Here is a 226,702-nt window from a genome sequence, read left to right as displayed (position 1 = left end):
TTTTTTATCTGTTGTTTCCTCGTCTGGTTCTGATCTTCCCTGGTCAGTTAAGAAGGGCCCCCTGTGGGGCCGGTGCCCTGGGTGTCCCCATGAGGGGAGGACAGGGCGGTCGCTGTGTCCCTGCCAGCTGCGCTCTCGCGCCCGTGTGGACGTCTCATGTTTCCACACCACACTGTCTGCGCTGACGGGACCGAACGACCTGCGCTTCTCCAGGCCAGTGGTGGGCAGCCCTTGAGCCTCCTGACGGCTTCCCAGTGCCTGTGGCCCGCTGCTCACCCACAAGGGGACACGGATCTATGCTGCCCAGTCTCTTGCTCGTCCTGTGGCCAGGAGTGAGCTGAGCCCCCCCTCCCCTGCTGTCGGCTGCCCTCCACTGCTGGGAACCCACACTGTGGTCTATTGGAGGCGTCTGGAAAATCAGGATTTGCACTTCTTTACAAATATTTATTTAAAACGTCCTTTGGAGTTTCTGATGTTTTTTTAATTTTTATTTAAACAGGTCTTAATACATACAAACCAAATAAAGAAATAAAAAGTTATGGAAACAAATCTATTGGACTGGCCTGTGTTGCTCCTGTATCTACTGGACTGGCCTGTGTTGCCCTGATGTCTGTTGGACTGGGCTGTGTTGCCCTGATGTCTGTTGGACTGGGCTGTGTTGCTCCGGTATCTGTTGGACTGGGCTGTGTTGCTCCGGTATCTACTGGACTGGGCTGTGTTGCTCTGGTGTCTGTTGGACTGGCCTGTGTTGCTCCGGTATCTATTGGACTGGCCTGTGTTGCTCCAGTGTCTATTTGAGCGTGCCACTCCAGTTGATGGGGTTGTACTGCAGCAGCTCTCTGTCTCTCAGCACCTCCAGAGAACGGGACAGAGCACGCTCCCTCCAGCCCTGCTCCATCATCTGGGGAGAGAGGGGGAGCAGGTCACTGGCCACACTGGCTCAGTATCACATGGAGAATATGATAACAGCGCACTCTCCACAGTCTGCCAGTCCGGTCCGGTCCACCGTCAACACACTGACAGTCCTGGAATTCACTATGTGATCTATACTATGTGATCTATTAATACAACGGTCATTACCAAGGGCTCCTGCCTCTAATAGATTTCATTTGACTGTTTTAATTTTGTTTTCTCGATGGTGCGCTTGTGAACACAGTAGCGTCTCGGGGTTACCCTCTTGTTCTCATCCCTGTAGTGGCTCAGTGCTCGGGCTCGGTTCTGGTTCTCCTGCGTCTCGCGGGTCAGGGCCAGGCGGTCCGCCTCGCGCAGCGCCTCGAGCTCGCGCGTCTGGCTGGCCAGCAGCTGCCTCTGCCTCTCCCACTTCTCCAGCATCTGCCTCTGCAGCAGCTCGCGCACTTCCTGCCTGGGGAGAGCAGCCAATCGCCGCCCAGAGAGCCTGTGTGAGAGCCGGGCTTGGAAGGCAAACCAGCCAATCAGAGCACACTGGAGATCCACCAGCCACTCAGACCTGCGACTCCTGTGTCAGCCTAAACCGTCTTGCACACAGGAGTCAAAAACATTGACAGTCCAATCACTCGGGAAAAAGAAATGTGTTTTTTTTTCTCAAAATGTGAGATTTTCTCTGTCTTTACTAGCTGGTTAATGCCAATCACAATTGAATCACTGATCGGGCAGCCAATCACAGCCAGGCCAGTGAGCAGGCAGCCAATCACAATCGGATCACTAATCGGGCAGCCAATCACAATCGGATCACTGATCATGCAGCCAATCACAGCCAGGTCAGTGATCAGCCAGCCAATCACAATTGGATCACTGATCAAGCAGCCAATCACAATCGGATCACTGATCGAGCAGCCAATTACAGCCTGGTCACTGATCGGGCAGCCAATAACAGCCAGGTCAGTGATCAGGCAGCCAATCACAATCGGATCACTGATCGAGCAGCCAATCACAGCCAGGTCACTGATAAGGGAGACAATTAGAGCCAGGGCAGTAATCAGGCAGCCAATCACAATCAGATCACTGATCAAGCACCCAGTCCCAGTCAGGAAGTTGATCAGGCAGCCAATCCCAGTCAGGACACAGACCAGCCGACCAGAGTCCGCCCCAGCTCGAGGCGCGAGTGCTCACGCTGTACCTGTACTCCTCCTTGTCTGCGCGGCAGCCGTAGAACGGTCTCTGCCAAGCCTGGTGAAACCTGCGGAGACGGGGAGGGACGTCAGAGTGGCTGCGGACAGTCACACCTGCGATTCCAGCACTGGGTGCTGCGCCCCCATGACTCACTGCATCTCCCACCCCCCATAAAAACAACTTCGGGTTTGGTTCAGGACTCCAAGGTCTTGACAGGGCCGGAGTGTGGTGTCCGCAGGCCGGGTCACTCTCACTCCGACACGTGCAGAAAGAGGGAGAAACGCCGATCAAACGCCGTCGCCTGACACGACGCACTTCAAACTGGTCTCACGCTAAACCCCGTGATCGATGGGGCGAGTCGAGCGACCAGCACCTCCACTCTTCCAGCTTCTAGACCAGCCGCCAGACAGCGCAGGACTATTGATCCGGAGCGCCGAGAGGCAATCGCAACCCTGTTGTTTCAGCTCGGTTTTCACTGGTCACTGGTGTTTCCCTCCTGCGTGGGCCCCTGGCACGGTGCCTCATGGGATATCCGGCGCTGGGTCTCGGTCTGTGGGAACAGCTGCACCCCTGTCGCCCCTGTCGCCCCCTCTCACCTGAAGTACTCTTTCTGCTGCATCACCAGCACCCTCTGCTGGTTGTGGTGGTGCGCTGCCAGCGTCTCCAGGCTGACGGTCCGCCTCCTGGCCGAGGGGGGGTGCAGGGGGTTGATGCGGGTGGGGCACTGTCCGGGGGGGGGGGAGCACAGGACCTCATTACCGGCAGGCGAACTGTCACCTGACTCCAGTCATTAAGGTCATTGAAAACACACTCCAGGCTTCTCCTCGCCACCTCCCTGCCTCGCTGCCTCCCTCTCCCTGCCTCCCTGTCTCCCCGCCTCCCTGCCTCGCTGCCCTGCAGGTTGGGCTGCATTCCAGAGCAGCTCGCTGCCTCATCGGGCGTGAGGGAGGGCCGGAGAGTCGGAGGAGCCAGTGGGCAGTCAGCCCCTGCACCCCTGCACCCCGAGTCAACAGCTCACTGGCCTCAAGATCTCGTCCTGCTGCGTCTTGAAAGACACCAGGGTATCATGGTTTATCAATACTGCATGGTGGGGAAGGTTGTTCCACGCTCCCACCGCCCTATGTGTAAAGACCTGCCCCCCCCCCAGTCCTCTGGTTCTGCTTACTGGTCATTCAGAGCGGGACTTGGTACGTCCCCCGTTCAAGCCGGAAGAGACTCGGATCTCGGGAACAAACCGGCAGACAAACCCCGGAACCACCCGGCCCGTCCTGGACCCACCTGGCTCACGGACAGCGGGACGGCGGCCGGGCTCACGGCGGGCAGCGCCAGCGGGGTGACCAGGTACCTCCTCCGGGCGGGGGCCGCCGCCAGGGCCATCCCGGCGGACACCGGCGTGCTGGGCAGCGACACCCCAGCTGAGAGAGGGAGGGAGGGAGAGAGGGGCGGTTACCTTCACTGACCCCCCTGCCCGCCGGGTGGCAGAGTCGGGGTCCCCCGGTGCCGGGCGGTCAGACGGCGACCCGGCGGCGGAGATTCTTACGGAGTCGCATGTCCGGTTCCTCTGCTCTGCCCCTGCGGAGCAATCTGCGAAGATGCCGTCCTGCTGCGCACGGAACAGGAACGAGAGAGAGAGAATCGCTAGAAACTTTAAAAAAACAAAACAAAACAAAACTTTTTTGGAGATTTTAATCACGTCTGAAAGCCGAGCGCCCCGCTGCGGGTCCGAGCAGGCTGCCGCGTTTCGGACCCGGGACGCGGGCTCTGCCCTGGCCGGCGGGTTCGGGCGGGTGGTCAGTCGGCACGCGGAGAGCGGACTCACCTCGCGTCTGCGGCGGAGCTGGACAGCGGTCGCCTTGGCAACGGGGTCCCATTGTTGGGGCGCGTGCGTGAGAGGAGGGGCGGGGCTGCGCCGGGACACCCCCCCCCCCCCCCCGCTGTGCTCGGCTGTCCCGGCGGAAAGAAAGAAAATAAAGGTACAGTGAAATAGACAGTCACTTGTCCAAACAGAGCGGGTTAATCGCTGTGGGAATAAAAGAATGACACCTCTATTGCTCTTGCATCGACGCCCAGATACAAGAAGGTCAAATTCACTGCTTAGCTTTGCAGCAGTTTCGTGCTCACTCAATCTCCCGCTCTCAACTGCGGCTTTGGGAAAACGGTTTTGTTTTTTTCTTACACCTCGCAGTATGGCGAACGCCTTTTCTAACTGGCAGCAATATTACAGTACGTATAGCATATAGTATAGTATATATACATATAGTATAGCGCGTTGGCTCTGCTGTCCTCTGTTTTGTGAGATGACGGCGCTCACGGTCCAGGAATACCGGGCGGATGTCATCACGTCTGTGCGGCGCCTCCTCACGGCACGGGGATCTCCAGCTGCCCTGCGAGGAGGGGACAAGGGCGCCCCCTCTTTGTTTCTTTTGGAAGAGATGTCCAATGTTTACAGGTCTCTCTCACTCTCCAGCTTCTCAATAACAAGAGAAAACGTAAGCTTGTCCAGCCAAGCACAGAATTATTTCAGTGAAGTAATTAATGGCTCAGGTGACAGGTAACCAGACACCTGCCCTCCAGGACTGGAGCTGCTCTCCCAGGGAGAGAGCGGGAGACAGGAGCAGACCCAGGGAGAGAGCAGGAGACAGGAGCAGGCCCAGGGAGAGAGCATGAGACAGGAGCAGACCCAGGGAGAGAGCAGGAGACAGGAGCAGGCCCAAGGAGAGAGCATGAGACAGGAGCAGACCCAGGGAGAGAGCAGGAGACAGGAGCAGGCCCAGGGAGAGAGCATGAGACAGGAGCAGACCCAGGGAGAGAGCAGGAGACAGGAGCAGGCCCAGGGAGAGAGCAGGAGACAGGAGCAGGCCCAGGAAGAGAGCAGGAGACAGGAGACAGGAGCAGACCCAGGGAGAGAGCAGGAGACAGGAGCAGACCCAGGGAGAGAGCAGGAGACAGGAGAGAGCAGGAGACAAGAGCAGGCCCAGAGAGAGACGGGAGTGGTCCAGCCGACAGTCAGAAGTGAGACATATGACACACAGAGAGCAGAAACCTATTTAATCACACCTTCAAAAAAACAGAATCTTAAAAATGTCTTTTTTATTGATTTAATGTTTACAATCCAATACAAAGTGGTACCACAACAACACAGTCCACGTGATTTGTTTTCAGCTGCTGGGTCTGCGGGCAGGAGGCCTGTCTGTCCGGCTTTACTGCTGCAGCCGGGCACCAGTCTGTGTCCAAGCCTGAGCACTTCCTGTGTCCTCGTCTCCAGGAGGCGGTTCTGAGAGCACTGCTGTCCCATCATCCATCTCAGCAGCAGGTCCAGCGCTCTGCCCGAGGACCAGCCTGTGCCCAGCAGGTACAGCTCTGGGGCCAGCTCTCTGCAAACCTCACTGGCTTGTGATTGTGCTCAGACAGGAAGAGCACCACCAGCACAGTGAACCCCAGCCCCGCGGCCCCAACATCTCAGCTTGGGCGCAGCAGACTGCAACACGAGCAGTTTTATCTGTGAGCAGTCCGTACAGTACGCCCCTCTGGGCAGTACCCTCTGTGGGAAGTACCCTCAGCAGGGTCATACAGTACACCTCTCTGGGCTGTACCCTTGACAGGATTGTACAATACGCCCCTCTGGGCATGTCCTCTCAGGATCATACAGTGCACCCCTCTGGGCAGTGCCCTCTGTGGGCTGTGCCCTCAGCAGGGTGTGCTGATGTTTCTGTGGACACAGATCTCACACACACACACACCAGGCTTGAATTCCTCAGGATTGTCATTCGCAGTGTAGAGACTCAGACCTTCCACTGCTGGTTTTCACTTGAGCTCTGACACACTAGCTGGTACATTTTCTAAATTGTATTGCTTTTATGAATAGAAAAATATATATTTTTTTCGATTTAGAGTGCGGTAGTGCACTATATATTTAGGGGTCTTTAATCATATGAAAAATAGCTTTAAAAGGTGCCCCATGGTTAAGGTGCTGTGGGCCGACAAGGCTGCAGATTTCAGCCTCACTGCAGTCCAGCAGAGAATCAGGACAGTTCCTGCTCAAAAATATTTGTATGTACAGGTCTCTTGCAGGACATCTATAAGACATTACTAAAACAGCTATTTTCCACTTCAATTACTTTACAGAAAGCTAACATCACTGTGATTACACTGATATATCTGACTGTGCTTTTAGATGACTCTCACCCCTGTTCAACTCCGAGACCCTTAACAGCACAGTTTCTGAAGCAGGTGTCCAACACTGTCTTTTTCCAGACACAACGTCAGCACCTGTTGGCCTGACTTACTCGGCAGTGCCAGGCCAGGTCAGGCCTGGGACAGGAGCCCAGTAAGTGTAAGTGGTGTTGCTAGACCAGTAGGTGGCAACTGTACTGGTCAGTATCTATCCCAGGACGCTCACTGTAAGAACAGGGGTGTTGACCCCTAAAATCACCTGGAGCAGCAGTTTCTCTCTCCTCCCCGATCTCTGTGCACTTGAGTGGGGGGCGAAATGGGTCCCCTCCTCTGTGCAAAGCACTGTGGGACGCTTCAGCATGAAAGGCGCTATATACAGTACTTGTCAATTGTCAAGGGCACGGCTCGCCTGTGGTGTCACCCAGCCAGGTCAGAAGACGTCAAGAGGCTCGATCCGTGTTCGCTGACCCAGCCAGCCGGAACAATCTGCAGTCGCTGTGGGACACAGCTCCTAGCGTCCAGCGCTGCTCCTCCCTGCCCAGCTCAGAGTGACCGCAGACTGGCAGTGTCCAGTCCCCTCACGCCCTCTGGGCCTCTCCGTGAGCCCCCCTGGCGGCCCCAGGAGTGTCTCTCTTTGTCCCGCTGAGTGGAACCGGAGCAAGAGGAGGCGTCGGCCGCTCCTGTGTCAGGGGACATGTTTCTGCGTCAGGGGTCAGAGGTCAATAGTGTCACTGGAAACGCTGACTGAGTCCGCCTGCCGGCTGATCTCCAGGAAGCTCCTCCTGGCTTCACTGTCGGGGTCCCCCTCTGCCCCCGGAGAGAGGAAGGGCACGGTGTCGTCCTCGGGGGTACAGGGCCTGGCTTGGGCGGAGGCCCGGGACAGGGTGAACGAGACGGGACAGGACAGGGAGGGGGGGACCCTCCGGCTGCTGGTGTCCGCCCCCCCTGGACCCGGGGCTGCGGGCAAGCCTGCGTCCGGCCTGACGGCGCCCCCTGCTGGAGCGGCCGGGCTGCCTCCCGCCGTGGCTGAACTGACCCCAGCAGCGTGGCGGAGCTCGGGGTCGCTGCAGCGCCGCGGCCCGCCAGAGGGGGCGCCGGGAGACGGCGGGGGCGAGAGCGCGGGGCCGAACAGGCTGTCCCTTAGCAGGTGCCCGCGGGGCAGCGCCTCGTCGATGCTGCGGCGCAGGTCGATGGGGGAGGGCGGGCGCAGGTCGAAGTCGGCGAACGACAGGATGGACTCCTTGTCCGCGTCCTTCTCCCGCTCCGCGCAGAGCAGCGCCCCCGGCCGGCCCAGCGCCTGCAGCAGCGAGCCGGTGGAGCCGCCCTGCTGGCCGCGGCCGTGCCTGCTGTCCGTCAGGGAGCGCAGGGGCAGCTGCTCCGCCCGGCTGCGGATCAGACTGGTGTCGGCGCCAGGCCGGTCCTGGCTGGACTGGTTGTCCCCGCTCCCTGTGCCTGCTGCCCCGAGCCCATTGCTCTCCGCCTTCCTGTACGGACGCCCGCGCAGGCTCTGCACGATCTTGGCCCAACAGGTGTGTCTCTGCGAGGAGGAGGAGGAGCCCGATGAAGATGACAACGCCGCCTCCTCGCCCCCGCCCTCCGCCGCCGCTGCCCCGGTGCCGGCCTGCTCTCTGCACACGGGCTTCCAGAACAGCCAGGAGGACACCAGCAGCATGGAGAAGGCCCAGGCCAGCTCCAGCAGCCGGAACCAGAACTGGCCCAGCCACCAGGCCCAGCTGAACCGGCGCCAGTCCCCGAGCAGGCCGTACAGCCAGAGCCCGGCCTGCGCCTGCAGCCCGCAGCACAGCGCCCCGAGCACCGCGCACACGCACAGCACGCGGGACAGGACGCGCCCCAGCCGCTGCCCCGCCCCGGCCTGCGCCCAGCCCTCTCGCGGGCCGGGGGCGGGGGCGGGGCGGCGGCGCAGCCGGGGGAACGCGGCCAGGAGGAAGCCGGCGCACAGGAAGACGCCCCAGGAGACGGACAGCGCCTGCAGGACCACGGGCACCAGGGGGCTGAGCGCCCCCGAGAGCAGGTCGGCCGCCAGCAGCAGGGTGCAGTGCAGCAGCGCCAGAACGGCGGCCAGCGGGGGGCGCTGCAGGCTGGCGGGCAGCAGCCGGAGGCCGGCGCCCTGCAGGGCCAGCAGGCAGAGCGCGGCCAGCGCCCACAGGAGCAGCGGGAAGGGCAGGTTGTAGAGGCCGGCGACGGCCGGCCGGGGCAGCAGCTCGCGGGAGCCGTAGGGGTCGGCGAGGAGGCCCAGCGCCCGCAGGCCGCCCGCCAGCAGCAGGCCGGTGTTGGCGAGGGCCAGGCAGCCGCGGGGGGGGCCGCGCAGCGCCGGCGTGGCCAGCAGCCCCGCCGCGGCCCCCAGCGCCAGCAGCAGGGAGAGCGCGGCCGAGCCGAAGACGTGCAGCTCCCAGGAGAAGGACAGGGTGCGCCGCAGGTCGGCCCACCGCAGCGCCGTCCGGTTGGGCCCTGGCAGGCAGGGCCCCGGGGAGCCGGCTGGGCAGGGGGCCTCCGGGGCCAGGCTGGGGGACGGCGGAATGGCGCCTTCCAGCAGGATCTTGTCCGGCTCGAACCCGCGGCCGGCCTTCGGCGCAGGTGTGGAGGCGCCCCCGGCGCCGGGCGCTGCGGGCACAGAGCGACAGGGAGAGGCACCGTCAGCCTGCCTGCAGCCAGAGAGGCAGCTGTACAGCAGAGTTCAGGGGTGCAACTCTGTCACCAGAAACACCACACCAGCCAGCCCGCTCCCCCGGATCAGAACCACTGCCTCATGACATATAGGAAGCTATTTCACTGATCGTCTCTCAGGGAGCCGAAGAACGCCCTCTCTCGCCAGCAGGGGGCGCGCCGGAGCTGCAGCACTGGGCCAGAGGGTGCTGGCTTAGCCGCACTGTACCACAGCTCCTCGAAATAGCACGGCCTGACATTCCCTCCCGGCAAAGGGAAAACGAGCTTTTCCTCAGGGATTAGGAGGGACACGCTGCAAAACTGTGCTTACGTTGCAGTCCATGTAGGAAAACAGTCATCGTGTGCACTACTGCCTGGGCACACATATTATATATATAGATCTTTCTATCCGTTCAGGGACACGAGCTATTACACTGCAGAAACAGGAGCACTCAACCAGGATGCTGGGCCATGATCTCTTCTATATATACTGTATGATGTGTAGAGTACAAGCACAAAGAGGGATGTTTTACATTCATACTGTGTTACTCTTGCTAAAAGATTTTAAAAATAGTTTCTGCTCCCCTGCAGTGCTCGTGCAGAAAAAACAGGGTCACATTCTGTGTTGCCCTCAATCTAACCAGAAAGAGAACAGTAGTGAAGTATTTTTAGCCTTGGTTTCTGGGATGGCGCGGGTGTGTTCTGGGCTTGGCCACTTGTGCACTGAGATGCCATGAGCTCTCTGGAAGCACACAGTGTGTGTGAGTGGCTGAGGGCTCCCACTCTCCCTGACCGGCCTCTGTTAACATTCCACTGCCACTAGTGGGTCAACTGCTTCCACACTGAAATTACTGAGGACCAGATCACAGCTTGTCAACACACAGCACAGAGCTCACAGACACACTGACACACTGCACTGAGAATACTGACACACTGCGCAGAACTTATTAAACCTTCACACAGCTCACACACTGCACAGAACTCACAGACACTGCACAGAGCACACTGACACACTGCACAGAGCACACTGACACTGCACAGAGCTCACAGAGCTCACTGACACAGCACAGAGTACACTGACACACTGCACAGAGCAGACTGACACTGCACAGAGCTCACAGAACTCACAGACACTGCACAGAGCACACCGACACACTGCACAGAGCACACTGACACACTGCACAGAGCACACCGACAATGCACAGAGCAGACTGACACTGCACAGAGCTCACAGAACTCACCGACAGCACAGAGCACACTGACACACTGCACAGAGCACACTGACACACTGCACAGAGCTCACAGAGCTCACTGACACAGCGCAGAGCTCACAGAGCACACTGATACTGCACTGAGCACACAGAGCCCACTGATACCGCGCAGAGCATATTCAAACTGCACAGAGCTCAGTGACTCTCCAACATCATCAGTCCTCACCGTCTCTCCCACACTCTCTCCCCACAATCTAAGAGCAGTGGGGGGGTTATGATCAGCAGCACGTTCTCACACTCCTTTTAAAACTCTGATCCTTCCTCACTGAAAGGGGGAGCAGGTTGCTCCCAGAGCTGTGGGGTGAAGCTCCTATTCCCTGAGCCAGTTTTGATTTAGCCATCACCCCTGGAGACATTACTCACTAGAATATTAACACATTCTTTTAATTAAAATTCTGGCCTGTTTCCCAGGCTGGTATCTGGGCTGCTAAGGAGCCAGATTAGTTTCTGTTCTGCATTTTTGGTTCTTCCTCTCCTATTGCTCGTGGGACAAAGGGCAGCGGCTCTCCAAGGTTATTTTTCAGGACTGAGCAGTTTTTCAGTCTGGAGTTACGGAGGAGCCACAGTTTCTCTTGGTGCTGTGGAGCCACGAACATGGAAGTTAATCTGAGTTCTGCTTGAGACCCAACTCCGTCCTATCCCTCTCTCCTTGCCTGTATCTGTGTCCCTGTCCCTCTTTCTCCATCTCTATTTCCACCCCTCTCTCCATCCTTCTCCTCCCTGCACCCCTTTTCCCTCTGCTTCTCGGGAGGAGACGGCAGGCAGCTCTGTGATTGAGGCCCAGGACACCTGTGACCTCCAGGTGACCCCAGCACTGCCCCCCCACACACACACAAGCACGCACGCACTAGTGCAACAAGCTCCCTAGAAACGGTGTGTTTATGGCGGAGATCTGACAGCATCGTCATGGAAAAACCCTGGATCGTTTATTGTTCGCGTGAGAGATGTTTACATTCCCTAACGGAGGGGAGCCATGGACTGGATCTTCACACTGCAGGAGCCCTGCAGCCCCCTGATGTACGAGGTATAAAGGCTGCGTCTAATGTATTGCAGGACAGGCCAGTCGCTACTGCAGCCTGCAGCCTCAGGTCCTACTGTACAGCCGCAGGCGTCCCGGTCTTGTTCTGAGCTCGGTTCTGGTCTCGTTGCCCTTGCCGGTGAGAGAGTGAGAGTTCTGATCAGCCCAGCGGCCCCTCCTCTCGGCGCTCGGGCTCTGGGGCTTGACGAGACCCAGCTGTGAGCTCGCAGTACTCTTCTAGAAACAACACAGCTCACCGGCTCGCCCCCCGCCCCCCCGACCGCTGGCTGAACCCACAGAGGAAAAGAGGTGCTGGCGAGGCAGCAGCAGCAACTACAGCTGAAATCCAACCTGCAGAGCAGCTTCAGGAACTGCTGCAGCTGCAATCTTCACTGGACTCACTGCTGCAGCTGCAATCTTCAATCTTCACTGGACTCACTGCTGCAGCTGCAATCTTCAATCTTCACTGGACTCACTGCTGCAGCTGCAATCTTCACTGGACTCACTGCTGCAGCTGCAATCTTCAATCTTCACTGGACTCACTGCTGCAGCTGCAATCTTCACTGGACTCACTGCTGCAGCTGCAATCTTCACTGGACTCACTGCTGCAGTAACTATAACTGCTGGAGTAACTGCTGCAGCTCAATAGCTCCTGCAGTAACTGCTACAGCCCGATAGGTCTTGTAGTAACTGCTGCAGTGTATTGTCAGATACATTACAGCACATTAACCCAGCATTACTCATCTGCCCCTCCCCCTGCCCCCTCTCTCTGTCCATCTGGTGCATGTTACACTGCTGTGTTCCCAGATCTCGGCTCCCTCTCCTGTCAGCTCACACCTCCGCACTCCAGCGGCCCAGCCCCGGCCCCTCGTACTCCGGCCTGCGCTCTCTCCCCTCCGCGCTCGAACCGCAGACGCACGCTCAGAAAAGCATCTCTGAAACTGAAAGTAATCTGAGATTGAACTTTTCAGTGTGGATTTTTTATGCCTCTTTGAACGTGAATCAGAGACAGCAAATTAAAAGAGAAACCCCCTCTGTGAGCATGTTCCGACGGCCCCGAAGATCTCTGACTGTGATAAGCATGGTTGTCGTCATGGTATTTTACTCAGACCACACAGCAGCAACCAAAACACAACACACCAACAAGGAGCCTCCTAAAGACAACCACCGTACCCTGTGACACAACAACAGCACACAACCACTGTTCACCGTGACACAACAACAGCAGACAACAACCGTACACTGTGACACAATATCAGCACACAACCACTGTTCACTGCGACACAACACAGACCCCTGCTACGGCATCTGCGGACTCAGACACTCTCAAGCTCAGCTGAAGCCCTGAGGTGCTTGAACCTCACCTCTAACGGACAGAGCAATGGACCCCCCACGGCCCACAGCTACCGCCTGCTGGCAGACAGATCTCTTTTTCCTTCATATCTTTCTTTTTCCCTTCCAGCAAAACCTTACCATGCTAGTGGTAGAACAAGGACTACGATTCCCAGTCTGCCCACACTTCCTGTTTCTCACCTGTCTTTGGCTGCTGACTGGCTGTGGTTGGCTCTGCCCCACCCACAGCAGGGAGGGATGATGATGATGTCACAGAGACGCTGCTTCCTGTGTCCTCAAGGCCTGGTGTGACCCGTAGCTCTGTAACACCTAAAACATGAGACAGGAGAACATGTTACACCTGTCACGCAGCAACATAGCAACACAGCAATACAGCAACACATGCTACACACTACTGGTGACTGCTACCAACAACACCAGGGACACGTTCACCAGTAGATGGAAGACAGAAGACAACAACTGAGAGGTCATTCAGAAGAAAGGAAAAAACAACAAAATGAAGGTCAAGAAAATAAGCTAAATTCCACCCTGCAGAAGGAAAGATTCTGGGTTGTGAGCCTCACCTGCTACAGTGGCACGGGGTGGTTTCGTTTTCCTCGCTGGGGGGGTGGTGGAGACTGGGGTCCGTGGTGCAGGGGTCACCATCTTGTCCCCTGACCGTGAGGACAGCCCGGGATTGGCTGAAGGCTGTGTAGGGGTCTGAGGTTGCAGTACTTGCGTGGTGCTGAAGGGGGCAGTAGGCTGACTCTGTGCTAATGTCCCCGAGCTGCCTGTCCCCAGAAGGTGGTCAGCAGAGGTGGAAGGCTCCTTGGTTGCAGTGGTAACACCAGGGGGATTTTTAACACTCCTGGTCTGGGCCTGAGGTTGGAAGTAAGCCAGACCATCACTGTGCATCGTTGGGGCAACAGCAGTACTCCCATCAACCCCCCATCTGTCTTCCTCACGCCCAGCTGTAGATAGAGAGGAGGACTCTGCCCCAGTCAGCCAATCAGCTCCCTCAGTTATAACGCCCACGGTCGTGATAGGCTCTTCAGTGGCTTTGCCTGGTGTAATAAGCCCTCCCCCTGCTGGCAGCCCCACCCCTAGAGCGGTAACCATTGTGATGTCACTGGAGGGGGCGTGGCCACGGGGGGAGGCTGTATGGTGATTGGTGCAGGGGCTGTGCTGCATTGGGGTGCCCTGGCTGGAGGTCAGCTCTGTCTCCTCTGAAGGTATAGTTGTGTCTCCACGTCCCGGTTGTGGGGTGCTGGACGCCATCGGGGTCACGTTGGAGGGGTGAGTCTCCTTCCCAGGTACCGCAGACACGAGGGGCTGCCTTGGTGCGGTGTGACTGTCTGTGGGATTCTGGGGTGCAGGGAGGGTTGGGGCTGCAGGGGCAGAAGTATGAGTGAGGTGAGGGGGTTCTCGGATGAGGGGGAGGGAAGAGACGGCTGGGGTCCACTGTGGCCCAGAAGTCTGGAATCCCTGTGGTGACACCGGAGTAAGGAGGGGATTGTGGGTTGGTGTGGAATGGGGCTCTTGGTCTGTTTTCACTGGAGTCTCCCTGTTCCCACCTGCCACCTCCTGCCTCACCAGCACTGTGGTGCTGGGGCTCTTCCGGGTCTGCTTCTGAGGGACCCCCTGGGAGGAATACTGGGTGGATGGAGGGGTAGAGGGGGTTGCCGGCTGGTTCAGGCCCAGACCCCGCCCTGCCGGGGCGGCAGGCCCGTCCACCGACCGCGCAGACAAGCTGGCAGCAGGAAGTGCGTTCTGCCTCCCTTCCGACTCTGTGGCACGTGTGCGACCACTTCCTGTCCCGGGGTGCTCAGGTGTCGCTGTGTGGGCACCCCCGGGCGAGGCTGTGGAAGCCAGGCCCAGAGAGAGGGCCTGCGTCCGGCCCATCGCAGGAGAGGAGGGTGGCCCTCGCTGGTCCCGGCCGGGGTCCGGACTGGAGGGACCCGGGTGGAGCGGTGCTGGGGAGGGCCCGCTCTGCTGGGGAGGTGGGGCGGAGGAGGAAGCAGCAAGCAGGCCGGCCAACAGCAGGAGAGCCCGGAGCCTCGCTGGACCAGCAGGAATCGTGCCTCTGAACGGCGCCATTGCTGAGGGCTGCCAGGGGGGGGCGCTCTTGCTCTTGTCAGCCTGACTCTGGTTGTGTCCTGCGGGCAGCCAGCAGACAGCAGAGAGGTTAACAGGAATCGCAGCGATCAACACCCACAAACGCACAAACACAGACGCAACTGGCGTGGCCTGACATAGACGCTCACAGGAAAGACCAGGATATTCACCTGCTGCCGTATGCTCTGAGTTCAGAGTTCCTTTTTGACTTTCACAGCCTGGATGCTGACAAACCTGAGGACTCAGAAAACTGAACTTTAAAGGGGTGACGGTCCCAAAATTCATACCAAGGAAAATTAATTTAATAACAGAGCTTTAAAAGAAAATAACTCATTTACAAATTCAAAAACATCTTGCAGACACAGAACAATCACCCACACAGAACCACACTGCCTGGAGTCTCCTGCTGTTCCCTTTCATCCAGAAAAAAACAACACTAGCACAGATCTCTCGTTTTCTCCTTTTATTCTCTTGAGAACTGGTCCTAGATATGCCCATTAAATAACACAAAAATGGTATCAACACAATAGTGAAGTAACAGAATGTAGCTCACAGGTTTCTGAGCTGGTGGTGTGATGTAATATGAGGGGAGAGAAGGCTAAGACATGCAACAGTAGCTCTGCCAGCTCCTACCAACTGCCAGAACAGACACTGCCTCTCAGCGAGTGCCTCTGCTCCCAGGACAGACACAGACTCTCTGCCTCCCAGAACTGACACTGACTCTCCCTGCCTCCCAGGACAGACACAGACTCTCTGCCACCCAGAACAGACACTGACTCTCTCTGCCTCCCAGAACAGACACTGCCTCTCCCTGCCTCCAAGAACTGACACTGCCTCTCCCTGCCTCCCAGAACAGACACAGACTCTCTCTGCCGCCCAGGACAGACACTGCCTCTCCCTGCCTCCCAGAACTGACACAGACTCTCTCTGCCTCCCAGAACTGACATAGACTCTCTCTGCCTCCCAGAACTGACACAGACTCTCTCTGCCGCCCAGGACAGACACTGCCTCTCCCTGCCTCCCAGGACAGACACAGACTCTCTCTGCCGCCCAGGACAGACACTGCCTCCCAGAACAGAGAGTGACTCTCCCTGCCTCCCAGATCAGACACAGACTCTCCCTGCCTCCCAGGACAGAGAGTGATTATTTTTATTTGCTTTGGCAACACTGATTGTACCTATCGGTCATGCTAATAAAGCCCCTTGAATTGAACTGACTCTCCCCGCCTCCCAGAACAGACTCCAGTCTGAGAGGCAGTGTCTTTAAACCTCCTCTGGTCTCCAGAATACATAAACCACTGAGTCAGCCTGCATGTCCGTGCCCTCACCTGACGTAGAGAGAGAATCGAGGCACAGAGCCAGAGCCTTTAGGCACTACATGAGCCACTGGAGCTGTGTTCATCTGAGCGCGGGAGAGGCAGAGTGAAGGAGACAGGGCGCTGCAGCTTGTCTGTGTGTACTGAGGTCTTGATGCTGATAAGGATGAGATTCTGGGATTGATTAGCTACTGGAAACCTCAGGGAGAAGAGCAGAGCAGCCTCCTCATCTGCTGACGGTGTCTGCCGTTCGGGGGGTTTGGCAAAATAATTATCTTGATCATGTTAATAATGCCCTTCGAGAATCTTGTGCATGACAGCAGGGCAATGGGAGTGGGGGGAGTGAGAGAGATCGGAGTGTGGAGGGGGGGGGCAGAGACCAGGAGAACAGAGAAACAGACATCAGACTCAAACTCACCTTCAAGCCAAAATCACATCACTGAAGCAGAATCTCTCTCTGCCACACACACGCAGGCAGGAGCAGTGGAGCCCAGAGAAAGAGATGCCTGCAGGAACCTTAGCCTGTCAGAGCAATTATTTTGATGTGCAGCTGCTAGACTCCCTCTCTCCTCTATCCATTGCCCCCTTGTGCAAAACCCACCTGTCTGTGTCCACCTGTGTGTCTGCCTGCTCTCACCTTGATGCCAGTGTGTTGAGCCAGGTCTTCTGCCTGTAACTGTAGTTATTTTAAATAGATCCCTGAACATGCAAATTTTCTGAGAATCACACTGCCTGACAAACAGTACCAGTGGGGAATCAAAAACTACCTGGGGGCAGAGCACCGGCCATCCTGAGGAATGTTATTTCTCCAGGATGTCCGCATGCTGCTGGGAGGGTGGCATGTTCTGGCGTGTGCTGGCATGTGCTGGCGTGTGCTGGTATGTACTGGCGTGACCTGGCATGTGATGGCATGTACTGGCATGTGCTGGCATGTGCTGGCGTGTGCCGGCATGCGCTAGCATGTGTTGGCGTGCACTGGCATGTGCTGGTATGTGGTGGCGTGTTCTGGTATGTGCTGGCGTGCGCTGGTATGTGGTGGCGTGCGCTGGTATGTGGTGGCGTGTCAAGGCATGCTGTGCCACGAGGTCAGCGTGCTGGTGATCCTAGGATCACCGGGATTACCGGTGTCAAGTTTGGCTCTGTTCTTGTTAAGCCTCTGCTAGTGTGAGGGATCATCAATTAAACAATAAACCAATTAATTCCCTAACTCGAGAGAGGGAGGGGGCCTTGACTGTCACTGAGACCCACTGAGTGAAGGACAGCGGTGATTCCTGTCTGCTGTCAAAGACACAAGGCAGTGACCACAGCCAGGCCAGAGGAACTGGACACAGGCTCACTGACCACAGCCAGGCCAGAGAAACTGGACAAAGGCTCACTGACCACAGCCGGGCCAGAGAAACTGGACACAGGCTCAGTGACCACAGCCGGGCCAGAGAAACTGGACACAGGCTCACTGACCACAGCCGGGCCAGAGAAACTGGACACAGGCTCACTGACCACAGCCAGGCCAGAGAAACTGGACACAGGCTCACTGACCACAGCCAGGCCAGAGAAACTGGACACAGGCTCACTGACCACAGCCGGGCCAGAGAAACTGGACACAGGCTCAGTGACCACAGCCGGGCCAGAGAAACTGGACACAGGCTCAGTGACCACAGCCAGGCCAGAGGAACTGGACACAGGCTCACTGACCACAGCCTGGCCAGAGAAACTGGACACAGGCAGGCCTGGCTGTCCAGAGAGGACAGGCTGTGCTCCCACTGCCAGCAGAGAAAAGTAGAGTCAGAGTTGCACTTTCTGCTGAACTGTAACAAATACTCTGGGATTAGACAAACATTCTTCCTTAAAATAATAAATCTAATCCCAGAATTCCCACACCTGCCAGAATTAGAACAGTTTCTAATCCTACTGGATGAGGAAACTCAATAACACTGCAGCCCAGTGTGCGATCTTCTGTCCCAGCCTGAGGAACAGAGAGTCAGCCTCCCAAGTAATAAGAGAGGGGTGTCCAGACCCAGAGATTGATCTCCTGCCTCGATAAGAATGTAAACAGCCAGGATGATCAGCGCTGCCCTTTACTCACTGAGACACAGACTGATCGATCAGGTCATTGATTGATAGATTGTGTTTTGTCTCGGAGTCTTTCTCAGAGCCACATGGACCTAAAGTTCTGCTAAAGTGGGGGAAGGACCATATAAGGGCACATGTCCCTGAAACCCAGGAGACAGAGTCCAGACCTCTGGAAAAGAGCAGCGGAATGAATTTGTTTTCACTCAGTGATGGGAAATCAGGCTGGTGCTTATTCAGACCAGGAGCCTCCACAAGTAGGAATAAAGAGCAGTTCTCACCCGTGAAAGAGTCCTGCGCGCGGTGCGTGTCCGGCCTGCTCTTCTCTGCGCCCCCAACTGGAGAGGGATCCCGGGGGTCTCTGGTGTCCTGGTGGCCAGGGACAGCGGATCTAGAGCTTTGTTTTCCTTTCCTCTTGCAGAACCAAAAAGCACCTGCTGACTGGTGTCCAGTGTAAGGAGACGGGGCCCAGCTGATCGGAGAGGTCGGGGGGCTCGCAGACTAGGGGCGCAGTCGCAGCCCGGGAGCAGCAGGGCATCAGCCGTCTGCCGGCCCCCAAGGGCCTCTTGCTGGACTCAATGTTGCGCAATGTTCCAGTGCTTCGTATCCCAGTGAGGGGCGTTAAAGAATAAACTGTGATCCGGAGGAAAACAGATGCGAAAGGACAGCAAGAGGTCGACCCAGAGGTTACAGACACACGGCTGCTGCGGCTCCTGTCGTAGACCCTGACCCCTGACCCCTGACCCCTGACCCCTCCCGCTGAAGGAAAGAGTGTGTCCCTTTGCTCCCTCTCACTCTCACTGAACAGCCCCAGCGCGCGCCCCCGCAGTCACACACCAGCCAGTAGCTGGCTCTTAGTCACGCAGTAAAACCCAGCAACTTGTAACTGCGGCTGCCAGGACTTCACCAAGACCAGATGCTGCGCTGCGCTGCAGTCCAAACATTAAAAAGGGTCTCTCTCTCTCTCCACTGACTGTCTCACCCCTCTCCCTGTTCCTCACCCTCCCTGTCTCTCTCCCTCTGTCTCCCCGTCTCTCTCAGTCTCTTACCCTCTGTCTCCTTGTCTCTCTCAGTCTCTTACCCTCAGTCTCCTTGTCTCTCTCAGTCTCTCTTCCTCTGTCTCCCTGTCTCTCTCAGTGTCTCTCCCTCTGTCTCCCTGTCCCGGTCTCTCTCAGTCTGTGCCTCCCTGGCTCCTAGTTTCTCTCTGTGTCCTCAAAGTCACAGCTAACACGGACACTCGGGAGATTTTCTTCCTGTTGTCCTGATCAGGCAGGGGCGTGTCTGATTGTGCTGCTGGGAGCTCTGGGAGCAGGGCTCTGGGTCCCCAGTGGGGCATCGCGGCAGTGGGCAGCGGACGGGTCCCCCCGTGTCTCTGCGGTGCCCCAGTCCGTCATCCAGCCTGTCCTGCTGAAGTCCAGCACGACACCAGACACCTTTCCCTCTCTCCTCCCGAGCGATACAGAGGGCACTGCGGCCGTCCGCACACCTGGGCACACCTGGCACCGCGCTCAGCGCCCCGAATGAAGAGCCTCCTCTGTGCCCGCAGCGCTAGGAAGGAGAAAACAAAGAGTTAAAACTCTTCGCGCTCGCCTGTCTCGGCTTCACTGCAACCCCGACCCCTCGCTCTTCGCTTCGTCCTGCCGCTGCCTATCCATCTGAGCGGCTATTTCTGCAAACACCCCACCCCCACGGCGAGCCCAACAGACACGCGTGTGTGCACACGCGCGCGTGGGATACACCTGCACGCCGCCAGTGGAAGAGAAGCGGGGCGCTAGACGCCGGGCTACGGCGGTCCAGCCCTTTTTCTCCGTGCCTGTGCCTCCCGGCTGCTGCGCCTCAGGCTCCCCTTCCTCCTTTCGCTTCCGCGGAGGTGAATTTCTGCCTCCTCTCCTTCAGCGCCAGGCTCGCTCGCTCCCTCCCTCCCCTCTCTTCCTTTCTCACCTGCCGCCGCTCCGCTCCGGGCTGGACGGTCGTGTCTCTGTCGGCCCCACGCTTCTCGCAGCCGCGGCACGAACCAGCCTCTCGCCTCGTGTCTCGGCGTCTGCCCGTGGATCTGCTCGCTGCCGCTCTGCTGCGAGCTCACGCCCTCTCTCTCTCCCTCTCTCTCCGCGTATCAGCGTGAGAGCGGCCGGCCGCCGGCTGTGGGCGCACTTACACAACAGCTCGGCTCCCGAGCTCCTCAGTGACACCCGAGGGGTGCCGCAGCTTCAGCGAGGCGGCAGGAGCGCCTCGCCCCCAGCAGGCGACACTGAGGGGCGGCTGGCACGTCCAGCAGCAGGGCGCTCCAGCCCCAGACTGGGAGGAGGCAGAGAGAAATCCAGGTGCTGCACTAGCACGGGGAACTGGTGCTCGCACTGGAAACTGTCACGTCGCCTGAGCAGCAGCCTGTGTGCAGCGAAGATCCAAGGGGACAGTAGGTCTTACTAACTGTATACCCAGCCTTTCAGAGCTCTTCCAACCAGCAGTGCCAGTAACAGACACACACAGAGAGCTGTCAGATTTACAGAAGGCTGGTCAAGTCTCGGGGAACTGAGAGCTGAGATGACAGACGAGGGGCGCGGGTTCAAACTGGTGATGCATTGAGTGGAGTACTGCAGGGATCTGTGTCCGGACCACTGCTCCTCCTGGTTTCTATCAGTGATCCAGGTACCGTTAGGGTCACTGGCCAACTCTGGATCAGCAGCAAATCAGACTCAAAAGGATTTCGGCAGCGTTCAGAAGGGGGCAAACGCACCTGGCAGCTGACGTGTGTCTGTATGTGAGTCAGGGAGCTGGCCACCTGACTGGGGCAGAAACATTCAGAACGAGAAACTGAGGTTCCCTTCTGAAACTGAGGTGCTCCTGTTGACATGTCATTTATCTCCTCCAGGCCCTGCAGGGAAGGCAGAAAAGAGTGTTAGGCTACAGTTCACGGTCAGAAGTGTGGCAATGAAATCAGGGGGTGTTATCCCTGGTGGCCTGGCTCGATCTCACTCCGGGCCGGAGCGGTCTGGCCTCCCTACAGCTCCCACTGGAATCACCTGGAGCAGCAGTTTCTCTTCCACCTGACCTGTGAGCAGGGGGGCAGCAGGGGGTCTCTCCTGTAGGCGAAGCCCTTTGAGAGGCGCTATATCAACACAAGGAATTCTCAGGCGGCGTTCCTGCTGGGACCGTGTGTGTCCCGGGACCAGCACGGGCCGGGGGGCCGCCCAGACACGCCCCCTGTGCGCCAGAGAGAACAAAGACATTGCTTGTTCCAGGACGCTCCAGGCCGAAGTCCTCTCTCTCTCCGGGGACCGGCTGCCGTCGGAAAGCCCTGCGGACAAAGTTCCAAACCTGCTGGTGTGTGTTTACCTTTCCCGCTTCCCCGCCAACAGCTCTGATCTGACACGTCTCCTGTGACAAATTGGTTTTCTAATCCTTTAGGCGCTCGGTACAGGTATTTCAGCCAGCCTGCTGCAGAGACCCCCCAGGGGAGCAGGCGGAGACAGGACCGGGCTCAGAGTGACCCCGAGGGCGACTGCACTCTCTGCCTCGCTGGCACACGGGGTGTTTGGACCCCCGGCTGTTATATCATCTCATCATACATTCAGCACAACCTCTTGTTGCCATGGGAGTAGGGAACAAGCTGCCCAGCCACGCCGACTCAGATACGAGTTTCATTTCTTGTTCCAAATAAAGCTCATCAGTCAACTTAATTGATTAAGTATTGGCTCAGCTGAAAGGGCTGCATGTTTTTTCTTAGGGTGCGTCTTACCCAATGATGCCACGGACTGCCCTGTGCCCAGTGGGGTCACTCTTTCCCCGTTATTCAGTTGATTCGAGGGGTTCAGGCCGCGAGGGAGTCCGAACCGAGTCCCCCCCCCCAGGTGAAGTACTGTGACCTCTGACCTGTGAGCGGCGTCCTGCCTCTGTTCAGCCACACCTGCCAAGGCCAACAGCGCAGGAGGCTGTGGGTGGTGCTTCCCTGTCGCTGGCTCCAGCCCCAGGACTGGAGCAGGGAGCAGGCCGGCGTGGGCGTGAGCTCAGCGCCTCGGCTCGGCTTGGGCAAGCTCGGTCTCTCACGCTGCCTCACCCTCTCCTCTTTTCTTTCTATTCCCATTTGAATGTCAAAGGAAGGATGAGGTCACCTCCACACACTGCCTGCTGGGAATCTGCTCCTGCTGCGCTCAGCGGGCGGAACCTTACACCCAGGGTGAGGTAACAGGAGCTGGCTGCCTGCGTGTGTCAGTGAGAGTTGGCAGGATTACACCCCTCCTCCTCATTTCCTAGAAGACAGACAGGTGTGCCCAGGTGAGTCATCTCAGGCTCTGTCCTTGTTAAAGGGGCAGCGCCTCTAACAGCCTGCTGTCCGTCACACTTCTCTCAACCAGTTTTACACAAAGAGCTGTGGGAGTGTGGAACAAACCACCCAGCTTGTGGAGGAATGACTTTAATGGGCTGAATTTATAGCGGGTCTCTGTGGGAGATCCCACAGGTGCTGAACATTGGGATTCTCTGTTTCCTTGAACCTGCCCTCCCAAAAGTTCCCACGTATTTCACCCTGTGCAGCAGTTTCTCACTCCTGGGGGATGAAGGGTCCCCTCTTGTATGCAAGGCCCTGTGGGAGGCTTTGGGATGAAGGACGCTATATACTCACACGAGTCAGTGTTCGGGCTCAGATACAGGGTCCGGAGTCCTGGGCTCTGTTCTGGCCGGGCTGAGGTACAGTATCTGTCAGCGTGGATCCCCTAGACTACAATGAGCATGACCGAACCTGTTCAAGGCTTGCAGGGTGCACTGCATCCCAAGAGATGCATCTGTTGATAACTCTGGTGGTTATTGCCGACGTTTACTGAGGATCGTTTTCTACCCAGATTACAGGAAGAGAGGGGTAAGATCTCTGCTGCTCGAGAGGTTTCTCTGGCGCCTCGCAGGTTCACGGATTCCTCACAGGTCCTCACAGATTGCACACCCAGGGAGCAGCGGCTCTCTCTGTGCCTGCTGCTCTTCAGGAATGTGGTCCGTGCGACAAATCTACTTGATCACATGAACACGGGAAAGAACTGAGATTATCCGCCCCACACGTCCTTCCAGACAATCGAGACAAGTTTGTTTCCGCTGACACTAACAGAACTCAAGTTATTCTCACCTCTTAAACACAGGCATCACACCTGTAAATGGATAATTTCCAAATCCTCGTCTCTGGAGCCAGCAGCTTCAGAATAGGGGGGTCTCTTTTTATTTGCAAACTCATCAGCTCTTAACCCGACAGAAGCAGGTGAAGCTCAGGCCCGTGTGACAGTCTGTGAATCAGCCAGTCTGACAAATCCTCTGTCTGCCCCCCTGTTTCTCTCTCAGCCCCACCCACCCCTGTCATTATCCTGTTTAGGCTCCTCTCTGGACTCAGGATCTTGGGCTGAAAATAACCAGCTTTAACCTGGAGGATTTCACTAAGATCATTAGAGAACACTGGAGCCAGACACAGAGAGTGAGACAGGAGGTAGAGAAGGGAGAGAGAGAGACAGGAGGGAGAGAGAGAGACAGGAGGGGGAGAGGAGGACAACAGTCACTCTCAGAGAGACATCACAACAACTCCCAGTACTACTGAGAGAGGGGGGAGGGAGCTCAGTTGAACTGGCAGCCCAGTATGTAATCTCCTGTCCCAGCCTGAGGAGCAGACAGTGAGCCTGTCTCTCAATAATAATAATACAGTGTGTGATCTCCTGTCCCAGCCTGAGGAACAGTGAGCCTGTCTCTCAATAATAATAATACAGTGTGTGATCTCCTGTCCCAGCCTGAGGAACAGTGAGCCTGTCTCTCAATAATAATAATCCAGTGTGTGATCTCCTGTCCCAGCCTGAGGAACAGTGAGCCTGTCTCTCAATTATAATAATACAGTGTGTGATCTCCTGTCCCAGCCTGAGGAACAGACAGTGAGCCTGTCTCTCAATAATAATAATACAGTGTGTGATCTCCTGTCCCAGCCTGAGGAGCAGACAGTGAGCCTGTCTCTCAATAATAATAATACAGTGTGTGATCTCCTGTCCCAGCCTGAGGAACAGACAGTGAGCCTGTCTCTCAATAATAATAATCCAGTGTGTGATCTCCTGTCCCAGCCTGAGGAACAGTGAGCCTGTCTCTCAATTATAATAATACAGTGTGTGATCTCCTGTCCCAGCCTGAGGAACAGACAGTGAGCCTGTCGCTCAATAATAATAATACAGTGTGTGATCTCCTGGCCCAGCCTAAGGAACAGTGAGCCTGTCTCTCAATAATAATAATACAGTGTGTGATCTCCTGTCCCAGCCTAAGGAACAGTGAGCCTGTCTCCCAGTAATGCTCCATATGTTTGCTTGTAAATGTATTATGATGTGTCGGTATTGTAAATGTCTGTTGATTTTGTGTTAATTGTATTTGTAAATGCTTTGGCATCACTGTTTTATTAATTGTTCCTGCCAATAAAGCATCATGAGTTGAACTGAGAGACAGGAGGGGGAGAGAGACAGCAAGAGGAGGGGGAGGCAGGGAGGACACAGAGACAGACAGAAAGAGACAGGCCCCTTCTAAACGAGTCACACCTGCGTGCCTGCACACGCGCGCCCCTCACACATGCGTGTGACGCACACACAGCGTATGGCATGCGGCTGCTGTCGAACCCCTGCTCGCCAGTCTGGTTCAATGACTCTCGGGGCTGGGACACACGCAGGCGTCTCCCGGGCCTGTCTGGGACAGAACCAGAGTGCTCCACACAGACTCACGAGGCTCTCCTCCTGCGGCCCATCTTCCTCCGTCCAGCTGTTATGGATCATTTCAGTTGAGATGAAGGGAGCAGCAGTAGTTGCTATGGTAGCTGTAGCAGAAGAATAACTCCAGACGTATTAACAGTGTTAGGAGTATTAGTCATCATAGCTGTAGTATTAACAGCTGTAGTTGGAACTGTTATAGTAATTATCTGGGGTTCAGAGCAGCGCTGTGTGTGAGGAGAGAGAGAGGATCTGGGGGTACAGAGCACGGCTGTGTGTGAGGAGAGAGAGAGAGGATCTGGGGGTACAGAGCAGCGCTGTGTGTGAGGAGAGAGAGAGGATCTGGGGGTACAGAGCAGCGCTGTGTGTGAGGAGAGAGAGAGGATCTGGGGGTACAGAGCACGGCTGTGTGTGAGGAGAGAGAGAGAGGATCTGGGGGTACAGAGCACGGCTGTGTGTGAGGAGAGAGAGAGGATCTGGGGGTACAGAGCAGCGCTGTGTGTGAGGAGAGAGAGAGAGGATCTGGGGGTACAGAGCACGGCTGTGTGTGAGGAGAGAGAGAGAGGATCTGGGGGTACAGAGCACGGCTGTGTGTGAGGAGAGAGAGAGAGGATCTGGGGGTACAGAGCAGCGCTGTGTGTGAGGAGAGAGAGAGGATCTGGGGGTACAGAGCACCGCTGTGTGTGAGGAGAGAGAGAGAGGATCTGGGGGTACAGAGCAGCGCTGTGTGTGAGGAGAGAGAGAGAGGATCTGGGGGTACAGAGCAGCGCTGTGTGTGAGGAGAGAGAGAGAGGATCTGGGGGTACAGAGCAGCGCTGTGTGTGAGGAGAGAGAGAGAGGATCTGGGGGTACAGAGCAGCGCTGTGTGTGAGGAGAGAGAGAGAGGATCTGGGGTTCAGAGCAGCGCTGTGTGTGAGGAGAGAGAGAGGATCTGGGGTTCAGAGCAGCGCTGTGTGTGAGGAGAGAGAGGGTACAGAACAGATTTCTGGCAGTAGAGCACAGCCGTCTCTGAAACCTCAGGCCTGGCCTGACTCACTGTGACTCAACTGTGCTGAAGCCAACAGGCTGACAAACTAAGACACATTGAGAGCACAACGACACACTAAGAAACAGCCACACACTTCAACACACAACTACATACAGGCATACAGCAACACACTGAGAAACAGCCACACACAGCAATGCACACTGAGAAACAGACACACACTGCAACACACAACTACACACAGGCATACAGCAACTCACACACTGAGAAACAGACACACACTGCAACACACAACTACACACAGGCATACAGGAATACAAACACAGAGAAAAGCACAGACTGTGATACACCAAGCGCAACCCCCTGCCCCTCTGCTGTCCACACGGACACACCCAGGGCCCACACACACACACACTGTGTATATAAAGCCGACAGCTGCTTCTGTGAAGCGCCTGCAGCTGAGGCTGTGGTTTCTGAGACCACAGCCTGACTGAACCACTCTGTCACTGCACCCCCGAGCCCTGCGCACTCCGACACACACACACACCCCACCCCCACGCTCACTGAGCCCCCACACTCTCCAGCCACATGAGCGCAGAGGATCATGCACAGAGGGATACCCAGACATGACAGACAGGAAGACACACGCAAAGAGATAAAAGATGGCGAGATACAGCAGGAGTGCACCTGTGTGGTCAGAGAGAGCAGGCAGAACGGCCTCTGTAACCCCTGTCCTTCATATCTCAACAGCGCTCGACAGGTAAGGCTCACAGTCTTCACGGGCTGAACCCCTTCCACACTGAGCCCTTGTTCACACTGCCACCTAGTGGTGCCATCGGCATGCCGCTCCAAGGCTGAGCTCAGTTCTGAAAACAGTGGGACTGACAAGTTCATGACCAGTGGCAGAGTACCGGCTTCTTTTCAAAGAGATCAGATCAACAGAACGGGTCCTCACAAACAAAACATTTTATTTTTAAAATGAAAAAATATCCTCCACACAGTTTAAAAGCACAATGCAGGTAAACAGGTAAGACTTGGCTGTACAGCTGTTGGGACATTTTTCCGTGGAGCACACTCTCACACACACACTCCCCCTCTCTTTCCACTCTCACGTTCTCTCTCTCTTCCTCTTCACCGCGATCTCTCCTCCTCCCTCCCCGAGCTCAGCGCCTTTCCCCCTCGCCTCCTCCTCTGCCTCTCTCGTGCTCTCTTCCTCTGCTTTCAGCTGCTCCTCTGGTTTCAGTCTCTGGAATTTCTTCAGATCAGCACAGAACAGCACCTGCAAGAGAGGAAATAAGAGCCACACTGCAGGACACACTGACACTGAGCAACACACTGACACTGCAGGACACACTGACACTGCAGGACACACTGACACTGAGCAACTCTCTGATACAGAGCAACACACTGACACTGTAGGACACACTGACACTGTAGGACACACTGACACTGTAGGACACACTGACACTGAGCAACACACTGACACTGAGCAACACACTGACACTGAGCAACACACTGACACTGAGCAACACACTGACACTGCAGGACACACTGACACTGAGCAACACACTGACACTGTAGGACATACTGACACTGAGCAACACACTGACACTGTAGGACACACTGACACTGAGCAACACACTGACACAGAGCAACACACTGACACAGAGCAACACACTGACACTGTAGGACACACTGACACTGAGCAACACACTGAGACTGTAGGACACACTGAGACTGTAGGACACACTGACACTGAGCAACTCTCTGATACAGAGCAACTCTCTGATACAGAGCAACACACTGACACTGTAGGACACACTGACACTGAGCAACACACTGACACTGTAGGACATACTGACACTGAGCAACTCTCTGATACTGAGCAACACACTGACACTGTAGGACATACTGACACTGAGCAACTCTCTGATACTGAGCAACACACTGAGACTGTAGGACATACTGACACTGAGCAACACACTGACACTGTAGGACATACTGACACTGAGCAACTCTCTGATACTGAGCAACACACCGCCACTGTAGGACACACTGACACTGAGCAACACACTGACACTGAACTATACACCGACACTACAGGACACATCAGTAGGCAACAGTATCAGTAGGACAGTCCTGCCTCTTGCTGTGACTGTCCCTTCACACTCGCGTGAGCAGAGCAGGGGCCCTGAGCAGTACTCACCGAGTGGGCCCAGCCTGCGTAAGGACCCCACAGCTGTCTGAAGAAGTCACCTGAGGACAGGGAGACAGAGGCACCACTGAGAGCTGAGTGCAGCGTGGCTGTAGGACACCTTCTCTTAGACAGCTGGAAGACACACTGTACTCATGTGCCGGACCACTTGCGTACTGGTTTCCCAATGCCTTAGGCGTCTACTGACGGAGAACCGATGATGTATAGATGGCTGTATTGCTTTGGTATTGTAACGTACAGTGATTGATCAGATCACTGCACTGACAGGGTACTGATGAAGCACCCGGTCCCGACCCTGTGGTTGCGGCCCCGGCCTCACCGATGTCGCGGTACACTCTGTCCGTCAGGCTCCTGTGCCCGCTGCCCAGGTCGGGCAGGTAGTCACGGCGCGCAATCTGCCAGACGTGGGTGTCGATGGGCACAGCGCCCGGCTTGTCCAGGGACATCAGGCACACGCAGTCAGCCACCTGTCCGGAGAAACACACCTCTGCAGCTCAGGACTCTGCAGCTCTGCAAGTTTCACCATTTTCCTGGGCTGTGAACAGGCAGCGTGGCCATTATCTTGATCAAGAGAAATAATCAATTCTACTGATGACTTACTGGCTACAGCTACACACAGACAACAGAGCACAGCTACACAGGAAGAGGGAGTCAGAGAGGAAAGGGTCACCAAGAGTCCGACACAAAGCAGACAGGGGTCAGTACACACACAGACAGGTGGACAGGGACAGTGTAAGGACAGACAGGTGGACAGGGACAGTGTAAAGACAGTATACAGACAGGTAAAGGCGGGCGGAGGCAGGGTACCTTCAGCCCCACGCCCGGCAGAGTGCGGAGCGCAGACTGTGCCTCCAGGTACGGGACGTCCCGCAGAGACTCCAGCCAATCAGGACCCCCCGTGTCCAGGATGTGCTTGGCGCTCTGCTGCACAAAACGCGCTCGGTAACCGAACCCCAGCTCACGCAGAGTGGACTCCACATCGCTGCCTGAGAGAGAGGCCAGCGGTCAGACAGACAGAATGGACTCCACATCGCTGCCTGAGAGAGGGGCCAGCGGTCAGACAGACAGAGAGACACAGACAGAGAGAGTGACCAGTTGGCGGTCAGACAGAGCCGGGAGGAGACAGTGACCAGCCAGCAGCCAGACAGACCCAGGTGAAGACAGTGACCAGCCAGCGGTCAGACAGAGCCAGGAGGAGACAGTGACCAGCCGGCGGTCAGACAGAACCAGGAGGAGACAGTGACCAGCCGGCGGTCAGACAGAGCCAGGAGGAGACAGTGACCAGCCGGTGGTCAGACAGAGCCAGGTGAAGACAGTGACCAGCCGGCGGTCAGACAGAGCCAGGAGGAGACAGTGACCAGCCGGCGGTCAGACAGAACCAGGAGGAGACAGTGACCAGCCGGCGGTCAGACAGAGCCAGGAGGAGACAGTGACCAGCCGGCGGTCAGACAGAGCCAGGTGAAGACAGTGACCAGCCGGCGGTCAGACAGAGCCAGGAGGACACAGTGACCAGCTGGCGGTCAGACAGAGCCAGGTGAAGACAGTGACCAGCCGGCGGTCAGACAGAGCCAGGAGGAGACAGTGACCTGCCAGGGCCCGCAGGGGGGGGAAGGCGTGGTAGGGCACAGCGTCCAGCTGTCGGAGGGGCTCGCCCAGGCGCTGGCACAGCCGCTCCACCATGCCCTGGATACGGGAGATGTGGTTGTTGGAGGTGCAGATGAAGGAGAACAGGCACTCTGTGGGGTCCTGTCGCAGCATCCGCACCCCTGGGGTACACAGAGGAAGAGTTACACACAGATTAGGGGTCACACATGACAGGAGACTGTGGGCGTCTTAGTTCCCTGCAGTTTATTCCCCCATTTGTGATCCCACTTTCCCTTCTTCTTTTCCACAGCCTCAGTCCCAGACTGTCCTGGGGTCAACTGCTTTGGTTGCTCTTCTCCACTTGTCTCTGTCGAGCACATCTTCCTCACTCACTTCACATACCTCCATATCTTTTCTCACACAATCTATCCATCTCTTTCTAGGCCTGCCTCTTCCTCTGTTACCTTCCACCTCAAATTCCATTACCCTCTTTGTTACTTCCTCAACGTCCCTCCTCATGATATGTCCATACCACCGTAACCTCGCCTCTCGCATCTTCTCAACCACATCCACCACCCTACATCGTCTACGGATTTCTTCATTTCTGATCTTATTCTTCATTGAAATCTGCAGAATCCATTTCAACATCCTCATTTCAGTTCTTCTCATCAGGTTCTCTTCCCTCTTTCCAACTGCCAAGCATTCAGCTCCATATAGTAGTACAGGTCTAATCGCAGTCTTGTACATTTTGCACTTTAACTTTCTAGGAATTTTCCTGTCACAGATTATTCCAGTTATTTCTCTCCACTTGTTCCATCCAGCTTTCACTCTTTGTTTTACTGCCTCCAGTGTTTCTCCTCCCTTTACCAGTTTTGATCCAAGGTATTTAAAGCCATCAACTTGTTTCAGTTTTCCTCCATTTGTCTCCTCAACATTGGTCATAGTATCTCCTCTTCTCTCCATTACCATTATTTCAGATTTTTCTGCATTCATTTTCAGTCCACCCTTTTCCAGACTCCTCTGCCATTTGAACACTTTCTCCTGTAGTTCTACTTCTGAATCTGCCATCAGTGCCACATCTTTAGCAAAGATGAGTTCCCAAGGCACTTCTGCTCTTACCTCCTCTGTCAGGGTGTCAATAATGTTTATAAAAAGGAAAGGACTTAGTGCTGATCCTTGGTGTACTCCAACTGTGATTTCAAACTCTTTTGTCTCCCCGTTGTGTGACAACTTTCGTAGTTGCATTTCCCTGAGGGGCCAATATTCTGTCAGGGCACTTTGTTCCCAACACCCGCCCCTCTGTGTGTAGCGTCTCATGGTTTGAGTTTTAAATACGCCGTTAACTGACTGGAACGGCTGAGTTTACCTGTTTAGATGAGGGTTTACCTGGAAAGGTGAGGGCTGTGTGTCTGAAGTGCTTGTCCTTGTTCCCCCACTCCCGGTACAGCTGCCCAAGAGGGACGTCCAGCTGGAAGTAATCCCTCAGAGCCTCCTGGTCCTTCCTGTCCTGCACAGGGGTCACGACCTCCGACACCTGACCCTCACCGGGCTCTTCCTGCTTCACGACCGCGGCCCGCTTCGGCTTCTTTCTGCCGTCCCCCGCGGCGGGCTGCATGCTGTAGGTATGATACCACAGCCGGTCGTCCGTCTGGGTGAGCGTCCACACCTGTCCCCCCAGCACGCCTGTCCAGTGCCCTTCGCTTGTCTCCCGCCAGCTGGGGGAGGAGCAGAGAGACCGCAGGGTAACAGCGAGACACAGGGGAGGGGCGAGAGCAGGGCGGCCGCTCCACTCGGCAGCTACAGAGCAGCTGAGACTTCCTTCCAGTAAACGCTTGGAGCCTTGGTTCACCGAACAACAGGCCCTCAACTGGTTTAACTGCAGAGAAAATATATAGGATGCAGTGAAACGTGTGTCTGTGGTGTTATCTGATTCTTCTTTTAAGCACTGAGTTACCTGCACAGCCTGTGTTACTTCTGCGTTACTAAGGGCTTGACAAATGCTGATAGGAAAAGCACAAATATAGAAAGAAAAACACAGATATGAGAGAACTAGAGGCCTCAGTATCTTCACACGACTTGATGATTTACCATGAGAAGGAGTTAAGGGAGACACAAGTGTCAGCACTCGCCAAAATCTTTCTTTACTCCGTTTCAGGAAGTGTCGTTTCTTGCATGAAAGTTAATTTGGCAGAAGCTCCCTTAACAGCACAGCTGCTGGTCTCACAGAGGAGGGCCAGCCATTGTTCTCCATGCCACCCCAGTGTTCCACACACGGGGCTCGGCCTCTGGAGCCCGGCTCACCGGAAGCTCTGTCCACAGCCGAGGGTGAGATCCAGGCGCAGCTCCGAGCGCGGGCAAGGCAGAGACCGCCAGGCCGCGCTCCCCGCCGACAGCACGGCATGCCGGGACATCCCACCGCTGACACCACGTCTGCCGCACACACCGCTGACGAACAGCAGGGGGAGACAGCGCCCAACGCCGCCTGAAGAAACACACACACACACAGGGTTTGCACAGCAGGCTTCAGTGCTACTCACATCTCTACCTCAACAGAAAATTCACATCGCTGCTGCAGCTGCTCCTATTCTCTAGAACACACTGCTGTAATAGAACCTGCATCTATTCCACAAACACAGCTGTAACTGTTGCCAGCACGTCTAGAGCATCGGCTTCAGTTGCAATTGTATTTATACAGAAACAGGCTAGAGGCAGAGAAACAGAGCTCATATAAAGAACCAGGGTCACTGTGGGACACGGCGGCTTTTGGGCATGATCTCTGCCTCGCTGTATCTTAAAACCCCCATTTGTATGAGTAGAGGATTTATGTAGGTGTAACAACAAGTCCTGCATCTCCTGGGAATCCTGTCGGCTCAGTCATTACCTGTGCGCCCTCTGCTGGACGCTCACACAGACCTAAACCGATTCTGGGGGCATCGCACAACTGCCTGAACAAACTCGCTCTGTCGAGTCACACAGTACACTTCCAAAGGTTATGTAAAATAAATTACATTTGTTCCTTTTCTTTGGAAATGTTTGCTTACTCCTCTTATCTAAAATTACACGTTAATTTCATGACTATGGAACAATACTGCTTATCGATTTTGCTTCTTGTTGTATTTGTTTGAAAAAACAACAAGATCAAACGTTAATCAGGGAATTGAGGAGCAATGACTGTAAAGCACCGAAAACAACAACCCCACTGTGTTGACTTACTTGACTTCCTGTGCTTGAAACCGCTTCCGCCACTCTCTGCTCGGGCCGATCATAATTCTCACAGAGTGACGGGGAGGGCCTGCGCCGCAGAGCGGATGGCCGAGTGTAAAATTCCAAGGAATGTCATGGAGTCGATATGATAGCTGCTACTCACTGATTTGTCACTAGGTGGGGCAGTAGTACTCATTCTTGTCCGCAAGCTTCCCATGCGCAGCCAAGTCTGAAACTAAGGCGCGACTTCAAACGCTTCAAACACGTTAATTGGTTTAAAGAAATGCAATAAAAAGTCAGAAAATACAATAAGGATTCCTGTATCGAAAGCTGTTACTGTTAGAAATTAAAATAACAAAGCTGTTAGCTGGTCTTTAGTATGAACTGGCTTCATCACTGCTCTCCTCCCCACTAAGAGCTGGTGTGTGGGGAGTGTACTGGTGCATCATCCAGGTGGGGCTGCACACTGGGGGGGGTGGAGGGGATCCCCATGACCTGTACAGCGCTGTGAGTGGAGTGTCCAGAAAAGCGCTATAGAAGTGTAAGCAATTATTATTATCACTAATTATTATTATTATTATTATTATTATTATTATTATTATTATTATTATTAACAATAGTAGCAGTAGTAGCAGCAATCAAACTAATTTACTGACAGAGGTTCTTGTAATTGTCAGGCCTGGTCACTTGAGCACTGCTGGACAGCTCCCGAAGGACAGTGCGCTGGACACGGGTCAAGCTGTGGGCTTAGAAGGGCTTCGTCGGGAAATCAGTCTGGAATTAACACCCGTCTCTCTCAAAATGAGAGTTTTCTCATGTTAGCTCCTGCAGTATTCACTTATACTTTTTGTACATTTATTTTCATGAACTTTCATATTTACTTTAAGATATACAGATCTTGTAGTCAAAATATGTGTTCTGATTTTTCCTTGGAGAAATCGTTATGTTGAGTTAGGAATAAAAACAACAATAAAATCTGCTCAAATAATACATTATTATTATTATTATTATTATTATTATTATTATTATTATTATTATTATTATTATTATTATCATCATGTTGTTTTATGTTTTATTAAACATCAAATTACACAGAGAAGAAAAGTTTCCAAAAAGACAAGTGACAAAAAGAACCGTACGCTGCCGGAGTTCATTAAAAGATCAGAACACAGGTCGTTTATATATAATACTGCATTTCCACCTTATAGGCAATAAAGGAGGAAATAGCTATTGGCCATTCTGATCATTGTTATTTACCCATTATCAATAAGAGATTAATTATAAATTAATCAAACACCATAACACTTTCACAATTGCAGTGAACATTTTCAAACATTGAAATCTAGACAAATATACAGGGGAAAATGAACCAGGGTTTACACAGGTTATCTATGTGGTTATTACTGCATTTTTTTTATGTTTAAATGTTACATTTTATTTAAACACCAGAATTACAAAAAAGGAGACAGAATATTTAAATAGATACAGAAATAGACTTCACAGTCAGAGGAATTCACAATTGTAAAAACAAAAAATTATACTTTTTACATATTTCCATTGTATCTTGCCTTTTGATTCTTTAAATTTCTAATAAAATTTAAATAAAAAGGAATTTAATTTTAATAGCATGAGTAGAGGGAGCAGTATTAGACCATTTAATTTTGTGGATGAAGTATTTAGCCAAAATAATTAACAGACTAAAAATAAAAACATATCTTTTATCCAAATCAGATCTAACAAAATATAAAATAATATCAAAATCTTTCAATTTAACATTTACCTTTAAAAGTTTAACAATAACATTTTGCAAAATCTATCCAAAACAGTTTTGTATATATGCAGTTAACAAAAAAATGTAACAAAGATTCCTTCTCGTTATTACAAAATACACATAAATCATCTTGTTCGTGCTTAAATCCAGCAGTAGTTTATAAATCGCGTCCACGCTGCCTTTATGATGCAACCACTTGCAAGCATTCGGTGAACCCCGCCCACTTTTATAAGATCACTACTCTGATTGGCTATTCCTGGGGAAGAAAACCGGAACTCAATGATTCAAGCTAGGATTGGCTAGAATCGGCCAACCCTGGGCAGTGATTGGTCAAGGCTCGTCTCTGCACCTCCCCTCGGTGGAGGAAGTCAGGACCAGAAAGAGGCATGTGTCTGAGACCGGCGTAAAGATGGCGGACTTGGTAACTCTTTTCACTGAGATCGGGCTCAGTGAACAGAAAGCGAAAGAAACCCTGAAAAATGAAGCTCTCAGCTCGACCCTCAAGGAGGCGATTACCCTGGTAAGTGAAGATGAGTGAAGACAGGACGCCAGAAAGCGGGCATTGTGGCTGGGTCTGCTCACATGTCATTGCGCAAACCCTTACGTGTTAATGATAGTTTGCAAAAGTTTACGTGTCTTTTTTGTCGAAAGAAAGGTTGCGTTTTCTAAAGCAGGTTCGCCCCCCGATCCCGATTTTGGGGAACTCTCCAAAAAGCCAGGTCTTCTCGTGCGGCTCTTCAGCCTAATGGGTGTTCTGGTGTTTTCAGCTCGGGGTTGTGCGAAGCAGTTTTAAGTAGTAGGAGCCGATCGGGTCGCACGCCTGCAGTGTGACAGTGACTCCAGAAGGGGGTAACACTGTCCTGCACCATCGACCCCCGCCGGATGCCCCGTTTACTAGGGCGGTGCTTTGGCGTCAGCCAGGAGCTGGGACTCAGACAGCTGATCAACTCTGCTGGGAGCCCAGACCCAGGTCTCGCCGGCTCCCTCCTGGAGGTTGGAGGGTCGTGGTCAGGAAGCAGAAACCCAGTGGGCCAGCCGGTCTGTGTGGTCAGTCTGCTGGTAGCCTGGGCAGCGCTGTGGCCGAGGAGGCTGGAAGTGAGGGACACAGTGGCTGAGGCGCTGGCAGTGCCCCCTGGCCAGGCTGTGGATTCTCACTCTCGGATGATCGGATGATGCAAACGAAGGACACAGAGCTGTACGCCTGCAGTCCTTCTGAGCGGGGTGGGAGCAGGGAGAACATCGGATTATTTCCAGCGTACAAGCTGGGAGGGCTTCATGCACTGTGGACGTGTGCGGGACACTGGTCAGTCACTGGTTTAGGGTTCTGTTGCCAGCCACTGACCAGTTTTGGGTTTAGGGTCTCCTGCCAGCCACTGACCAGTCTCTGGTTTAGGGTCCGCTGCCTGTTCGTCTTGGCGCCCGGTTTGGGAATTCTGTGGGTCGGCTCAGTGGAACTGCTGTGAGCTGCTTGGGGCAGCTGGGTAAGGGGTTCGGGGGGAGGACGGTCTCTGATGATGTCACCGTGCGTGTGCTGGTGCCCAGGCTCGGGGCGTGGCGGGACCGGCGGGCGTGGACAGACCCACGGGGACCCTGCTGTACAGCCTGGCCTCTCGGCTCCGCGACGCGCGCCGCCTGGCCTTCCTGACCGAGCACATCGCCCTCCGCAGGATCAGCACGGAGCTGCAGCTCTCGGGTGAGTCCGGCCCCCCGCGCCATGGCTGGTGCCCGCTGCCCCTCCCCTCCGCTCCTACATCTCCCCCTCTCTGCCCCTCGCAGCCGCGCTGGAGTACGTGAAGAGCCACCCGGAGGACCCCATCGCCGCCCAGGAATTCCAGGAGGCGTGCGGGGTGGGCGTGGTCATCACCCCCGAGCAGATCGAGGACGCGGTGAGCTGGTGGGGGGGTCCGTCCAGGGGTGGTCAGTCCTAACGCTGAGGGAGCAGCTCCTGATCAGCTTGACTGAACAGCTTCTCCCAGTCCGCCCCCGGGCCTCGGTCAGCCCCCGGGCCGCTCCGGCCTGTCCTGGCCTGTCCTGCGCAGTCGGTCAGCCCCCGGGCCGCTCCGGCCTGTCCTGGCCTGTCCTGCGCAGACCGGTGAGCCCTGTGTTGTGCTCCTGCAGGTGGAGGCTGTGATCCTGAAGCACAAGGAGCAGCTGGTGAAGGAGAGATACCGCTTCAACATGGGCCTGCTGATGGGTGAGCCCCCCACACTCCCTCCCGCTCCCCCCTCGCTCTCCGAGTGCCCCCATACTCCCTCCTGCTCCCCCTGTTCTTGACTCCTCTCTCTCTCTCAGGGGAGGCCCGCACTCGGCTGAAATGGGCTGATGGGAAGATCATCAAGAACGAGGTGGACATGCAGGTGTGTAAGAACAGGCACGCAGGGGCAGAGAGGCTGGCCTGTGGGGGGCGCTGTGTGGGGGGGGCAGAGAGGCTGGCCTGTGGGGGGGCGCTGTGTGCCCAGCGGGCGGGCGGGGGGCCAGGTTGAGATGGCTGATCTGACCCCTCTGTCCTCCCTCAGGTCCTCCACCTCCTGGGGCCGAAGACGGAGGCCGACCTGGAGAAGAAGTCCAAGGTGAGGCTGTAGGAGATCACAACAGCACTGCACAACACACCACACCTCAACACAACACAACACACCACACCTCAACACAACACAGACCAGCGCTGCACGGCGCGGCACACACAGTGAGCAGGGAGAGGCTGGGCTAGTCCTGTCCTCCTGCTGGACACTGCTGTCCCGGGCTGAGCAGGTGGTCAGCTGCTGCTGAAGTCCGGCTCTCCCTCTCCCAGGTCCCGAAGCCCCGAGAGCCGGTGCAGGACCGGAAGGAGGAGTCGGCTGGGAACGGTGAGGGGGGGGACCCCTGGGGCGCAGTGGGGCGCAGGGAGGCAGTGGGGGTGGGGGGCTCTCCCCCAGGGGCGCTCGGGACCAATCTGTCCGTGTGCCCACAGGCGCGGTGAAGCTGGAGGGCAGGTCCCTGATGGAGCAGCTCCGAGGAGAGGCGCTGAAGTTCCACAGGCCGGGTGAGGCCTCGCGCCGTGAGCCGCCGGAGCCGGGTCAGGGTCGCCAGCCTCCCTCACCCTCCCTCACCCTCTCCTCTCTCCGCAGGCGAGAACTACAAGACGGAGGGGTACGTGATGACCCCTCACACCATGAGGCTGCTCAAGGAGCACCTGGAGATCACCGGGGGGCAGGTACTGAGGGGCCGGGGCGCAGGGGGGCGACAGGGGGCACAAGAGGAGAGCAGAGGGAGCAGGAGAGGGACAGGAGGAGAGCAGAGGGACAGGAGGCACAGGAGTATTCTGTGTGACTTGTTGTGTTCTGACGGCAGGTCCGAACCCGGTTCCCCCCTGAGCCCAACGGCATCCTGCACATCGGCCACGCCAAGGCCATCAACTTCAACTTCGGATACGCCAAGGTACCGGCCCGGCCCGCCCGCCCGCCCCGCCCGGCGCTGGCCCGGCGCTGGCCCGGCAGAGCCTTCACCGACCTGTCTCTCTGCTGCCCCCTGCAGGCCAATGGCGGGATCTGCTTCCTGCGGTACGACGACACGAACCCAGAGAAGGAGGAGGAGAAGTACTTCACTGGCATCAGGGACATGGTGGAGTGGCTGGGTATGTTCCCAGACTCCAGAAACCTGCAGTCCTGTTTGTCTCGATTTCAAATGCTTTGCCCCATTGAATCGTAAAATTGTGTGTTATCTGTGTGTCTCGTGGAGAGCAAGCTGGGGTCTGCGAAAAGACAAATTCCTAATCCGAGAAATTGTTTATGGCCAAAGAGATCTCTTCTTGTTATCTGTGTGTGCAGTGGCGGTGCTAGAAGTGCTCTGTGTGTTATCTGTGTGTGCACACGCGGTGCTGGACACAGTGCTGGTGTGTGTCGTGGCTGCAGGCTGACCCCGCACTCGTACAGCACTGCGGCGGCGCGGGGCTCTGAACACCCTGCGGCGGCGCGGGGCTCTGAACACCCTGCGGCGGCGCGGGGCTCTGAACACCCTGCGGCGGCGCGGGGCTCTGAACACCCTGCGGCGGCGCGGGGCTCTGAACACCCTGCGGCGGCGCTGTGCTGTACAGAACTGTGCCTTGTCTCTCTGCCAGGGTACAAGCCCTACGCGGTCACCCACGCATCCGACTACTTCCAGCATCTGTACGACTGGGCGGTGGAGCTCATCAGGAGGTGAGAGCAGAGCCCCACTTCAAGCCCCCCCTCTCTCTCTCTCCCCTGAACCCTCTCTCTCTCTCTGCGCCCCTCTCTCTCTCTCCCCTGACCCCTCTCTCTCTCTGCCGGAGAGACTGCCCCTCACGCCCCGCCTCTTCCTGTTCCCTGGCAGGGGCCACGCCTATGTGTGCCACCAGCGGGGGGAGGAGATCAAGGGCCACAGCCCCCCACCCTCGCCGTGGCGGGACCGTCCCGCGGAGGAGTCGCTGGTGCTGTTCGAGAGGATGAAGAAGGGGGTCTTCGCCGAGGGGGAGGCCACGCTGAGGATGAAGATGGTGATGGAGGATGGCAAGATGGACCCTGTGGCCTACCGCATCAAATACACCCCCCACCACCGCAGCGGGGACCAGTGGTACGGCCCGCTCTCGCCCGGCGCGCGTGCGGGGGGGAGGGAGGGAGTCGAAGGGCTGCTCTGACCCGTCTGTCTCTCCAGGTGCATCTACCCCACCTACGACTACACCCACTGCCTGTGCGACTCCATCGAGCACATCACCCACTCCCTCTGCACCAAGGAGTTCCAGGCCAGGTGAGCACTGTCGAACCCGGCGCAGAGAGATGGACTCACCAGCCCGCTGTGGGGCGTCTCTGTAGGGCCTCTTGCTGTGGTGAGACCGCTGACGCTCCTGAACCATACTCTGGGGCGGGGAGCCTCATGTATGGAGTTTGCATGTGCTCCCTGTCTGTGTCCCTCGCCGTGGTTCAGGGGTCTGTGTGCAAGACCGGCTGGGTCAGGGAGGAGAGAGGATGAGGACGATGCGAGTGGGCGGTGCTCGTGCACACGTTCACTCCTGTGTCTCTGTGTGGCAGGCGCTCCTCCTACTTCTGGCTGTGCAACGTGCTGGACGTGTACTGCCCCGTGCAGTGGGAGTACGGCCGCCTCAACCTCACCTACACCGTGGTGTCCAAGAGGAAGATCATCAGGCTGGTGGAGACGGGAGCTGTCAGGTAAAGATGGAACCACTGGGGCTCACCTGGGGCACACCACACCTGGGGCTCGCACGAAGCTCACCTGGGGCACACCACACCTGGGGCTCGCACGAAGCTCACCTGGGGCTCAGCACACCTGGGGCTCGCACGAAGCACACCTGGGGCTCAGCACACCTGGGGCTCGCACGAAGCACACCTGGGGCTCAGCACACCTGGGGCTCGCACGAAGCACACCTGGGGCTCGCACGAAGCACACCTGGGGCTCGCACGAAGCACACCTGGGGCTCACCTGGGGCTCAGCTCACCTGGGGCTCAGCCAGGGCACAGCACACCTGGGGCTCAGCTGGGTTACAACACACCTGGGGCTCAGCTGGGGCACACCACACCTGGGGCTCAGCTCACCTGGGGCTCAGCCAGGGCACAGCACACCTGGGGCTCACCTCGATGCTCCAGAAAAGAGCACGGTAACTGGGGGCCGGACCTCTGGCCCCACGTCTCCTGTGATGCAAGGAGCTGGGAAGCAGCTCGAGGGGCAGAGCCCGGGTTCGAACCAGGAGCCTCATGACCCGCCGTGTGGGGGCGCGGTCACGGCCCAGCAGCGCGTGACGGTGCTGTCTTGTTGCGCAGGGACTGGGACGACCCTCGTCTCTTCACGCTGACTGCTCTGAGGAGGAGGGGATTCCCACCCGAGGCCATCAACAACTTCTGTGCTCGGGTACGAGGGGGCGGGGAGGCCCGTGTGGTTGGGCCCGTGGCGGCTGGGACGTTGCTGATGCTGTTGTCCCGGCAGGTGGGCGTGACGGTGGCCCAGACGACGATGGAGCCGCACCTGCTGGAGGCGTGCGCTCGGGAGGTCCTGAACGACTGCGCCCCCCGGGTCATGGCCGTCCTCGAGCCCCTCCGCGTCACCATCACCAACCTGCCGCCCGACACACAGGTAGGGCCTCGGCCCTGCGGCCCCGCCTGCAGACAGACAGGGGGCCCACCTGCGGCCCCGCCTGCAGACAGACAGGGGGCCCACCTGCGGCCCCGCCTGCAGACAGACAGGGGGCCCACCTGCGGCCCCGCCTGCAGACAGACAGGGGGCCCACCTGTTCCTCCTCCCAGTAACAGGCCTGCTGGGAGAAACGTGGGGCCAGCAGGTCCTCTCTGTGGTTTTCTAGCCTGTTGTGGATGGGTGTGAGTAGGAGTTGACTGGGATAAGGGAGTAGCTGTGCCTCCTCTCTCCGTGCAGGTGGAAGTCCGTGTTCCCAATTTCCCGGCGGATGAGTCTCTGGGCAGCCACAGCGTGCCCTTCTCCAGCACCGTGTTCATCGAGCGCAGTGACTTCCGCGAGGTCAGAGACAGCGGGGCACCCGCTTACAAGAGCGCACGCACACACTGACGCACGCACAGACACACACACAGTGACACGAGTGCACACACTGACGCACACACAAACGCACTGACAGAACTGCACACAAACTGCCAGTACTTCCAGTCCGATGTTGTTGTTGTTGGCCTTTGCCACCCCCTGCAGGTGATGGAGAAGGGCTACAAGCGCCTGACCCCCGAGCAGCCTGTGGGCCTGAGGCATGCTGGGTACATCATCTCCGTGCAGCAGGTCATCAAGGTGAGCTTGGGGAAGCAGGAGAGGGACGGGAGGCACAAGAGAGGGAGAAACAGGGAGGATGACCAGAGACTTTCAGAGAATTCTGCAGAGCAGCTAGTTTGGTGTCTCCCTCTCCCTCTCTCACTCCCTGACCCTCACCCTCTCTCCTCTCTCTCTCTCCCTCCCTGACTCTCTCTCAGGACGCCAGTGGCTCAGTGGTGGAGCTGGAGGTCACCTGCACTAAGACCGATGCAGCAGAGAAGCCCAAGGCCTTCATCCACTGGGTCAGCGAGCCCCTGCCCTGCGAGATCCGGCTCTACGACCGCCTGTGAGTCTGCACTCGGGACAGAGGCTGGGAGGGGGAATGAGGAGGAGATATGTCGCACGGTCGGAAAATTCCGAATTCTCAGTTCGGGTCTCTCAGCTAATCCGTGTCTTTACTTCTGTGTGCGTACAGCTTCCTGCACAAAAACCCTGAGGACACCTCGGAGGTACCAGCCGGCTTCCTGAGTGACGTCAACCCCGTGAGTGTCCCGGTACAGCCCGGTCCAGTGTAGCCACTGTATAGCCCAGTCCAGATTCCTTAGTTCCTTAGTCCTCCAGACTCCAGTATTGGAGAACAATTCAAGCAATGACCACTCCTTCTCCCTCTATACCTTGCCTGACCCAGAGTGCTTCTGTTCTCCCAGAACTCTCTGCAGGTGATCAGCAACGCCTTGGTGGACCGCTCGGTGGGCGGGGCCAAAGTCTTTGACAAGTTCCAGTTTGAGCGCGTTGGGTACTTCTCAGTGGACCCCGACAGTGCGCCAGGGAAGGTAAGCAGAACACCTCTGAGCACGCAGATGAGCAGCCAGTCAGCAGTTAAGGAAGGGATGGATGGATAGCCAATCAGCGCTGGGGACAGTTGGCCTTAACAGCCTGTACAGCCAATCAGCACTGGGCAGAGGTAGCGGGAAGCCGTCAGGATGTGAACTTTCTTCAGGAAGAGCTGTGTATTACACAGAAGTGCCAACAAGCACATCCACCCTAAGATTCATCCCCAGTTCCGTCTGCCTCTGCCTCTTCTTCTACTTTGCTCTTTTTCTCCCACTTTCTCCCTCTTTCTCCCTACTTTATTTCCTGTGACCCAGTCTCTCTCTCTCCCCCCAATCGCCTATTCCTATCCGCACTGTTAAACCCCTTCCTATCCTTGTCCTGAAACACAAACTAAGTGGAAACTATGTGAACATGAGACATGTATTTACACAGAGGGTGGTAGGAGTGGGGAACACGCTACTTAGCCGTGTTATCAAAGCTGATTCCCTGGTTTCCTTAGAGAAATCTCGTCTCATACCTCCTGGGTACCTCTCACCATTGATTCTCTCCCCTTCCTTCCTTCTCTCCAGCTGGTGTTCAACAGGACAGTCACTCTGAAGGAGGATCCAGGGAAAATCTAATTGGAGGTCTGTCCAGCTGCGGAGCAGGACATTCTATATCCCAGAATCCCCCTTGGCAGCCGCTCGAGGCCAGGGGTAGAGTGGGGCTGCGTCTGTGGTGTTGGGGTGGGGCAGGTGAAGCCAAACTGTCTCCCGTCTTCTCCTCGACTTCCTGCCAGGAGTGTGAAGCTTTTCTACCGCGTGAACGCCAGGAATGTGGCCGCTCTTTGAAATAAAAACGTTTGCTAAACCGACGGGCTCGGTGGTTTTGTGAGATGGGTGTCTCAGGCTTGTGAGCAGAATGGGGCAGTGGGGAGAGCGCACCGTGCCTGTGGGCGCACCTGGCAGGTGGGGGGGAGGGGCGCGCACAGTCCCGCAGCCTCCTGGTGTGGCCCTGGGACTCAAACACGGACCCCAGAGTGACCAGTAGTTACAGGGGGCAGAACCCCCTGAGTTGTGGGCTGAGCTGCTGAGGGGACGAACTGCAGGAGGCCGTTCCGCTGTGTCAGCGATCCGCAGTCCCGTAAAGTGAACTGCTGCCCAAAACACCTGGGCGCAGCAAGCGGACCTCAGGATTGACCTAGCGGTCCAGCTGGTGTCCGGTGGGGAGTCCAGCGTCCAGCTGGTGTCCGGAGGGAGTCCAGTGGACCTGGTGTTGTCCACAGGGAGTCCAGTGGTCTGGGTGCCTGCTGGTCAGTCTTGCCCCTGTCGCAGGTGGAACGGGCTGGGCCGGGCCTGGTTCCGGCTGCCTCGGCTGGGACACAGTGGCTGCAGGTCCTGGCGGGGGAATGGATTGGGATCCCGGGGCCGTGGGATGATGGCCGTGCAGACAGATTCCCACACGTCCACGAGACGCAGGAGCCTGTGCCCGGCGCGCTCCTGGAGAACATCGCCCCCTGCCGGAGCCCCTGGAGCCCCGAGAGATCTGGGGTCATGAGGGATCCCCTGATCATCAGCCCATGATCCTGGTGCCCCTGGAGCTGGGTCACAGCCCCACACGCACTTCCACTTCTGAGCCACCTTTATTTTTAAACACTTTCGATCTCCTCCTCGTGGCTTGTGTGGTGCCCCGGTCCCGCCAGCGAGCGCGCTCGTGGAGAGGAGGAAGGCACACGCTGGTCTCTCGTGGGACACACGGCACGCCTCCGGACTGCAGGGGGGCTCCCTCCTGACAGTCCCGGGCCGGGAGCACGCTCTCTCCCAGGCCTGGGACTGCAGTCACGGGGTCACAGTGGGGGTGCGTGGAGAGTGTGGGAGTTAACCCCCTCCTGGCCGGAGTGGGCACCTCAGCTGGGCAGCCCCAGGGCACTGCTCAGCTATCTTTCCCGGACCACCTTAAGAGCGCGGCGAGGCAGTGTGCTGTGGGGCGAGGAGGGGGAGGCCCTGGCAGGCACACGCGGAGCTGTTTAAGGCGGACTGGGACAGATGCAGCTGCATTAAAGGAGCAGACACACGGCTACAGATGCAAGCTTCCCTGCTAATCTGGGAAAGGGGAGGCGAGAGCTCAGGATCCCACGTGGAATAAAAGTTCTGTGTAGGGCTCGGCCACCGGGAGAAGTTGTTTCGTGCCTTTTCAGCAGCTTTAGCCTCAGTTTACTTGATGGTAGTTATTTGGCGATGTTTCACTTGAGTGGAGTGGGGCTGTGATCGCGAGCTCTGCTGTCCTCTGTCTCACAGCTCTGGTTAAATTCTGGACTGAGGTACCTTCTGTGTGGAGTTTTCATCTTCTCTCTGGTTTTTACTATGTGTTCCAGTTGCCTCCTCTAGTCCCAAAGAGACTGTCTGTGTTAAATTATTATTATTATTATTATTATTACGCCTAAAGCGCTTTACAGGTTATGGGGACCCCCCTCCCTCACCAGCAGTGTGTAACCCCCCGTGGATGATGTGATGGCAGCCAGAGTGCACCAGTCTGATCCACACAAACCAGCTCTCAGCTCTCACCATCAGAGTGATGAAGCCAGTTCAGAGAGGGGGGTTGTTAGGAGGCCATGATTGGTAAAGGCCAGGGGGGAAATGTGCCTGCTGGGACACTGGGGTAACACCCCTACTCTTTTCGAGAAACACCCTAGGATTTTTAATGACCACAGAGAGTCAAAGAGTTAAAGACCTCGATTTTATATCTCATCTAAAGGACGGCATGTTTTTTTTAAAGTTTTGTGACTCCATTTATATACTGGGGCATCAGGACCCAAACAGACTGCGCCCCCTGCTGGACCCAATAACACCTCTTCCAGCAGCGGCCTTCTCTTTCCCAGCTACTGGCCAGGCTCACACTGCTGAGCTCCAGTGGGCTGCCAGCTGGGAGTTGCTGGGTATGTGTGCGTGCAAACACGTTTTTGCACCTTTTGCTAGTTTGATCCATTATTTTATAACGGTGCAGCCTGAGTTCATCTGAATTTTTTTTAAATGAACCCTGTCTTATGGATGTCAGAAGGAAGACACGTGACCCTGTGGTTTTTAGCAGGGTGCTACGCAGCTCCAGTGCCCACAGGCCAGTGTGTGCAGTGCAGTGCAGTTCAGCTCCAGTGCCCACAGGCCAGTGTGTGCAGTGCAGTGCAGCGCAGCTCCAGTGCTCAGAGGCCAGTGTGTGCAGTGCAGTTCAGCTCCAGTGCCCACAGGCCAGTGTGTGCAGTGCAGTGTCAGTCATGAAAGGTGAGCATCTGCAATTGAACCGGTATTGATCACTGTCAGGACTCCAAGCTACAAGCTATCAGACTTTAACTTGCTAGTGCTAGAATTGAATCAAAATATTACTAATGAAATAAAATTCCTTGCACAGCTTCTGTGTTAACCAGCAATTCCAAGACACCCTCATTTTAAACTTTGGTAGTGACAGGGCGCAATCTGGGATAACAATAGCAGATCATTAAAAGATGCCTCCCTCTCTCTCACTCTACCCACTGCCTCTCTCTCAGCTCTACCCACTGTCCCACACTGCCTCCCTCTCTCTCAGCTCTACCCACTGTCCCACACTGCCTCCCTCTCTCTCTCGGCTCTACCCACTGTCCCACACTGCCTCCCTCTCTCTCAGCTCTACCCACTGTCCCACACTGCCTCCCTCTCTCTCAGCTCTACCCACTGTCCCACACTGCCTCACTCCCTCTCTCAGCTCTACCCACTGTCCCACACTGCCTCCCTCTCTCTCAGCTCTACCCACTGTCCCACACCGCCTCCCTCCCTCTCTCTCAGCTCTACCCACTGTCCCACACTGCCTCCCTCTCTCTCAGCTCTACCCACTGTCCCACACTGCCTCTCTCAATTCAATTCAAGAAGCTTTATTGGCATGACCAATCAGTGTTGCCAAAACATATACAGTTACATAACATCTACAGACTTTTGCAATATAAACACGTCATAATACATTTACATACAAACATATGAAGCATTATTGGGAGGCAGGCTCATTGTTCCTCAGGCTGGGACAGGAGACCGCATACTGGGCTGCCAGTTCAGCTGAGTTCCCTTGTCCCTCTCCCAGTAGGATTGGGACCCGTTGTGATTCTGGCAGGTGTGGCAATTCTGGGATTAGGTTTGTAAATTTGTGGAAGAATGTTTGTCTCTCTCAGCTCTAACCCCTGTCCCACCCGGACTCCCTCTGCCTCCCTTAGCTTCCCTGTCTCTCAATCCCACACTGCCTCCCGGTCTCTCCCAGTCCATACGGCCCTACTGGAATTTCTGTGGCCCCGGTCACGTGTCGAAGGTGACTCTTCCCTGTTCCCATCAGGCGCGGGTCGCGGCGGTTGCCCCGGAGACGCGGCGGCGGTTGCCCCGGAGACGCGGCGGCGGCCCGCCCGGCAGAAAGGGAGGGCGCGTGTCCCCTTTAAGGCGAGACGGGCTGCGCGGTCGTGTCTCGCGGTAATTGCTCGAGCCTGCCTCGCGAGAGCTCGCGAGCGCCGCCGGATTGGCCAAGAGGGGTTGAATGTAAGATGGCGCTCAGCGAGATCTGAGGAGAAGAAAGAGAAGAAAAAATTAACACAAGGAAGAGACCGGCGAGCGGGTCGCACGCAAGGCGAGAGATCATAAAAACCCGAGCTCGTCCCCTGGCGCAGCAAGAGGACGGGGTCAGTCCCGGGGGGTAAGCGGGGACAGCCGACAGCCGAGGGAGACGGAGCCGGCGAGGGCGGAGCGGAGCGGCCTGGCCGAGACACAGAGGGGTAAGGCTGGGGAGGACTGTCCTGGCGCAGACGGGGGTCTCCGCGCTGGCCGCCGCCGCCGGTCTGGCCGCCTCGGTGGGGCTCCCCGGCCCCCTGGGGGCGCCGCCCGTGGGCTCTGGAAGCGCTTCAGGGGGGCGCGCTCACCGCGCTCTGCTGTTGTTGTGTGAGGTCGGGAGCGCGCTTCCGAGAGTCCGGGGGGGTGACGGGAGCGCGCAGCGCCGCGGGCACGGCGAGCTGTGGTCCCGATGCGCGTGCGCGCAGTCCAGACCACCCCCCCTCTCCCCGCTATAGTTGCTTGTAATTAATGGTGCTGCTGAACAAACACTGCTATCTCTGCTACGTGGTAGAGTAACCGTCAGGGTTTTGGTATTCAGTGTAGTTGTTAATGGGCACCACGACGATAATAAAAATAATTAAATAGCAGGTGCATTTCATATAGCGCCTTTAAACGCAGCAAATCTATTTTAACTACAGGAAAAAATAATCCAGACTCATGCGATATGGTCATAAAGCATAAAACACCCATGTAAAGGTTGTGCTGGTCAGGCCTCTGGTTGTGATTTAGCAGAGAGCTGACTCTGGCAGTAAGAAAGTCGCTCTGGCGGTTGTGCTGCGCTCAGGGATGCTCCTGTCAGGGATGAAGAGTGCGTCGCGGCCAGGACCCCTCCCTGCTGTCCACACGCCTGGAGCCAGTCGGGGCTGGAGCTCGAGATGATCACTTCTGAGGGCCGTGCAGCTACAGTGGACAACCTTGTCCTTCGTGCTGCGTGTCCCTCCCTCTTGAAAAGGGATCTTCCAGCGCTGCACGAGCAGAAAGAAGTAGCACTCCTCTTGGGCTGCGGAGCCTTCTCCAGGCACGAGTCTCCAAAGCCGGAAGGCTGTTCCTTCTTCCTGCTGTGCAGCGTGGAGTTCGCCTCCGCAGCTGTCTGCCGGGGCTGGTGGGAAGCAGCTGGCCAGCAGGGTCGGGTCGGGTCGGGGTGACCCTCTTACCCAGATACAGATCACCCGAAGAAGACTCCACAGCGGAAACATTGTTTCTTTTCTTCTCTTTTCAGCATGAAATAAACCTTTACTTGTTCCTTTGCAATCGATGCAGCTGCCTACTTGACCTAATTCTGAAATGTCATTTTTGAACAAGAATGGCTCTTGAACTGCCGTGGTAATTCAAGAGTTGTAAAAGTTTGTAACCTCATGTGTTGTGATAGTGGTGAATTTTGAGGGGATTAGTGTGGGCAGTGCGTGCCCATCAGGACGGCGCGCCGGAGCCTCGCTGGGCCAGCAGCTCGGCTCGCGGGTCGCAGACCTCGGCTGCACGTGGCGTCACTGAGTTGGGCTATAAGGCCGCAGGGCAGCTCTTCGGCTCGTCGATCTTTGCACAGGAAACTCGGGAGGCCGTTGGGCCCGTCGAGGGCGCTGGAGAGAGACGCTGGGCTCTCCTGTAAAGTCGTTGATTGGTTCAGCGCACGTTGGGTCCGCGAGCCGTGGTGAGAGATTCTGCGGTGGGGCGGGCTCCGTCCCACAGGAACACGGAGAGCTCCGCTGGCGAGCCCGGGTCCGGCCCCTCCTGAAGCCCGTACAGGCGTGGGGGTCGGTCTGGCTGCGCTGGGGAGCTGCTGCCGATCGGCTCCGCTGGACGTCCTCAGCGGGCCTCCGCGTTCGGGGTTGGAAGGCGGGGCAGTGCTCCGGTGGGCCCTATCCTCTCACGAGGGATCTGCAGGCGTTCGCATGCAGCCTCGCGCTCGGGGCCCGATTTACCCGTCCGGCCCGGCCCGTCGAGGCCTGCGGAGGCAGCGTGGGGTTGGGTCTCTGGCGCCGGCCCGAGGGTCAGGGCTCCGCGGTAGCGGTGTCGATTTCCAGAGTCGCCCCGGCGCATCGATGAGCCGAGTGGAGTGAAGCTGAGGCTGAAGGGGGGGGTGGGCGGTGTCAGGCGCTGCAGGGCTGGGAGGAGGAGGGTCTGCTGGCCAGCTCCCCCTCTGACCTGTCTTGCGTCCTCGGGAGAGCGGATGAGCTCTCTGTGAGCCGCCCGTCCTGCAAGCCCGGCGAGCTGAGGGGCTTCGCCGCCGGCGCCGTGGCCGTCGCCTTCCAGACCCCGCTGGATCTGCAGGGGCTGGGCTTATCTAAGAGTGTAGTTCATCGGTGGAAGTGTTTCACTGGGGCGGGGAGGAGGTGGCTCTGTGGCTCGGGATCTGCGCCGGTGGCTGGAAGGTTGCCAGTTCAAATCCCACAGCCGGCAGAGGAATCCTACTCCGTTGGGCCCCCGAGTGAGGCCCTTCACCCCAGCTGCTCCAGGGGCGCCGTATAAATGGCTGACCCTGCGCTCTGACCCCCAGCTTCTCTCCCTGTCTGTGTGTCTGTGTCTCATGGAGAAAAAGTTAGGGTCTGCGAAAAGACAAATTCCTAATACGAGAAACTGTATAAGGCCAATAAAGTGATCTTGTCTTGATTAGTGGTTGTGTGCGCGTTGCAAGTGTCTCGCTGGGACCGTGGTCCAGCCACCTCACCTGCAGGACTGGGAAATACCCCAACCCACCCCCTCCCAGTTAAAGTCTAATCCAATTCCGCAGTCCGCAGCGCGGCGAGGGGCCGGCGCCAAACCTGACCTTGGCTTCCATTGAGGGGCGGCTGCTCTGGAGAGTCGGGTTGGCTGGAGTTTAAAAATATGGAGTAACGGTCTGATCAGCTTCCCAAGATTGTACTTTTCACGTTGGAAGATTTGGGATAATTCGCATTTTTTTGGCTAGAAAACAGTAAACTAGAAATCACAATAGCTTGACTAAATAATAGCGCAGTGCTTCCTCTAAGCGGATGCAGTATGGATTCAAACGAGGTGCAGTTGTAAACCTTATAAAAATGATGCAGTTGAAAGCAAAACGCTTATTGACATTGGAACATAAATACCAATTCGTTCTATAACCCCTCAAATATGAGAGTCAAATCGCACCGATTTTCTGATCAAAGATACTCGAACAGCAGTCGTGGGGCCAGGAGATTTGCTAGTTTTCCAGTTTTCTGTCTCGCTGCCACTGCTGGGGAGAGGGCGGGGGTGTTCTGACTCGGAGACGCAGGGGGCAGATTGCGGCTTGCTCTGTGGGTGGTGATCGACGGGCGATCGACAGGTCCGAGTCCGAGGTGGCTGGGCGACGGGCTTGGCTATTGATTATCGATTGATACATTTACCTTGACCAGTCAGGCTTACAGCTGGTGTTCCTGCATCCAGGAACCCCGAAGTGCAAGTTGGGGGGGGACAGGCCAGTCTCACAGCGGACCGAAAACTGGATCCCTGGTCCGGCGGCGCCAGGCCCGTTTCTCCCTGGTCCGGCGGCGCCAGGCCCGTTTCTCCCTGGTCCGGCGGCGCCAGGCCCGTTTCTCCCTGTGACGGGAGCAGCTGTGACCAGGGCTGTCCTCTCCTGCAGGAGGCGCTGTCCCTCACCGGGCTGCCTGTCGAGACCTGGTGCCGCCGAAGCACCTTCGGAGCGGGGCTGGAGGCAGCGAGTGGCTCGGCGGCCCCCTGGTGTCTGCCTGCCCCACGGGCACCGGACTGGGCCCTCCCCAGACCCGGCATGGCGCCTCAGTCCCGGCCTGTGTCCCTGCCTCCTGGCTCTGCGCCGCGGCCAGCCTGTCCCCCTCCTGCGCTGTTGCACTACCGCTGCTGTGCGATAAATAATAACGTGCTGGATTTAATAGTGGGGGGGTCGTTCGGGGGAGCTCGGACCCCGGGGGCGCGCCGCCGGTTAACTCCTTCAGCGCCGCTCCCGAGTGCAGCTGCTGGCTTCTAGCAGGGCGACGTGCTCGATTCCTCGGCAGGACTGCTGCTCTCTCTGCGGGGGAGCTCCGCCTGCCCCAGGACATTCACGATGACGGCGGCGTTTCTAACGTGATGTCTTGCAGCTGGTCTGCATGCTGGTCTCGGCCGGTCACTACGGGTTTGTCCGGGGCAGGGAAACACCGGGGGTAAAGGCGCCCCATTGCCCTGCGCGGCGAGCGCTGCCGGTGCGGGAGTCCCGCGGCCACTGCGAGCGCGCCTCGCTCGCTCGCTCGCTCCCGGCGAGGGGGCCGGTCCCGCCCCGCCCCTCGCCGGCCCTCGCGCGGCGGGCGCGGGCGCGAGCACGGGCGCGGGCCCCGGCAGGGGGAGGGAGAGGGCGTTCCGAGCCGGCAGCTGCGCTCTCCGAGGCGGCCGCGGACAGCCAGGACAGCCCGGGGACCGGCCTGCTCAGAGCAGGCCCCGCACTGTCAACTGCGCTCGCTGTTCTTTTGTTTGGGGAAATTGTTTGGGCTGTGCTCACGTTTTTCCGATGCGAGGTTGCTCCCTCAGTAACCGCCTTCTTTATTTACCTAGAGAACGGGAAACCCGATGAGCACCTGTTCTTGAGTTAAACGTGCATTTTTGCTGCACCTTCTGCTTTGTTAACCGCGGCTCGGGAGGTGAAATAATTAATCGGCGGTAGATTAGGAAAAATGTCAACAGGGCGCCGCGATGTTGTTGACTGATGTGCAGTAAGAGTATCCGTATTGTCAGAGACTCCACGCCGCTCGGGTTTTACAGCAGTAAGTTGGACTTTGCTGAATTTAATTTTGAATACCTTGGGTTGGCGCAACACCTCGTTTTACTGATATTTAAGGTAGCTTGGGAAGATCCGCAAGCGGGCCCAGCGGAGTGTGGCCGGGCAGGGAGGTGGAAAAACTGGGCTTCCCAGTTGAAAATACACGGGATATTTGCTGGCACGTTTATTTATTTACCCTGGAGGTTAAAGATCGGGTGTGTGGAGCCTGGAGGGGCTGCTCGGCGCTCTGTCGACTGTGCACTGGAATGCCCCTTTAAATGGAACCGGGCGTTAAAAACTGACGCCAAGCGTGACTTCAATTTTTTGTCTTCGCGTCGCGATGGGCGAGATTGTGCGTGTGGAGTGTATCTCCGTGCAAACAGGCGAGATCCCCCCTGCCTGGTGGACGGGGGGTTGGTGGGGGTGAGGCCGCCTCCACACTCCTCGGTCCTGTGGGGTTACAGGGCAGCACCCTGAGGGACGACCCCTGCTGGCCGGCATCTGTAGGTGCCCATTCGCCTTTTGGCTTTAATAAGCCCGGGTAGTTGTGAGTTGTGACACCCTCGTGTCTCCTGCACAGCCTGCTGGCCAGGCCCGCGGGTCTCGGCCCATCTAGCCCGTTTCCAGACCCAGCTCTGGTCACTGCCGAATCAGTTCCATTATTAAGGAGCCGTCGCGGTAGTTGACAGCTCAGTTCAGTGAAATCCAGGCTGGTTCAGAGCCCTTCTGCTTAGATTTGAGTTTCTGCTCTGACGTCCATGCTTTCTCTGTGCAGCTCTCTCTCTCTGTCCAGCTCTCTCTGTCCAGTGCTCTCTCACCCCCCCCCCTCTGTCCAGTGCTCTCTCTGTCCAGCTCTCTCTCACTCCACCTCTCTCTGTCCAGCTCTCTCTCACTCCTCCCCCAGTCAGTCCAGTTGAATCTCCTTCTTCCTCTCTCTCTCGCTCTGACAGATCCCCCAGTGGGAGTTGTGGGCTGCCATGAATAACTCTCTAGAGAACACCATCTCGTTCGAGGAGTACGTGCGTCTGAAGGCGCGCAGTGTGCCGCAGCACCGCATGAAGGAGTTCCTGGAGTCCCTGGCCAGCAAGGGCCCGGAGGCGCTGCAGGAGTTCCAGCAGAGCGCCACCACCATGGTCTACCAGCAGGGGGCGAACTGCATCTACACCGACAGCACGGAGGTGGCCGGCTCACTGCTGGAGCTGGCCTGCCCAGTGAGTACCCGCGGTTTCCCCCTGCTCCCGCCTGGCGCTGCCGCTTGCTCCCTCCCTCTCCATTTTAGGGGTGATGTCACATGTGCCCTTCTGCCTCTCTCCCCCACCTTGTCTGTTGTGTGCTGCTGCTGCTCCTCTCTGCCTCGTGGTCTGTGCTGTGAGGGCTCAGTCTCTCCAGGAGTCTTGAAGCACCATTTGGTGGTGTTTTGTCTGGGTCTGACCCAGTGTGTGTCGCACTGTCTGAACATTGCTCGTTCCTCACTCTGTGACGCTGTGTTTCTCTCCGCGCGCCTCTCCTCTCCTCGCCTCCCCTCCTGGCCTCTCGTTTTCGGCAGACTCTGTCTCCCCGTGACCCCGCGTCCGTCCCCCCTTCCTCTCGCGCCCTCGTCTCGCTCTCCCATGACGTCTCTCTCTCTCTCTCTCTCTGCCCGGGGGATCAGGTGCAGGTCCAAGTGCAGCAGGCCCCCCCGCAGCAGGCGCAGCAGCAGGTGGCTCCCGCGCAGCTCTCCCCCCAGCTCGCAGCCGCCGTGCACCAGGCCTCTGAGCAGCAGATTCAAGTGCAGGTCAGGACTGCGGCGGCCTCTCTCCTCTCTCCTGCTTGATCTCCATGCTTGCAAAAACTGTAACTTTAAGTGCTCAAAAAGCTGGCGAAGCCAGGATAGTACAGTTAATAAGACGTCCCCCCTTGGACGAGATGGGTAGAGGAAGCTCCTTTGCAGTCTGCAGGGAGGAATGACAGCCCTGCATCTCGCCACTGAGCGCTCCTGATGTCTGTTATCAGTTGTCGAGTCCCAGAGTAAACAAAACCCAGAGTAAACAACTGCTAATGGACATCAGAAGGCAAAAGCATTGCTCCACGCTAAGAGGTTAATGAAAATTACAGTCCTTTAAAAGCAGCATGGATTCATTCAGTGAAATTACTGCAGGCGATCGAGTGCACCAGGAATATTGTCAAGGTAACAGTGGCGTCTCTGTCCAACTGCAGTGAAGTGTTGTGACGTTGGGGAATTATCCCCCGTTTCCCTGCTTGGTAATGGCCATGATTCAGGCCTTGCCTTTAGTGTTGCCTGAGCCGTCTTCTCCATCGTAGTTGTTGCTGTGATCCTCTGTGTGGTTCTGTTCTCCGAATGCCCGGCCTGACCCAGGCTCCTCTCTCCGTCCCGGTCAGGTGCAGATCCAGGGGCAGCAGCAGGCGCAGGGAGGGGCGCAGGTCCTGCAGACGGCCAGCCCCACGCAGCAGCAGCAGCAACAACAACAGCAACAGCAGCAGCAGCTGTCGAGCTCGCAGCTCCAGGCCGTGGCTGCGGCCGCCCAGCTGGCAGTGCAGCACGGGGAGATCTCCGAGGAGCAGCTCCAGCAGCACCAGGTCAGCCGCCGCAAGTCCAGAGGCCTTCGTGTGGCAGGACCGGTCCACCGCAGCGTCACCCAGGCCGATGCGACCGACGCGCCGTTTACGGCCGTCGACAGAACAGACGTTGCTGGACGTGATCGAGCGCGAGACTAACGTGCCTTCTCGCTCTCTGTAGATCCAGGCTCAGCTGGTGGCGGCGGTGGCGGCCGGCGGGCAGCAGATCCAGATCCAGACCGTGGGGGCGCTGTCGCCCCAGCAGCAGGGACAGCAGGGCTCTCCGCGGGACGGCGAGCGGAGGGGCAGCACGGGGGGCGTCCTGCAGCCGGCCAAGAAGCGCAAGGTGGACATGCCCATCACGGTGTCCTATGCCATCCCTGGGCAGCCCGTGGCCACCGTGCTGGCCATCCCCCAGGGGCAGCAGCAGAGCTACCTGTCTCTGCGGCCGGACCTGCTGACGGTGGACAGCGCGCACCTGTACAGCGCCACGGGCACGATCACCAGCCCCACGGGCGAGACCTGGACCATCCCCGTGTACTCCGCCCAGGCGCGCGGAGACCTGCAGCAGCAGAACATCACCCACATCGCCATCCCGCAGGAGGCCTACGGCGCCGTGCACGTCACGGGCTCGCCCACCACGCTCAAGCTGGAGGAGGACAAGGACAAGATGGTGGTGGCGGGCAAGGGCGTGGCCGTCGCCTCCTCGTCCGCCTCCTCGTCCTCCGCCTCCATCGTGGCCTCCGCCGCCGCCGCGACCCCCGTGTCGGCAGCCACCCACGAGGAGGTGGTCCAGACGCTGGCCAACACGCTCTTCCCGGCGCAGTTCATGAACGGCAACATCCACATTCCCGTGGCCGTGCAGGCCGTGGCCGGGGCCTACCCCAACGCCACGCAGTCCGTCCACATCTGGGACCCCCAGCAGCCACAGGCCCAGCCGCAGCCCCAGGCAGGCCCTCCCCCGGGCTCCACCGCGCAGGAGCAGCAGCTGCAGGTGAGCGCACGGCCGCTGGGGGCTCCCCCTCGCTCCTGTCCCTGGCCGGCTCCGGCAGTTCGTGGGCCGAGCGGGCTGTGCCAGGTCCGGTGCAGTTCAGCGGGTCCAGCTGGTTGCATTTGGGTTTAGGGCAGCGTGTCGGCCGAGGGGACAGCAGGAATGGGCGTTCCCGAGTGAGGCTGCGGAAGAGGTGCAGGCCTGTGGAGTATTTGGCAGTCTGTGGGAATAACTTTATCATCTCTCCCATGTCTCCTGTGTGACCTGTCCAGATCTTAAACACCAGAGTATAGACGAACGTAGACGTGTCCATGCTGTCCTGTGTTGCAACTTTAGTAAATGGTATTTCTTCCTTTAGCCGAAGGGATTCAGATAACCAGGGGACGTTGCAGCAGAGCTGCACTGTGGGGCAGGAGTGTGGCGTCTGTGGGGTTTGTGTCTCAGCTTACACTATCGGAGTAAGCTGATACAACAGGGGGGCTTTAGGGGGGCCGGCTACCCACTTCCTGATCCACCTGTTGGGCGTGTGTTTCCCTGTCGATCTCATTCATCCGCAGAGCTCTTGTGGTAAGGGCGGTAACAGCTCCCTGCGCTCTCTCCTCTCTCCCGCAGGCGCAGACGGTGCAGGTGACGGAGGTCGACACTCAGCCTCAGGCGCCCCCCGACCTGCTGCTGCCCAACTCCCTGAAGCCCGAGGAGGGGCTGGAGGTGTGGCGGACCTGGGCCCAGGCGAAGAATGCTGCTCTGGAGAAGGACTCGCAGACCAAGCTGGCACCGATCGGCCGTGAGTATCCCCTCGTCCCCGAGCCTCACCCAGACCACACTGTCCTGATCTTCTGCGAGTATCGCCTCACCCTGACCACACTGTCCCGATCGGCCGTGAGTATCCCCTCGTCCCCGAGCCTCACCCTGACCACACTGTTTCAATCAGCTGTGAGTATCCCCTCGTCCCCCGAGCCTCACCCTGACCACACTGTCCCGATCGGCCGTGAGTATCCCCTCGTCCCCGAGCCTCACCCAGACCACACTGTCCTGATCTTCTGCGAGTATCGCCTCACCCTGACCACACTGTCCCGATCGGCCGTGAGTATCCCCTCGTCCCCCGAGCCTCACCCTGACCACACTGTCTCAATCAGCCGTGAGTATCCCCTCGTCCCCGAGCCTCACCCAGACCACACTGTCCTGATCTTCTGTGAGTATCGCCTCACCCTGACCACACTGTCCCGATCGGCCGTGAGTATCCCCTCGTCCCCGAGCCTCACCCTGACCACACTGTCCCGATCGGCCGTGAGTATCCCCTCGTCCCCGAGCCTCACCCTGACCACACTGTCCTGATCTTCTGCGAGTATCCCCTCGTCCCCGAGCCTCACCCTGACCACACTGTCCCGATCAGCCGTGAGTATCCCCTCGTCCCCGAGCCTCACCCTGACCACACTGTCCCGATCGGCCGTGAGTATCCCCTCGTCCCTGAGCCTCACCCTGACCACACTGTCCCGATCGGCCGTGAGTATCCCCTCGTCCCCGAGCCTCACCCTGACCACACTGTCCCGATCGGCCGTGAGTATCCCCTCGTCCCCGAGCCTCACCCTGACCACACTGTCCTGATATTCTGTGAGTATCGCCTCACCCTGACCACACTGTCCCGATCGGCCGTGAGTATCCCCTCGTCCCCAAGCCTCACCCTGACCACACTGTCCTGATCTTCTGTGAGTATCGCCTCACCCTGACCACACTGTCCCGATCGGCTGTGAGTATCCCCTCGTCCCCAAGCCTCACCCTGACCACACTGTCCTGATCTTCTGTGAGTATCGCCTCACCCTGACCACACTGTCCCGATCGGCCGTGAGTATCCCCTCGTCCCCGAGCCTCACCCTGACCACACTGTCCCGATCGGCCGTGAGTATCCCCTCGTCCCCGAGCTTCACCCTGACCACACTGTCCCGATCGGCCGTGAGTATCCCCTCGTCCCCGCGCCTGAACCCGCAGCCCTTGGCGTCCTGGTGTCGTTGATTCGTGGTCCGGTTTTCGCCACGTAGTCGTGTGAATGGAACAGCGGGCTGTGGTGTCGTCGGTGCCACAGCGGGAGAAGCTTGGATGACCGCAGGAAATGCGATAGGGGGCGCTGCGGTCTCACTGCGTGCGCCTGTGTGCAGGACGGCAGCCCCTGCGGTTCCAGGAGGATCTGGTGTCCTGCGCCGTGGCCGAGCTCAACTTCGGGCTGTGCCTGATGACGAGGGGGGCGCACTCGCTGGATGGGGAGCCCTTCGAGGCCGACGTGCTCTACTACATCTTCCTCTGCATACAGAAGGTCAGTCGCAGCCTGGCTCCCTGTGCTCCTGGGGTTCCGATAGCAGTGATGCACGGACACGCGACAGATCGCTTATCCTCCCGACGTTCCGGAGGGAAGGCGGCTAGAGGCCGGGGTTGGTAGCTCTCGGCTCTCGAGCAGCGCCGCTGGGATCGTTTAACGACCACCATCGGTCAGGCTGTCGCCGTGACCGGCTCCCTGGCCGTGTTGTTAAAGACGAGGCCCCGGGATACTGGGGTCAGTTAACTGCTAATTACTGGTTACCAGGCTGGACGGTCTCCTCCTCTTGTGTGTAACCTTGCTTATGTCAGAGTTCGCCCGGCGACGGCGCTCAGGCCGGTTTTATGTGGCGGCCTGTGCTTTTTGTCCAGTGCTGCCCTGCCTTTCGAGTCTCTGTCCCACCCGGACACCCCAGCACCACGGGATGAACTTGATCGAGTGGGAATAGACGCCACTGATGAAGTGCGTCCAGGCCGACCTGAGCTGCCTTATTAAAACGGAATCAACACGCAGCTCTCAGAGCTGTCAAATGTCCATGTTCTCCCCTCACTGTTGACGCACTGGGGCCCCCCCAATCCAGAATCTAGTTCAGGGGTGTCCAAGTACGATTCCGGGGGTGTCTTCCGGTGTTTGTTGCACCCAAGCTCTCTGTTACACAGGGGGTCTAATTTTTTATTTACCTGGGTGCTTGTAATATTTGCAGCCCGGTTCACACCCAGGTGCCTTACGGGAAGCTGTACGTTTAACGCAGCGAGTGCTCCGAGTAATGAAACCTGAAGAATTGTCTGCGGTGAGTCGGGTTGTAACAAAAATCAAAAGACGCCCAACTTTCCAGGAGCCAAGCTGGACACCCCTGGTCTGGCTGGAGGCCTGCCTCTTCAGAGCTTCCAGGGCCGTGCTGCCCCCTGGTGGGTGTTGAAGGAATGGTTCGCTTTGAACGGGTTAATGGGCGACGCCCGCGGTCCTTCAGTGGCCTGGGGTCACCCACATACTGACCTTCGCTCGGCTCGGCTCCCCCCAGCTGCGAGCAGGGCTGTCGTGCGGACGACTTGCAGCCGACACCGGGGTTAGGGATTCTGAGATGCCAAGTTGGCGTATATTCAGATTTGGCCCTAGAACCCTTCTAAAAAAAAAAAAAAACCCTACTAATCTCTTACAGTAATACAAGATATTAAAGATAAGGATAAAACATGAGGTAGAAGTGAGTCAGACGATTATGGACTCGCTCCCTAGCTCCCGTAGGTGTGTTTAACGACTTTGTCAGAAAATGAAGCGTTTTTTCAGTGCTGCTTGCCTCCGGAGCCGAGCGCACGCGCTGCGAGGCGCCTGTGCTGGGTTCTGCGGTGGCGGTAGTGGAGCCCTCTCGCTCAGCCTGCCTGCCCTGTCCCCCCCCCCCGTGCTGCAGTACCTGTTCGAGAACGGCCGCGTGGATGACATCTTCTCGGACCCCTACTACACCCGCTTCTCCCAGTGGCTCCACGAGGTGCTGAAGGACTGGCAGCCCCGAGTGCACCCCCTCGGTAAGGCTGCGCCCCGACTCTCGGCTCGCCCTCATGCTTCTGCCGGGTTTCAGTCGGGTGGACCGCCCGGGGCAGTGCTGGAAACAGTTACTGAATGATTAGCTGCAGCTGATGATAGCATTTGATAGCATGTGCTGTTAGCAGGAGGCACCGGTAGTGTTTTCTTTAAAGCAAGTTACGAACCTTGTGGTGTTAGTCTGATTACGTTCAGCTACATCTGTTTAATTTAAGGTGTCTGCAGCGCTTCTTTGGGGTCTGTAATTTAGAGATCATTCATAACATTGAAGTAAGTCTAACTGAACTTTCATTAATCTCTCTCACTCTTTCTGCCCCTCTCCCTGTGACTGTTTCCCTCTCCGTTCCTTCTGCTCCTACTCCGTTCCTTCTGCTCCTTCTCTCCCTCCCTTTCCTCTTTACTTGGTGTCTCTCTTCCTCCCTCTGGGGCTCATCTCTCTCTTTCTCTCTTCCTCTCTCTGGGGCTCATCTCTCTCTCCTCCCTCTCTCTGTCTGCTGCTCCTCTCTCTCCCCCTCTCTTTGTGGCTCATCTCTCTCTCTCTCTTCTCCCTCTTTCTCCCCTCTCTCCTTCCCAGGGTATATTATCCCCAGTCACGTGACAGAGGAGATGCTGTGGGAGTGTAAGCAGCTGGGTGCCCACTCTCCTGCCACCCTGCTCACCACTCTCATGTTCTTCAACACCAAGTGAGTCTGGCATCACTGTCTCCTCTCTCTTTCTCATTCTCTTTTCCCTTTTCTCCCCTTCCTCCCGTTTCTTTTCCTTTTTTTCCCCTCTTAATTTCCCTTTTCTCCCCATTAACCATCGAGAGTGCAGCCCTGCGGTCTGTGGGCCTCTGCTGGCTTGGAGCGTGTCTGTGCTCCAAGGTGTGTTGCTGTCCTTCACGCTAAGAGGGGCTCTGCATGGGTGGGAAAATTGGTTTAATGCCTCCGACCACCCCCAGTCTGCTAAAGGGCAGAACAGAAAGGTGACGTTTCAGTGGATCGCTGTGTCAGCGCAGTGATCGTGCGCTTCCGGACGCTCTGGTGTCCGTGAATAACCAGCAGCAGGTCTGAGCAGGCTCGCCTGATTTGAAAGCTTTGAAGGGTGCTGAAGAAGTGACCCTTCAGAGTGTGTCAGCTGATCTAAACTGGTCCAAGTCACCAGGGTGATGAAAGGTACTGGAGCAGAAGCACTGCTGGGTCACCATAAACTTACAGCATCACCTGCTGAGTCGCTGGAAACCTGCAGGCTGATCACCTGCTGAGTCTCTAGAAACCTGCTACACTTCCAGACAGGCTGAGCACCTCAATCCTAAAACACGTTCCTATTTCTCAACACCGTGCTTTTGCCCGCATAGCGACGATAGAGGTGTGAATAAAGGAGGTTGTATTTGATGTTTGTGAGAGCTGTGCTGAAGAAGTGTGGGGACCCGCTCCAGGAGGAGAAGTGTCTTGAAGTATTCGACGGGGGAACGGGCTGTATTTCTCTCGTGGTACCGCTCGTTAGGCAGGAGGGGAGGGCGCGGGAAGTCGGGGGAGATTCTTGTGCTGTTGCTAGTGCCGTGCTGACGCAGCGCCCCCCGCTGTCCCCTGCAGGTACTTCTTGCTGAAGACGGTGGAGCAGCACAGCAAGGTGGCGTTCTCCAAGGTGCTGCGGCACACCAAGAAGAACCCCTCCAACCCCAAGGACAAGAGCACGAGTATCCGCTACCTGAAGGGCGTCGGCCTGCACCATGTGGGCCAGAAGGGTGAGCGCCGGCCGCCGAGATCGCTCGTTCGAACCCCGGCGCGCGGAGTGTGTGTCCCCCCTTTTCCCAGCCGCGGGGGTCGGGTGAAGGGTTCCCCCCCCCCCCCCCCTTTGGGTCCCGGGCAGACTCGACCGCTAGGCGCTCCGAGGGAGGTGCTGGCCGACTGGACCAGGATGCTGCTGCTGTCCCCCTGACCCCTGTCCTCTCTCTCCGTCCCTTTCCAGTGACGGACGACATGTACGCGGAGCAGGCCGAGAACCCCGAGAACCCCCTGCGGTGCCCCATCAAGCTCTACGACTTCTACCTCTTCAAATGGTGCGTGCGGGTGTCGGGGTGTCTGGGCGCCCTGGCAGGGGCGAGGACGAGACGACTGCAGTCTGGGTCCGCCGTGAGCCCTTTCAAGGGCTAGAGAAAAGCAAGCAGATGCAAGCAGGACCCTAGTTAACCCCTGTGCCTCATGCATACATGCAAGAATAAAACCTTCGTTAGTCTGGTGTTGTCTGAGCACTAACGAGGCAGGATAATGCCCAGCAGACCTGGGACTAAAGCTGGTCCTTGGCTCCGATCCTGACTGCAGACTCCCTAACCCTGAACCTCACTCTTTAGAAGGTGCAGTCTTGGGAGACTGATTTGTTTTTCCACCTAGAGTTTTAATTACTATATTTAAATGATTTGCTCAAACTGTCAGGTTCACCGTTTTGTCCCATGTGTGGGGACCAGCGAGCTCTGTAGAGCCTGGGTCTTTCTTTGTGTTGTGCTGCTGACCCTTCACCCTTGACCTCTGGCCCCTGACCTCATCTTTCTGGTCCCCCTCCAGCCCGCAGAGCGTGAAGGGCCGCAACGACACCTTCTACCTGACGCCCGAGCCCGTGGTGGCGCCCAACAGCCCCATCTGGTACTCGACCCAGCCGATCTCGCGTGAGCAGCTGGAGCAAATGCTCACGCGCATCCTCATGGTCCGGGAGATCCAGGAGGCGGTCGCCATGGCGTCGGTGCACTAGGAGAGGGGAGGGGCCAAAGGAAGACTCCAGAGAGAGGAGGATAAGGGGTGTTGGGGGCCCGGGGGGGAGGGGTGTTGTGATTTGGACTGTACTCTTGCGCCCTCAGTACTTGCCTCTCTCTCTGTTCCCCATCTGCTCTCCTGTGCCCTCTCTCTTTCTCCTGAATCTCTCTCTCTCTCCCTTCTGCAGTCTCTCCTCTCTTCTCCCCCCCTCTCTCTCTCCCTCCGTCTCTCCTCTCTCTGCCTTTCAGAAAGAGCTCTCCAGAGACAGAAGTCCCCCTTCCCCGGACTGCGCCAAAACAGCCTGGGCTGTCCTCACTCGCGCTGAGACAGACCCGCCACAGGACAGTTACAAAAACAGTTGCCTATCTTAAATGTTTTTTTTTTTAAAGTTGCGTTTTATTTTTTAATCAACCAATAAATGTATTCGTTTCCTTTAGGCAAAGAGCCTTTTATTATTTAAAAGACTACTGCTTCAAAAAGGAAGGAAAAAAAAAACTGGCGTGATATATGCAACATGCATTTTACCGAGCAATTACGATTCCTCTGCCTGGACATGGACAGGTTCTTTTTTTTTTTTATTTCTTCCATTGTAATTCCCTTTCCTTTGATCGTTTTCTTATTTAATGGAACGAAAGCTGGTCTCTCTGACCTGGCTCCTATCATGAGGAGCAGCCTGGGATCTCATCCTTTCCTTCCATGACCTGCAGTGCTGGGATGGCGCCAGTCTGTTGGAGGCTTGTGGGAACTTGACTATTGCCCGAATACGCTCCGCGCCTCGGAGCGGGAGAGTCCGGAGGGGAGGCGGACAGGACGACGTGCAGCAAGGAAAGAAATCGAAACCCGGAATGGACTCTCTTGGCCGGGAGAGAGCTGGGTGGCTGCGAGGAGATAAAACGGAATGCGAGTGGGAGGCCGGCCGGAGGAGCCGACCGAAGGGACGACGCCTTTCAAAGGATTTTCTTTAAAATCTCTGGAGGATCCCTCGCGATCGGCGGCGAAATGGCCTTTTCCGGCCACGGACAGTACAGCCGGCTGGTTTTCTTCTTGTGTGTCCTGGGGGATTGGGAGACTCGCTCACTCTTCCCCAGCCCTGCCAGGTAGTCATGAGCACCACCCCAGCGCCCCCTGCAGGCGCCGTCTGGACAGTCCGTTACAGGTCTCCGGGCTTCAGAACTGCATTGTATCATAAACACTCTTGTATTATATATGATAAAAAGGAGACCACTTTTTTTTGGTTGTTTTTTTTTTAAATTCCTTGTCTCTCTCATATATATTCGTATTCTAGTCGTTTATCAAGGATGGCAAAGCACGTGTTTTCAAACATGCCTTTTGTACAGCGAGTCCCTGTCCTGTGTGCTTCTTGTTTTCCCTTCGTGCTGGAAAAGGGAGGGCGGGTCTGGGGGGGAGTTCACTGGCTATGGGGTCACCCCTGTGTTTTCTCCTCATTCTGTTGGTCGTCGGAGCTGGGTTATTGATTTATTGGGGTTATTGGTCACTCGGGAGTGGTGTGGTGGAGACAGCTCTGGACTCGGAGAGTTCCACACCCTTTGAGTCTTCTGGAGCTGCAGGGTCACCCCGATTGTGTGTGATGGACGTGTGTGATTTGGTCTCCCAAAACAAAGCCTGCTTCAGCTTAGTTTTCAGATGTTTGGCTACTACTCTTGTATTGAGAGAGAGCTTTAGAGTAGTCTGAAGTCATTAGTTTTGTGTTTGTGGTGTCTGCACCTCGTTGGGGTGTTGGTAGTAATCACGGTTGATGATGGATTCTGATGGGAGAGGCTGGTGTCTAGCAGAGCAGGTGATGTTTATTTTTGCAGCTGAACCCCTTGTTGCGGGTCTCGAGCTTGTGGTGCTGGAGAGACTTTTATGCGCTCTGTGTGTGTGTGTGAGCTGAACTACTTCAGCCTTAGTTCCTGGACAAACCCTGAGAAATCCCAAAATCCCCAACATAAATTCTGCACCCTCCCACTCAGATGGTAACCTTCAGTCCGGTGTGTCTTTGAGGTCATCGGGATGACCAGGCTTTAGAAAGAAATGTCAGTTTCTGATGTTCAGTTAAATTTCGAAGCTTAATCCCGCGCAGGTGCCCAACAGATGTCATAGGCCTCGAAAAAGGAGCCAGACTCTCTTGGCTTCATCACGCTTGCATTCCAGACCCTCCAGTCCTTTCCATCCTGCTGTGGGTCTTCAGGGCTGCCAGTCTGCGAGTCACGTAAATGAAACTGTTGAATCATCCACCCAGATGAGGAATGAGGACGGCAGTCGAGTGGCACTGCGCAGGAGGCTTCTGCCCTGTGGTTCCTGAACTCTGCACACCATCTTAAATGGGCGATGTGCTTAGGTTTTAAGGACACGTGATGAAAAGTAACAGAGCAGTGTGTCAGTTTTGCTTCCTGTCCCAAGGTTCCTGGGTTTTACGCATGTGTTGGCCAGTACCTGGTGCTGCTCCTGGCGCATGTGTTTTTGCAGTCAGGTCATTAGCTATTCGGCCATCTTGTTCACCAAGTTACCCACAGCTCTTTCATCTGAGGGTCTCCTCCAACCTTTCCTTTAATGATCCGATGATGTCAGCTTCAAGAACCGGGCTGCTTGTTCCAGACTCCAGCCTCCCTTTGTCTAAAGGAACACTTCCTGTTCTCGGTCCTAAATAGTCAGGCTTGAGGTTTAAAGGTTACTTTGTTGTAGTGTGTTTTGCAGTGTGTTTTACAGCGAGATGCACCTCGAGGAGCTTTGCTCGATGATGTTGCAGCAGGGGGCTAGAGCAAGCGTGGCCGCACATTAGCGTGTCAGACTCGCAGACTGGATTGTCGGTGCATTATCTATCTGTCAGTATAGTTTTCCAAGCAGGCAAATCTGTGCGTGACAGCTGAGAACAGGAGAGGCTCGAGGTATTATTATGCATGACCCTCTAGCTTGCACTGCAGGGCCACAGTCTGACCTGAGGGGTAGGTAACTACTTTATAGAGGCTCACAGCATGATAGAAGAGCATGAACATGAGCCCTTGGATAGACCTTGAGAAATAACTGTCAACTTAGCCTTGAAGTATTTATTATGCAGAAACCAGCACCTTTGTTTAAGGTACTCATCCCCTTACACCTGAATCAGTGCAGGCCAAATGAAAAAATGCACAAGAGTAAAAGAAAAACACGTACTATTGTACATTAGTGATTACTGGCAAATCACTGCTGATGATGAGATTTAATGCACATTGTTCCTTATGAGGGCAGAGCCTCTCCTGTCCACAGCGCACCTCCAAAATGAGGCATGGAGACTGTCCTGGGGAAGGAGCCCAAAATCAAGGAGACCCCAGGCACGAAGAGGAGGTGACAGGTGTTTAATGTCTGCCTCCTGCTTGCGTTCCTGGCTCCGATAGGGGAGCGGTCTCCGTGTGAAGCAGTGGGGGCCTGCTCCGCAGTCCTGGAAGTCCTGATCTGTGCTTCACGCTCTCTCCTGGCCTTGTGTCCGTACAGTACAGCAAGGGCACTGGAGCACTGGGGTAGTCCAGTCCCCCTGACGGGGTGTACTGGAGTCCCTGTGAAGCCCAGCGCCCTCCCTGCCAGGAGCACCGTAGGCTGGGCGCCACGGCGAGATCGGTCCCGCTTGAATCGGGGAGGCGGGAGGCAGGAGGGCATTCGCTGCTGTTGGGTGGGAACTGCCAGCAAGGCAGCAGCCTGTCCCCGTGCCAGGCTCACTGCAGACGGAGCTCCGGGGCCGTGCCCTGAGATCGCAGCCAGGAGGTAAACGTGCACCCTGCAGCCTCAGCGCTCTGTGCCCAAGGTCTCTGCTGGGTACGCGTTTCGAACAGGAGGGCATCGACCTCGGGGTGCGTTTCATAACACTGAACCTTCGACTGCGTTGGGGTAAAGATTAGCAATTTGTTGTTGTTTTTCTTCCTAGGTGCAGGTAACGGAATGTAATGGCAACGCTAGCAGCCTGCTGTAGCCACTTGGTGAACTGAGGGCAGGATGTTGCTCGGCACAGAACGAAGATGGCGGTGCGGTGCAGATTATGCAGCTCTGAAACTGTTGTTTGAACCCCACAGCCCCATGGAACCCCACGCACCCACAGCCCCATGGAACAGGGAGCAGGTCTTCCCAATTGTGCAACAGGAAACACGATTTCCCACACTCCTCATAGGCTCCAGCAGGCCCCACTGTCTGAATGTTCGTTCATTTCCAAATACCACTGCTCATGATGTGGCTGGGAGCTGGAAGAGTAAATCATTCCGCAGAAACTAGTGTAAAGGTAGATCTGTGGTTGTGCACTGTGTTGGGAAAGAAGCTGGTGAGAGAAACGTGCACCTCTCGACAAGAGCTAGAAGCGTGTTTCTGAGCATGCTGTGTGACTCGGGGTGAAATCCCTGGTCCGGATCACTGTGGTTACAGACTGCACCTCTGCAGCGTGGTAGTGGGGCCCCCGTCGTGTTTATACTGACCCTCGCTGAGCTGCGTCACTCCTGAGGGTCTGGGGGGAGGAGGAGAGAGGGGGGGGGACACGGGCAGAGAGGGGGGGGAGTAGAGGGTGGGAGGGATGAGAAATGAAAACTTTGTAAATGCAAAACACCATCAAGGCCAAAACCCAAAATATTCCAAGGCCATCCGGTGAGTAAAACCGTTGCCCCCTTTAAACTCCCCCCCCGGCTTCTCAGACGCTTCCACCTTCCCGAAGCCTCGGGGTTCTGTGTGTCCCTGTGCAGGCCCTCGAGCCGGTCGGGAAAGATGATCAATGATTGACAGACCCCCTGTACTGCAAACAGTGGGCTGGTCGTCCGCTAGAAAACCCCAGGCCGCGGGGCGCCAGGCACTTGTCGCCATGCCTGCTCTCTGCTGCGCGTTGCTGCTCCTGCTGCCGGCCCTGCTGGCCCGGGCGGACCCAGACCCAGACCCGGGCACGGACGCTGGCCAGGTAGGGGGCTGGGGCGAGAGGGCCGGGGGCGCTCTTCCTGCTGGCGCCTCCGGTTCCACAGAGAGGGGGGCTGGAGTTACGGGGTTCGGAGCCGAGGGGGTTTGGGGGGCACTCCTCGTCCTGGGGGGGGGTGGGCTTGTGTTCGCTGTTCTGAAAGCTCCAGAACGGGGGCTCCTGGTCCTAGGGGTCCCCACAGCTGAGCTCTGAGACACGTAGACGCCAAGCCGAGCCAGCAAGGCGCTTGGGTGGGACGTGTGGGTTTTATTTTCTCCTCTGGTGTCGGAGAGCTGGAGTTGCTCCAGGGGCGTGATCGTTGAAAGGCAGCCCTGTGTTTCCAGCCTGAAAACAATGAAACGGTTCTAATTGCACCTGCCGCAGGGCCTGTTCAGGGGCGGATTATTTCTTTATTCACTTGTGTGCTCAGGAGGAACGGTAACCAGCAGGTATGTGGGTCCAGAGCGGGTCCCTCGGTCGGGCCAGTCTGGTTTGATGCTGTCCGCGGGTTCTGGGGGCGGGCCTGCGCCCCCCCCCCCCTGCTCTCAGCCCTCTCATTGGGCCTGTCTGTTGACCCTCCGACCCCCCCAGGGCAGCAGGAGTGACATCGACATCTACAGCTTCCTGATCGAGTCCCGCGTGGCCAGCCGCTATGCGCGCACGGTCATCACCAGCCGCGTGGCCAACCGCGCTGACCGCTCCCAGGAGATCGCCTTCCAGGTGGAGCTGCCCAAGACCGCCTTCATCAGCAACTTCAGCATGTGGGTGCCTCTTCTTCATCCTCACCCTCAGTCTCTCCTGTCTCCTCCCTCTCCTTCTGGGCACACTGACCCTTCCAGTCCAGAATAGCCAAGCTGGTTGACTGTACACTCACTGACCCTTCCTGTCCAGGCAGGTGGACTGTACACTCACTGACCCTTCCTGTCCAGGCAGGTGGACTGTACACTCACTGACCCTTCCAGTCCAGAATAGCCAGTATGGAATCCGTATGGACAGGCTGTTCCCGCAGACACAGAGACCCCGGGCCCCTGATGGCCCTTGTAAGAGCTCTGAAAGGGCGCCCGTGATGTCACAGCGCTGACTGTGATCTCGTCACTCTGCCTCACGAGAGCAACACCAGCGGAGAGCTGGCCCTCTCCAGAGCAGGAGGTCAGACCAGACGACCAAACTGCGCTGCAGCTGTACTTAACTTCTCTAAAGACAAGAGGAGTGGGGTGAGCCCCTCAGACTGTGGGGTGATCCCCGGTTTGTGCCCCAGATCCTGAGCACTGGGGCTGGTCTGCAGTGAGCTGAGTCACCCAGCAGAGTGCAGTCTGTCTTGCAGGGGGGCTGTGCTATCAGGACCCCAGCTGCGCAGAAGAGACACACGCACACGCACACACACGGCCCCCTGGAGCCCAGCCTGGGAGTCCGGTGCTGGTGCCGCGGGCTGGGCCGGGCCGGGCTGAGCGCGCGGGCTGTGGTGTGTTGCAGGACTGTCCAGGGCCGGACCTACGTGGGCGTGGTGAAGGAGAAGGAGGCGGCGCGCCAGCAGTACTCCGAGGCCGTGTCCCGCGGGGAGAGCGCGGGGCTGGTGGGGTGAGCCGCCGTCCTGCCGCTGGGGAGACACCCCTCTGTCCTCACGCCCACCCTGGGGTGCTGAATCACAGGGGCAGCTGACATCGGGGGTAGTTAATCACAGGGGCAGTAGAGATCAGGGGTAGTTAATCTCGCGGGCAGTAGGGATCAGGGGTAGTTAATCTCACGAGCAGTGGGGATCAGGGGTAGTTAATCTCGCGAGCAGTGGGGATCAGGGGTAGTTAATCTCGCGGGCAGTGGGGATCAGGGGTAGTTAATCTCGCGAGCAGTGGGGATCAGGGGTAGTTAATCTCGCGGGCAGTGGGGATCAGGGGTAGTTAATCTTGCGGGCAGTGGGGATCAGGGGTAGTCAATCTCGTGTGCAGTGGGGATCAGGGGTAGTTAATCTCCCGAGAAGTGGGGATCAGGGGTAGTTAATCTCCCGAGCAGTGGGGATCAGGGGTAGTTAATCTCACGAGCAGTGGGGATCAGGGGTAGTTAATCTTGCATGTGATTGCATGTGAGTGGCTGACTGTCCTGCCCTGCCCCCGTTCGCCTCAGCACGGTGGGGCGCACTCTGGAGGAGTTCAAGACGTCGGTGAACGTGGCACCCTTGAGCAAGGTGACCTTCGAGCTGACCTACGAGGAGCTGCTGAAGAGGCGCCTGGGGAAGTACGAGCTGATGATCAAGGCCCGGCCCAAGCAAGTCGTCAGCAACTTCAAGGTGCGCAGGAGGATTCGCTGGGCACAGCTGCCCCATGTCCACAGGCTGGGTCAGGGGTCACACAGCTGCCCAGCGTCCAGGGGCACACTGCCTGGAGATACACGTTTCACTGAATTTGTGAGGAATATAAATGATCATCAGTTTGGACACAAATAATGCTGTTTTCTTAGTTTGACTGCGTGTGTAGCTTATTGTGTGAAGATCTGGGATACAGAGGGACATGTGCGATTGCATGTAGAACAGGTATCAGTTGACACAGGTTATTAGTATGTTACTTTTAAAGACAAGGGGTAGATCCAATCACCTTCCTTCATTTGTCATAGTGGGCGGAACACTGCCCCGAATCCTTTAAGACTGACAGAAGTTGGAGCCAATCGGATCCATCCTTCTCCTCGCAGGTCCAATCAAATCCCCGCACAGCAGCACCTGTGAGCTGTGAGCTGGGGCGCATTAATTAGGAGAAGGCCCGCCCACCCCCAGTCCTCTAGTTTTTCTTGAATCAAGGAGAAGCGGGCAAGCAAGGGAGCCCTGCTCTGACGCTGCTGTCTCCCCAGATCGACGTGAGGATCTACGAGCCCCAGGGGATCCGCTCGGTGGAAGCGCAGGGCAGCCTGACCTCCGGCGCGCAGCCCGACCTCCTGCAGATCAGCGAGTCCGAGGGCACGGTACCAGCCTCTCCGCGGTCGCCCCGACACCAGGAGACCCCAGTTCTATATCCCCCCCTCCCCCCGCTCACCGCAGGCCTCCCGCCAGCAGGGGGCGCACTGACGCTGCCGCTCTCTCTGCCCCCGCGCCCAGGTGGCCCATGTGGAGTTCGCGCCGACCGTCGAGCAGCAGCAGTGCGCCGACTGCGCGGGCAGCGGGCTGGACGGCGACCTGGTCATCAAGTACGACGTCAACCGGGAGCTGCCGCAGGGCGTGCTGCAGGTCCGACCCCCCGCCCGCGCTCTCCGCCAATCTCGCGCACCGGCCCCGAGCGCACAGCCGATCGCTTGTTCCCTTGCTTCTCTTTTCATATGCGACTTTTCCCCAAGACCCCGCGGTTCCTGCCCTCGGCGCTGCCTGACGTGTCCCCCAGATTCAAAGAGTAGGCGGCACCAGGCCTGTAGCCTCTTGTAACAGAGCTGAATTAAAAGAAGCCCCACATTGACAAGTACAGCTAAATTAAGGGGTGATTAATAACAGAGGTCATTTTAGACTGCAGCCAGCGTCCCAGGACAGGGGCAGGGAGGTGTCCACACTCAGGCTCGGATTGGGGCCCAGAGTGGGAGGGACCCCAGTCCGGCCCCTAGTGACCGCAGGAGGCAGGTACAGGCTCCTCCACACACTCGGCAGGACCAGGGGCCAGGCTGGTGGTGTTGGGGTTCAGCACAAAAACGGGGTACCCTCTCTTGCCTCTTCCTCTTTTCCTGTGTCCCTCCAGGTGCAAAATGGGTATTTTGTCCATTACTTCTCCCCTGCTAACATCGAGCGCATCCCCAAGAATGTGGTCTTTGTCATCGACCGCAGTGGCTCCATGTCGGGCAGGAAAATCGTGCAGGTATGTACCCCAGTTCCAGTGTTCCACAGACACACTGTACCCCAGTTCCAGTGTTCCGCGGACACACTGTACCCCAGTTCCAGTGTTCCGCAGACACACTGTACCCCAGTTCCAGGCCTACACAGACAGACAGTTGACTGATAGGGAGACAGGGATGTCCAGTCACCTAGACGCAGAGGATATCTGCTTTGTGATATCCCAGAGAGAGCCTTGTTCCCCTCGCTGCCCTGTGAGCTGGCTGTTCCTGGCTCCAAGGTCCCAGGATCTGTCTCCTTGGGGCCGTGGGCAGGTGTGCGTCACTCGGGTTAATGAAGAACTGCGCTCTCTCTCTCTCTCCGCTCTGGTTTTTCCGAGCGTGTCGATGATTCACAGAATGACCTCTGATCTCTGCCCCCCGCCCCCCGCAGACCCGGGAGGCCTTGCTGAAGATCCTGGCCGACGTCCACGAGGACGACCACTTCGGGCTGATCACGTTCGACAGCGAGGTCACGCCCTGGAAGGACTCGCTGGTGCGGGCGAGCGGCGGCATGCTGGAGGAGGCGCGGGGGTTCGTCCGCCAGATCACCGACCGCGGGGGTGAGAGCCGAGCCTGACCGTCACCCCGCGCGCGATCTGGGGGCTGGGGTACCCCTCCTCCCCCGGCTCATTGTCCAGGGCTCGGAGTGAGGTCCTGTCGTCTCCGCCTGCGGGAGGTGGGTGGGGCATCTCTTCCGCGTGTATCTGAGGTCCGTTCTCCAGCTTATTCGGGAAAATCCCTCTCCTCGAGTTCCCAGATCATCCCTGTGCTCCCCAGGGTCGCCCTCCCTTGTTAAAACCTGAATCAAGGCTCCTCTTTGCTTTCTCCAAGACTGAGAAGATTCAGCTCCTCTCCACAGCTCCTGTCCAGCCTCTGCGCTCATGCTGCTGGTTTTCTCTTCTTCTGACCTGCCTCTGTCACGCTGTGGCCTCTGTATCCAGAAGCGCAGGCGCCCCCCGCCTGGAGGCCCGGAGCTGTCCGTGCTCCTCTGCCTGCTGTTCAGCCTGCCTCCCTCTGCGCCGCCCTGGCCTTCCTCCTGCCTCCCTCTGCGCCACGGTCAGCCCCTTGTGTCTCGCAGCAGTTCACCTGCTCTGCTCTCACAGTCCCCCGTCTTCAAACAGAGGCCAGGTGAGGCGTGGGTCTGTGCTGTAAGAGCTCTGTGTCTCTGCTGCTCCAGCTACAGACATCAATGCAGCCCTGGAGAAGGGGGTGGCCATGCTGAACAAGGCCAAGGAAGAGAAGACAGTCCCAGAGGGCAGCACCTCCATCATCATCCTGCTCACGGACGGGGATCCCACCACAGGTACCCCTCTCGGGCTCAACGGAACTGCAAAAGACAGGCTTATCTTGCAGTTCTCTCGGTCTCAGACATCCTGGCTGGTTCCTGTTTTCTGTCCTGGGTGCTCCTAGTAGATAGATCCTTTATTGATCCCGTGAGGGAAACTGCAGGAATGTGGATAGCAGAAGATGGTTGGGATAGTAGTAGGTTTTCATTTCTCTGAGGCGCCTACACACGCACACACACGTGCGATCTTTCACCCTGCTCGGAGCTGCTCGGTATAGACCATGGATCTGAGCGCCCTGCAGGTATGACGGATCAACTGGGCCACAGTAAGGTGCAAGGCCCCGGATTTCTCCCTTCCTAGGTGTTACCAACCTGGGCGCTATCCAGGCGAACGTGAAGGAAGCCATCCAGAAGAGATACACTCTGTACTGCCTGGGCTTCGGCTTCGACGTCAACCTCAAGTTCCTGGAGAAGATGGCTCTGGAGAACGGGGGCGTGGCGCGCAGGATCTACGAGGACTCTGACTCCGACCTGCAGCTCCAGGTACCTCCCCGCCAACTGCTCAAGACCAGAGAAACCCAGTTCCTAAATCTAGCAAAAACACAGAGCAAGAAGGTCTCCTCTAGCACCCCAGGCAGCGGTCCCTCTTCGTCCACGGTTCACTGCAGACCCAAGCCCACGCTCGTGATCTCTGTGCAGACCAAAGAGATTCACTTCCTTCGATCTGTCAGTGTGCGCCGAGCCTGGAGGACCAGGAAGAGACTCGCTGGCTGTTCTTTGAGCTCAGTGGACTGGGCCTGCAGTGCTCTGTGCGAGACACGGTCGTGCGACAGCTCTGACATTTTCCCTTGCCTGTGGGTTTCCCAGCTTCCTCCCGTGGCGTTCCGGGGAGGACTGGGAGGCGGGACGGGGGTTTCTCAGGCCGTGCGCTGCGTGTCTGGCAGGGCTTCTACGAGGAGGTGGCCACGCCCCTGCTGGTGAACGTGGAGATGCTGTACGCGCACGGCGACGCGGCCAACGTCACCCAGAGCACCTTCGACAAGTTCTACAACGGCTCCGAGATCGTGGTCGCCGGGCGCATCTCCGACAACAGCCTGGAGGTCCTGACTGCGGAGGTCAAGGCCCAGTCCGTGAGTCCGTGTGCCGCCCGGCCCGCTGGCCTGTCCCGCCGTGTCAGCGCGACTGCAAAGAAACACCCACATTCCAGCTCACACATTCTCCTCCTGCTTGGCTTCCCACATCCCACGCAATTAATCCCTGGAAAACTGCCTGTGAGGTGAAAATTTTGTCAACCCACGACTTGACGTGTAAAACCCTTTGATTCTTTTCCGGAATTTAGAAAGTTGCCCAGGGATACGTATTTTTACCCCAGCAGAGCCCTGAACCATCAAAGTAACGACACTCTTGCTCCTGTGTGGTAGCGAATCGCCCTGGTTTGCCCAGCACAGTGGCTCTGGAGGTGAGAGACGGAGGAAGTCCAGCCGGTGTCGCGATGTCACATGTCCTGCGTTCGCCTGTCCACAGAAAGACAGCATTGTGACGTACCAGGCGCAGATCCCTGTGGCAGGGGAAGGGGTGGGGAAGGACTTCCCGAAGGCGGAGTATATCTACGGGGAGTACATCGAGAGGCTCTGGGCCTACCTGACCGTACAGCAGCTTCTGGAGCAAGAGTGAGGGATTCGTGCACTGCAGTCACATCCACACTGACCAGTCCAGTCCCCACACACTGACCAGTCCAGACCCCACACACTGACCAGTCCAGACCCCACACACTGAGCAGTCCTGACACACACTGACCAGTCCTGACACACCGACCAGTCCAGACCCCACACACTGACCAGTCCTGACACACCAACCAGTCCAGTCCCCACACACTGACCAGTCCTGAACCCATGCACTGACCTGTCCTGACACACTGACCAGTCCAGACCCCACACACTGACCAGTCCAGTCCTCACACACTGACCAGTCCTGACACACACTGACCAGTCCAGTCCTGACACACTGACCAGTCCTGACACACTTGCGACACAGGAAAAAACCACATGGCTGTTTACAGGCCACGCCACCAGGGCGGCGCTCTGCTGATTGCTGATCTGTGGCTCCGGTTGGACCTCGGGGTAGTTGTCTGAGCGGGTCTTCCCTGTGTCGCACGCAGGGTACTGGCCAGCGACAGCGACAAGCCAGAAATCAGGCAGTGCGCCCAGAACCTCTCCCTGCAGTACAACTTTGTGACCCCGCTGACCTCCATGGTGGTCACCAGACCGGAGGAGGGCCAGAGCTCTGTCCCCCAGGTGGCAGAGAAACCCAGCGAAGAGCAGGCTCAGAACCGCAGGCATGGTACGCCACCCCAGCGCCCCGGTCCGATTCTGGTGACCTCCTGGCCCGTGCACACATGGTGCTGACAGGCCAAGAGAGCGGATGGGTTCATCATCAGCCCAGTGCCTTGTCCACAGCGACTCCAGCAGGGAGCACTGGGAGTCTCTCCTCCTGGTGAGGAAGCTGAAGCAGCACAGAATAAGAGCTGAACTGCTCCTTCCTTAGCCCTGCCCATGAAACTCAGCCTCCAGCCTGCAGGAGAGTGAGCCTCCAGTTAGATCTCACACGGGCTGTGTGTTTACCTCCACTGAAACACGTCTGCCAATGTGAAACACAGCAGCCCGCAGTCCCGTCTGCGTGTGAAGGAGCGACGTGTTTCTGTGCTTTTGGACAGGACAACAGCCTCCAGCAGAATGAACAGAACAGCTTAATTGCAAACGCTTTGTAAAACATTCAACAAGTCTAATTCATTCAGGCATGAGGCAAGACAGTGCGATCACAGCAGGCTTTGGAGTTAAAGGTGTTAGGAACTGCAATAAGACATTCTTCAGGTTTATACAGAAGCCTGCATCTCTGTACAGGGTCAGAGACACGGTGCTGCTTAAACACTAAAGGCGCACTCTGCTGTGAGAGGTCATGTGAGCCTAGATGGGAACACAAGACAGACAGAAAATAAAGTCTTTCCCTTTTCTTTTCCTTGTAGGCACCAGAAGATACCACACCCAAAATCGTAAGGAAGACAGGCTCTCCTAATCACCCCTGCCCTGCACACACAACATCTCTGTGGCCGTGATGTTTCATGAGAAATAGTGGTGTCAATCATGTTACGTCTTCTCACACAAACACGAAACACGCTCTCCTGTTCATCATCATTTTGCTTCTCCATCCCTGTTGTTGCACATTTTGTTTCTGCAGAGAGGAGAGAGGGAGAGAGAGGAGAGGTAGAGAGAGACAGGGAAATTTTAAATTTTGCTCATTAAGATGGATTTAAGATTTCCGTTTATTTGTTTTGGAAGAACAGAAGCAGAGAGAGGAGGCTGGTAGACTCCCCTGCTCGAGTGCTAGTCTAGTGACTAGGTGATCCTAAAAGGACCTTATTTTGAATTTTTTACTGGGCAGCCTGGTAGGTGCAAGACTGACTTGTCAAGGCTTATTTAAAAAAAAAACGATAATTATTTCTTTTTTTTTTGTCTCTTTTCTCCAAACTTTTGAATGTCCAGATCCTATCGGTGAGTAAAAGCTATTTAATATAATATATTTATGTATTTTTCTGTTTGAAATTTGGAGGTAACATTTTTTTGTTCTTACTTCATGAAGTCCATCATCTGTCAGGTGAGTAAAAGATTTTGTTGTAATTAACTTCATCGGCAAATGTATCTGTGTGTATTTTATGTATTGAAGTATAGGACTGATTGTTTTTTAACCTCGTTATTTATTTTACAGGTCAGGCTGTCATTCCTGGTGAGAAATAATTATCTGTCAACCAGTATTGACTTGATTGACGAACATGTCTGTGTAGGGCGGAACAGTAGCACAGTGGTCGGTTGTGCCTCGCAGGTCTATTCCTGGACTGCTGTCTGTGTGGAGTCTGCACGTTCTCCCTGTGTTCGTGTGGGTTCCCTCCCACAGACCAAAGACTTGCTGTTTGTTAATTGGCCTCTGGAAAAATGAGCCCTGGTGTTTGTCTGTGTCCGTGTGTGCCCTGTGATGGGATTATCCTGCCTTGCATCCATTGCTAGCTGGGATAGGCTCCAGCTCCCCGATGAAGCAGATAAGACAAGGATGGGTAGAGCAAAGCAGATTATTTTGATGAATTTATCTATTTGAGATCTGGAACTAATAATTGCTTACACTTATATAGCGCTTTTCTGGACACTCCACTCAAAGCGCTTTACAGGTAATGGGGACTCCCCTCCACCACCACCAATGTGCAGCATCCACCTGGATGACTCCAACTGACTCCTTACTCCTTTCTTTTGACCCCTGGATTTATTATGCGGGCCCAGGGCTCATGAGCCCTGTTTGTAAATATGTATTATTCATTTTTAAATGTATTTGATTTATTTATGAATTTATTATTTGTTTAAAATCTGGGACTGACAATGATTTTCTTATTCTTCTGCTCCTGGATTATCATGCAGGCCTACTTGGTGAGTATGAGGATGTTTGTTAATAAGCTATCTCTATTTTGAAATGTACTGATTTATTTAAAATCTGGGATTGAAATGATTTTCTTGTTCTTCTGCTCCTATCATGCAGGCCTACCTGGTGAGTATAAGGATGTTTGTTAATAAGCTATCTCTATTTTGAAATGTACTGATTTATTTAAAATCTGGGACTGAAATGATTTTCTTGTTCTTCTGCTCCTATCATGCAGGCAAATATAGTGAGTATGAGGGATGTTTGTTAATAAGCTATCTCTATTTTGAAATTTACTGATTTATTTAAAATCTGGGACTGAAATTATTTTCTTGTTCTTCTGCTCCTATCATGCAGGCAAATCTGGTGAGTATGAGGATGTTTGTTAATAAGCTATCTCTATTTTGAAATGTACTGATTTATTTAAAATCTGGGACTGAAATGATTTTCTTGTTCTTCTGCTCCTATCATGCAGGCAAATATAGTGAGTATGAGGATGTTAATAAGCTATCTCTATTTTGAAATGTACTGATTTATTTAAAATCTGGGACTGACAATGATTTTCTTGTTCTTCTCCTCCTGGATTATCATGCAGGCTTTGGTGAGTATGAGGATGTTTGTTAATAAGCTGTCTATTTTGAAATGGAACAAGTAATAGGTTTATTCCATGCTGAGAAGAGAAGAAAGAAAACACAGCGTCTCGGCCATGGAGCCTTCTTCGGGTGTGAGAAAGACAGGGCAGTCAGCAGAGGTGATGTAGTGAGAGAACAAGAGCTGGAGAGAGGAGGAGCAGGGGGCGGGAGCAGGGGACAGACAGAGAGGCCAGTCAGGACAGGTGAAGAGAGGTGTGAAATGAAACCTACAATGAATAGAGATATTTATTTTGAAATGTACTGATTCATCTAAAATCTGGGACTGACAATGATTTTCTTGTTCTTCTGCTCCTGGATGCAGATCAACCTAGTGAGTATAAGGATGTTTGTTAATGAGCTGTTTATTTTGAAATGTACTGATTCATTTACGGTCTGGGACTGTCAGTGACTTTGATTGATCTGATGATTTGTCATGCAGCCCCAGCTGGTGAGTATAAGACTGTTAGTACGTTCTGAGAGATAACAGTTATTATCACATACCTTATTATTACGCTTCTCTCAGGTAAGCTTTAATATAGTATCTCCTACCATTGGAACGTGTCTCTGTATCCAATCGTTTTCAACTTCCATGACTTCATTTGGAAAGCTCTGGTCCCACCATGATGCACATGGTGTGTGTGACAGCAGGACAAAGCAACAATCCAACTATAGACCTCAAGCCACTAGTTCAGACCAATTCATGGGATGAGTTGACGAATATAAAGGGAGAGTGTCCTTAATATTCTAGTGCTTGGCGTTAACTCTTCTGGCTGGAAGATCAAGCCTACCAGAACTCCCCTCACGCTGTCAGGCTCCGCCAGTGCTTTTGAACGAATGGAGTTCAGATAAACTGGTCTGGGAGACACAGCCCTCCTGCAGTGTGGAAGCTGGGCTCCACACGGGCATTGCTGTATAAACACGAGTCCTCACTTCTTCCTTACAAAGAGCTGGCAGCGCCCCCTGGAGAGCTATCAAGGGGGCGACTGTAATACAAACCCAGTACACCGATCCCCTCAGTACACCACAGAGCCCACAGCGGAGGACACAGAGCACTGCTGCACAGAGAAGTTATTGTCTTTTCTCACCGTCAGGGGCCAAAATTGTACAAAAAGGTATGTGTATCTCCCCAACATTTCGGTGATACACTTTTCTTTGACTCCGCTTAAAAATCTCTCCAGCAGTCTGTTCTTCTCCTGTGTGACACAGAGCACACAACACAACACAGCTACACAGAGAAGTAATCCCCTTTTCTCACCAACAGGTAGGACGACAGTTGACCGCACTAAACAACGTATGTATATTTCTGTGATTCACTTTTCTTTGACTCCACTGTTAATTTCTCCTGGTGGATTAGTTCTGAGTTGGGTTGGTTATGTCTGATGTTCCACAGGGCTCAGTACGGGGCACTCTTTTATCTGGGGATTATATGTTTTCACCATATGTGTGCCCAGTTCTGTGTGGACGGCACTCAGATCCATGGCCACACTGAACCTAAAACCGAGATAGCTCTTTCAGTACTCTCTGTCTGCACTTTTTTCCTGAATTTCAAATAGTTTGCATTTAATTGTGTAAAGACTGAGGGTTATGCTATTAGTTTGACATAACTGATGGTAAGATCCCATGGCTGTTGTTGGATGACGGTACTGACTGTTTTCAGGCCAACATGAGTAATCTGGAGGTGATATTTGATCCTGAACTGGCATTTGACCCTCATGTGCAGAACATCGTAAAGATATTGTTTTATCTGCTGAGAAGTACTGCCACTCTGCCTCCTGTCCTGTCTGTGTTTGAGATGGAAAAACTGGTTCATGGGTTTTTCATGCTTCATGGTTCATGAGCCTTTTCAGAGATGTCCAGGGTTCACCCACTAGAGTCCTGACCAGGTCACAAGGTCAAGTCATCACATCACTCCTGTCCTGGAGTCCCCCCACTGGCTTCCCAGCAGAAGTCAACATGATTTTAAAAAGCTGCTTGTGTTCAAGGCTCTGCATAGTAGCTTGTGCTATAAGCTTTTTGTCTGTGTCAAAAGAACTTTGTGATGATTGCTTTTTAAACTGCGAAATGAAGTTGATTATATTTGTCTTAGTATCATATCAAGGGGGTGAGTACAAATGTGGTGCACACACTGATCAGACCCCAGTGCACTCACTTGCTCTGGGCTGCAATGACTCAGAGGAGGACACAGAGCACACAAAAGAGCTGCACAGACAACTCTTTTGGCTTTAACCACCTTCTCTAATCTACAGGATCCCCTTCAAAATCCATCTCTCGGCCTGGTAAGTCTATTTTCCCTCCTTACCTGATACATTTTCTCCACAGTCAAGAACCTGCCCCTGTGTGTCTTCAGCTCCTCTCTTCAGTAAAACAAGCCCAGAGGAGGGTTGGTGTACAACTGGTCTGGGAGACGCAGCCCTCCTGCAGTGTGGGAGCTGGGCTCCACATGGGCATTGCTGTATAAACACGAGTCCTCACTTCTTCCTTACAAAGAGCTGGCAGCGCCCCCTGGAGAGCTATCAAGGGGGCGACTGTAGTACAAACCCAGTACACGATCCCCTCAGTACACCACAGAGCCCACAGCGGAGGACACAGAGCACTGCTGCACAGAGAAGTTATTGTCTTTTCTCACCGTCAGGGGCCAGAATTGTACAAATAGGTCTTTGTATCTCCCCAACATTTTGGTGATGCACATTTCTTTGACTCTTAAGAATCTCTCCAGGAGTCTGTTCTGCTCCTGTGTGAGACAGAGCACACAACACAACACAGCTGCACACAGAAGTAATCCCCTTTTCTCACCAACAGGGTTCAGGTTTCGAGGAGGTAGGTGTCTCTCTTTGTCTCTTCTGTGATCCACTTTCTTGACCCCACTGTTAATTTCTCCTGGTGGATTAGTTCTGAGTTGGGTTGGTTATGTCTGGTGTTCCACAGGGCTCAGTACTGGGCACTCTATTATCTGGGGATTATATGTTTTCACCATATGTGTGCTCAATTCTGTGTGGATGGCACTCAGATCCATGGCCACACTGAACCTAAAACCGAGAAAACTGACTGTTTTCAGGCCAACATGAGTTATCTGGGGGTGATATTTGATCCTGGACTGGCATTTGACCCTCATGTGCAGAACATTGTAAAGATATTGTTTTATCTGCTGAGATGTACTGCCACTCTGCCTCCTGTCCTGTCTGTGTTTGAGATGGAAAAACTGGGTCATAGTTTTTCATGCTTCATGGTTCATGAGCCTTTTCAAAGATGTCCAGGGTTCACCCATTAGAGTCCTGACCAGGTCACAAGGTCAATCTGTGATGCATGTTTCTTTGACTCCACTGTTACAAGTCTCTCCAGGAGTCTGTTCTGCTCCTGTGTGACACAGAGCACACCACACAGCTGCAGAAGTAATCTCCTTTTCTCACTGACAGGCTCCGAAAGAATAGGTCTCTCTGCTGACACCAGTAAGTCCATCTCCCCTCCTGGCCTCTGGTGCCTCTGCGCCTTCATCAGCCGCACACTCCAGAGGAGACCAGTGGAGTACAGTGCAGGAACAGGAGGTCTGGAGGGCGACAGACATTGTGTGCCCCTGGCCGGTCCTGGCGATGCCCAGAACAAAAGCACCTCTGGAAACCTCCTATCTGGCAGAGTGTGAAACCACCCTCACAGGGGCCGGGACACCCAGCCTGCGGCTCTGCTTCAGTGTTAAAGAATTGTCAGCGGCCCACTTCTGGGTTATAATTCTAGGCTTCGGTGGTTTTCAGTTTAACCTGTAGTGCCTTCCCTTGGGACGTTCCCTGTAAGCTGGTCTCCCCAGGGGGGAGCAGGGGTACGAGCACAAGGCCATGGAGTTTTGGGTGCCTTCACCCACCCGTATGCTTGATATTTTGGGGTGCTGTGTGTGTCAGCTGGCTTAGGTGCCATTGAGGGGTAGAGGGCTGTGGGTTGGTGGGGGTCTGGTTCACTGAGGAGTGTGAACCAACAGTCAGAGTCTTCACCTCCGTTAATATTGGCCGAGGTGCTGCAGGTGCCCCTGCGCGCTGGGAACCCTTACGATCAGGGGGGTCTGCCATCACGCTCAGAGTCACCCTGCTTTCGAAAAAACTCAGTGCAGCAGCACAGCCACCCTCTCGGTAAGGGACTGAGCTGATGGCACAGGTCCCTGGCCAAGCGGCACTCAACACCCTGCCCACTTTCCCTCTCCTCCAGGTCTCGGTTTTGATTACAGACACATGGGTAAGCAATGCTCTTCTTTACTCTTAAAGTGCTCTGTGTAACCCTGTAGCAGCAGCTCAGCCAGCAGGGCTGGGACAGGAGTCCTCCAGGGGACATTCAAGATTCCATAGAACTGTTGGCAGCAGCAGGCGTATTGCACTGCAGTGTCCCAGCTAAATCCCACTCAGTGTCTCACTCAGTGTTTCCCCTTACTCACCTGCTGCAGGTCTGTACAGGGGGGTTGCACTTCAGGTTGTTATGGTCTCTTTACATGTGCCCCTCCTCCCGGGCCGGCCTGCTCTGAGCATGTGCAGAGCTGGGGGTGTCACATGAGCGCCGAGTCCAGGGGTGGCATTTCGGGAGGGGGTACAGGGGGCACTGATCTCAGGCGCAGACTTTTCTGATGTTATGTACAATAGTATTACAGTGCTATTGTTTGGCCTTTTCTGCAAACCTCTCTGTTTAAATGTATTCTTTCTCCATTCTTAAACAGGTTTAGAATATGATGATGGTAAGTAAGAGATTTTCTTTTATTAAAGCAGCTTGTGTGGGCATGTCAGTGGACAGTGTGCAGTGTGCAGTGTGTGTGTCCCTGCTGGTGTACCTGTTCAGCAGATCAGACATTACACTGAGGTCCAGAGTACGACTGCTAGGGTCCTGCTCACCTCTCCTTCATCTGCCTCACCCACCTGGCCGCAGTGTCTGGCTGGATTAACGTCATGTGAGCCGCAAATCATGAAAGAGTGGGGAACATCAGGACCCTCCCAGGCTGTGCAGACGGGGTCAGGAGCGCCAACGTTACTGTCCTGTGCAACACAAGGAGCATGGAGCAGGACAGGCTTTCTCCCGAAAGAGTTACCAGGAGGAATGTCAGATTTCTGGAGGTGGATCTGCCCTCGAGAAGAACTTCCCACTCCCAAGTTCCCTGCCGGAATCTGGGAATCTTGCAGAGCTTCCAGACTCTTCCTTTCAGATATGCAGGGAACCCACACGCCTGCCACTACACCTGATTCAGACCATGAAGCTGGGAAGTGTTCGCTGTCAACCTCGGCCAACTTCCTGGTGGAACCCCAACGGAGGACAAGCTTCTCCTACAGAGAGACTTCAGTGCCAGAGCTGGGAAAGATTCGAGTCTCTGGAGTGGGGCTGTTGGTGAGGGAGGGGCTGGAAATGCCAGCGGAAGGTGGCATTACAAAAGGGGTGTTTTTAATAATGCATTATGGGAAAAGCCCAAGTGAGAACAGAAGAGGCGTGTCCTCACCACTGGGAAGATCCCAAAACAAATATCACCAATGTCTGGCACCTGGATTTTACACCGGGACTGGTTTGTCAAAAGTGAACACATTGATCACAAGCGCATGGCTTTCTGTCCAGCATGTTCCATCCGCACAGAAGGAAGTTCCTCCAGTCAAGCCCAACCACAGCCAACGTCGATGAAGCAAGAACAGGCAGCAGACAGATGAGGCCAAGGCTCTTCGACATCTCACACTTGTGAGCAACGTCTGAGGCGTCTTCCCTGCCAGAAAAGCTGCTTGTAGCCAGAGGATCCAAGGACCAGTCCCATTACCACAGAAGGAAACGGGACACCTGCTCAAGGAAAGGGAGGAAGTCTGCACCCTCTGGACTGGCTGACAGCAGCCCCGTGCTGATGAGCTCGAGCTCTCCCCACGCTGAAGAAGGTGATGATGAAGAAGAAAGCAGCAGCAGGTCATTCCGCTTGAAGCCCTTCTTCACCAGTCTGCTTTGGCAGAGCAGCGCCTTTCGGGACTCCAGGATGTCTGGGAGTATCTCCTTCCCCCGGAGGGCTGGCTCATACTTAGCATGGATGGCCAGAAAGGTCTGAGCTCAGCTGTTCCCCTTCCCAGCATCCAGCATCAGGTGGTCTTCATGTGAACAGAGCTGTTCTTCCTTATATACACACAAGGTTGTATATAACCTTGTGACTTGACAGGCAGTGAGTGAGCTGGGAGTGTATCTGTGTGGATCTGTGCCAGTTCTCTCCTGACTTAGTGTTTACAGGTTGATCAAGTCGGCAGTGAGGGTATTTCTAAAGTAATTTAGAAATGAATTTAAAGCACATTTGACAGACAGAAAGGTAGGCAGGTTAAGCAATATTGAAGCAATGCTGTCACCTGTAGTTCTCTTTATACCCTCATGCTCCCGTGTGGTTCAATACCTATCCCATCAACCCCAGAGTTTTCAGATCCTGTCTCCTTTCCTGCGTCGTTTCTCTGCTGGGCTAGGTGACCTCTGACCTCTTAAGAGGCCACATCTCAGGAGAGCTGCTGTCTCTGTGACAGTGACTGGGGTGTCATATGAGCGACATGATTTGGATTGATGTCAAGGTCTCTGACAGCTTTCTTGTGTGTTTTTTTCTAGTGACTGATTTTGTGCATGTAGCAATCCCCACAAGGAGACCAGGGCTAGGTAATTGTTCAGTCCTCCTGAGTCACTGTAAACCGTGACAGGTGTGTGTACCTGAGACAGGTGTGTAAAGGCTGTGAGAGGAGTGTGTGTACCTGAGACAGGTGTGTAAAGGTTGTGACAGGTGTGTGTGTACCTGAGACAGGTGTGTAAAGGTTGTGAACAGGTGTGTGTGTGTACCTGAGACAGGTGTGTAAAGGTTGTGAACAGGTGTGTGTGTGTACCTGAGACAGGTGTGTAAAGGTTGTGACAGGTGTGTGTGTACCTGAGACAGGTGTGTAAAGGTTGTGACAGGTGTGTGTGTACCTGAGACAGGTGTGTAAAGGTTGTGAACAGGTGTGTGTGTGTACCTGAGACAGGTGTGTAAAGGTTGTGACAGGTGTGTGTGTACCTGAGACAGGTGTGTAAAGGTTGTGACAGGTGTGTGTGTACCTGAGACAGGTGTGTAAAGGTTGTGAACAGGTGTGTGTGTGTACCTGAGATAGGTGTGTAAAGGCTGTGACAGGTGTTTGTTCATCAGGCAGGGGTAACAGCTGGCTCATTTCACAGCTTGTTATATTAGTTAATGTTCAGCTGCTCATCAGTATGCCTGGTTATTTGGCAAAGTTGCTGTCTCTAAGATGAACTTTCCATCTCTATGTTCCTTAGATCGAACAACTCCAAGAATTATAATTCCAGCTCCGGGAAATCATCTCCCAATCTGCTTCGAGATTCCTGTCTCAGGTGGACAGATTGTGAAGCTGCTTGAAGACCCAAGTGCAGGTAGGACAGTCTTCCTATCCAGGATCTTTTCAATAAGTCCATTGATCATTTCCATCTGTCCTTCTCAGTCAGTCCACTGACTGCAGGTAAGACAGTCTCACAGTCCAGCAGTGGAACGTCTTGATCTGTCTGCCTTTGTTAGCACACTCAGTGTTTTCAAGATGAGGTTGCATGTGGGAGACAGGGCAGGGCAGAGGAGAGCAGACAGGCACATTCTGTCTGTGGGGAGAGTGCCCACACTCTCACGGATTGAGTGGATCTTATCAGTCTTTGATTCAGCCATTCGAAATCCTGAAATGATGGACCAAGTCGACTCAGGGGGCAACTTCAGGCTCGACAGCTGAGGAATGGAGGGTACACATGGAGGTTAAGATTCACTCCTGGCATTAATTTGGCTCTGGGATCATTAACCAGGAGCAATGAAATGAGCAAGATGGGAACCTCTTTTATAGGGACTAAAGCCCATAGCACCGGAGAGCCACAGTCCTGCGGGACATGAAAGGCAGCCTCACACAGACAGCCCCAATTGAGAAGATAATTGGACCAATTAGATCACGCTTACACGTGTAAGCCGTGTCAGTGAACGGATTTACGGTGCGGGGCTGTGAATGACGATGCCGTTGAGAGGGTTTAGGGTGCAGATGGGGGGACAGGAAGTTGGGATGTCAGCAGGCCCAGCTCTCCCAGAGGTGTCCTCAGGACCGAGCTGGATCTGCGGGCCTCTCCTCTCCTCTCCTCTGTTTCAGGCATCGTCGTCAGGGGGGAGGTAATGAGTAGAAGAGTCCGGGCTTTCCAGAAGCTCGGGATTTGGTACAACGAGGAGTTCCACATCGTGGCCACCCCATCCAGCGTCTCCCTGACCAACAACCACACCTTGATTGCCCGCTGGTGGTCCTGGCCCGCTGCCAACTACACGTCGGGCAGGTAGGCGGCTGATGGCCGAGAGCCCGCTGCCCGTGTGTCCGGCAGGCCGAGGCGAGAGACCCGGCCAGCCCCCGGGCACAGCGAGGGCACGAAGGGATTTCCCTGGCGGCCAGGTGCTGTAACGATGGGAGTGGGGGGCGACGCGTGGGGGGGGCGACGCGTGGGGGGGCGACGCGTGGGGGGGCGACGCGTGGGGTCTGCAGAACTCAGGGACCCTGGAGGACCACACACGTCCCTGTCCTTCTTACTGCTGCTGTCCGTCTCAGTGTCTCCCTGGCCGTGGTGGACACCGTGCTTGAAGTGACCTTGGGCAGCACCGTCCTGGAGGTCCTGCGACACCGGGTTCGACACAAAGACTTCCTGTGGCTGAAGATCAAAGACCACGCTTTCGGCAGCCAGGCCAGCGGTCTGACAGGTGAGCGGATCATCACAGCGGACCCCCGTGGGCACGAGCTCTGATCGCCGCCCTGGCAGGGCCGAGGGCTGGTCTGTACACGGGCAGCATCGTCAGGTCCCTCACGACAAGAAGCGTAATGCACTGGTGTTTATATCATACAACACACAAAAGACAGAGGCAAGAAGAGAGTGAAGACAGAACATAGGAGCTGAATGAATTCAATTCAACTGCAGTGGAATCATTCAGTCACGTTGAGACTAAGGCCGTACCTAGACAAAGACTACATCATGGTGTGCTGTTGGCGGTCAGAGGACCTCGTGGCTCTTACGTCCCGGGTTGGAGTTCCTGGGATCCTTCTGTGTGGAGTTTGCACGCTGTGCCCATGTTCATGAAGGTTTTCTAACTGAGGTCTGACCTGCCTTGGATCAGTGAGAAATGTGCTGATGTTAACTCCAGTGATGGTCTGGTGTGTTTCCAACCTCGTGGTGCTGCTGTCTGGTTCTGGAGGCATGGTGTGTCTGCAGCTTTTCTGGAGAGCTGGGAGCCCACAGTTTAACTGACAGGGTGCGGAGAGCCAGGTGGGGGACGTCTGTCCAGTGACCACTCTGTCCACTGTCCCTCACTCTGCAGGCGAGTTCGGTGCCAGTGTCTCTTACACAGAAACAACCACATCACCGACCACAGCCAGCATCAGCATCAACATCAAAGGAGTTAGTCTGAACGCTCAGAGGTAAGACACCTTCCTCACTCTTTCTGGATTTGAAATCTCAGATCCAGGATGTTGAAACTGGAACTGAGACATAACTAGAACCTGAATTGATATACTTTAAACTTCACAAGGCATCGAGACTTTTTTTTTATTTAAAGGCCTTGGTCATTTTGTATTAAATTAAAAAAAATTGAATAGATGCATTTATTTGTTCGACGGACACCTTTATCCTGGACGGTTAGCATATATACTTGTTGCTGCCTTGGTGATGTGTGGTGGTACCCTGTGTTTTGTTTCCACGGTGACCTGCCGCGGAGCCCTGTATTCTGTTTCCATGGTGATGGTTTCTGCCTGTGTTCCCCCAGGATTTCCACAGTGGACTATGGCTCCCGGGTCAAGGCCTCAGAGGAGTGCTGGCTGTTGGAGGGCGGCGGGCGTGGCCTCCTGCAGCCGATGTCCCAGTACCTGGTGTCGGAGCTGTAGAGTGACCAGCCTGCCCTGGTCCGAGTCTGTCCGAGTCACAGCCGCCTGCGCACAGCGCTCCAGTCGTGCCTAATAAACATGCAAGAGAGACCTGCGTGCACTGGCTCTGTGGGTCTGTGGGGTCTGTGGATGAGAGAGTGGGGGAGAGGCTCTGTGGGACGGGGTCAGTGAGAGTGGGGCAGTGGGTCTGTGGGGTCTGTGGGTGTGAGAGTGGGGGAGTGGCTCTGTGGGGTCTGTGGAGTGGGTGTGAGAGTGAAGGAGTGGCTCTGTGTCACACACTGCTTCTCTGAAGACAGCGGAGAACATTCAGCTAAAGCCCCTCTCTGACCTCTTGACACCTCCCTGCAGGAGAGACACTCACCCAAGAGCCGACTGATCTCCGTGTGCACGGGTTCGAGTCTGGGTCCCACCGGTAGCGGCCTGTGACTGGGCTTTCTCATGGGACTCGTGGGTGCAGTGCTGTTGGTGAGGGGCGCGCCTCTCCTCCAGCAGGGGGTCCACTCAGGTGTAACAGAACTGCTGGAGGGCAGTGATTGTTTCCCATTACCAGAGACTGGAAACAGGCCAGCTAGCGAACACACATGCGTGTACTTCCTCTCATCTCAGGTGTCAAGAACGTTCACACAGCAGAGAACTTTTTCAGCTACATTTTTTTTATTGGGAGCTTTGAAGAAAATTGCAGTTGTCTCAGCCGCAAAGGAAAAGGAAGCCCTACACACTCGTTTCCCCTCGGGCCCGGCCCGGCCCGGCCCGGCGCTCAGCTGCTCTTGAAGATCCCGGACACGATGTAGTCGGTGTGCGTGCCGTCGATCAGCCCCGTGCCGTTGTTGTGCACGAACCAGCAGGGCACCTCCTCGCCGTGCTTGGTGTCCCAGCGGTAGTCCTTCTGCCAGCCTCTGCAGGGACAGGAGAAACACTCTCCGAGGGCTGGTGCCGAATACCTGAGGGGCGCAGAGCTGCGCGACCCCTCACCCTGACCCTTAGGCCCATCGGGCCTTTCTTAACGGGCCTGAGCTGTGACCCATTACTGACGCTGCAGAATATGGGCTTGTCGATCACTTTCAGATCTTTTTTTTAAAAGAAAGAACTTTGCGTACAAACTGCCTAATTGGAGCCCTGGTTGTGTTCGTGTCTGTCATTAAGCCACTGAGAGGCAGGTTCAGTGAACAGGGCAGCACCCACACAGCCGGAGCTCTGTGCGCCTGAGAGTGCAGACTGAGCCCCGAGGCCCCAGCATGGCCGGTCTGAGCCAGCTGTGCCAGTCAGGGTCCTGAACAGGGCCGCTCAGCTGACCAGGCGCTGTCGCCCCCCCACACCCCCACCGTGCCCATGAGCCCGCAGTGCTCGGGCACTGACTGTCCCTCCTGTCACACCGAGAGCAGCGTGCCAAAGGAGAGAGCCCGCTGTCTGTCCTCTCCCTGTGCTGGCGAGCCGACCCCAGCCCAGCAGCACTGGGTTGTGCAGGATTAAGAGCATGGGCAGAGGAAAATATCCGCTGATTCCAGAGAGAGCTGCATAGTATCACTGAGGGTGACAGGGGTAGTTCAGACACACAAGGTTTGTGTGTGTGTCAAGGTGTGCAAAGGAGGGTGTGTGGGAGTGCGTGTGCGTTTACCTGGTGACGCTGAGTGTCAGCCCCTTCACCTGCATGGTGGCGTCAGGCTTGTCCAGGGCCTCGCCGCTGTGCACGTCGCTGACCTCGAACTGCAGGCCGCCGTAGAACTGCCCTGCAGGGGTGGACAGAAGGGCGGCGCTGTTGAGCCGGAGCAGCCTGCGTGCTCTGACCTCGTGTAATCGGAGTGGGGGGGGGGATCTCACACAGGAAACCAGGGGGCAGGAGGTCAAAGCCTCCCCCTGCACGGGCCACAGGGTCCTCTGGCTCTGAGCCGGCCTGGACAGGCCTGCTCGGCCAGGGCAACGTTAAAGCTGGGGCCTTGGTCCTGTCCCAGACCCCCTCCTCCCAGCAGTTCTGATCAGGGACTCGCTGCGCCGGACAGAGACCCAGCAGGCGGCAGGGCCCCCGGACCTTACCCAGCAGGCCGTGGGTGGCCGGCGACAGCAGGTGGCTGTCCAGGGTGTAGAAGCCCAGGTAGTCCCGATAGAAGGGGTGCTTCTTCCAGACTCTGTGCAGGATGATGACGAAGGTGGCCGAGTCCTTCATGGCCACAGTGAGGCTCTTCTCCTTGCTGACCTGCAGATCGAAGCTAGAGGCCGAGGGAGCCGGTGAGAGCAGGGCCAGGAGAAACACACTGGAGCACCTCCAGGTTTGTCTTGGGCATCATACGCTTCACCTGGCTTGAGGAGTGGCAGCTCTGTGCTCCAGCTCATTCTCAAGCTGTACTGATCAAAGTAACTGTTCGCACCCCTGATCCCGGAGGAACACCGTGTCTGCAGGCTATCAGTCCAGCACTCACTGATGACTTAACAGATTGATTTGCTTAGACTTTTGTTTAACTTATCTCTTCAGTCAGTTCCGAGTGTCAAAAACACACATTTCAAGAGCTCCAGCACACAGAACTTCACTTTGCCTCGTCTCAGAGTGCTGAACATTATTTCTCACTAAACAGCTCTTAGTTAAATGATAAGCGACGCAGGTGGGAATGACACTATCAGACATGCCCACAGTGGGAGTGGTGCCACATCACACGCGCCCCCATTGGGAGTGGCCCCATCTATGCCACACTCACAGCGGGAGGGGCCCCGTGTATGCCACGCCCACAGTGGGAGTGGCCTTGTGTATGCCCCACACACAGCGGGAGGGGCCCCGTGTATGCCACACCCACAGATTCCTTCTGCAGGCCTCATCACTTACAGTACCGGCACTGGAATGAGGGCAGCTCAGAAACTTGGGAACCGGTATAGGGTTGGTTCTGACTGCATATCCAATTTGACTGCTTAAGAGCCGAAAGTCAATTTACAAATATTGCTTAAGATAAACACAACGTTCCTCCGGGACCAGTGGGCCAGTGGGCACCAGGAGACCACAAGCAAGCACAGTAGACACAGCCGGTCTTTACATGTCTGGAGGTTGGGATTTGACAACAAAGCTGTTTTTTTTATTGGAACAAGTAATAGGTTTATTCCATGCTGAAATAAAGAAGAAAGAGAACACAACGTTTCGGCTGTGGAGCCTTCTCACACCTATTTTCTTTCTTCTTTTTTTGATGATGGAATAAACCTATCACTTGTTCTTTTACAGCCTACGCATGCTGACGCAGCGCCCCACCTGTTTTTTTATTGGTTTAGTTCCCAGATCGGGAAAACACTCCCAGAATGAACACCTACTCTTCCCTGAACAGATCTGTGCTTCACTCTAGGAGCTGTGCTGAGCTCACCTGGGCTGTTTGAGAGACACTGTGTCAGACCAGGAGAAAACCGCTTCTTTCCCGTTGTGGAACACGTGGATGGCCTGAGTGGTCACATCCACCTTGATGCCCAGACTCCGGCTGACGATGCCGAACCTCCCAAAGTATGTGTTGACCTTTCTGCTGGGGACAAGCTTCTTGTCCCCGATGGTCTGCCCGTTCACAGTGATGCCTGTGGGCCGGAGTCAGACAACACACAGGGGAGGGAGTCAGACAAGAGAACAGCCTCACACATGGGGGGGAGTCACATGACAGGACAGCCTCTCACACAAGGGGGGGAGGAGTCAGATGACAGGACAGCCTCACACACAAGGTGGGGAGGAGCCAGATGACAGGACAGCCTCTCACACAAGGGGGGGAGGAGTCAGATGACAGGACAGCCTCTCACACAAGGGTGGGAGGAGTCAGATGACAGGACAGCCTCTCACACAAGGGGGGGAGGAGTCAGATGACAGGACAGCCTCTCACACAAGGGGGGGAGGAGTCAGATGACAGGACAGCCTCTCACACAAGGGGGGGAGGAGTCAGATGACAGGACAGCCTCTCACACAAGGGGGGGAGGAGTCAGATGACAGGACAGCCTCTCACACAAGGGGGGGAAGAGTCAGATGACAGGACAGCCTCTCACACAAGGGGGGGAGGAGTCAGATGACAGGACAGCCTCTCACACAAGGGGGGGAGGAGTCAGATGACAGGATAGCCTCTCACACAAGGGGGGGAGGAGCCAGATGACAGGACAGCCTCTCACACAAGGGGGGGAGGAGTCAGATGACAGGACAGCCTCTCACACAAGGGGGGGAGGAGTCAGATGACAGGACAGCCTCTCACACAAGGGGGGGAGGAGCCAGATGACAGGACAGCCTCTCACACAAGGGGCAGGGAGTCAAGACTGGAGCAGCCCCCCTCTGAGCCCCAGGGGCAGCTTCCTGGCGCCTCCTGTCTGCCCCCGCCCCGCCGACTCACCTGTGAGGGGGTCCCTGACCAGGCTGAAGATGACCCCCGGCCTCTCGTCAATGTTGAAACACAGGGTGTCGTTCTGCTGGGGTACCCAGATGATGAAATGCGGGTCCCCGTCCACTGGGGAGACACAAGCCACAGGCCGGGTGAGCGCAGGTCGCGTGTGAGCCCTCACTTCCTGCCGGCTGACACACTCACACGAGCACCCCCTGAATCTGCAGCTCTGGGGGCGCCCTGGCAGGCGGGGCGGCGAGCAGCTTACCGCTGGTGACCGGCGGAAGGGCGTGGTACACGTTCTGGACCCGAGACGCGGTGTAACCTGGAAGCAGAAACAGCACAGGGGTGTCAGGCTGCTTCCTGTCTGTCGAGCGGCACTGAGCCCCTCATCCCAGCGCCTTCCACTGGGGGGTGGCCACTGTGTCGGAAAGGTACAGTCGCTGACTCTGACTGACAGGCCTGCACTACAAAGCCTGTGCACTCCCGGAAAGCAGTGGGGTGCTATGGTCCCGAGACCTGGTGCTTCTGGGAGATCACATCCATGTCCTGTCTTTAGAAGTGTTTGTACGCGTCTCTGCGGCACTGGCCCGCGAAGGGAAAGGGGTTTCTGGGGAGACTCGTCCGAACCCCGCCTCCTGCCTTCCCCACATGACCGCGCTTTGCACCGGAGGGGTGGGATGTGAAAGTCAGAGCGAATGGGGGGACCCCTGTGCCTTGGCACGAGAACACCAGCCTGGCACTGGCTCCCCGTCATTACCAGTCAGAAAGGTCCTGCTCGTGAGGGGTGAGCCTTGCAGGAGTGGCACTGCAGTGGGAAGAGGGAGAGGAGGGAGAGGAGGGAGAGGAGGGAGGTGAGGATCACAGAGGGATGGCATGCCCCAGAATCACCAACCCCAAAGCCCCCAGCACCACACACGCGTGGAACTGCCTCTCACACCCACGTCTCTCAGCAGGCTCCCCCAGCCCAGCGGTCACAAGGCAGACTGGTGCACTGGAACTGGGCACTGACCGGATGACCAACTGGCCGACTTACTCACCGAGTGACCAAGTGACTGACCGACTGACTTGCTGACTGAGTGACTGACTTACTGACCCACTGACTGGCCGACTGACCAATCAACTGTCTGACTGAATGATTGACCAACTGACTTACTGGTTGATTGGTTGGTTGGTTGATTGATTGATTGGAAAACAGAAACAGACAGGAAAAAAAATCCAAATTCCATTGCAGTGGTCCCGAACGCAGGTCCCTCTTTTTGGCCACGACCTGGAGGCCTGTGGATCTGGTCACCCCCCGACCCCAGGCTGACCCGAGGAGCCCCAGTCTGCACCCAGCTCGGGCACAGAGAGGGTTCAAGCCCTAGAGAGAAGCAGCCTCTGGTCTCAGGAACAGGAAGCCTTACCGAAGCCTGAAGGTCTGCGCTGTCCTCGTTCCTCTGGAAAAAAGCACAAAAGACACTTCCTTCAGACCAGGTTGGTCAGTCCCTGCCACTGTCCAGGGGGCTTTAACGTCTGAGGCCGGTCAGTCCCGTGGTTCAGCAATTATCATAGATATCAAGGACAAAACTGGATCTGAAACCGTTTTTCGGTCACTGTCACCTGGTCAGCGGTGAAACAGGCTCGTACCTTCGGTCAGCTTGTCGGCTATCAGGGTGTCCTTGTCCTCGTCCTCCTGTGGCTTAGTGACCACCATGGAGGTGAGGGGCGTTACGAAGCTGTACTGCAGGGAGAGCTCCAGGGCGCGCGCGGTCATGTTTGACTTTGCCTCAGGCGTGCCACTGCCCCTGCAGGCCAGAGGTCCAGTGTTATCTATCAGCTGACCGTCCATCTATGTGTACTGTGTGTATAGTGTATATACAATGTGTATACTGTTAGTATATATACGATGTGTACATTGTGTGTATATGCTGTGTACATGCTGTGTGTCTGCTGTGTGTTACCTGTGTGTCTGCTGTGTGTATAGTGTGTGTATATACAGTGTATCTGCTGTGTGTGTCTGCTGTGTGTATAGTGTGTATATACAGTGTATCTGCTTTGTGTCTGCTGTGTGTATAGTGTGTGTATATAGTGTATCTGCTGTGTGTGCCTACTGTGTGTACCCTGTGTGTACCCTGTGTGTCTGCTGTGTGTATACAGTGTGTATATACAGTGTATCTGCTGTGTGTGTCTGCTGTGTGTATAGTGTGTATATACAGTGTATCTGCTGTGTGTGCCTACTGTGTGTACCCTGTGTGTCTGCTGTGTGTATACAGTGTGTACACTGTGTGTGTACCCTGTGTGTCTGCTGTGTGTACACTGTGTGTGTACACTGTGTGTGTACCCTGTGTGTCTGCTGTGTGTACCCTGTGTGTCTGCTGTGTGTACACTGTGTGTGTACACTGTGTGTGTACCCTGTGTGTCTGCTGTCTGTACCCTGTGTGTCTGCTGTGTGTACCCTGTGTGTCTGCTGTGTGTACACTGTGTGTGTACACTGTGTGTGTACCCTGTGTGTCTGCTGTCTGTACCCTGTGTGTCTGCTGTGTGTACCCTGTGTGTGTACACTGTGTGTGTACCCTGTGTGTCTGCTGTCTGTACCCTGTGTGTCTGCTGTGTGTACCCTGTGTGTCTGCTGTGTGTACACTGTGTGTGTACACTGTGTGTGTACCCTGTGTGTCTGCTGTCTGTACCCTGTGTGTCTGCTGTGTGTATACAGTGTGTGCAGCAGGTGGAGTCTGGGTCTGACCTCTTACTAAGCAGCTGCTGGATGGTGAGGTAGGCCCACAGGCGCTCGGTGAACTCCCCGAAGATATACTGCTGCTCCTTGGAGGCCTCCAGTCTCTCCTGCACCCTGGACTGGCTCTGCAGGTGCAGCTCATTCTCCAGCTGCAGGGGCAGACAGGCGGGTCACGGCCTGGTGCCACAGCCACGGTGCCCTCTCCCCACCCCACGCCCACAGAGCCACGGCACACAGGAGGACAGACCTGAGCCCTGCTGGGGTCTCACAGCTCACAGCCTGGGGGTGACTGCGTCTCTCACAGCTCACAGACTGGGGGTCACAGTGTCTCTCACAGCTCACAGCCTGGGGGTCACTGTGTCTCTCACAGCTCACAGCCTGGGGGTCACTGTGTCTCTCACAGCTCACAGACTGGGGGTCACTGTGTCTCTCACAGCTCACAGACTGGGGGTCACTGTGTCTCTCACAGCTCACAGCCTGGGGGTCACTGTGTCTCTCACAGCTCACAGCCTGGGGGTCACTGCGTCTCTCACAGCTCACAGACTGGGGGTGACTGCGTCTCTCACAGCTCACAGACTGGGGGTCACTGTGTCTCTCACAGCTCACAGACTGGGGGTCACTGTGTCTCTCACAGCTCACAGCCTGGGGGTCACTGTGTCTCTCACAGCTCACAGCCTGGGGGTCACTGTGTCTCTCACAGCTCACAGCCTGGGGGTCACTGTGTCTCTCACAGCTCACAGCCTGGGGGTCACAGTGTCTCTCACAGCTCACAGCCTGGGGGTCACTGTGTCTCTCACAGCTCACAGACTGGGGGTGACTGCGTCTCTCACAGCTCACAGACTGGGGGTCACTGTGTCTCTCACAGCTCACAGCCTGGGGGTCACTGTGTCTCTCACAGCTCACAGACTGGGGGTGACTGCGTCTCTCACAGCTCACAGACTGGGGGTCACTGTGTCTCTCACAGCTCACAGACTGGGGGTCACTGTGTCTCTCACAGCTCACAGACTGGGGGTGACTGCGTCTCTCACAGCTCACAGACTGGGGGTCACTGTGTCTCTCACAGCTCACAGACTGGGGGTCACTGTGTCTCTCACAGCTCACAGACTGGGGGTCACTGCGTCTCTCACAGCTCACAGCCTGGGGGTCACAGTGTCTCTCACAGCTCACAGCCTGGGGGTCACAGTGTCTCTCACAGCTCACAGCCTGGGGGTCACTGTGTCTCTCACAGCTCACAGACTGGGGGTCACTGTGTCTCTCACAGCTCACAGACTGGGGGTCGCTGTGTCTCTCACAGCTCACAGACTGGGGGTCGCTGTGTCTCTCACAGCTCACAGCCTGGGGGTCGCTGTGTCTCTCACAGCTCACAGCCTGGGGGTCGCTGTGTCTCTCACAGCTCACAGACTGGGGGTCACTGTGTCTCTCACAGCTCACAGCCTGGGGGTCGCTGTGTCTCTCACAGCTCACAGACTGGGGGTCACTGTGTCTCTCACAGCTCACAGACTGGGGGTCGCTGTGTCTCTCACAGCTCACAGACTGGGGGTCGCTGTGTCTCTCACAGCTCACAGCCTGGGGGTCGCTGTGTCTCTCACAGCTCACAGACTGGGGGTCGCTGTGTCTCTCACAGCTCACAGACTGGGGGTCGCTGTGTCTCTCACAGCTCACAGCCTGGGGGTCACAGTGTCTCTCACAGCTCACAGCCTGGGGGTCACTGTGTCTCTCACAGCTCACAGACTGGGGGTCACTGTGTCTCTCACAGCTCACAGACTGGGGGTCACTGTGTCTCTCACAGCTCACAGACTGGGGGTCACTGTGTCTCTCACAGCTCACAGCCTGGGGGTCACTGTGTCTCTCACAGCTCACAGCCTGGGGGTCACTGTGTCTCTCACAGCTCACAGACTGGGGGTCACTGTGTCTCTCACAGCTCACAGCCTGGGGGTCACAGTGTCTCTCACAGCTCACAGCCTGGGGGTCACTGTGTCTCTCACAGCTCACAGACTGGGGGTCACTGTGTCTCTCACAGCTCACAGCCTGGGGGTCACTGTGTCTCTCACAGCTCACAGACTGGGGGTCACTGTGTCTCTCACAGCTCACAGCCTGGGGGTCACTGTGTCTCTCACAGCTCACAGACTGGGGGTCACTGTGTCTCTCACAGCTCACAGCCTGGGGGTCGCTGTGTCTCTCACAGCTCACAGCCTGGGGGTCGCTGTGTCTCTCACAGCTCACAGACTGGGGGTCGCTGTGTCTCTCACAGCTCACAGACTGGGGGTCGCTGTGTCTCTCACAGCTCACAGACTGGGGGTCGCTGTGTCTCTCACAGCTCACAGACTGGGGGTCGCTGTGTCTCTCACAGCTCACAGACTGGGGGTCACTGTGTCTCTCACAGCTCACAGACTGGGGGTCGCTGTGTCTCTCACAGCTCACAGACTGGGGGTCGCTGTGTCTCTCACAGCTCACAGCCTGGGGGTCACTGTGTCTCTCACAGCTCACAGACTGGGGGTCGCTGTGTCTCTCACAGCTCACAGCCTGGGGGTCACTGTGTCTCTCACAGCTCACAGCCTGGGGGTCACTGTGTCTCTCACAGCTCACAGCCTGGGGGTCACTGTGTCTCTCACAGCTCACAGACTGGGGGTCACTGTGTCTCTCACAGCTCACAGACTGGGGGTGACTGCGTCTCTCACAGCTCACAGACTGGGGGTCACTGCGTCTCTCACAGCTCACAGACTGGGGGTCACTGTGTCTCTCACAGCTCACAGACTGGGGGTGACTGCGTCTCTCACAGCTCACAGACTGGGGGTCACTGTGTCTCTCACAGCTCACAGCCTGGGGGTCACTGTGTCTCTCACAGCTCACAGACTGGGGGTGACTGCGTCTCTCACAGCTCACAGCCTGGGGGTGACTGCGTCTCTCACAGCTCACAGCCTGGGGGTCACAGTGTCTCTCACAGCTCACAGCCTGGGGGTCACAGTGTCTCTCACAGCTCACAGCCTGGGGGTCACTGTGTCTCTCACAGCTCACAGACTGGGGGTCACTGTGTCTCTCACAGCTCACAGACTGGGGGTCGCTGTGTCTCTCACAGCTCACAGACTGGGGGTCGCTGTGTCTCTCACAGCTCACAGCCTGGGGGTCACTGTGTCTCTCACAGCTCACAGCCTGGGGGTCGCTGTGTCTCTCACAGCTCACAGCCTGGGGGTCACTGTGTCTCTCACAGCTCACAGCCTGGGGGTCACTGTGTCTCTCACAGCTCACAGACTGGGGGTCACTGTGTCTCTCACAGCTCACAGCCTGGGGGTCACTGTGTCTCTCACAGCTCACAGACTGGGGGTCACTGTGTCTCTCACAGCTCACAGACTGGGGGTCGCTGTGTCTCTCACAGCTCACAGACTGGGGGTCGCTGTGTCTCTCACAGCTCACAGACTGGGGGTCACTGTGTCTCTCACAGCTCACAGCCTGGGGGTCGCTGTGTCTCTCACAGCTCACAGACTGGGGGTCGCTGTGTCTCTCACAGCTCACAGACTGGGGGTCACTGTGTCTCTCACAGCTCACAGCCTGGGGGTCACAGTGTCTCTCACAGCTCACAGCCTGGGGGTCGCTGTGTCTCTCACAGCTCACAGCCTGGGGGTCACTGTGTCTCTCACAGCTCACAGACTGGGGGTCACTGTGTCTCTCACAGCTCACAGCCTGGGGGTCACTGTGTCTCTCACAGCTCACAGACTGGGGGTCACTGTGTCTCTCACAGCTCACAGCCTGGGGGTCACTGTGTCTCTCACAGCTCACAGACTGGGGGTCACTGTGTCTCTCACAGCTCACAGCCTGGGGGTCACAGTGTCTCTCACAGCTCACAGCCTGGGGGTCACTGTGTCTCTCACAGCTCACAGACTGGGGGTCACTGTGTCTCTCACAGCTCACAGCCTGGGGGTCACTGTGTCTCTCACAGCTCACAGACTGGGGGTCACTGTGTCTCTCACAGCTCACAGCCTGGGGGTCACTGTGTCTCTCACAGCTCACAGACTGGGGGTCACTGTGTCTCTCACAGCTCACAGCCTGGGGGTCGCTGTGTCTCTCACAGCTCACAGACTGGGGGTCGCTGTGTCTCTCACAGCTCACAGACTGGGGGTCGCTGTGTCTCTCACAGCTCACAGACTGGGGGTCGCTGTGTCTCTCACAGCTCACAGACTGGGGGTCGCTGTGTCTCTCACAGCTCACAGACTGGGGGTCGCTGTGTCTCTCACAGCTCACAGACTGGGGGTCGCTGTGTCTCTCACAGCTCACAGACTGGGGGTCGCTGTGTCTCTCACAGCTCACAGCCTGGGGGTCGCTGTGTCTCTCACAGCTCACAGCCTGGGGGTCACAGTGTCTCTCACAGCTCACAGCCTGGGGGTCACTGTGTCTCTCACAGCTCACAGCCTGGGGGTCACAGTGTCTCTCACAGCTCACAGACTGGGGGTCGCTGTGTCTCTCACAGCTCACAGCCTGGGGGTCACTGTGTCTCTCACAGCTCACAGCCTGGGGGTCACAGTGTCTCTCACAGCTCACAGCCTGGGGGTCACTGTGTCTCTCACAGCTCACAGACTGGGGGTCACTGTGTCTCTCACAGCTCACAGACTGGGGGTCACTGTGTCTCTCACAGCTCACAGCCTGGGGGTCGCTGTGTCTCTCACAGCTCACAGACTGGGGGTCGCTGTGTCTCTCACAGCTCACAGACTGGGGGTCGCTGTGTCTCTCACAGCTCACAGACTGGGGGTCGCTGTGTCTCTCACAGCTCACAGACTGGGGGTCGCTGTGTCTCTCACAGCTCACAGACTGGGGGTCGCTGTGTCTCTCACAGCTCACAGACTGGGGGTCGCTGTGTCTCTCACAGCTCACAGACTGGGGGTCGCTGTGTCTCTCACAGCTCACAGCCTGGGGGTCACTGTGTCTCTCACAGCTCACAGACTGGGGGTCACTGTGTCTCTCACAGCTCACAGCCTGGGGGTCACTGTGTCTCTCACAGCTCACAGCCTGGGGGTCACTGTGTCTCTCACAGCTCACAGACTGGGGGTCACTGTGTCTCTCACAGCTCACAGCCTGGGGGTCACAGTGTCTCTCACAGCTCACAGCCTGGGGGTCGCTGTGTCTCTCACAGCTCACAGACTGGGGGTCACTGTGTCTCTCACAGCTCACAGACTGGGGGTCACTGTGTCTCTCACAGCTCACAGCCTGGGGGTCACTGTGTCTCTCACAGCTCACAGACTGGGGGTCACTGTGTCTCTCACAGCTCACAGCCTGGGGGTCACTGTGTCTCTCACAGCTCACAGACTGGGGGTCACTGTGTCTCTCACAGCTCACAGCCTGGGGGTCACTGTGTCTCTCACAGCTCACAGACTGGGGGTCACTGTGTCTCTCACAGCTCACAGCCTGGGGGTCACAGTGTCTCTCACAGCTCACAGCCTGGGGGTCACTGTGTCTCTCACAGCTCACAGACTGGGGGTCACTGTGTCTCTCACAGCTCACAGCCTGGGGGTCACTGTGTCTCTCACAGCTCACAGACTGGGGGTCACTGTGTCTCTCACAGCTCACAGCCTGGGGGTCACTGTGTCTCTCACAGCTCACAGACTGGGGGTCACTGTGTCTCTCACAGCTCACAGCCTGGGGGTCGCTGTGTCTCTCACAGCTCACAGACTGGGGGTCGCTGTGTCTCTCACAGCTCACAGACTGGGGGTCGCTGTGTCTCTCACAGCTCACAGACTGGGGGTCGCTGTGTCTCTCACAGCTCACAGACTGGGGGTCGCTGTGTCTCTCACAGCTCACAGACTGGGGGTCGCTGTGTCTCTCACAGCTCACAGACTGGGGGTCGCTGTGTCTCTCACAGCTCACAGACTGGGGGTCGCTGTGTCTCTCACAGCTCACAGCCTGGGGGTCACTGTGTCTCTCACAGCTCACAGCCTGGGGGTCACAGTGTCTCTCACAGCTCACAGCCTGGGGGTCACTGTGTCTCTCACAGCTCACAGCCTGGGGGTCACAGTGTCTCTCACAGCTCACAGACTGGGGGTCGCTGTGTCTCTCACAGCTCACAGCCTGGGGGTCACTGTGTCTCTCACAGCTCACAGCCTGGGGGTCACAGTGTCTCTCACAGCTCACAGCCTGGGGGTCACTGTGTCTCTCACAGCTCACAGACTGGGGGTCACTGTGTCTCTCACAGCTCACAGACTGGGGGTCACTGTGTCTCTCACAGCTCACAGCCTGGGGGTCACTGTGTCTCTCACAGCTCACAGACTGGGGGTCGCTGTGTCTCTCACAGCTCACAGACTGGGGGTCGCTGTGTCTCTCACAGCTCACAGACTGGGGGTCGCTGTGTCTCTCACAGCTCACAGACTGGGGGTCGCTGTGTCTCTCACAGCTCACAGCCTGGGGGTCGCTGTGTCTCTCACAGCTCACAGACTGGGGGTCGCTGTGTCTCTCACAGCTCACAGACTGGGGGTCGCTGTGTCTCTCACAGCTCACAGACTGGGGGTCACTGCTGTGTCACTCAAAGCTGAGAGACCCCAAAGCTGCTAATTCTGACCCCTTTCTTATCTGTAGCACAAGAGCTTGAGAATGAGCTGCAGACCCAGAGCAGGGCTCCACCTCCTCAGCGAAGCTCCGCCCCTCCTGTTTCATGGGGCACGACGGGGGGCACCATGTGGGCCACACTCACCCCCTGCGCCTTCACCTCCACCGGGAAGAAGTCCAGGCTGTTGTCGGAAATGTGTCCGGCCACCACGATCTCCGAGCCTTGGTACAGCTGCTTGAAGGAGCTCTCTGTCAGGGAGTCCACGGAGTTCTCGGGGTACTGCATCTCGATCCCCCACAGCAGGGGGTTGGCCACCTCTGTGTAGAAGCCCTGTGGGCACACACACACACACGCACGCACAGGCATGATCAGGAGGGATGGAGGCAGCTCAGTGCACAGCTCTGTGACTCCTACCCCAACCACTGTCACTGCCTGTCAGCGGGTGTGTCTGACCGTGAGCCCAGCAGTGAGATCTGGGACCGCGCGGTGCTCACACTGGCCACACTGTCCGGCGGCTTGGGCGGAGTACCTGGAGCTGCAGCGCGGCGTCCGAATCCTCGTAGATCCTCCTGGCGAAGCCGTTGTTCTCGGAAGCCAGTTTGTGCAGGAAGTTGTAATCCACATTGTATCCGAATCCCAGGCAGTACAGCGTCATGTTCCCTCCAATGGCATTCCGGGCGTTTTCCTGGATTTTCTCAAGGTTTGTGACGCCTTTCCCAGGAAACAAGTAGGACGTGACTCCCCGTACCGACGACACGCTCACGCTGACAGGTATTCTCGGCGTGCTCTCAGGCATCACCTTGGGTTCTGCAGCACTGGAGCGTCAGAGCGCCTCACCCTGGTGACGACGCCCCCCTTCCCGATTTTTAACCGTCTCACCCAATTTTCCCCTGGGACACCTCCCCCAACGTCGTCTACCTCAGCAAAAACATAAGCCCCACAGAAAGCAAGAAAGCCGATAAAACGTAAGAGTGAGATATGAGGGTGCAGGAGTGTACCCCATCATTTTGATGAACCCAAGCCCGCAGGCCAGACCCACAGGAAGCCCGTCAGAACTGCCAGAACATGCAGCGCTCCAGCAGAGGCTTGGGGCAGCCAGAGCTCAACCCATTTGTGGTTTGGTGTGGTCAGAACTCGAGGCAGTCACAACTAGACCGGGTCAGAACCTGACCCAGTCAGGGCTCTGGGCAGTCAGAACCTGACCCAGTCAGGGCTCAGGGCAGCCAGATCTTGACCCATTTGGGGTTTGGGGTGGTTAGAACTTGAGACGGTCATGTCTTGACCCATTTAGGACACAGCACTCAGAACTGGACCTACTCAGGGCTTGGAGCAGTCACAGCGAGACGCGGTCAGAATTCGACCCAGTCAGGGCTCGATCCAGTAAGAGCTCAGGGCAATCAGAACGTGATCCAGTTGAGGCTCAGAGCAGCCAGAACCTAACCCCGTCAGGGCTCGGGGCAGCCAGAACCTGACCCAGTCAGTGCTCGGGGCAGCCAGGACCTGACCCAGTCAGGGCTCGGGGCAGCCAGGACCTGACCCAGTCAGGGCTCGGGGCAGCCAGAACCTGACCCAGTCAGTGCTCGGGGCAGCCAGAACCTGACCCAGCTGAGGGCTCGGGGCAGCCAGAACCTGACCCAGTCAGTGCTCGGGGCAGCCAGAACCTGACCCAGCTGAGGGCTTGGGGCACTCGGCGTTGACAGTGCTGCACTGTTCTGCCAGGACCCGCAGGCTCGGCGGCGATGCCGGACGGGCTGTGCCCGCGGGTGGGGGGGCCGCTCACCTGAGGCGGGCTGCCCGTCGGTCAGCAGGATGATGAGCGAGACGCTCCTCTCGGGCAGCGTGTGGTTGGCGAGGTCGTCCTTCAGCATCTTCACGGCCTCCAGCACGCTCCAGTTGATGTCGGTGCCTGGGGGGGCACAGCACAGAGTCCAGACTGGAGCGCTGCACGCATCCGGGACAGTCCCAGAGAGCAGCGGCTCATGACCGGGCTCTGGGCCCGCTGGGAGCCCAGTGCACAAGACACACCTGCTCACCTACCCCCCCCGGCGCTAAAATAAACACTGCAGCCCCACGCCTGACAATGGCGGTCGTTTTAGCCCAGCGCAGATTCATTATTCCTCATCGGAACATTTTTTCCATGCTCCAGTTCAACATGTAACGTGTTTCAACACCCGGATTGTTCCCGTCACCAGCACGACGCGCTGGGGTGGGCCGCCTCACCTCCGCGGGCCTGGATGGTCTCCACGAACTGCTTGGCCTCCCGCAGGCTCTCGGGGGTGGCCTTGGTCAGCGAGGGCTTCCACTTGCGGAGCCTATCGTCGAAGACGAGGAGGGCGAAGTAGTCTTCCTCCTGGATGTCGTTCAGGATGGCGTGCAGGGCTTCTCGGGTCTGCAGAGAGCAGCAGCATCGCGGTCAGGCCCTGCAGCTGGCTGAAAAAATCTTGCGGGGTTCTGGGGGCCGGAAGTCTTACGGATTCCCGGATCTGTCCCACTGGGAATAACCTACACAACTACTTTTCCCAAATTCCCAGAGGAGCTCCTCCAGATCTCACAGCCTATCAGTGTCTGAGAGAGAAAACGTCTCCACCAGGAATTTATGGAGCACCACTGCATGGAGTGCAGGGTTGTCAGGAAAGGACCTGGTATTTTGCAGAAAATGTTATTTAGCAACGACTAGATGACTAAATAAATCTTCGCTAGTAAGTTTAGTGTGCGCCAGGCTGACATTTCTATCCCCCCCAGGAGCAGGACTGGAAGAATCATCTTGGTGTTCCACTGAGGACAGAGGTGACTGCTGATCAGTTTCACCTGATACGAACCTGGACAGAAGATGAATAAATTAACTAGCACTATAACTACTGTAACTAGTAATGTAACTACTACAACTAGCACTATAATTACTAACTAAAGCTAGTACTATAACTAGTACCATTACTACTGTAACTTGTACTTTAACTACTGTAGCAGTTACTAGGTACTATAATGAGTACTAAAATGACTGTTATTAGTAATGTAAATAATCCATAACCATTGCAACTAGTACTGTAAATATTATGAATAGTACTATAACTATTATAGCAAGTTCTATAACTAGCATTATAAGTATTTTAACTAGTACTGTAAGAACTATAACTAGTACTATAATTACTGTAAATAGCAAGATAACTACTATAACTAGTACTAAAATGACCTATAGCTAGCATTATAACTAGTATTCTAACTACAATAACTAGTACATAGTACGATAGCTGATAGCTACTACTATAACTCCTCTGGCCAGTACTCTAACTGCAGTAACTAGTGCTGCACCTGCTGCTCACCTGCTCGATCTTCCTGCCCCCCATGGAGCCACTCTCGTCGATCACGAACACCACGTTCTTGGGCACACGCTGCAGGTTGGCTGGAGCGAAGAAGTGCACAAAGTACCCGTTCACGATCTGCGGAGAGAGGGGATCCCCTGAGCACAGAGCACACACCCTGGGGCACCCTGCGCAGCTCCTGCACCCCGACCCTGAACTCCTGTCACTGTGGGACACACACACCCCCTGAACTCCTGTCACTGTGGGACACACCCCCCCCTGAACTCCTGTCACTGTGGGACCCTGAACTCCTGTCACTGTGGGACACACACCCCCTGAACTCCTGTCACTGCGGGACACGCACATACCCCCTGAACTCCTGTCACTGTGGGACCCTGAACTCCTGTCACTGTGGGACACACACACCCCCTGAACTCCTGTCACTGTGGGACACGCACACACCCCCTGAACTCCTGTCACTGTGGGACACGCACACACCCCCTGAACTCCTGTCACTGTGGGACACGCACATACCCCCTGAACTCCTGTCACTGTGGGACCCTGAACTCCTGTCACTGTGGGACACACACCCCCTGAACTCCTGTCACTGTGGGACACGCACACACCCCCTGAACTCCTGTCACTGTGGGACACACACCCCCTGAACTCCTGTCACTGTGGGACACACACACCCCCTGAACTCCTGTCACTGTGGGACCCTGAACTCCTGTCACTGTGGGACACACACGCCCCCTGAACTCCTGTCACTGTGGGACCCTGAACTCCTGTCACTGTGGGACACACACACCCCCTGAACTCCTGTGACTGTGGGACCCTGAACTCCTGTCACTGTGGGACACACACCCCCTGAACTCCTGTCACTGCGGGACACGCACATACCCCCTGAACTCCTGTCACTGTGGGACACACACACACCCCCTGAACTCCTGTGACTGTGGGACACACACACCCCCTGAACTCCTGTCACTGTGGGACACACACACCCCCTGAACTCCTGTGACTGTGGGACAGCCCCCACGCTGTCCTGCTGCAGAGCCCCCCCTCACCTGGATGTCTCCAATGTCCTTCTCCCGGTTGACGTCGTAGGTGATGAAGAAATCACCATCGATGCGCGTGGAGGGGCAGCCCACACAGGTCCGCTGCTGCTCCAGCCCGGGAGAGAAGGACACTCGTGCCTGCGGGGGGCAGGAGGGCAGCAGGGGTCACTTCGTACCCCTCAGGACAGAGGGCAGGGTCCGAACAGGTCAGGCAGACCCTGGACAAGTCCTCTGTCCAGAGGGCAGTGGGATCTGGGTTCCTAAGAGAGAACACCAGTAGCTCCTGCTCCCTCCACTTCTGCTACAGCTAATAAGGCTCCTGTTGCCACTACTGCTGCTGCCATTATTACACCGGTACCGTCATCCCTGCTGGCTCTGCTGCCATTATTACACCGGTACTGTCATCCCTGCTGGCTCTGCTGCCATTATTACACCGGTACTGTCATCCCTGCTGGCTCTGCTGCCATTATTACACCAGTACCGTCATCCCTGCTGGCTCTACTGCCATTATTACACTGGTACTGTCATCCCTGCTGGCTCTGCTGCCATTATTACACCGGTACTGTCATCCCTGCTGGCTCTGCTGCCATTATTACACCGGTACTGTCATCCCTGCTGGCTCTGCTTCATTATTACACCGGTACTGTCATCCCTGCTGGCTCTACTGCCATTATTACACCAGTACCGTCATCCCTGCTGGCTCTGCTGCTACTCCAGCACCTGCGTCAGGTCCAGCTGTGAGCACACTGCCAACACCTGAAGAAGCTGTGCTTCTCCTGCCTGTCTTTCAGTGCGCAGTCAGCCTTTACATGCTCCTCATGCTACTGGGCTATTACTGCCGAGATTTGACATGGAGCCCTGCCTTGTTCCCAGTGATGGTCGTCTTCACCAGGGGGAGCAGGTCGTTGGTGATGAAAGTGCCGTTGGCTTCCAGGAAGGCGATGCCCTGGGGCTCGTAGAGCTCCGCCATGATCTGCAGGGCAGAGAACAGACAGGGCTTCTGTCAGGGAGTTGGGTGGGAGTGACTGCGCAGATCTGCATGCTTGCGCACACATGCAGATTCCATCTGCCAGACGGGGTGTTCACACTATCTCCCCGGTCAGAGACCTTTAGGGTGGCTCACACTAGAGGGTTACAAGGGGAGAACACAGCTCATCATAAATGACAAATGAGTGCAAGTTTGTGCGTTAATGTCAGTGTGTGTCTGCGTCAGTGCTGAGTGGTTCCGCAGTGCTGTCCTGACCTCGAAGTGCTGCACCAGCTGTTTGGGTCGGACCCGGATCATCAGCTCGTACTTCCCCAGGCTGCGCTTCAGCAGCTCCTCGTAGGTCAGCTCGAAGGTCACCTTGCTGGCCGCCGCGATGTTCACCGACACCGAGAACTTCTCCATCTTCCGCCCCGACGCCCTGAGCAATGGCACAGCAACAGCAGGCTGTTCCAGCGTAGCGCCTCGACAGCAGCACACTGCACACTGCACACTGCGCACTGCACACTGCATGCAGCACGCAGCATATAGCACACTGCACACTGCGCACTGCAAACTGCACACTGCACGCATCACACTGCACACTGCACACACTCGACTCCCTCCACATGGCCCACGCACACATAAAACACAGCGCTTTCATGACATAAGAGCCGGGTTCAAAAGACACCGGGCTTTTCGGTAAGTTACAAAACCGAAGCCTGTCTGTATCAACTGCAACCCAAACTTCCACAGCATAACAGCCCTGTCACCCACAGTGCACCCTGAATCCCCATCTTCCAACAAAACAGATCACACATGATAGATCACTCACAACAGATCGCTCTCAATAGATCACTCACAATAGATCGCTCTCAACAGATTGCTCTCAACAGATCGCTCTCAACAGATCGCTCTCAATAGATCGCTCTCAATAGATCGCTCTCAACAGATCGCTCTCAACAGACCACACACAACAGATTGCACAAGAAGATCACACAGAGCAGATCACACATAACAGATCACTCTCAACTGATTGCACAGACAGATCATACGCAATAGATCACTCCCGACAGATCAGACACGACAGATCACTCGCGATCCCTCTCAGGCACAGCTGTGTGAAGTGGAACAGAGCTGCGGTTGGGAAGCCCACCTGACCAGGCCAGCGCTCTGCCCCTGGGACACGGCCTTCTGGTACTGCTGCTTGGCCTGCTCCTTCTCCTTCACCTGGCCCACATAGGTCACCCCGTCGATCACCCTGCAGCACACGGAGCACAGCAATATACTCCTCCACACCCCTGTAGCGCCCTGCTGGACACCCCACTCACAGCACTGGACAGGCAGCGTGCTGATAGAACCCACTCCTCCCTTCCAACCCTCATTAATAATATTAATTAATTCCTTATACTTCTATAGCACTTTTCTGGACACTCCACTCACAGCGCTTCACAGGTCACGGGGATCCCCTCCACCCCCACCAGTGTGCAGCCCCACCAGGATGATGCTCCGGTCCGCTCCCCACACACCAGCTCTCAGTGGGGAGGAGAGCAGAGTGATGGAGCCAGTTCAGAGAGGGGGGTTATTAGGAGGCCATGACTGGTAAAGGCCGGGGGGGATATTTGACCAGGACACTGGGGTAACACCCCTACTCTTCTCAAGAAACACCCTGGGATTTTTAATGACCACAGAGAGTCAGGCTCTTGGTTTCACCTCTCATCCAAAGGATGGCGCCTGTTTACAGTATACTGTCCCCATCACTATACTGGGGCATTAGGAGCGCCCCCTGCTGGTCCCACTAACACCTCTTGCAGCAGCATCCTCAGCTCTCCCAGGAGTCTCCCCTCCAGGTACTGGCCAGGCTCACACCTGCTGAGCTCCAGTGTGAGCTGAAGTGTAAATGGCTCATTGTGAGCCAGTTGTGAGGTACAGGGTGATATAGTTGCTGAAAAATGTGGAACTATGGAAAATGTTCTCTTGAACAGACAACTCTAAGAGACAAGGAGTAGTGTTTTTCCCACTGACTGGTTTTCTGCCACACTTACTGGTTCACTGACTCATTGCAACACTAACTGACTCACTGACACACTGACTGGTTCACTGACACACTGACTGACACACTGACTGGTTCACTGACACACTGACTGGTTCACTGAGTCACTGACTAACTCACTGACACACTGACTGGTTCACTGAGTCACTGACTAACTCACTGACACACTGACTGGTTCACTGAGTCACTGACTAACTCACTGACACACTGACTGGTTCACTGAGTCACTGACTAACTCACTGACACACTGACTGGTTCACTGACATATTGACTGGTTCACTGACACACTGACTGACACACTGACTGGTTCACTGAGTCACTGACTAACTCACTGACACACTGACTGGTTCACTGACACACTGACTGGTTCACTGAGTCACTGACTAACTCACTGACACACTGACTGACTCACTGACACACTGACTGGTTCACTGACATATTGACTGGTTCACTGACACACTGACTGGTTCACTGACACACTGACTGACACACTGACTGGTTCACTGACACACTGACTGGTCCACACAGTCACTGACTAGTTTTCCTCGTGCTGTTTTGGAGGTGAGGGTGAGGATGAGGCACCCACATGCTGAAGTTGGTGATGAAGGCGGTCTTGGGCAGCTCCACATCAAACAGGGCCTCTCTGGAGACGTTGGCGTGGTTGACGGCGCGGCTGGTCATGATTGTGTGGGCGAAGCGCGACGTCACCTTGCAGTCGATCCTCACGCTGTAGACCTCGATATCGGACTGCCCCTGCGGCCGGAGAGCACAGCGCACACAGCCCTTCACCAGGTTCTAACCCCGGACCCCGACAGGCCCGGCTCACTCCGCAGAAGCAGTGTAAACGACGCGAGCGTATCAGCAGGGTTTGAGCTACTCTGTGGCCAGGCCGTGAAGACTAACAAACGTTCCTGCCGGCTTTTCGCAACATTTATTGCAGACTGCTGTACAGCCCCCCCTGCACCTTCCCAGCGCCCAGGAAGACGGCACCCCTCCTGCAGGCCACTGGGTGCCGATCCGGGTCCCCGGGGCCAGACTCACCGCGTCGTCGGCATTCCTCTTCTGCAAAACAAACAGAATCAGGGACAGGGGTCTTACAACACAGCCCAGCGGCTCAACAGTCCAAACAGGTCCTCTGCAGTTTGATTTTAGTGGAGTTGCGCAATGACCCTCTCCTGGCAAACATATTCAAAAGCTTCTGCTCGTTTCTTCTGCTTAGATATGCTACTTCAGTCTCCCTGGGCCCGGGTCTGAGGGGCCTGGGGCAACCAGAGCGCCCCCTGCCTGCTGGGCTGGCCAGTGCAGTGCCTGTGAAAGCAGCGCTCCCCCCTCCCTGCGGGGGCACAGGACTGGCCAGTTCAGCCCAGCCAGGGAGAGTATGAATTAGAGAACAACCTTCGCTGCAGCTGTTTCTCAGGGTTTTCCGTCTTGCCCTGAGGGGAACTTGCAGGATGTGGGTTAATCTGGACGGGAGCGCTGCTCTTCACGAGATGAATGGCCTATTCACTTCCCTCCTGGTGCCGTGTGCTGCTGGCACAAGACTGCGCCGGGCGCTTCGTGCTGTAAGAGCGCTCTTGTCGCGGCGTGAGGGGGGGGGGACCGTACCTTCAACAGCCTGGCCAGCGGGTCTGCAGACGCCGCCTGTCGCAGGCAATTAGGACCGCAGGCGGTGAGGACCAGGAAGACAAACCCAAAAGGAAAGTAAAAGAAACACCTGATAGCATTATACGTTTCCCTTGAAAACAGCCTGTTGTTTTTTTTTGGGGGTGCGCAGCGGGGAATCTCGGGGGCGCGGGGTCGAGCTCCGGTCTTACCTGGGAACGCGCGTCCCCCGCCGCCACAAGCGCGGCGCCCGCCAGCGCGGGCAGGAGCAGGCAGAGGCAGACGGTCAGTGACCTGGACATCGCGCCGGTCCGCAGCGCCGCTCCGTTCCGCTCTGTGGAGAAGTGATCACCGAAGCCCGAGGCTGGGAAGGAAGTGTTCAGCTGCTGGTTGTCTGACGGCGAGCTTTGTGCGGAACCGGGGGCGCCGCGCGTGTTTTATAGGAGCAGCGACCCCGCAGCTCTGCGCCCCGGGCAGGGGTGGAGACGCCGGGGTGACGGGGAGGTCCTGTTTGTTTTATCGAACAGTCTTCTCTTTAACCGAGGCGAGCCTGCGGGGGGGGCAGCGGGGCGAGATCTGCAGATCTGTGTTTGTTCACCCACACGCACCGAGTAGGTGAAAGAGCAGTTTTATTTTGTCAGCAAAAAAAAACTCTTTAGATAGATACTTCATTGATCCCGTGAGGGAAATTTGCAGGGGCCGGAGAAGTTAAATGTGCTGTTCTGGGAATCGGGCACGGACGGCCTTGTGCCCTTGTGCAACGCTGCCGATCAGCCCGACCGTCAACAGGAAATTAAGCCAGGCTCCAGGAACAGACCCTTCCGCTATTTATGTGTCGGCAAGACAGACCGCAAGGGCTTTCAGCCGATCTCCAGCGGGTGATTGAGCCTCTCGGGCCTGAGTGGATGGGAGTCTCACCCCTGGGGTTCGCTCTTGCATTGGGGGGGCACTCAGAGAACTGGGGGCCCCGAGTCACCCCTTCAGTGTTCAGCTCTCCCACCTCCCCCCAGTCACACTACCCCGAGTCCAGGGAGGTGCCACACTGGTCACCCCACACACAAGCAGGATGTCCTCTGACCCCTGACCTCGCCACCCTCCCTCTCCCTCCCCGGGCTGATGAGCCTCGGACCCGGGACCAGAACCCCAGCCTGTCAGTTCCCTGCGCCCGGAGCCCAGAGCTCTCCCTGCCTCCTGGCCCAGGCCGGGGCGCGCGTCTGTCCGGACAAGTGCAGTGAACACCACTCTGACCAGCACAGAAGAACCCAGAGCCTGCGGTTTCCGAAAACTCGTTTATTCACAAAGGGAGCATCTTGATGAGGACAGAGAGGATGAGATCTGCAGCGCAACAGATCCGCACACGAGCGGAGGTCTGGATTCACGCCGACAGGCGCACACCGTCTCTGCGTCAGGCTGGGGTGACTCTGCCGCCAGCAGATGTTCAAAGCTTTTTGCCCCAAGCAAGGGTTGTCCGTATTATTCGGGAAAAAACCCAGCAATCTGATCATTTTTGCAATTCTAGTCACGCAGCAGAACGGACCCCAGGGCAGACGGCTCCCCTGGGGGGGGGAGTTTTCCCAAAAGCCTGGCCTGCTCTCCTGCCCCGCTCCTCTCCGGCACACGTCAGGAATCAACTGGGAAGCGGCTGTGTGACGGCCAGCTCATTCGAACCCGCGGCAGGAGGAGCTGGCGGCTCAGTCACACCCCCCGCGGCGGAGAGACGGGCCGGCGCGGGTCCGAAGGCAGGGAGGGGCCGCTGGCGCGGGGTGCGGGGCGCCCGGCGGCCCCCTACTTCCCGAAGACGCTCTTGGGCTGCTGCTCCTTCGGCTTGTCGAACACGGTCTCCGTTCCCGTCCGCACGCCGCTGAACACGGAAGGCGCCGCCTTGCCCGCTCGCTCTGAAACGACAGCGGTCGGCGCAGTCAGGAGGCCGCGCCCGTGCCAGCCTCCGCTCTCCGTCGCTCAGCGATCGGTGTGAACGGGTAACCAGGCGGGCAGGGCAGCTCGACCCTCTTCCCAGCTCGACAGCGGGGGGGATGAGACTTCCGTGACCCTTGACCCCGAGCGAAGCAGGAGCTGTGTGGTGACCTCTGCTCTCCTTTCCCCGCAAATAGAGACTCCATCTCCCCCAGTTTCAGGCTCTGCTGGTCTCGAACCAGGAGCATGGCAAGGAGGCAAGGGAGAGCAGAGGAGAGTCCGAGCTGAAAAACATCCGCTGGGGCTCTGTCTGCCACAGCTGCGTCCCGTCCTGGCTCCTCTGTGAGATCCTGTGTCCCTGTTCCTGCCGCACCCACCCCGCACGGCCTCGTCACTTGTGCGCCCCCTAGTGGGTGCTGGCAGACTGAGTCAGTCCCTGCCCCCGAGATCCCTTGGCGCCCAGGCTGTGGCCCGGCAGGGGGGTTTCGGGGCTGTGGAGAACTGCGACAGCACCAAAACAGAAGTGGAATTTCACAGGGGCCACGGCAGCCCGTGTCCTACAGGAACACCGGCAAACTCCGGGCCGTGCCAGCCTGCAGGCTCACCCCTGTCCCCCGCGCGAGCGCCGTGGCGCAGCAGGCTGGGAGAGCAGCCAGAGGGCGTCAGCGAGCCCCGTCACGAGCAGCCTGGGACAGTGTCCTGGCGAGGACCGGCTCTCTCTCCCTATAGAAGGAGTGGAAATTCAGAGGCTCTGAGGAATGAGCAGCTGGGCCTGAGGGCTGGCCCAGCCTGCGGCGCTTTCCCACACTGCTGCCTGTCTCTCTCCCCTCTCCTCCTCCTCCTCTGAGCCTGCTGCCTGCTGTACAGCATCACTGCCCTTCCCAGAACCTTTCAATGTTTGGAATGGTAAGTCCTTGGAACCCATACATATAGAGAGAGCCTTGCCTCGTGTGAACTAGGGGGTTTATAACCTTCGTCCCAGGGCGCTATATAGAAATGAATGTCAGTCTCGCCCTGGAGCTCCACGGGCCGCAGGGAGACCCCCTCCACCCCCCGCTGGGCCGCCCTGTGACACTCACCGCACTCCATCATCACCTCGTAGGTCTTGGACTTGACCTCCCCCTTCAGCCCCAGCTTGCTCCGCGCCCCCTTCAGGTCCTCCTCCTTCATCGCCGGCCGCTTCTTCTTCTTCACTTCCTCGGGCTGGGGGGGCGAGACCACCCACACGGCCGGGTTACCCCACTGCGCCTGCGCCCCTCCGTCCTGGGGGAGCGCCTGGCCCCCCACTTCCCAGCCCCTGCAGTCCGCTCCCAGGCCAGAGCTCACTGTAGGACAGGTGTGCTCCTTTGCAGTGCCTTTCCCTCCGAGGTACACCGCAGCTCGCTGCGCCAGATGGCCCAGTGACGGCAGACCCAGTGCAGAAGAGAGAACCAGTTTACCCGCGGACCCCAGTGTCCTCTGTACCCCCATGCAAACCCGTCACCACCAGCAGTGTTTATTACTGCCAATACAAAAACACACCTCTTCTCCTGAGACAGACACCTGTATCACTGGGCATCACCTGGCACCCCCTCCCCCGACACTGATACACCTGTACCACTGGGCATCACTGGCACCTCTTCCCCAGACACTGATACACCTGCATCACTGGGCATCACTGGCACCTCTTCCCCCGACACTGATACACCTGCATCACTGGGCATCACCTGGCACCCCCTCCCCAGACACTGATACACCTGCATCACTGGGCATCACTGGCACCTCTTCCCCAGACACTGATACACCTCCATCACTGGGCATTGCCAGCCAGCTTCTATAGCTCTGTACACATACCACATTAGCCTCCTGGCACATGACTTCACCCACAGGGAGCATCGTTACCATCTGTCTAGGTACAGGAAGGAACAGCGATGATCTAAACTTAAGTGCGAGTCCTCCGGTCGCGTCTCGGCTCTCCTGCGCGCAGTCGCCACCCGTCGCTCAGTTCCTGTGCTCGCTGTGGGAGTGACAGCAGCCCACCCGAAACAAAAGCTGACGCCCCCCGTGAACACCGGGGAGACCCCGCATCGCGTACCTGGGACATGTGTGCTGATCGCAGAGCCGAGTCCGACTGCCGACTGACGACTGACAGCGCCACTCTCACTCCTCCTTTTATCGTGGCCCAGAGGATGAGTCAGTCTCCCCCTGCCCTGCCCCCGTGCTGTAAGAGGGTATTATTAGATCTGACGAGCTGCGCCGAGACCGGCCTCTGGACAGCTGCCGAGGACGGCGTCCCCCTGTCCCTCTCATTCTCTCCAGCCCCCTTTGTGTTTCCGGCGAGAAAAAACACCACCAGCTCACTCTTAGAAGACAGGAGATCTCCGCTTTGCCCCCTCATGGTCCTGTGTGTGTGCTTGCGCCGTTTCCCACAGCCCGATTCTCCTGCGGGGGCCATCCTCAGCGCTCGCAGGATCCTAGTGCTCCGCGACACCAGTAGAGAATTCACTAGAGCCGGTTAGAAAAGGGATGGATGAAATAAAACCCCACACTTCCCACACAACTGCTCCAGCAGCTCGTTAGCTCTATTACAGCTCCCGGTACGTCAGGTAATTGAATGAAACACCCAAGGGGGCCAGTTGGGCCAGTCCTGTTCTGGACACCCCTGGTCCTGAGCAGCGACATCACCTCCTGGTCCGAGAGGAGCCCGGAACACAAGAACTACAGCAAACTCCCCAGCATCTGCCAATCCCCCGGAACCCCAGGAGCAGGCTGACACCCCAAGATGAGTCGGGGGGACCCCCTTTCAGACGCACAGCAGGGAGCAGGTGAACGGGAGGGTCTGACCGGACCAGCAGGTGGGGGGTCTTGATTGGGTCACTGCTGAGAAAGGAGGGTCACCAAGCTAGAGCACTGAGATCCTAATCTCGACAGCCCCACAGACACAAAGCCCATCTGCAGGCGCTCGGCCGCCCAGCACGTCCACCACAGCTTCATGGGAAAGGGCAGCGTGGATTTAGAAACAGCAGGCAGAAGGATTTAACCCTTTAGGCAGTGGCTGGGGGTGACTGTTGTGGTCTGTGCTGTGAATTCAAACCCACATACTGTATCTCCGAAGGTCATTGGTGCTGATCTTCCTGCCCCGTCCACCATCATGCATGTGTTTTACATAAAGCAGAATCCATCCGTGACGATCCTTCACACCCCTTGTTCAATAATGTCCAGTTACTCCCATCAGAACGCAGATTCTGGCTCCCCAACTCCAAAAACCAACAGGTTGAAGTTCTCATTCATTCCTGTAGCCGTATCCTTACTTAACACTGGACTTTCTATGCAAAGAAGGGTGTATATTGTTGTTCCTGTCGTGGTTTTTTCTCTGTCCGTCTGTATACCAACACGGCTACTGTAACACAATGTGCCCTCTCAGGGATAATAAAGACTGCCTCTCTCACAGATCTCCGATGCTGCGCCGACACGCACACACACTCTCGCTGGAATTCTGCAGGAGCTGTGTCGTCCGTGAGGAAGCAGGCCAGCAGAATTCCCAGCATGAGTCATTGTTACGAGAGCCTGAGGCATAAACAGACCCTGGGTGTCCTGTTTCACTGCTGCCCTTTCCAGCACCTGTTCCTGCTGGACGTCCTGGGGTTCCCCACGCTCTCTATTAGAATTAAAGAGACGCCCCCCCCCCCCAACTCCCATTTAATCACAGGGGGTGGAGGACTGTCGTCTGCAGGACAGGGCTTGTCTGAAAGACAGGAAAGCAGAGCAGCCCATAGCTGCTGGTACCACTGCTGTCGTTATCAGATCAAGTTAGTGTGGCTGCTATTCTTCAACTTTAAAAATAAGCACTTCACCAGCATAAACACACGAGACAACTGACTGGACTGGAGACACTGCTGTCCCTCTCCTGTCACACTCCCCCTGAATTCACACACTGAGACACCCCTGACTGGACTGGAGACACTGCTGTCCCTCTCCTCACACACTCCCCTGAATTCACACACTGACACACTCCTGACTGGACTGGAGACACTGCTAGAGACACTGCTGTCCCTCTCCTCTCACACTCCCCCTGAATTCACACACTGACACACTCCTGACTGGACTGGAGACACTGCTGTCCCTCTCCTCTCACACTCCCCCTGAATTCACACACTGACACACCTGACTGGACTGGAGACACTGCTGTCCCTCTCCTCTCACACTGCCCCTGAATTCACACACTGACTGGACTGGAGACACTGCTGTCCCTCTCCTCTCACACTGCCCCTGAATTCACTCACTGACACACTCCTGACTGGACTGGAGACACTGCTGTCCCTCTCCTCTCACACTCCCTCTGAATTCACACACTTGACACACCTAGCTCAACCACAGCCAGCAGATCAATCCCAGTTTCGCACTGAAAATAAAAAGAGTACATTTTACTTTATAAACTTTATTGTAAATGCTTATATAATGTCAGTACATCGTACTATAAGTAAGACATTTGAATTGATCTCCCAATAGCCCTCATGTTAAAATGCAACACAGGAAATCGGTTTTAACCTGGACTCCTCCCGGGCTGGACTGCAGAAGATCCACTGGACCCGGACCCGGACAGAACTCCCTCAGGGAGGCCCAGGTGCGACGATCTCTCCTTCCGGCCGTCTTCTCCAGAGCCCAGATCGAGGCCCCACAGCAGCTCAGTACCTCCAGGGTCCGTGCGGTTAACCCAGTCCTTGTGGACGCGCGTGGGACAGTCCTGCTGCCTTCAGCTGTCCCACCCACAGGAGGCGGGACACGCTGCTCCCTCCAGCCCACACGCTGGGGTTCAAGGACAGAGGGAACAGGGAGCACAGGAACACCGCTCACGGAGCAGGAATGGGGTGCGATCAAGGAATGACCTGCAACGCTTTCTGCTCCAGTGCAACATTCCCCCACCTGGTGTAAACCACTGTAAGCGACACACCAGCTTCCGAGATCCGCTGTGGAAACTGCCGAGTGACGGAGGAAGGAATCCGCCATGCAGAGCAGAGGATCATGGTTAATGCACGCCCACGGACACCGAGAGCCCGGCTCCTTCTCCACACCCCCACTGTGGCTCCTCTATCCTGGGCACTGGGAATGCCCACGCCCACTGGTGTGTACTGGCACTGCCCACAGGTACCTACCGGGCCCAACTTCCCAAATATATACTGCTCGTCTCGGACATTCAGCTCTTTCCCCTCGGTTTAGCTTCCTCCGCACAGAAACAATTCTACGGTATCAGTCTCCTTAAATTTCAGGCACTGTCCTTCACACACACGGTCAGCCCCAACAGCCCTGCATGCCGGGGTCCGAGAAGGGCAGCCGGTCAGTGTGGGGGCGCGCGGGCGAGCCCGAGGGGTGAGGATCAGCTCCTGACGATCGCGATCAGTGTGAACGAAAGAGCCTCGCACCTTTCTTCTCACCCCAAACGGGCCGCGTTAACGAACCTTCCATCACCATCGAAGGCACTGGAGGAGGCTTTCAGTGAACCACTGTTGCCCGTGACGCGCACAAACAAAAGGTACCCTCATCGTGCACAGATACATAAACATTTTGCAGCGCCGCACACAGAGTGCCCATACTGTACACAGTCTCTCCAGAACCACAGCTTCGCACTTCCAAAACACAGAGGACAGCAAGGACTGTCCAGCCCTGGGGCTCCCCCCTCGACCCCAGGGGACCTCCTCACACAAAACAGGAAGGATCTGGAATGTAGGTGAGGAAACCATTCCACAGTGGGAAAATGAATCATCAAAAAATAAACGACAAAGGAAGTTAGGAGGCGAGTGCAAGAGGTGGCAGTGGAGTACTGAGGAACCGGGCCCTGCAGACGGGACTCCGCACCGAGCTGCCCGCTCTCCGGGACAGAATCCCTCACGTGACCTTTTATCACTAATCACACGAGTCGCTTCAGAACAACACACTCATCTCCCCGGGTCGCTCCACCGAAAGGGTCCAAGAACTGGGACGCAACATCGCCTCCTGCTGGTCAAACAGGAACAACCGCTCTGCTCTAGGGGGTCTCGCAGGGGGTGTCCGCCATCGCCACAGCCCACTTCCCCCCTCCGAGAGCGACACCAACGACCGCTTCCCCGCAGAGGTGCTGTCCCAGAAGCGCCGGGGAGGCTCGGCCCACAAACTGCGCAGTGGGGCACACGCGCTGCTCCCCGTTAATCCTTCAGCCGGCCCTGGGGGTCACACAGGCCTGGGCTCCGACTCCCTGCTCACAGGAGCGCCGCTCCAGGACCGGCTAACCGAAGGAGAAGCCATCGTCCTCCCGGGTCGAGTGGCGTACCAGCAGGACCAGCCTTCATCGCCAAGGGACTGCTACCGCGGGCACTGTGAGCCCTCCTCCACAGGCCAGAGCCCCAAGCCTGCGCGCTCCAGAAACAGCCTTTCTACCACACTGATGGCACGGCCTAGCTACGGTTTTTAAATATTAAATATCTGTCCCTGAGCACGCATACTCTCTTGGCTCTAAATCATCATCATGTTTGCAATGACCGTAAAAACCCAACGTCCGGCAACACTTTCTCAAAGCAGCAGTCCGACAGCACACAGGGGGGCCCGGTTCCCCCAAGGCTGCGCCAGCGCTGACAGCAGGACCTCAGGTCGGGCTCGCAGGAGAGGGGAGGAGGGCAAAGGACGTTCCGTGACTCGTTCACAGTAACACGGGGCGGGCGGGCCCAGAACCGGAACCTCACAGGTACCAAACCACAGGAGCACCCAAGGGTGAACCGCTCGTCCCACAAGCCCCTGCCCCAGGCGTCCACCTCTGCCCTTTCACCCGCAGAGCCAGACGAGGGTCCGGGAGAAGGCCACTACGGGAGCAGTTCGCTGTCTTACAAGGGAGAAGTCGAGTTGTGCTTGTGTTCAGCAGCAGCATGTGGGACAGCGGGTCTCCACAGCGCGCCCCTGAGGCTCGTGAGCACCAGCGTCCCACGACGTCTTCAGCAGGCACGCGGGGAATGTCCCAAGACTTTGAACAAACCGCTCCAGCACTTTCCAGACGGCGCACGAGCTGAAGAGCCACATCCTTGCAGGTCTTACGGCGCACTTGTCCATGACTACAGGCCAGGAAACGAAATGCGCAGACCAGTCACGTCCCCAGTCCGCCCAATAATGTCACTTGGGTCTCTGGGAGGAGAGCCAGAAGACCCCACATTTCTCCTGGGCAGGACCAGGAGTGACAATCACTGCACTAAAAATTAGGAATGAAAGAATCCCTCAAAACTACCCAGAATGCACATGCATAGTCCCGACCTGAGGGACTCAACTAGAATTAAAAACTACTTTTTGGAAGATGCCCGTCTCAGGCCCCTGTGACAGTGCTCTCCAGGGCAGCGGGGAGGCAATACAGACCCCGCCCCACAGATCTCCTCTTCGTCCCATTGGCTAGTGTAGTGCCACGCCCCCTTACCCTGATTGGAGCAAAGTGGCAGACTGTGGGTGTGGCTACCGTCCTGGTTGGTTCCTCAGACCAGGCGGCTTTCAGAAACTCCGCCCCCCAGAGTTGGCCAGCTTTTGCGAAGAGCAACAGTGATGAAGGTGAGCACACCCTGCGGACTGCTGGCCCCCCGCTGTCCCTGCAGTCTGCGCCCCTCTTCTCAAGGGCGACGTGGGGCGGAGGGGGCGGGGGCCCTCAGACTGGAAGCCCCATCCGGTGTTTCTTCTTCTTGACCGGCTTCAGGCTGGTCAGCCTCCGGAGGTCCTCCTCCCCCTCCGAGTCGTCCATCTCGTCGTCCGCGGAGATCAGGATCTGACCGGGAGATGGACAGAAAAAGAAAAGCAGTCACCCGTACGCCCCCTCGCAGGTGCGCATGGAAACACCCGTGACGCAGTCTGCCCCCGCTGTGGAGAACGTCTCCCCCGCCTCTCGTGCGTCTGGACGAGTTGTGCCGAATACCTTCCTGCGATTCATCTGGTCTCCCGCCCTCCCCCCCCACCTCGAGCCCTCGTGCAAGCGTGCCCCCCTCCTCTCCCTCACCTCGGACTCGGACTCCTCGTGAGAGTGCGCCCGCCGGTATCGGATCTTGCTGTTGCCCCTGGAGTCCTCAGCTCCCTCCTTCTCCTCCAGCTTGGCTTTTGTCCTCCCCTTCTTCATCAGGAAGTTGTCCACCACCCAGAACATCAGCGCCTGCCCACGCGCACACACAGAACAGGCACCGTGGGTATTCTGGGAAGGAGCTAGAAAACCGTGCCGGGCAGGAGGGGGGGGCCACGCGCCCCGGCGAGGCGAGGACGGGGTGACTCACGTTGACGAAGAAGGGGACGATCAGCATCACGATGGCCAGCTCCAGCTGGGGGTTGGCTATGGGGTTCAGCAGGGCCAGCTGGAAGCAAAGGGCAGGGGGTGAGCGTGCAGCCCCCATCCAAAATCCAGATGTGGGGTTCGCGCAGCAGCACAGCTGTCCGACACCCATTCAACACGCTGCTATCCTGAACAGGCTCTTTCCCTCATTAGAGGCGCTGGCTACAGCTCCCCGATGGCAAGACTGATGGCGCACCTTCCGCCTGGAGAGATTGTCACGTTCGTGCGAGACGACAGATAGACCCCACCCCCCAGAGTTCACAGCGTACCCCGCTCTCCAGACTCGCAGCGCACTCACGCACACCCCGAAATCTAGTGTTGAAACTGCACCTTCTTCCACTGCGGGATGAGGAGAACGAGGATGATGAGGATCTTCTCAAACATCATGATGAGGATGTAGAGCGCACACTGGCCCACCCAGGCACTGCACTGCAGGGGCTCTCCTGGGGCAGAGACAGAGGTCTGGGTTAATACCCTCTCCCCTGGGGCAGGGACAGAGCTCTGGGTTAATATCCTCTCCCCCGGGGCAGGGCCAGAGCTCTGGGTTAATACCCTCTCTCCTGGGGCAGGGACAGAGCTCTGGGTTAATACCCTCTCTCCCGGGGCAGGGACAGAGCTCTGGGTTAATACCCTCTCTCCTGGGGCAGGGACAGAGCTCTGGGTTAATACCCTCTCCCCTGGGGCAGGGACAGAGCTCTGGGTTAATACCCTCTCCCCCGGGGCAGGGACAGAGCTCTGGGTTAATACCCTCTCCCCCGGGGCAGGGACAGAGCTCTGGGTTAATACCCTCTCCCCCGGGGCAGGGACAGAGCTCTGGGTTAATACCCTCTCCCCTGGGGCAGGGACAGAGCTCTGGGTTAATACCCTCTCCCCCGGGGCAGGGACAGAGCTCTGGGTTAATACCCTCTCCCCCGGGGCAGGGACAGAGCTCTGGGTTAATACCCTCTCTCCTGGGGCAGGGACAGAGCTCTGGGTTAATACCCTCTCCCCTGGGGCAGGGACAGAGCTCTGGGTTAATACCCTCTCTCCTGGGGCAGGGACAGAGCTCTGGGTTAATACCCTCTCCCCCGGGGCAGGGACAGAGCTCTCCAATACAGGACAGGTGTCAAACAGCTTCTGGGAGCTGCTGCAAAATGGACACCCAGACACCGACACAGAGACACAGAACTTCTCTCTCTCACCACAGACAGAAGGCAGGAGCCGCGCTGGAAAATGTAAACGAGGGGGCAGGCTTAGGGAAACTGCCCCAGTATAAACAGGGAGGCAAAAATGTAAACGTCCCCCTCCCCTTCTCACCGCGAAGCAGCTCTGCACTGTGTCTCTGCATCAACCTTCACCCCCATGTGGAGTTTAAAATAAATAGAAAGGGTTTAAAGGCCTCACAAGGGCAGAGCACGAACGTCAGTGGCATTACACCCTCCCAGCTTCACGTGGCTCAGATGCTCCGATGAGAAAGAAAACTCCGCAGGACTCCATACACGGTCTCCTTCCCCCCTCCCGCACAACGGGAGGCCGAGTCAGCTCCAGGAGCTCCTCGCCGCAGGGCTCTCTCTTCCCGAGCTCCTGTGTTCCTTTCGCTCCGGCGGTTGGACAGCTGTAAGACCAGGAGGCCAGCAGGAGCCTGAAGTGGTGCGCCATGCAGGGCCTGACGCAGACGCTCAGGCAAAGGTTTGACATGCCTGATCAAGGTGGACAATTTACGACCTAATTAAGCCACTGACGTCAGTAATGGGACTGACTGGAACTCGGGATGCTGCATCTCTCCAGGACCAGCAGCGTTTTTTTCCCACAAGCCACAAGGAATGGGAAGAACATGCAAACTCCACACAGACGGCACTCCAGCCCAGAGCTGAACGCTGGTCTCGAGGGCCGCGTGGCAGCAGGAATGAGCGCCACGCTCCGCCCCACTGCTGCCCGGCTCGCACCCGGCCCTGTTTTAACACCATGACATGCGAGTGCGTCGTGCCCCCGGGATCGCGTCTCGGAGGCCTGTGACCACGAGGAAGTGTGCTAATCTCGTCCGGTCACTCAGCGGGAGGACAGAAACAGCAGAATGACCGAGCGCCCCCCTCGCGCTCCGCTCCACTCCCCCCCCTCCCGATCTCCCCCTCTCCACCCCCGTCTGCCTGAGTCTCAGCTTTCCTCAGCTGTGACACCTGATCCCCCCCCCGGCCGTACTCTCAAACTCACGCCCAGCCTCGGGCAGCAGGAGAGGCGCTCGGAGCCTGGACTCCAGCCTCTCCGGACACACGGCTCTGTGGCGGAGGGGGCAGGGGGGTGCCGGGGCTCTCAGGAGTTAAACAGCAACACAGATCCCACCCGCACAGCCTGCTCCGCTCGGAGAGCGCGGGTCGGAAGAGCAACAGGGAAGCTCAGCTCCAAGGCTGGACAGTAGGACCGGTGACAGCCGGAGAGCTCCGGAAAGAGTTCTCCCGGAGGCTGAGCCCGAGCCGGACTGACGGGGTGGAAGGAGAGAGGGGAGCAGACACGGACACGGTGTGAGCACCTGCCACCAGGCGTCCGGTCCCTGATCCCTGATCCACAAGTGCTCAACTGCGGCCTTCCGGGCTTTCCAGATCTCTTTAAACCCCCCACAGCTGGAGAGCTCTGGGAAGAGCATGGCTGCAGTGCATCAGAGGCAGGTGAAGAGATGCGCTAATCCTGTGCTGTAAACGTCTTCTATTTGATGGTTTAGGAGTTCGAACGCGATCGCTAAAAGCACAAGCGGAACGGAAACCCTCACACGCTGGGGTGTGCCGCGCACCAAGGACATAGACTCTGGGGTCCGTGAGCAATTCGAGAGGCTGGCGAAGCCATGACCCTGTCCCAGCCCATAGCGCCACCGCGTTATTCAGGCGCGCCGACGGGAGGGGGAGTGGAGCTCCGTCCCTCCATCGCTGGCAGGCTGATCGCGCAGCGTGACGCCCAGAGAGCAGGGGAGGTGGCACACTGTTATTTCTGCCGACACCATCAGCCCTCTTCAAAAATTCGGTCTCCTGTCAGCTGACCGCCTGCAGCCCAAGGGCACAAACCCTGAACTCCCACCAGCCTGCAGGACTGACGGCCACAGGCTAGGAAAACCGCAACAACTGGCCTTTAACTGCAGATAACCAACAATGATTAACAAGGCCGGGGGCTGCCTCAAACAACAGCAGGGGAAAAGCACTGATTGCACTGATTGTAATCTGCTGAGTGAATGTCATCGGAGCAACCGTGAGTAAACAGAAGGTACTTCTTTAAACAAAGGGTGGCAGGGGTCTGGAACAAGCTGCCCAGCCATGTTGTTAAGCCAGAATCCCTGGGATCTTTCAAGAAAGAGATCAAATCGACACACTGGCAAGCACATCCACTAATTTATCTGGCTCACACTTCTATTTAAAGCAGCTTACACTGTATACATATGTATATCCCATAGCCTTTAACCAAGAAGTCGGCTCCGATTCTCACAACTGCCAACTCTCCAGGCAAGGGCGACACCTAGTGGTCAAACGCTTTAGTGACGCCACCTCTGAAAACAACTCCAGGCCGAGGCGATGGCGCTGCTTATGGGCTCCTAGCCTCTTGTACAATCAGTCCTGTGACAGCGATGTCGCCCCCGTTAACAGCTCTGTTTAATCGACCTGCAGACGGCCGTGCACAGACAGGTGTTTGTTACACGTTTAACGCCTCTCTGTAGTCACGTGCACAGAGCTGTTCCACACCTCGTTCACATCACGGCGCGCCCTGTCGGTCATCATGCGCGCCCCCACGCTGCGACATTGTGGTCACCCCGGTTTGCCACAACCCGCTCCGCACTCCAGGAACTCTGGTCCAGGCGCCAGCTTTCTCCGGGCAGCCCGAAAACACGCGGCCGCCTTGCGTTCACGCGACGCCGGCATTACTCCATTCCCGATCGGACCACACGCACCGGTCCAGTCAGGCACGGGACACCTCAAGATCCGGGGCGGTCTCCGCAGGTAAAATCCTCACGGATTCAGAACCGGTGACAGGAGCCCCAGCCTGCTCCAGTCCGGCCCTGCCGAGAGAGCTCTGGGGGCGAACGTACCGCTGTAGCTTGGGGTACAATAAAGACTCCGGACTCTGAGAGCAACAGCACCGTCTCAACAGATCTCCCACTGGAGAAGCTGCTCAGACTCCTAGACTCCGGACTGTCCAATTCCCCACCTCTCTTTTTCAGCTTCGTGAAAACACAGCGCGTCCGCTCGCTGCTAGCGGTCAGGCGAAGCCAAGACCACCGGCGACCTCAGCTGGGGCTGCCCCCACCCGCCCCCCCGCGGTGGCGCCGGGCTTACCGTACTCCCCAAACCGCAGAGAGTCCCACTGCCGCCACTCCACCAGCACGCTCACGGCGCGGACGCCCGCGTAGATCACCAGCATGCCCAGAGACGCGTCCAGCAGGAAGTTGATGAGGTACCTGCAGGGGCCACAGGGCAGCTCAGCTTAGCCCAGCCCACACGGGCCCGAAACCGGCCCCCGCCCCTCCTGCCCCCCAGCTGGAACCCAGCCCCCCCCCCACACACGGGCCGACACTCACAGTGAGCAGGGGTCCTCCTCCGTCAGGTCGGACAGGTAGACGTTGGCGAAGTGGATGAACAGCATGCCGATGGCCTGCTTGGACGTGTCGAGGAACCTGGGGGGGGGGGGGGGGAGGGACAAACCATCAGGGGTCAAAGCACAGAGCCTTCAGCACAGAGAGACGCTGCCGGCGCTGAACATCTCTCCCTCGCTGTGAGGTCAGCTGGCCTGGGCTAAACTTTCCCCTTGCACCTGGGATCACCCAAGAAGAAAGCCGGGGGAAAGGGCTGCTTTCCACCCCCCTCCGGACTGCATCTAGTGGAACAAGCCGGCAGGACAGGCACTGGCGGCTGGAGCTCTCGACCCAGCTCTCTGGGCCCGATGACCACCACCACCCCAGGCATAGACACTCCCCCACACCCACCAGCCACTCCCCCACCTCCTCTAGCCACACCCCCAGGTCAGCCGAGCCCCGCCCCCACAACAGCCAACAACTCCCCCACATTCTCTAGCCACACCCCCCATGCCAGCCAAGCCCCGCCCCCCCTGCATCACCAGCCCCGCCTCCACACCCAGCACAGCCCCGGAAATACAGACCAAAGGCAGAGAAATTCCCACACAAGTCGCTGCGCTGGAGAAATTCCACAGCCCGGCCCAGGAGCTGGGCAGGAAGGGGCAGGGAGAGAGAGAGACGGCGACCAGGAGGCAGAGGGGAGAGGGAGAATGAAATGAGAGGCAGAGGGGAGAGAGGGAGTGCCAGACAAAGAGAGAAACGGGAGAGGACCAGGGGACCATCTCTCCTGTCCAGCAGGAAGCCCCCCGCCCCCGGGAGAGGGTGTCTGGGGCAGGCGAGGGGTTTACCAGATCCTCCAGGGGCGCCTCTCGTGCTTGGGCTCCCGGAAACGCTTCACTGCGGGGAAAGAGAAGAGCAGGTGAGAAAGACAGCACCGCCACGCCGCCGCCCCCTGCTGGTCTCACCTGGAGACACCGCCGGCCAGCGCTCATCCACACCTGCAGCACAGGAACCGGACCCCCCCGCGTCCCCCACGCGTGGAATTCCAGCGCGCTGACCCTCAGCACATGTGACAGGCCGGCCTTCCCAGCTCGAACCACAAGCAGGACTGCTTTTACTCCAAGCGGGGCTTTTCTCCTCCATTTCCAGGTGCCAATACCTGCCGGCCTGTCACACCTGGCCCCCAGGTGTGGGGAAGCTGACTTGAGTGGTCCAGAGAGGGAGAGAGACAGACGGGGTCCCCAGGCAGAGGCAGGGCAACACTCTGACCCCGCCGAGACCCCCGTCGCTGACTCGACCCTGAATCGCTTCATGGGACGGGCGTGTGCACAGGGCTGCGGGCCGCGTACTCACACATCAGCGTGCTGAACGCCACCACCCCCAGCAGGCCCTGCAGGAAGATGCCGAAGCTGTCCATCAGGGCGCCGTTCTCGCAGCCCCGGGAGTCGCTCCCGGGGGTCGGGCTGGCCGACAGGGAGGTGTTGTGCGGGGAGGAGGCCGGCAGCACGGCGCCCAGGACAGCCTCCTCCCCGGGCCGGGACACCATGCGCCCCAGGCCGCTGTCCGCCATGGCGGCGCGCAGGGGGAGAGTCCGGCCGCACGCCGGGCGCCGCCAAGTCCGCTTCCCACGAAACTGGGGGGGTTAGAGGGAGGTCTGAAGTGAGCTGCGCTCCCAGCCTGCTTCTCCGCAGTCGGTCACAGTGGCCGGAGAGTTACTGCAGGCCGCGCCGGGACCCATGACCCCGGTCCATCCTGGCCGGCCTCCCGCGGTTCCGATGAGTCCCCCCCCCCCCAAAAAAAAGAAATAGACCGTTTCACTTTCCCAGACGGGGCAGCACGTCCCGGGGCAGAGGCGGCGCGTCAGGGCGAGGGGCCGCACCCCGACCTGCCCCCCGGGGCAGCTGTGGCGACCCGGCCGGCTGACCGCGACATGTCCCGCGTCTGGGCGCCGGTCGGCACCCGCTGCGCTCCGGGGACTCTGCTCTCCCAGGCCAGGGATGCCCGGTCCTGTCTTCTTCTGTTTCTGGCTTAAACGGGGAAGCGGGTGGAGATGCTCCTCTCCTCACGCCCTGAGATAGCCCCCAGCCCGGGGGTGAAGAGTCGCTCCCGGCTGCCACCCCAAATCGCACGTCTCCGCTCCGTCCCCTGCTGTCAACAAGCTGCCTGCTCCAGTCGGCAACACCGCACGACGCAATCCCACCCCCGGGCAGCCCGACAGCCCGACAGCCAGCAGGATTTCGTAAACCAAATTTCCCGAGACAAGCTCCGCTACTTCTTTTTTTTTTTGTTTTAAGCACAATCGCGTTTTTCTCCTCCCGAGTTCAAGCGGCAGGCGCGCCAGCTGCTTCCTTGCTCACTCATTCTGACTCCCAGGCCGCTCGTGACGTCACGGACCGGCGCCGCCCAATGACGGAGGGGGCGGGGCGTCCCAGCTGCCTTGTGGGAGATGAAGTCCAGAAGCGAAACTCCGTCTGTCTGCACAGCTGGAGACGGAACGAGACTACAGTTCCCCGATGACACCGCGACCGGTGTTTCGGAGCTTTTTTTTGCGTAGAAAGTTTAAATAACATAAATGCGTAACTGAGGTCACCTGTTCTTCCTGGTAGTTGCTGAATTGGCTGCAACACCACTGTATTGCATACATCAATAATATAGATTCTGCGTCTGTTGTTTTGTGCTGTGTTCTATGTAGTACTTTATTTGTATTCTGCATAGACTGTTTTATCGGCTGTATTTCTGCGAGATGCATTCTTTTCTAACACTTCTCGGATGTAACCCACTATATTAGATCAGATCGCCATGAATTCTGCCTAGACCCACTTTCAGACGCTGCTCGTGTCGGCATTTTAAATGGCAAACGTTTATCATTATTAATAATCATGTAATAATAACTATTCAAATGAATAATGGAAAATAATTATGATGTACACTTTATAGTAAGAAAGGAGAGGTGATAACAGAATTAGAAGAATTAAAAACAAGGTTTTCGAGTGCTGAATGCTGTGACATAATACAGCAGATAACAGCATGATATAAATTCAGAGACCCTCTGTTAGACTAATGAGGTGAGTAAAGGGTGCAAGGTGAGACACAGCCTGGCCAGCAGACAGGGCAGATACACACACACACACCAGGGCTCATGAACCCTCCAGCATGTCTCTGGACTGCGGGAGGAAAGCAGACACAGGAATTGAACCCCAAGCCCCAGCACTGCACAGGGGCCACGTCGACCAGCCTGTCGCCCTATCATCATCGTCGTCAGCCTTGAGCTCGAAGCGCTGTCTTGTCACGCGCGGAGCTGTCGAGCTGAAGAGATGAAGATGGGAGGTGACAGATGGCGAACGCTGGTGAGGGGGCCACAGAGGCCACAGGCCCCTCCCTGGGCTCTGCTGCCCTGGAAACTGGCGAGCACCCCGAAAGGAGCCCCCATTCTAAACCCGCTGGCGAGGACAGACCCCCGATGTGGCGGGGAGCTGCTGAGCTACAGGCTGGAGGAAAAGTCCAATTCAACAACAGCCCACTAACCAGAACTCCCGCCTCCATTAGAGAACATATTTTTATTTTCTGCATTTTTAAATAGTAAACATATTCCACAAAACCCTGTACAATCTTATTTACAGACACATATTAAACCAGACCCACGATTTGCTTTGCCTCTCCCAGCTCATCAGACGGAGATGTGAGCCTGCTAGCTGGCTGGCTGGACTGCTGCCCTCTGGGACCAGTCCTGGCCACCCCCAGTCTCGGCCAAGCGTGACTCGGCTCTTATACTCACTGGCTCGCCCCCTCCCTGATTCTGGCTGCCGCCTTTGCATACAGAGCTGTGACGAGAGACCTGCAGCATCTCGGTACCTTCCCCGGGTGCCGCTGGGAAAAGCCATGTGCCAGAGCCAGGAATAAATGCACGTCTGTGCAGCACTGCTCTCAGTCCTGGGCTCTGTGAGGGCAGTGTCTGTGCAGCACTGCTCTCAGTCCTGGGCTCTGTGAGGGCAGTGTCTGTGCAGCACTGCTCTCAGTCCTGGGCTCTGTGAGGGCAGTGTCTGTGCAGCACTGCTCTGTCCTGGGCTCTCCTCTGTGAGGGCAGCGTCTGTGCAGCACTGCTCTGTCCTGGGCTCTGTGAGGGCAGCGTCTGTGCAGCACTGCTCTCAGTCCTGGGCTCTGTGAGGGCAGTGTCTGTGCAGCACTGCTCTCAGTCCTGGGCTCTGTGAGGGCAGTGTCTGTGCAGCACTGCTCTCAGTCCTGGGCTCTGTGAGGGCAGTGTCTGTGCAGCACTGCTCTGTCCTGGGCTCTGTGAGGGCAGCGTCTGTGCAGCACTGCTCTCAGTCCTGGGCTCTGTGAGGGCAGTGTCTGTGCAGCACTGCTCTCAGTCCTGGGCTCTGTGAGGGCAGTGTCTGTGCAGCACTGCTCTCAGTCCTGGGCTCTGTGAGGGCAGTGTCTGTGCAGCACTGCTCTGTCCTGGGCTCTCCTCTGTGAGGGCAGCGTCTGTGCAGTTCTGTCAGAACAGGCAGACAGAAGCCTGATGTCAGCAGCCAGATAGGCGCGGAGCTGTAGGGCAAACTGCAAACCTTCTCACCTGTGAAGATCAACACGAAAACAACAGTACACACTCCTGAGAAAAACAAAACAAAATCTGCTGTACACACCCTGCATTTTAAAAACCTTCTCAGAGATGGCATTCCTTCTCCATCCGAGTCGGTGTTGTGCTTGTCTTCCACTAGTAAACTCTCCCACTTTCACCCACCCGCACCTGGCGTGAGGGGGAGGGAGAGGGCAGGACTACGGTCCCCATCACTACACACAGAGAGGGGTGCCCTGACCCCCACTGGACCCCCCACCCCCCACCCCCCGGGCCCACCGCCCCCCATGGCACCAGGCCCCAACTGGAAGTCAACCCTTGTTCCCGAACACGGTTCAGAGTCCGTCACGCTGGGGGAAAGTCCTGTTCCTCCAGGCCAGTCCCGCTCCCAGCTCGGTCTCCCTCCAGCCCAGCTCTCCGCGCTGCAGGGGAACTGGTGCTCCGGGGCAGTTCCCGGGGGCACCCCGGCGGGCTCCCCGCATGGCCCAGGACTGACGTCTGCACCTGCGCCCAGAGTCCCCAGGGAGCGCGGCGCTGTGAAAATCCACAAACGCAGAGCAAGAGCAGCCGATCTGACAGCCGGACTGGGAAGTGGCCGGCGACGGGAGCCGAGACTGGGCCTCGGAGCCAGGGGGCGAGGGCACGTGCAGTTCCGGCCCCCCGGCTCGGCCCGGCGCAGGGGCACTCAGCTGGCGAACTGCTGGTAGAAGGCCAGCTTGACCCGCTCGATGTGGTGGCACAGCTTGATGGCCGGGCCCAGCTTCAGGTCCAGGCACTCCTGCACCGTGGGCAGCGTGAGCAGCAGCAAGGCCTGTCCGTCGATCTCCTGGACACAGACACACACAGGTCAGACAGCGCTCCGGACACTGGACACACAGGTCAGACAGCGCTCCGGACACTGGACACACAGACACACACAGGTCAGACAGGGCTCCGGACACTGGACACACAGGTCAGACAGGGCTCCGGACACTGGACACACAGACACACACAGGTCAGACAGCGCTCCGGACACTGAACACACAGGTCAGACAGGGCTCTGGACACTGGACACACAGACACACACAGGTCACACAGCGCTCCGGACACTGGACACACAGACACACACAGGTCAGACAGCGCTCCGGACACTGGACACACAGGTCAGACAGGGCTCCGGACACTGGACACACAGACACACACAGGTCAGACAGCGCTCCGGACACTGGACACAGGTCAGACAGCGCTCCGGACACTGGACACACAGACACACACAGGTCACACAGCGCTCCGGACACTGCACACAGACACACACAGGTCAGACAGGGCTCCGGACACTGCACACAGACACACACAGGTCAGACAGGGCTCCGGACACTGGACACACAGACACACACAGGTCAGACAGGGCTCCGGACACTGGACACACAGACACACACAGGTCAGACAGCGCTCCGGACACTGGACACAGGTCAGACAGCGCTCCGGACACTGGACACACAGACACACACAGGTCAGACAGCGCTCCGGACACTGGACACACAGTCACAAGCACAGGGTCGGTCAGCACTGGTTTCTGCCCAAAGACAGGGCAGGTGAAGTGTGTCTGGCTGCTGTAATGTGTCCCCCCTGGTCCCCCCAGTCTGACCATCTGCTGCATGTCGTGTCCTGGTCACACACTGCACACATGCTCGATTCTCAGCCCTCTGTGAGAGCCTTGGCTAAGAGCTCGGTGTGATGAACATGCTGTTCCTGCTCCTGGCCTCAGAGAGCCTCCCTTGAGCAGTAGTGAACCAGTCCACCTCACCGGTCTGCCTTCAGAGAGCCGTTCAACGGCGTCATGTGTCTGCTCCGCTTCCTGCTCGGTGTTCTTCTGTGTCCAGCACCGCTGGCTGCTCAGAGGGCGTCGGCGGGTACCTGGTCCAGGAAGATGCGGGCCAGCGGGGCGCAGTCGGTGCTCCGGATGAACCGCACGACGTCCGCGACGCTCCAGTCCAGGGGGCTGCTCTCCAGGCGCAGCTTCTCCGGGACCTCCGCCCGCAGGCCCTGGGCACACACAGACACACAGACACACAGACGGTCTGAGGGGAGGAGCTCTGCTGAAAGCTCGTGTGTCTTTAATGGAATGTCTTCCTGCCCTGGACAAGGCTGCCAGATTGGGCGCAGTCACCCTCATTCTGGGGAGGTCCAGGCTGCCTCAGAGATGTGCATCACTAATCAATCCTCAGGCAGTATAATTCACCTGCAGGACACAACGCTTCACACTCAAAGCTGATGGGCGCAGGTGTCTGCCCACACATGCTCGGCCAACGCAGTGCAGGAACATCAGCAATCGAATGATCACATCACGTCTCGCTGGACAGACAAGAGTCTCCGCGTGATCGGATTTCTGCGCAGGGGTTAAACCTTTCTGTTTTGTCCAACGGTCCCACTGCTGCAGGAGCAGACATGTGCCTAACGGGCGAGGCTGCAGCTTCCTCATCTGGGTAACTATTACACCTCACCCAGGCTCTACAGGTCGATCGAAGCCTCGTCAATCACACAACACCGATTTCCGATGTTCTGGCGTTGAGTGATCCAGACACCCGCGTTCGTATAACGCAGCTCAGGGCGTAAAGGGCCAAGCAGCGGGCTCGGGCCCTGGCATGAGAGAGATCTCTCCAGCTCTTCCAGGTTTCACTCCACTGGAGCTCTAAACTCGATAACTGCCTCAGGATAATCTGAACTGACCCCGATTAACATGACTGCAATTAGCTTGGGGAAGCCTAGAGGAGGGAGGCCACTGGCACACATCAGAAAGGGCAAAACAGGGGCAGGAGCATAAGGACATAAGACAGGTCACAAACGAGAGGAGCCATTTGGCTTGTTAAGTAGTTAGCAGCGCAATGTTCCCGGGATCTCGGTATCTCTATCAACATTAAAACAGCGTGGCGGGACAGCTTGTTCCACACTCCCACAGCCCTCTGTGTAAAGGGGTGCCTGCTGCTCGGGCCCTCTGGGGTGATTACCTTGGGGGAGGGGGGCCGGTTCTCATCATCGGAGAAGGACGGGGAGCGAATCTTCCGCCTGCGGCGGTCCCGGCCCGGGGGCAGCTCCGCGGGGCAGGGCGAGGACGGCTGTGACTTCCGCTCGGACACCTCGGAGTCGTCCTGCAGCTCGTCCTGCAGCTCCGAGCCCGAGTCCTCGCTCAGGGAGTCCTCCTCGTCCAGGTCCTCCTCCTCGCCGCTGCCCTGGGGCCAGAGAGAGAGAGGGGTGAGGGGTGAGGGGTGAGGGGTCAGGGGTTGCACAGATGCAGACACGCACGACGGACTGCGTGTGCACGTGGCGTGGGCGGGTACCTGCGGAGAGCCGGCAGGCGTGTTGTCCAGCGATGCAGACGAGCGCTTCTTCTTGTGCACGAAGAAGTGCTTCCTCCTCTTCCTCCTCTTCCCCGGCTTCTTCACGCCCCCCTCCAGGTTGGTGTGCCCCCCCGGCGGGCGCCCGATCCTCCTGCTCTTCTTCTTCCCATAATAGTGAGCTGCAGGCGAGACACAGGCGGCTCACAGTCCCTCACTCCCCTTCACCCTCCCGGCTGGCTCGGGACAGACCGAGCACGCTCACGCCAGGCTGTCTCCTACTACCCACAGCCCAGCCCTGCTCTCGTCTGCAGCGTGGGCACAGAGCACTGGGGCTCCCCTGCCACTGCAGCTGATACAGCAGGACGACAAGGTGCAGGGAGACAGGGGGACAGGCAGAGGGGCAGGGAGTGAGACAGGGAGACAGGCAGAGGGGCAGGGAGTGAGACAGGGGGACAGGCAGAGGGGCAGGGAGTGAGACAGGGGTGACGCAGAGGGGCAAAGAGTGAGACAGGGGTGACGCAGAGGGGCAAAGAGTGAGACAGGGAGAGGCAGAGGGGCAGGGAGTGAGACAGGGGTGACGCAGAGGGGCAAAGAGTGAGACAGGGGTGACGCAGAGGGGCAAAGAGTGAGACAGGGGTGACGCAGAGGGGCAAAGAGTGAGACAGGGGTGACGCAGAGGGGCAAAGAGTGAGACAGGGAGAGGCAGAGGGGCAGGGAGTGAGACAGGGGGACAGGCCAGGGGCAGGGAGTGAGACAGGGGGACAGGCAGAGGGGCAGGGAGAGAGGCAGAGGGGCAGGGAGTGAGACAGGGGTGATGTGAGTGACGCAGAGAGGCAGGCAGAGGGACAGGGGGAGACAGGGAGAGAGGCAGAGCCAGTACTGACTGTATTTGGTCTTGGTGAGCACAGAGCAGTTCTCCGAGCAGTGCTCCAGCACCATGCGCGGCCCGAACAGGTTGGGGCAGCACTCCAGCTTGATGCACGTCTTCCTGCAGAACTCTGCCACCCGGTCCGCCGTGCGCACGATCTCCACCGTGGCCCGGTAGCTCTTCCCCTTGTACCTGCAGCACAGCACAGCACAGCTCAGCTCAGCTCAGCCCCGTGCGCTGGCAGAGCACAGCGGCGCGGCGGGCAGCGTGCAGAGCCCGGTGTCTCACTTGGCCTTGAGGGTCTCGCCGTGCCCGCGCCAGCGCGCCTCCTCGTCCAGCTGCAGCTCCCGCAGCACGCGGCTGGGCTTGTAGGCGGCGTTGATCAGCAGAGTCAGGACCTGCGGCGCAGCAGAGAGCAGGGAGAGGGTGAGGCACAGGCACGCAGTACAGGCAGTCAGGGACAGCGGAGCAGTGAGATACAGCAGAGAGGAGTGCAGAAGAGCTCAGTGAGACCCAGGGCAGTGTGACTCTGCTCAGGGAGACCCAGGGCAGTGTGACTCTGCTCAGGGAGACCCAGGGCAGTGTGACTCTGCTCAGTGAGACCCAGGGCAGTGTGACTCTGCTCAGTGAGACCCAGGGCAGTGTGACTCTGCTCAGTGAGACCCAGGGCAGTGTGACTCTGCTCAGTGAGACCCAGGGCAGTGTGACTCTGCAGTGTGACTCTGCTCAGTGAGACCCAGGGCAGTGTGGTGCAGTGTGACTCTGCTCAGTGAGACCCAGGGCAGTGTGACTCTGCTCAGGGAGACCCAGGGCAGTGTGACTCTGCTCAGGGAGACCCAGGGCAGTGAGACTCTGCAGTGAGACTCTGCTCAGTGAGACTCAGGGCAGTGTGGTGCAGTGTGACTCTGCTCAGTGAGACCCAGGGCAGTGTGACTCTGCTCAGGGAGACCCAGGGCAGTGTGACTCTGCTCAGGGAGACCCAGGGCAGTGAGACTCTGCTCAGTGAGACTCAGGGCAGTGTGACTCTGCTCAGTGAGACCCAGGGCAGTGAGACTCTGCTCAGTGAGACCCAGGGCAGTGAGACTCTGCTCAGGGAGACCCAGGGCAGTGAGACTCTGCTCAGGGAGACCCAGGGCAGTGTGACTCTGCAGTGTGACTCTGCTCAGTGAGACCCAGGGCAGTGTGGTGCAGTGTGACTCTGCTCAGGGAGACCCAGGGCAGTGTGACTCTGCTCAGGGAGACCCAGGGCAGTGAGACTCTGCTCAGGGAGACCCAGGGCAGTGAGACTCTGCTCAGTGAGACCCAGGGCAGTGTGACTCTGCAGTGTGACTCTGCTCAGTGAGACCCAGGGCAGTGTGACTCTGCAGTGTGACTCTGCTCAGTGAGACCCAGGGCAGTGTGACTCTGCAGTGTGACTCTGCTCAGTGAGACTCAGGGCAGTGTGACTCTGCAGTGAGACTCTGCTCAGTGAGACCCAGGGCAGTGAGACTCTGCTCAGTGAGACCCAGGGCAGTGAGACTCTGCTCAGTGAGACCCAGGGCAGTGAGACTCTGCTCAGTGAGACCCAGGGCAGTGTGACTCTGCAGTGTGACTCTGCTCAGTGAGACCCAGGGCAGTGTGACTCTGCAGTGTGACTCTGCTCAGTGAGACCCAGGGCAGTGTGACTCTGCAGTGTGACTCTGCTCAGTGAGACTCAGGGCAGTGTGGTGCAGTGTGACTCTGCTCAGTGAGACCCAGGGCAGTGTGACTCTGCTCAGTGAGACCCAGGGCAGTGAGACTCTGCTCAGGGAGACCCAGGGCAGTGTGACTCTGCTCAGGGAGACCCAGGGCAGTGTGACTCTGCAGTGTGACTCTGCTCAGTGAGACCCAGGGCAGTGTGACTCTGCAGTGTGACTCTGCTCAGTGAGACCCAGGGCAGTGTGACTCTGCAGTGTGACTCTGCTCAGTGAGACCCAGGGCAGTGTGACTCTGCAGTGTGACTCTGCTCAGTGAGACTCAGGGCAGTGTGGTGCAGTGTGACTCTGCTCAGTGAGACCCAGGGCAGTGTGACTCTGCTCAGTGAGACCCAGGGCAGTGAGACTCTGCTCAGTGAGACCCAGGGCAGTGAGACTCTGCTCAGGGAGACCCAGGGCAGTGTGACTCTGCTCAGGGAGACCCAGGGCAGTGTGACTCTGCAGTGTGACTCTGCTCAGTGAGACCCAGGGCAGTGTGACTCTGCAGTGTGACTCTGCTCAGTGAGACTCAGGGCAGTGTGACTCTGCTCAGTGAGACCCAGGGCAGTGAGACTCTGCTCAGTGAGACCCAGGGCAGTGAGACTCTGCTCAGTGAGACCCAGGGCAGTGAGACTCTGCTCAGGGAGACCCAGGGCAGTGTGACTCTGCTCAGGGAGACCCAGGGCAGTGTGACTCTGCAGTGTGACTCTGCTCAGTGAGACCCAGGGCAGTGTGACTCTGCAGTTTGACTCTGCTCAGGGAGACCCAGGGCAGTGTGACTCTGCTCAGGGAGACCCAGGGCAGTGTGGTGCAGTGTGACTCTGCTCAGTGAGACGCAGCCCAGCGCCCCGCCCCGGCCTCACCTCCTTCAGCACCAGCACGCAGCTGCCCGGCCCCACGCACTGCGGCAGCTCGGCGATGCGGCCCTTGTTCAGGTACGGCCCCGAGAAGCAGCGGTGGTTGAAGTAGATCTTGGGGCAGCAGTACTTCCCGTTGCCCAGCCCTGCCCAGAGGAAAACAGGGGTCCTGAGTCACGGACACGGAGACAGGAAAACCAGCAGAACACGGAAAGGAAGGAGCCGTTGAGTCCAGAGACACACGATCTCTAACTGTGTTATGACTCAGACGGCCTAGATTCCAATGCAACTGGGTTCTCTCATCCCCACAGCTATTAACCTACTTAATCTGAACAACTGGTTGTGTAGTTTACTTTTATTTGCAAAGCCCTTCTGCTACCTCATCATACAGGCTCGTGTTATATTGAGTGTGTTGCTACGTCCTCGACCTGCCTGCAAGGCCGATTTCCCTGCTGGGACAGTAAGAAGGAAGTCAGCGGTGTCAGATGCGCGATACTTACCGCTCTCCGACTGGCCGTTTTCCTGCTGCCTCAGGGCGTCGGGGCGCGTGTTCCGAGGAGGAGCTCTGCTGCAGACAGACACACACATCGGTCGCAAAGCAGGAAGGCCCCAGAAACGTTTCATGAACTGGACCGTCAACAAACCTCACTCAAGTGCATCCCAGTGTCCTGGGATCTGTACTGACCAGCAGTCAGGACACTGGGGTCCACACCCCTACCCTAAACACAGTGTCCTGGGATTGGTACTGACCAGCAGTCAGGACACTGGGGTCAACACCCCTACTCTTACACACAGTGTCCTGGGATCGGTACTGACCAGCAGTCAGGACACTGGGGTCCACACCCCTACTCTTACACACAGTGTCCTGGGATCGGTACTGACCAGCAGCCAGGACACTGGGGTCCACACCCGTACCCTAAACACAGTGTCCTGGGATCGGTACTGACCAGCAGCCAGGACACTGGGGTCCACACCCCTACTCTTACAGTGTCCTGGGATTGGTACTGACCAGCAGTAAGGACACTGGGGTTCACACCCCTACTCTTACACACAGTGTCCTGGGATCGGTACTGACCAGCAGCCAGGACACTGGGGTCCACACCCCTACTCTTACAGTGTCCTGGGATCGGTACTGACCAGCAGTCAGGACACTGGGGTCCACACCCCTACTCTTACACACAGTGTCCTGGGATTGGTACTGACCAGCAGTCAGGACACTGGGGTCCACACCCCTACTCTCACACCTAGTGGGAGCTACATGCTAAACGAGTCCACGGGACTGCTCTCCTGACTGTGGATCCCTGGCTCAGTCTTCAACAGAGCAGGAACTCATCTCTGCAGAGACAGACCGGCCCTTCTGTTCTCCAGCAGGGCTTCAGAGAGAAAAAGACCAAGAGGATCCTTACTGTTTCTCCGGCTGGACCACTGCAACTCTCCGCTGCTTCTGAACTGTGAAGGGAAGAGGAAAGAGCCTGAGAGCAGGTCAGCAGACAGCCAGGCCGAAGCGATGCACGAGTCGGGGCCTCGTGCCACAGCGAGTATCAGACCCCGACGCCAGGCCGGGCAGAGAGGATCACGAGCCGCACCTGAGCAGATGTCCACTGTGGGCCGGTCTCACGGTCAGTGTGGTGGACACTGCTGGGGCTCTCTCTCATGGGCACCACTGTGGGCTGGTCTCACGGTCAGTGTGGTGGACACTGCTGGGGCTCTCTCTCATGGGCACCACTGTGGGCTGGTGTCACGGTCAGTGTGGTGGACACTGCTGGGGCTCTCTCTCATGGGCACCACTGTGGGCTGGTCTCACGGTCAGTGTGGTGGACACTGCTGGGGCTCTCTCTCATGGGCACCACTGTGGGCTGGTCTCACGGTCAGTGTGGTGGACACTGCTGGGGCTCTCTCTCATGGGCACCACTGTGGGCTGGTCTCACGGTCAGTGTGGTGGACACTGCTGGGGCTGTATCTCATGGGCTCCACTGTGGGCCGGTCTCACGGTCAGTGCTGCAGGTGATGTCTGGACTACTGGACTCCACACTCTGAGTGAGCAACGTCAGCCACTGAGCCAGTTTGGAGCACCCCTGGGCCGCTCACTGACCTGCACCCCGGGGGGCGGGACTCACCTTTGGGTTTGCAGGGGTGCCTCAGCGTGTAGCCATTGGTCTCACACCAGCTCACGGGGAAGATGTCCATGGAGTGGACGTGGACGATGCACTCTGGCACAGGGGGCTTGACCGCTGCTGGCCCCCGGGGACAGACAGGAAGAAGGGGAGACGCCGTTAGCCGCTGACCGGACAGCAGATCTTACATCACAGTTCAGGTTGTGTTTTCTCTCTTCTCTTTTCGGCAGGGAATAAACCTGTTACGTGTTCTTTTGATCTTACATCAAGCTCACTGAGCACACGAGACGCCACCAGAGAAGAGAAGAGAGTACTTGTCTTCAAGTCAGTTGATTATTGAGACAGACGGACAGATAGCTTGGCTGCCACCAAAAAAGGACCCTGCTGCATACCTTCCAGATGCAGCCAGATGTGCTGACCTTTCACCTTGGTAACCGTGGCGACGTGGATGTGCTCCGGAGCGAGAGGGTTCACGGCCTCCAGCCTCATCGACTCCTTGAAGCCGTGATCCGTCTGCTCCTGAGGGAGGAGAGCAGGAGAGCACGGATGGAAACAAGCCTGTATGTGTCAGGGCATCGTTCTGTGTGTGTGTGTATCAGGGCATCGTTCTGTGTGTGTGGGTGTGTGTGTGTCAGGGCATCGTTCTGTGTGTGTGTGTATCAGGGCATCGTTCTGTGTGTGTGGGTGTGTGTGTGTGTCAGGGCATCGTTCTGTGTGTGTGGGTGTGTGTGTGTGTCAGGGCATCGTTCTGTGTGTGTGGGTGTGTGTGTGTATCAGGGCATCGTTCTGTGTGTGTGGGTGTGTGTGTGTCAGGGCATCGTTCTGTGTGTGTGGGTGTGTTTGTGTCAGGGCATCGTGCTATGTGTGTGGGTGGGTGGGTGTGTGTGTGTGAGAGTATCAGGGCATCGTGCTGTGGGAGTCTCACCACAGGGAAGCAGTGCTGGGGGGCAGGCTCGGCTCCACACTGCTTCAGATAGTCAGCCCAGTCAAAGTCCTGCTCAGGATATCCTGTGGCACAGACAGCTGGTGTTACTAACCAAGCCCTGAAGTAACACGTCAGTGAACACAGAGCAGCGTGACATGAAACCTTCCTCTTCTATTGCCCTGAAGATCTCTGCAGCAGACAGCAGGAGTGGGGGGCTGAGGGCTGACAGAGTTTACAGACGAAGGGGCTACTCTATAACAAAACGCTGATGATTAACTCTTTGTGTGCCAGATCCCGTCTCCAGGTGGACATTCCAGCCAGTGGCTCCCGAGAGCCCTGGGTAATGTCAGGTGTCTCTCCTGCTCTGGGCTGCCCTGCTGGCCCGGTACAGACCAGAGCAGGAGAGACACAGGGGGGCTCTGTGTTCGCAGTCTGCACGCTGCGTGTGTGTGTGTGTGTGTTGAGGGCTGCGGAGTGGCTCTGAGGTCCCTGACCTGGAGGGGGGCTGAGTGTCACCCCATTCTTCAGGCTCCACTGCGCGGGGAAGATCCCAGCACTTCCTCGGTGACACAGGAAGGAGACCCTGTCCCCACCTTCTTCCCGCAGGTCGTCCATCTGCACCAGGAAGAACTGCTCACTGAACACCTGCAAAGACACCCGCCTGTCAGCGCAGCCCCCCGCAGACCCCAGAGAGGGCCCACAGGTTCGCTTCTTTCGGTTTCAGACACGCAGCTGCACCAGAGGAGAAACACGAGCCTGACGTGGGCGACAACGCGAGTCTCCTGCTCAGTTCCCAACAGGGGCACTCGGCCTCCACACTTCCTCAACCTGGAAAGTGACACCAAGCTCCGCTGTAATAACATCAACGTCCCCCCCAAGATGTCGAGGGGTTCTATTTCTGCACCCGTTGTTAAAGCATCTGCTTAAAGCTGGACAGTCTGCATCAGGCCCTGCTCGATTTACGAGGGCGGACGCGGTCATCTCGGCGCGCTGGTGCTGTGTCTCAGCTGTGGCACCACAAGCTCATTCATCTGCAGCTCAGCCCTCCAGCCCACAGGGGGCGCCCCTCCTACCTTGGCGACAGTGGCGGGGCGAATGGCGAAGGGCGCGTTGGGGTCCACAGCCTCCAGCTTCATCCCCTCCGAGAAGCAGTGAGGGCCGATCACAGGCTGGTCCTGAGGGCACAGGACAGAGTTCGACTCGCTGAGCAAATGAGGCTGCACACCGCACACACCTGGGACTGCGGAGGTCAACCCGACCCCTTCCCATGAGGCCCAGGACAGCGCCAGAACCGCGGTTCTGCCTCGGCGTCAGCAGGACCAGGCTCCCGGGCTCCTACCTTGAAGAATTCCTGAGTGACGGGCGGCTCCGGCATCTGTGCGCGGACCTTCTGGAGAACTTCGGCCCAGTCCGCCTCAGTCCGCAGGGCTCTCAGAGCTGAAACACAGCGCAGGGTCTCATCGCACCCTACTGGTCACCCTCCGCCCTGCTGCCAGTTCAAACACCGCCAGCACCCTGGAGCTGGAAACCTCCCCACTGCCCACAGATCCGCTCGGCTGCCTGTTACCAGCGGCGGGAGCAGCAAGGAAAGGAGGCGTTTGAATCTGCGAGCCGACACGTGGGCGCAGCTCTCTGGAGCACACAGCAAACCGACGCCGGGCTGAGGGGTTTCACACTGACCCTTACTGCTCAGACCGAACAGGCGTCACAAGACTGAGGCAGAATGTCACACCCATCACTGGGCAGCAAGACAAAACACTCTGGGGACACTCTCTGTCGTTTGACGCTTTCTGTCAGCTCAGCCTGTATTCCATACAGGTAGTGTTTAACGACAACTTCAACGAAAATTAACTTGGGATTTGTTCTCGGCTTGAAGACGGCGAGAGAGGTCCGGCTGTGGGAGTGACCGGGGAGGGGTGTGCGGCCGCGCGCTCTGACCTGCGGGGGGCGTGAGCGCGCAGCCCTGCTGCTCGGCCCAGCCAGGGGGGTGCAGGAGAGGGTGCAGGTAGAACAGCCAGCGCTGGGGCGTCTGGGGGAGCCCTTCCGTCCCGGCGTAGCGCAGGCGCAGTCGCCCCCCCGCGTTCTCCTCCACGACCACGGCCCAGGCCAGCCCGGGGTCCTCGCTGTCCTGCAGCTCCAGAGTCGAACCCGGGCTCAGCAGGTCCAGCGGGTTCTTGCCACGGTGCGGCTGGGGGGGACAGAGAGGACAGCGGCTATTCTCAGCGCTCACGGCAACGGTCAGTTTATCATGCTTGATCTCCAGCTCGGCAGAACTGATTTGTGGGGGTTCGGGGGTTCACAGGTCACTCACCCCCTCCAGAAGGTTGGCGGGCACGCTGCATGCCCCTTCCTGGCCATGTGCCAGGACGGCTGCCCAGTCCGAGTACTTCTCACGGAGACCTGCAGGGGGCAGGAGCGAGCGGCGTGAGAGGGGTCCCAGTATGGTCTAATACAGGGTTTCCCACCCTGGTCTTAGGGTCAGCGTCTCTCAGAGGGGTCAGCAGTCCAGGAGAGTCAGGGTGTCTCCAAGCAGACAACGGTCCAGCGGTCAGCAGTCCAGCAGGGTCAGTGTCTCTCCGAGTGGTCGGTCTTCCAGGAGGGTCAGTGTCTCTCAGAGTGGTCAGAAGTCCAGTGGTCAGCAGTCCAGGATGGTCAGTGTCTCTCCGAGCGGTCAGCGGTCCAGTGGTCAGTAGTCCAGGAGGGTCAGTGTCTCTCTGAGCGGTCAGCAGTCCAGGAGGGTGAGTGTCTCTCCGAGCGGTCAGCGGTCCAGTGGTCAGTAGTCCAGGAGGGTCAGTGTCTCTCTGAGCAGTCAGCGGTCCAGTGGTCAGCAGTCCAGGATGGTCAGTGTCTCTCAGAGTGGTCAGTAGTCCAGGAGGGTCACTGTCTCTCTGAGCGGTCAGCAGTCCAGTGGTCAGTAGTCCAGGATGGTCAGTGTCTCTCGGAGTGGTCAGTAGTCCAGGAGGGTCAGTGTCTCTCCGAGCGGTCAGCGGTCCAGTGGTCAGTAGTCCAGGAGGGTCAGTGTCTCTGAGCGGTCAGCAGTCCAGTGGTCAGTAGTCCAGGATGGTCAGTGACTCTCGGAGTGGTCAGTCATTCAGGAGGGTCAGTCTCTCTGAGCGGTCAGCGGTCCAGTGGTCAGCAGTCCAGGATGGTCAGTGTCTCTCGGAGTGGTCAGTCTTCCAGGAGGGTCAGTGTCTCTCCGAGCGGTCAGCGGTCCAGTGGTCAGTGTCTCTCCGAGCGGTCAGCGGTCCAGGGTACCTTCAGGGGGGCGCAGCGGCAGGCCCTGCTGCTGGCTCCAGCCGAGGGGGTGCAGGTCCGCGGTCATGATGTCGCACCAGAAGTCTGCGCGGCGGTCAGCGCCGTAGCCCTCGTAGCGCAGCAGCAGCAGCTGGCCGCAGGTGGTGATGATGGTGGCCACCCAGCAGGCCGCGGGCTCGCCCCGGAGGGCCACCTCCAGCTTCATCCCGGGGCTCAGCCCGCTCTGCAGGCTCAGGTCCACCTGGGGGGGCGCGGGGGCAGTGTGAGTCAGGGGGCAGCGGGGGGCTCACCCATCAGCACCCCCCACTGGTGCCCCTCTGGCGCCAGCGAGGAGGAGGAGGAGGAGGAGGAGGAGGAGGAAGGAGCGGTACAGTACACGCCTGCGTCTCTGCACCGTCACGGATACCAGCGCCAGAACGACTCCATGTTTGCCCTGTCTGCCCCCCCCCCGGCAGGACCGAGGACGGCGACGCCTGGTGCTCCCTCCTTCTCCAGCACGAGACGCTGAGCTCGGCCAGGGGCCCTCTGTCCAGTCACCCCACACCCCAGCCCCCCCGGTCGCCCCTCGCTCCCCGCTGTCGGCCCGGAGAGGACGAGACTCACGTGTTTGAAGGCGTGGTGGGGCACCGCCGACACCCCGTTCTCCTCCAGGTACTCGTCCCAGTTAAAGTCCGACTCGTCCTGACCAGAGCCACCGCCTGCAGCACACAGGGAAGGCCCACAGTCACCCTGCTGCGCCCCCTCACCCTCACCCTCACCCTCACCCTCACCCTCACCCTCACCCTCACCCTCACCCTCACCCTCACCCTCACCCTCACCCGCCGCGCGCGGCACCACCTCCGCCTGACCTGATTCCTGCTGCTCCTGGCTCATGGTGGCGCCTCCTGCTGGCCGCTGTGCTGTAGCGCACCTCCCCCTGGCTCCCTGGCTGGCCGTGCTCCCGCGTGACCCCCGCGTGACCCTGCACACAGACGCACAGAGAGGGGAGAAACCACGTTAGGGGCTAGAGCACCCCAGGATTCACAGGGCCCTCTCCTCCGGAACTGTCCCTGTAACCCCCTCTCTCCCTGTCCCCGTCGTGACCCCCCACCCCCCGGTCCCGGGAGCAACCCACTGGGGGGCGCCGGGGAGAAGGGAACACGCAGAGCAGGGTGTCCAGTCCTGTCCTGGGGGGGTCAGTGTGTCTGCAGGGTGTCCAGTCCTGTCCTGGGGGGGTCAGTGTGTGTGCAGGGTGTCCAGTCCTGTCCTGGGGGGGTCAGTGTGTCTGTAGGGTGTCCAGTCCTGTCCGGGGGGGTCAGTGTGTCTGTAGGGTGTCCAGTCCTGTCCTGGGGGGGGGTCAGTGTGCGTGCAGGGTGTCCAGTCCTGTCCTGGGGGGGTCAGTGTGTCTGTAGGGTGTCCAGTCCTGTCCAGGGGGGGGTCAGTGTGTCTGCAGGGTGTCCAGTCCTGTCCAGGGGGGGGTCAGTGTGTGTGCAGGGTGCCCAGTCCTGTCCGGGGGGGTCAGTGTGTGTGCAGGGTGTCCAGTCCTGTCCTGGGGGGGTCAGTGTGTGTGCAGGGTGTCCAGTCCTGTCCTGGGGGGGTCAGTGTGTGTGCAGCGTGTCCAGTCCTGTCCTGGGGGGGTCACTGTGTGTGCAGGGTGTCCAGTCCTGTCCTGGGGGGGTCAGTGTGCCTGAGGGTTTTCCCAGGCCTGCAGGTCCTCAGGAGCTCTTGAACAGCACCACGTCTCCAGAGACACTTGAACCCCAGCCCAGCAGAGGACTGTGGGCTCAAGCCCCGAGGTGCTGAGACTGCCTGAGCCCAGGCACTGCAGCAGGAGATTCCCAGCTTGTAAACGGGTTCAGTACCAGTAACAGAACAGCTCACAGCTGTACTCGACAATAAACCATAAGAAGTATCTTCTCCGACCGGAAAACCTGAGACGCTGCAAGAGGCATCGGACTGTTTCCCCGGCGGTGCCCTGCAGGCGCTGTCAGGAGCGGCTCCGGGGCGCCCGGTACCGGTACCGGTGCTGCAGCCGCCCAGAGCCCTGGACTGACCACAACGTGAAGCGGCACAGATCTCTCCGTCACCGGCTGCAGTCCGGCACGACTCGCGAACACGCGTGACTCGCGGTGTTTCCAGGAGCTGCGTTTCTAATATTCTGAAGGGTTTCTGCGACCCACGCCTCGCCTTCCACGCGGAAGACAGAAGCCTCTTCAAGCACAAATGTCATGTCAAAGTCCAGATCCGACTAGACCGCCGGATCCGGGCCGGGACCTTGAACTCCCGAAATCACGAAACCAAATGTTTTAAACTGACAGGTGCAGTTATTCTTGGTTCAAGAAACGTGTTCGGATAACGAACAACAACAACAAAAAAAAGGTTCGTCCGTCAAAAGGCTTAACTTCCGAATAAAAACGCACTTGGTCCCGTCTTCCCGTTTCCAAAAACCCGCCCACTGGGGCTCCAGGCGCGGGTGACACCCCGCTCCCGCCGCCGTGACCTTTGAACCCCCGCGCCCGAGCGCCCTGCAGCAGGACCCCCGGCCAGGTCACCCTCGCCCCCCGGCTGAGGCGGTCCACGCCTTGCTCTTCCTTTCCGTAAACAGCTGGGGGAGGATCTGTGGCGGCACACTCTTCAGCCTCCATATTTAATTTTTTTAATCCTAACGATATGTATGATTGTGCTGGATGACAAGAAGTTTGTGAACGAATCAGGTCAGCGGCTCCGGGTGTCAGGCTGCCCCCCCCCGGGCGGTCCCCGGCGCGACAGCGGTGTGAGGCGACACTGACCGCTTTTAAACACGATTCAAAAAGAATGACACCTTTACCCGCCATTTTACATCTGCCAAAGTTAAAATAACGCCAAGAAGTTACGTAACTGGCAAAGAAACCCCCCCAGTGATCGAGCGAAGCCGCCGGTCGCGGTGTTGAAGTTGCTGCGGGCGACCGCAGTTCTGTCCACCTGAGCAACACCCGCGTCCTGAGATGGGCTCCGCTTAAAAACTGTGTATACTGCACGTACCTGAATAACTGAACGGTGAATAAAACTAACACGCGAAAATGGAGCTGGGCTCGGCCACTGGCTTTAAGGAGAATATTCCAGGCGCCGATGAGCCACCGTGACGATAAACGCGGATTCGAAACCTCGCTTTCCTGAGCTGTATCCCAACACGGGTACCCCAAGCCAGCGCGATGAACCCGAGCCCCAAAACAACACGCTGCTCTTCTCGTGATCTCTCGTTCGCTCAGCTCCACAAATGGACTAACCCAGCTGTCCCTGCCGAAAACTGCCACTGTTACACAATTTCTCCATACCGACACTGTCAGCGCTGCAGACACAGTCTCTGCTACACAATTTCTCCATACCGACACTGTCAGCGCTGCAGACACAGTCTCTGCTACACAATTTCTCCATAACCGACACTGTTAGCGCTGCAGACACGGTCTTTTCTACACAATCGCTCCGCACCGGGCTCAGTTAGCGCTGCAGACACGGTCTCTGCTACACAATCGCTCCGCACCGGGCTCAGTTAGCGCTGCAGACACGGTCTCTGCTACACAACCGCTCCGCACCGGGCTCAGTTAGCGCTGCAGACACGGTCTCTGCTACACAACCGCTCCGCACCGGAGAGCCCGGAGCCCAAGTTGCTGAGACGTCAGAGCCTCTCTCGATCACGGACGAGCTTTTTTAGCGCCGGGAAAAAAGACGGGGGCAGCCGGAAGGCGCGCGAAACCGCTTTCACTCGGTAGCCCGGGCTGCGCCTTACTGAAGTAATCAGTCCCCGGCCGCGGGCCTCACCTGTTCCGAGTTTTTCCGAGTCGGTTTTGGATGCTCTGCCCTGCCCGAGCTGCCTCGCCGCTCGCCGCCTCGTTCCAATATGGCCCAGCCTGCCCGTGCGCATGCGCGCACCCCCTGCCAGCGGCGCGCGAGCCGCTACCTCGCTCTCGCCTTCGCGAGTCAGGCCGGGGTATTTAACAAGCGGGGGGTGCGTGAGTTAGGGGTGGTGTAGGGACTCGCGGGGAGGGGGGGCTGTTATTTGCTTTTTTTTGTAAAACACGCAGACAAAAACTCCACCGATCGCCTCTGCATGCTGGTGAAAAACACTTCAGCGCGACACTGCCGGTTTCTGGCGCTGTGCCCCGTGCCTCCGTGTGCTGCGCGCTGTGCTGGGGGGTCGCCCCCCCCCCCCCCCCCAGCCGTGAAGCGCGCACTCAGATTGTTTCCTTCTCTCCCTCAGCTCTCCGGTGTGAGCTCTCTCTGGCCAGGCGTCCTGGGCAGCGCAGGGGCGGGGTGTGCATCACGCATTCGTTCATATTTTTGGAAGACGAAGACGCAGAAAGCAAATTGACTTCCCCCCACGGCCGCCGCGAGGCCCGAACAATAGGAGGGCGCGCGGTCATTCTCCCCGGCGAGGCGCCGCTTGTGGGCGCGAGGAGCCGAATCCAAAATGTCGGGATTTTGCGCCGGAGCCCGCGGCACGCGCACCCAGAAGCGCCTCTCGCGGGGAGGAGCACGTGTCCCCCGCGTGGAGACTCCGGGCTGCCTCGCTCTCGCCGCGCGCTGCGCTCGGGGCGCCGTTCCGGCAGCTGCTCGGCTCCGCCCAGAACCGGGACCCCCCCTGGGGGGTCACCCAGCACGGACCGCTTCCTTCACGGCCGTCTTGCCGGAGAAGCCGGGCGGAGAGATTCGAGGTCCAGACCGTGATGGCGGGCTGTGTAGTGTATATAGTGTGTAGTGTATAGTGTATATAGTGTTTAGTGTATATAGTGTGTAGTGTATATAGTGTTTAGTGTTAGTAGTGTCAGTGTATAGTGTATAGTGTTTAGTGTTAGTGTATAGTGTATAGTGTATAGTGTATAGTGTATAGTGTTTAGTGTTAGTAGTGTTAGTGTATAGTGTTTAGTGTTAGTAGTGTTAGTGTATAGTGTATAGTGTATAGTGTGTAGTGTATATAGTGTATAGTGTGTAGTGTATAGTGTATATAGTGTTAGTGTTTAGTGTTTCGTGTTTAGTGTTAGTGTGTAGTGTATATAGTGTATAGTGTGTAGTGTTTAGTGTTTAGTGATTCGTGTGTAGTGTATAGTGTATAGTGTTAGTGTTAGTGTTAGTGTTTAGTGTTTAGTGTATAGTGTATATAGTGTTTAGTGTTTAGTGTTAGTAGTGTTAGTGTATAGTGTATATAGTGTGTAGTGTATATAGTGTATAGTGTGTAGTGTATAGTGTATATAGTGTTAGTGTTTAGTGTTTCGTGTTTAGTGTTAGTGTGTAGTGTGTAGTGTATAGTGTATAGTGTTAGTGTTAGTGTTTAGTGTTTAGTGTTTAGTGTATAGTGTATATAGTGTTTAGTGTATAGTGTATATAGTGTTTAGTGTATAGTGTATATAGTGTTTAGTGTTTAGTGTATAGTGTATAGTGTTTAGTGTTAGTAGTGTCAGTGTATAGTGTTTAGTGTTAGTAGTGTTAGTGTAAATGCTGTGTCGTGGCGCACGGGTTTGGCTGTAAGAAAGCTCATTCTGCAGGACCGCAGCGTGAAGGACGCGGCGGTATTCGACCATCCTTGAGACCGGCGCTGCGACAGACGTGGAGAGCGACTCCATTCGTCTGCACCGTCCCCACGACAGCCTGTCGCGAAGCGGTTTGTGTTTATTCTGCTGGGGGAGGAAAGACGAGCGAGCGCGGGCTTCGGGGTACGCGATTTCCGGGTCCCCCCCAGAGAGAGAGAGAGAGAGAGCAGGAGAGGGGGTGGTCAGCTGCTGCGATGTTCCTCTGCTGCGGAGGAAACGGCCGCAGGACGTCAGTGCGGTCAGGGTGGTCAGACCCTTTCTGTCCGTCAGTCCGGCTCCGCGCGGTTTCGGACCCACAGTCGGGTCCCCGGCGGTGCAGAGGCTCGGGGACACACGGTCTCGTGCCCGGGCGTTCGGCGGTCCCGACGGAACGCAGGCGCGCGCACGCGGAAGTGCACCTGAAACCCAGAACCGGGGGGACGCTTCCTGTACACAGAGGGTGGTGGGGGTGTGGAACGAGCCGCCCAGCCCTGGTGTTGAAGCCGGTACCCTGGCTTCTTTCAAGACAGCTGGGCGGCACTTGTTATCTCATGTGCTGTGTCACCCGTCGTGTCGTTGTGCTCAGGGTACACGGGACAACACTTTCCAACGTGAAACCTGAACTCGATGAGAGCCCCCAATCAGGACAGGAGGCGCTTCTTTACACAAAGAGTGGTGGGAATGTCGCTCAAGCCGAGACTGTGGCTTCTTTCAAAAAGCAAGAAACTGCTGGACGAGATCCCGGGATCGATGAGCTGCTGTCTGTGCCTTCTAGGGCCTGCAGACTTGATAACTCTACACAGCGATTCCAGCACCATAACGCATTCACGTGAACGCGATCGTCCTTCGCTTGTGGAGAGTCTGTCGACCCCTCTGCGAGGGCCGGCGACGGGAGCCGGAAAATGACGTGTCGGATTTCTCGCCTCGACAAATCGGCACCCTCTGGGGGACAGTGACGCAGGCGGGTCCGCTGGCCCGCAGTTCTCTTTTCGCGTCTCCTGCTGTTTTTAAATCGGGTCACATTTCAACACGGTGGTCTTGCGCGCGGAAGCGGAACCCGTCTTCCCGTCCCCTCTTGCCCTGCAGTACGCCTCGTGTGAACGGGGCTGGTTCGGTGTGTTGTGTTGTTGCGTTGTTGCGTTCTGTTGATTTCTGAGCTTTTTTTTTTCACACGCGTACGCGTGGTCTTCGTGCTGCGTATAATAAACTACCTGCACGCTGATGATATACACATCCCCGTCTGTTGTACAGCTCGGTGAACGAGTTAGCAAGCTCAACGCAAATAAAGATCTAACACTGAGTACCGACTCTTGGGCTCGTTTCTAGCGAGCTGAAAAATAACAAGGGTTTCTATGTTGTATGCGAGCTTTAAATGGTCAGAATAATTGTATTTTCAGGACGTTTCTTAACAACTGGAGAAGGACTGCTTTTGTCTGAAACGCCCCCGTACACATTTCTTTATGACCCTTCAAACCCTGGGCAGCATGTGAAAAGTTCAGATGTGGGTTGGCGCACTGCAGCGCAGCCTGACTATCGACCGCTCCGTCTCCGTCTCCGTCTCCCTGCTCTAGCGTGGCTGGAAATGCGCCGCTCTCCCCTAAAACCGGCTCGCTGCAGCACCGACAGCGGAGGTCTCTCTTCAGGGGGGTCCCGGTTGTCCTCCGATGTGGGCCCTCCTGTCGGGCGGTGTGAATCCGGGTCGGGCCCGGGTTCAGACAGCCTTCCGCCCCGTGACCCCACCTGCGCGTCCGGCAGCGACAGAAATTCAACCCGAATAAACAGACGCGGCTTTCTACAGCACCGAAACGGAAATACAATGTTCCCAAAAAGACACTGCAAATCTGAGCCACTAAACGCTTATTGATCATATGTACCGTACTTATTTAAGGTTGGGGAGACAACCGAAGTATTGACACCCAGTGACAGCCACCCAATGAGCTCAGCGGTGCTGTACCCCGACTTCCTTCAAGATCAAGGGGATCAACGAGCTACATGGCGTCACCAAGACCTGCTCCTCTGGCCTGTGTGGAAAGAGGGAGAAACGCCGATCAGACGCCGTCGCCTGACATGACGAACTTCAAACTGGTCTCACGCTAAACCCCGTGATCGATGGGGCGAGTCGAGCGACCAGCACCTCCACTCTTCCAGCTTCTAGACCAGCCGCCAGACAGCGCAGGACTATTGATCCGGAGCGCCGAGAGGCGATCGCAAGCCTGTTGTTTCAGCTCGGTTTTCACTGGTCACTGGTGATGAAAAATGACTGGGGAAAAAGGCACCTGCACAAGATAAATTATTGTTATGTAACTGTTACCTTGTCTAAACGTAATGAGATGTGTTCGTATATACTGTTTTAAGTATATATACATTAATGCAAAGCTTTCTGTTGTGTGATCACCTGTGTTTGTTTGTGAAAAGAAAATAAAGTTCTTAAAAATCGAAATCGTGCCTCGGCCTCAGCCCCAGTGGATACTCGGGCACAGAGACGCCCGCTTTGGAGAGGAAGAAATATATGAAATAAAATTTCACTGAAGCGGCATGAACGAGGATCGACTCGCGACATGCATGCTACAGGTCACCCACGCGCGGGCCGGCGCCCTGTTTCGTCAGTAATGAGTCCTTCACATCCGCGTCTGCAGCGGCGCTCACTGTGTCCGGGCTGATTTCCAGGCAGCGGGGATCGGGTCCCAGTCACCCCAGGGGGCTTTAGATGTATAGTCCCGACAGAATCAGATGCCAGTGTCTCCCTCCGTGAGTCAGGTGAAAGTCTACACTGGGGTCTTGTGGACAGACGCACTGTTACCTTGTCTAAACTTAATGAGATGTGTTCATATATACTCTTTTAAGTACTCGCAAACTCACACATATTCACTGACACACTCGCAAACTCTTCTGCTTGAATACTGCTCAACATGTTTGATGGGGAGACAAACAGTTTCTTGTTTGGTCTTCCGAAGACCCCCGCAATGCACACCGGCTGTCGGCTCCACAGCGGCAGCTCTGGGATAGAAGACGCCCCCCCCCCCACGTGACACCCTGGTCACGGGGAAGTTCACTGCCCCTCCCTCGCGCACTCAAATTCAAACTCGGAGAGCTTTATTGGCAGGACCGCTGAGTTACAGAACCTTAACAGGAGAAATGTCTCACTCGCTCGACGCGATGAGGACAGACAGTGATTTTACTTTTGTTTCATCAGGTGGGTCGACGCGCTCTGTGCCGAGCCCCAGTGACGGATGCACAGTGAGAGATTCAGAGCGAAAGTGGTCGAAATGTCTTCCCAGCGACGTTGTTTCTTGGTGCTGCTGGCAGTGGCGGGGCGCGGGGGTGGGCGCCCTCGATATACTGAAGCACGGGGCGCTTCTGGTCTTGCGAGGCCCGGCATCGAGCCGCCTGGCGGTCCAGACAGGCTCGTCAGTGTCGTCCAGCAGTGCGCGGGGCGCTCCGGGCCAGCGAGCCCCCAGGCAGAACCAAACCTCTCCGGGCTCCTCCTGCTACCGCCGGGAGTGATCTGATCTGATCAAAATACTTTGTCAGCTCAACGCACGCACGGGCTTACTGGTCTACCTTGTACACGCAAACGAGAAAACAGTTCTGGCACCATGTCAAGGTTTAACGAAAGAGAGAATTCCCATCAGCTATTCTTCAGGAATAAACATCGTGAGCAACTCCAGAGGGTGCCCAGTGGGAATCTGGGCACAGCTGTGTGGAGTTTGCATGGGCGTGCTGTCCACATCGGCCGCTGTCTGTACACCCCTCCCGCCACCCAGCACAGACACCGGCCTTCAGGGCAGGGCTGCAGGTACTCATCGGCACACAGCTCTCTGAGCCAGGGCAGGGGTGAGCAGGGGTAAAACAGGACATGCAGTTTCCGCAGAGCAGTCTGTGCTGGCCGACTGCCTCTTGATTCAGCGTTGGGTGCTGGAATATGTGCATCTGTGCAGCTGAGCAACACTCACTCTGGGAGGGCAGCCCCCACGCCAGCGCTGCACTGCTTCAGCTCATTAAATTGACCACCTGATGCATTTGAAACTCAAAGAAGGCAAAATCAAACACACCCAAAACGATGAAGGTGCCAAAACGACCTGGGGGCTGTCCAACGAGAATTTGGGACTGCATTCTTGTCGGTCTGTCTGGTTTGTACCTGCTACACTAGATCAGATCTCCACTGGTCACTCAGTGGAGTCCCACAAAGGCGATGGGGAATTCTCTGAGCTAGATAAGTCAGCACTCTGTGACAGCCGAGAGTCTGTGGGTTTGTTAACAACACGGGGCACGAGTCTACAGTCTCTACCCACAGCCCGCCACAGGCATGAGGGCCCGGATCTAGACCCTGAGCCTGGCCTCTGGCTCCCCTAAAGGCCAAGGCAAGACTGCAGCCTAGATCCAGCGGGGTCAGAGTCCGTGACCAGCAGTAACACAGAAGAGGATAAACCAGCGCTCGAGCCATGTGTCTCTCCCAGGTGTGTGGAAACGGACACACCTGACAGCCCCAGGGCTACAGCTCTCACACAGAGGCAGCTCTGGAAACCTCTCTTGCCAGCGGTGAGGGGGCTGAAGACACAGGGCCCTCAGAAACAGTTCTGCAGGCGCCCGTGAAAGAACCACTGCTGTTTTAACAGGAGGGACATTCATAAAGTGTTTATAGACCAACGTGTGATAATCACCAGGCGCAAGTGTACATTAATTCTTAGTTACAAAACCTAAATCCGGATCTTAGCCTGGATCGTACCCAGCGTTGATGATGCAAATTCAGTTGTCATGAATCGTTTTCAACACCCTGAGAAGTATAGAGATAAGGCACACTGCCCAACCTCTCCTATCAGTATCTACAGACCTTGCACACGAGCAAGAGACCTGCTGACACAAGCAGCTAATTAAAAACTTAAATAGACACACTGTAACAGCGAGTCCTGCTGGTGCAAGCACTGGGAACCCCCACACGGGCTGCTTTTAATAATAATAATAATTCTTTACACTTATATAGCGCTTTTCTGGACTCTCCACTCAAAGCGCTTTACAGGTCATGGGGATCCCCTCCACCCTCACCAGTGTGCAGCCCCACCCCAATTTTACTTTCAGCCCAGCTCTGTTACATAATTAAAGCCTTAATTGGTCTCAATTACAGGATTAATTTGAACCCTCATGGTTTGTGGCACCTGAACATGTCTGAGGTCGCCGTGTACCTGCCCTGTGCGAGTACTCAAGATCTCCAGCTTTCTAGCAGGAGAAACAGCTTTGCTTTCAGTCCAGCAACCCGTCAGAGAGATGACTGTTCGGGTTAATTCACGAGCGCATGCGAGAGGAAACCCAGCAGGTGTGTGGGTCCCCACCGCCGGAGCTGGGGAGCCCCCGGGTACCGAACTGCCTGCCTGTTCTGTTCACTGTGAGAACAGCTAACAGCCCCCCCCACAGGCAGGACTCGGCCCTGCGGCTGTCAGCCACTGTGAAAGCAGAGAACAGCGCCACCTGCTGGAGGCTCACAGAAACGTCACTCCCTACAGCTGTCCTCCTGGGCATGGGCCTGACCGCGGCCGCCGACGGGTCTGCGACGTCTCGTTCCGGTCTCGTGAAGACCCAGCCCGTGCCGGGGCTGCTGGGGGTCCCGGTTCACGCCGGGTCCTGCAGGCCATCTGGGGCTGGTTCTGGACCCGGGAGGAGCTGGACTTCACACTTCACACCCCCCGATACCGCCGCCACGCCAGGGGCCCACAGCTGTTCATCACTGCAGCCTCCTCTGGGCTGGGCCAGGGCCCGGGGGGCAAACCAGCCTCCCCAGCGCTCCCAGTGCACCCCCAGGCGCTCCGCCGAGGGGTACAGGGACCGGGGGGACCCCCTCCGCTACGCCTCCTTCTTCCCGCGCCGGCGGTGCAGCAGCTGCTCCCGCAGGAAGCCGAGCAGCCGGGTCTCCGTGGCGCCGGCGACGAGCAGCACGGCCAGCAGGCACGCCGCCCCCACCGCCACGTGGCCCAGCCGGTACAGCCCGCCGCGGCCGCAGCACAGCGCCCCCTGCGGGGCAGAGCGGGAGACAGACCGTCAGCGGGGGGCGCCACGACAGAGCCGAGGAGCTGGCCGTCGCCCACCCCGAGACCTCTCCGTACCTCGGAGGCGCTGGTGACGGCGGCGCAGAGCGCCAGGGCGAGCAGCAGGGCGGGGGAGGGCCGCAGGCCGCGCAGCGGCGCCCAGGGGCTGCCGGCGAAGTAGCGGCGGGTGTAGCGCAGGCTGTGGCCGATCCGCAGGCACATGTTCAGGCAGTTGGCCAGGATGAAGCCCACGCTGCCCTGCCAGCAGGTCAGGAAGTAGGAGAGGCACAGGAAGGACACGGACAGCGCCAGCATCACCAGGTTGTACCTGCGGGGGCAGGAGAGGGCTTACACACACACACACACAAGCTGGAACAGGCGTACAGTCTGCACAAAGAGTGCTGGGAGTGTGGAACAAGCTGGTCAGCCGTGCTGTTAAGGCCAGGTTTCTTTCAAGAAGCAGCTGGACGAGACCCTGGGATCAATTAACTACTCACTAACCGAACAAGCTAGATGGGCTTAACAGCACCTCTCGTTTTTTCGGCCATTCTTCTGTTAATGAAGTCACCGCGATCTGTGATGGCTGAGGTCGCCGGGGCCGAGACGCACCTGTCCACCTCCTCCTTGCTCATGGCAGCGAAGGTGAAGCACTCCGTCACCCCGTTCACAGCCAGCAGCAGGACGTAGCCGCAGTAGCAGCGCAGGAGGGTGGGACCTGGGGAGGGGGAGAGCGCTGGGACTGGACTCGCACAGAGGGACAGACGTTGCCCTGAACCCAGACTGAGGGACAGGACACCCACAACAGTGGAAGCTCCGGCGAGTTTCACAGGACAGATCAGAAAATCACCCATGAACAGTAAATAAGTTAATAAGCGAGGCTCCCTCTGACAATACAACGTTCACCTGAAGCGCAGGATGGATTTCGATCTTAAAGACTGGGCGGCAATCGCAGCTGACGGTACTGTAGCTCGTGTGTAAGGCGTGTAAACCTGTGGTATTATTTAGGAGATTCACAGTGGATGGTCTCTTTCGTTTTTTAGCAACAAGGAAAGGCACCTACATCGTGACTTAGGAACCAGGCAACGTTATTTTAACGCGAGCGAACCTGCTGTGCTGTGTGAGCACTTCTTGCACGGTTGCTGCTAGAACCGCATTCCGATCGCCCTGACGGCAGCTCACACCGGCAGACGGCCGCAGTATTCCGGACGGGCTTATCTCACGCCAGGAAACAGCAGCAGCTGGTTTTCCTGAGTCCTGCAGCACGGGCCAGCAGCCCAGCTACACTGTGGGCAACGTCCGGGAATTATGTTCTGACTGAAAACCCGGTCAGGGAGACACGGACACGACAGCGCCTAACCGGGCGATTTCGGAACACAACCCTCTCTTGGCGTCAACCTCCGGCGTGAAGTTTCCAGGCTTACTCCAGCCCCGAGAGACGTGCTGGCTGGGATTGCTGGTGTCTCTCTCCGTACTGGCCTGCTCCCCGCTCCTCTGGGATAAACCCGCCGGGACGAAGCGAAGGAAGAACGGCCGGCGCCCCCAGTTCCCCCGTACCTGTGCCGCTGCTCAGCAGGGAGCCCCCGTAGATATCGAGCGCCAGGTGCGAGTAGGCGTGGCCGAACACCGTGATGATCAGGCCAATCAGAAGCACCAGCTTCAGGAGGCACTCCAGCACGTCTGCTGCCACGGCAACGTCCTCCTGCAACGGCACGCGACGCATCACCGCGGCGGAGGGCGAAATCAGCAGGCCGCACCGCGGCTCAGGCAAGGCCTTTCACCACTCCCCTGGCAGAGTGTGGATCGCAGATCGCTCCCCGAGAGGGGCTTGGCCACTAGGGCTCTTGTGTCATAAGAACGCCGTCCTCAGATTGTGCCCCTGGGAGACAAACTGCCACTTATCTATTGCAGGGGAGCTGTACCAGAGCCCAGGACATCAAGGGCACCCCCTGGGGGGCTGGCACACCTCTCTGTGCCATCACTGTGGGTCACAGGGATTCCCAGCGGCGTCCCAGACTGTTTCGGTCTGCCGGCACGCTGAAAGATCGCTTTCACTGCTCAGGCTCTGCCAGTGACCCTTCTATTAAGGGCAAAGTTGGGCCCTTCCAGCTAGGGGGCGCTCTAGTGACTTCGCGAACGGGAAAATGAGCTGCAGGTGTGTCCCACTGCCCACCTGTCTCTCCCCTCTGCCAGCGGGCAGCGTACCTGGGGCACAGAGCTGCAGGCGTGTCCCACTGCCCACCTGTCTCTCCCCTCTGCCAGCGGGCAGCGTACCTGGGGCACAGAGCTGCAGGCGTGTCCCACTGCTCACCTGTCTCTCCCCTCTGCCAGCGGGCAGCGTACCTGGGGCACAGAGCTGCAGGTGTGTCCCACTGCTCACCTGTCTCTGCTGCCTGGCTGTCTTGCCGCGCTCCAGCACCTTGGCGAAGAAGATGTAGAAGCTCTCCTCAATGGGCAGGAAGAGGAACCGTGCCACCAGCGAGCCCAGGTTATTCACGATATCATACACCCCTGCAGAGACAAAGGAGAACTGGGCCAGGCCCGACCCACAGAACTGCAGCAAGGGTGCTCCACTGTCACAGCTGTTAGGTAGGTAAGACGCCAAGTATGTAATTAGGAAGTTAGCTCTGTCCACGTCACTGTTTAAAGTTAGCGGTAGCCTTAGGTCTCTCATCGTTATAAAATAGTGAGCTGATGAAAAACGCTGTACTAATTTGATCAGGAAGTGGCTCTGAGTGAAGAAAGCACGAGCACATCCAGAGCTCAGCCCTGGACTGAGACACGGCGTGTTCGGACGACGATAAGCTCACTCACCCTGGTCTCCGAAGTCCAGCACGTTCAGGAAGGTCATGACGTAGCGTTCGCCTTGAATACAAGAAGCCCAAGATAAAACGCTTTTTGAAATCGTGCCCGAGACCCCAGGAGGGTGTAGAGGAAGGACAGAGGAGGAGCGAAAGACGCCTCACAGATTCCAGATGTTTAGACTCCTCTGAGTCTCCCGTCTTGCTGTCACAGAGACGGGGGCGTAACCTCCTTCCGCTCTGCGCGGGCTGGCCAGCGGCGACGGGGGTGTGGGGGTGCAGACGGCGCCTCGTGATTCCTACCTTCTGTGAGGATCTGCTTGAGGAAGGACTGCTTGAAGAAGCTCCAGGTCAGCCTGGCCAGCCTCCCATTCAGCACCGGCTGCACAGACACACACAACAGGCGCACCGTTAAACTGGGGGACACCTTTTTTTTTTTTTTTTTTCTTATAAAATATACTTTATTCGGAAAAAAAAACACATCTCAAAAGGAAAACATCTCATACAATAACACTCCACAAGTTAAAACAACGGCGGAACGGCGGTGATTGTCCGTTTTCAATCCTTGCAAGGGTGGGCGGATTTGCGCTATTATGAGTGTCCCTCCAAACCCTACCGCTTGCTGTAACCCATTAATCCCTGTACAGGGTCCATAGGCCTTTCCAGCGCTCCTTTGCCGTGGGGAAACCCCATTTAGCAACGTCGCGCTTCATCCTCCTCCTGAGGTCCGCCAGGATCCTCTCTTCCAGCTCCCTCGCTCCCCACTCGATGTTGTGCCGGATGAGATTGTTCCTCGCGTCCCACAGGCCTTTCTTTGTGAGGGACAGCAGCAGCCACATCAGGAACTGCGTCCCCCTGTCCAGTCCGGTAGGTGCCAGCCCCAGCAGAACGTACTGGTAGCTGAGCACCGCATTCGTTTCCAGGAGTTGCATTATGTTGTCCATTCTGCCCCACACCGCCTTGGCGAAGGGGCAGCTCCAGAAAACGTGCTCCTGAGTCTCCTCGACGAAACACGTGTCCCGGGGGCAATGCGGATTCCTGGAAATCGAGTGTCTGTAGAGGACCTCTCTGGTAGCCAGTCTCTTGTGAACGGCCATCCAGTTGAGGTCCTTCAGTTCGTTGTCCAGTTCTTTAGGCTGCGTTCTTTCCCAGACTTGTCTGGGAACTCGCAGCCTTTCGTTGGCGACCAGGTGCCCCCTCACCTCTTTGTACAGAGCTCTGTGGTTGGTGCAGAGCTCTGGCTGTCTCGTGGCCTCGTACCTCCTGCTCCACTTGACAGCGTGGGTGTAGAACTCCGGTCGCCTCTCTGCCTTGGGCCCAGTGTTTGACCACTGGACCAAGTGCCTCATCGGGATGGAGAGCCACAGCCTGACAAAGTACTGGTACTTGTGGCCGATGGGCTCCCGCAGCGCCCGACAGAGGTTGCAGAAAAAGATGCAGTCGAGTTTCAGGGGGAAATGTGGGACATCTCGACCCCCTTCCTCGACCGGCTGACACATCCGGTTTCTGGTGATGGACTCGTACCTGCCGCCCCAGACGAAGCCGAAGATCATCCCTTGCAGCGCTCGTCTGAGTCTGGTGGGGGACACCTGCCAGAGACACCTGCTACAGGGCCCATCCAGCTCAGGGGGTGGGGCCTTATCCAGCCTACAGTCAGAGAAATACCCACGGACTGGGACACCGGAGTGTCGGAAGTTACTCAGTCAGAGATTCCCCATCCTGGTCGTTATGATCACACAGCCTGTGCTCGTCTATCTCAGCGAGCTCTGAATCGCATTCTTCATTTCTTATCCGTTCATTAGTAGAATGCAAAACCGTTTTTATTACTATTATTTTCCACTTTAAAGCAGCAGAAGACGGCAAGCCGGCTGTGAATTTTAATTAGGATCTCGAAGTCCGCTGGTTCCCAGGAGCTGGGGAGCAGCATAAGCGGTGATTTCAGCGACTACGAGCCGGGACAGAGAGTCGGGGTGCGCTGGGCAGTGTGGGGTGGGGGTGGGGGTGGGGCTGCTCCCTACCTCTCCGTCCACCCTCGCGGGCAGGAGCTCTCCAAGTCTGCGGAAGGGGAACGGCTTCCTGTCCGCGTCCCGGGAGCGCAGGAACCTGGCGAAGTACAGGGTGTAGCAGAGCAGCAGACCGCCCGTGTAGACCAGCTGCGAGACACACAAGGACAGAGGCCCTGAGCGACCCGCTGGCGAGGCCTGGCCTGGCCTGGCACCCCGCCCCTGCTCCCAGCAGCGCTCACCTGGGCCGCAGAGAAGATGTACAGCCCCCAGCGAGGCACGCACACCACGAGGGCCACCGTCAGGCCACACTTGGCCACGATGGACAGACTCTCCGCCACCACCTGCGGGGAGAGGGAGACAGGAGTGGGCAGGCGCTGGACCGCCAGCGCTGTGAAGCAGAAGAGAAGACACTGCGGAGAGCATGGCTGCCCTGCGGCCGGTACAGGTCAGTTCTCCTCCCTGCAGCCCTTCAGACGGACCTTTGTAAGAGTACCAGGTCAGTACCTGAGAGCCTGAGCAGAGCAGCAGAGCGGCCCGCTGAGACTCGGGTCGGGCTGGGTCGGTACCTTGAGCCGGACGAACATGTGGGCCTGCGCCAGGACCCAGAGGGGCTCGGCCAGCAGCTCCTGCACGGCGGCCAGCGCGAACAGCGCCACTGCGGCCGGGTAGTGAGGGATGGCGTCGGGATCCGGCGACTCCAGCAGCCACAGCCACACGGCGCCAAGCAGGACAGACCACAGCACTCCCAGCGGCACCCTGCACAACGGCAACCAACAGCCCCGGCCTCAGCACCCCGGCCTGGCCTCGCCCAGCCCCTCCCACAATCCCACAGCCCGCGACCCCGCAGCTTCTCCAGCACACCACTCCCCCAGACCAGCTCTCCCAAAGAAAAACCAGGACGCAGCTCATCGCCTGAAGCAGTGGGGCGTCGCTGCCCCATCGCTGCCACACATCACACTTCCTTCACAAGCCCATTCCTCACGGCACAGCAGGCGTTCACAGGGCCCAGCTGGGCACTGGGGCTCCTCATGCTGCCCTGAGACCCGGCGACAGTCTGCGCTCGGCAGGCCGTGTGACACACGGATCACAGCCCAGAGCAGCAGCGGGCTGACGTCAGGGGGGAAAAGAGCGAACGGCTCACTCATCTTCAACACTTCCTTTTCCTCCACACGCGGACCAGTCTGCACGGAGCACCGCTCGCCGCCCCCCTGCGGCAGACTGTGTACCGCGGCACGCACAGCAGAGCTGTCACACCTGCGCCCACACGCTCGGACTGAGCCCCGCGCGCAGAAAAGCACTGTCTAACCCAAGACTGCTGGCAATTTCGAATCCCCAAGAAATAATACCATATCCGCTCTAGCCTAACATCGCCCTGCTGTTGGACACTGAAAGCACACGCTAGACAAATTGTGGGACTCACGTCAGCCACAGCAGGTTGACCACTTGTCTCCAGTTCTGCTGGGCACTCCCACTCAGACAGGCCCTGCGGAAGGCCTCCCTGGACAGGAACACGACGGTGGAGTACAGCAGCGTCAGCCTGCGAACACACGGAGCCATCAGTCACTCACTCGCCCTCCTGCACGCCGGCACGCTACCCCTCCGCAGGGCGCCACTCCTCACCTGACGTTGACCACTCCTATAACCTCTCTGGACAGGAAGCGCAGGGTGAAGGCGTTGAGGACGAAGGTGAGCGCCCGGAACAGCACCTGCGGCAAAGGAACACGACAGAGTTTCAGCTCACGCCAAGAGTGGCGGGGGTCTGGAACAAGATATCCAGACCCTTTTCCAAAAGCGCAACCCCAGGATCCTCCGAGACCATCCGGTCAATTAGCCGCTATCAACCAGATGAGATCAAGTTCCAGATCTCGTTTACTAGGTTTCTTCATACTGCACACACTGCTGTCTTCTGAAAACTCCTGATTTGCAACTTTGAGTGTCGTTTCACAGGAAGTGGGTATTATTTTACTACAAACTTCTTAAATGTCTCGATAAATACTGTAGAGATATTATCATCTCGTCTTCAGGTAGGGTTCCTAAGCCATCGCAGTGGGATGTTTGAGACTTGGACCGCGCATGACCCTCCTCGGGGAGTCGCTGGTATTGACCAGGACTGCGCACTGTAGTAACGGCTACTTAACTCTCCCCCATGTTAACTCGGGAGCGCAGGGGGGTCACAGTCTGAAGAGCGTACCTGCAGCAGGACATTGTAGGAGGCGAGAGCCGTGACGCTCTCCAGCACGTCCCGGGAGCTCATTTTCAGCTCTGTCCACCAGCGCCTCCGGGCCGCCGGACTCTGCTGTCGATTTAAGAGCGCACCCCGGGACCGCTCATTACCACACTCAAAATAAAGGACTACAGCATGAAACTACTCTTCCTGGGTTGGCTCAGCGCCTCATGTCTATTCAACACGTCGCCTTCACTTCCTCCTGCTGACTTCCGTACACAAGCCTGGGCAGGCGGGGCAATGACGTCATCAGACTGCGCCCGGAGCACAGAGATCCGACACCAGCCAGCCTCAAGACAGCACTGCTAGAGCACCGCAACTCAGAATCAACCACATCACATCACAGATCGAACAGCAATACCTCACACAACATAAACTGGAATGCTACAGAACCCTCAACAGACAATACACACTAGCCGAATATTTGACCAAGATAAGAAACAACAAAAAGAAACAGACCCTGATGAAGTACAGGCTCAGTGACCTGCACTTCCTACTGCACTGTGACACATATTCTGGGATTAGAGAAGCATTCTTCCCGAAATTCAGAAATCTAATCCCAGAGTTCCCAGATATACACGTTAATACACGCGATTATTTCCACGCAAACCTCATGATTGTTTTTTTTAGTTTATACGGCACGAGTAAGCCACCAATCAGAATTCCAACCATTGACCACCATATATATGAAATGGTCGTATAGCAGTAATACCTGCATTTTCAAACAGCATTTTTTGCAAATGTAAAAGATACATAGGAGTACAGTTAATGATTTCTGCGCACCATATCTTGGTAGATTTTGCTATAAATAAACTGAGTTGTGAATCGTTTGTGCCGCCGAGTCCACAGCGCTCTCGGGGTCCCATTCCAGCTGAGATCTGCATGACTTATTTGGTTCAATATTTTGCTTAATTAGGACAACTGAGCTTCTGTTTCAGGTCTGGATTGTGGGAGTGTGAAACAAGCGGCTCAGCCATGTTGTTGAAGCCGGTACCCTGGTTTCCTTCAAGAAACAAGAAACCCAAGAGGACTAGATAAAGCGAATGGCTCTTTGGATCCTTTATCATGCTCTCAGGTTTTTATGAAAGACACATTCGTGCCTCCTTTTTGGAATAAAAATCAAGTATACACAGTAAAACAACACAATTATGGTTTGCTCAACAGTAGTTGTTTAGTGTTGAAATACTGTATTGACACCCAGATAAGATCATGTGTAAATGTTTGACAACATTGCGTCATTTCCGTCTAGTCAGCTTTGTCCGCGAGCTCTTCGCTTTCTGGGAGGGGTGCAGCGTCGCGGTCCGGCCACAAGGTGGAGCGCTGACCGAGTCATTTTTCATGCACTTCGGTTGTTTAAAGAGAACTCCAAGTCGGAAAGAGATCGTTCAGATTCAGGATCAAGTGTTGTTCAGCGCGATCGTTATTTTTAGTTACAGCGTGTAACCTGAATCCTTTGCTTTCAATGTATAGCTTTTGCAAAAAGTTCATCAGTTTCGCAAAGGATTGAAAACCTATTAAAACGTTTCAGCTAAAATGGAAATCGTTTTTTTCTGTGTGCTGAATGCTGGTTCTGTATTTATGTAAAAGAGAAAACAGTGTCACTCTGAAGGAGCGCAGACAGCAATCCCCAGAGCCGAGCCAACCTCAGCTGGTGCTGCAGTAACCGACAGTGCAGAGAGAGAGTTTCCTGTCGGTCCGTGCCGATCCTGCTCTTCATCCTGATCCCAGAGGATCAGACAGATCCGGGTGAGGAAGAGGAAGAGGCTGGAAGACACCCCCCTGTCGTCAGTCTCCTGCGGTCTCTGGGAGCCACTACTCTGGGGGTGGCAGAGAGAAACTACTAACAAAGCCAAGGAAGGAGAATGCTTCCAGCCACAGCAACACACACCACAATATACACACACCACAAGACTGACCTACACATCACAGTATACACACCGCAACACTGACACACACCACAGTACACACACACCACAGCAACACACACCACAGTATACACACACCGCAACACTGACACACACCACAGTACACAATCCGCAACACTGACACACCACAGTACACACACCGCAACACTGACACATACCGCAGTACACACACCACGACCCTGACACACACACACCACAAGACTGACACACACATCACAGTACACACACCCCAACACTGACACTGCGGTTTGGTCTGCGCAGGTGTGAGGTTTGATACCCAGTCAAGCAGCAGGACTGAGCAGGACCAGGGAGGTGTGGACATGACCCCTCTCAGTGCCTGAGCCACTGGTTGTGTTCAACTGAGTAATAATAAGACTCAGTTTAAAATACTCAATCGTTAAGCTATGTAGCCCTCCAATCAAGGAAAGGGTTAAATATTGCTGTTAATAGATTAGCATTTCTTAAAACTTTAACTAACTAGCAGAAACATAAATTGACAACACAGAAAATAAAGCAAAAAAAAAAACAGTGACCTATTTTGATTTTTTTCATGTTTATTTTTTAATCCCCACACAATATTTATCATCCTGAGCTAAATCTGACAGAGTACACTGCCTCACAAAAGGTTAACTTAAAGGCTTAAAATGATAAAACTGCTCATAAAAGTCCCAGTTAAACAAAGTGTCTGGACTGTGTTTGCCAGTGAGGGTCTGTTTCCTTTCAAGGACAATGACAGAGAGGAGGGAGGGAGGGAGACAGAGGGAGGAGAGACAGCAAGGAGAAATGGACCCTGACAAAGGACAGGCTCAGTGACCACAGTCTGGCCATAGAAACTGGACACAGGCATAGTGACCACAGCCTGGCCATAGAAACTGGACACAGGCAGACCTGGCTGCCCAGAGAGGACAGGCTCAGTGACCACAGCCTGGCCAGAGAAACTGGACACAGGCAGGCCTGGCTGTCCGGAGAGGACTGGCTCAGTGCCCACAGCCTGGCTAGAGAAACTGGACACAGGCAGAGCTGGATATCAGGGAGACAGAGGGAGAGGGGGGGACAGTGAGGGAGGGGAGCAAGGCTGAGAGAGAGATTTGTTCTATATTTCCCAGTCCCTGGAGTTTGCCTGACCCAGTATTAACAGAGCGTACTAGGAGGAGAAGGAGGGAAAAGTTTGTTTCCAAAGCACCTGAAAGTTATAGACACCTTGGTCCACTAGCACTTGTGTCATTTATCACTGGAACTTTTTTCATCTCCGCTTTTGGAAATATCAGGGACCCAATTTAAATACTTTCCTGCTTCTTCAGACAATCTGCTGATCCTCAAGGCTGTGTTTTTCCAAAGAGGAACATTTTCCCAGGAATGTCCTGAATATACAGAGTGTGTGTGAGAGTGAGTGTGTGTGTCAGTGTGTGCACTTGAGTGCTTGTGTGTTGCATGTGTGTGCATGTGTGTGTGTTTGTGACTGTGTGTGTGCATTGGAGTGCTTGTGTGTGTGTTGTCTGTGACTGTCTGCACAGCAGTGTGTGTGTTAAATGTGCGTGAGTTTGTGTGAGTGTGTGCATGTGTGTGTGGGAGTGTTTCTGTGTGTGCACAGGAGTTTGTGTGTGTGCGTGTCTGTGCATGGGAGTGTGTGTGAATGTGTGTGTGCACATGAGTGTGTGTGTTGCATATGCATGAGTTTGTGAGTGTGTGTGTGTCAGGAAACGGAGCCTGTTGGACCTGCGTTGGGCCTTCAGGTTGGGCATATATAGCTACGCTCTTACAGGAGGGAGTTTCCTGTGAGTCCGCTGCCTGCTTGTGCTCCTGAACTGCCCGCGACAGCAGCGTGGTCCAGTCTGTCCCGTCTGGGCCCGTCTGACCATGTCTGGTCCGCGCTGGACCCATCTGACTAGCTGTGGTTGTTGGATTGGCAGTGCAGTCCATCCGGAATGTTTTGTTCCCGGGATCCCGAGTGGAATTTCCTGAGACGGCCCCTGTGACCCGCCGACCGTGACACAGTAAATCCCTGAGGCATCTCCTCGGATTCTCCAGAAGGCTGCTGGCCCCTCGGTCTCCCCCGCATGCCTCCAGGCTCTTGTCCAGATGTGTCCAAAGGATGCTGGGAAATGCGCTGCAGAAATGTACGTGGTTGGGGCACCTTGCTCCAGACTCCCACAACCCTCTGTGTAAAGAGGATCCTGTTCTTTCTGACCTGAAGGGATTCCCTCTTAACCTCCGCTCGAACCTGTCCACTTGAAGTGCCGGAGAATCAGACTGCATTTTACATGCTGCAGAAAAAACAGACAACAATAATAGAAACAGACAAAAGTTTACAAACGAGAATATTTGGAGGATGTGGGCCGTTTGATCTGATACGTCAGATTAGGATCAGGTTACGCCGTTTAGAGCTTGAGGGAAACGGACTGGACAGGGCCATCAGCACCGGCCCAGAACCAGTCCAGTCCAGCGGCCCCTGGCTGTGGGGTCCCTGGGGTCGGCCTGTATCTGTCCACCTCCCGCTGAGTTCCCAGTAAGAGACCTGCGTGTCGCTGTGAATTTAATGTCATCCCAGGAGAGGGGTGTTGATTGGACGCGCTGCCAAGGGAACCTCTCCAGGTTGTCTGAGATGAGAGGAAGCTTGTGGGGGTGGAGGGGAGCGGAGGGGGGGAGGAGAGACAAGGGGGGACAAAGGGGGGGCGCGCCAGGACTTGGGGATCTCCTCAGAGATTGCATTTGCAAGGACATCAAAACTCATTTCCAGGAAAGAAGTTATTGCTCTGCTGCAGCCAGGATATTCAGCCGTTCCCTCCAAGTAGAGCTCAATATTTAAAACAAAAAGAACACTCATTCACCTTCTTCTTTTGGATATGTGTGATGGTTTATTAAGCTGGGGCTTTTATCCAGACTCTTTAAATGTAAACAGCAGGGCCTGACTGTACTGTTCCTCGTTCAGGAATAAAACAGCAGAGCCCTGCCCAGGATCTGAACCCACAGCGCCCCTGCTGTGCCACTCTGCAGACAGGCTGGCAGAGCCCAGTGCAAACCAGCTCTGCACTCCAGGGAGACTCAGCTCTCCTCCAGCCCCCCCTGCTCGCCGCCCTCTCCCTCGATGTGCTGCTGGTGTTGGGGCCGAGGCCCTCTGTGAGTCTGTGCCTCACAGGGACACCCGCTGCTCCGCCGTCCCGCAGGGCAGAACCTGGCACAGGGCCGGCGCCAGCCCGCTCCTGCCTGCTGTATAGAACACTGACTCCCTCACAGACCACAGACATCAGGCTTCCCTGTGCTGGAGGGAGGCTTCTGCTGAACTGCAGTTGAGCTCACTTTAAACACACGGGTTTCCCGAAGCCCAGCGGTGCGAGTTTCTGTCAAGACGGACGGACAGTGTCCTCTGTGTCCTCTGGGTGTTGCATCTGAACGGGCCGCCGGTATTGCTTGCTGAGCATTGTGGGAAATCATACCATTGCTCTAATTGGCTCAGCTGGAAAACACCCAGCCCTCCTCCGTCCTGACGTCACTGGTCAGGTGTGGACAGTGCCCTCTGTCCAGCCTGACGGGGCACCAGCCCTCTCCTCAGTGTGACTGGGCACCGGCTCCCTGTCCAGCCTGACTGGGCACCGGCTGGTGAGGCGCTCTCTCTGCGCTCTCTGTGTGGGCACACCCCAGCAGCCTGCCAGCTGTCGGAGAGACGCGCCAGTCGGTGCGTGGCGCCAGGACAAGGGGAGCCTGGAGAAAGGAGACAGAATTACCGATGCAAATTCGCCATGATGAGCTTTCAGAAGAAAACACGATTAAGACCACAAGCAAGAGGAGGTCGCTGGGCCTGTAATTAATCCAAAGATCCAGCTCATCAGCAGTTTCCACTTGTGTCCTCCGGCTCTGTGTCCCTGTGGGCTCCCTGGGTTGACCTGGCCAGTCCTGGTGGCCAGAAGGACACACAGTGTTCTCTAGGAGGACGCACTTGTGTGTTGTACTGGTTTAGCCCAGTGTCCTTGTCTGCTGGAGAGCTGGCTGATCCCGGAGCTCCCCGATCCCAGGCGATCCCAGAGGATCCTTCCGTGACTGGCTGTGTGCCAACTGCCCGGGTACAGAGTGGTCAGACAAGAGGGGGTTTCCGGCTCCAGGTCCTCCTCCTCCACAAGGGGGCGTCTTTCCAGACGAGTATGGGATACTGTCCTTCACTTGGTTTTGAAAACGAACACTGAGTCGTCTGGTGGAGACTTCTTGTGGGGTTCAAAGTCCGAACTCTGAAATGGTTTTACATGATTCCTAATGTAGGAGATCAGTGCCAGGAGTATTCGAATACCGGCACAAATAGCCAATTTAGCTTTACTTTACAGGAAGACAAGAGAGGTTTCCTTTGTGTCTCTTTATGGCAGGGATGTGTTCAGTACAGAGGAGTGTTGGGTGACAGTGGAAGAATCTGGTAGCAGTTCTTTATTACAATAATATTATAAAGCTATATTAGCATATGTAGCCATTTATGTCTCTTGGTGCAATTTTACAGCACAACCTAAGCAAAAGAACGATGTTGGACTCAATGGGATGGCAGGACTCTGTGGAGCCCGTTTTGGTCTCGTCTGGAACTGGTTCTGGGGCTGTGGCGGCCCGCGGAGCTCTTCAGTCCGAGGCCCGACAGTGGCTGTTCTACCAGGAGGGCTCACAGTGCAGCAGTCCCAGTCCAGGCGTACATAGAGGAGACAGCTGCCCTCCCTTCCTGAGAGCACAAGACAGGTCACGAAAGAGAGGCCCATCTATCCTGTTAGGGAGCTCGTAGCTCATTGATCCCAGGATCTCAAGCGGCCATCTCTTCGAAAGAAGCCGGGGTATCGGCTTCAGCAGCCTGGCTGGGCAGCTTGTCACAGACAGCCGGAAGCCTGGAGGAACAAAGGCAGATTGGGGCTCTGAGAGATCTGCGACCACCCCAGTCCACCCCAGTCCACCTCAGTGCAGCGCGCTCAGCACAGTGGGGGAAGAGACAGCCTGGCCTAGTTTACCTGCGCTCGGGCCACGCAGAAGGGCTATTTCTGTCCTGCCACCTGAGTCTGAACAAGCACGCAGATAAATAAAGGCTCCAGCCCTTCACTGCAGGGTGTTGCATTTCTATTTTAAAAGGAGAGAGAGGGAAGGGTTTAAACCTGCTCTAATGAAATGTGTGGCGTGCGTAAAACACCTTCCTTTAATGTTAATTTCGGAATCAGAAGGTAGACCCAAGTGCAGCAGGGACGAATACCTCTTTCTGGGAGCATCATTTAGGGCACACAGGGTCAGCAGCGGGCGAGAACATCGTTTGCTCTGTTATTAGACGTCTTCGACGGTCAGACCAAGAAGAGCCGCCCGATTACCTCTGAACAGGATGGAGGAGGATGGCTGAACAAGCTGAACATGAAGTACCAGCCGGGCTTGAGCAAACTGAGCTGATGACATTTCTGGGTCAGCCCTGTTTTTGAGCCAGTTCCTGTATATGGAGATTGTAACACGGCAACACCGTCTACTAACGCAAATCATTAGAACACAAGACAGGTTCCAAGCGGGATGAGGCCACCGAGTCGTTCCTGCTAGAATCCGAAATGTCAGCATTTTCCACGGCGTCTGGACGGCTTGTTCCACACCCCCACAACCCTTTGTGTAGAGACGTGCCTCCTGTTTTCGGATTTTAAAGCATCTCTACAGAGTTTCCACTTGTGTGCTCTGGTTCATGAGTCACTGAGGCCAGCAGCTGATTCGGAAGAAATCTGCTGGCTTGACATTGTCAGGGGCTTTGAGGATTGTGAAACCTGTTCCTATCTCTTAAAGACTGAACAGGTTTATTTCCTTCAATAAGAATGCCCAGTGTAGGACAGTCGCTTAAACCCCAGAATGTATCTGGGTGCCCTTCTCTGGGCTGCTTATTGCACTGCACACCTGTCTGTGTGGAGTTTGCATGTTCTCCTGTGTCTGTCTGTCTTTCCTCCAGGCCCTCCGGATCCTTCCCGCCTCTCCAAAGACACACAGGATACTCTGACTGGCTGCTTCAAACTGCCCGTTCCGGAGTTCGATCCCTGATCCCACAAGGAAGGTGCCTGCATTCCGCATCAAGGCCAGAGGTTATTAATTAAAAATAAGTACAGGACAATCAGCAGATCACAGCAAACAAACTGAGGAAGGAGGGGAGCTGTGCTGGATCTGGAGAGGAGACAGGGCTATGTAACTAGAAAGCTAGAGATCTCTTGATCTGTATCTTTATGATGTTGTAAAGGGTTTCCTTTCATGCTGGGGTTTCCCTGTTGGTGTGTGTTTGTTCTCTTGTCTGTCTTGTTTGTTCCTTAATGATGGACGCTGTGTGAACTTTGTTAACAATTAATTAAAAAAAGAAACGCAGGCTTGCAGTCCGGGTTCAGGAAGTGCGAATCCTTCGGAAGACAGTGATGCGGCTTGTCCACACGCCATCCCTGCAGTCTGAGATCATCCTGTCGGCGCAGTGGTGACTCAGCCCCGCGTGGCCCCCGAGCCCCCACGCCCCCACGCCCCCACGCCCAAGCTGACAGGCACCTGATCACCTGCGGGTCTCTCCTGCTCCGAGCCCAGCGGGGAATCCCAGCGCTGAGAGTACACAGTCACCCGTGCTGTCATAACTTCCAGGTGGTGGCGAAATTCAGTCATGTTCCCAGAACAATACACACATAAACACACACACACGGACTTGCTGAGTCACGGAGGACTCATGAGTTGACTTGTTTATTTCTTCTAAACCAGCAGCCCTCTCTTACGATTTTGCAGATCTTAGGCCTTTTCTCCAAACAGGCTCCTGTCTGGAATTCTTTCCCACTCCCACTCCCACTCCCACTCCACATCCCTGCCTGGACAACCTTGTGCTTCGGGTCAGGAGGGGTGCAGATGTTCACATTCCCGAGACAGAAGAGCTGTCCCCTGTCTCTCTCCCCTGTCACCATCTTGTCTGTCCTCCCACCTTCACAGTGTCTCGTCACATTCCCTCCTGGTCCCCCTGTTGCGTCTCTCTGGTCTGTCTCTTCCAGGGGTGCCCAGCCCTGGTCCTGGGGAGCCCCTGGGTCAGGGGTCTTCAGGTCACCCCTAAACCATCAGTCCCCAGACTCCTGTGAGGGTGTGGCTGTGACCAGTGAGGCAGGTGCCCTGGTGCAAGAAGGACTTTAGAGACCCTGTGAGCTGAAAATCCCTCTCCTGTCTCTCCTGTCTCTCCTGTCTCTCTCAGGGACCACAGCTGGACACTGCTGCCTCACCTGAGCCCGCTAGCTGGCCGGCTGGACCGTGGCCCTCCGGGACCAGGCTCAGGCTCTTCCTGCTGGGACAGCTCCCTCGGCTGCCATCTTCAGGCGAGTCGTGCTGACCTCCCTCCTGTGCGCCGGAGAGCGGAGAGCAGACTGTGTGGGTTCCCGGGTCGCTGGCCTGCAGAGACCAGCCTGGCGTGCAGGCTGAGCCCCTCGGCCATCAGAGAGGTCTCGTTCTGAACTGGGCTGAGCTCTGCGGAGGAGGAGAGACGGGCACCTGTGGGCTCCATCAACGCGTGGAGCGTTTGCAGAGAGAGTTAGTGATATTTCACATAGAAGACAGGAATGAACCACGTCAAAAATGCTGTGTCTGGCAATCTCTCTCTGCGTGACACATTTATAGGACACGAGAGATTGACCAGGACTGCTCTCGGATTATAGGAAGACTTGGAGAGTGATCGTGTACGGAGTGTAGCAGGAGGAGCCACGCTGGTTCTCCGGAAACGGCCTTTTCGGAAGAGATTAACGCTCGTTTCAAAACGTCTCTGAACCCGTGCCGGGGCTTGACTTCTGCACCCCCGCGGGAGGGAGGGGCTGAGCCCGCCGGAGCTGCCCTCGGCCCAGAGCAGCGCCCCCTGGGCTGGCCAGTCAGCGAGACACGTCCGCCCAGCGGGGGTCACTCTGTCCCTGGCCAGTCGGTCAGTGAGCTGGTGGCTCAGCACGAGGAGGGTCCACGATCTCCCCGTGACCTCCCCTGAGCTCCAGCCCAGCGGCCAGCTGCCCAGTGGAGCTCCGGGCGACTTCACCGGACCCTCCAATAGTGTCAGCAATGAATGAACAAGTCCAGCCAGTACAGTGCCCTCCTGGCGTCGGCTGGGGACCCAGTCCAGCTCCTGGGCTGCGCCGCACAGCCAGACAAAATAACACAGAGTTCCACACGGAGCTCAGTGGAGTGTGGGACAAGCCAAGTCCAGAGCCCGTTTCTGTAACTCCCGAAGGGGCTAGATGGGCTTCTGTCATCTGTGACTCTTCCTTAATGAAGTCGGTCTGCTGCTCACACAGGTACACTGGCCTGGCGCTTCAGGTCACAGCAAGAGCAAACCAGAGGGGTCAGAATCTCACCCTACTGGTTCTGGAAGGAAAACATAGCTGGGCAGCCTGTTCCACACCCCCACAGCCCTCTGTGTTCAGAAGCTGCTGAGAACCGCTGTTCTCAGTTCTTACTCCGCTCCAGCTCAGTACTGTGTACATTTATACTGCGTTTGTTTATTCTGGAACGGTCAAGTTCCCTGTGGAATCAGTGTTTCATCATGTTTTATACGTTTTGTTTGGATTTCAGACATTGGCAGCTGTTGTTTGAGCCTGGGCGTCACGGAAGACGGGCGGACTGGTGGGATCTGTGGGTGTCCCGGGGAGTCCCCGACCGGCCTCCGAACCCGCCCAGAACGCAAACCCACCTTTCGCTCGACTGTCTCGGGAAGCGAGCGCGTCAGCCCGCAGGGATCGCGACGAGCTCCTGCGATCTGCTCGGCCGGAGGAAACGCTCAGAAACTGCAGCGAAGAAAACCCGAAACTCGTCACGGCCCGGGCTGCCCCCCCCATCCTCCTCCTCCTCCTCCCAGGTGGCAGTACAAGTGGAGCGCGCCCCTACCTTGGCCGGCCAGTGAGCGCGCCCCGCCTGCCGCCTGAGCCGCACCTGAGCGACGTCACAGCGCCGGGCGGGTGCCGCTGCGCGAGACGAGCGCGAGAGAGACACTTCCTCCAGCACGCGGCGCGGCTCGAGAGAGAGCGGCAGAGCGAGCGAGCGCAGAGAGGAAGCGGAGCGAGCCGAGACCCGGGGCCACCGCGGCGTCGCTGCCAACAGCTGCAAGAGGTGAGCGAGCTGGGTTTTTTTGTGCGAGGCGATAGCGGCGGCTCCCCACTCTTATAACCCCCCCGCCGCGGCGAGAGGACTGGCCCCCACCCGCCGGATCTGCAGGCAGCGAAACTTTCGGGCTGCAGTGTCGCGCTCTTCCGCGCCGCTTGCGTGGAGTTTCGGTGTGTCGGCCGGGGCGGGGAGAGACGAGACGAGACAGGAAGAAGAGTTCGGCGGCTCCGGCCGAGAAACTCGCCGCCAAAAGCGAGAGACACAGAAGCAGGCGGGCAGAGGCGCGGTGCCGGTCCGCTCAGCCCCCGCTCCCGGGTCCCCAGGTGGAGGAAGGGCGCCGGGTCCGGCGGGGTCCCGGGGTCCCCCCGCTCGGCTGGGCTGAGGCGGCGGTCGCGCTGTCCGAGCGGGCTCCGGGCTGGGGGCCGCGGGGCGTTTCAAGAAGTTTTGTTTTTTTTTGCGCGTGTGCGTGTGCGTGTCCTTCGGCTTCTGAAAATCTCTTCCACCCTCCGCCGTGGTCGGACTGCCGGTCTGAAAGGGGCTTTCTCTGCGTGGAGGAAGAGGAGGGGGGTGATGTTGATGTGTACGTGGGATCCCGAGCTCTGCGTGGGTCTTCCCCCTCGCGGGACGGTGTGGCCGGTCTGTGCTCTGTACCGTCCTGGAAGTTGCTCTGCACCCGCCTGTGTCTCGGTCCGTGGGACAGCGAGACCGCGGACCTGTTTCCACTCTGTTTGACAGCTGCTAAACCTCCCAGCCCGCAACAGATCCCAGATCCGTCTTGTTGTTGTAAGCGTCTCTAAAAACACTGGGAAAACAGCCGTTTGGCGTGTGCGCGCTCCTGTGCGGAGGTAGACACCTGTCCCACCTGCGCAGGTGGGGTACAGTCGCTCCGTCCACGGCCTCCGGGGACCCTCCTCCACGCGTGGGGCCCCTCTCGCGAGAGTGTCCCGGGTGGAGCCGCCCGCCCCGCGGGGGGGCAGCAGTGTGTCCCTGTGCTCGGGCTGCAGGGGGCGATTACAGTGGCGGCTCTGCTCTGCAGGGACCGTGGGCCCGGGACAGGACTGAGGTCACCCCGAGAGTGAGGGGGTTAGTGTGTAAGTTTGGGGCTCACGCCTTTGCTGAATTGAACAGGACTGCTGAGGCGGGGCGGAGCTGTGGCTCTGTGGCTCAGGATCTGCGCCTGTGACTGGGAGGTTGCCGGTTCAAATCCCGCAAACAGCAGAGGAATCCTACTCTGTTGGGCCCCTGAGCAAGGCCCTTCACCCCAGCTGCTCCAGGGGCGCCGTACAATGGCCGACCCTGCGCTCTGACCCCCAGCTCCTCTCCCTGTCTGTGTGTCTGTGTCTCCATGGAGAAAAGCTGGGGTATGTGAAAAGACGAATTCCTAATGCGAGAAATTGTATAGGGCTAATAAAGTACCAGCACCAGTGCCGAGCGCGGGTCGCTGCAGAGCTGTGATCAGGGCTCGGGCCAGAGCAGGAGGCCGGAGCTCAGCCTGGGGAGGTTCTCGGCTGCGCGGTATTGATCGCTCCGGGCCCAGACTGGGATCGATCCCCGTTTCGCCCGCTGCGTTCCTGGGAACGCCTGGGCGGTGGGTTGGCAGGTTGTGCGCCCCCTGCAGCCGGGCCGGGCCCTGCGCGCCTCTGGACCCGTGACCCCGGTGTTGTCGGTCCAGGGGGGGTGGGGAGGTCGGCTCTGTCCTGCCCCTCCCTGTCCCAGGCCAGCAGAGAGAACAGCCCTGAGCTTCTCCCCTCTGCCTGGTCATCTCCTTGCTGTGGATTGTAAGTGTTGGAGTGGAAAATGTCTCAGGCTGGTCCCAGCTCCAGGCCTCCAGGAATGCAGCTTGTCTGGTTTCTGTTCCACCCACATTCTCTCGGCGGCCTAATCGTTTAACTGCAGAACTGCGACGCCTCTGTCCGCGCGCCGAGGTGATTCCCAGGTGACTGAACCTTCAATGAAGCGACTGTCTTGTGTCATCGACTGTAAAAGACCTATATACGGCTCATTTGGGAAATAATGGGGTTAATTGCTTAATCGACTGCTCGGGTTGAAACAAAAACCCGGAAAACATTGGAAATGTGGGAGTTTTACCAGAACTTAATAAAGGACTGCAAAAGAGGACGAGGCTGTTGATCGTTTGGTCATTAAGCACCCATTTTGTCCAGCTGCTGCTTGTAGGATTGGCCACCTGACTGGAAACCCTGCTCCCCACACCCACAACTCTTTGTGTAAAAGGGTTTCCTGCACTCCTGGTTCAGAGCCTTTTCTCGGTTCTCTTCCGGTTTTCTAACGGGGCAGTACAGCGATATAAACACCGGTGTTGGTGTTTGCACCTCAACACGCTCCGTGGGCCTCTTCCCCTCGTCTTGCTGGCGGCGCGGGTCCCTGTGGGCCGGCGTGGGCCCAGGTCCAGGCCCGGCCGTGAGAGACCCCATCTGGGAGGAGTGCTGTTTTCACTTCTCTCTTTTCGTCTGCGCTGTGGTCAGCCTTGTGCAAGCCAGTCTTTTTCAAGGAGCCCCGTCTTCTGAGAAGAGTTTGAGGAACTCGCAAGAAAAGCAGAAGTTCTTTTTCCGGCGAACGCGCAAACGCGCGTGCGGGGGGGGTCGTCCTCGGCTCTCCTGTCCTCCTGTCCTCCTGCGGCCCCCCCGGTCTTGTCTGTCGGTTGCATCGGTCCAGGGCGGAGACCAGGGCACAGGAGCTAGCAGGTCAAGTGTGGGGTCGCTGTCTGAGGACCGGTGAGGTGCCCTGAGCTGATGTCCCGGCTGACGGGCAGGGCGCGAGCTCGGGAATTTCGGGCCAGCAGCTCACACCGCCCACACCGCCCAGGTGGCACAGCTGGGCCTCGAGCCGGCAAACACCCGGTCCTAAACACCCGGGCCTGCTCCCGTCTGGCGCGCTGCCTGGGGCAGGGGTGGCGTTCTGGCGCCCTTGACGGCGGCTCTCCTCGGGGAAGCGGCCCCTGCCTTTCCAGACGGGCACCGAGGACGGACGCCCCCCCCCGCTGCCCGTTTGAAATCCGCCTCCCCGTCGTTTCCACCGGCGCCCTTGTGCTGAAGGCGAAGGACAGGGGGACGGCGGCACAGGCCCAAATTAGGCCAAGGGCCCTGGAGGGAGAGGCGCTGTGCTGTGCAGCAAGGACAGGCTCCGCTGACACACTTTCCTGGGCCCCCGCGCGCAGCCTGACGGGTCTCGGCTTTCCTGCCGCTGAGGGCTAGCAGCCGGGTGTCTGGTGAGGCACTTCCGAGTTGCTTGGCCAGTGCAGCAATCTGCAGGGCTGAAAACGCACAGCTCCTCTCCTTGACCAGGCTCACAGCGCCACGGGGTCTGGCGGGGGGAGCGACAACGAGTCGGGCGGAGAATTGGGGACCGGCACCCGAACGCGGGGCGTGAGCGTGGCCCTGCGTGGGCGCGCTTGCGGGCTTGGTGTGAGCTCAGGCCGGCAGCTGAACGGGGTATTGATCTCCGCTGGGACAGAGATGTGCCCGGCTCAGGGGCCGGGGAGGGGTCGAGCCAGTACAGCAGCAGGAAAAACAGCCCCCCCCCCTCGGTCCCCCCACAGCAGCAGGAGTGGGCTCCGGGATTGCAGAGTAAGACTTTTCGCCTCTAATTATTTCTAATTACTCATTAGCCCGGGGGGCGATGCTGAGGCACTGTGAGGCAGGGGGCCCCCTGTGTGCTGGCATCCTCCTCCCTGGCTGCTTTCTCAACAGCAGGTTAAGCATTAACCTCCGTCAGGCTGCGCTCCCCCTGGAGGGTCCAGAAAAGGGCTATATTAGTGTAAGCAATTATTATTATTATTATTGTGTTCCTGACCGGAGCTGGGCGGCTGCTGTGTCGTGGAGCTGGACACTGGACAGGTCAGAGAGCTGGGCAGACATCGGGCTGTGGCAGGACACCGGACGGGCCGAGAGCCGGGCGGGTGGTGGCGCCGGACACCGGACGGGCCGAGAGCCGGGCGGGTGGTGGAGATGGACACCGGACGGGCCGAGAGCCGGGCGGGTGGTGGAGATGGACACCGGACGGGCCGAGAGCCGGGCGGGTGGTGGAGATGGACACCGGACGGGCCGAGAGCCGGGCGGGTGGTGGAGATGGACACCGGACGGCCCGAGAGCCGGGCGGGTGGCAGGCTGGGCTTCTTGTGCCAGGGCAGATGACCCTGCTGCCCGCGAGTGCGCTCCCAGCTCTGCCACACTGGAGGCATTGTGCAGAAAGTAGCTCTTTCAGAAATAAAATATGGCGAGCACCAGGGGGATGCGTCTGGCCCAGTGAAAGGGCCCTTTGTCCCGGCCTTGGGCCGGTTCTGGGGCCCTGCAGACCCAGAGGAGGGGGCTGGGGTGCTGCAGTCGGGTGGACAGTACGCCTGAGGGTGACTCTTCCCCTCGGCAGCTCCGTGTCCTGATCGGCCCGGTCCCGGTTCTGTTCCGATCTCATCTGCGTGCGTGGTTCTCCCCGATCCCTTGATCGTTCATGATAAGAGCCGGAGACGCCGGCCCGGGCATCAGACGGCCTCGGGCTCAGTCCGGATTCCCGGCTGAGCCTCAGGGGAGCCCGTGGGTGGGTGGGTGGCATCCCGATCCGTCTCGGGTGTATCCGGGAGCAGTCCTCCGTTGCCATCTTCAGTGCACTTGCACAGACAGGCACCCGACAGAAAAAACCCACCCCAGATGGATCAGAGCAGCAGTGCAGTGGGGTCTCGTCCCTGCGCCGGGCCTGGGCTGTCGGGTTGCAGTCGGACGTGATGCAGCTCTGTCTGTCCGCGCTGTTTCCCAATCTGCTGCAACGCCTGTGGTGAAACGAGCTGGTTTAGAAACCGTGCTCTCGGCCCGCAGACAGGCTGTTGCAACGATGAGGTAGGAGCAGTTGCAAACCAGAGGGGGCCCACCGGCCCCACCAGGTAGTAATCTGATCCAGCTCGCTCATCCAGCTCTTTCTCAAGAGAGAAGCCGGGGTATCGGCTTCAACGACCTGGCTGCGCCGCTTGTTCTCCACCCCCACCGCCCTCTGTGTAAAGACGTGCCTCTCGTTCTAGTGAGAGAGAGAGGGAGAGGTGCAGCAGGAGATTGAAGAGGGAAAGTTAGAGAAGGAGAAGGGTGCGAGTACGTTATCTCAGGCCGGCCGGCTATCATCTCCATCGGGGCGTATTTTTCCATCGGGGGAAAGAGACATCGTGCCGGAGGGAGTCGGACCTGCAGGACCTGTTGTGCGGGATGCAGCGGAGAGCGTGCACGCGTGTGCCGAGGCCTGCGCTCGCGGACCTGTTCGATCTTCAGCCCTGTGTCGCTGCTGCAGCCTGAGCTCGGTGGCGCCTGTCGTTCCCCTGCAGCCCCCCCTGCAGCCCCCCCGCCGCAGGAGTGCGTCGCGGCGCTGTGGTTTCTAGCACCCTGTCATCAAGTGACACCGGGAGCCCTAACAGCCTTTCTGTGGCAGGAGTGTCAAACTGCACTGCTGGGGACTGTTTGACACCCCTAATCTCACTCCCCCTGCTCCCCCTCTTACAGGAAAGCGGGGGGGCAGCCTTCCTGAAGTGACTCCAGAGCCGCAGCTGAACCAAGTGAAACGTTCCGCTGAGGTTTCGTCCGATTTCACTCATCCTGAGAAAAATCCCAGACAGCAGGTGGCCGCTCGGCCCATCTAGTCCTTTTGTTCGTTAGTAGCTGCTTCATAGCAGCCAGGGTTTCGGCTTCAGCACCTTGGGCGGGTGGCATGTTCCCCGCTCCCACAACTCTTTGTGTGCAGAAGTGTCCCCCCCCCACCCCGGGGTCTTCCCGGCAGCCCCGAGCCCAGCCGTGCGCTGGAGTGTCCCAGCCACAGGCAGCTATAGACACGCCCGCCTGCTGATGACGTAAAGGGGCTCGGAAAGAAAGTGGCAGAGATTGCCTGGAACCTCTGTCGAACCCGTGTGCGTGGGGTCTGGTGCTGGGCCTGTCCTCCCCACAGGCCACGGGCCTCGGGCCTCAGGCCCCGTCTCCAGCACTGGGGCGCGTCAGTGCACAGCTCTGCCCAGAGCTGCACAAGAGCAGCATCATCTGCGCTCAGCCCAAGTCAGACTTTCCATCCAGCAAAAAAAAATATGCTTCAGATCTGAATTGATTTAATTTGTTGTTCAGGAAGTGTGGGTGCTTTCCGAGGATGACTGTGTGGGTCTTCTTTGCAGAGAGACAGGGGCAGATGCAGGCTGGAGCTTTTCTGCACCATGTGGCCATCAGAGCTTGTGGCCTATAGTTCAGGCATTGTAAAGCAGGCGTTCCTGTAGGCGCCTTAAACTAACTAAACATTTGATAATCGGTATGGGAAGCAGGAAACTGTTAAAGTACAGTACATCATGTATGAGATGTTGTTGAGCAGCGAGGCTGTGCTCTATCCACCTCAGCCAGCACAATGAGCTACTTTTTATTCTGATAGAGAACTCCATTCCCAATTCATGAGTTTGCACCCAGACTTTGTAGGAATCGAGCTGGACGTGTCGTCCCATTCACTGGCGTTATAGGAGCTAAACCACCGCTGAAGGGTCTGTGAGGTCTGGAAACTCGGCTCTCTCTGATTGCACCGCAGGGCAGGACTGTGGTCAAATGGTTCGAGAGTCATTAAGTTACAGTCCGTGAAGGTCCATGACGCATAATTAATACACGCTGAGCATTAAAGTCCAGTACGGACAGCACCAGAAATACACTTTTTGTTAAAACCTGCTGTACGGGTTGTGCTTCAGCTCGCGCTTACTAAAAATGGAAACCGTTTCATGCAACCAGCTGGAGGATAGAAATCCGAAGTCCGAGCGCTACGCAGAAGACCGGGGCAGAGGGGTGCGTCCGCTTGCATTCTGGATTGAAGCTGGAACGTTGTTTCCCAAGACGAATGCAAGAGGCTGGACAGTATTTGTCAGTCGCTGGCCCCTCCACAGCTGCTGAAACAAGTCTGTCCTTGTGTGGGTGGGCTTTCGCACAACACTGTCAATCCATGACGGGACAAATCGGGCAGACCAGCTGACAGTGATTAAATCGAGCAACGGAATACAACACTGGACGCTTTCTTTCACTGCGCTGGAAGTCATGTGCTCTTTGCCAACTGCCCTTTCTCGTAACTTCACTCTGCACTGTTTCTGTACGGCCTGCTGCAGCTTGATTATGCTGCCCCACTGGTTTACGATTTCGGTTCTTATTTCCTATTCAAGTAGATCAACCTGTCCTGCAGGGCAGGGGGAGGATTGTTCCATAAGCAGATTGAGATCTGGATGCTACAGGACTGAAATACAGGTTAGGAGCGTTGAAAGAGAAATTGAGCCAGCAGCCCCCCGGTGTCCAGGCAGCTGGGCGTGTCGCTGTGTGTAAACCGCACGGAATTGCCCAGTTTCTCGTTTTGACTGGACTGGCTCGAGCTTGCTGGGGCAAGGCTGCAGCATATTTGCTTGGGCTGTGAGACTCTCTGAAATGTGAGACGCCCAGAGATGTATGGCGTGCAGGAGATCTGGATACTAATTAAGAAAGCGAGCAGTAGTTAACGAAGTTCCAGGAATCGCCTCTCCTGATCTAATTTCTGCTAGGCAGCGCCGGGGGCCAGTCGGAGTGCATGCTGGGAGTGATAGTGGGCGCTCTGCAGGGGGGCGTGAGTGAGCAGGAGAGCAGTGGGGGAAGAGTCGTTCTTTACCGGATGGGGGAAGAACGTCCGGACCCACCGCGGCTGTGAAACCGGCCTGCGGGCGCCGGGTTTCGGATCGCGCTGGCTGGGGGTGACCGGCGGGCTGTTGGACGTCGGCTCCGCGCTGCCCTGTGTGCCCTGCGCTGGACGCGGCCCGCGGGGGCCGAGCAGCTCCGTCGGGGCGCTGTATCTGCTCCGTATCTGCTCTCCTCTCTCCGGTGGCTGTCGGGCGTGAGGCGGGAGACTGCAAGCCGAGAGAGCAGCCCGCACCCCGGCCGTTCGCAGCGCCTGCTTGCTCGGCCCCACAGCCACTCTTGTGAAAAGCGGTGGCTCGAGGGCCCTCTGCCCTCTGCCCTCTGCCCTCTGCCCTCTGCCCTCCTTAGCTGTGGCATTCGTGCCATGGCGGTTTGCTTGTGGCTTTCAGTTCAGAAGAAACTAAAAAGGGTCAGTAGGAACACAAGGCGTGCCTTTCTGCGGTGTCCTAGCTAGTGCTTGTGAGCTGCTGAAATCCTCGTGTGTCCATTGTGCTTCCTGAAAGGAGCGGAGTGGAAGGAATGTGTTCGGCAGCCTTTGTGCTCCACCTGTGTGTGTGTGCGTGCGCCCGCGGCTACGTGTGTGTGTGTCTGGCGACGTGGCAGAGGCAGCTGAGTGACAGCAGGCCAGGGCCAATCGCAGTGTGAAGGCGGGGCAGCGGCTGGTGTCCAGTTTCCTGGCAGTTGCACGGCGCTCTGGGAGTCTGCTGGGACTTGTCAGCAGCCCTGCATGCACCTCAGGCAGCAGGTGATAAGACACACAGCAGCCCCTGACAACCAGGGCTCTTAAAGATTCATTCTAAAGCTTTTTCCATTTTAATAATGATTTAATAATTGTTTACACTTATATAGGGCTTTTCTGGACACTCCACTTAAAGCGCTTTACAGGGAATGGGGATCCCCTCCACCCCCACCAGTGTGCAGCCCCACCATAGTGTTCACAGTACACTCACCACACATCAGCTATTAGTGGGGATGAGAGCAGAGTAATGAAGTAGTGAATTTTGGCTAATGTCTTTAAGACATTCAGGAGGTTATCAGGCCACCCCTGTGAAAGTAAAATCTATTGATAGGAAAGCTGAAGAATGCATGTTTCTCCTCTCTGTTGGAGCTTCTTGACAACTGAGAACTGAGAGCTGCTTCAACATGTTTTGGAAAAGCAGGTCAGAGTTGAAGAGATCTAGACCATCACCAATCATGCGAGTCCAGATTCCCAGATCCAGTTTGGGGGGACTGCTGCTGCCTTGAAAACAGCGAGCTCTTGGACAGACCTCTGGGGTACACGAAGCAGAGGCGCCGAGAGGAAACGCTGCCTCTGTGTCATTGCTCAGGCTGCTGGAGCGCGCTGCGGTCTCGTCACGTGCAGGAAGCTGTGAAACCGCACAGGAAGCTGGGTGACCACCTAGGCGAAGACGTCCGAGATCTTTGTCTCTAGAGTCTAGACGTTTCATTTAGGCCGGGTCTGACGGGCTTCAGAATGAACCTCCGTTGCCGTCTCTCCTGGGCCATCCCTCGGGTCAGAACCACGCCTGGTTCAAGCCACTGCTCTGCCCGGCCCACTCAAGGCAGCGTGAAAGTATGTGCTCTGTCATCGAACCCCAGGCTGGCCCCAGCCTGGCGCCAGGCTCTGTAGTGTCCCGTCCCGTCGGTACCGGCGCTGTGATCTCACCTGAGACCTGCAGGCACCTGCCTACCTGCACACCAGTCGGGGAGCAGGCCCTGTGTCTCGCTGGCTGGTAGCCTGTCCGGGTCCCGGGCATTTACTGATGTTGATGGAGCTCCTGTCAATGAAATACTACAGTGGGGAAAGAGACACACATGTATGTAAAGTGATAATATTTACCACTCCAGGCTTCTGTGCTCAGGGTGTTAAGTTGACATCATCGTGAAACTATGAGCATTGTGACCAAGGGGCTTTCATCCGAACGTGCAGTGTGGGGGCTGCCTTTCAGTCTATAACCTCAGCTCTCCAGGGGGCACAGAGCCCTTTACCCCTCCGTCCCCATTCCTTTTATAGGTTAGACATGCTTTGGCAGCAGTCGAAGCGAAATTTAAAAAATGATCAAGTCCAAACGGTCAGAGCGATTTCAAGTCGTGTGCGGCAGCCGGCCAGTCTGGGGCTGAGGGCTGGGGTCAGTGACACCTGGCTCTGTCGGAAGGACGTTCTGTGGCCGAAACACCATTGAGAGAGAGAGGCTCTGGTATATAAAGTGCTAATATTTACAGCATCTGGTTTCTGTGTACACGAGGGAGGTTCTGTGCTGTACCCGGAGAGATGGGCTGACATTCAGGGTGACAAATCATCCGACACTCTGACAGCGATGATGTTTATTACAGACACCACCTACTCCTCGTGGCGAACGCAGAAAGCCAAAACAAGTAAACAGATCAGTCAGGATTGCGGTAGTATTCGATCCCTTTGCAGTGGCAAACTTGAATACATTTCCAGGCACAAAATCACCGTCCAGAGCCGCACGATAAGATGCAGCACGAGTGAGAGGTGGGGGGCCTGTGGGGGTGCCGGGGCGCAGCGGAGGCCGTGCAGGCGTGTCGGTGCGCCTGTGTTCCCCCTCCTCTCGGCCTGTGCTGACGTGACTCCTCTCCCTGCAGGAGGGCAGCGTGAACGGAGCAGGATGTCTCCTTTTCTCCGCATCGCCTTCAACGCCTTTGACCTGGGCGCCCAGCCTCCCCTGCCCGAGCCGCCCTTCTGCGCCATCAAGATGAAGGAGTCCCTCAGCACGGGTGAGAGCGCCGCGCCCCAGGAAAGACCCGAGCCGGGGCCCGTGGCGGCGGGATAGCCGATGGGCAAGACACCTCTCCCCTCCCTGCTGCCCGGCTCTCAGCCGAGATTCAGATCAGAGTACTGAGCAGCTCAACCCCTGTAGTCCAGTCTGTTTTTAGCCTGGGCGGTCCTCTAGTCTGTACTGCAGCGTGAGGACGGCAGGTGTGTGTGTGTGTGTGTGTGTGTGTGTGTGTGTGTGTGCTGCAGTCTGAGGACAGCAGGTCCCTCTGTGTGTGTGTGCTGCAGTCTGAGGACAGCAGGTCCCTCTGTGTGTGTGTGCCGCAGTCTGAGGACAGCAGGTCCCTGTGTGTGTGTGTGTGTGTGTGCCGCAGTCTGAGGACAGCAGGTCCCTGTGTGTGTGTGTGTGTCTGTGCCGCAGTCTGAGGACGGCAGGTCCCTGTGCGTCTGTGTGTCTGAGGACGGCAGGTCCCTGTGTGTGTGTCTGTGTGTCTGTGCCGCAGTCTGAGGCCGGCGTGTGTCTGTGTGTGTGTGTGTCTGTGTCTGTGTGTCTGTGTCCTGCAGTCTGAGGACAGCAGGTCCCTGTGTGTGTGTCTGTGTCTGTCTGTGTGTGTGTGTGCTGCAGTCTGAGGACGCCAGGTCCCTGTGTGTGTGTGTGTGTGTGTGTGTCTGTGCCGCAGTCTGAGGACGGCAGGTCCCTGTGCGTCTGTGTGTCTGAGGACGGCAGGTCCCTGTGTGTGTGTGTCTGTGTCTGTGTGTCTGTGCCGCAGTCTGAGGCCGGCGTGTGTCTGTGTGTCTGTGTGTGTGTGTGTCTGTGTCTGTGTGTCTGTGTCCTGCAGTCTGAGGACGGCAGATGCCCAGTGATCTGACTGCCATTGGGGATTTTGGCTGCTGCTGTGCCGTACCTGACTGTCATTGCTCCTGCGGTAGGTGGGTGGCAGCGGATGTTGTTGAAGAGGGTGTGCACACTAGCATTAGCCCTCTGTTGTCATGGCCAGGTAATTTCTATTTAAATGCCATGACTGGTAACAGTATTGAGAGAAACCTTCGCAGGCCTGCTGTTTAAGTGGAGTCCGCTGGTGGAATGCGAGGGTGTTAATCTAGGTCAGGGCGCCGGGGGGCAGCTGCTGTCGGGCTCCCCGAGTGGCTCCACACTTCACGACGAAGACGTTGTCTCCGTCTCCCGCAGACGGGGTGACGTTCTCCTTTCTCTCTGTCTCTGCACCCGGTGGAGATGCTGTACTAGAGAGGACCTGAAATTAAACTCCACACAGGGCGAGGTGGGGAAAGTAGACCTAAAACGCACAGTTTGGGTGCTTTGAACAAGGCACTGTTTTTGAGTGGATAAATTTACCTGCTCACCAACCCTCACAACAGCCATTTCTCCAAAAGGCAAGAAGACGGCGGTGTTTGGCGAGGCTTTGCCTGGACAGCCTCTCTCTTGGCACTGGTGGCTGCGTGATTGGGTACTGCTGAGGTGTCTGCTCTCTTGGGCTTGTGCACGTGCTGCAGTTCCTTCTCTCACCACTGCCCCCTGCCCCCCCCCCCAGCCGTGGCCCAGTGTGTGATTCTGGTTCTGCTTCCGGCCGTTGCAGAGAGGGGGAAGACGCTGATCCAGAAGAAGCCGACCATGTACCCGGCCTGGAAGTCCAGCTTCGACGCCCACATCTACGAGGGGCGGGTCATCCAGATCGTGCTCATGAAGACGGCGGAGGAGCCCATCTCCGAGGTGACGGTGGGCGTGTCCGTCCTCGCCGAGCGCTGCAAGAAGGGAAATGGACGGGCGGAGTTCTGGGTAAGGGGGCGGGGTTCGGGGCCAGGGGGCGGGGTTGTGGGCAAGGGGGCGGGGTTCTGGGCTAGGAGGTGGGGTTTGGGTTCTCCATCACTCTCTCTGCCAGGTTCCGTCTTTCGTACTGTGATCTGTACCCTCTGTTCCTCTCCATCTTTGTCCTTTTTGGCTCCCTGTTCCACCCCCCCATCCCCCCCCCCCCGGACACACCTGCCCGAGACGCTTGCGGCCACTCCACCCAGGATACTGGCGTGTGCTTACTGGCGTCTGCTCTGTCTCCTCCCCAGGTGGACCTGCAGCCCACCGGCAAGGTGATGATGGCCGTGCAGTTCTTCCTGGAGGACGCGGACACAGGTGAGAGAGGAGCAGCCAGGGATGTTATTTCAAAGCCCCCAAATGAATCCCTTCCTCAAACTGCCCCCACCCTGGAGCCCCGTGACACGAGCGAGACACGGAGCGAAACCGACAAACCACAGGACACGCGTGCTGGAAGAATGCGCTCGCCTCGGTGCACATACTGTTGAAAGGAGGTCATTCCTTCGTTGGGTTGTGAGCTCGGAGGCTTCAGTGAGGCCCCTGGAGAGGCTGGATGTGTTCGAGCAGATGTGGGGGGGATTCTGACAGCCTCCCGAGGTTCCGCGAGGCGCCGCGGAGAGAGCCGGCCTGTTCCAGATCCCCTTCCTGCTGTGGGACCGGCTCGCGTTCAGACCGGTTTCCGCAGCTTTTCTCCATGTGGGCAGATTGCTTCCTGAAGGCGCCGAGCAGGTGGGAAAGCAGGAATTGCAAGGAGTGAAAACGACACCCGTTTTTCCCTCCGGGTGTTTTAAAAGATGGGTTGGAGGCCCAGATAACTGGCGGAGTTTTGTGTGTGTGGGGGGGGGGGGCGTTTTGTGGGAGCTGCTGGCGGTGAGACAGGAAACCTGCCCCCAGCCCGTGCGATCGGGGCGCTGCCGTGAGACGCACTGGGGGGTGTGCGCTGGCACGAGCGCTCAGTGGAGGCCAGAGCGCGTGAACCCGGGTCCGGTAACCTGGCACGACTCGGGGGCACAGGGCCGCAGTGGTTACAGACCAGCCACCGCAGGGGGGGTGGAGACCACAGAGGGACTGGGAAAGGGGTTACCCAGGCGACGGACCGACGGGGTTCGTGATGCGAGAGCTGGAGGGAGCTGAGGGAGAGGGAGGGGTTCCCTGGAGCCCCGGGGCAGAGCAGGCTTCTGAATGAGCCCCTCTGGGCGCTGCCCAGTCCGCAGGCCGGGGCCTCCCCGAATTCTGCTTTTCTAGATCTGGGTGTTTTGGGGGTGGGACTGGGGGGGGGAGATATCCGCTGGATCCGACGATTTCATTGGTGACGTTCCCTGGAAGTATTCCCACCTGCTTGGCGTGTTTTGAGAAACATTCGGAGGGGAAGCTGAGAGAATGTGAATGACCTCTGGGTGACCCCTCCCTCTCACCCGCCCATCTCTCTCAGATTCACTTCATTAATGGGATCAGTGAATCACCGCATCGCTGAAGCATAAAGCAAACAACCGGAAATAATTACTGTTCTTTAAACGGCTGCAGCTCAGAAACTTAACTCCCTTTCACTTTCTCTCACTCTTTCTGTCTCTCCGACAGGCTTTATTGGCGTGACCTATCGATCACACCGCAGCCAGAGCAGTCACAGTTAGCAAAGCATCCGCAGCCGTTCAGTTAGAACAGTAACGTTATTATTTTAGTTCGACAAGCCTGACCGGGCGATCGGCGCCGTCCGCGCCCGTACCTGACTGCGCTGACAGGACAGGGACTGACCTGCTGACTGGCGCCTGCTGCATCGTATGGGCTGAGAGAAAACCGTGTGACCCTCTCCCCCCCCGCAGAGAGCAAGCAGTCCATCAAGGAGGAGGAGGATGGGGCGCTGACGCTGAACCGCCGCCGCGGCGCCATCAAGCAGGCCAAGGTCCACTTCATCAAGAACCACGAGTTCATCGCCACCTTCTTCCGGCAGCCCACCTTCTGCTCCGTCTGCCGCGAGTTCGTCTGGTAAGAGCGACCCCGCAGGGGTCCCTCTGAGCCCCCACCCCACACTGGGACCCCTTCTCTTCCTCGGGCTGCACACGGCACCGTCCTGGGGCCAGTGGGGCGCGCTGGGAAGGAACCCCGCTGTCTTGTGGCAGCTGGAGGGGCTCGGGGGTGTCCGGGCGGCCGGGGGGGCTGGCTCGCTGGGGGCTTGTGTGCTGGTCTGGTGTCGCCGCCGCCTGGGGACGATCTAACTGTCCAGCATTCGCCGCTGAAGGAGAGGTGGTTAATGTGACGAGAGGCCGCCCCTCCGGAGAGCCGACTGGGCCTCGCGATGACGTGACGCTGCGCCTTCCTGGGGGGGGGGTCCTCTCTGTGTGCAGGGGGAAGTTGCTTCAGAGTCCAGCAGCGCTGAGAGGCCCCAGGCAGCTGCTGGCTGTGCGCCTCTGTGTGTGCATGTGGGTGTGTGCGTGTCTGGGCTTCTGTGTGCTGGTGCATCCACACGTGTGTGCGTGTGTGTGCATGCGTGTCTGTGTGTGCATGTGGGTGTGTGCGTGTCTGGGCTTCTGTGTGCTGGTGCATCCACACGTGTGTGCGTGTGTGTGCATGTGGGTGTGTGTGCGTGTCTGGGCTTCTGTGTGCTGGTGCATCCACACGTGTGTGCGTGTCTGTGTGTGCATGTGGGTGTGTGTGCGTGTCTGGGCTTCTGTGTGCTGGTGCATCCACACGTGTGTATGCATGCGTGTCTGTGTGTGCATGTGGGTGTGTGTGCGTGTCTGGGCTTCTGTGTGCTGGTGCATCCACACGTGTGTGCGTGTATGTGTGTGCATGTGGGTGTGTGTGCGTGTCTGGGCTTCTGTGTGCTGGTGCATCCACACGTGTGTGCATGTGGGTGTGTGCATGTGTGGGCTTCTGTGTGGTGGTGCATCCACAGGCCTGTGCATGTGTCTGTGTGTGCATGTGAGAGTGCATGTGTGGCTGGGCGTGTGTGCGTGTGTGCCTGTGTGCCTGTGAGAGTGCGTGTGTTGCTGTGTGTGAGAGTGTGTGTGCCTGTGAGTGTGTGTGTGCGTGAGAGTGCGTGTGTCTCAGCTTCCTGCTGTGCTCATCCTCAGTGTGCTGGGCTGGCCAGGCCCTTCGCAGCCGCGCTGAGAGCAGCGGAAATCTGAAGCTGCTGAGCTCTCGGGTGCCGAAACCGCACCGAGAGGAGCTGAGGAGCAATCTGTGCTGCGGCCCGCCAGCGCCGCTCTCTCTGCCGGCTGCGGGCGCAGGCTGGCGCCTGGATTCGCCGACTCTCCCTGCCCAGCCGCCACACAAAGAGCCGCTGAATGTTGTCGCTGCTCGAAGGCGCTTCCTGCGGCTGGCAGAGCTCACGCCTTCAGGACGATCGAAGGGCAACACGTGCGGTCCTTTGACCTGTCTCCTCTCTCTCTTTGATCCGCAGGGGCCTGAATAAGCAGGGCTACAAATGCCGACGTAAGTGTGTTTTCCAGTATTGACCCGTCTGCCCAGTGGTCATCATCCGCTAGTCCACTAGCCCCTGATCTCAATAATCTTCAGTCCTGCACTGCAGTGGTGCTTTAGGTCAGGGGTCTTGCATCGGGCTGCAAGAACAAGGCTGTATTTACTGGATTCATGCAGAGTCTGGACTTCGGCTGCGATCGTTAGAGATCTTGGGCTTCCCTGAATTTACTGGAGATCTTAGAATCCGCAAAGCTGTTGACCTCTGACCCTCCCCCAAAAACATGCACTCCCCACACCCTTCAGATGGGCTCAAGGGAGTCGTTTTGGTCTCACCTGGAAACACCTGTGAGCAGGCATGTGTGGTCACAGCACAAGCAAGCTGTGGTGCAGTCAGGAGCTGGAGGCATTGGGACGAGAGTGCACAATTGCCCCTGGTGCAGTTCATGTGCTGTTTACGTGCAGTGGTGGTGGAAGGATTCGTGCCCCCTGGTCTCACCCGAGCTCCTGGAGAGATCTCCCTGTAGTCTCCAATATTGTTCCCTCACATCTGCACATGACTTCACATGGGTGAAGTCAGGGTTTGCAAGGAAACGCTGCCAGAACCTGGAAGGTTGCTCTTGTGCTCTTGAGAATGAACCTCGGTTTACAGAGAGCTGGCCACACCTGAGAACATGAGAAAGGCTACAGACAAGAGGGGCCATCTGGCCTGTTCAGTAGTCTAGGATCTCACCAGCTGTGATTTGAAAGAGACCAAGGTATCGGCTTTAACGCCGAGCCGAGCTTCTGAGAGACGAACCCGTCCCGTCCGAAGAACAAGCCCGTTAGATGACCTCATTCTTAAAGGCTTTCAAGCGTTCTCCCCGTCGGCTGTGTCTCACGTGTTGCTCTGTTTGTGTGTGTCTGTGATGAAGAATGCAACGCTGCTATTCACAAGAAGTGCATCGACAAGATCATCGGGAGGTGCACGGGTACCGCCACCAACAGCAGGGACACCGTGGTAAGCGCCGCCCTCCGCCGCTCGCTAGCGCCGCCCTGTCTGCAGCAGAGACGGGGCGCCGAAACCGGTTCTGGGAGGAGTGGGGGGCTGATGGGTCGTCTCCCCTGTCCGCAGTTCCAGAAGGAGCGCTTCAAGATCGACATGCCCCACCGCTTCAAGAACTACAACTACATGAGCCCCACCTTCTGCGACCACTGCGGCAGCCTGCTGTGGGGGCTCGTCAAGCAGGGGCTGAAGTGTGAAGGTAGGGCATGAGTCTGGGGAGGTGTGTGTGTGTGTAGGGGGGGGTTGTCGTGTGGCATTGCTGGTGTGTCACGATTTCCCACACCCACAGTGCTCTTGTCTAATTGGGCCTCTAATTGGATGAATAATTAGCTCATGTAAGATCTGTTTTTAAACGCTGAGAGTTCCTGTTGCCTGTAAAGAGTCTTTGGTGTCTGGAAACGCCCTGCTGTAAAAGAGTTTTATTTCACCACTGAGAGGCCCAGACAGGAGGGAGACTGGCAGGCTTCTGGGCTGTGGCGGAGCAGGGAGTGGTCTCGGGCCTTCTGAACCTTCCCTTCTCCAGATCTCCCCGTGAGCTTCGTGCGTTCCTGGGCTGGAACACGCCCTGAGCTCAGTTGTCACGCTGGCTCGCGCTGCTGTTTCTGCAGCATTTGAAAACCTTCCACCAGCCCTGTGAAAGCAGGCCTGTAGTTCTGAGAGGCTGCCGATTTCCAGTGGTGTAACACCAGCGGTAATTAAGTCTCGGCTCCGAGGAGACGCTTTTAAACTTCAGTGAGAGTGAAATGACTCGACCCACAATTAATTTAAGGCCAAAAATAATACATTTATAGACTTCAGCTTTGATTAAAAATGCAAAGCATGTACTGTATGTGGATTTTTTTGTAGATTTTGGAAGGGGTCTACTAAACTTCGCTGAAGCAGCTTCTGAGTGTCTGATTTTACCATCCCTACCTTCACTTTGGCAAGGGCTTGGCGTTGTTTCATTTCGTACAAGAGCTCCCAGCAGCTCTCGGTACCAAGAGGCAGGCAGTGTCTGCGACTGGGCTGCTGGGGGAGAAGAGTTCCCAGGAGCTCCCAGGAGCTCCTCCTTGCCCAGAGCTTGCATCTCTGGGCAAGGAGGAGCAGTGACTGTCCCGGTCTGTGGCAGGGGGGGGGTCTCATACTGTAGCCCCAGGTGGACCCCCTGAGTGGAGGTCTGATACTGTAGCCCCGGCTCGCAGCCTTCACAGTTTGTCTTTCCCTTTTCAAAGGGCAGTAGACCCCCAGAGGGGGTGCTACACAGCTCTGCCCCTGCCCCCCGGTGTCTGTGACCTCACTCGTGCCGGCGTGCTTCACTACCCAGCATGCCCTGGGCTCTCTCCTCACAGATTGCCAGATGAACGTGCACCACAAGTGCCAGACCAAGGTGGCCAACCTCTGCGGGATCAACCAGAAGCTGCTGGCCGAGGCTCTGACCCAAGTCAGCCAGGTGAGCAGACGGACGGGCTGCAGGCGCAGGTGTGGGGGGGCCCGGGGGGGCCAGGCGACAGGGAGGCGTGGGAGCCCTGTGCTTCACGCCCTCACTTGCTTCGGCCCAGTTTATTTGTCCGGCGCACCGGTGCGACGACATGCTCATGGACAGAAGGTGACTCTCCAGCCAATGTCCGCAAGCACTCGTCAACCGTTAATAGTTGCTGAAAAAGCAGACTGGATGCAAAAGCCCCGCAACTCAACACAAAACAGACAAAAGGACGTGCTTCATGTTGAATAGTGCATTATCCCTCAAGCTTCTTCAAATAGATAACTCAGGTGCTCATGTAAAGGCCTGAATTCGTAGGGAGTTAGCAGAGGAATATCTGGGTAAACAGCCTCTGAAGGCAGTGGTGGTTTTCACTGTTTCCCATCCTTATCCCCAGCTCAGGCGCTGTCATCACACCGCGCCGTATGAAAACCACACTCTCTTCCAGTCCCCCGGGACACTCTGACGCAGTAGCCCGCACGCGTTGTTCTGAAACCTTTTTCTTTTCTCCTCCCGTGTCGTCCTGTGAGTGTAGAAGCACACTGTGGTGACGGTAAGCATGTGTCCGAGCTCTCCGACGGCCCGGCCCGGCCCGGCTCCTGGCAGGCCTCCTTCAGTCAGCAGCAGCAGCTCCGCCCCAGAGCGGGGTGCTCCAGTCAGTGCAGTCAGGCCTCTTCTAGTCCCATCGAGCTCCATTGCGAGTTGCTGTTGATGGCTGAAGGAGGCGAAGGCGAGGACTGCTGAGCTCCGGCCCGTCCAGCACGCTTGATCTCGGGGTTTGCGATGACCACCTCCTTAATTCAGGACCCAGTGAATCGCGGGATCCGTATGGGAGTTAAGGAGTTAAGGAGCTGGTCGCATCGAAGCACCACGCCCCGGGTTCGAGCAGCCCTGGGGGAGCCTTCGCTCTGCCGCCCTGTCCGCACCCCCGCCTCCGCTAACGGCAGCGCGGCTCAGGCCACCTCCGCGCACCTCGGCGTTTCCCAGCTTGCTGTCCGCAGCCCTGGCCCTTGGGAAGCAGGAGCTTGCAGCTGTGGTCTGACTTCTGCAGCGCCTCCCTCGCAGGGGCCTGCCGTTGTGAACTGCAGTAGGAGCCGCGGGGAGACCCCTGGGACGGTTCCCGGACCCGCCTCGCTCCCCGCTTGTTTCGCCTCCGGCAGCGAAAGTCACCCCGGGCCCAGCGCCGGCGGGGCTGTCGGGGCGCGGTCCAGCCGGAGCTCCGCGTCCCCCTTGACTTCCGCGGCTGGCCCTCTAAGCCTGCTTTTCCTGGGACCTGTGAGGGCGGCTGTCCTGTCGGCCGGGACTCCGCGCCCCTCTCTCGGACCGGAAGCTCGCACTCGCTGTCCTGCTTTCAGACCGTTTTGATTCTTTCCTTCGTGTTTTTAATCACGAGCTCTGTTTTTGCAGAAACCCACCAGGAGGTCCGAGTCAAACCTGTCGGACATCGGCATCTACCAGGACTTCAAGACCTCGGGCCTGGACGCTACCGGTGAGCTGCAAGCCCGGGCGCGCTGGGGGGGCGTTGGGGACCGAGCTCGGGCGCGCTGGGGGGGGGGGGCGTTGGGGACCGAGCTCGGGCGCGCTGGGGGGGGGCGTTGGGGACTGAGCTCGGGCGTGCTGGGGGGGGGGGGCGTTGGGGACAGAGCTCGGGCGTGCTGGGGGGGGGGGGCGTTGGGGACCGAGCTCGGGCGCGCTGGGGGGGGGGCGTTGGGGACCGAGCTCGGGCGCGCTGGGGGGGGCGTTGGGGACAGAGCTCGGCCGCGCTGGGGGGGGGCGTTGGGGACTGAGCTCGGGCGCGCTGGGGGGGGCGTTGGGGACAGAGCTCGGCCGCGCTGGGGGGGGGCGTTGGGGACAGAGCTCGGGCGCGCTGGGGGGGGGCGTTGGGGACCGAGCTCGGGCGCGCTGGGGGGGGCGTTGGGGACCGAGCTCGGGCGCGCTGGGGGGGGCGTTGGGGACCGAGCTCGGGCGCGCTGGGGGGGGGCGTTGGGGACCGAGCTCGGGCGCGCTGGGGGGGGGCGTTGGGGACAGAGCTCGGGCGCGCTGGGGGGGGGCGTTGGGGACAGAGCTCGGGCACGCTGGGGGGGCGTTGGGGACCGAGCTCGGGCGCGTTGGGGACCGAGCTCGGGCGCGCTGGGGGGGGGCGTTGGGGACAGAGCTCGGGCGCGCTGGGGGGGCGTTGGGGACCGAGCTCGGACACGCTGGGGGGGGGGCGTTGGGGACCGAGCCTGGCGCACTGGGCCTGGATGATATCGGGAGGCTCAAAGCTTCTTCGTTTTCCTTGGCACAGAGCTTCAAGAGCCAAGTTAATTTTAGCACAGGAACCTCATTGTGGTCTGCAGTCATTTTGTTTGGCACAAAGCTTTATGCCCAAAGCATTCTTCCCAATTTGTCCTAAAAAATGGTTTGGAGGTCGCGTGAAACCTGACTGTTCCTGCCTGCTCACCCTCCAGTAAACGCCTCCTTGTTTTCCCTGTGTTGTGGGAACTGGGCAGCAGACAGACACATGGACATTTAAGGGCATAAATCCAGTGAAGAGGCCGTGGAACAGAAGAAAGCGTCTCTTCTGCACGGCAGCTTCCTCTTCCAGAGATTGGGCTGGTGCTCCCTGGAGGGTGGGGGGGCTGGGAAGAGCAGGACCGCAGTGCTCTGTGGGCCTGTAGGAGGCGCTGTCACAGTGTGTGTGTGCGTTGTTCCTTTGCAGCAGATGGCTCGCCGTACGACAAGCTGTGGGAGGGCAGCAGCCTGCCCCGCGCGCCCTCGCGGATCACACACCTCTCCAAGGTCACCAGCGACCACTTCGTCTTCCACAAGGTGCTGGGCAAAGGCAGCTTCGGCAAGGTGAGCGCGCCCCCGGCCCTGTGATGGACACTGGTGTCCGCTCTGTCCACGCTCTGCCCGTCAGGACTCCCAGGGCCTGTCTCTCCGTGCTTTTCCTCGGGGGGCTCCTGGTCGTGCGTTTGTGCCGTCAGTCTCACGAGGCTGGCGAGAGGCTGAAGACTTGGGCCTGTGGAGGAGAGCAGTGGCTCTGCTGCAGTTTCCCCGCTGGGGGAGGGCTCTGCGCCGCCTTCCATCTGGTTCTGTACAGCTCCTGACCCGCCCCCTGCCCTGTCTCTCAGGTGCTGCTGGCCGAGCTGCGCGGGAAGGGCGAGTACTTCGCGATCAAGGCGCTGAAGAAGGATGTGGTGCTGATGGACGATGACGTGGAGTGCACCATGGTGGAGAAGAGAGTGCTGGCGCTGGCCTGGGACAACCCCTTCCTCACACACCTGTACTGCACCTTCCAGACCAAGGTACGCACTGGCCTCAGGCCAGCTAGCGGTAAGCCATGGCCCTGGGATCAGTGAGCTACTGGATCCTCTCGTCAGCCTGCTCTCCCGACACCAAGGTTCATTCTTCAGAGCCTCCTGCTGTGTGTCCCCTTCCTTGTGTTCTTATCTCAGATCGTCGCCGGCTGTGCGCGTGTGTGAGTCCGTGTGCATACATGCGTGCGTGCGAGTGTGTGCGTACATACATGTGCGTGTGCATGTGTGCGCCTCTCCGTGTGCATACATACGTGTGTGTGCGTACATACGTGTGTGTGTGTGCCTCTCCATGTGCATACATGTGTGTGTGCGCGCGTGCATGTGTGCGCCTCTCCATGTGTGCGCGAGTGTGTGCGCACATACATGCGCGTGTGTGCGCCTCTCCGTGTGTGCGCGAGTGTGTGTGTACATACATGTGCGTGTGTGCGTGGTTCTAACTGTGCGGTCTCCCTGTCCTCCAACAGGAGCACCTGTTCTTTGTGATGGAGTACCTGAACGGGGGCGACCTCATGTTCCACATACAGGACAAGGGGCGCTTCGACCTCTACAGAGCGACGTGAGTGTGCAGCGAGGGCCCGGTTCTCTCTGTCAGACCTCTGGTACAGATGTCCGCAGTTAAAACAAAAATATTTCCTAATTATCCGTTGTGGGAAAGAGGATTAGGAAGGAATGTCCTTCTCGGAAGAACCTGCTGAGCTGGGACCTGACTCGGGAAGTCATTATCCCAGGAGGCTTTGCTCGTGTCAGTTCCGGGATTTAGCAGCATTCCGGATGGACGCCGGGGGGCATTTCACGGAGATGTGTAAGCAGCCCGGTCCCTTCCCCAGGCTAGCGGGGGGCGTGTGAGCTGACGTGACTCGGCCCCCTGGTCCTGACGGCCCGATGCCGGGCTGGCCAGGAGCTCCGCTGCGTGCTGGAGAGACAGTGGCATCAAGGGGTGGCCTGCGCTGCGGCACTGAAGCCAGACAGCCGCTCTGTCTCTCCCCCTGCTGTCTTCCTTATGGCCTCTTCACTGCGGTTTGTCGAACCCCAGTCCGGCGAGGGGTTGCGTGCACACAGAGCTCGGAGCTCCGCAGCGCGTCTGTAGGGGGCAGTGTATTTACTGGGTGGGGGGGAGGTAAAGGTCGCAGGTCGGACAGCGCAGGCCTTTTCCAACACTCATCCAGCAGCAGGACTGGGCTGTGGCGCGCTGGCCGGCAAACTGCAGGAGACTGGAGGAGGAGCTGTGCAGTCAGTTCCTTTAAAAGAGCGATAGTCTGGCTGCCGCAGGAGAGACAGTCCCCTGTCAGCCGTCGATTGATCGATTACAGCCCCGTCCCTCTCGGAGGAGCTGCTGGCAGAGAGCTGGGAGTCTGGAGCGTGGCAGTGCCCTGGGGCAGCTGCTGCCGGGCCCGGACCCCCGCGCTCCCACAGCGGAGAGCTCTCCATCCCCTGCCTTTCAGTCAGAGCCGCTCTGCCGGCCGGACGCCCAGGCTGGGGTAACGCCGGGGGAGGCTCTGACCCAGATAGCGATAAAAATAGCTCCCGTCGCCACACTGGGCTGGGGTGGGGCCTCCCGGAGGCAGAAACACAGCTGCCGGTTCCGACGCCGTCATCGCGGCTGTTTCCTCGTCTCGCCCCTGTGTGCGCCTGGAGATCTCCACACAGAGCGGCTCGCACCCGCGTCCCGCGGCGGCCTGTCTGCTGCCACCCGCTGCACCAGCTGGGCTGGGGGGTCCCGTGTGAAACCGGCAGTGGTGAAGCCAGCACACGTCGTAAAAGGGGGTAAAGAACATCTTTTGGCTGCTGGAGCACCCCGGCGTTGGGCGGCTTTGTGCGCCCCTGGCCTGTCAGCCTGGCCTGGGCTCACGGCACCGGCGCCGGGGGGGTCGGTGTTGCGCGGCAGCGAGGCTGGAAGCCGCGGGCCCGGCGGGTGGCTAACGATGGCATCGCGGGGGGCTGGTTTCAAGCGCTGCGCTGTTGGAAACGTCCTCTTCAATTAGTCAGAGCGCGGCGCGGCGCGCGGCAGAGGGGGCCTGACGGTCCTTATTTTTCCTTTCCTCCCAGGTTCTACTCCGCCGAGATCATCTGCGGCCTGCAGTTCCTGCACTCCAAAGGGATCATCTACAGGTGAGGCTGCCCCGAGCGGAGCTTCCCAGCCCTGCTCCTGGAGGCACACGGGGTCTTCGGAGTCGCTCCAGTCTAGTTCTTAATCGCGGGAGGATGGGATTTCCAGCTCCTGTCACTGCAGTGGTTCCTGCATCCGTCTTCATGCTGCTCCTTAGGGAGTCTTTCAAATGGGTGGCAGACTGGGAATGTGGTTTGTTCTTAGTGTTTGTCCCAGTAAAGGACCTTGACAGCTCTGTCTGCAGGCGGGCGCGGTACTTTTATTCTGCTTCAGCAGTCACGTGTCGTGCCCTGATCTAGCCCTTCTCCTTACTGGAGTAACCAGTCACAGAGCTGGAGCTGGGGTGTTGGGCTGTCATATACCCACACCTGTCCTGCTGGGGGCGCCGCCCCAGCGACCCAGCTCGTCTGTGAAGCTCGCAGCTCCACAGACCCCCACAGAGGGCCGAGACCCTGTTCAGGCTTCCTGTGACATGAGCCCGGTGGCTCACGCGGATTCGTCTCGTAAGCCTTGCGGTTTCGGCGTTTGCCGAAGCTACGCTGCTCGTCAGGCGTGGGCTGTGGTCCGGGCATCAGAGGAATTCACGATGAGCCTGCAAATTCCTGGTCTGGGGGAAAAAAAACCCTTTCCACAATTCCCCAAATCCTGCCCCTGTGTGTGTGAGACATAAGCATGTGTGGACTTCGCCTGTTGACTGAGAGTAGGGGTGTCCCGTTCTGCCCTGGGGGCGTCGGTGTGAGAGTGTCTGCTGAGTGTCCAGTCCTGTCCTGGGGGGGGTCAGTGTGTGTGCAGGGTGTCCAGTCCTGTCCAGGGGGGGTCAGTGTGTGTGCAGGGTGTCCAGTCCTGTCCTGGGGGGGGTCAGTGTGTGTGTAGGGTGTCCAGTCCTGTCCAGGGGGGGTCAGTGTGTGTGCAGGGTGTCCAGTCCTGTCCTGGGGGGGTCAGTGTGTGTGCAGGGTGTCCAGTCCTGTCCTGGGGGGGGGTCAGTGTGTGTGCAGGGTGTCCAGTCCTGTCCTGGGGGGGGGTCAGTGTGTGTGCAGGGTGTCCAGTCCTGTCCTGGGGGGGGGTCAGTGTGTGTGCAGGGTGTCCAGTCCTGTCCTGGGGGGGGGTCAGTGTGTGTGCAGGGTGTCCAGTCCTGTCCAGGGGGGGTCAGTGTGTGTGCAGGGTGTCCAGTCCTGTCCTGGGAGGGGTCAGTGTGTGTGCAGGGTGTCCAGTCCTGTCCTGGGGGGGTCAGTGTGTGTGCAGGGTGTCCAGTCCTGTCCTGGGGGGGGTCAGTGTGTGTGCAGGGTGTCCAGTCCTGTCCTGGGGGGGGGTCAGTGTGTGTGCAGGGTGTCCATTCCTGTCCTGGGGGGGGGGTCAGTGTGTGTGCAGGGTGTCCAGTCCTGTCCTGGGGGTCCAGAGGAGAGCTGGACACTCTGGCGCCCCCAGGCCTGAGAACGGGGGGCCCTGGTGCAGATCAGCTCGATCATCCCATCCCATTCCCCCCTCCCCCCTCCTCAGAGACCTCAAGCTGGACAACGTCATGCTGGACCAGGACGGCCACATCAAGATCGCTGACTTCGGCATGTGCAAGGAGAACATGTTAGGAGAGAACAGGGCCACCACCTTCTGCGGGACGCCCGACTACATTGCACCCGAGGTAGGGGCAGGCCCGGGCGGCGCTGGGGGGGGGTCCTTACCTGCAGCCGGTAAGACCTGGACTGGACTGCCATGCTGTGGTCATGTCCCGGCGCCCGGGCGCTCAGTCTGCGTGTCCGTCTCTCCCCGCCCTCAGATCCTGCTGGGTCAGAAGTACTCGTTCTCGGTGGACTGGTGGTCGTTCGGCGTGCTGCTCTACGAGATGCTGATCGGCCAGTCGCCGTTCCACGGGGACGACGAGGACGAGCTGTTCGAGTCGATCCGCATGGACGTGCCCCACTACCCCCGCTGGATCACCAAGGAGTCCAAGGACATCCTGGAGAAGGTCCGTCCGGCCCGCCGGCCCTCCCGCCGGGCTGTCGGCTCTGTGTCCCGGCGTCCCGCGTGTTCACTGTGTGTGTTCGTCCTGCCAGCTGTTCGAGCGCGACCCGACGCGGAGGCTGGGCATCACGGGCAACGTCAAGGCACACCCCTTCTTCAAGACCATCAACTGGAACGCCCTGGAGAAGAAGGAGGTGGAGCCCCCCTTCAAGCCCAAAGTGGTACGTCCCGCGCCGCGCCCCGCCCCGCCCTCTCCCCCCGTTCTCCTGGGCTCCTGTGGCACGGGGCTCCCTGCGCTGCGCCCGCTGGTGACACCCCGACATTTCGCCCGCCTGCCCGATACGACGTCATTGGACCGCTCGGTTTTCACGAGCCCCTGAGCACAGCCGGGGCCGGTCCGAAACGGCAGGAAAGGCGTGTGGCTCCGCTGTCTCCTGCCCCCCCCCCCCCGTCTCCTCGTTTCCTGGGAAACGCTCTCCCCGATGGCCCGTGGTACCGGGGTGACTCCCAGCAGCAGAGCCGAGCTCACGAGCTGGCTGCGCCTGTCTGCAGCTCGTCTGCGAACAAGCGCACGAAGCTCATACTGAAGGCGTTCTGCGACGGCTGACCTGATGTTATTTCAGTTCCAAGCAGATGGTCCGTTCAGAGAGAAGCCCAGTTAATTGTAATGACTTGTTCATAGTATTTCTCCCGACTGTGGGCACCCCATACCCCGCGCTGTCCAGCGTCTGGTCAGGTCCTCCCACGTCCAGCTCGGGTCTCGGGTGCCCCTGGCAGCTGGAGGAGGGTCCAGTGGGAGGGGCTGTTACGTTGTGATTTGCCCCAGGAGGGGAGTTCATCCTGAAACGTCTCTCTTCAAGGGTTTTCCTGCGCTGCTTTTGTCCTGTTCGTTACAGATTAGCGCCACCTGTAGGGAGACAAGTGCATTACGCACATAATCCTCAGTAGGTTTCCAAGAGACGGCGATGAAGCAGCTGCCAGGGCTGGGAAGAGCTTCAGAAATGGGGTGTTCAGGCACCCCTTCTCTGAGGTTTGCTGGTGCTCCTGTCTGCGCCTGGCTGGCTGGTTAACGACCCCCCCCCCTCTGTGTGCGCTTGCAGAAAGCCCCCAACGACTGCAGCAACTTCGACAGGGAGTTCCTGGGCGAGAAGCCGCGCCTGTCCCACAGCGACAAGAACTTCATCGACTCCATGGACCAGTTGGCCTTCCAGGGCTTCTCCTTCATCAACCCCAAGATGGAGGTGATGCTGGAGAAGTGAGGGGCAGCCGGAGCTGGGCCGGACCGGACCGGACCGCGCTGGGGGACGGAGTAGGGCTTGGTGTCCAGTGTTACACACCTGTGTGGGGGAGGCGGGAGGGCCCAGATGTAAATCTGATCAATAATCTACTACTCTTACAGATCAAATTTTAAAGAAAAAATATAAAATAATAATGTTGTACTGTAACGTGATTGTAATGTACCTAGCGTAGACCCAGGCCTCGTCTTAATGGCAGCAATCTTGTTCTGGTAATTACTGTTCTGTGCATGCCAGGGAATTGAGGGTGCCAGGTGTGTGTGTTTGTGTGTTTGTGTGTTTGTGTGTTTGTGTGTTTGTGTGTTTGTGTGTTTGTGTGTTTGTGTGTTTGTGTGTTTGTGTGTTTGTGTGTTTGTGTGTTTGTGTGTGTGTCCACACCGTGCTGGGGTGGTGGCAGACAGGACCAACAACACCACGATTTGCTCCTTTCTTCCCAAACTCTGTGTTCCTATTGGAGGGAAAACCATCTAAAATACCCCAAAGAATTTTAAATTTTACAACGGCTTCCAGATAGCAAAGACTCTGTCTAGGAGCCATTTAACCGTGAAATCTTATTCCTTAAAACTGGCTCCACCCTGATCGGGGTTTTAGCTTCACATGACAGACTGGTGCTTGTGCTGTGGATAGCCTGTGAGAGAGACAGTGGTCATCGGGCTCTGGTCTGCTCCTGCAGTGTCCTGTGTGTGAGAGACAGTGGTCAGTGGGCTCTGGTCTGCTCCTGCAGTGTCCTGTGTGTGAGAGACAGTGGTCATCGGGCTCTGCTGTATTCCTGCAGTGTCCTGTGTGTGAGAGGCAGTGGTCATCGGGCTCTGCCCTATTCCTGCAGTGTCCTGTGTGTGAGAGGCAGTGGTCAGTGAGCTCTGCCCTATTCCTGCAGTGTCCTGTGTGAGAGACAGTGGTCAGTGGGCTCTGCTCTATTCCTGCAGTGTCCTGTGTGTGAGAGACAGTGGTCAGTGGGCTCTGCCCTATTCCTGCAGTGTCCTGTGTGTGAGAGACAGTGGTCATCAGGCTCTGCCCTATTCCTGCAGTGTCTTGTGTGTGAGAGACAGTGGTCAATGGGCTCTGCCCTATTCCTGCAGTGTCCTGTGTGTGAGAGACAGTGGTCATCGGGCTCTGCTCTATTCCTGCAGTGTCCTGTGTGTGAGAGACAGTGGTCAGTGGGCTCTGCCCTATTCCTCCAGTGTCCTGTGTGTGAGAGACAGTGGTCAGTGAGCTCTGCCCTATTCCTGCAGTGTCTTGTGTGTGAGAGACAGTGGTCAGTGGGCTCTGCCCTATTCCTGCAGTGTCCTGTGTGTGAGAGACAGTGGTCAGTGAGCTCTGCCCTATTCCTGCAGTGTCTTGTGTGTGAGAGACAGTGGTCAATGGGCTCTGCCCTATTCCTGCAGTGTCCTGTGTGAGAGACAGTGGTCAGTGGGCTCTGCCCTATTCCTGCAGTGTCCTGTGTGCCAGTGGGCTCTGGGCTGTGTAAGAGAGACCATGGTCAGCAGGCCCTGCCCTGTGAGTGGACAGTTGTCTTTTTCCTGGTATACACAGGACCACTGTCCTAGCTCCTGTCTTCTGTGTTGCTGGAGTGTGGGGGGTTGTACCCACAATCTGTATAATTTATTTTAAAAGGGGGGTTCAGTTGTGCTATAGACCAGGATTCCAAATCTTTCTGTTCCTTTTTGTGATTTAATTGAACTAATTAAATGTGGGATTAGAGCATTCAGTTAGTCAGCTGGTGTTTAAATAATTACTGAGCTTCAATCAAGTGTTGAACTGAGTAACAGCTCAGTCAGCAGACACTAGGGCAGGACTGGGGAGCCCTGCTGGGGTGTCACGCTGGCACAGGTCCGTCAGAGCACAGGGGTCCCAGCTCCACTTTCATCTGGGACTTGAACTGTTTCCAGGCCAACTGTCCGAGCTGGAGCTCTCTTGGTGCGGTCCTGCACGGTGCCGTGCAGAACCTGTGGTTCTGCTGGACCGGGAGCTGGGTCGGTGAAGTGTTTTACTGGGCTGCAACAATGATCCGGAGAAGCAGACTTGAGGGAGAGAGGGAGCCTGTGCTGTTCTGGATGAGTGTAAATCTTTGTGGTTACTTGAATGTAGTTGTTTTAAAGTTAAGATGCTGTATATATATATTGCTCTAACAGATCTATTGTTGGTGAGCTAAGGTTGTGCTTTTTTTTTATTGTCATCGTCTTCTACGTCTCTTAATAAAAACCAACCCAACGAAACTCCTGCCTCCGATATCATACAGGCTCACCAGCTCGGTTCTCTGGGTTGCTGTGAACATTTGACTTTTGACGAGAATGCCTCTATGAAACTTAAGCAGACTAGTATTACACAGAAGTAGGGAGCTGCATCAGCTACAAACGCACAAGTACAGGTTTATTCCAGGCTGAAAAGAGAAGAAAAGAAACAATGTTTTGGCTGTGGAGCTTTCGGGTGGTGGGTGAGTTCAAGAAGAAGGCTCCACAGCCAAAACATTGTTTCTTTTCTTCTCTTTTCAGCCTGGACTAAACCTGTCCTATTATACAGTACTTGGTGAACCAATTCAGGTCAAACTGTCCCTCAGCAGAAGTTAGACTTTCCGAAATGATGATTTGTGCAGGACTGTAAGAAAATGTGGAGAATAATTGCGCAACTGATTAACAGCATATTAATTAACGGAACATTTGCAGTAAAGGAGACGTGCCATCAGCTGCAGAGAGAAGCGCAGACAGCCCTGTGCAGCGCCCTCCTGTGGAGCTGGAGTGTGATGCACACGAGGGCCATCTCGGCTCTGTGAAGCAGGGCAGCGATCTCCCAGATCTCTTCCGTCACCAGAGCTGCTGTTCCTGGAAGAACACCGGCTGCGGCTAACAGGGCCCTGCCTGGAAGATGACCAGGCCTGGAAATTCACACAGCAGCTCTCAACAAGCAGGGTTTGCACTTCCAGCGCTCGGGTATTTTATTTTTAAAGAGACATTCACTGAATACACTTACATTAAAAAACAAACTAGAGGTCGCGGAGGGGCCGTGTCGGGTTGTTTCTCCCCGCGTGTCCGAGCGGAGGAGCTATTGCACTTGGACAGGTCCAGCGCCCGCGGACAGAGGCCACTTCTCCTCCCAGATGTGCTCTTCTGTGCCACAGCTGGAGCGAGGACCCCGCTGAGCGTGCCGGGCCGCCCCGTCTTCCTCCCGAGCCAAGACGGGGGGAGGAGGGACCCCCGTTTCCACGGTACTACAACCACAGCGTGTTTCTCCCCCTCGGCGGCGGCAGCGCCCCGGTGACCCCGCGGTCCGCGCCCGCCCGCTGCAGGGGCTCCTGGGGGCCCGCGCTCATGACGGGAGGGGGCATCAGGGCTGGAGGGGGGAGGAGGTCTTTGTAAATCTCCCTGAATGAGGGCAGATTTCAAGCGAAATGGCTCCTCGCACCTGCAGCAGTCCGCCTGGCTGCCCCGGGTCCCCGATCTTCAACCAGCCGGACTGCAGAGGCAGCGGCCGGTGGGCAGTGTCCCCCCAGGACAGAGCACCCCAGCTCTCGCTCTAGAGCCCCCTCCCGCGCGGCGGCTGACACAGAGACTCGTTCCTCCCCCCAGCAGGGCAGAGAGCAGGCCCTGGAGTCCATGTTTAGCTGCCAGCGCCACGCTGAGAACCGGTGTGTTGTGAACTTTGCACAGCATTTTCAACTCCAGCCCGACACCACAGGATTTTGCATCGTACAGTATTTTCAAGCAGAACACCAGACAGTACACTGACCTGTGTGTGTGTGTGTGTGTTTATACATAATACAAACTAACGCACTCCTGCAGCTTGAGAGTAAAACATGGCTCTTCTGGGTGGGACAGGCGGGGCTGTGGGAGGGCTGGGTCTCCCGTGACCGGGAACGATTCAGGAGTCCAGAGCAGGGGAAGGACTCAGCTCCACCAGCCCTGCGTGCTTGCAGGTGCCCAGAGAGTCACGGGGGGGCGCTGTGGTGCACCAGACAGACAGACAGGACAGGCGGCGCCACACAGGACTTAATTTTAGGACAAAATTAGTGGCGATGGTAATTAAACTCATTCTTGTGTCCTTGGACTAAACCAGTTACTGGCTGCCCCAGCGCCTGCAATTAGGAATTCCTCCTTTGCAATGTTTATTCCCAGAGCAGTACCAACGTCTCCAGCCCTTCCCAGCCTGTGGGAGCTGTCTGAACGCTCTTTGCCGATAAAGGATGCTTCTCCAGTCGGCTCTGCACGGAGCCGGAGCCCATCCATCCCTCCTCCTGCCTTTTATTAGTCAGATACGACCTGATAAATATTCCCAACACTTCAGTACTGAATTCCAGCATTGCTTTTAGTTGCCAAAACCGTCTTCCCACCACACAACAACAACGAAAAAAAAGTACTTCAGGGAAAATCAAATTAAACACATACATTTCTAAAAAAAAAAGCCCTTCCTGCCTATAACCCAGAACCTGTCTAAATCAACCAGCATAACAATAAGAAAAGGGCTGGAGCAGAGACTCCTCTCCAGGCAACGCACGGAGACGAGGTTCCCGGCCAGCCCGGACACTAACCCGTCTCTGCGTGATGTCACTACCAGCAACAGTAACACGGCAACCGCAGCACTGCCGTCAGAGGTGATGTCATCAGCGGAGCCTCTGCTGCGGTTCTGTTGCCGTGACAACTCAGTGGACTTCGGAGTGTCACTCTGTCTCTTCTCGACACAGAACCTGACCGCTCTGGGTAGTAAAGGTTACAGCTCTCACACCTCAAGAACACAGCCAACCTTGATACCTCTACTCCAGTCCTCTGATCAAGACCAAAGAGATTCAGTCCCCTCATGCTGTCTTAGGAATGTATTTATATAGGGTAACAGAAAATTCCACCCTGAACTCTTTCGGGAGCCCCACTCTGAACTCTCTCTCTGTGCCCCCCCCCCCCCCCGTGTGATTGGGTGGGGTCTTCTATCACCTCCATACTGCTCTGGGCCCAGGCCCCTGCAGTGAAGCCCAGCCGCAGGCGGAGAGAGTTCGGCTCTCGGATCACCAGGGTCCTGCTAAGGAAGGGGCTCGGTCTGCCTGGACCCAGTCCCAGGACTCGATTCAGCCTTCAGCAGCTCCAGAAACTACCAGTACAGCAGCAGCAACTGCTTAACCCTGACCTGAGATACACGATTCAAACGCATCGGATAAAACTCAAGTTCTCACACCCATTCTTTTGAATGACAAAAAAAAGGCACAGACTGAAAGCATTTCAGAATGGCTTCACTCGTTTTTAAAGTTCCTTTCGAACGAAACTTGAGGAAGGAAGCCAAAATTAAGTACATCTTTCCCAGTGTCCCTTGTCCGTGCCACTCCCCACAATCAGGACATTTCACAAAACAGAAAATTGATTGCCGTCTTAGAATTCCATAATCCTGTTTTGGAATTTTAAGCAGCAGACTATTTCCCCCTCTGCGGCGATCATGAGCCTCCACAGCAGCAGCAGGCTCGGGGGGGGTCGGGGGTCTGGCCCCCCCGCGGATCGGTCAGCGGTCCTGACAGGTCCAGACCGACAGGTTTCGGGAAGGTCAGGCGTATCCGGAGGAAGAGCCGGGCTCTGATCCGAGCTTCTTCCCACAAACCAGACCCTGTGGAGCTGAGCCGGGTGCGTTGCAGCAGGAGAAAGGAGGGGGGGTCCCGACCCCGGCGCCCCTCTTCTCTTCCACAGCCGGGTGTCTGTTGTGCGAGAGATCCCCAGAGGGCGCCGGCGCGGGCCCCAGAGGTCGGAGGTCAGAGGTTAGAGGTGAGGTGGGACCGTCTGCAAGGCGTCCTCTCTGGACCTGTCCACGTGCACTTTCTGAAGAATAAAAACACAACCGAGAGAGAGAGAGAATAAACAACACCTGGACAAACTGACCCCAGTGTCTTCAGGCACCTTGACGTATGAAAGCAGAAAAAGGGTCAGTAGAGGAAACGCGTCCAAGCTTGCAGAACAGGCAGTTCATTATGAATGACAGGAAGCCTGGCACCTCCACAAGCTGCCCTTCACTGCTCCCTGCAGATCTACACAGCTCATGCAGCTGCTTCATGAAGGACTGCGGTGAAGCTGCCCCGCCCACAGGACAGCCAACGTGCTCCAGACACCCACCACTCTGTGTGTAATTAAAGCATCAGATGTCACTACCCCAGTTGTACTGAATGGGACCTGCACCCGCTGCTTCACGCAGAGACCTCTGCCATGTGGTCAGCGCCCCCGGAGGCCGAGCCCTTCTCTGGGGAGACTCGGCTGCAGGGTCTACAGCGGCCACAGCACCCGGCCTCACTCATCTCGATTACACCCCCAAAGCAGAGGAGGCCCCTGTAGAGGGTTGGGAGTTCCCATCAAGGCTTCAACTCGTCCATAGTGAGTTCAACCGGGTAATCAAGGGTTAACTAAGGGAGAGAAAACGAGGTCCTGTAGAACCAGTGTCCAGACAGTCCGGGCTGCGGGCCGGAGGCCGACAGGTCTTATAGAGGACCTTCCAACCGGCAAGCTAACGCAGCTGAGAAGTGTCCTGCGCTCTAGAGAAGCCTACGGCCCCGACCTCACTCACCGGGCCAGCAGCCCGCCTCTCCATCGGCGCCAGCCCCACCGCCTCACACACACGCCCAGCGCCGGCCCGGCCGGGGACACCGGCCCCGCGCTGCCCCGCCACAGGGCCTCGTGCGCTCATCAAGATGGCCGGTCCAGTACGGCCGTCCAGGGCGCTGCAGGAAGCGCTGGGCCGGGCCAGGCTGCAGAACCAGCTGGCTCTCGGGCCCCAGCGAGACGTTGGGGGCACACTCGGAGCCGCTCACAGAAGCAATGGGAATGTTTTGGGGATCCGATGTTCTTTGGGGGTCTGGAAAGTGCCTCCCAGGCGTCCCCCGGGTAGATATCTGGAATCAGGGCGCAGCCCAGGAGGAACCCCCAGACCAGGGGGGAGCACAGGGGAGCAGTCCCCACAGCCTGCGCCATGTCACCAGCCGCTGTGGACGGCGGACGAGCTCAGAGACCCAAGAGCGAGCGAGCGCCCGGTGCAGAGGGGGCGAGACCAGGCCGAGACCCGTCTCACTCATCTCCACCCCCCGGAAAAACACCGGAGCAGCACTGACAAGAGACAGCCGAAGCACAAACAGAAACGGGCCAGGAAACTGGGTGGCTTGACAGATCTTTTATTTTCCTCCCGGACCGCGCAGGGCAGGGGAGACAGGCAGGCACGTCACGCCGAGAGCACACTCCCGCTCCCCCCAGGCCCCCGGCAGCACCGCGAGCACGGCGCCGGCTCGGACCCGCCGCAGACGAAAGAACACCAGCAGTGCCTGCGCCCGAGCTAGCGGCCGCTCCGAATCGGGACCGTCGGATTAGTGTTGCACAGAGGCTGCGCGCTCAACGGCGAAGCCCTGGGCCAGACGCACGCGGGCCAGCACCAGCACCCTCAGCCCAGCAGAGCCAGCTCTCCACCCCCCCGGCTGAGCCGACCAGAACCGCCGGGTGGACACTGGCCTGACAGCAGTAACGGATCAGGTCACTCACGGACCCACTCAAGTCATGAACTGCTGAGACCAGGGGAGAACCAGAAGACTGGGCCTGGGTGCTGGAGCTCAGCATGTCGGATCAGAACCAGGACATTAGGAGCTCTGCCCCTTGCATCAGGACCCCATGGGCTCAGACAGCAGGTAGTACAAGTCCAATCCATCATCCTGCAGCGCTGGTAGAAGACCAGATTGGAAACGTGGTTTCCGAACCACTCATCAAGAGACAAAAATCAGTGTGGATCACACCTTCGTTCACAATAGTTTAATTTTAAACAACACCTGATCAAAGAACTGCTCCGAGCTGTGACTGAACTCGTGCTCGGGATGAACTTGTGCGCGCACACCCTCTGGGGCAGCTGTTTGTGGATCAACAGGATCTGATCCTATTGTCATGTGCAAAATAAAAACAGACCAAGACAACCTAAACCTCTTGAATCTGCCAGTCCAGGCATTCCCCAGGACCCCAGTCGAACCCCCCCCACCCTGTCAATCTGATCTGGCATCACAGCAGTAGAGCATGACATTTCACAACTGATTTCTTTTTTTAAATCAGGGGCACCGATGTCGCACATCACTCATTGCACAGGTCTCAACACTCATTTCAAAAACAATCAAGGACAGTTTTATGAACACGGATACATTTTCTTCTCGATTAGAAGGGAACTCATTTCAGTCCCGCAATAAAAACATGAAAACAGAAAGAAAACAGAGCAGGCTGGGCTTGGCCTAGTTCCCCTAGAAAAGGCACGAGATCGATCCCAGCTTTTTAAAACCAGGTCGTTTCAGTTGCATTTCTTATTTTAAAAAAAATTGCCCCTTATCAAGACATCTGCAACTTCCTGCTACATGGAAACATGGAAAAGCAGCTCGACTTGAGGAGCACGACTCACAGCACACACACACACACACACACGTGCGCGCTTTCGGAGGGGCAGGGCGGGCGGGGGTCCCCGGAGGGAAGGAGTGATGTCCCAGAAGAGCAGAACCTGCAGTGGACCGGTGCTGGGGGGCCCGTCCGGCTGCGCTGGTGCCCTCACCCACAGGAGCACTTCCCCGAGAGCCCAGCCGTGCACAACTGCGGCTGCACGCCCCGCCAGCCCCCCAGCGGCGTCGCGGGGGTACCCCTGCCTGCGGCCCACAGCCCAGCCCTCCGGGACCGGAGCAGCCGGGCTCTCCCGGGCTCACCCCTCCAGCACGGGCGCAGACACGCCCGCAGAATTTGTTGCCCCAGCGAACGTAAAGATTTCATCATTGTCACTTGCAGGAACGGAACAATCTTCACTGCTTGGTAAATTGCAATTTAAAAAAAAAATCATTTTAGACTCGTATTGCGATTTCCCCTCATTTCTGTTTTAGCACACAAACCCTGTCTGACAGCTGGAGTGCCTCCTATCCGAGATGGGGGGAGGACAGCTAGGCTCTTAGGGTGATGATTCAGAAACTCCAGCACACCCGGCTGCGATCCCAGTTCTCAGAGAAAGCCATGAAAAGAAGTGAAAGGCAAGTCCTCTGGGAGAGAGAGGCGTGTCACTGGTGTGCGGGGACTGTGATGAGGGCCTCCTCTGCGTGCCTGGAAATGTCTACGTTCTGTGCAATGATAAAAACAGAAGGCATCAGAGGGGCAGCTGCACCACAGACACACAGACACACAGACACACAGACACACAGACACACAGACACACAGACACACAGACACACAGACACACAGACACACAGACACACAGACACACAGACACACAGACACACACCAGGGCTCTCTGTCCACGAGCACACACACACACACACACACACTCGCCCTCTCTGCCCCAGAAGCTGTGATGCGGGTTCCAGTCCCACAGGCACTCTGAGCGCCCCCCCACCTGAACACAGCCCCCGATGGACACGAGCCTCAGAGCAGGATGGGGATGAGTTTAACCACTTCTCTGCAGGCCCGAACCCTGAACCTCCCGTTTCAGGACAAAGCAGGGGTTTAAACAGGACTTAATGGGTTAACTGCCTATCTGCCTTCTTAATTAGCAATGTTGCTGACAGCTGTTGCTACAAAGGATCAAGGGAAGGGGACAGCAGGGGGCGCCATCTTGGGCCCGCAGGTCCGACCGGAACAACGCCCTCACAGTCCCAAGAGGGCAGACTTGCAGGACAGAAAAAAAGGGCTGGTCAGTGTGTCTGCAGGGTGTCCAGTCCTGTCCTGGGGGGTCAGTGTGTCTGCAGGGTGTCCAGTCCTGTCCCGCAGGGCTGGTCAGTGCGTCTGCAGGGTGTCTAGTCCTGTCCTGGGGGGTCGGTGCGTCTGCAGGGTGTCCAGTCCTGTCCTGGGGGGGGGTCAGTGTGTCTGCAGGGTGTCCAGTCCTGTCCTGGGGGGTCAGTGTGTCTGCAGGGTGTCCAGTCCTGTCCTGGGGGGGGTCAGTGAGTGCAGGGTGTCCTGTCCTGGGGGGGGGGGGGGTCAGTGAGTCTGCAGATAGCACCATGCCTGAACACTAAGAGCTGGAGGCACTTCAGGGCAGCAGCCATTCCCAGACTGTCCACACGGTGGCGCCATCCAGAGTCGGGGGGGTGATGGCTGGTGCCCCAGTGGTATCGGGGTACAGGTGTACAGCCACCACAGCGCTCATCGAAAAACACAACCCGCGAGGACGATCCGAGGAGACAGCTTGCGGCCGGAATGTTATAATCTCACAGGACAGGCAGCAGAGAGCAGGCCTGGGATCAGAGGGGAACGGGCAGGTCGGGGTTCAGCCCAGCGCCACAGGGAGAACTCACCTCCGGCCGGTCCCGGTGCGTGTTGACCGCTTCAACGTTCAGGGAAATGGACTCCACTCGGCAGCCTGCAGGACACAGGAGAGAGCAGGGGGGTCACACAGGGGTCACGAGCAATGCCCGTCAGCATTTAAAACAGGGAAGAGCAGGTTCGGTCCCCAACCAATCAAAGAACAAGCCAGAATAACAGCATGATGGACCACAGAGGTTCTGTCGGGGATAACTCAACATTATGAGCACGTATTGGAAAACTGGTCATCGCTGCACAGAGCCTAGCGCACAAGTATCCTGACGGAGTCAACTCTGAAACTGACAGAAGTGAAGGAATCCCGAAAGGGGAAGCTGGCAGGAAACCAGGCTCAGGAACAAGGAACCAGCGGCTTGGCCACGAATTTCAGCAGGTGGGCGCAGTACCAGCACTGTCCACACGAGGGACTCAACGCTCTCTTTCTCTCTTCAATTCAAGGAGCTTCATTGGCATGACCATTGAATAAATCAGTGCTGCCAAAGCATATACAGTTAGCATAAGACCTACAGACACAACATAATACATTTACAAGCAAACATATGGAGCATTACTGAGAGACAGGCTCACTGTCTGTTCCTCAGGCTGGGACAGGAGGTCACACACTGTATTATTATTATTGAGAGACAGGCTCACTGTCTGTTCCTCAGTCTGTGACGGGAGATCACACACTGAGCTGCCAGTTCAGCCGAGTTCCCTCCTCCCTCTCCCAGTAGGATTGGGAGGTGTTGTGATTCTGGCAGGAGTGGGAATTCTGGGACTAGATTTGTAAATTTAGGGAAGAATGTTTCTCTAATCCCAGAGTATCTGTCACAGTGCAGTAGGAAGTGCACCTCTGTCTCTATTTCTCCCTGCTGGCAGTGGGAGCACAGCCTGTCCTCTCTGGGCAGCCAGGTCTGCCTGGTCATCCAGTTTCTATGGCCAAGCTGTGGTCACTGAGCCTGTTCTTCATTAGGGACTGTTTCTTTTTGCTGTTTCCTTCCTTGGTCATTGTTTTCTCTCTCTCTCACAAACACACACACACACACACCAGCCCCCTCCACCCTCGAATCCAATTACACTGCAGAAAACTGCAGCAATGCAGGTGTAACTTGGCCAAGTCAGCACTGTCAGAAAGACAGGCCATCTGCTCGGGCTACCGCTGGGTTCCAGCATCGCTGCTCAGGTGCGAGCAGTCTGCGTCAGGCCCTGCGCGGCGCCCTCAGGCCTGTCGCCCCAGCAGAGACGCACTCCTCTTACCGTATGCCACGGGCGTGAGCTTCAGAACGGTGTGCAGGGGGCACTTCAGGTAAGGCAGCTCGTCTGCAGGACAGAGAGAGAGATGGACACCAGTGAGATGGTGCGGCCAGATCGGCTCGGACCGTGCTCCCCAGCCTGTCTCCACCCCTCACCTGCGGACTTGTCCAGGAAGTAGGCCAGCAGGCAGCGCATGACGGCCTGGTGGCAGATGACCAGCACGTTCTCCTGCCGCTCCAGCTCCATGATGACCGGCTCCAGCCGCTGGACCAGGTCCTCGTAGGACTGCAGGGACACGCAGAGCGGTCAGTCAGGACACAGGCACTCACACACACTGCTGTGCACCAGGTCCTCACAGGACTGCAGGGACACGCAGAGCGGTCAGTCAGGACACAGGCACGCACACACACTGCTGTGCACCAGGTCCTCACAGGACTGCAGGGACACGCAGAGCGGTCAGTCAGGACACAGGCACGCACACACACTGCTGTGCACCAGGTCCTCACAGGACTGCAGGGACACGCAGAGCGGTCAGTCAGCCAGGACACAGGCACGCACACACACTGCTGTGCACCAGGTCCTCACAGGACTGCAGGGACACGCAGAGCGGTCAGTCAGGACACAGGCACGCACACACACTGCTGTGCACCAGGTCCTCACAGGACTGCAGGGACACGCAGAGCGGTCAGTCAGGACACAGGCACGCACACACGCTGCTGTGCACCAGGTCCTCACAGGACTGCAGGGACACGCAGAGCGGTCAGTCAGGACACAGGCACGCACACACACTGCTGTGCACCAGGTCCTCACAGGACTGCAGGGACACGCAGAGCGGTCAGTCAGCCAGGACACAGGCACGCACACACACTGCTGTGCACCAGGTCCTCACAGGACTGCAGGGACACGCAGAGCGGTCAGTCAGTCAGGACACAGGCACGCACACACACTGCTGTGCACCAGGTCCTCACAGGACTGCAGGGACACGCAGATCGGTCAGTGAGGACACAGGCACGCACACACACTGCTGTGCACCAGGTCCTCACAGGACTGCAGGGACACGCAGAGCAGTCAGTCAGTCAGGACACAGGCACGCACACACACTGCTGTGCACCAGGTCCTCACAGGACTGCAGGGACACGCAGAGCGGTCAGTCAGTCAGGACACAGGCACGCACACACACTGCTGTGCACCAGGTCCTCACAGGACTGCAGGGACACGCAGAGCGGTCAGTCAGCCAGGACACAAGTTTCTAACAGCTCTGCTCCATGACACACAACAGCACTGCAAAGAGGGAGACGTGGTGGCCATTCTTGTATTGAAGATCACTGCGCGCACACACACACACACACACACGCACACTCTCTCACAGCCCCCCTCTCCTCTGTTTACCTGTGTTCTGCTGTGCATTTCAACTACAAGTCAGCTGGAAAGGCAAAGACATCATGTAACTAAACAAACATCAGAGGGATCCCAGCTCCATCAGCCCATTAGAGGCACTAAATGACTCCCTCAGAGCAAACAACTCCCAGGAAACATTTAATAGGAGACAGGAGACCAGTCCAAAGGTTCGCTGCAGGTTAGCAACAGCCTTGCTAACGACCCAGCCAGCTCCCGGTAACGGGCGCTAATGGGGTGAGGGTCCGGCTGGGCTGCAGATGCGCTCTGGTTAATCGCTCGGCTCTCAGCCTTGATGGGCCCTCTCTCCCAGTCCCCTGCACCAGCTGCCGAGTCGGCTGCTTGAGCAATCCGTCGTCTGCTGAGGGGGCAGAATGAGCCGGGCACCGCGCTCGCGAGGAGCCCATCTGCCCCGAGACTGCAGCGAGTGAAGAAACAGCGGCTAGGAACTCTCCCCTGGGTTTATCAGTTAGGAAATGTGGGGTAAAGTTTGCACCAGGGCAAAAGGCCTCTTACAGTCTGAGGCTGGAGGCGAAGTTTCTGCAAGGAGTGGGCGGCGGTCTGGTGACACAAGCAGACCACAGCGGGAAAACGACTCGCCATCGACTGCGAGACCAGCTCAGAACACACCTCCAGCACAGGCAGGGGGCGCTGTGGAGCAGGGGCAGACCTACCTCTCCCTTGGGGTAGCGGTATCTGTACTTGTCCTGGTCGCGCAGGGCGAACTCCAGGGGGTAGTGTTCCTGTATCTCCTCGTACATCATCTCCTCGCACACGCCCTGGGACAGACAGCGGACAGAGAGGGGTCAGACAGTCGCCCTCATCACGTTCTGCTTCAAAACAAAAGATTCCAGCCTAGAGCAGCCCGGCACTCAGGCCAGCCCTCATTCACTCAGCACTGGGCCTGGCAGGCTGGGTACTGACACAGCCTGTTCACATCACTACCGACTGCAGCGTCACTGCGGCCCAGCAGGCAGCTGGAGCGCTCAGGGCAGGACATGGAGCTCGGGGCTCCCCCGGCGCCCAGACCTGAACCGGAGCACATCGGCCGCTATCGCCAGTGCCAGCTCCCCGTGGATTTGGGAATAAAATTCCAAATACTGCAGCCTGAACGGAATTTGGCAAAGACATCAGTGACCTGTCACCTCCCTAAAGTCCTACGCATTCGCATGTTCGTTGGACTCTGTCCTCCTCAAACTGCCAACGCGAGTTTAAGGAACAGACACGTCAGCACTTTCAAACCAAGGGCCAAGTCCAAAAACATCCACCCCTTATCAGTCACTTATCAATCAGTCATCCATCCCTTATCAATCAGGCAACGGGAGTCGGTCCTTGCGCTGCTGGGAAACGCCCATGGCAGATCGCCAGCTCACCGCATGTCGTGTGTGCAGGCACCCACAGGCAGAAGAGAAAAAGGTACCAGACGCCTAGAAAACACCCATCACTAGTGAACCAGAACAGACTGGATTCTGTTTACTGTATTAAAATGGATTTGTGCGCTGCTAAGGTCTTTGCTTCATTTATCGTACAGTGTTTTGAGATGGGGTTGTGAAAGGCGCTATATAAAGCATCACCAGTAGAAGCCGGTCTGCACGGAGCCCCAGACCAGCACAGCGGCCCGAGTCCCCCCAGCACGGACCTCCCTGGACGCACACGAGAGCTCGCAGCCCACCACCCTCTCGCCCCGCAATAAAGGAACGGCTCGATCCGCTCCAGCCTCCTGGAGCTCCCCAGCAACATCCCTTCCCATTCCCTGACCCCCGCCCGCGTCGGCCCACCCATCCTCGACTAATCCGATCCACTTAAGCTGCCTGGCTGGAAGTCCTGGGCTTTCCCGGGCAGCAGCAGACGGAGTAGACCTGCTCCACCCTGCCGGCAGGGCGGTTCTGACCGGACCGCTGGGGCGCCGGCGGGCCTTACCGCATCGATCTCGTTGAGCGCCTTCCACTGCTCGTAGGGCACCCCCAGCGCCTCGGCCGTCTGGATGGTCCGCTTCATCTGGCTGGTCCACACCTTCAGGTCCTTGATGTTCTGGTCCTGGATGAACTTGGCCAAGCACTTGGCAAACTGGACACACACACACACAGAGAGAGAGCGTAACCACCGCGGCCCCTCACTGACCCCACCCCCCCCGCGGGAGAAGGGGCGCGCCCTACCTGCTTGCCCCGCAGCGAGAGCCCCGAGTCGCCCCCGATGCGCCCCTTGACGTTGAGCTCACTCTCGCCGTGGCGACACAGGTAGATGGAGCGAGGGGTGATGTGGATGTTCATGAGGTAGTACACGATGCGGCTCTGGATGTGGTCCAGGACCCGGTTCACCAGGTACCGCCGCCCCACGTCCATGATCTTTATGTAGGACAGCTCCCTGCGGGACCGGGGACAGAGGGGTCAGGGGTCAGGGGTCAGGGGTCGCTGGCTTTATCACAGGGCTCCAGCTCTGAATCGAGCTCTGGGGCCGAGGCGTGGGTCTCAGCGCTTCAGGGGGCACACAGCCAGAGAAATGGGGTCAGAGACGTCTGGGGGGGGGGGGGGGTGATCCCCCCCAAATGAAGAACAGAGCTTGACCTGAGCAGCAGGGATCAAACGACAGGTGTGCAGCCTCGGAGCTCGAGCTACGGATCCCCTTGACCCCAGACAGGGGTAGCCGGGCTCGAGCCGGGCCCTGAGCCCCCAAACCTTTCTGGGCAGAAGAACAGGGGACCCAGCTCGACTCGCTGCCGGCCCCCCCGAGGCCCCCAGCCCCGACACGGTGCCCGCGCTCACCTGTCCAGAACCTCGTCCAGTGTCTGATACGAGTTCTCGTAGCACTTGATCCTCTTCATGAAGTCCTCCACGGCCTCCTCCGTGTTGCAGTCGGTGTAGTCCGGGCTGCTCAGCTTCACCTGCTGCAGAGGGGGAGACAGGCGAGCGGGAAAACCCGTGAGACCGGGTCGCCCCGTCCAGCTCCCCGCGGGGCTGCGAGGCTGCGGCGTCCGAGGACAGAGAAGCGCCGGATTTGAAACCTGGACTCACCACTATATTGGCGGCGATGACCTCGGGGTCCTCGCAGACGGACTCCACGAAGAACACCTGCAGGTGGGAGGGGGAACCGGGGCGTCAGGCCGAGGGGAGACAGCGATCCTCTCGGGGGACCCGCGCGCTTCAGGAAGTGCAGGGCCTCTGAGGCGCCAAGGCTTGTCCAAGGCAGCTCACGCCTGCTCTCGGGGCTACGGCAAAGGGGGCGCGATGGGCTGCATGGCCGGGGTTCAGTTTCGGGGGTGCTGCGGGGGTGGAGCTTGCATGTTCTCCTCCCGCAGTCCAGAGCCACGCCGGTTGATTAACTGGCTGCTGGTGTGTGCGCGCGCCTGAGAGAGAGCGTGCGCGCGGCTGTGTGTCCGAGTGCCCCGTGATGGACTGGCGTCCTGTCCGGGGGGGTACCCCGCCTTGTGCCCCTTGCATGTGGGACAGGCTCTGGCTCTCCCACGACCCTCAACTGGACAGAGCGGCTAGCAGTGGAGGAGACAGCAGGGCCCGTCCCGGGACGCCGCAGGTGTGCCCCCCGACCCCCCCGAGCCCCCCGAGCCCCGGCCCGCCACTCCACCAGGCGGCCCCCCCGACGACCCCCCCCTCACCTTGTAGCCATTCTGCTCCGCGAACGTCACGATGGTGTCCCGGCGCTCCCTGGTGGTGTTGGTGGCATCGAAGACCTGGGAGCAGAGGCGGGAGAGGAGGGTGAGCGAGGGCAGAGGGCAGAGCGCCCCGCGCGAGACGGGGGGGTCCGGGTCTGTACTTACCGCCACCTGCCCGCCCTCCTCGCTGAGGTACCCCCGCACGTCCTTCAGGGCCGCCAGCGCGCACTGCCTGCAGCGAGACAGGAGACAGAGAGAGAGAGCCGACCCCGTCAGCAAGCAGGCCGGACTCGGGAGCCCCCCCCCCCACAGGACCGCAGGGGTGTCGAGCCCGGAGCGGGACACGCCTGCCGGCCGTCGGCCTCGGCTCGGAGCGGCGCTCTTACTTTCGGATCTTCAGGCCCTCCTCGTTGTCCGGGCGGAAGAACTCGAAGGACTTATAGATCTTCACACACTCCCGCCGGTACTGCCCGACGTTGAACTCTGGAAGGACGAGACGGCCAGACGGTGAGACACAGACCGGAGGGGACAGCCGGGGGGGGGGGCACTTTACACAAAGGGTGGCGGGGGTCTGGAACGAGCTGCCCTGCCATAGTGCTGAAGCCAATACCCTGGTTTCCTTCTACCCTCTACAGCTGGGCGAGACCCACTCATCGAGACAGGAGGTGCTTCTTTACACAAAGGGTAGTGGGAGTGTGGAACAGGTTGCCATGGCGTTGATACCCTGGTCCTCTCTTCCAAGACACCGCAGGCCAGCGGGCTACTCAGACCGGGCAGAGCGGACACTCTCGTCCGTGACCCGTCTCCCAGTCCCATGGGAGCAAGGCGGACTCCGGGCCGGGCCCCGGCCAGCGAGGCAGAGGAGACAGGGCGGGCTCGGTACCTTTGGTGGGCACGCCGATCCAGTTGAGGTACCGCGTCAGCTTCTTGGAGATGTAGGTCTTGCCCCGTGCCGGCAGGCCCACGGTGACGATCAGCGTGGGGCAGTTGGTCATGCACACTGCAGAGGGAGAGGGGGGAGCACGGTGAGGGGGGCGCACAGCGACGGCCCGCAGCAGGCCCGCGGGCCGACCGGACCCAGACACACTGACCCCCACAGGACACGACCGGACACCCCGCAGACACACTGACCCCCCAGGACAGGACCGGACACCCTGCAGACACACTGACCCCCCAGGACAGGACCGGACACCCTGCAGACACACTGACCCCCCCTGGACAGGACCGGACACCCTGCAGACACACTGACCCCCCCTGGACAGGACTGGACACCCTGCAGACACACTGACCCCCCCCCCCCAGGAAAGGACAGGAGGGGGAGCAGAGCAGTACACTGGCTAAAAACAGCCTCGAGGTGCCTGAATGAAGAAAGAGCGCCCCCTGCAGGCTGAGAGACAGGCGGACAGGCCCTCTTCCAACAGAGGGACAGAATGAAATGTGTTTCCACTTCGCGAACAGCCTCTCTAGGGGTCAGGACGGACCTCCTGGGTGTTCGGGTGGAAAAGACAGCTTCGTCACCGGCAGGGACCCCCCAGGTGCCCAGCCACTGCAGAGAGGGGGCTGTGTGTCCAGAGGAACAGGCGGCACTTCGCTGGGAACGCCTCTGTGCCGACCAGCCCAGCAGGAGTCCTGTCCCCTCGCGCTGCTCTGTCATGCGAGCAACCCCCCCAACACCGCGGCTCCGTCTGCCTCCCCTCGTCCGCTGCACACGCCTGGGAGCTCCCCTGGGCCCCCGGAGACGGGCCGGGCCGCGGCTTCGTCTGCTGGGGAGCAGCAGAGTCACACCGGCACACCTGCTTCTGCAGGGAACAGACCTCCACCTGCGCGCCTGGACTGCTGCAGTGAAACTCCACGACTCGGCACCGGCGCGCCAGTCCGTTTACACGCCCTGCCCAAAGCTGCTGCAAGGCTAACGCCAATGGGCCGGGCCGGGCCGGGCCGGGCCGGGCCGGGAGAGCCACCAGCTCCAGAGAGCTCACCCGCCCCTGGTCCTGAGCGGGTCGACACCCCCCAGCCCTCGCACCTGCGCCGCCGAGCACAGACCGCCCCGGAGCCAGAACCGGCAAGCCCAGTGAGAGCTGGGACACCGGGGCGCAGGCAGCCTGGCATCGAACCGACGCCGAACACAAGTCACTGGGAACATACAAAGAACTGCTGAAGTTCTGACCCCACAAGATAAAAAAAAAACACCCGCTTTATCGTTCTCGGATAGAAAGTTCCAAAACTTAAGGAATCCAGAGTGGAGTCCAGGGAGTCTCCCCGCTCGGATCCCAGGTTTAAGGGGCCGGACCACACGGGTCAGTCAGGAGACCGCAGCCGCATCTCCTGCAGGACTGACCCAGTGTCCGTCTCCGTGCTGGTTCGGTTCGGGTGATGACCCCCGCTCCGACTGCGCTCGTCCGGTTCTGCCGTCGTCGATCCGCCGGGGGTGTTCAAAGCCAATACCTCCTTGGGAGACTGAACTACAACTGAGCCCGAACCGCAGAACTGGTCCACATTATCGCCAGCCTCCAATAAAGCCCTGGGAAAGGACTCGGCAGGGCCCAGAGGTGCTGGGGCACATGAACCCACAGCACCGCCCTGGCGGCGCCGACTGAGCGGAACAGCCCGGAGATCTGCCTGCGTCAGAACCGAGCCCGCACGCGCAGCGCGTTAAACAGCGACGGCGACATCGCACCCCGGCGACACCACAGCAGGGTTCGGGTGTCAGTCGGACACGCAGGGGTCCAGACTCGGGGGGTGGGGAAGAGTTGGGAGCGCTCGGGTCCCCCCCCCCGCGCGCGGCGGTGATGCAACAACACCGGATTCCCCGCGAGGACGAACCCGAGACTCGCACAGCCGGGCTGGTGCCGGTCGGTGGTTCTGATCGTGCTGTCTGCCCGCACTGCCCCGTCTGCGACACGCTTACCCTTCCGCTGGGAGCTGTGCGCCTCGGGAAGGCCGTTCTTGCACGGCATCCAGATCTTTTTCAGCGGGTTCTGGGTGAGCTCCCGCGGGGACGCCATGGCTGCTGGGGGGGGTTGGTCCGTGCCGACGGGTCACCGGGATCAACCTGCTGCCCAGCGCCGGTCCGCTGCCTCTTTATAAGCGACGGGCTGCACACTGGCCGGAGCGGCGCGCGGCGCAGCGCTGCACTGCGAGCGGAGCCTGTCACGTGGCCGGGGGGGGGGGGGCAGCGGAGGCTCGACCGTAATCCTCCGAAACACCGCGCACGGCTGTTCGGCGTCGGGATCTCCTTCACCGGCAGCTACGAACTAGACAACCGCGTCGTGCAAACTGCGTCACTTTACTGCTTTATTGTGGTTGAAGGTTTGCACCTTGTATCTCACTGTAGGTTCCCAGATCGTCACTATGTCACCGTCAATGTCACTGTCAATGTCCTCGATAACTATCGGCCAAGCGGGTGAGTGAAATACCGAGCAGGGATTCCTGTCCTGGGGAAACAAACGGTTCTCAGGGGCTTTGTTTCCTTATACAGAGTGCGCCAGTAGGAAACCTTCAGACTGAGATTTTACATTCCGCCTTTGCTTCAGTGTAAGTTAAAGGCCTGCATCAATGAAAGAAAACATTACTAATGCTCCAGAGAAAAGCCACCGATTTTACTCTCACTTCTGCATTTCATGGAAAACATAAAAAAAACAATAAACTGCCCGTTTTCAGGCACCAAGTTTCAAAGCATCTTTTCAGTCAGGAAAGCTGCAAGAGTTCGTGTTTAGGACGCTGCGACCGGGCAGCCACAAGGAGGCCCAGCTGTTACTGCTGTTTAATGTTTAAAAACAGCAGCTGTCGTTTCACCTCTGTCGGTATTTAAAGGGAACTGGGAACGTTAGATTCGTGATGGAGATTATTATACACCAGCCGACGCGTTAATTTTGTGACGAAGCTAAAACATTCCCGTGGGACCTGCACACAGCCCCCCCCGCCCAGCTCTGCGCCCGCAGAAACAAACAGGTTTCCCCAGCAGGAATCAGACGCTTGCGGGGCTGTTTCTGACCATGTCTGCGCTACCGTAAACACACACGAGGAGCTCTCGAACCCTGCAGCGGCGAGGCGGCGCTTGCAGGGTTAACAGGGTCTGGGCAAAACGGAGGAAAACAGGGAAGTCTCAACCCAACCCGGCGTTACGTTAGAAAAAAAAAACTGCTTTGGTTTCAGGAAAAACAAATCGCCTCTCTCAAGCGTCTCACATGAGACCCACATGGGCCGAGGATGCTGCCCCCGTCGTGGCCAATCGCAGCGAGGAGCGGGCGGGCGGCCGGCCAATGGGAGGGCGCGGCGGGGCGCGGGGGAGGGGCCAGGGAGGCGTGCGCAGGGCCCGGGCTCGAGCGGAGCTGCAGCGTGCACAGCGACTAGGCCGGAGTGCACAGGAGTCCAACAGCAACCCCTCCACCCTCACCCCTCCAGCGTGGATACAGAGTAACAGCCGGCTACCGCAGCCCCGCGCCTCTCCCGTGTCCCTGTCACTCACACCGCCCCCCCCCCCCCCCCACAGAGACCCCCGGGACCGGGGGGTGTCCGTGCAGGACTGGGGACCCCGGGACCCCACCCGGGCGCTGCGCTCACCGACCTCGCAGAATCTGCACTAAAAAGGGAGAAGCGTTCAGACCGCTGTTGAAACCTGACTTCCGGTCTCTGATCTGTTTTTCTGGCTGATCAGTGTAAATCAACATCGCCTCCGCTGCCCCAGAGCGCGGCCCCAGGCCTGTCCACTCTGGCCTTGCGCTCTGCCGGGGTTCACTGGACCGGACTGCCGCTGGGCGTGAACAGAGCGCGCCCCCCCCCCGACACCTTCACGCACACAGACACCGGACACGGCGGCCGCGTCCGGTCTCGCCCGCTTGACCACCGGCCCTGCAGGCGCTCGAGCCGAGCGGGGCTCCCCACTTTCCGACATCCCCACAGACTGGGGCTCATTCCTCCCGACTGGGACACCCCGGTTTTTCCACACTTCGGGCCGCTCTCTGGGGAGCTCAGCAACTCGCGTTGCCCAGGACGAGGGAGAGGGAGCCCCACCCCACGCCGAGGCGCTCCGTGTGGTTCACGGTCAAATGGTCTTTCAACACGTTCAGTCGCCGAGCTGTTTTTGTGAACCGCGGCGGCAGGAATGTTGTCAAACTGCAGGTGTTGTCAAACGTCGCCCCTCCCTGCCCCAGCGGCACAGTACTGCCACCTTGTGGCTGCTATGCTGCCGCTGCCGCAGGCGCCTCTGCCCCCACTGTTCTCCGGGGGGGCAGCTGTTCTCACGCCGCCTCCACGGCCGTGTCTCTGCTGCGCCGACAGGACGTCAAGCTGTCAGCTGCCAGCGTGGCGCGACCGCGAGGCTCGTGGAGGACAGGAGCGAGCCAAACCCGAAACCAATCTTTCAGATCCACCCGGCTGGAATCCCAGAACCGCCCCGGGAGTCCGGCTGGACGAGCTGAGCTGCAGCTTCCAGTCGGTCTGAGGGCGTCGGGCAGACCCGCCAGCCCGCACAGCGCCACCCATCGGGTTTCAATGCAGCTGCACGTCACCTACCTGCCAAGGTCATAATACCCGACGCACAGTCGGAGACAACGTGCTCGCTGGCTCGCCGTGTGAACCAGAGGACATCCCGCCAGCTTTAGAAATGCACACATTGATCAGGGCCGCCAGACACCCCGGACTGATACCGGAACCCCTCCACACGGTACTGATACAATCGATACTGTAACTGAGCTCACATGCACTTCCACGTCCCAACACTAGAGGGAGGCATCTCCCTGCGCTGCCGGGCTCGCTCAGGCCGCCGAGGCAGCTGTCGCGGACAGCAGGGTCAGCAATCCTGTAATTTGCTGCAGACGCAGCAGAAGATGTTCGGATAACAGGAACCCGCTTATAAGCCTTCGCGGCCGCTGAGTCATGTTAAACCTGTTACATGGGCTCGGTGTGTGGGCCTCACAAACGAGCGAGTCTCCTGGAGCACTCCAGTCCTAGGCCGTTAGTGACCCTCGCTCCCCTGCACGACCACCGAAACCTTCCTGTAGCTACGGCGCCAGGGGCGCTCCGCTTGAAGCGAGCTGTGTTTTCCTGCTGTTGTGCCAGCCCGGACACAGCTCGTTTCATTAGACACCATCCGTGGACAGTTCTCAGAGCCGACACTAGGTGTCCTCCTCACCGACAGTACAGAGACGCGATACGGCGCCTCTCCTCGTGACCTTGCAGGTCACACTCCAGCGCATAGAAACTATAAAACCCTCCAGCTCCCTACAGGGCATGAGAATCCCACCAACAGAAAAACTGAACTCAAGCTGGGCTACTGGCCTGGTGGGACTTTGCGCACAGATGCTAACATCTACAAAGAGCCTTTCCGAAACACGAGGGTGCTATATGGAGTGACAAAAAAAAAACAGAAAAAGTAAAAGAAAAAATTAAAGATGTACAGGTTCAGACAGAATGTAGAGATATCAGACACAGACCCTGGCAAAAAGGTGAGTTTTGAGTTAAGATTTGTAGAGATTCAGGATTTGTTGGGAGCCTGGCCAGTACCTGGAGGGGAGACTCCTGGGAAAGCTGAGGCTGCTGCTGGAAGAGGTGTCAGTGGGACCAGCAGGGGGCGCTCACCCTGTGGGCTGTGTGGGTCCCAATGTCCCAGTGTAGTGACGGGGACACTATACTGTAAAAAGGCGCCGTCCTTCGAGAGATGTCCTCTCCCTGCCCAGCTGCCAGCGCACGAAACTTCAAAACTACCGGACTTCTGTCCCGGCACCGAACCGGTCGGGCCGGCGAGGACCCGGGCCTCCCTCCAGCCCCGACCCACTCCTGCAGGAGCACCAGAACCGCTCTGCGCCTCCGCTCAGGGGTCTGCACGGCTCCTGAAGAAGCTCTTGCCCACAGCCAGCCTCCTGCCTCACCGTGAGCCTCAGATCCTCTGCTGCTCCCTGGTGTACCTTTACCATGATCTTACAGCGATTTTTCAGGAGAGGGGCCATTCGCCCCATCCAGCCTGTTGGCAACGAGAAGCTAGCTGATCCCAGGATCTTTCCCAGCTGCGTCTTGAAAGAAGCCAGGCTATCGGCTTCAATCACATGGCTCGGCAGCTCGTTCCACACTCCCACCACCCTCTGCGTAAAGACATGCCCCCTGTTCTGGGTTTACTTTCCACCTCGGCCCTCTTCGTTCACCGCCTGGCTGTCTAAAGCGCTCACAGTCCTGTCGATAGGCAAGCGTGACAGTCCCATGCTGCTCAGCCAGTCTCACCCCTCCTCAAGAGTGGCCACAAGTGCTTCAGAGATCAGAGTGAGACAGTGGCCGTCCACTCTCAGAGTCCCACTCTGTCTTGTCCTGCCTGCACCACCCACTCTAGCAGGACACGTCACACACACACACACACAGACACACAGACACACAGACACACAGACACACAGACACACAGACACACAGACACACAGACACACAGACACACAGACACACAGACACACAGACACACAGACACACAGACACACAGACACACAGACCCCTGCGCAGGCCAGGCTGGGAGTGTGCAGGACGTGAGGGACGCTGTTCCTGGAATGTACCGATCTCCCCCCCTCCTCCTCCTCACGCCTGCCCCCCGAGGACCTGTTCCCATGGCAATGAGCTACAACACTGCGCAGGACAGCAGTGGCAGCAGGGGCCCCGCGCTGCTCTCTGCTCTGTCTCCACTGGAGTTGACAATACTCTGCTCCTGCTGCCACCACCCTGAGCCACAGGGGTGCCCACCCAGGCCCTGCCCCACACCATGGCAGCCTGCCAGCGCCGGGTCTCCCGGACACATCCCGGCACGGCCCGCCGGACCGCACTGACCTTCCCAGAACAACACTGCCGGTTCTCCTCCAACGGCCGCAGGGCCGGAGTCCGGGGAGGGAGAACCCCAGGCAGCGGATTCTCGACTTCAAACGCATCCACAATGTCAGCTGAAGCGCGAGAGACCGTTTATGGCCTCAGTAATTGCCAGATGGCATTCCCAGCATTGTTCTGGGGCTCTAGGCGGTATCTCAGATGTGCAGTACCCCCCCATGAAAGGCATGTCCGCGTCACCTGCGTCCCTGAACCGAGCAGCTCCTTCTGACAGATGGGGAAGAGGAATGGAGAGGAGTTTGTAGGTTCAGCCCAGAAAAGACCCTGGGAGACTCCTGGCAGGACAGGAGCAGGACAGGAGCAGGACAGGAGCAGGACAGGAGCAGGACAGGAGCAGGACAGGAGCAGGACAGGAGCAGGACAGGAGCAGGACAGGAGCAGGACAGGAGCAGACTGACCTCTCACAGGCACATGGGGATCAAGCACGCAGCTCCCCGCTCTCCACCGTTGGGAAACGGCAGGCAGCCAGCCCCCTCATCGCAGGGACCGGCCTGCGGGCTGTCCCGGGGCTCAGCGCTGCCCAGCGCCAGTCCCGGAGGAGCACGGTGTCCCCAGGGCGGCATTCAAGCTCAGCTCTGGATCGCCCACGCTGACTGGACGAGTCGGTCGGGCCGCTCGCTTCAAATCGTTTGCTCAGGCAGTCCTGAGTGCCATACAGACCCAGCGCCAAGCACACTGAACCCCACTGCGGCTCCCCTCCGCGGGCCGGCCAGCAGGGGGCGCTCACCTGGCAGTCTATGTGGGTCCTAATGCCCCAGTATAGTGATGAGGACACTGTACTGTAAACAGGCGCCGTCCTTTGGATGAGACGTAAAACCGAGGTCCTGACTCTCTGTGGTCATTAAAAATCCCAGGGCGTCTCTCGAAAAGAGTAGGGGTGTTACCCCAGTGTCCTGGACAAATCTCCCCCCTGGCCTTTACCAGTCATGGCCTCCTAATAACCCCCCTCTCTGAACTGGCTTCATCCCTCTGCTCTCCTCCCCACTGAGAGCTGCTGTGTGGGGAGCGTTCTTGCGCACTATGGCTGCCGTCGCATCATGCAGGTGGGGCTGTACACTGGTGGTGGTGGAGGGGAATCCCCATTACCTGTAAAGCATTTTAAGTGGAGTGTCCAGAAAAGCGCTATATACGTGTAAGCAATTATTATTACTATAGCAGTCCAGATCCGGAGCTGAACCCAGGGCCCCAGCTCTGTGTCTTGTGTCCCCTGCCAGACCAGGGCCTTTTCATCAGGCTGCAGAGCAGGTGCACAAACACCGCCAGCGGATCACAACTACAGATCAGTCCTCTGAAGAGAGCAAGAGGAGAGCCAGCCGATCTTCAGGGGATCCACGTTCCTGAGGGCCACTGGCCGAGGCGAAAGACAAGGGCGCAGGGGGGCGATCCACATCACGTCTAGGGTGACCCAGGGCGGACAGAACACGGGAGACACTACTTTACACAGAGAGGGGTGGGGGTTTGGAACAAACTCCATCGCTACAGTAGTGGCACAGTTGTTTCGTTTCACCCCCCCCCCATAGAGACTGAAATTCTCAGGTCTTTCATCTACCAGCAACCAAAACCCACGAGACGAGCCCAGTCACCCCACGTGTGCCCCGGTCACTCCAGAACCGCCTGTTCCGTCTCTCCCGAGCCAGAAGAAAAGGCCACTTCTTATCTGCTCGGAGAGCTTGTGCCGCATACCGGCCGGAGACACGTGCATAGCTTCCCGGCCGCCTCTATTTTTAAACACCAGCACTCGGGGCGCCCTGCCCGGCCGGGCTCATGAGGAGGGGAGGAGGGGAGGGGAGTGTTGTTACGAGTGCGATACCGTTAGGACAGAGACAACGGCAAAACAGCCAAGAGGGAAGGAAAGCTCTCCCTCTCCCTTTCCCGTTGTCGTCCTGGCCCGGCCGTGCCGAACCGAACCCAGGACGGCTCGGCGGGGCTCTGGTCTGTACGAGATCGTGACTCCACACACGACGCGAAAACACGACTGAAGTCTTCCTTAGGCGCATATATAGAAAACCCAAGAGGAAACCGGGTCCTGAGCAGCAGTGAAACCAAAACTGCTTCCTCTCGGTTTCCACTGTGTAGGTCTCTTCCCACACAGGCCTGACTCAAAGCTCAGCCCGTCGTCCCTCTACAGCCTTAAACCCCCATGCTGAAATTCTGAAGGCCAGGACCTGGGACAGGACCCGCGCTGATTGGTTGGCTCGAGCAAGCTAGCTGAAGCTGGTTGGTCGGTCGCCCGCCTGTCATGGTGATCGCGGTGGCAACGGCTTATTATTGTCCCGCCCCCGGACACGCCCCCGGAACCACGGCGTGTTTGACGGACAGGTCGGCCTGAGTGACGAATCTGGGCCAAAGGGGAAAGTGCTGGCCTGGGCCGGGTACAGCACCGCTTTGCCGAACCGAACCCGGGACCTGGGGCGTTCTGCCTGGCCTGCACGCACGTATACCGACAGATTTCACCTCCGCGTACTCTTATGGGGGGAGGGTCTTCAGGGAACAGGCTTAATTCTGTGCGGCGGATCTCCCCGAAAATCGCCTTCAAGACTTTGTCGTCTGGGGTTGTACCACGAACGCCAACGCTGTCTGCTAATGTACCAGTAATGAGCACGACGCTAAAGCAGCAATGATGACTATCGCTGCAACAGAGGACGTGCAGAGCTGAGCCTGGTGTTTGTCTTATAGACACAGATCCTCACAGAGCGGTTAAGGAAATCGCAGTTTCCCCAGTGCAAACTACAGCTGCGGTGTTCCACATCCAGACGTGGTTTTTCGTAATAACCTCCCTCTCCAGGCTGAAACGTTACTTCGAAAGCTGCCCGTGCGCACACCCCTCACAGGGCAGGCTTCCGGGAGCTCGTCAGTGCAGACAGCTGCCCAGCGGACACCCGACATCGGCGCACTACCGACCCGCACAGCCCCCGGCGAAGAGCAGGTCCGAATCCCAGCAGAATAAGCAACTGGTTATTTACAACACCACGTCCCCTGACTTTTCAATCGATACCCTCCAGAGACACGGATTTTATTTGTGCAAAAAGAAGAGAAACATGCAAGAGCACACCCACCAGCAAACTGCTCCACTCCGCGCAGTCTCCCAGAGCCGAGCCGAGCCGAGACTCCGGGGCCTCGGGGAACCGGGACAGAAACGATCCCGGTGCCAGCGCGAGACGGGCGTTCCGCTCGAACCCCGGGGTCCGGAGCCTCGCGGCGCCCCTGAGCCCGCGCGTGTGAGCTCCCACACACGCACACACACACACAAACACACACACACACCGGAGCTGCCTACGTGACGGCGGCTTGTTTACTTCCTCCGCCGCGCACAAGCCCCCGTCCCGCAGCTGCAGCAGGGCGGCACAAAACACACCTTTCGCCAGCAGGGGAAGCACGACCCGGGCTCGCCCTTACCCGTCCTGTCCAGGGTCTGGACCCGTGCGCAGCGGCCGGAGCCCCTCATGTCTCCCCGCGGATCCGACGCGGCTGCTCGCTCGCTCGCCCGCCCGCCCGCCCGAGCGCCGCCGACACACGCTGAGCGCTACGGCGCGAGGCGAGGCTCTCGGCTCTGGTCGGCACACGGCGCGAGCTGCGCAGCTCCCGGCGCAGGACTGCAGCTCGCGCACCTCGCTCACCTCCTCGCGCGGCGCTCCGTGCCCCGGGGTGGGCGTGCGTCGGCCCCTCCAGCGGCCGGATGACAAGGCAGCCGCTTCTCCAATCACTGCGCTCCTCCGGCGTGTTTACAGTCTTCCTTTTCACGGCTCTGACGCCTTGAACCACAGAGCCCGTCTGCGTGGAGTGCTGTGCCTCCTCCTGGTGTCCCACCGGGACTTGAACCCGCAACTTTTCCAGCTGTTTCCAAACTCCCCCCCTTGTCCTGTCCTGTCCCGTCCCAGCCCGCAGCGCTAGGGAAGCCCGCACTGGTCGCGCTCGCTCGCCTATTTATAAGGCAGCAGGAATCGGTGCGGGCAGCGGGTCCGGGCTAATCAGCTGGGTGTCGCAATGTCCCGGCCTTTACTCCCGCCGGACAAACAGCACCAGGCTGGGGGGTCATTGCTAAATGTACCAGCTGTTTGTGAACTTAACAGAACAGACAACAGCCACGCCACCACACACACACACACACACGTCCTGCTGTTGCAGGGTGCAGACGTACACATGTGATTACAAGCAAATCCAGGAGGGTTCTGGCCCGGATCAGGACCGGCTGGGCTGCTTAAGGCTGAAGGGAAAAACACCTCCAGCTCATCCTTAATTGGATCAGTCTGCCCCCCCCCCCCAGGGCCAAGAGCTGTTTGACTCTTAAGGAGATAAAACCGTCTGGACTGTGGACGCAGAGGAGCAGGCCGGCAGCACTGGCACACCCCCCCCAATACCAATTCCCCAGCGCCCCAACACCCCTGCGCCCATCTCCCCAGAACCAACCCCTCAGCGCCCCAACACCCATCTACCCAGAACCAACCCCCCCAGCGCCCCAACACCCCAGCACCCATCTCCCCAGAACCAACCCCTCAGCACCCCAACACCCATCTCCCCAGAACCAATCTCCCAGGAACCTAACCCCCCCCAGCACCCCCGCAACATCAGCACCCCAACCCCCTGCTCCCTAGTGCC

General features: G+C 57.6%; 13 protein-coding genes and 1 long non-coding RNA gene across 35 annotated transcripts; 6 read left to right on the top strand and 8 right to left on the bottom strand.

Annotated features, from left to right (window-relative positions):
- Window positions 1–459: 459 nt before the first annotated feature.
- Window positions 460–4,504, bottom strand: LOC107077478 (uncharacterized). 3 transcript variants are annotated; one of them, XM_015348348.2, is made up of 7 exons: window positions 3,911–4,504; window positions 3,632–3,736; window positions 3,370–3,506; window positions 2,688–2,815; window positions 2,099–2,158; window positions 1,174–1,363; window positions 460–901 (listed from the first exon to the last, which is right to left on the bottom strand). In XM_015348348.2, the coding sequence occupies exons 1-7, from the start codon at window positions 3,960–3,962 to the stop codon at window positions 791–793; spliced, it is 783 nt and encodes a 260-aa protein (XP_015203834.2). In that variant the 5' UTR covers window positions 3,963–4,504; the 3' UTR covers window positions 460–790. The 3 variants fall into 3 exon arrangements, with proteins under 3 accessions (XP_015203834.2, XP_015203836.2, XP_069045747.1); XM_015348350.2 differs by having other exon boundaries at window positions 3,632–3,694; window positions 3,911–4,503; XM_069189646.1 differs by lacking the exon at window positions 3,632–3,736 and having other exon boundaries at window positions 3,911–4,503.
- Window positions 4,505–5,173: 669 nt separating this feature from the next.
- On the bottom strand, window positions 5,174–18,476 carry LOC107077440 (proline-rich transmembrane protein 3). Of its 4 annotated transcripts, none has more exons than XR_011189510.1 (5): window positions 18,328–18,476; window positions 13,134–14,705; window positions 12,751–12,879; window positions 6,524–8,886; window positions 5,174–5,814 (listed from the first exon to the last, which is right to left on the bottom strand). XR_011189510.1 is itself a non-coding variant. In XM_069189644.1 (5 exons), the coding sequence occupies exons 3-5, from the start codon at window positions 14,644–14,646 to the stop codon at window positions 6,977–6,979; spliced, it is 3,552 nt and encodes a 1,183-aa protein (XP_069045745.1). In that variant the 5' UTR covers window positions 14,647–14,705; window positions 14,835–14,898; window positions 18,328–18,476; the 3' UTR covers window positions 5,174–6,976. The 4 variants fall into 4 exon arrangements, 2 of the variants coding, with proteins under 2 accessions (XP_069045745.1, XP_069045744.1); XR_011189511.1 differs by having other exon boundaries at window positions 5,174–5,569; XM_069189644.1 differs by adding an exon at window positions 14,835–14,898 and having other exon boundaries at window positions 5,174–8,886.
- A 2,556-nt stretch (window positions 18,477–21,032) lies between these two features.
- Window positions 21,033–22,865, top strand: LOC107077473 (uncharacterized). Its single transcript, XR_001478492.2, has 3 exons — window positions 21,033–21,367; window positions 21,452–21,894; window positions 22,141–22,865. It is a non-coding gene; the product is annotated as an uncharacterized lncRNA (long non-coding RNA).
- Window positions 22,866–26,683: 3,818 nt separating this feature from the next.
- Window positions 26,684–32,853, bottom strand: ogg1 (8-oxoguanine DNA glycosylase). Of its 3 annotated transcripts, none has more exons than XM_069189640.1 (8): window positions 32,748–32,852; window positions 31,836–32,016; window positions 30,921–31,249; window positions 29,537–29,716; window positions 28,758–28,936; window positions 28,270–28,417; window positions 27,942–27,991; window positions 26,684–27,014 (listed from the first exon to the last, which is right to left on the bottom strand). In XM_069189640.1, exons 2-8 carry the CDS (start codon window positions 31,943–31,945, stop codon window positions 26,844–26,846), a joined length of 1,167 nt encoding a protein of 388 aa, XP_069045741.1. In that variant the 5' UTR covers window positions 31,946–32,016; window positions 32,748–32,852; the 3' UTR covers window positions 26,684–26,843. The 3 variants fall into 3 exon arrangements, with proteins under 3 accessions (XP_069045741.1, XP_069045742.1, XP_069045743.1); XM_069189641.1 differs by lacking the exon at window positions 32,748–32,852 and adding an exon at window positions 32,416–32,725; XM_069189642.1 differs by lacking the exon at window positions 29,537–29,716 and having other exon boundaries at window positions 32,748–32,853.
- Window positions 32,854–34,783: 1,930 nt separating this feature from the next.
- qars1 (glutaminyl-tRNA synthetase 1) lies at window positions 34,784–42,906 on the top strand. Its single transcript, XM_006631064.3, has 23 exons — window positions 34,784–35,029; window positions 36,052–36,202; window positions 36,286–36,395; window positions 36,628–36,703; window positions 36,802–36,866; window positions 37,026–37,079; window positions 37,298–37,352; window positions 37,457–37,528; window positions 37,614–37,699; window positions 37,837–37,923; window positions 38,020–38,119; window positions 38,603–38,681; window positions 38,836–39,075; window positions 39,157–39,249; window positions 39,531–39,668; window positions 40,278–40,365; window positions 40,441–40,587; window positions 40,885–40,986; window positions 41,170–41,262; window positions 41,442–41,569; window positions 41,699–41,765; window positions 41,931–42,056; window positions 42,627–42,906. The coding sequence occupies exons 1-23, from the start codon at window positions 34,919–34,921 to the stop codon at window positions 42,675–42,677; spliced, it is 2,319 nt and encodes a 772-aa protein (XP_006631127.2). The 5' UTR covers window positions 34,784–34,918; the 3' UTR covers window positions 42,678–42,906.
- A 3,036-nt stretch (window positions 42,907–45,942) lies between these two features.
- Window positions 45,943–62,814, top strand: LOC102689388 (transcriptional regulator QRICH1). Of its 4 annotated transcripts, XR_011189509.1 has the most exons (13): window positions 46,419–46,813; window positions 52,305–52,565; window positions 53,006–53,128; window positions 53,734–53,931; window positions 54,092–54,904; window positions 55,514–55,685; window positions 57,055–57,209; window positions 58,615–58,729; window positions 59,320–59,428; window positions 60,320–60,471; window positions 60,696–60,786; window positions 61,289–62,035; window positions 62,182–62,814. XR_011189509.1 is itself a non-coding variant. In XM_069189634.1 (12 exons), exons 2-12 carry the CDS (start codon window positions 52,332–52,334, stop codon window positions 61,470–61,472), a joined length of 2,346 nt encoding a protein of 781 aa, XP_069045735.1. In that variant the 5' UTR covers window positions 45,943–46,188; window positions 52,305–52,331; the 3' UTR covers window positions 61,473–62,814. The 4 variants fall into 4 exon arrangements, 3 of the variants coding, with proteins under 3 accessions (XP_069045735.1, XP_069045734.1, XP_069045736.1); XM_069189634.1 differs by lacking the exon at window positions 46,419–46,813 and adding an exon at window positions 45,943–46,188 and having other exon boundaries at window positions 61,289–62,814; XM_069189633.1 differs by having other exon boundaries at window positions 61,289–62,814.
- Window positions 62,815–66,257: 3,443 nt separating this feature from the next.
- On the top strand, window positions 66,258–75,965 carry LOC102689181 (inter-alpha-trypsin inhibitor heavy chain H4-like). The gene is made up of 15 exons (XM_069189636.1): window positions 66,258–66,380; window positions 66,966–67,135; window positions 67,848–67,952; window positions 68,493–68,655; window positions 69,210–69,320; window positions 69,454–69,582; window positions 70,079–70,195; window positions 70,603–70,771; window positions 71,389–71,514; window positions 71,858–72,039; window positions 72,441–72,626; window positions 73,021–73,166; window positions 73,655–73,836; window positions 74,519–74,545; window positions 75,036–75,965. The coding sequence occupies exons 1-15, from the start codon at window positions 66,288–66,290 to the stop codon at window positions 75,050–75,052; spliced, it is 1,923 nt and encodes a 640-aa protein (XP_069045737.1). The 5' UTR covers window positions 66,258–66,287; the 3' UTR covers window positions 75,053–75,965.
- A 933-nt stretch (window positions 75,966–76,898) lies between these two features.
- On the top strand, window positions 76,899–86,572 carry LOC138238463 (inter-alpha-trypsin inhibitor heavy chain H1-like). Its single transcript, XM_069189637.1, has 13 exons — window positions 76,899–76,917; window positions 77,848–77,877; window positions 78,833–78,862; window positions 79,386–79,403; window positions 80,000–80,032; window positions 80,778–80,804; window positions 81,277–81,294; window positions 83,163–83,210; window positions 83,856–83,969; window positions 84,716–84,893; window positions 85,160–85,308; window positions 85,921–86,020; window positions 86,365–86,572. The coding sequence occupies exons 6-13, from the start codon at window positions 80,801–80,803 to the stop codon at window positions 86,480–86,482; spliced, it is 729 nt and encodes a 242-aa protein (XP_069045738.1). The 5' UTR covers window positions 76,899–76,917; window positions 77,848–77,877; window positions 78,833–78,862; window positions 79,386–79,403; window positions 80,000–80,032; window positions 80,778–80,800; the 3' UTR covers window positions 86,483–86,572.
- A 542-nt stretch (window positions 86,573–87,114) lies between these two features.
- On the bottom strand, window positions 87,115–109,446 carry LOC102688973 (inter-alpha-trypsin inhibitor heavy chain H3). 2 transcript variants are annotated; one of them, XM_069189630.1, is made up of 23 exons: window positions 109,232–109,445; window positions 109,023–109,058; window positions 108,459–108,479; window positions 108,004–108,170; window positions 106,521–106,625; window positions 105,644–105,806; window positions 105,263–105,373; window positions 104,410–104,538; window positions 103,364–103,480; window positions 102,264–102,432; window positions 101,824–101,949; window positions 100,573–100,754; window positions 100,188–100,373; window positions 93,524–93,663; window positions 92,428–92,585; window positions 92,205–92,237; window positions 91,559–91,606; window positions 91,067–91,123; window positions 90,811–90,924; window positions 89,818–90,019; window positions 88,514–88,686; window positions 88,098–88,209; window positions 87,115–87,378 (listed from the first exon to the last, which is right to left on the bottom strand). In XM_069189630.1, exons 1-23 carry the CDS (start codon window positions 109,319–109,321, stop codon window positions 87,240–87,242), a joined length of 2,778 nt encoding a protein of 925 aa, XP_069045731.1. In that variant the 5' UTR covers window positions 109,322–109,445; the 3' UTR covers window positions 87,115–87,239. The 2 variants fall into 2 exon arrangements, with proteins under 2 accessions (XP_069045731.1, XP_069045730.1); XM_069189629.1 differs by lacking the exon at window positions 91,559–91,606 and having other exon boundaries at window positions 109,232–109,446.
- Window positions 109,447–110,713: 1,267 nt separating this feature from the next.
- Window positions 110,714–126,152, bottom strand: LOC107077446 (store-operated calcium entry regulator STIMATE-like). Of its 2 annotated transcripts, XM_069189639.1 has the most exons (11): window positions 125,114–126,152; window positions 124,609–124,657; window positions 123,767–123,862; window positions 123,525–123,646; window positions 119,563–119,675; window positions 119,177–119,254; window positions 118,909–119,058; window positions 118,570–118,680; window positions 113,063–113,071; window positions 112,013–112,136; window positions 110,714–110,914 (listed from the first exon to the last, which is right to left on the bottom strand). In XM_069189639.1, the coding sequence occupies exons 1-11, from the start codon at window positions 125,328–125,330 to the stop codon at window positions 110,805–110,807; spliced, it is 1,179 nt and encodes a 392-aa protein (XP_069045740.1). In that variant the 5' UTR covers window positions 125,331–126,152; the 3' UTR covers window positions 110,714–110,804. The 2 variants fall into 2 exon arrangements, with proteins under 2 accessions (XP_069045740.1, XP_069045739.1); XM_069189638.1 differs by lacking the exons at window positions 118,570–118,680; window positions 118,909–119,058; window positions 119,177–119,254; ... (3 more) ...; window positions 124,609–124,657; window positions 125,114–126,152 and having other exon boundaries at window positions 113,008–113,117.
- Window positions 126,153–127,298: 1,146 nt separating this feature from the next.
- Window positions 127,299–145,288, bottom strand: sfmbt1 (Scm like with four mbt domains 1). Of its 2 annotated transcripts, none has more exons than XM_069189631.1 (21): window positions 145,162–145,288; window positions 142,233–142,345; window positions 141,988–142,082; window positions 141,385–141,625; window positions 140,441–140,529; window positions 140,068–140,317; window positions 139,469–139,566; window positions 139,203–139,304; window positions 138,624–138,774; window positions 138,130–138,212; window positions 137,597–137,723; window positions 137,208–137,321; window positions 136,497–136,539; window positions 135,591–135,658; window positions 135,097–135,236; window positions 132,810–132,919; window positions 132,538–132,713; window positions 131,654–131,832; window positions 131,324–131,545; window positions 130,233–130,361; window positions 127,299–129,162 (listed from the first exon to the last, which is right to left on the bottom strand). In XM_069189631.1, exons 2-21 carry the CDS (start codon window positions 142,255–142,257, stop codon window positions 129,022–129,024), a joined length of 2,583 nt encoding a protein of 860 aa, XP_069045732.1. In that variant the 5' UTR covers window positions 142,258–142,345; window positions 145,162–145,288; the 3' UTR covers window positions 127,299–129,021. The 2 variants fall into 2 exon arrangements, with proteins under 2 accessions (XP_069045732.1, XP_069045733.1); XM_069189632.1 differs by having other exon boundaries at window positions 135,591–135,655.
- Window positions 145,289–151,526: 6,238 nt separating this feature from the next.
- On the bottom strand, window positions 151,527–160,192 carry rft1 (RFT1 homolog). The gene is made up of 13 exons (XM_069189628.1): window positions 159,919–160,192; window positions 159,348–159,433; window positions 159,148–159,264; window positions 158,294–158,483; window positions 157,967–158,068; window positions 157,740–157,874; window positions 156,025–156,103; window positions 155,735–155,785; window positions 155,301–155,431; window positions 154,478–154,622; window positions 153,533–153,638; window positions 153,002–153,251; window positions 151,527–152,909 (listed from the first exon to the last, which is right to left on the bottom strand). The coding sequence occupies exons 1-13, from the start codon at window positions 159,979–159,981 to the stop codon at window positions 152,742–152,744; spliced, it is 1,623 nt and encodes a 540-aa protein (XP_069045729.1). The 5' UTR covers window positions 159,982–160,192; the 3' UTR covers window positions 151,527–152,741.
- A 10,531-nt stretch (window positions 160,193–170,723) lies between these two features.
- Window positions 170,724–199,965, top strand: LOC102698207 (protein kinase C delta type). Of its 4 annotated transcripts, none has more exons than XM_015348161.2 (19): window positions 170,724–170,948; window positions 181,214–181,345; window positions 182,939–183,138; window positions 183,420–183,486; window positions 184,989–185,151; window positions 186,569–186,600; window positions 187,500–187,585; window positions 187,700–187,829; window positions 188,959–189,059; window positions 189,625–189,642; window positions 190,497–190,578; window positions 191,794–191,927; window positions 192,206–192,379; window positions 192,856–192,947; window positions 194,438–194,500; window positions 195,996–196,134; window positions 196,270–196,458; window positions 196,547–196,675; window positions 197,555–199,965. In XM_015348161.2, exons 2-19 carry the CDS (start codon window positions 181,237–181,239, stop codon window positions 197,711–197,713), a joined length of 2,067 nt encoding a protein of 688 aa, XP_015203647.1. In that variant the 5' UTR covers window positions 170,724–170,948; window positions 181,214–181,236; the 3' UTR covers window positions 197,714–199,965. The 4 variants fall into 4 exon arrangements, with proteins under 4 accessions (XP_015203647.1, XP_015203646.1, XP_015203648.1 ...); XM_015348160.2 differs by having other exon boundaries at window positions 170,726–170,948; window positions 191,791–191,927; XM_015348162.2 differs by lacking the exon at window positions 189,625–189,642 and having other exon boundaries at window positions 170,727–170,948.
- A 686-nt stretch (window positions 199,966–200,651) lies between these two features.
- Window positions 200,652–226,013, bottom strand: pfkfb4b (6-phosphofructo-2-kinase/fructose-2,6-biphosphatase 4b). Of its 6 annotated transcripts, none has more exons than XM_006631061.3 (14): window positions 217,161–217,401; window positions 215,136–215,252; window positions 214,639–214,735; window positions 214,418–214,484; window positions 214,256–214,330; window positions 213,657–213,713; window positions 213,408–213,529; window positions 212,802–213,009; window positions 212,566–212,712; window positions 211,320–211,424; window positions 209,406–209,535; window positions 209,254–209,316; window positions 207,993–208,057; window positions 200,652–203,535 (listed from the first exon to the last, which is right to left on the bottom strand). In XM_006631061.3, exons 1-14 carry the CDS (start codon window positions 217,255–217,257, stop codon window positions 203,476–203,478), a joined length of 1,410 nt encoding a protein of 469 aa, XP_006631124.1. In that variant the 5' UTR covers window positions 217,258–217,401; the 3' UTR covers window positions 200,652–203,475. The 6 variants fall into 6 exon arrangements, with proteins under 6 accessions (XP_006631124.1, XP_069045727.1, XP_069045725.1 ...); XM_069189626.1 differs by lacking the exons at window positions 200,652–203,535; window positions 217,161–217,401 and adding exons at window positions 204,853–206,822; window positions 225,715–226,013; XM_069189624.1 differs by lacking the exons at window positions 200,652–203,535; window positions 217,161–217,401 and adding exons at window positions 204,853–206,822; window positions 225,724–226,013.
- Window positions 226,014–226,702: the final 689 nt, after the last annotated feature.

This window comes from Lepisosteus oculatus, chromosome 4 (genome assembly GCF_040954835.1).
Source record: "Lepisosteus oculatus isolate fLepOcu1 chromosome 4, fLepOcu1.hap2, whole genome shotgun sequence".
Classification (NCBI taxonomy): Eukaryota; Metazoa; Chordata; class Actinopteri; order Semionotiformes; family Lepisosteidae; genus Lepisosteus; species Lepisosteus oculatus.
This window is presented reverse-complemented; position numbering and strand designations above follow the sequence as displayed.

Bases quoted from the DNA above. Each gene is read 5' to 3' on its own strand.
- LOC107077478 (XM_015348348.2), bottom strand. From the start codon at position 3,962: ATGGGACCCCGTTGCCAAGGCGACCGCTGTCCAGCTCCGCCGCAGACG. The intron at 3,737-3,910 runs GTGAGTCCGCTC...GTTTTTTTAAAG, and splicing joins AGCTCCGCCGCAGACGCGAG to TTTCTAGCGATTCTCTCTCT. The intron at 902-1,173 runs GTAACCCCGAGA...CTCTCTCCCCAG, and splicing joins ACAGGGATGAGAACAAGAGG to ATGATGGAGCAGGGCTGGAG.
- LOC107077440 (XM_069189644.1), bottom strand. From the start codon at position 14,646: ATGGCGCCGTTCAGAGGCACGATTCCTGCTGGTCCAGCGAGGCTCCGG. The intron at 12,880-13,133 runs GTGAGGCTCACA...CTCATGTTTTAG, and splicing joins ACCCCGTGCCACTGTAGCAG to GTGTTACAGAGCTACGGGTC. The intron at 8,887-12,750 runs GTGAGAAACAGG...CTGTGCCCGCAG, and splicing joins CAGTCAGCAGCCAAAGACAG to CGCCCGGCGCCGGGGGCGCC.
- ogg1 (XM_069189640.1), bottom strand. From the start codon at position 31,945: ATGTCCCGGCATGCCGTGCTGTCGGCGGGGAGCGCGGCCTGGCGGTCT. The intron at 28,937-29,536 runs GTCACTGTCTCC...CCTCTCTCTCAG, and splicing joins CCCCCTGCGGGCCCTGGCAG to GCAGCGATGTGGAGTCCACT. The intron at 28,418-28,757 runs GTACCCTGCCTC...TTCTCCGGACAG, and splicing joins TGCCGGGCGTGGGGCTGAAG to GTGGCTGACTGCGTGTGCCT.
- qars1 (XM_006631064.3), top strand. From the start codon at position 34,919: ATGGCGGACTTGGTAACTCTTTTCACTGAGATCGGGCTCAGTGAACAG. The intron at 37,353-37,456 runs GTGAGGGGGGGG...GTGTGCCCACAG, and splicing joins GGAGGAGTCGGCTGGGAACG to GCGCGGTGAAGCTGGAGGGC. The intron at 37,529-37,613 runs GTGAGGCCTCGC...CTCTCTCCGCAG, and splicing joins GCTGAAGTTCCACAGGCCGG to GCGAGAACTACAAGACGGAG.
- LOC102689388 (XM_069189634.1), top strand. From the start codon at position 52,332: ATGAATAACTCTCTAGAGAACACCATCTCGTTCGAGGAGTACGTGCGT. The intron at 53,129-53,733 runs GTCAGGACTGCG...CGTCCCGGTCAG, and splicing joins AGCAGCAGATTCAAGTGCAG to GTGCAGATCCAGGGGCAGCA. The intron at 57,210-58,614 runs GTCAGTCGCAGC...CCCGTGCTGCAG, and splicing joins TCTTCCTCTGCATACAGAAG to TACCTGTTCGAGAACGGCCG.
- LOC102689181 (XM_069189636.1), top strand. From the start codon at position 66,288: ATGCCTGCTCTCTGCTGCGCGTTGCTGCTCCTGCTGCCGGCCCTGCTG. The intron at 67,953-68,492 runs GTGAGCCGCCGT...CGTTCGCCTCAG, and splicing joins GAGAGCGCGGGGCTGGTGGG to CACGGTGGGGCGCACTCTGG. The intron at 71,515-71,857 runs GTACCCCTCTCG...CTCCCTTCCTAG, and splicing joins GGACGGGGATCCCACCACAG to GTGTTACCAACCTGGGCGCT.
- LOC138238463 (XM_069189637.1), top strand. The intron at 83,211-83,855 runs GTAATTGTTCAG...TATGTTCCTTAG, and splicing joins CACAAGGAGACCAGGGCTAG to ATCGAACAACTCCAAGAATT. The intron at 86,021-86,364 runs GTAAGACACCTT...GTGTTCCCCCAG, and splicing joins GTTAGTCTGAACGCTCAGAG to GATTTCCACAGTGGACTATG.
- LOC102688973 (XM_069189630.1), bottom strand. From the start codon at position 109,321: ATGTCCAGGTCACTGACCGTCTGCCTCTGCCTGCTCCTGCCCGCGCTG. The intron at 103,481-104,409 runs GTGAGGGGGGGC...CTCTCTCCGCAG, and splicing joins AGGACATTGGAGACATCCAG to ATCGTGAACGGGTACTTTGT. The intron at 100,755-101,823 runs GTGAGCGGCCCC...TTCCTGGGAAAG, and splicing joins CGACGGGCAGCCCGCCTCAG to GCGTCACAAACCTTGAGAAA.
- LOC107077446 (XM_069189639.1), bottom strand. From the start codon at position 125,330: ATGGCGGACAGCGGCCTGGGGCGCATGGTGTCCCGGCCCGGGGAGGAG. The intron at 118,681-118,908 runs GTGAGGGAGAGG...TCTCCCGGTCAG, and splicing joins ACGAGGAGTCCGAGTCCGAG to ATCCTGATCTCCGCGGACGA. The intron at 110,915-112,012 runs GTGAGTGTCACA...CTGTCGTTTCAG, and splicing joins CGAGGTGATGATGGAGTGCG to AGCGAGCGGGCAAGGCGGCG.
- sfmbt1 (XM_069189631.1), bottom strand. From the start codon at position 142,257: ATGAGCCAGGAGCAGCAGGAATCAG. The intron at 132,714-132,809 runs GTGAGACACCGG...GCTGTGCTGCAG, and splicing joins GGCGAGACCCTCAAGGCCAA to GTACAAGGGGAAGAGCTACC. The intron at 131,546-131,653 runs GTACCCGCCCAC...CTCTGGCCCCAG, and splicing joins CGCCTGCCGGCTCTCCGCAG to GGCAGCGGCGAGGAGGAGGA.
- rft1 (XM_069189628.1), bottom strand. From the start codon at position 159,981: ATGAGCTCCCGGGACGTGCTGGAGAGCGTCACGGCTCTCGCCTCCTAC. The intron at 155,786-156,024 runs GTAGGAATCACG...CTTGTATTCAAG, and splicing joins CAAGCAGATCCTCACAGAAG to GCGAACGCTACGTCATGACC. The intron at 154,623-155,300 runs GTGAGCAGTGGG...GTGCCGTTGCAG, and splicing joins CAGCCAGGCAGCAGAGACAG to GAGGACGTTGCCGTGGCAGC.
- LOC102698207 (XM_015348160.2), top strand. From the start codon at position 181,237: ATGTCTCCTTTTCTCCGCATCGCCTTCAACGCCTTTGACCTGGGCGCC. The intron at 181,346-182,938 runs GTGAGAGCGCCG...CGGCCGTTGCAG, and splicing joins GAAGGAGTCCCTCAGCACGG to AGAGGGGGAAGACGCTGATC. The intron at 183,487-184,988 runs GTGAGAGAGGAG...CCCCCCCCGCAG, and splicing joins CCTGGAGGACGCGGACACAG to AGAGCAAGCAGTCCATCAAG.
- pfkfb4b (XM_006631061.3), bottom strand. From the start codon at position 217,257: ATGGCGTCCCCGCGGGAGCTCACCCAGAACCCGCTGAAAAAGATCTGG. The intron at 214,331-214,417 runs GTAAGTACAGAC...CTCTGCTCCCAG, and splicing joins AGGAGGGCGGGCAGGTGGCG to GTCTTCGATGCCACCAACAC. The intron at 213,714-214,255 runs GTGAGGGGGGGG...TCCCACCTGCAG, and splicing joins CGGAGCAGAATGGCTACAAG to GTGTTCTTCGTGGAGTCCGT.